This window comes from Amblyomma americanum, chromosome 10, assembly GCF_052857255.1.
Source record: "Amblyomma americanum isolate KBUSLIRL-KWMA chromosome 10, ASM5285725v1, whole genome shotgun sequence".
In the NCBI taxonomy this organism is placed as follows: Eukaryota; Metazoa; Arthropoda; class Arachnida; order Ixodida; family Ixodidae; genus Amblyomma; species Amblyomma americanum.
The window spans coordinates 109,185,976-109,474,333 of record NC_135506.1 but is presented as its reverse complement, the minus strand read 5'-3'; the positions used below and the strand labels follow the sequence as shown (position 1 = coordinate 109,474,333).

General features: G+C 47.6%; 2 protein-coding genes and 1 non-coding gene across 3 annotated transcripts; all 3 read right to left on the bottom strand.

Annotated features, from left to right (window-relative positions):
• Positions 1–51,177: 51,177 nt before the first annotated feature.
• Positions 51,178–249,256, bottom strand: LOC144107466 (uncharacterized). Its single transcript, XM_077640479.1, has 7 exons — positions 249,039–249,256; positions 230,579–230,685; positions 202,384–202,585; positions 132,062–132,205; positions 81,784–81,866; positions 58,060–58,288; positions 51,178–51,265 (listed from the first exon to the last, which is right to left on the bottom strand). The coding sequence occupies exons 1-7, from the start codon at positions 249,138–249,140 to the stop codon at positions 51,248–51,250; spliced, it is 885 nt and encodes a 294-aa protein (XP_077496605.1). The 5' UTR covers positions 249,141–249,256; the 3' UTR covers positions 51,178–51,247.
• TRNAS-ACU (transfer RNA serine (anticodon ACU)) lies at positions 103,932–104,003 on the bottom strand. Its single transcript has one exon. It is a non-coding gene; the product is annotated as a tRNA-Ser (tRNA).
• On the bottom strand, positions 117,168–118,181 carry LOC144107104 (uncharacterized). Its single transcript, XM_077640092.1, has 2 exons — positions 118,034–118,181; positions 117,168–117,873 (listed from the first exon to the last, which is right to left on the bottom strand). Exons 1-2 carry the CDS (start codon positions 118,162–118,164, stop codon positions 117,519–117,521), a joined length of 486 nt encoding a protein of 161 aa, XP_077496218.1. The 5' UTR covers positions 118,165–118,181; the 3' UTR covers positions 117,168–117,518.
• Positions 249,257–288,358: the final 39,102 nt, after the last annotated feature.

Below are 288,358 nucleotides of genomic sequence, written 5' to 3'. Positions count from 1 at the left end.
ATTGCGCTCGCAATCCGACCCGCTGAACGCGTCGCGTAGAATCTCTGTGATCTCAGCGTACAACTCGACGGAGTCGAAGCTTGAGTGAACGCGCCCATCGTGGTCTGAATCTGCAGCCATCTGCTTGCCACTCGCCGGCCCTGACTGGGATTCTTCTAGTGCGATGCGCTCCTCAGACGCAATCTGCCATCTCCAAGTCGCTTTCTCTGCTTCGATTCGCTTAATCATTCTGCTGCTAGCTTTCGGGCTTCTGCTATTGCTACAGCCTTTTCGGCTTCTCGCTTTGCCTCTTCGGATTCTACTTTCATTTCTGCAATCTTCAGCTCGCACTCTTGCCGCCACAATTCCCTAGTCTCACCAGCTCCCCTCGTCTTCGTCCTGCCCATGGCTGCTCTCATGCTATTCGCCTAAACCACGCACCTCGCGCTCCCAATGCCGGAGTTACGCAAGGCAACGGACGCAAGAAATCCCGCTCACCGTTGCTTGTTTCTCCGTTGGTTGCTTCTTTCTCGCCTCGTCGTTGCTCGCTGCGGGGCCACCTTCTGACGTTGGTGCCAAGAGTCATCTCCAATTTCGGTCCCCGGGTCACTTGTATACTTCTAAAGGTCCCGTACCCGCCTTGAATGACCGGGAGTCTCGATGAGCCCAGGAAGACGTCGCGCCAGCCTGCGAAACAGGCTGGCTCTTGCGGAGTGCCGGTCTTCGCCAAATCTTGCCGTGGCTGTGCCAGTAAAGATGTTACAAGGTTCATCCTTCTTCACGCCTCGTTTCCTTCGAGGTGCTCGTGTATTCGGCGCTGCACTCGTAGCTGAGAGCCAGACGATGGCACACGGACGAACAAAAGAACTGGACAGAAACAAAAACACAGAGAGAAGAAACAGGGGCTACGCACTTAGCTACCAAAGCTTACGCAAAGGAACACTCGAGCTCCAAGCTCGCTCTACACGGCTTTCAAAAGGAGGGGCTTCTCTATACCGCTGAGCGAAGTACGATCGATAGATCCGAGACGCAACGCACTCTTATATAACCTACTTTGAAACTGCCAGACGAAGGCGAGGCCGCTGAGAGAGAGGAGGTGCCACAGCAGACGTTAATTTACGTCTCCCTCCCCCTGTTTTTTAGAGAGCGCTGGAAAATCTCTAGAAAACCTGTCCGCGCATGCCCCGTTTTGCCAAAGCCGCGGCGGGAGGGGTTCTTGACCCCTGGGACGCCATGCACTTGCTTACAGCCGCGGGCACCTTCGGGAACCTTCGGGAAAGTTCTTCCTCTCTTCTTTTTTTCGACGCGCACTGGAAACGCCTTGCGCTGACTATAGCGGCCTTATAGAGGTGTTTAATGTGAACATCCGTGTCGCGACCAACATGGTTTCTATCGTGAAAATGCGGAGAAGCTCTTGTTACGACGAATAGGTTTCCTGTGTCGCTATTATCTCGATCCTGATATCTTGTCAGGTTGCGATTCCTGACGTGAAGGAATTCTTCCGTTAAGTTCCCATGAGGATAATGACATCAGAAAATCAGATAATACTAAGCTTCTTCACCATGACAGTACATTTCAGACATATTGCGACTAAGTGAGCAGTGGAGCGTCACAGAGTGTTGACGCCAAACCGCCAGCAATAAATCTTGCCGTTACCATCTGTTATGTCGTCCTGTTTCCATCGAATCGTCGTCACGTATAGTAATATATAGGACAATGCACTCTACGATGAAAAAAAATGGGGCGTTTTAAATGGTTTTATCACAATCCGTGTTTCTGCTGGCGTTTCAGGTTCTAGTGTCATGTTTTCTTATGTTGTTTTGGTTTGTTTGTGCTGGTTTGCTAATGTTGTTTTCACGTGGCTCTTTTCGATGTCGTTCACCTGGTTTTACTTGTCCGCTTCCAGTCCCAGGGCACTTCGCCGTGAGTTTTAAGAGGGTTCACCAGTGACAGTGCCACAGGAAATACATAGAGACTTTCAGAACTTTTAGCGTGTCTAAAAATACCTCGATTTTCATGAGCTCTGTGGCAGCGTTTTCTTCCTTAGTGAATGGAGGAAATGTTGCGGACAGATAGTATTTTTTAATTTTCATTTTTTTTTTCACAGATCAAAGGAAAATATCCAGAAAATTGTACATTTAGATATGTCGGTCTTTCGTGTGTTCTCGTGAAAAAACCAAGTCAAATATTAGAATTTCGTCTGCGAGATTTCCTCCCTTTTTCTTTCTTAATTGTCAAGCCCCAATTTCCATTCCTAACGAGCTTATTGTTTGCGTTTTACAGGCTCTGAAAGTTGTGTATGCCTTTTCAGCGGGGATTTGAAGTTCGCGCTAAATTTAACTAGCGCGACGTGGCTCCATCTGGCGTCAGAATATTTCGTCGCTACTAGACTCTACCACCAACCTCTTGGTTGTATGTGTTCGTGCGCGCAGGATCTTATACCCCTGTCACACGGGACTTCTTCTCGGCCTTTGCCGTAAAGTTAGTTGTCTTATTGCACTAAAGGTGGAAAACTGAAAAGGAGCAGCGACGCTGCTACACGGCAAATCCAAAGGAGCTAGAACGCGGCCTCCGTGAATGCCAAAAGTCACCGCTGTGTGTGCAGCGGCGCTAGTAACATTATGAAATTAAAGCAGACGGTAACACTTCAGCTGAGTGCTTTCGTTTATGTTGGAAAAAGTAGCTATCACGGTAATAAACGAGCGTTCTGACGGTGAGAAACGGATATTTTGAAACAAAGTTTCTTTTTCTTTTTTTCATCGTTCTAGGTCCGACCACGGTAGGCGCATTTTTCCGTTCGGCTCCTCGTCGTGTTCGAGAAGCGTGCTTTGTTGCTTGTGTCTTTGTGCACACAAGCAAACTCAAAACACGCACACAACAAAGAGCAAACGAAGAAGAAACAGCAAAGCGAGATGCGCAAGCACGAGTGTGTCGATGCGGCTGCTGAAAAGCGTTCAAGTCCTTTCTTAGCAGTGTGGATGTCTTTAGTCATAGCCTCCTCTACGGCTAAGTGCACTGTAACGCAAAATTAACCGTTAAATAAGATAAATTAGATATTTTTACGGTTTCAAAACTAAAAATTGCGTCAATTTTTTATGCCCCGCCGCGGTGGCTCAGTAGTTAGGGCGCTCGACTACTGATCCGGAGTTCCCGGGTTCGAACCCGACCGCGGCGGCTGCGTTTTTATGGAGGAAAAACGCTAAGGCGCCCGTGTGCTGTGCGATGTCAGTGCACGTTAAAGATCCCCAGGTGGTCGAAATTATTCCGGAGCCCTCCACTACGGCACCTCTCTCTTCCTTTCTTCTTTCACTCCCTCCTTTACCCTTCCCTTACGGCGCGGTTCAGGTGTCCAACGATATACGAGACAGATACTGCGCCATTTCCTTTCCCCGCAAAAACCAATTATTATTAATTATTATTATTATTTATTTATTCTTTGAGCTCGCTAGCTGGCGCTGCCGTCTGGGTTGCTCCTTTAAGCAACTTTAAGGCCGCTGACGGCCGCCTTTATTGCTACGGACCTTTATCGCAAAGGTCTCGACGCTTTGCCGTGTAGATGCGCGTCACGCGCCTTTGTGGCAAAGGACCTTAATTTCTAAGGCCTTTCAAGTGCTCGTGTGACAGGGGTATAATATGACAATGAAATAGCTTGTATATGCAAATTATGTTAAAGGTGCATTTAAAGGAAGGTACTATCGGCAGAGAGAGATAAACTGGATGCGGGTTCTCGTTGGGTTGGTTGGTTGTGAAACTTTATTTCCAGCGGATATAGAGGAGCGACACGAAGTCGCCCCCCGCTTAAACGGCGGCCGCTATCCCTTGGGCAGCGGCGGCGTCTTCAGCCAGCTGGATGAGCTTGATCTGTATCCCCGGGTCGGGGCTGAGCAATAGAGCCTCCCAATGAGCAGAGTCGGTAATGAAGTGACTCGCGGGTAGGGACTGCGGGCAGTTCCAGATCATATGATTTAGATCGGCTTTCGCATCACAATTTTTGCATTTGTTTGAGTAGAGTCCTTCCGAATAGAAGCTACACAATTGGGGATTTGGATAGGTGTTAGTTTGAAGTTTACGCCAGGCTTTGGCCTGTTGCTTGGAGAGCGTTTTATCTGCTGGGGGTTTCTGAGTCTTGCAAGCATGTAGTGGTGCAGGATTTCTCTGTAAGAAAACAACCTGTCCTTGCCAGAGTATAGGGCGGGTGGGCTGCACGACCCAGCTCGGCGGGACAGTTCTCGAGCTAGGTTATGAGCCGCCTCATTACCAGCAAGGGAAGCATGAGCAGGCGTCCAGATTAGGCGAATGCGCCGCGTGGGCTGATACTTTAGCAGAATCCGTGCTGCTTGTGGGGAGATTCTTCCAAACGTGTAGTTACGTATAGCCAATTTTGAGTCGCTGACAATGGTTTCTGCCGAGGATCCCACAATGGCTAGAGCGATGGCTGTTTCTTCTCCAACATGTGTGTGCTGAGTGCGTATAGTGCCCCCAGTTATGAGTGTACCACGTTCCGTGGTGACCACAGCTACCATCTTGTCAGCCGAAGAATCTGCCGCATCTACATATACCACAGAGGTATCATTAATAAAGCGTTTGCCTAATTATTGGCGCCCGAGTGGCGGTTACTAATGCGGCGAATGAGTCGCATAATTTGCTGCGAGGTTCCCTGAAGCTTCCGAATTACGTCACCATTGAAGCCGTGTTCTTGTAGAATTAGGCCCAAGATTTTAATTTTGGGCACTCGAGGAATGGGGACTCCGCGAATACTGAGTTCGATGGCCGGTGGGGTTTGCGCAAGGGATTTGATGTTGCGGAATATGAGAAATTCAGATTTGGCTGGAGAGCACCGCAGCCCCCTAGGGTCTACATAGTTCCCCACGATATCTATTGCATGCTGTAGTCTCTCCTCGATTACGGCATCATTGCCCTCGGCGGTCCACAAGGTGATATCGTCAGCATAGAGGCTGAGGTGGAGTTGCGGAACCTGCGCTAATTGGTGTGGAAGTTTCAACATTGCAACGTTGAAGAGAAATGGTGATAGGACCGATCCCTGCGGGGTGCCCTTGTTGCCGAGGGGGAAGTCATGTGAGTGGAGACCTCCTACTTGAAAATGCGCCTTTCTACCTGAGAGAAAGTCGCGGATATAGTTGAAGGCGCGGGCTCCCACCCCGAGTTCATGCAGGTTCTCCAAGATCGCATCATGTCTGACATTGTCAAAGGCCTTTTCCAGGTCAAGTCCAAGAATTATTCTGGTGTCCCGCGTTTTTGCCTCAATAATCTGATGTTTGAGCTGAAGCGTTACATCCTGCGTAGAAAGTTTTGGTCGAAATCCAATCATGGTTGGAGGGTACAGCTCGTTCTCCTCCATAAACCGGTTGAGGCGGGTATGAACTACGTGCTCCATGAGCTTACCTACACAAGACGTGAGCGAAATCGGCCTGAGGTTCTCAAGGCTGAGTGCCTTCCCTGGCTTTGGGATGAGAATTATCTCTGCCGTTTTCCATATTTGTGGGATGGAGCCCTCCGACCAGCATTTCTGCATATACTCAGTTAGTAATTGTAGCGACACTTCATCCAGGTTGCGGAGGATCTTGTTCGATACTGCATCTGGGCCAGTGGCCGATTTGCAGTTTAGCCTGGCAATCTCTGCCCAAACCTCATCCACAGTAATGGGGGAGTCGAGCTGCGTGTTTTCCGGACCAGCATAATCTGGGAAGGCTTGGATAGGAGCATTGCCAATATATCTATCTTTAAGTTCAAGGAAAAGGTCCTCTGGTGGGCCTGCATACTCATGCACAAGCTTCTGCAGGTTCTGACTCTGGGTGGTTCTGCTACCTGTAGGGTCAAGTAGATGACGGAGCAAGTGCCAAGTCCTAGAGACTCCCATATTGCGATCCATTTGGTTGCATATGTCATCCCAGTTTTGTTGAGTAAGTTTAGCTGCATGATCCTCGATCTCCTTGTTTAGCCTAGCTATTCTTCTGCGCAGATTGCGGTTCCACCGCGGTCGTTTGAGTTGGTTCTCGAGTCCTCTCTTTGCCTCCCATAGGTGAAGAAGCCGGCTGTCCGCAATCTCCAGGTGGTCAGCCTGGTCTAACGTATGGGTGACTGCTTTGGCATCTTGACAAAGATCCTGTGCCCAGATATCTATGTCTAGTATTTCGGGGGTATCAGCTTCTCGGGCGGCTCTTTTAGCGCGGAACGTGTCCCAATCGACAAGGGTGGGGGCTCGAGCGCTACGACGTTTGGGGCCAGTTGAGGTCACTATTTCCAATATGTAGTGATCGCTGCCGAAATTTTGTTGAGTGTTTATCCATGTTGGAGTGCCCGAATTTTTAGCAAAAGTCAGATCGGGAGACGTATCCCTGGAAACACTGTTACCGCAGCGGGTGGGGACTAGTGGATCTGTAAGAAGAGTCAACCCACACTGTTGTGCGGTGAGCCACAGTTTTCTACCTTTAATGTCCTCCTGTGCGTAACCCCAAGCCGAGTGTTGGGCATTAAAGTCTCCCGTGAAAATGACGGGGTGATTGCCTGCGAGCTTCAGGGTCGCCTGAAAAAGCGGGCCGAAGCTTGCTTTCCGTAACTTTGGGCTGCTATAGACATTCAGCACAAACAGACTGTGGTCGGGTTTCCTAGGCGGAATTAATTCGACTAGCACGTGTGTGACATTTGTGACTGGGGTATCGTGCTGTACTACCGTAATATTTCGTTATACAAGAGTCGTGACTCCAAGCGTTCCACACCCCGATGAAAAGGATTGATACCCAGCTAGCTTGCTATTAGTTTGTGTCTCTTGTAGTGCGATTAAGTCCGGTCCGTCCCTATTGTTGAGGAATTGTTGGAGTACAGCTCGTTTGCGGCTAAATCCTCGGCAGTTCCACTGCCAGATGGTGTAATTGGGTTGTGGCGCCATGTTGTTGCTAGTCGGATACCGCTTCAGAAGAAGCGGGTTTGCGAATTTTGTGAGGAAGGAGCCTGCTCTCTGCTTCCTGCTGCCTAAGTTAATTAATTCCTGCCGGTGTCTGCATAATTCTTCCATGATGGAAGTCATTGTAATCTGCACTTGAATGAGGGTGCTGTTAGTCTGCGTTTGCGCTTCTTCAATTTTGTGAATGGTGTCGGCTAGTGTTTAGCCTTCGGACAGGGAATCGCCTGCTTTTCGCTTAGGCGGGGGTGCCCGCGTTGATTCAGCATGCATGTCCGCTCCGGTGGAGGTTGAGGGGGTAGGGTTATTGGCGCCATCGGCCGTAGGCGGTGACCCAGCCTGCATTTGTTGCTGTTTTAGAGCGGCATTTTCTTTCTTTAGGTCCTCGACCTCACGAAGTAATTTCCCTACCAGCACTTTCAGGTCTGCTAGATCAGAGGGGTTGGAGTTAGATTTCTGGGAGGCTTTATCTGCCCAGCCTACCTTTCGCGTGCCGACGGCGTCCTGGTTCAAACAGGGGTTCCGTGGCTGGTGTGAAGGAGTCCTGGATTTGGAGGCCGACCGGCCTCTCGGTTCCAGTCGTTGAAAGGAGCTGGATCGATTTGTTCGTCCCCTGCTTTTGGAGCGGCTGCGTCGCTCTTTAGACTGCGGCGACTCTTGGCTATGCTGGGTCAGATGTTGGCGTTCCTGTTCCCAGCGGCGTTTGCTGACAATGTATGGAGTGCGGTAGATTTCGCGGCATTTGTTGCTGCCCAGTTCATGGCCCTTACCGCACAAGGCACACTCAGGCTCGCAGCTATGTGTCTCAGGAGGATTGGCCACGCCGCATCCGCGGCAGCGAGCGTTTTTCGGGTCCGGGCAAACGTCTCTGCGATGTCCGAGTTGTCCGCACAAAGAACACACTTCGTATTTTTTTTGTAGAGGCAGCAGCAATCATGCCACCACCGAAGCTGATCCAATGGGGAACTCGCTCACCGTTGAAGAGAATGAGGACCGTCTGCGACTGCGCACCCATGCGCCGGACTCCACATATTGGAGGATTCCTTGGATGCTGAAGGTTCGCAAGGATGTCAGCGTCCGATAGATGTTTCGGAACGCCTTGGATCACTCCTTTACCACTGCCATCCGGCGTGGCGACATACGAGGTGATGGCGATCTTGTTCTCGCCGTAGATGAGCTCCTTGATGTTTAAGGCGCCCGTGTGCTGTGCGATGTCAGCGCACGTTCAAGATCCCCAGGTGGTCGAAATTATTCCTGTGCCCTCCACTACGGCACCCATTTTTTTCTTTATTCTTTCACTCCCTCCTTTATCCCTTCACTTACGGCGCGGTTCAGGTGTCCAACGATATGAGACAGATACTGCGCCATTTCGTTTCCCTAAAGAACCAATTATATTATTATAAGCGCGCCATAAGAGAATAGTTAAAGGAGATACTTACCGAAGAAAGGAAGGAGTGCTTTTGTGGAAGGCTCCGGCTAACCCTGGATTTCAGCGAAAAGCAAGGTTGCTTCTTAAGCCTCTGGGGTTCGTTCCTCGCACCTCCGCTACTCACTCGTGACTGCCGTTCTATATACACCAACACGACCACGTGGCTATGATGTGGTATCACATGGTCTTACAACTCCCCCTCCCCTTATGGCATGTAATCACGCGGCCTGAGCCACGTGATTACATGCCATAAGGGGAGGGGGAGTTGTAAGACCATGTGATACCACATCATGTGATACCACGTGGCCTGAGCCACGTGATTACATGCCATAAGGGGAGGGGGAGTTGTAAGAACATGTGATACAACATCATAGCCACGTGGTCGTGTTGGTGTATATAGAACGGCCGTCACGAGTGAGTAGCGGAGGTGCGAGGAACGAGCCCCAGAGTCTTAAGAAGCAACCTTGCTTTTCGCTGAAATCCAGGGTTAGCCGGAGCCTTCCACAAAAGCACCCCATCCTTTCTTCGGTCAGTATCTCCTTTATCTATTCTCTTATGGCGCACTTATAATAATATAATAATCACGTGGCTTATAATAATCACGTGGCCTGAGCCACGTGATTACACAACGGGTCTGAGCTTGCCAGTATAGCCTCCCACCGCTTTAGAGAAGGGACTGGCAGTACACACTCCGGCAGCGGCGCCTTTTTGCAGCTCCAAGGAATGTGATCGTATACGCTTATCTTGGCAGGTCTAATTGCATTGCGTTGGAGATATCAGTGCTAGTCTCGACAGGCTAACAAAGGCTCACGTCTAGAGCCGACGCCACGTTACCTCCTGGCTTTTGTCGAGTTTTTTTTCTGGTGGCTGATACATTCTCCTTCCCAGTACAAACCGATTGGTGTAGTCGTGAAAGGATATGAATGCATCTTTCGTGAACTTTGAAGACTAAACCCGTCTCCCTGCTCGGCTCACATAACCTAGAGCTATACTGTGAGCCATCTCGTTTGCTGTGTTCCCCGAGTGTCACGGCACACATATTAGCTTCACCTCTCTTTGGTTCTAGTCTTGATGTCTTAAAAGTCCATCTGCCTCCTGAGAGATCATACCCTGCGCGAAAATTTTTTACAGCCACCTTGGAGTCGATAATTATGGTAACTGCACTGGTGCTGGTCATTGCTGTGGCCATAGACGCCTCCTCCGCTGTCCTTGAGTTCTTTGTTTCGACCGAACCGGCCGTTAATGCTTCACCCGAGTCGATCACGGCCATGAGCACAAAGTAGTCGCCTTCCCTGTATTCCTCCCAGTCTACATAGGCTGTGTGTTCCGAGCCTTCCAGCTGGGCTTCAAGTTCCTTTGCTCTTGCTCTCCTGCCTTCTTAAAAAGCAGGGCGCATGTTTTTTTAAAAATGGTTTAATTGTGAATAATTTTCTCACTTCGGTCGGTAATTTTGCCTGCGCGTCTCTTTCCGGGATTCCATCACGTAGCCCTAGGTTGCTCATGGTTTTCTCCCCTGGGGGTGCGATCAAAACCAGAACTGGTCGAAATTATTCCCGAGCCCTATACTACGGCACCTCTTTCTTCCTTTCCTCTCTCAGTACCTCATTTATCCCTTTCCTTACTGCCGGTTCAAGATTCCGCCGATATTGGAGACGGATACGCAGCTATTTCCTTTCCTTAAAAAAAAAATCAATGTGATACGTGTCTTTAATACCACGTGTCTTTAATACCACGTGTCTTTAATACGAGGAAACACATTACATTTAGTTAGGCCTAACAGCTTGAAAATGGTAAATTATCTGAAGAAGACGGGCTAGTCATCATTTCTTCCGATATGTGTGGGCCAGAGCGTTCGAAATAAAAGCGAACTGTTACAATTTCAGAGAGCTGTTGCATCGGGGAGGCCAGCGCGACATGTATTATTTATCCCGAAACGGGCGGGCAGGGTGCGGCCATCTTGTCAACGCATCCCGTAATGTGCCTGCTGCGTGCACACGCTATGGTTTGGAGCATGCGTACACCCGTAACACGCTGCGGGACACGCAGCCTTCTGCGCATGCGCAGTCATTACCCGCATAGAGAGTGCGTATGCTAGCTCACTACGTATGCCCCGCTAAAAGTGTCTAATGAGTCTGCGCCTAGCGGTGCCTGTGTACAAAAGTATTTGCACGCCTAAATATTTTGAAAACAGTTCAGTAGCGTTGACCACAACAATTACAATAAGTGCTAAGCACGGAATAGACCTAGAACAAGGAAAATTTTTAGGCCGCTTAATTATCATTACCAATGACATTGCGATAGCATTGAGTCTTCTGAATTTTAATGCTAACCAAACTCGCCATTACGTGCCGTTTATTGCCTGCTCTTCTGACGACGCTTCCATGCGCTCAGATGCAAGATGCTGATTTCCATGCCTTCAAACTGCAGCATGGAAGACTGGTAGTTTAGTGCGCGTCAACGAGGCTACATGATGAAGACGACGGCATTGTAAGCTCAGCTCTAGAGCATGGGTGTTCGCAGTGAAGGATGTTTTCTCCCTACTGATTGTTCATCTGGAGGAAGTTTATGAACGTCCGACATTAACCGACCGTATGGGCACTCCTTTTTTGTAATGTGTTCAGCCGCACCTCGCGACTAGTACTCCTTGCTCGGTCTTTTTAGCGAGAGGTACATTGCGGCTACCAGTGGAGCATTTCGTGGTGGTCGGGAGGAGCCAGGTTTGCGCGTGTGCCGTTGTCATGTTGACCCAAGAGGAGCAGCAGCTGCGGCGTGCGCTTCACGGTCGCTGTGGCCGCGCGACCTCTCCACCGTTGTAGCAGCGTGTGACGTGAGGCGGATCTTTAGTTATGCTCATGCGCCGGCACGATAGTAACCAGAGAGACCCCACAGGTGCGCCGCGCGCTTTGTCGCTTCCTCGCCACTCGTCGATCTATCACCTGAACCGCGGGTGGCATACGCAGGATTGCCTATATAAAGGCGGAGATGTAATGGGCGGCTCTATCACAACGTTTGACATGGATGCAGAAGAGAGTCCTGCAGCTGCTAAGCGGTGGCATATACCAGAGAAGAATAATTCATGCGATCCTGAGGCGTCGCCTGGCACTTGGCTTCCCAACAAAGTGAGAACGAGCGTAAGAAGGCGAAGAGAGCAGCGGAGACGCCCGAGCAGAGATACGAACAGCTTGCCAAACGAAGATGCCCGACTGCTGAGCTTAATAAACGGCACATAGCCGCAAATATGGAGCCTATAGAACACTTCAGTCAATGCGAACCATCGGAAGAGGATATGAAAACAAGGTCCGCCAGGAAGACTTACCTCTCGCTACGTATATCCTGGCATAGGCGAGCTAACCACTGCCAATTTTTCCGCAACCCTCAACTACGGCACCTCTTCCATCATTTCTTCTCTCATTCTGTGATTTGTCCTCTCCCTTACAGCTCGGCTCAGGTGTACGCCGAAATTTGAGACAGATACTCGGCCATTTGCTTTCCCAAATAATGATAATATTATTAATCATAATAATAATTGGTTTTGAGGGAAAGGAAATGGCCTCATGACACCTTAACCGCGCCGTAAGGGAAGGGATAAAGAACGCGGCTTTGACGGTGTACAGGGTGCGCGGCCTCAGCGATAGTGACGCGCATGCCGCACCTGCTGGTACTCTTCGGTTGCCAAGGTAACTGCGTATGCGCACAACTGGCTTCTCACGACCACCGCGAAATGCTCGACTGGTAGCCAAGTGTAGCCCTCGCTACAAAAGACAGAGCAACTAGACGTGAGGTACGGCTGAGCATATTAAGAAGAGGGAGTGCCAATGCGGTCGGTTAAATTCGGTCGGTTCATACACTTCCCCCAGATGAAAAATCAGTACAGCGAAATCTTGACTTCCTGCCTGTACGAACTACCAAGCTCTCGAGCTGTGCTTGCAATGTCGTCGTCTTCGTCATGTAGCCACCTTGAGGCGTGTTAAACTGCCAGTATCTCACGCTGTATTTTGAAAGCAAGCATGGAATTCACCATCTCTCATCTGTGCGCGTAGAAGCGTCAGACAAGCAGGCATCAAACCGCACGCAATGTCGGGAGATTACTTAACAGTGAAATTAAGAAGACTCAGTGCTATCGCAATGTCATGGGGTGATGGTAATTAAGCGACCCAAAAAGTTTCCTTGTTCTGTGTCTATTCTGTGCTTAGCACTTATTGAAATTGTCGAGGTAATGCTACTGAATTGTTTTCTAAGTATTTTAGGGGCGCAAAAGATATTACAAAGACACAACAAGGTGCTGACTCGTTAGACACATTTAGTTGGGCATACGCTGTCAGCTAGCATACGCACTTTCTCTGCGGGCAATGACGGCACATGCGCAGAACGCTGCATGACTCGCAACGTCTTACGGGTGTACGCATGCTCCAAATCATAGCATGCGCTCGCAACGGGCACGTTACGGGATGCGTTGGCGGCGGCCTGCTCGCCCCCTTCGTAATAAATACATGTCGCCGCTGGATTCTCCGGCGCAACAGCTCTCTGAAATGGTAGCGGTTCACTTTCATTTCCCACACTCTCGCCCATGCGTAGCAGTATAAGTGATAGCTAGCCCCTGTTTTTCAGATATTTTGTGATTATCAATCTCTTAGCCCTATCTAAATGTAGTGTGTTTCTTGTAGCAAAGGCCCGTGTCGATGCAGTTGTCTAGCTTTTAGCGTTTAGTCGCCAACTAAACTGGTTTTTAGGGAAATGAAATGGCACATTATCTGTCGTACATCTCGGCAGACAATTGAACCGCGCCATAAGGGAAGAGATAAGGAGGGACTGAGAGAAGAAAGGAAGAAACGGGTGCCGTAATGAAGGGCTTTGGAATAATTTAGACCAGTTCTAGTTTCGACCTCACCCCCGATGAGGAAAATCATGTGCAACCTAGGACTACGTGATAGAACCCCGGAAAGAAAAGCGCAGGTAAAAGTACCGACCGAAGTGGGAAAATTACTCGCTATTAAACCAATTCCAAAAAACTTGCCAGTGGCTTAGCTCTGCTATGCGAAGATGTAAGTAGCGAGAGGTACGTTTCTCTTGTTGAGCTTGTTCTAGTCACCGTATGTTTAACAATGAGAGACATTGGGTATACACATCTTTTGTTCATCTCGTTTAACAGAGACGAAGACTTCCCGATGATCTGTGAAGTAGCATGTAGCTATCTCAATTTTTTCTATACATTATTTCGTCTTGGTCGAGCCTTTTTGGTATGCAAGGTCTATAGTAGTTCCCCATTGTGTAGTCCGGACGTGAGGGTCGGAAGCTAAATCATAGTCAAACTTTTATTTCTTACACAAGGAAAGTCCTGTTACCTGATGAAATCACCAAAAGTCACACACAACTGTGAAACCGTTCTATTGGCTGGCATACACGTTGCAACCTAAATCAATCGTCTGTTTAACAGATGTTACCGATGCCATGTAGAATAAAAGGATGATATAGCTGCTGTCCAGAAGCTGAACACAGGAGGATTCACCATTATTCACCGCAATCGAAGGTTGATGTCTGACGGCGGTGATTCCTTTTTTCACGTACACACACACTCCAGCGTTCTTATTTGATTAAAGCAAACTGCCAGACTACAACCTCAGGATCGGAAGAGTTACTATTATCTTGTCAATAACGCCGTTTTGCAGCGGTTGGACTTGCCTTCTCAGGATGCATTCCAAACGGTGGCACAGACTCCCGCTCAATCACCGCTTTATATACGCAATGCTGGGCATGCGACGCGCTCTTCGGGTGACAGAGCGGCGTGCGGCCAGACGGCGACGAAGAAGGAGGTGCAGCTGCGGGGTCTTTCTGGTTACCATGGTATCAGCGCAAGTGCAGAACTGCTCATTCGCGTGACGTCCGCTCGGCTCCGACGGTGGAGCGGAGGCGCGGCCGCGGCGATGGCGAAGCGCACACCGCATCTTGCTCCTCTCCAGTTGCCATGATAACGGCGGATGCGCACAACTGGCATCTTCCATGCAGCACAAAATGGCCGAGTGTAGCTATCGCTACAAAACATGCTCCCTGCCTTTCCCGAAGGCGGGAGGAGGTCATGAGCTAAGACCGTTTAAGCCAAGCTAGAAGGCTCAGAATACACAGCCTATGTAGACGCTGCGGAATACGAAGGAGGAGACTTCTTTGTGCCCGGGGGCGTGAGCGATTCGGGTGAAACATTAACGGCCGGTTCGGTCAAAGCAAAGAACTCAAGGACAGCGAAGGAGGCGGCTATTGCCATGGCAATGGCCATCACCAAAGCAGTCACCATAATTAGTGACACCAAGGTGGCTATAAATAATTTCTCGGAATGTATAATCTCCCAGGAGGTAGAATGAGTCTTAACCCAACAAGACTGGAAGCAAAGAGAGGTGGAACTAATATGTGTGCGGGCACACTAGAACAGGGGAAACGAGTTGGCTCACAGTATAGTTCTAGGTTATGTCAGCTGAGCATTGAGCCGGGTTGGGTCCCCAATTTCACGACAGATGCATTCATATCGTTTCACTACACCAATTATTTTAAATTGGAAAGGAGGATCTATCCACCACCAGAAAAAAAACGCTTGATAAAAGCCAGGAGGTAAAGCGGCGTCGGCTGTAGACGCTAGCCTTCTTTAGCCCGTCGAAACTAGCACTCCAGTATCCAACGCAATACAATCTCACTTGCAAAAAATGCGGCGAGTTAGTTGGATATTATCACATTTTATGGAGCTGGAAAAAGGCGCGGCCACTTGCGGACGTACTATTAGTCCCTTTTCTAGAGGGCTGGGAGACTTTACTGGCAAGCTCAGACACGTTGGCGCAAGTCCGGGCATTTTCAATGTAGCCGAAAACCACGGGCTAGAAGCCATTTAGTGTAGTGCCAACTAGGTTCAGTGCTGGCAATAAACGTTTTCCAATTAATCAAAATCAACCAGTTTTTACATATTCTTCGGTCTGCATAGTTTGTGTTCTTGAAAGAAAATAAAGTCTCGCAAAGCACCCAATCTAGTTATCAGTACATGAATAAAAATGTCTTCAACCCAGCGTTGATGTTTTTTGACACTTTGACATCTTGTCACTAGATGGCGCTTTGGTTTTCGCGCTCAGCTGTCGAGACCTATGGCACGGTCAGCTAACAGTACCGCGTTTACAATATTTATAGTTAATGCGACTCAGCAAACGATGCGCACCTCAACTAAAAGTCTCTATTTTCGCAATGCATGTAGATAACAATGAGATGTTACAAGTGAAGGACACATGTGTGCATGGAGTGCCTGCCAGAAGTAAAGAAAATTTGTTTTTTTATGGAAAGAAAATGACGTAGTAACTGTCTAGCAGATCTCGGTGGACACCCGAACCCCACCGTAAGGGAAAGGATATAGGAGGGTGTGAAAGAAGAAATGAAGAAAGAGGTGCTGTAGTGGAGGTCTGCGGAATAATGTCGACCGCCTGGAGATCTTTAATGTGCACTGACATTGCAGAGCACACCCGCGTCTTTTGGGTTTCACCCCCATCGAAGCGCTGCCTTCGCGGTCGGGCTCGAATGCGAGTATTCCGGCTCAGTAGACGAGCACCTTAACCACTTTGCCACCGCGGTGGGAATCCGGAACTAAAGGCAGAGTGTTATTTTGGGCCCTGTTTGAAATGTTTCAGTTTTGACTCACGTATTAGGTCCAACAACAGACACACACACGTAGACGCACACACACAACGGTATAGTCATCTAGCCTCTCATCTAAAAGTGGTTTGAGAGATTGTGTTGTATGTTTATTACTCGTTAATATGGCCAAAAGTGGCCGACTGGAAGATAAAACTCGAGTGTTAAAACAACTGCTTGAGACGCAAAGTGGTCACCGGATCGAGCGAACGTGTGTCGCATCAGCTCAGGAATTTTCAACTCTTTTGTGTAGCATTTCGAGGACCCATGACATGAAATTGGCTGCAAGGAGTTCGTAAAACTGCTCCGAATCGTTTTTATCTACACCCTGGGACATTCGAGCCTGCATTTTGCAAGAAATTTTCGAGTATTGCTTCGAACGCGGGGACGATTCCTCTCTTGGCCTCGTGACAGGCATAGCTCGATCAGGCAACGCCTTGGCTTAGCCCAGGCCCAATCTCCCTACTCGCGCTATGCCATGGCCTCTCTCGACGCCGAGCCTCCCTGCAGCAGCATGGCGTAACATTTCGAAGGGCAAGCCATCACGCCCGAAGAGTTTGCTACCGATCTGAGATGGACCCCGGCATTTACGACCCGCAAGCTGCCGCACCCAGCTTCGTTCTCGTCCAAACAAGCCGTATCTGCAACTTGCTCGCTGCCCAAGTCTCGGCCACCGGCCGGCCTCGTCACACCGGCTATGACGAGGCCGGCCAGTGTCACGAGGCCGGCCGGTGGCCAAGCTGTCTATGACCAGCAGGCAGAAGAGATCATTTACGATCTCGAAACCTACAAGAGCGATTCCTACACCATTTCCGACGTGAGGCAACTGGCCAACACCAAGTCGATCCTCGTCACTTTCACGAACACCAAGAGGGTCCCCAAGCAACTGAAGTTCTATGGGCAATCAAAGACTGCTACCCTTCTTGGCTAAAGGCGCAGCATGCCTTAACTGCCGGAAGCACGGACATCGGAGCGACGTGCGTACGGCTGCTCGCCAAAATCTGCCGCAGTAGTGGCGATCCACTGGCTGGCACACCCGCGAGCGAGGTCAAATGTATCCTGTGCAATGGATCGCTCTTTACGGGCTCCAAGGAATGCAAGGTTCACTTAAACTGCCCGGGCAACAACCAAACAGGCAACAACGCCAACTGTACCAAAAAGGAAACAGAGGAGAATCAGTCGCCGACCCATCGACAGTCACGAAGCCGGCAGAGGTGAAACTCGAGAGGCCGTGCCAACTCCCGCTCTACATCCAAGTCCAGAACGAGGAAGAGCTCTACCCCACTGAAAGGAACAAAGAGCAGATCACCGTCCATCCAACCACTGGGCACCGGAGGCCAAGCCGCGTCCGAAAAACAGGTGAGCTGGGACCCGCGATCTCCCTCCTTGGTGCAGGAGAACAACCAGCTAAAGACAGCTAAAAAAGCAGAGCAAACAAATCCAGCAACAAAGCCAACAAATCGAAAACCTGAGCAAACTGATTTAACTGCTAATGAAAAATCAACCACCCCAGAAAGATGGATATCCCCAGAGATACCGCTACTCCTACACTAGAAGCCAGCCCACCAAGCTCCCCCACACAATTCCACTCTGTGAAAAGAAAGCCAAGGAACCGAACTCTACCACAACCGATAGCGCATTGTCCCTCCAGATAATCTTCAGGGCTATTAATATCCTGGAAAGTGTTTTAAAAATGTCCAAGGAAACCAAAACTTGGGCAGCAAAAGTCAACAGCCGCCTGGCAACGCTCGAGCAAAACAAGAGCGCACAAAATGCTATCATCGTTCACCATCAGAGCAGCCTAGATAAACTCTTCTCTACCCAAACCGAATTCTACCCACTCCCACTCGATAAGCTAAATCATGATGGAAGCTACCCGCCAAGAACTTAGAGTATAGCAGTAGAACAGCAGACATTACCGCTCTAAACGCAGAATTCTGCAGCTCCACATGCAATCCCTCCTCGACGCGGAGATCCCAGCAGGCATGGCGTTGCAGGAGATGCACACCCCTGCCAAACTCAACTACAACCCTCAAAAACCAAACACATCCAGCACCCAGCGGGTAGACACCCTTACCCACAGAGCCTATACCGCTACAGATCACCCAACCCTACAAGAAATCAAAGACTGCCACTTGATAGATCTCCTTCCAAAAACTAGAAGCCCTAGCTTATTTATCCTAAACACGTACAGCGCCCCAAAAAGCAGCGGAGCTTCCTCCTCGAGGTCATTAGGAAAGCGCTTAGGATCAGCGCGAAAAGCCCTACTAATCCTAAGAGATTTTAACGCGAGGCACATAAGCTGGGGTTTCAAGCACAACTGCAGAAAGGGATCACAACTCTGGTCAATAATGGAAATCGAGGGTCTAACCCTCGTAGCGATACGCAACAGCACACGCGGATAGGAAACAGCCTGCAGCTAAACACGATTACCAAAAACATCGAACAATGCCAGTGAACCAACACGCAGATCTGCCTATACAGCGAACACTACATCATTCAAACAGCCTTCCCAATGAAGTCAGTAACCAACTATGTAAAACGGCAAGTAACAATCACAGACTGGGATATATTTAAGAATTTCCGGAAGGAATCCCTTGCTGATATATAGCACCTTTCAAAACGGGTGAATACGGGCATGAAAGACGTCAGAATTGGCGCATCCTAAGTCGCGAGCAATCGGGAAAAGGAAATTGTGGAATGGAGGTTTTGCACATTTGGCAAGCACAATTCGGTATGAAAAAAAAATGGCTCAGAAACAAACACAACAAACCTTTTAAACAAAGGATAGCGGCTTAGTAAAAAAGATCAAAGCACATGCAGCACACCTAACCCGTCAACAGTGAGGCCAGATTTGTAACCGCATGGAAGAAAATCTGGAACTGAAAGACAGGTACTGGAAAATTCTACGTTAACTCTTAGAAGCACAAAACACCAGACTTCCAGTAACGTAACGTCAGCCGCATCGTCCACAAGGCAGACGAGGACAACACGCTCACCCAAAATTTAAGCCAGGTATCTCACAACCACAGCTAGGACCTCTCTCCCCAATACTCAAGGCCTCCGATCTCTGAGCTCGGTAAAGACATATCGACGTTGGAAGTGAGAGCAGCCATGCACGAACTGCGTAACACGTCGGCGCCAGGCGCAGACAAAATCAACAAATCATTACGGAACCTGGACTAATGCCGTTACGTGTGTTCTTTGCACTGGCGTTCATTTCAAAGCGATTTCAGTTCAAGGGGGGCCGTTTGAATATTTGTGCGTGCACGGTGGCGAACGCAATATCAAGGATAATTGTGAGCATTTCACCACAGATGCTGTTATTGTAACATGCTTTTAATGCGGGGCAATTTACTGTATCAGGTTTACTAATAACTTTGTTCCTGTGCCTCTTGACGAGCAAGGAAACAAAAATGTGTTCCGCGTGCATTCGTAACCAGCACGCAGAAGTTGCATATGTAAACCCTTTACTGCCTAGGCCATCGCTTATTTTCTCTGTGTGGTATTTAAATAGTGTAACATAAATTTTTGCCGCAAAAGACGGAAAGGCAGGAAACCAAATACTTTAGAGGACATCCAGGCCTGGGCTGCTTGTACACGCCTGAGAAAAAGTAGAGACCACAAGAACGGCCACACAACTGCATGCAAGGGCTATAAAGTAACGAACTGCTCAGGGCTTTGTCAAGGTCTGTTGCCAATTATTGCACTGGCGCAGATGGTAGTTTGTTGCATGTGCTTAGAAGCCCAAACCTGGCTGATGCACAGGTGCCCCTGCGCTTGCTGCTACGATGATGAGTTGCTAATCATTTGTAATAGCATGATCTACATTGCTGCATTTTGCTGCTGATGGTAGGGCTTTTTGTGTGTGGGGGTGTGCATTGATCAAATTATCATTAACTGTGCTATAGCCGAAGCATACATTTGTACTGTGTTCGTGCTCAGCGGGTGTAATATTTCCTCTTCTACAGCACTGTTTATTTTTTGCACTAAACTGTCAACACTTTCTGATCAAGATGGTGTCTTTGTAAACACGCACCGTTGCGCATTGTTAGCATTGCCATATCTATTGCTTAACGAAAATATTTGCCTGCTTGAGTTTTCAAACTTATGTCTGTGCTGACATTGTTTACTGATTTCGTTTTCCTCTTGCTTCTCTTTCTGCTTCACCATTGCCCCGACACTCCTTTCTCACAGTGCAGCACAGCAAAATGGTTTGTTCTGATTAACCTTCCATGTCTTTCCTTTCCCTTCTCCTTGCTGGTAAGCACAAGTCGTAACAATCTTTTTCTTGGTGTTCATTTCAGATATGAGTGTTTTAATCAGGCTGGTTAACAATGCAATATTCATTTTTAGTGTAAGACGTGTGTGTTTGTTTTTAAGCAGAGCGACATCTCCGACATATCTTGCAATTTGAGATTTTATTTATGCGCAATATACGCTAGGGCATCTCATGGACTCAAGCAAGGCCAATCATATGAACTGTGTGAAAATGCTTGCAAAAAGTTCTTCAGTTGATAGCTTATGGTTAGGCTTTTCACTTGGAGATGTTTCTTCAATTAGAAAAAAATGTGTTGGTCGGCCAGTTGTATAGATGACAGATAGTGTTTAACCTAACACCCAGTTTCTGGAAAATCATTGAGAGAGCCTTGATACAGTACACTCCACTGTGATGGCTCATCATTTTGTACATGAACTAGTTTGAATTCCAGCTTTATTCTAAGTAGCTATAAGCCTTTGGTTCTACACATTGCCGAGCAATATTCACTACTAATGATAATAAACTTTCCTAGAAATCATGCGGCTGCTGCAGCTTAGATGCTAGGCCCATTGCGCTTTTTGAAGGAGGAAACGAAACCTTGTGGCAGTATTTTTATTCATGTAAGTTTAAAATACAGTCCAGCGATAGGAATGCCTCTTGAATATTTGTGTATTTTGGAAAGGAAAATGTACGAAGCCTGCTGTGCGAAACATGCATTGGCTACCCTCAAGATGCCCAGAAACCGGTGTTTTTGTTTTAAAGGGCCCCTGATATCATTTTGATGGGCTTATTCTAGTGGACCAGATTTGTAGAGGTGGTCTTTGTGGGCATTCGAGTCTTATTTGGAAGCTCTGCATGGACCCTATCATTTGGAAATAATAAAAAAATCTCTGCTCGCAGTAGCTTGCAACCGATTACGGAGACACGCCTCACCGCCTCTGCCCACTGATGTCATTGGGGTGGGGGACGCACAATGATGTGCGTCTCCTTAATCGATTGCGAGGTACTGCGAGCAGAGATTTAAAAATTATTTGAAATTATAGGGTTCATGCAAAGCTTTCAAATGTGAATTGAATACTTACAAAGACCACCTCTGCAGATATGTTGCACTAGAATGAGCTCATCGAATTCATTTCAGGGCCCTTTTAACTGATTCCATACCTTTTATAATGGTAGATGTTTATAGGTGTGTTTTGTTTACAACTGGAAAATAGACTACTTACTTTCGGGTTGCTGCCTGGGCTTTCAGTGGTGTGCTCACAGTCTTCCTGTTTTAATAGCATGCTTACAATTTTCTTTCTCTGTCCATTGCAGTGCTAGCCAAAATGGTGAAACGGCTGGAGAGAATGCTGGAGTCTAAAAAGGACCCAGATCAGCCTGTTGTGCCATGTGCAAAGATTTGTGAGCTAAAATATGATCGTTGCACATACTCTTGAATATACAATGTGGTACTCTTCTGCGTTTGAAATTTTCTCTGGCATACGATAGAGAAGTTATCACGGCTTCTTGAATTCATGCGGGAACACATCAGAGGCATGTCCTAAAATTTATATCTGCATGTCCTCAGACCGTCGCCCCACCGGACAGTGAGAGGGAGAAACGCCAGAAAGAAGGCACTGCGGGTGATCGGCAGCACATGCATGTTTTTCGCTTAGCCAGCCACGTGCAATCATCCTTGTTGCTTCCTCAAGGCATGGAGACGAAATGCTAAATCAGACACGCATTAGTGCCTTAGTATGCCAACTGAGCCGTCTACAACCATAAATTCCTCGAATCTGTGCCGCGAAGTGCTGAGCACGAACAGGTTATGAAACACGTATTGAAGAAATGACCAAATTCAATTATGACTGGAAACAGGTTATGAAACACATATCGAAGAAATGACCAAATTCAGTTATGACTGGCTGTGCACTGAACAGTTGCAGTGCGATCAGTCCTAAAAAAAATTGGCACTTGAAAAGCTTATTGTAGAGGCATGCATGTAAATAGATGTTCAGGAAACCCCAAAAAGCCCTCCATCATACCTCGGCGTACCATAGATCCAATTTGAGGACCCCTGAAATAGATGGTCATATAGTGAAATATGCTCAGGTAACGTGAAAGAGCCCATGCTTTCCTTGCGGGCACTTCATCTAGTCGCTAGGCTATTACAGCACTACGATTCGCATTGAATCCATTAATGTAGGATCTCTTTCGAAACATTTTTGCAGTTGCAGTACAGTTATCTAATTTCCTCGCATTAAACAACTGCTGACATCCCAGCTGCACAGAGGATAATGGGCAATCTAGCATTTCCACTGAGACAGCTGAATTCGCTTGCTTGCCTTTATCTTTGATTGCTGTGCTGTTTGCAGGTTGACTTAGGGAGTGGTGTGCTTATCGACCGCACCATTCTTCAAATGTTGAAGCGGTAGTGTCAGGGTAGCCCTGGGAAATTCGCCAGGGTGCTCCTTCGGAATGTATTTACGGAGGAGGAGCTGAGGGGAAAGTCCCTCTATGGGATGAAGAAAAATGTGCAAAAGGGCCTTCCTGTGAAGGAGGCCATAGACCCTGTTCGGCTGTCTGCTGTGATAGGTGAGTGTTCCGCCTCTTCTCTGCTTACTTGCTTAAAAATTAAAGGCCAAAATATAGCAAAGCATTGAAGAAGGAAAAGTATAGGCCATGTAGTTAAGTTTGAGTTTTAAGTTATGAGAGAGACCGGCTGCTTGCAAGACTTCAGAGCAGTCCCTTCCAACACTCCACTGCCTCGCTGCTCAGAAATTTGGTGCACTTCTTTCATGGGCTGTACTGTCATGGCTAAAGCCTAGAAGGCTAATTTTTCTAGCGCCAGATTAACATAACATTCCATAGCACGATAGCACTTGCAGGTGTGTGTGTGCATTGGTGGCGCCCTTGGCGACAGCACTGTGCTTTGTGCCATATTATGGCACCCCCCTTTTCTATGTCTACATAAACTTTTCCACGGGTGAGGACTACAAGGTCCACAGACCGCAAACTGCCCTGTGCTCACATTTCTCATGGTTGTTTATTATAATATTTCTACCAGAAATGTGTGCTGGCAGATATCTTAGCCCACATGGGATGCTGAAAACACCAAACCTGGCATGTGCAGTCATGTGCGAAAGTGGAGGGACCACAAGAGTGGGGATGTTTGCGTGGCTGGCAGAAGTGTGTGGGCAAATAGGCTGACATATTATCAGTCACCCAGCGCATACCTTAAAAACAGACGCTGCACCATGAGAAAGCGCTGGCACGTACCGCATTTGCTCGCGTATAACCTGCACAGAAATGTGAAAAAACGCCTTTAATAAGTGAGGGTGCGAGTTACCTGCTGTTTTTTTTTTGGGGGGGGGGGGGGGGGGGTCAGCTTCACAGCAGTGTGCGATGGCGGCCTTCCACGTGTAGTCTGCCATTCTCATTGTTGTCAACGCTTGTCAAGTTGATGAGGGGCCAACGAAACGTGCAGCGGAATCCACATTCATAGTCTGTTTATTCTTCCCCAGCCACTGGCCACGGTTTCTTCAGCCAGTGTTGTTGAGCCTAGTGTCGGGCACTCTTTCATGTACTGCACCCCAGTTTGCGCAGTTTCCCTGCATTGTTTTGGCGTCATGAGTGCGACTCGGTGGCAGTGTTTCGCAACGAAAGAGAAGCTAAGCGGAAAATTTCTCTTGCTGTCGAAGATTTGTGCCAAAGTTGTGCTTTCACTGTCTATGCTAGACAGCAAGGTCACGGCGTTTAGCTTAATACTTCCAGCGCTTCTTTGACGAACCCGGCGGGGCCATGTTATCCACAACCCGAGTGTGCACCACACCGCTCGTCAAACACACTCAAAGACAAGGCACTTTTCGTTCAAAGCAATCACAAAACGGCGAATGGATGTAACTTCGTGAAGACGGAGCGTCAGTCGGTCGACACGGTCGGAGAAATTCAAGTGAAGAAACGGCGAATGACTGTATGAGACCCGCTGTGGTGGCTCAGTGGTTAAGGAGCTCGGCTACTAACCCGGATTCCCCGGGTTCGTACCCGACCGCAGCGGCCGCATTTCAATGGAGGCGAAATGCACAGGCGCCCCTCTGCTGTGCGATGTCAATGCACGTTAAAGATCCCCAGGTAGTCGAAATTACTCCGGAGCCCTCCACTATGGCACTTCATTGTTCTTTTAGTCCCTTCTTTATCCCTTCTCTTAATGCACGGTTCAGGTGTCCACCGAGATGTGAGACAGATATTGCGCCACTTCCTTCCCCCAACAACCAGTTTTTAATTTTTAACGTATGAGACAAGCGATAACTGCCCCCGACAATTTTGGCAACAAAAGCAAGTTGACGGCGATGACTATCCGACTGCCACCTCGAAGTGTCAGAGATCGCAGGGACCTCTACTGGCAAAAATGAAGTACCAAAAGTATGTCAAGCCAATCCAACTGCAGAGTAAATCCACCTCAATCCAAGATAGCGCCTTTTTCGCCAGCAAAAAGCCGATAAGATGGCCGATTTTGGCCCGCAGGCGACTGAAATTAGTCTGAGAAATCAAACTTTCGGACTTTTAAAGTCCAAAATATCCGTCGCGAATATGTATGCGCTTCTATGGGTAACTGACAGTGCCTCATCGAACTCCGAATTACTCGTCGGCTACTGCACTTTATTACTTGCTAAGGAGGCACAAGATAAACTGTGCGTTCATGAAATTTAACGTTGTGTAAGCTCGGTCCTCATGACTCATTTCTGGTGCAAATAGCTGAAGCAAGCATGGGCACATTCAGTTGGGTGAGGTATGTGAGATCTGCCTTACCACTATGAAGGTTACCATAGGCCAAAACAGGCTACTGTATGAATAATAGGACTCTTTAGCAGACTGTTTTGTTTGAAGCAGGGTAAAACATCTGTGCTGACATGCTTTCTTTATGGAGTGCCATGAAAATCAGAGCTATAAAATTGAATGTTCTATACACAACTGTAATAATGCACAAGTAGCATGGCAGTGGTTCTTTAGGAAGGTGGTTTTTTTCTGCTTGTGCAGTTTAATTGCTTTTGCTGCTTTTGTGTACTTAGCTTTTATCTTAGTATAACCCAGCCTGCCCAACATTGTAGTTTATGTTTTTGCAGTTACTGTTCCTCAGTGGTTGTGGATGTCGAATTTTCTATTACTTTTTCTGAACAATTAATATTGCTCAAACTGTTCAAGACGGACAGTATTGAAGTGCACATTCTGTGTATTACCCGATGCTTTCTTGTACTCTCTTCTGTTTCATGTACAATGGGAAAGTAAGCATAGTATGGTAATTTTCACCGAGTTCAGGCAGCTAGTTGTGGCAATAGTTTCAGTTGATATCATGCAAGCACTGACAGGCATATTGACTCATTCTTGACGGCACATGTAATTTCATGCATTCCCCAGTGCAGTGGCTCAGTGGTTATGCACTCGGCGGCCATATTTCAGTGCACAGAACGCCATGTGGTCCAAATCTGGAGCATTCCACTGCGCGCCCCTTATAGCCTTGTGTTGTTCTGGGATGGTAAACCCTATATACCATACGAAAATGATGAGGTGATCAAGGGCAGTGCACACAAATAATATTGACTTTGTGGTTCAGTTGATATGTAGCACACTGTAATTGTGATTTGTTTTATATCTTTGCAGGGTACACGTGTGACCATTTTCCAGGAGTCAATGTTGCATATTTAAAAAACAGCCTGGCAGCACTCCTTGCACGGGAACTAAAGTAATAAACTGAAATGAGTTCAACTATTATTTCCTGCCTTCTGTTAAAAAAAATGAATATCCAACTATATTTGCAGTTGGTCAGTAACAACGCGCAGAATATGCTCATAATCTACAGCTGACAGAACTACTCGTCTCTAAGCTAAGCAGATATCGGAAATATCACTTCTTGAAAGATTTGCGAGTTGAATGAGTGTGATGCAGTAAAATGGTTGCTTCAACCAAAATAGTTCAAACCAGCTGTGCACGAAAAAATTACTAATGCATGCCCACTTTATCCAAGGTACACACTGACTTCAGCACCTAGAACGTGCACTAGCCTGTCTGGGGGTGAATTGTGATATGACGCAGCTAATTTAACATGACGTACATACTATAGCTTTAAGGTGTGCAAAACTCATGGAAATGGGGATGGGCCAGGCAAGCTTGTGCTTATCTGCCAGGTGGTAGTAAATTTAGAAGGACAAGTTGATTTCTATGGTGCATAGTAGGAGATGAAGCATTGCATTGGGGAGGTGTACGTGCCTGCCACCAGCTCTGGCTGTAGGTCCTGGCTGCCGATAGCTAGAAAGGCACGAGATGGTAGTGATCGCTGTACAGTATGCACTGTACTGCGGCCTGGAAGTTTGTGGACGAGGAATCATTCACCCAGCTCATTCATTGTGGCACTACTTTCACCCCTGAAGCTCATCACCATTCGTACTCTTCAATGATCCGGGACGATCGCTCATGGCCCAGATAGTGTTACAAAGGCGACGAGGCTGGCAGTGGCATGGCGCTCGTGCCTAACTGCCATTAAATCATATCTCTGCCGTTGCTCATCGCGCCTCATTCTTTGGCTGGCCGCCACGTGCCAAGTTAGCTGCTGGCTAACTTATGATCATACACATTTTTTGTTGTTTATTGGCGGAAATTCAACAGATAATCAACTTTTAGCTTTTCAACATCTCTTCAACAGAAAATCAACAGCAGTTAGTGTTGAATTAATTCAACACATGCTCAACAGAAACTCATGCGCCAATTTTCAACATGTGCTCAACATGCTGTCAACACTGCATCACCCAAAACTCTCCACCTTTTCAACACAATTTCAACAGTGTGTGTTGACACAGGTTGCTGGAATTTCAACACAAAGTCAACACGCATTTTTGTAAGGGGCGATATCTCCCAACGCATATATCAAGAGAGACACCGTAGGAAGAATTTTTTTGCTCATTACTTTTATTTATTTGCAGTGCCTGCATAAAATGAATTTAAAAAACGTAAATTACCGTCTGCACAACCGTCCGATCACACCACCATTTTACGTTCAGCGATGGTGCAGACGGCAAGTCGTCACGGCGTCTTGGTTGAGCCCGGCACGAAGCGCGCATTGTGCAGCGAGTGAGTGTATGCTACAAATTTTCCTCTCCGTTCCCGTTTCGTCAAGATAAATGTAACACGCCGTGTTGAACAAACAAGCTACCTGCCTTTTATTTACCATCGGCGATCGACGGCTGTAGAGGCCGCCTGCTGTCACTGAAAACATATGCGTGGTGGCGTACAATATTTTCTTCCTTAAGTACACCTCCGGCCTTTACGCTCCAGAAAAGAGTGCCTCAACTATATTGTCTGTAATTGGCGTAGTCTCTTGGGTAAATAAACCAGCTTTGATAACATTCCTTTAAAGTGGAATCCGATGCGCAACCAAACTTGTGGGGGAATCTTTCTTCTGTCGCATTGGTCGCGTTATTTTTCTCGGCAAAGAGTGAAAGCGCCACTGGACCTTTCACTCCCTCCTTTATCCCTACCCTTACAGCGCGGTTCATGTGTCCAACGATATATGAGGCAGATACTGCGCCATTTCCTTTCCCCCAAAACAAATTATTATTATTCGCTGCGGCAACCGCAACGCAGTGACATCCTGCCGCCGCTTACAGTCGCAACCGAACTGATATCCGCTTCCGGTTTTTTGACCAATCAGGTGCAGCCGCTGCGGCAGGTTATGAGGCTTTTCATTATGACACAAATTGAGAATACGGCCCCTGCTCCTCTTTGCTAGGCCGTGCGAAAGTTCTCGCGTCGCGGTAGCTCGTGCTTTCACCACTAATCATTTTTTCTTTATTTTAAGCTGCGTGGAGGCTCCAGCGCGACGCAGGGCGAAAGTTGGTGTGGCGCAAAGTGTGGCTCTCACGATGGCCTTCGCCTCAGCTCTGTTTGACCTTAGTCATCTGCTTCTCCTTAGTTCTATTGTATCTTAGGCCGACCTCGGGCTTCGTGCCGCGCCAGCTGTGTCGTCTAATTACATTGGTCTTCGAATCAAAGCGGTCTCTGTAAAACTGCTCTCGGCGTTAAGTTCAGACGGAGCACCCCAATTCTATACAGCCGAGAAGAGCATCAGATACTGAGACAAACATAACAGTGCCTCTTCGCTATAACAACACTATAAACTCTGTCCAACGTTGGAATGTTGCTGCTTTACACACTGTGATGCGCACACGAAATCGCCGGAGGATTTGTGAATGCAGTGCGTCGACAGTGGTGCGTCGGACAGCCGAGCGCTGCGCGTATGCGCGTGTGAAGGGTGTGTGTGAGGCGACGGCGACAAACAGCGTGGCGAGCTCGAGGAGCGTTGAGCTGACGTGTCAGAAAACCAAGGTGTGAAGGAAGACAGCGCGGCGGAGGTGGGGTCATTCAAGCGTGGATGTGGCAGGCGTCGGACGTGCTGCTGTGGACCTCCCTTAGATTACCTACGCCAGCCTCCGGCGTTCCTTGCTAGCGTGGAGGTGGCAGCCGATGGACTGAGGGTCCGTGTTGACGAACGGCACTCTTGGATAGCCTGCATAATCTTACGGCGTTTCTGGACGCCGTCGACCGGCTCTGGCTACGCTTTTCCTGATGCCAAGTTCCTGGTGCGGCTTACGTTAGTCTACCGGCGTCTTTGTACAGTGCTCTCCTCTCCTACAACCGCCTGGCTCTCTTCCGCCGCTTCCTCCGACGCAACGCCAGTAGCGCTTCGCAATTCATCAAATCGCGTCTGTCGTGTCTGCAATTCTTCCTCGCTTCACCTGGGAAGCTTTATATATGGTGAACTCTTTCCTTTTATCTGTAGTGTTGCACGCGCTTTGGGTGTGTGTTTTTATTGGTGTTTTCTTTTCTTATAGACTCTTTTCCTTTAAATTATAAATACGGCTTGGTTTTGTTTTGTCTGATCTTTTAACTGTTGTCTTGTTTGAACCTGCACGCGATAGCGTTCCCCTTAGGAAAGTCGGGGACGCGTTACCTATTCGCGACACGCACATCAGTGGCTCTGCGAATGCTGACGGTGTACGTCGATGTTTAACTAAACAAAATGAAGGCGCTTGCGGCTCCCGTCTTGTCTTGTCCGTTCCTGGAAACGAACTGTATTCGCGCTGGGCTGAGTGAGGCCGTTTCCACTGAAATGTTTTTCGCGGGGCAAGCACAGGTGCTAAAGGCTGTGCGCTGTGCAGATCGCCTTGATTGCGTGCTCGCTGTTCGGAGCTTCTGTTTATAGACGCATACAAAACAAACTTTTTTTTTCTTCTTCCGGAAGTTGCGGTGTTGTTGTATACGATGGCCTGTTCGTCGCCATGTAACTTCGCAGCATGAGTGGTGTGATTTACGGATTGATTGCCGAAATGATGAACATTTATAGACAATGATGACCCGCCGCGGCGGCTCATTGGTTAGGGCGCTCGGCTGCTGATCCTGTGTTACCGGGTTCGAACCCGACCGCGGCGGCTGCGTTTTTATGTAGGCAGACCGCTAAGGCGCCCGTGGGCTGTGCGATGTGAAAGCACGTTCATGAGCCTCAGGTGTTCGAAATTATTTCGGAGCCCTCCACTACAGCACCTCTTTCTTGCGTTCTTCTTTTACTCCCTCCTTTATTCCTTCCCTTGCGGCGCGGTTCAGGTGTCCAACAATATATGACACAGATACTGCACCATTTCCTATCCCCCAAAATCAATTATTATTGTTAATATTATTAATATTGTAATGGGACCGACAGGCGTAGCGCAGCGAAGAAGCGGACGAGTTCAAGCGGGACAACGAAGAAGCAGACGAAGTGCAGCTAGGTTTTTTTTCGAACGACGCCTGTGAGTGTGCCCGTCGTGTCGCCGGTCAACCAAGACCAACCGACCTGTGCTTCAAATAAACGCCTTGACACTTGGTGGAGGTGCCTCGGTTCCCGTCCCGGTCTTCATCCTGGAACTTCGAAGTGGAACGCTCCTCGTCTCCGCCACCATGCCGAGAGGTCCGAGTGAACCATCGCAGCCCATCCCTGCCACCGTACTCTGTCACGGGGTGCAGCGCCAGCGTGACCCTTCTCCTTTTAGTGGCACCGATGACCAAGACGTCGACGATTGGCTGGCCTCCTATGAGCGCATCAGCACTTACAATCGGTGGGACGATTCCGTGAAACTTAGCAACGTCCTCTTCTACCTAACGGACGTTGCCAACCTATGGTTTCGCAACCATGAGGCCGATCTTCCTACCTGGTCGTCCTTTAAAACGAGCTTCGCCGACGTTTTCGGCCGCCCCGCCGTCCGGAAGCTTCGCGCCGAGCAACGTCTTCGTGCTCGATCTCAGCTCCCTTCCGAGACGTTCACAAGCTACATCGAGGACATCGTTGACCTGTGCAAGCGTGTCAACCCGTCCATGTCCGAAGGGGATAAAGTCAACCACATACTTAAAGGCATAGCCGATGACGCTTTCCAGATGCTGCTGGCGAAGAACCCCACCTCCGTCGCTACCGTAATCCAGCTGTGCCAAAGCTTCGACGAACTCCGCAAGCAACGCGCATCTACGCGGCAGTCCGGCGCGCCTGCGGGGGGTCTTGCTGGCTTGGCCCTGGGTGGCTCGTCTGCTGAGCAGTCCCTGTTCATGCAGCAGGTTAAAGACTTCATCCGCGAAGAGATCGCTCGCCAGCTTTCTCTGCTGCATCACATTCCCGACCCCGTCTGCCCTCCGCACGACCTGCCGCCATCTCTCACGCCCACTATCCGTCGTGCTATTCAGGAGCAGGTCGCTGCAGTTCCGCCATCTAGTCCCCCACCTCCTCCTGTGGCAGCGCCGCTCACCTATGCTGAAGCAGTCACCGGTACACGGCGCTCGCCCACCTCTGCCGCCTACCCTAGCAGCCCGGCCTTTTATGCTCCACCGCCGTCTATACCCCCGCCGCAGGTCCCGGTTCGTCGACCCCGCCGAAACCCTACGAACCCCTGGCGTACCGAGGACAATCGACCGATATGCTATTCCTGCGGTCTTCCGGGCCATGTCGCACGCTTTTGCCGTCAGCGATCTCCTCGTTCTGGCTTTTTCATGCGTAATTTCCGCTACGATTCCGGGCCGCCATTGCCTAATGTCTCTTCTGCCTCCTCTACACATCGCTCCCAGTACCCTACTCGCCGCTCGCCTTCCCCTCGTCGACGTCCCATTTCTCCGATGCTCCGCCGCCCGGACCCTCTCCCAGAGGAAAACTGACTGCCGCAGTTCAGGAGGCAAGAACTGCGTGTTTTACCAACTTTTTAAGTCCTCCGTGTTCTCCTGCTAACGTGATTGAGGTGTCTGTTGAAGGCGTCCCCGTTCTGGCGCTCGTCGACACGGGTGCTGCAGTGTCAGTAATTAGTGATGCTCTTCGCCGCAAACTTCGTAAGGTGACAACGCCGCTGTCTGACTTTTCACTACGTACGGCCACCTCTCAGCGCATCCACCCCATCGCAGCCTGCACGGTCCGCGTTTCTATCAACGACGTCGCCTATACCATCGAGTTTGTTGTGCTGACCGCCTGCTCTCACGATATCATCCTCGGCTGCGATTTCCTCTCGACCCACCGTGCAGTGATTGATTGTGCCCGTGCGGAACTTGAGCTTTCTCCCCTGTGTGATGTTTCGTTGTGTGACCTACCTGTGCGCTCCGCTAAGCTTCTTGTAGCTGCCGACACCGACATACCTCCCTCCTCTTCAGCCCTCGTTCCGCTCCGCCCCGACTCTTTCCTCAGCGGCCCTGTTCTTTTCACACCTACCGCAGCAGCCACTCGCCATCAGCGCCTCCTCATTCCATTCGCCGTTGTCTCGATTTCCGATGGCCACTGCGCCATCTATGTCACCAACCCATCTTCTTTCCCGTCGTTTGTTCTTCGCGGCGAATGCCTCGGCTCTATTGAAGAACTGGACCCTGCTCTTGCTTCCGAGTTCTCCGATACCCGTGCCTGTTCCCCAGTTACTGCCTTAAGCGGTAACTCGATGGGCACATCCTACGCGTACGCGCAGAGCGCCTGTGCGCCCAGCGCCGCGTCGCGACGGGCGTCGCAAGTGGTGTGCACCTCCATAGCCTGTCGCTGACTCGCGCTCGTGCGCGCGCTAGCACGTTGTTGCTAGACCTCATAGATTGGAACTAGCCAAAACAGTTAGACTGCCACTTGAAATCTTTAGATTTTGAAAGTAGCAAGGCAAGTTATGTAATATATAAACTGAACTGCAGTTTTAATAGTAGCTTTTCACTCAAATTGGCACGTATTTCAGTGCAGTTTTCTCAGGTCTTTATTTTAACCAACAGCATCATCGCCATAGCATTGCATGGACGGCATTTCCCGCCAGCTCGCCAGCTCGTCACCCGCAAACGCTTGTCAGCTCGTCAGCATTGCGAGCATTCCCGGTGTTGCTCATACTTGTGCCGCAGTCATGCCAGCAGTGTGCGCACGACAGCAACGAAATGGACTTGTACTGCGTCTGATTCGAACAGTACTTGCTGTCATTCTGAGATGGAGGCGGCGCCAGCGGAGACGGCCACGCTGGTGGGTTCGGCCCGTGTTTGCGGTGCGCAAGGAAGAAGGCCTCTATCACACAGCGGTAAGTTGTTTCGTTCCTTTGCGAGAGTACAGCGTGAGTGTGGAGTTGAGCTGCAGTCATGTTCCATCTGAATGGAATACTACACACACAGTAGCTAGAAAACTTTAGGCGCTCTTTGGGGCCGACTGTCGTTCATTCGTTTCACTTTTGACTGCGCGGATGCCGTAAACTCCGATGTTCTCCTTCGCCAATAAAGGGCACATAAATTAGAAAGGAATTTAACGTCACATTACTCGATCACTCGCATGTTCCGAGTAAGCGTGGTTTTCAAAAAACCGAGGCTACACTCTGTGGGCTCAGGTGATCATCATTATTACAAAGCAATTCCGGGAGAATCGGTGGCTGTGAAAATTTGGGTGCTTCTGCGCTGCTCTGGCAGAAGCGCAGCGCCTACGTATCGGAGATCGAACTAAGGCTGGCGAAGTAAGAGAGCTGCGTCAACCTCTACAAGGTCAAGCTGTGAATACCACGTTAAAACCTAACCTGGCTTAAATGATATGCGCATAAAAACACTTCTTATTTCATTTTAAGAAACACCCCGCAATAGCTGCGCTGTAATAACGCAGCAACAAGTGTTGTAATCATGCTGTCTGGTTTTTGCTGATTAGCCTAATAGTTTGCATATTTTCTCAAAAGATGCGCCGCATGCGGGAAGGAGACCATGATCTGTTCTACAAGTTCTTCCGGATGACCCCACAGCTATTTGATGAAGTGCTCGGGTTGGTTTCCCCAGACCTCACACGGCAGCACGTTGTGAGAGAGCCCCTGGAGCCAGGAGAGCGACTGGCAATAGCATTAAGGTTTGTGGTACTTGAGTTTCCTTTGCTAAAAGTGTCGTTTTGGCAAATAGTGATTTAGTGTGGTGAGATGGACATTTGTATCCTTTTAGCCCTTTAAAGGTCCTCTAAAAACAATAACAAAGAAATGGATCAGTGAGGGAGACTGGACCGGCAGAGTTTTCCTTAGTTCATCCAATAAGAGATAGCTTGCTAGGTGCTTAAAAAGGTTTGAAAAATTGGAAAACAAAACAGTCTTGCGCAAGGGGGCAAAAGCACCAAGGCACAGTTAAAGGAAACAGGAAAAAAATGCAATAATTGAGACATGGCAAGAAGGGCTAGGAACTTTTAACAAGGAAGGCTGATGACACTGGAAGGTCAGGATGCAGCAGCTGGAAACTGAAAAGGCGGAAAACAACAGAGTAAAAAAAAGCCCAGAAAAGTAGGAATATGACAAAACTAATAGGAGTTACTGTAAATAAACGCTGAAATGACTAAGAAGCAGTGCAAAGAGGTGTACACGCTGCTGGCAGGAGAGCTGAGATGTAAACAAATGATAAATGTGTTGAGAATGCAGGAAAATGGACACCTCAGCCATCAAAAAAGAGAATAAACAGACATACTTTAGAGGCAAAACGGCAATTGTCTTTACGCAGAAAGGAATGGCTAGAACAGTGCAGTGTTGAGAAAAAAGCAAACGTGCATAGCACACTATAGCACTGTGGCGTTTTTCCCAGGAGCAAAATAATGGTAAATATAAAGTAACAAAGAGGTGAGGGCAACTTTCATGACGAAGGGGAAAAAAGGAATAGTCATGTAGGTTTACACAATGCTGTCATGTTGGTCGTAGTGGAAAATTTTGAATGCATAAATATGCTATACCTGTAATCTAGCACTGCCAGAATCTGGAAGCTTCCCACCGTGAAAGTGCTTGGCCTCACATATCTCTAGAAAAGCTGGTTATGAAGCTGGAACACTCACACAGTGATCAAATACAAGTGAACCTGAAGGTGCAAGGTCAGGCTTCTTCATGGATTGATTCTCTCCCTCTGGCTTTTAGCTATCTGGCTTCAGGGCAAGACATCTGCAACGTTGCACTTGCATTCCGTGTGGGGGTAGAGACTGCAAGGCGCTGCATCCACGCAGCATGTCGGGCCATCTGGAGACGGCTGAAAGATCTTTTCATGCGGGTGAGGTGAACATTTGCAGCAAAATTTTTCACTCATTGCACTTCCTTTCAGGTGCTGGATGGTTAAACAGATGCATGATTTCATTAATGTATGCCCACTCCGCTTTGAGGGTCAGTGTTGGTGTCTTAGTGATGTGCTGTCTAATGTGGCAATTTCTCATGTTCCCATCTTCATGGCGGCTTTTCGAGAGGGTCTATTACTCACTGTTTGCTAGTTATCTGTGCCCTGGTTTCACTGTCCCAGTTTTTACAACTAGCCAATCCAAAATTGTTTCCTTTAACTTATTCACTACTCTATGATTGCACTGCTACCAGTTCGCACACAGATGGAGTGCATGGCAATTTTAAATGTTTTGCATTAAGTACACTACTAGCAAATATTAGGTATGGAAGTCATAAAAGGTGCAGATAGGTTTATGCTTCAAAAGGAACTTTTATAGGTGAAAGAGGAGTTCAGTATGAAAATAACTGTTAGAAATCTGACAGTTGTCATGTTTGTCGCACTGCCCGAAAGAACACCAGTTCAACAGGAGGAATGACAAAAAAATCGCATTGCACATATCTGTTATTGGATGTTGGCTTTTTGCCACCCGACACATTGCAAGATTGCCACCGTCCCACTTACAAGAGTGCTTCTGACTGCTTCCAGACACCTACGAAGGCAGAATGGGAGCAGATTGCCCAGGATTTTGCCTCGCGTTGGCAGTTTCCAAACTGCTTGGGAGCGGTCGACGGGAAGCACGTGGCCATCATGTGCCCTCCCAATTCCGGGAGCAGGTACTACAACTACAAGGTAAAACTGCACATGACCAGTAGAATGTTTCCACATGAAGGCGGTTTAATGACAAGGCTCCGCCTGTCTTGACAAAGCAAGTCCGTGCTGCTTTATGTGTGCTATGTTCATCTGATAAGACCTACTTTGCAGAGTGTTGTCAAGCGGTGTAATGACATGTAGCAATGTTAAGAGAAATTGATGTACCAACGGCTTTGCGTACCACCAAGAAGGGATGTGCAGTCTTGGGCAAATATCTTCATGGGATCTTGTTTCCCATATGCAAACACGTACTACAACGCTGCATTTATTCGTCCGTAGGGTGACCGTCAAAACACTCAACATAATATGCGAAGTGATTCATTTTACTCACGGAAGTAGAAATGAAACACTGACACAAATTTATAGCTTATGAGAAATACAACGTGGAACCTGTTCACCGATGTATTCCTGATGCACGAGCTCTAACAAGCTTAGACATTTTTTGCAAATCCTGGCTTTTATTTTCATTCTTAGTCTTTAGCTGTCGGCAGAATTGATGCCTGCGCAGACAAACATAGCAGTTCAATAACTTGGCCAAAATATTGCCTTTGCGAAGATTACAGGGGAAAGGAAATTCAGGATGTACCAGCACATTATCTGTAGTCTTACCATATGCATCCCTCTGGTCTGCATACTTCTCAAACTCTTGCACAGTATGTTTGAAAAGCTGGAAAAGGTGTGCATTTGGATGTGTTAGCCTCCCTCTCGTCTTCAAGTTAGTAAGGTCAGCTTCAGCTACTTTTGAGATGCCTTTCTGTCCTTTAATTGCTTATTTGCAAACAATGCACTGTGTTTGATTGACTACCTTCCTTGTTACGAATCCAGTAACATAATAAATAATGCAGTCAACAACAGTTGCATTGCAGTAATCGTGCTCAAATACTTTGTAACAGCGCTGGAATCGTTAGTGGCACTGATGAAGAAGATCTCGCTCGCGCCACACAGACCGCTTTCGGCAACCGGCCTGGCCAGCAACGCCGACAACCCGCTCCACCGACAGCCCGCTCCACAGGCTCACCAGTCGTGGCTAGCCGGGACCTCAAATAGCAAACTTGAGAGAGATCGGGGTGTAGTTTGAGGCAGCTGGTGGAGAAGGTTGGCAAGAGACCGACGCGTGCTTGCGTGGCACTTGCCGAACCATGGGCGGGGCACATACGGTGGCGGCGATTGTGGAGAGACAGGTGTGGTGAGGGTCGACGACGGAGGAGCAGGCGGAGGGAAAGCCGAAGCAGCTATGAGGGGTGATTCGGCCAGTGGTCATGAGTTGTGTGGCGGCGGTGTTTCTGAGTCCGGAGCAGGAGTGCAGAGAGTCGGCGGGAGCTCCAAGCCAAAATATGCCGTCAGGCCCTTCTTGAAATCACCGTAATGTCGGGGCCAATAGGCGGCAACCGCAGCTTCCTTTGCTATCACACCATCCAGCTTATGTCTCAGTTCTTCCACCTTTTTCGGCCGTTGTACAGCTGAACTCTTGCATATACCTGTAAAGTCAGCCAAAGTCACAAAAGCAGATTGGCCACTTTCAGCAGCTGTGCAGTTCCCAAACTGTGGTGGCTTCAACAAAGATTGCAGTGAAAGCATTCGGCAAAGCGGCAAAAATGTTGCAAATTTCGGGTGTTTATTTTGGCCTCCTGCTTTCCTTAATATTCCAAAAAAGCATTCCAAAGGGTCTTGATTCATCTTAGCTGTGAGAATATATTTGAACTCGCATTCCGGCAGGAGGTAAGCGGACAGCCCATTAACTGACTTTATAATGTCGCTAGCAATACCTCTGCAGTTGACTGGGTCAGGAGATAGTGTGGGAATGTCTCCAATGGGAAATTCTTGTTCCCACTTGTCGAGCCACCAGGAGGAACTCTCAATTACTACAAAGTCCTTGTATCCGATAGTGCAGCCTTCTGCTATGAAGTGGCGGTTGAGGGCATCAAATATGTCATTAAGAAAAAGCGTAAACTCGGCAGTTGGCTCTGCATTATAATGTCGAGGCGCACCTCTGCGTGAATAAAACTGTATAAGCCAACCATACTTGTGTACCTCCTTATTGTGGACACACAGGAAAGTGGTAATATGCTACTACTTCGCGAGAAAGAATATTTAGCAGGGCTTCGTATATTGAGGGGCAGGCACAGTAGGAGCCAGTCGTGTGCATATCTTCTGTTTTCTTTGGTTGTGCATTTGGCAGCAGAAATACATTCCCTCAAAAGAAGTAGCTGTGCTGGTGGCACATCAAGAGCTTGCAACCTTTGTGTGACGTCTTCTTCTTGTAGCTTCACCATTTCCTTCTTGCCTCCCTCAAGCTGGTTTGTCAGAAGCTTATTACGCTTCACAAGTCTTGCTCGTGAGCGTTGCAGCTCAACTCTCGTAAGGCGCAACTCTCTCAGCAGAGAAAAGCAAGCATGCAGGCGCCTGCGGGACGAGGGCAGGGCACTAGTTTACTGCGCCGTCTCTCGTTGCGCCAAGTTACTAGAATGCTGCCGGTTCCTTTCCACAGGGCTCTGACTGCACGCTGTTCTCTCAACTAGCTTCACTTCCACTGCGACTGCGCCTGACCTCAGAGCTTAGATTGCTTAAACAGTGCTATTCAGGCGACTGGATCGTGTGGGCTAGCCACTGGTTAATCCCCGTGGCTTCTTGACTACATTGAACTAACTGAAAAGAAAATGCGACGAATAAGGCACGTCGCTTGATAAAAGGCAGCTTTGTTTATTTTTTATTTTTTTATTTATTTTATTTATTTTACCCTCAGGGCTTACAGAAGCATTGTAGAGGGGAGGGGCAGAAATACAAGGAACACTATGCAATTTGGTTAATAAAAGGGAACAGAGAAAAAAAAAGGCAACAACAACAACGACGAAAAAAGAACAAAAACGGCAGGTATTCAAAGCACACGGGCAGGTTACAAATGCGCAATAGTTTGGTTGAACAGAATGCAGCAGAGTACAGTATCAACATAAAAAAAATAAAAAAATGAAGGAACAGTCATACAGAACATGATAAGCGCCAGTGCAAGTTTTAAAAATAAAATAAAAAAGGGCTTCAAAATATGTTAGTAAGGCAAGTACGAAATCGGTGGTTGTCAGTGATAGCGACCAGGTCAGCAGGTAGTTGGTTCCAGTCACGGGATGTTTTTGGTAGAAATGAATGTGCATATGTCGTGGTGTTGTGGCGAGGTATGGCGACTTTGTAGCAGTGATCTACACGGGCAGAAACATGAGCAGCATCTGTGATAAGGCGCGTCCTGAGTTGATGGTTATGATGATAAATTTTATGGAAGAGGCAAGTACGAGCAATGTTACGACGGACAGTGAGAGGGGGCAAATTTAGACATAGTTTCATGTTAGTGACGCTTGCTGTGCAGTGGTAATTATTGAGAATAAAACGAGCAGAGCGATTTTGTACGCTCTCCAAGGTTTTATTCAGTGATACATGGCCAGGGTCCCATATGGATGAAGCGTACTCGAGATTGGGTCGTACATAGGTAGTATATAGCTGTTTTTTAAGTGGAGACGGCGCTAGTGAAAAGTTACGTTTCAAATACCCAAGCATGCGATTGGCTTTGGCTGTTACGTAGTTAATATGAAACTTCCAGGAAAGGTTATTCGCAATGTGTACTCCAAGGTACTTATAAGTTGAAACGGAGTCGAGTGGAAAATCATTAATACAATAGCTTGGACAGGATGATTGACTGCGGGAAATTCGCATTGTTTTGCATTTTGTAGCATTCAGTTTCATCTGCCAAATGGAGCACCAAGAAGCGATATTATTTAAGTCAGTCTGGAGTAAAGTCACATCGGAAGCATTAGCTATTTTACGGTAAATTACACAGTCATCAGCGAAAAGACAAATAGAGCTAGAAACACACTTGGGTAAGTCATTAATATAAATAAGAAAAAGCAATGGAGCCAAGACAGATCCCTGAGGCACTCCTGATTGGACGGGTACCTCAAGGGAGTCAGTCTCGTTAGCTGTGACATACTGGGTGCGGTTTGAAAGAAATGCGATTATCCAGTTAAGTACTACAGGATCGATGTTAAGGCGACTGAGTTTTAGTATAAGAAGTTGATGGTTAATCTTATCAAAGGCCTTTGAAAAATCTAGAAACGCACAATCAGTAATGAACCCCGAGTCTAAAAATGAATGTAGATCATTGGTGAACATAAGTAACTGTGTTTCGCATGAGTATAATTTGCGGAATCCATGCTGGGAGGGATGAAAAAACTGGTTTGATTCGAGAAAGTTGACGAGGTTGGTGAAAATTATGTGCTCAAGTACTTTGCAGGGTATTGATGTCAAGGAAATGGGGCGATAGTTAGACGGTTTGTGTGAATGGCCAGATTTGTATATAGGAACAACTTTCCCTGTTTTCCAGTCTTTGGGTAGACAGCTTTCGGTAAGTGATTTGGTAAAAATAAAGCTTAATAAAATAGAGCAGTATTCAGTAGTGTTCTGAAGGAATTTTGATGTGATTCCATCGACACCACAAGACGATGATCGTTTCAGTTTACTAATAACAGTTCTGATTCCGGCGGGATCAAAAACAATGGGGTCCATTGGAGAAAAATGAGCGTGAGGGAAAAGCGGGCATTGAGTGGCTGAGGGACTAGTGAACGAGAGAGAGAAGGTGTTATTCAATAAGGCAGCGCATAAATTTTCAGGGACCTGTTTGTCACACTCGTCAATCAGGGTGATTGTTCGATCGTTGGAGCTCTTTACAATGTTCCAAAATTGTTTCGGATTCGTACTTGTTAAGGAAGGAAGTGTCGTGTTAAAGAAATTGAATTTAGCTGTTTTCAGAGCGTTTATGTAGTTTTGTGCTGCCTGATTGTATATTGACCATCGGTTAGGACTACATCTCATTTTTGCTTGGCGAAAGAGCCTTTTTTTCTTATTGGATAAGCGTTTTAGATAGGTGTTATACCAGGGGGCACTGGATGAGTGATGGATCGTTCTTAGTGGAATATACTTGTCACTGAGATGGAGAAGTTTACTTTTGAAAGATGACCAGAGTTCGGAAACCGAAAGCCTCGAGTGGATTAGCAAAATGTCATCGAGAAATGAGGAGAACTCCATGTTAATAGCGTCAAAGTTCGCTTTGTTGTAATCTCGGATACGTTTCTTTTGTCGCTTTGCTCGCGTAGATGGCACTGAAAACGAGAAGTGTAATATGTCATGGTCACTGAAGCCTGGTACGTGTAACACTGCAGAACTGATGTCAGGAGCTGATGTAAGTATTAGATCAATCAGAGAAGATGACGACGGTGTTACACGTGTTGGTAGGTTGACAAGCTGAGATAAACTGAAGTCAGAACAAACAGTGACAAAGTTAGAAGCTTCAGCGGTAGTAGAACTAGCGCAAAGATTGGACCAGTCAATGCTTGGGAAGTTAAAATCCCCAAGCAAAAAAATAGGTGCACCAGGAAACTGTACAGTGATTTGGTTAAGACAGTCATGGATACCTTCACAAAACGCCGTGCTGCAATTGGGAGGGCGGTAACAGGCACCAATGACAAATTTTTTGAAAGCAACAGTTACACAGCACCAAACTGTTTCTAAGTCACAATCAACAGATATAGGAAAACACTGAAAACTTTCATTGATAGCAATTAGGACTCCACCACCCATTCTATCAGCTCGATCATAACGAAAAGTAACGAAGTGTTTATTGCAGTCGAACATTTCATTTGATGATATTTTCTCAGAAAGCCAAGTTTCGGTTAGGACAATTATGTCTGCTTCAGAGTCGTTAATTAGCGCATTAAGATAGTCCTTTTTATTGTAAAGGCTGCGAATGTTCGTGTATAGCACGGAAACTTTCGACACTGATCCGCTTCCCCTCACCCATCCCTAACTTTTGGACGGGTAAGTGCGGCCAGAACGTGTTGCCATGGTGGGTGGGGCCTCGTTATCAACTGTTCGGCTAGCGGGTGGCATCTCGCGTATGTTGTTGGTAAGCACGTCATAAAAGTAGCATTTGTCTTTGGCAAGTAATTTATTGTGACGTAGCTTGTACTTAGTTTTGAGTGATTTCGCGAACTCAAGAAATTTCTTTCGAGCTTGTCGAGTAGCTGGGCAGAAGTCCTCGCTCATGCTGAAATCGCTATCCTGAAGGCCGGACCGCTTGGAAAATACCAGCTCTTTGGTCTTGTGGGTTATGAATTTAACAATAAGCGGCCTGTTTTTTCCGGAATCGTATCGGCCAATTCTATGAGCACGCGCTACCGCATCTGATGTTAGCTGCAGCTCAAGTTCCTCAGAAAGTAGAGCTAAAAGTTTTTCTTCGGACTGCTGGGGTGTTTCTGATTCGTCGTCACTGATTCCAAAAAAAATTAAATTATCGCGACGAGAATGGTCTTCCATTTGATCAAGTCGAGAGCGGAGGACTATGGAATCTTGTTCAAGGCGGTCAATGTTTTCTTGTGCTTCATTCATGTCTAGCTGTACGGTTGCCAATGAAGCGGTTTGCTGCTCAACACTTGCTAAACGTTCATTTATTTCAGATATGGTGCTAGAGAGCAAGACCTGCTCCTGCTTGATTTCGATAATAGTCTGGGATAAGTTAGCTTGGTTTGCTTCTATCCTGATGCATCTCTCGTTGGTTTCTTTAACCATTTTGAGCAATTCAGTCATATCGTTATCTTTCGGTCCCGGGTTTTCTTTATGGCAGTCAAAGGCTGCCATGGGAACAAATGCTGTTCAAGATTCCCCGTAATAAGGCTAAAAGAACGTACCTACACACTGACAAGGGTAGGAGAGCCGAGACAGCAGTGCGACATGGTAACTAGCGCTGAAAAACACAAGGGGCAACGACAAGCTACCAACAGGACACACATTGTCCCTTGTGTTGTTAGCACTAGTTACCATGTCACAGCCCGTTTATCAAAAGCACCAACTAGCCTGACCTTCTTTAGAGAGAGCACTCTGTCTCATCTCTACTTCCCTCGTTCGTGTGTAGGTGCCTTTGTTTAGACTTATTACGTCATGCAAACTTGCTATCAGTCTGTGTTGTTGTGCAAGATTCCCCAGTTTGCTAATACTAAGGCAATGTAACTGTAAGTGATCGGGCTGTGTGCTTCATTTCTCTTGGTATTGGCTCTGACGAGCAGCCTCTTGTTTACAGGCAGTCGTACCTGCTGCCGTAAAAGGCACAGGCATTGCTGCAAAGTGATGATCACAGCCTCCTATCAGCTTAGAGATGCACACAGGCAAAAGATACCTCTATCATTATCACGATTAATTGGGCACATGACTCTATCATGCCTTATAGCATGCAGTCACGCCTTGGCCATCGCCACATTGAGCATTTAGGCTCACATGTCTTATCGCCTGTGGTGATTGTCAGTGCTATGCTTTTCATTTCAGGGCACGTACTCCGTAGTCCTGATGGCTGTCGTCGACAGCCACTGCAAGTACATACTTGTAGATGTGGGTGCGGAAGGTCGGCACAGCGATGGCGGAACTTTCAAGAACAGTGCTTTTGGATATGACCTCATTGAAGGACGCCTCCCCATTCCACAACTTGAAAAACTTCCTGGGACGGCAACGACTGCGCCTTACGCATTTGTGGGCGATGAAGCTTTTCAGCTTCGAACAGACTTTTTGCGCCCTTACCCATCAAGGCAGCTGGATGACGAGAAGAGGGTGTTCAATTACAGACTAAGTAGAGCACGGTAAGATGTGGTATTATTTCAGTAAGCTTGGTAAATTGTCATTGAAAGAAAGTGGTAGAAAACATACCTCAGTCGAAAGATATTATCCAGAGTTCAGATGAATGAAAGCCTTTGAAACAAACGTCATACTGACGGGACAAAAGCATCAGCTTGAACAAATGGAAAGTTCAAAGCAAGCAAGTTGGTACAAATGAACAAAATTTCGTTGTATCATAATTTTAGTGTTTCTGCTACCATATCTGTATCCTCTCTGCATGTGTTTGTTAATGAATAAATGCATTGGACATAGTGCAGCCTTTCTTTGGAGATTGTTATGGTTTTAAATGCATTAATTTTTTTTTTCAGACGGTGTGCCGAGAATGCCTTTGGCATCACCGCAGCCAGGTGGCGTATACTTCTGCGCACTATCCCCCTGCACCCCGAGAACGTTGACTACATTGTAAAGGCTGCCTGTGTCCTCCACAACTTCCTGGCAGTTCGAAACCCTCAGTCTCAGACCTTTGCAGACAGAGAGGACATGTTGGGGAATGTTGTGGAAGGACGCTGGCGGCAAGGCATCCAGAGGGTGTTGGGGGATAACTCCGAGCCTCGGTACTTCCCACTGGCTGCGACGCATGCACGCAATCACCACAATGATGCTGCTGCGACCAGGGACCAGTTCGCTGCATACTTTTGCAGCACTCTTGGTGAAGTTTCGTGGCAGTGGCAGCAACCAGGGATCTCACAGGAGGCAGCCCTGAGGGGGCTGCAAAGGCAGCAGCGTCGTGCTTGCCACTGAAGGTAAATTACTGTAGTGTTTAAGAGTGCACAAGAACTTCTAGTTCATGAAGTTTTGATCGCGGATGATGACGTTTGCTGCCCTAACCTCTACCTTATACCAGCAGGCCTTGCTGTGTGAGAACGAACATTTAGTAGCACTATTCCAACATGAAATGGAGAGTATCCGGCACATATCAGCATTGCCTCAATTTTGTGTGGAGGACAAGATGGAGAGAGTGATGGCTAGCATAAAACAAGGTTTTTGTTATGAAAAGTAATTTTTTGTGTTTGTGTCTATAGTCTGTTACAAAAACAACGAAGGAACTGGAATTTCATCTTGTGCTTACTTTACAGCACAGCTTACATTAACCAATTCAGGATATCAGTAAGCTCCTCAGCCCGGAATGCATGCATCTTAACATATCCGTCACACATGCAGTCATTTTGTGTCACCGTGGAGTTCCTGCAAGATTTTGTCAGAATTGCACAACAGATTCTTGCCTGTTTGCTTATAGTGTACTTATGGCATTCAGAGCACTGCCTCTGTACTGCAGGTTACAAATTGGCTTTCCTCAGGGGCAGAGGAGTTGCCTACACTTTTCAGCATTGTAGTGTGTGTCAGGCACGTAACCGAGCAGATATCCGTGGCGAAAATTTCTTGCCCACTATGCTACCTTTTGGCATGTGGCACAGCTTCTGTGCCACATTTCAACCACAATTTACAACTGAAAGAAGGACGCTAGACAATGCAGCTTCATTCAAAAGTTTGGAACACTTCCAGCAGCTTTATTTGTAGCTGTGTCTGCCGTTCTGCAGGAACACGTCTCATTTTTTTTGCTAGCGTGAGTGCGAAGAGCTCACATTCGTCCTCTGGCTCACGGGTGGTGAGCGTGTCGCAAGCACTCAAAGCTTGCGTAAGTCTTTCAACATGCCCCACTAGTTCCTCATCTTGTGCGGTACGCTTCCGTTTGTTTCGTTTTCCAGGTGCAGACTGAGCTGATGGTGGCGCGGAGGCCTGTGACTGCGCGCACAAGTCTACGAATGCCTGTGGAGACTGGACCGACTGGCTTGATGCAGAAGAGTCCAGCGATGCCTGCAGCCGGTCCATCACAGGCACCACATCGATGTCTGCCACAGGCACCACATCATTCAGTGACGCCTGGGATTCCGAATCCAGCCGCCACTCCTCCAGCTCAAAAACGCTCTCCGCCACCGTCTGCTGTGCTGTCTTGCTGCGCCGACATGGTGGCTGCCTGCGCTTCTCTGTTGTAGTTGCCTGAGGTCCTGTATATAAAAGTGAACATTTATATGCATCATAAATGTGTGTTGCAAGTCACTGTTTAAAAGAATGTTTTCATATACGCATAAAAAGGCTTATAACTTCCACCCGTCATATTTAGGTCATATTGTGCTCTTTGCAGAACAGACTGACTCTATGGTCTTCGAGTTCCTCATACTCTCACTTAATGTGTCTTGCATAATGATTTTCTTGTGCATATTGCCTTGTGTATTGTTAATGTCAATTCCCGTAACCCTATAATGGTTACAAAATACAAATGATAGCTCCCGATTAATTTCAGCCATCTGTCATTCTACATCCATGACCTAGAATCTGAGTAGGTGGAAATTCTTGTAAAAAGAATGGCATAGTTTATGCCTGGTTGGTACAGATCTATAAAATTTTAGAGGCCAGGTTAAGCAATAATTCGTAAATGGCACAGAGAGCAAGAGACGTATTTGCTGACTAAAGTTTTAATTCAGACAGGCCAAAGCAAGATACGTATGTGCAGCCGCATCATTGTTCAAGCGGGCTTCCCAAAATACACCTACGCCTGCAGCATGCAGGAGTGAGTTGAGCAATGCAACACATTATCAGCCACTGGCTCCTCGGAAGGTTGTGATGTACCGACTTTGAAAGCTGCCCTCACACTTTTTGTGCAGTTTGTGGCCTAAGCAATGATCTTCCCCATTTCTCACTAGTACCTCATGATGCTACACATAAAAGTTGCCAAGATAAGAGAGGTGCAGGAATATTTGTGAACAAGACAACAAAAATAAAAGGATGGGTACAAGAGTAGTGAAAGAAGCATGACCGGTGGACAGTAAGCAAACATTTAGACACATTTCGAGCACTTTCACAGTTTGATTGCATGGAAACCACACAACCACTCGTCTTAAAAACCTGTTTCTCAGTGATAGATTCGCAACACAACTGCATGTACAACATCAAAAGAAGCATAAAGTCTTGGAATTTATTCCTCATGGGTAGTAAGGAAACAGGCACTCATGGGAAGAATGTAGCTAAACAGTAACAGAACTGCACCTGTAATGTGAGTGCCCTTAAAGGCTAGGATATAAGACAACAATGCCAAATGCTTCCATGAAAAAAAAAGGCCATTAAACAACACATAACGTAGAGCAGATTATATTTGGTCCGCCTGTCTCTTCCCATACGATTGCTCCCGAAGTGCTGAACAAATGAGAGCATATCAACTGCAAGTGCGTCTGAGGTGCACGATTTTCGTACGCCTCAAATTAACTCACTGTCGTGGACCGGCGACTAAGCCGTCTGCCTGCCGAGCACGAGATCGGCTCCATTCTCAGCCGCCGCAGCAGTAGGCACACTTGCAGTACACTTCACGTCGCAGCTGTAACCTGGAGTGATCGACAATGGCAAGCTCACGGCAGCTTTGCCGCACATAACATGCGTGAAGCATTTCCTTGCAACACATCTTGCATAAAATGCAAAAAATTCAGGCATTATTAGTAGACGCAGTTGAAGTGGTAATACGATCACGTTAGCGTCGGATGTAATCGCATTTTGGACAAATGCTTTGCAATCGTGTCTAGTCAAACAGCGCCTGTTTCACGCACGCACCGATCGCTGCCACGGCAAAACCACGTGCGGCACTTCATGAGTTTCCAAACATTTCGTTATGGCAACAAAAATATCGGTGTACTTACGGCCTGGTGGTCATGGTGTCCCGTAGGAACATCATTTGCTCATAATAAGCCCAACCGACGTCGCTGGCCTCCGTGTCCTCGGCGCCGGCGCCGCTCTTTTTGGCCTGCTGGTCCGCCGTGAAAATCCGGCGGAACTTATCGCGGAGGGATTTCCACCGCTTCTGAGCGTGGTGAACGTTCTCTGCGTGATTGAAACATGAGGAATCTTAAGAACATTACAATCACGAAGTGCTCGTCATGAGCAATGTGCCTGCTTACCTTCACATGGTGTTCCCGGCATTATTTCCGCCGCCACCTCCTTCCAGGACGCTGCCGTAACGAGCTTATTTTTATGGTGTTTGTGGCTGGCAAGCCACAGCGAGCGGCGCCTCTCAACAGCCGCGATTAATTTTTCATTGCTTATTAACGACATGTTTGCGCAGGGGGCTGTCGCAGCTCGTTGACAAAAAAAAAATCAGTCGGCGCGCCACGGAGGCTCATTCCGGATATAGCGGGAACTGTGCCCTCTCATTGGCCACAAACCAGCGAGCCACTTCCGGCGCGTGCGCCAGCGCGCCGCCAGGGCCGAAAATATCTGACATGAACAGATATCTAGCAACGCGCGCGCCTGCGCGCGCGTCTCGCTTTGCGCATGCGCAGACAGGATCCAGCGTACGCCCGTGCGCGTAGGCGCTCAGCCGGTACGCGTAGGATGCGTCCATCGAGTTGGGGCTTTAGCCTGTTGTGCGACAGCGCCCGATCCGATTTCCGTCGACGTCTTTCGCCGTAACATCGCTCCCGACCTTCCGTCCGCTTACCGTGACCAAATCTTGGAACTTCTCTGCCGCTTCCGCAACTCTTTCGACCTTTCCCAGCCCTCCTTGGGGCGCGCATTGGCCGTCTCTCACAAAATTGACACTGGTACCCACGCTCCCTTGCGTCAGCCACCGTACCGAGTCTCGCCGAGCGAGCGCCGCGTCATCCGTGACAATGTTGACGACATGCTTCGGCGCGGCATAATACAGCCTTCTCACAGCCCTTGGGCCTCTCCTGTTGTCTTGGTGACGAAAAAAGATGGCTCCATCAGGTTCTGTGTGGACTACCGCCGTCTCAACAAGATCACACGCAAGGATGTTTATCCTCTACCCCGCATCGACGACGCACTGGATTGCTTGCAGGGAGCGGAGTATTTTTCATCCCTCGACTTACGCTCCGGCTACTGGCAGGTCCCGATGGCAGCGAACGACAGGCCGAAAACCGCTTTCGTCACCCCAGACGGCTTGTATGAGTTCAATGTGATGCCATTCGGCCTCTGCTATGCTCCAGCCACATTGGAAAGGATGATGGACACTATTCTCAGTGGCCTCAAATGGGAAACTTGTCTGTGTTACCTAAATGACATTGTCGTTTTTTCCAAAGATTTTCCTTCCCATCTGCACCGCCTTCAGCGCGTACTCACTAGCCTTACTGACGCCGGCCTCCAACTAAACTTGAAAAAATGTTACTTCGGTGCAACGCAGCTCACAATATTAGGCCATGTCATCTCCAAAGACGGCGTTCTTCCTGACCCTGCCAAACTTCGCGCCGTCGCTGACTTCCCCAAACCAACCACCTTAAAAGAACTTCGCAGTTTTATAGGTTTATGCTCATATTTTCGCCGCTTCATCCGAAATTTCGCCAGTATCATCGCCCCTTTAACGCAGCTTCTTGCCGGCAGCCCGAACCTTTCGTCTTGGTCCCCCGCCTGCGATACCGCGTTCAGCACTTTACGCCGCCTGCTGGTCTCTCCCCCCATCCTTCGCCATTTTGATCCCGCCTGTCCGACAGAAATTCACACTGACGCGAGCGGTGTGGGCTTGGGCGCAGTTCTTGCCCAGCGAAAGCCTGGGTATCCGGAATACGTCGTCGCTTACGCCAGCCGCGCCCTCACCAAGGCGGAATCAAACTATTCTGTCACAGAAAAAGAATGTCTCGCCATCATTTGGGCAATTACCAAGTTCCGCCCTTACATTTACGGCCGGCCCTTCTATGTCGTCACAGACCACCACGCCCTATGCTGGCTATCCTCCCTCAAAGATCCTTCTGGCCGACTCGCCCGCTGGGCTTTACGTCTCCAGGCGTTTGATATACACGTCATTTATCGCTCCGGCCGCAAGCACTCGGACGCCGACGCCCTTTCTCGTTCACCACTCCCATGCGAGTCAACCTCTGCCCTCGTCTGTGCCTACGAATTCTCTTCGTTCAACATCCCTGATATGCTCTCCGAACAACTGAAGGATCCTTGGATCACCTCGCTGCTAAACTTCCTGAACACTCCCTCGCCGCATCATTCGACCCGGACCCTTCGCCGCCAAGCCCACCACTTCGCCGTTCGTGATGGCCTCTTATACCGCCGTAATTACGTCCCCGACGGCCGGAAGTGGCTGTTGGTCATCCCTCGACACCTCCGTGCTACAATCTGTGCCTCTTTTCACGCCGCTCCACAATGCGGCCACGCCGGTGTACTGAAAACATATGCTCGCCTTCGTCAGCGATTCTACTGGCGAGGTATGTACCGTTACATACGTCAGCACATTCGGTCATGCACCGCCTGCCAACGTCGCAAGAAACCTCCCCACTCCGTCGCCGCTCCCTTGCAGCCGTTACCTTGCCCTGGCCGTCCCTTTGACCGCGTCGGCATTGATCTTTATGGCCCGCTTCCAACTACTTCGGCTAATAATCGGTGGATCATCGTTGCCGTTGACCATCTCACCCATTACGTCGAAACGTCGGCTCTCAAATCTGCTACCGCAAACGATGTCGCTCACTTCATTCTATAAAGTCTAGTTCTTCGTCACGGCGCCCCGAAAGACCTTCTAAGTGACCGCGGCCGTGTTTTTCTCTCGGACGCCGTCGAGGCCCTGCTCAAGCAATGCCAAATCGTTCATCGCTACACCAGCGCCTATCACCCCCAGACTAACGGCATGACTGAGCGGTTCAACCGCACTCTGAGTGACATGCTCGCCATGTACGTTGACACCGCCCACTCCAACTGGGATCAAGTGCTCCCGTTCGTCACGTTCGCGTATAACACAGCTACTCAGACAACAACGGGGTTTTCTCCTTTCTTCCTCTTATATGGCCGGGAGCCTACATCCACCATGGACACCATCCTTCCTTATCACCCTGACCCTTCCGAGACCACCTTACTCTCCGAAGCTCACCTGTACGCCGAATAATGCCGGCAACTTGCCCGCTCTTTCACCACACAGCAACAATGGGATCAGAAGCACCGTCGGGATTCCCCGGACCCTCCAGCGTCATACCCATCTGGCGCCCTCGTTTGGCTCTGGGTGCCTTCCTCCACTCCCAGCCTCGCCACGAAACTACTGTCTCGCTTTCACGGACCTTACTGGGTTGTCCACCAAACTTCTCCGGTGACTTATATCGTTGAGCCGCTCGTTCCCTCTTCGGACCACCGTCGCCGGGGGCGCGAAACTGTGCACGTTGAGCGCCTCAAGCCTTACTATGACCCGACCATCCTCTCCTCTCCGTAAGTCGCCAGGATGGCTCCTTTTTCGGAGGGAGAGTAATTGTAATGGGACCGACAGGCGCAGCGCAGCGAAGAAGCGGACGAGTTCAAGCGGGACAACGAAGAAGCAGACGAAGTGCAGCTGGGTTTTTTTCGAACGACGCCTGTGAGTGTGCCCGTCGTGTCGCCGGTCAACCAAGACCAACCGACCTGTGCTTCAAATAAACGCCTTGACAATATTAATATTATTGTTATTATAGACAATGATGACCTCAAGCATACGCGACAGGAACGAAAGTTAGGTTAAGAAAGTGGTAGCAGTAGGAGTCATTGAACAGGTGAGCGGGGGTCATGGGAGCTTTTCAATTTTTCGAGCGCTTTTTTTTCATTGCAAGAAACGAATGCGTTTTGCGAGTTTTAATTCAAACTAAAACTGTAGTCTCTCTGGAGTGCTGGAGAGTTTCACAGCAGTGTGTTTGCGATGACTGCAATAACTGTAAAGGGAAAACAAATGAACTGAACACTGCACATAAATATTCTTTCTTGAACCATTGAAAGATGGTCAATATCGAATAAGTTGCTTGCTCAAAATGCGCGCCGGTATATTCGGGATTCATGTTCAGGTTTTGCGGGAACACGTTGTATATATTTGAAGCAGTTCGAAGCCAAGTCTAAATGTATAGGTTTTATACTTTTATTATTGTCCATACGTATGCATCCGTGCCGAAGTCCTACGCCTGTAATAGTAGCAGTAATTCTGCATCTGGAGGTGTTACAATTAACTGCTTTGTACGCACTGAAAAAGAGAAAACAATATGCTGAAATTAGCTGAAAAGCATGCGCTCGCACAGTAGGCAAGTGTAATCTGTCATGCCAACCGTCATGCCAACATTTCGCCATTTTCTTAAATCAGTGTTGGCGAAAACAATATTCAGTTTGATACCAACTGCTGTCTAGTTTCCACATAGCTGGAATTGTAACTTTAACGCTCAGTAATGTGACTGAATATCATTAGGTGATGTTGTATTACCAGCTGAAGTTTTGAAGACCTTTTAAAGGAACCAAATTTATGAATTTGAGCGATGCATTTTAGTACGACTTTTTCGTCATTAACTGGAACAGAACCAAAGAAAGACGTGCTGTAAATATAAGCTACGCGACCCTTGGTGCATTATGAGACGAAAAACAGGAAATGTAAATGAAAGTTGAAATAGTGAGAAAAAGGGGTAACTATTATGAATGTGGTCTTCAGAAAGACATCCGTTGAATTCGCGAAAGCACTGAGCTGCTTTGTTGAGAAGGAACTAATTTCCCTGGACGTTGTGCTGCGCGATATCGACGTGTACACAGTCTTCCCATCACGCGCAGCAGGCACGTTCGGCGCACTTAAACCAAGCTTTGTTTACCGCTGATGCGTTCCTGTCACCTTCGGCAAGAGGGAGACTGGCCAGGTATCTACTGCTAGCTTCATTACCGCCGGTGATGTGTTACCCAACCGGTTGGTTCACTACAGATATTGAAAAAAATCTTTGAATAAAATTACTTTGACTGTTCTGACGGATTCATAGGAAATTCGGGGCCTGATGATAAAACACGACCGTTACGTACCAAATGAATCAAACTCATGGGCTCCACAGCCCTGCAGCATTCCAAAGATTTTGTCCATCGGAACTAGTATCAGAGTAAGTCATTAAAATCGGGATGCATCGCACACTGCTTGGGGCATTTTTTCTGAAAGCTGGCCGGCAACAGTACGAAAGATGTGCGGAGCGGAATACAGCAACCAAACGCGATCAGCGATACCCGGACTTTGACGCAATATCTGCAATTCGCAGGTGAATATGAAAACACGCTGGTTCGTTGCAACCCTGCGGCATTTCCTATTAAAGACCACAATGTCAACAATATTAGTCCGCAGCACTAGGTAGTCTTTTATTCCGATCGTTGCTTCGAAAGAAGTGATAGTAGAAAGAGGAGAAACGTCAGAATTGCTTATTCAAACCCCGTGCGTGCGAACCACGCCACATACTACACAGAGTGTTTCGGCTAATAAATTACACAATTTTTAAAAATAGGTTTTTCAACTTAGAAGAGCACTTTTCTCGGCATAGCACTGCCAGTGGTCTTGTGCATCAGAATACAGCCAAGATGTGCGAACTACAAGATGGTTAACTAATAATAAATAATTAGCGTGTTAACTGTTACGGTGAAGATCCTTAATTATTGGCAGGCGTGTAGCCCTGCTTAAGAAATATCCATATCAGCTTTTAAAATTTGAAAAACGTGGTTGTCACGAAATTCGGCGTACAAGAAACGCCGGAGAGAGCGTGACCTTGTGTGTGGTGCAGCCCTTTCCACTCTGCTCGTCGGCGCGGCGCCAAAGGTAACATGGCCACGCGCGTTGTCGATTGTTCGGGCAATGACCGAGTGATTTCGGCTCATTGTCAACGGAGAGGGCGTAGCCTTGATCCCGCTAAGTGATGCCCTCTGCGCTTCGCTCTCGCGCCGGCGGCTTCGCATCGCGAGAAGGATCCCGAAAGTTTTCGAAATCGGTTTGCGCGATCGACCAAAGGGGTCGCGCGCCTGGCGCGAGGAGATGGAAATTATGAAATGTGACATTCCAGAAGCCGACCACAAGACAGAAAAATAATACACAAAAGACGTTTCGGTTCCTGTACAGGAGCCTTGTTCACAGTAAAAACGAGAATCGGGTGGGCGATCTTAAGAATGCTTGAAAAGGGGGCGCAGTGAGCGTGCGTTAGCAGTTTTCACATTTCCGCAGTTCCAGTTCAAGTTCAAGTTCGTATTGTTAAAGATTCGAGGTGAAGGCGAGGGCATTTCTTCTTTTCTGTCACAAGAAGTTGTGCCTTGTCCCAGTCGATAACATGCTTTTCGATATGGACTGTTCGGCAATAGCACTGGAATCCACTTTTTTGCTTTTAACGTCCCTTTATGATCTTTCAGGCGTCTTTCGAAGTTACCAGTTTCGCCAATGTAGACCCAGTCGCACTCGGAGCAGGGAATGCTGTAAACCTCGCCGGGATATCTTCCTTTCGGAAGAACGTCATTTACGTTCACCAAGGCATGTCGCAGTTTTCTGTTTGGAACGTGGGCAGCGTCAACATTGAACAACGTCAACATTCTTTTCGGCTCATTTGAACTCCATACAGGACGCCATTTATTTCATCCCCGAGGTCGAGGCAAACGGTGCGTTGTCCTTTCTAGACGTCTTTGTAAAACGCGATAGTGGCAAACTATCATTCAGTGTTTTCAGAGAACCCACCCACACGGGGCGTTATCTCAACTCTAGATCCATCCACCCAGCTTCACACAAGAAATCGGTTGCTGCTACCTTATTAAAAAGGAGCCAACGCATTTGCAGCTCTCCCAAAGACAGGCAAATGACTTTGACATGGTGCGGCAAGAACTTTCACGCAATGACAGCCCGACATCTTTCGTCGAATCGGTCGAGAAACAGCTGTGTCAACCAGAAAGTGAAACTGATGTGTCTTCCCCCTGAAACGTGTTGCTGTCCCCTACACCCCTGGAATCAGCCAGGCGTTGGCACGCATTGTGCGCACCTTCAATGCTTACGTTGCCCGCGTTCCGAACAGAAAACTGCGACATGCTTTGGTCAACGTAAATGACGTTCTTCGGAAAGAAAAATATCCCGGCGTGGTTTACAGCATTTCCTGCTCCGAGTGCGACTGCGTCTGCATTGCCGAAACTGGTAACTTCGAAAGGCGGCTGAAAGATCATAAAAGCGACGTTAAAAACAAAAAAGTGGAATCCAGTGCTATCGCCAAACGCTCCATATGGAAACAGCATATTATCGACTGGGACAAGGCACAGGTTCTTGCTGACAGAAAATAAGAAATTCCCTCGCGTTCACCTGGAATCTTTAACGATACAAACTACCTGTCGCACCTTTCACTTACACTGCAGAAATCTGACTAATGCTCACGCATGCTCACTGCGCCCTCTTTTCAAGCACTCTTAAGCTCACGCACCCGCTTCTCATTTTTACTGTGACAAGGCTCCTGTACGGGAGCCGAAACGTCTTTTGTGTAGTATTTTTCTCTGTTGTAGTCTGCGTTTACAATGTCACATTTTATGATTCACCCCAACCAGACGAGTTTTCGTCAAACTCTTGATTTCATCGAGAAGGAAATTGTGCAGTTCATGCTGCGGTTGTGTGCGCCCCTGCCTTGGCGCGAAAAACGCACAGACGCGGACCGCGCCTATAAATTAGAGGCGTTGAGCGCTGTCTCTCAGCTGAGCCGCCGTTCAACCTCCTGAGAAGCTTGCCCGCTCGAATCCCAGGACAACACCACTCGCCTAGCCACGGACCAGCGAGGCAACGTGCGCCAACCTGCGGGACGGCTCCGGCTTTCTCCTGAGATCGTCGGACTGTCGCAGTGTGCGGTGAACAAATAATGTTTTTTTGTTTGTTTGTGTCTCTCTGCGTTCGGGCTCTTTAGGTGCAAACATTTTGTTGAATTGTAATCTCTCTTGAATGTTACTTTGCGCGAGTTGAATTGCATTGTAAATCACTTTGTATGTGCACATACGAGTTAGTGTGAAATCCTCTGTATCGTCTATTTGCTGTATAAACAAACATTGTTTTATATTGTGAACTTCTGGCTCCGACCCATTCTCTGGCTTGCGACCGGCGAAAGCTGGGAACCAAACGACAAACCCCCTTTTCACTTGGTAGCTGGCCTCCGGCTGCGCTTGCCACGCTGAGTCGAGGGTATCTCCTTTGTGACCGAGACGGCTACCCCCACGCGCTCTAAGGGTGTATGGGAGTGCACGCTAAAGTGCGTGAAACGGTAACAGCAGTTACCCTGAGAGCTCTGGTACAACAAATATTTGGCCACATTGCGCCAGAATTCACGCGCTTTCGAGAAGCTTGCAGGCAAAGCAACATTTCCAGTTCACGTAATATGTCGAAATAGACAAAATTTGTTGGGCCGCAGCGCGAAGGGAAACCGGATTTTCGAAATTCTAAAAACTGATATGGATATTGCTTACGATGGGCTACACGCCTCTCATTAATTAGTAAGCCTAACAGGAAAAAATAAAAACTTATCCAATCTGCCAGTTAGCGCGTATTCGTCGTTTTATAATGTATTTTACCACTGACACTGCTACGAGAAAAAAGTCCTCAATATGCCAATTTTTAAAATTTTGTAAAATCTTAGGGGAAACACTCTATATATCTTAGGAGACAATGTAGCAGCGTAGTAGCGTCGCAGACCTCCGATATTGCTTACATGTTAACATATGGGGGAGCAAATTTGAGAGGACCTGACACAAAGAATCCAACATGAGACAACCACATTGAAGCGCATTTACATGCTCGTCTTGGGACGCGGATATCTCAGCATAGCTTCAAAGAGTATATTTGGGGTTGGCGGCAAAGGAGATTGGAAAGGTCACGACCGACGGGCGCAGACACTGTACCCTAACACGAAAAAAACGGTTCAGGCGTTGCAACTTCATTATGGTCACATATCATCGCTCTGTCTCTGCAGAGGAAGACTAGTGAACTGCGGATTTCGGTAGGCACTCTGAAGGTAAATGCGCAATTCTAGAGGAGTCCAAAATAAATATTTCTGCGAGGTCTCCGTGCTGTAAACAGTGATATCGGCAGTTTGGAGTGCCTCCTTGTTCTCCTAATCTCCTATCACATATTGTGAACCTGATGTTTAAATATGGTATTTTTCCACATGAACTAATGCGTGAAAAGATTATTCCGGTCTTTGAAAAAGGTAACAGATTTTTAATGACACTATTGTTCAATTTCCATTCTTTCTTGCATAAAAAAATAATTAAAAACTAATTGTGAATCGTCTGGTTAAATATTTGAAAAATATAATATATTATCGCCATCTCAATGTGGTTTTTGTTCTGGGTATTCTAGTGAACTTGCTCTTATAACTATTACAGACAAATTAAGTACTGCCATAGATGAAAGAAAATTTGCAGGAGCCGTCTTTATAGATTTGTGGGAAGTTCTTGACACCATTAATCATCCAATTTTGTTCACTAGGCTAGAAGACATTGGTATTACCGGCCCCCGTTATTATTGCTTCTAAAGTATTTGCAAAATAGATCACAAACTCTCACTATTTCAGATGCCAACTCTGATGTGTTTACAAACCTGGGCATCCCACAGGGGTATGTTTGGGGTCCCCTCATACTTTTAATTTTTATTAATACTTTACTAAAGTGCCTCGGTTCCTCCAACTTCACATTATGGGCTGACGACACCACAATTTATAACTCAGATTCAAGAGTTCCTAATCTCGTATCAAAACATAATCGTGACCTGGACAACCTTCTATCTTTGTGCAATCAACACAATTCGACCATCAATTCTAGCAAAACGAAGTTAGTTGTTTTCAGCTCGCATCAACGGTAGTCACTTTCTATTCTGCCTGTCTCAAATGGTCAGTATCTCATAGAGGCTAGCGATTTCGCCTCATTTATGGGTGTCTGTTTAGACAGATATCTAGAGTTTTATAAACATATAACCAATATAAGGAATAAAATGACATACGGTTTGAGAATCCTTATTAAAGCCCGTCCCAACTCTTCTAACAGTACATTATTATCCTTATATTACGCATTTATACACCCACACAACAGTTACAGTATAGTATGCTGGCGAACCACGTATGCTACTCATCTAAGTCGTTGCAGATAGATCAAAATCAAGCAACTAAGTCGTTGCAGATAGTTCAAAATCAAGCCATTCATATACTAACTTACAGTTCTTATAAACACGGATTCAGCATTTATTCTTCAGGAACATAAGATTCTCTCTGTATCACAGCTTGTTAGGTATATTGGCATTCTCATGTACAACCTGTCAACAATTTAACCTCTCTTCCTCTCATACCAGAGTGTTATCTTGGAAACGCCATCCTAACCCGGTTTGCACTCAGCGACAATGTTCTCCTACCTAAAGTCCGCACCAATTACGGGAAACAGGCAATTCATTTTTCATCAGTTGCTGCCTGGAACACTATACAGGTAAAGCGAATAAATGGTCATTCAATCTTCAACTTTAAAGCAAACTTTAAACAATCAGCTTTTAGCAAAGAGCACTCATTATGATTAATTGGTTTTGTTTTCTTCCTATATGCATTTTGCACTGCCTTCTACCCTTCGTCATATTTCAGTGTGATATCAGCTTGAATAGTTCCGATTATGTTTCGGTGGTCCTTCTTAATAGCTTTTTAATAGCGTTTGTTTCTCTTGCACGTGTCTGTTTTAAGTTGTATCCCATATGCATATATTCAATTCCACATATTCATCTGATCTGTGGCATGATGTTAAATGCTTTACTCGATGTATTTAATCGGGGGGTCTCATTACAGTCTTTGACTTCGGGACCTCCTTCTACATGATATGCTGTACTTACAAAATGTATAAACAAATAAAGAGTGATCCTGATCCAAATACCTCATACTTAGGTCACCAGAGTAGCTGCATTTTCTGCGAGTGAACGCAGTAGCTGTGCTTCGACTGTCATGTTCAAATGCAAGAAAGGTAGACCATGGGCATTGTGGTTGGACATACCATGATGAGCTCATCCACGACGTATTCGTATATTGCTAAGCAACGCGGCGTCCGAAACACTGTTGAGACGACAGCCTGAAAGCCTTCGCCACTCCAAATGGAGATGTGCTCTTCGTAGAACTTCAGCACCACATTGAGCTTGTTTTTGACAGGTCCTTCCTGCTTCCGGAAGTATTGTGTCTCGTTGGGTTCAGGCTTGTCAAGGTGGTAGCGGATCTGGATCCACGATCTGCACAACCGGTTTCACAGGGAAACTGCATCGCGCTAGCGATCTGCACATCTGAGTTAGATCTGTACTGCGCAAGACACAGAAGACCCAATGAACCGCGAAAAACACTAACGCCGCGTTTATGTGCTGTTTGTGAATATCCTCCACTGCAGTGTTACAAGTACTGAGGAACTAACTTGTCCCTCAAACTAACACCTTACTTTTATTTTCGAGTGTCAAGCCTTAACTCTTGAGTACGTTGCTACCCCGCTTTAAAAAACTGGTAATTCCATTTGTCTTTATTTACAATCTTGGCAACGTTATTGCATTATCATTTCCTGACATGCACTTTGCCGTCTGAATCAACCACTGGAAACGTCGATCCTATTAGATTGGTCAGTAACGATATACACCCAATATGTGATATAGAGAGGCTCTGGAAGACACGTTTTATGAAGACAGCAAATCACAGACACCAGGAAAATATCGCCCTGTGGTCATGCTTAGGGCGCCATCATCCTTTACAAAACTTCGAGTACCTTGTGGGACAATATCTGCTATTCAAATCCTAAGAGCTACACCATCTGTCATGTGGTGTTTTTATTGCACATCTATATCGTGAGATAAACGCGGCGACGGCACCGAAGACAACGATTAATGCGACCAAAAAAAGGCTTCAGTCTAGTAGCTATGCAGATTACCGGGGAGCAAGTAAACAGTCAATGTAGCGTTCGCGGTTAAATGTGGCAAAAAAACTGTCCGGACAGTTCGGCTATGATGAAGTGGCTCTTCTCATAAACCTAGCAAACCTTCTACATTTGGCAGGTTTACAAAAAATTTTGAGTTTCTCATAGGTGGTCTCCATCTCGTTTGATCAATATCTTACATCTACCTAAAAGCTCATCTATTTTGCTTCAACTTTTTCAGTGGTGTTTTCAGTTTGCCTTGCATATTTCCACCTTCCTGTAACCTACGTTTTAATGGAGCCAGCATTTCTTGAAGATATCTCGCGTGTGGGACAGGTGGTTTTGTCTCCCTAGTGGGTTTTTCATCGAATTAGTGAGGTGAGAGAGCGATGTATTTAAAAGCGAGCCAGATAAAGACCGTATAAATTAGCCAATATAAAATTTGGGACAAGAAAGCAAACCACTACAGAGGTGGTGCCGAATATGGGCGAGTTTAATTTTTGCGATCGCACCATTCGTGGCCACCTTCTTGAGCAGTGCGCGCTGGGATATAAGGCGGAAGAAATGCAAAAACCTGCCTTTTTTTCTTATAACCCATTGTGATGTTTTCCTTATTTTGCAGCTTCTCCAGCTCTGTATCAAAAAGAAATCAGTTTTTTTTTATTCGCGCGAGTGAAAGACCAACAAAGAGTTGGTGCTCCTTTCTTTATACCCTCCGTACGCAGTTTTGCTTTCAAAGAAAGGTTGCCGTATTCCGCTGCCGTATTTTAATTGCGTATTTTTTCACATTCGAGGCCACCAAACGGCGCGAGGATGCCATGTGCGGTACAAAGATGACATTTATTTCTAGTCTGGTGTCTACAAAACCGAGTACGGCCAGGATGAGTCCCTCCAAGTGTAACTAATCAGTGACGCAGTTTTTTTGAAGGTAGCAGACAAAAGGAAAGGCCATAACGTTCGTTTTTGAAGTCGGCTTAGACATGCGAATTACAGTGATGAATTACAGTGATCGCAGCTTCAGTGCAGTGGATCCCTGCATAAACTGGCAACTGAACAATGGGGTCAAGTTTGCCAAGGGATACACAGTGAACTCGGCAACCGACGCACGGTGCAAATCTTTCGCCACTTCATTGTCCCCACCTCCTCTCGTGCCTCTCACAATCACAGCATCACTAAACTTCACCAGTACGCAAATCACTTCAATCACTTCTTTAGTACTTTCCGTACCCAGTACCTGTCCTCGTTAAATGAGATCATTATCTCTTCTTACACTGGCAACACTAACGAGATTTTTGATTCCCCCAGCACAGAGACAGAGGTTCTACATGGCCTGGCGAACTTCAAAACTACATCTGCACCTGGCCTTGATTTTGTTAACAATAAAATCCTGCGAAATCTAGATATGCCCTCAAGCAAAGCTCTAACTGAATACTTCAAGCACTGCTTCGACACTGGCACCAAGACATTCTCGTGGAAGGACGCCAGTGACATATTCTTCCTGAAGCCCCAAAAACCCCTCCATCTCGACAACTTCGACCTGTTTCCCTCACCTCCTGCAATTGGCAAGACGTTTGAGAATGTCACACTCACTAGCCTTACAAAACAAAAGAAGAGCAATCCCTTATATACCCCTGAAACGATTGGTTTCCGCCAGTCTTTCTCATGCCAAGTTATCATGCTCCGTCTTAAGCACGCCATGCTTGTAACCAATAGCAGCATAGATACACAAGCCATATAGGGTTCTCGACCTACATGGGGCATTTAACAACGTGGCCCATGCTTCCACTTAAGCTAGCCTTAACCACATTTCTTGCGTCTTCAAAACATATTCCTACACCAGAAGCTTTCTCTCGGTCTGTACCGCTGCCTTCGTCTTCAGTTCTGAGGAATCCCCCTCCTACACCGTGGGAAGTTGCGGTACTTCCCAAGGATCTGCCATTTCGGGTTTCGGCGTTAATCTGGCAATGTTGCCATAGTCACTTCCCATACCCAGCAATTCTGGACCAAGGCATTTTTGAACGGGAAACTGTGTATGAACGAACATTTTTCAACTGTAAGATTTCACTATAGCAATAACTATCCGCTGATCACCTGACGGCTGTCTTGTATTTATTCTATTCAAGTTTTTCCAATTGTCAAAAGCGTTCCGTTTGGTTTTCTATGGCAGCCTTAACTGTTTGAGATCGCTGGAAATATTTTAAACGAAAGCATTAGCTACATAGGCGAAAAATCAACATTTACCTTCAATATTTCCATAAGATTGTCTTACAATTGTCCAATTTTAAAAAATACCGAGAAAGATGAACTTGCTTCATTTTATCTCCTCCCAAAATTTCTATCCCTAAGCCAATGACATTGCCCTCTGAGTATCCGGAGGCTGTGATGGTCTCATCGAAGACACCCTCATATAGCTTCAGTCATGGTAGCAGAGCATGCTGCCGTCATGAAACTTCATTGTTCCGCTACCGAATCTGACCTCCTGCTCCAGCTCACACTGCCGTCATCGACACTCTCCCTCTATCACTGTTCACGTGAATTATCACGGCATACAAAAGGGATCTTAAATATCGGTACTGGACCATTTAAAGGGACACTGAGGAGAAATTGAAGTTGGCTTCTATCGATAGAATACCAGCTCCTGATAACAAAAAAGCCGCTCTTACTGAAAACAAAGCTCTTTTAAGGTAGAAAACAGAAAGAACCAAAATACAAGTATCGCCGCCACAGGCCAATGTCGCAAGTACAAGCGTGGGACGGCATAGGACAAGAGACGCAACCTTGGAGGAATTTTCCTTCCTATATGATTTCGTGAATCTCTGAGGCTGACAAAGAAAGGTTGCACGGTTCAGTATTGAAGTAAGTTTTCTTTTAAAACCGATAGTACACATTTATCACACAAGGAAGGCAGACAAAAGAAAATATGAATGTTGGAAGCAATGAAAACCGATGCTTGGTGGCGCCACAGGCGGCCAGGAAAGTTTCGATATGTTGTGGCGCTTCGCGTCTATAAGCTTTGCGTGCTCTCTGGTTTTGTTTTTGACGCGCCTCAATTTACAAGCGCCGAACAGCAGAGGAACTCCAAGTGCCGCTTCAAGTGCTAGTTAACCTTTGAAGGAGCCTGTTAATGTTTGTCAGATGATCGCCACGGTCGATGAAAAACTATGATGGCACGATGGTCGGTGATCGTACACGGCAGCACTTGTGTCTTCGCACGGTCCCCCGGCGAAACATTCCTGGTTGTGCCAGTCAACTTCAAACTACTTAACGGAAATTGTTTACTAAGGACGGGAGACAAGGTAAAAGGCAGTTCAGAAAAATTGCTGATGACCTAGCTCTGTTAAAGGGAAGCTCAAACGGTTTTCAAAGTGCATGAAACGCTGTGGTTGGGAAGAAAGTACTTTGGAAATCATGTGTGTAAATTTTTTCTCGATTCTGTTCGCAAAATGAGCCGCAATCGCTTGTTAAAAACCCGCCGCCGACACGCCCTCTTCGCTTCCGGAAGCGCCGAATGGGGGGACGAAACTGAGAGAAGTAACGTCATTCACGGGTAGTCTGCCGGCCGTCCTGCTTGGCTTGCTGCTTTTCGGTCCGTGCTTTGGTGAACAACGAATTTATAATTTGCAAAACGCAGTTCTCAACCCAGCTGAAGCAACGCGCTACGCAGCAACACAGTCGGTGCTGGCCGGAGATCCCGTAGATGACGTCACGACGATCCCGGCCATTCGCGGCGTTCGCTCGGCGCCCTGAGACGCTGGTGCCCGTTTCCGTCCAAAAAACAGTTTTTGCGTTTATTTCCGCCCTTTTCGAATGCGATATTCTTTTGAGCGGACTAAAAACTATAAAATGCCGCATGGAATTCAATTTCTTCGAAAACTGATCCAGCTTCCCTTTAAGCCAGGACATACGTAGTGAAAGCGCGGCGATTTCTGCATCGGAAAAGTGCATTCACTAGATGCGCCTTTATTGATGGTTGTACCTTGAGCCGTCGTGGCGGAGTGGTAGCGTATCCGCCTCAAACGTCAAAAGCCCTGGTTCGATTCCGAACCTCGGCACAGGATCTTTTTTATTCAGTGAGTGAGCGGGGGTTTCAGTGGCTCCCATAGATCACGCCACCGAATACGTTGGTTAGCGGTTAGGCACAGGCTCTGTTAAGGCGCGCTTATGTTCCGGCGTAACGCGCGCGCGCTGCTCGGCGACGTCACGCCGCGGCCAAAGCGATACCCTCTATACTCCAACTGCGCTTCGGCGCACTCTGGCCGAACTGGCGGGGAGACTTGGAGCATGTCTCTATTTCGCGCCGAGTGCGCCCGTAGCCGCCGGCCCGGCCAGGCTGATTCAGCTCTGCGGCGATGTGCGCGTTGTGACGTAATTCAATAGCTTCAGCAGTTGGGTGGAGCTGTCCTTTTCGAGCTCTCGGCTAATTTGATCCATTCGCAGTACATATCTGAAGGTGTGGGCGAGTGGGCCCGATCTAGTGGACCCGTTGGATCAATCATAAGCCGTTGAAGCGTCGTGCGCCGGCTTTAGTTTCAAGCCGCCAACTTTAAACGCGACCGACCTTGAGCACCCATCCATTTTTTTTTGTGCCAAAAAAATAAATAACTCACTTGGCCCTTGCAACCGTGGGAGACCTCGACGCCGCCTGCTGCACCGTGCAACCGCGCCGTTCAAGGAATCACAATCCGTTGTCCCCAAAGTCTTTGCCAGCCTCCGATGGGCGCAAGGCGCCGACCTTGTCCTGGCCCATCGCGACTCCCCGCAGTGGGGTTAAGATATTCAGTTTGCAATGGCTGCTCACTGAGGAAGGCTAAACGAATCGCCGGCGCCTAACCTAACCGTGCTCCCACAAAAGCATCGCACGCTCTGTGGGGCTGAGGTCGCTGAAATGCAGGCCGGAGTTATTGCGAGAACTACGTGGTCGGGTTCGGGAACGGGATCCATCGTAACGCTAGCAAGACGCCGGTGCAAACGTAAACGAAGCGACGTTAGCGAGCCCCGATAGATGCCTTCAACGTGCGGCGGCGGTAGCTTTCATTTCGGCAGCTGCTAGACCGCACCGCTAGCCGCCAGAAATCACGGAGTCCCCGTTTACGTCACGTTTCACGTCACTCTGTCCTGTGACGTCATAAAAGTTCTCCGTGCCGTCATAAGAGTTCTCGAGTTTGAATCGGAGCGGCGGGAAAATCTTTTCCAACTTCGAATCCAAATTTCTTTGAAATAAATGCATCTTTCGCTCCCGGACAAGCGGCAACAAAGCCAAGAAATACCGAACTATCAAATTTTGTTAACAAAAAAAAATTGATTTTGTTCTCTTCAGTGTCTCTTTAACTCAGGCCAATGGACTGGATGCGCTTACTCTTCAAACCCTTGGTACGGCTGTTGATCAGGGCGGTATCGCGAGGGGTACCTCAGGGTAGTGTCCTGTCCCCAACGCTCTTTAATGTTGTCATGGCTGGTCTTCCCGCAAAAGTGCAAAAACATTGTAGGCATGTCCATATGTCGATATATGCAGACGACATTTGTCTTTGGTTAACCGGATATCAACACAAACGCTTAGTTCTATTAGCGCGACAGGCCGCGCTTTCAGTTAAAAGTTACCTTCAAGGTGTTGAGTTCACTCTCTCGGTGGAAAAATCTGGCTTCGTCCTGTTTCCAGGTAGGGGACGACGGTATGCGCGGCTGAGCATAGACCTTGATAAGTCTTGCCTTCGTCAGGTTAACCACATACGTTTTCTGGGCGTCACTATTGACTCACGTCTACATTAGCGACGAGCTGTGGACTCGATTGTGGCTTCACTATCTTCGCGTCTCAATGTGCTTCGTAGAGTTGCTAGTGAGCAATGGGGAAATCATCCTGCTTCAATGATCAGGCTTCACGATGCCCTGGTGACAAGCCGCATAATGTACCAGCTTCCCTTAATTTCCCCCTCGGTATCGCAGCTGGAACGCCTTGAGGGTTTGCACAGAATGGGACTAAGGAGGGCTCTCGGCGTTCCGCAGGCTGCTCCAAACAATGCAGTACTGTATGAGTCTCAATCGAAACCTCTTCGGCTAGCCGCTTCACAAAGACTTTTGCTGCAAATTGGCCGCCTCAGAGAGACTGTTGCCGGGAGAGCGCTTCTACAGCGCCTTCGAAAGAGATCTGAGTCCCGGGCGTACTTGGCCTTAAATACTCTTCGTTCTCTGGGTCTCGACCTTCGAGATCAACCTAAGACGTTGAAGCCACCTTGGTCCTTTCCGAGCCTCGATTGTTCCTTGACAATTCCCCACGTTCGCGCTAAGCGGAATTCTCCTTTAGCGGCAATGCGTTCGCTCGTACTGGAACATCTTGAGACCGAATATGCCAGTCATCTTCAAATTTCTACAGACGGCTCAGTGGACAAGGTCGGAGGATCTAGTGCAGCTGCTTTTCATATTCCGTCTTTGAAATATGATTGGTCTGTTCGTTTTACTAAAGTCGTGTCCTCCACAATGGCCGAAAGCGTTGCCATTGAGGCAGCTCTAAAGAAGCTACGGTGTTGTACGCCTCAACCTACTGTCATAATTACGGATTCAAAATCTGCCCTTCAAAGGTTAGAGTACGGGTTCCCCACTGATGCCTTGAGTCTTAGATCCCTACGTTTGGTGCAGAATCTACATAGCAAAGGCTTCTCTATACGCTTTCAATGGGTGCCCTCGCACATGGTGTCTTAGACAACGAGATAGCAGACAACCTCGCCCATACAGCTCTCTCCGGGATTCCAGTACATGGAGTCCCTCATGAAGTCAAGCAAATGTTCAGAGATGTGGTGTTGTGCCACTTCAGTTCTTTGTGGAGCTCTCCTCATCAGCCATGTGTGACCAAGGGTTTCAAAAGGTACCAAGCCACTTTGCTGCACCGCGTTCGCACGGATTCTGCTCGTACGCCGGCGTGGACGTATAAGACTGGCCTAGCGTTGTCACCATTGTGTTCAACGTGTGGTGTGTGTGGTGACATAGAACATTACTTCTTGTGCTGTACTTTGTACAACGCGGAACGGGCTGTGTTATTCGGATCCCTCACGAAGGCAGGAGGTCCTCACAGTTCTCTTCAGGACATTGTTTTCGCGCGCGGGAGCCAGTCGAGTAGAAGGGATGCTTCTCGCCTTCTTCTACTTTACCTGCAGGACACAGATTTGGCCTCCACATGGTGACCTCAGGAGTGTCTATTTCGGTTTTTGCGGACAGTGTTTTTGTGATTTCTATTTAAGTGTCGCTACGGTGGAGCAATTGCCGGCAGCAACTGCAAGGCTAATCCCACCGGTGGCTTACAGCCACTCAACTCAACTCAACACCCTCCGCCTCATAGGGCGCGTGTCCAACAAGCACGTATGTCTCCATGGGGCGGAATTTCTTCCTGTTGTCCATACATTTATCCTTAGCAGACTTACGTACTAACTATCGTACCTTCACCTCTCCCGAGCGGAAATCGATGACGTGGACGTTCTTCTCCATCTTGTTCATAATATGCTCTCGGTATTCCTTCTAACGCATCCACCGAACGTCTTCTACAAACCTTCCTTCGCTTCCCACGCGCTATGGTCATTGGGCTGCTCTGCTTGCAATGCTGCAACACAACAATGGTGTCCTCTTGCCACGTTTCAGTGAGAGGTTTTGCAATGTACGTGTCATCGATACATCCTGCGACGTCTGTAACGCTGCCGCGACGCGAACGAGGAAACGTACCTTAATATGAGCAAGCTTGGCCGCAGTGTCAGGAAAAGTGCGGCGCCGCTTCTGCACAGCGAGTCGTCGACGTCCCTTATAAGGTACTCATGTCGTCTGGTGACATCGAAGGCGCAGGTCTGATTTGCCCATTTGCTAGAAACTCGCGCTCCCGTAGATGTAGAGAGTTCAGAGGACTTGCTTTCAGACGGCGAGCAAATGAGGCTAGACACGAAGTTTTTGCAGACATAGCTTTCCTGCTACCTCGCCACGTAGCCAACGCACCGGCGTTCTTGGCAGGCGAAATTGACGCTGTACTATTCGCCCGCCGTTTCTTAAGTGGCTCGAAATGGTTCTGTGGACTTTTACGAAGGCTCAAACCGACCGCCTTATCTTCTCCTCTTGTTGCTGCTGCTCCCGACATGCCAGTCCCGAGTTTAATTCGGTGGCTTTTGCCAACCAAGAGTTTGGCCGAGTTCACCTGTCTACAAGAACAATAAATCATGTGCTTCGCGTGGCGTGTGACTATATGTGTAAACACGCTTTAGTACGGCCACACACAGCGTCCTTGCTGGGCAAAGTAAACTCCTGCCGAGATACACAAACAATCGCGACCGTCGAAATACAACACGCGCAACAGACGTCACTGCTTGTGTATCTGTGCACTATTGTCGAAAAACATTAAAGAGTCCCTGATTTCTTCTCTGGTGATGCAATGGCAAAAAACACGATGAACTTCATTGTAACCACGCGGCTGGCAGCAAAAGTCTTCCGGAACCTCGCTGTAGCTGCTTGCGAAGCGCTTGCTATGGAGGACCACACTGACGAAGTGGTGCTATGGACTACGTGCTATTATTCATAAACCTCGTATCGCAGGTTCTCTGACACCCCGGCAGTAGGAAGGGGAGTCCTCGCGGGTATTTTCATACAAAGAGCACGTTTCCACTTGGGAAAATACAGAGAGAGCGCGTGGAAAGTTTCAACGACTATTATATCAGCCAGTGGTCAGCCTGACATGAAAGGAGAGACAAAAGTAATGGCTCAATCTGGAGCAGAATATTATCACGGTAGGTATTAAAATACAGAAGCGGCTAGGCCTACTCCTCTGATTGCACGGGAAAATATTACACGGGCGAAAATATCATGCCTGCGCGTGCGTCAAACCATATGAGGACACGCGTAAGGGAGCACTGGGAAACACTACTCCGGAGAAAGGTGAAGAAGACATCCGAAGAAATATCATAGCCAAAGGGAAGGAAATCCTGGATGTAAGAAAATTTGGGAAAACGACCACAGTGTCGGTCCCTTCCCCGGTAGCAGAGTTCTATTTCACGCCTCGTTTAACGGAGGCAAAATGCCGTGCTAAGTTGCGACGGAGGCGTGGAGCGGGCGTGGGGAGGTGGGCCACAGCGCCGACGTTTGCCCCGGCCAGTAACGAGGTGTGAACTGTGCTGAACATAGAATCCTGTGGAGGTACATGAATGTGTAGCGCGATGTGTTCACTGTGTAACGGCGAACACAGGAGAAACTCGAACATTGGTGAACAGAAATTCAAGACTCCCTATATTATTAATAGGGAGGCGGAGAAGATGGGGGTGTTACGTAGGCGTTCCATTGGAGAGGGAGTCAGGGTCAATGACAAAGTTTGAGGCAAGTCCAGAGGGCGGCCATAGATCAAGCAGGCGCTCGCGGTCGGTCAGCTCGGCGTCAGAGGAGAGAACCACAGGCGGATCAACGTAGTGATGCAAGGAGCAGACCACGGAGCAAATAGCGTAAGATATGAGCTAGGCAGTTCAAGTTACTCCTATCCTTAGTTGTTGTGAAGCAATAATGAATGTGGAGAACTGAAAAAAAAATGTGGTAGAGCTTAGGAGTGACTGAATGACTCAGGTACTGGCTCATGACTGAGCCAGTACCAACTAGCCCAACTTGCTGATCTATTATTGAGCATAGGAATGAAAATCGTAACCTTAAATAAATGAAATATTTAAAAAGCACTATGAAAATCGAGTGTGCGGTGCTTGTCCCCCGAAGCTCCGAATCCAAAAACCTGGGCTTTCAGAAAGTAGCCTCAAGGAAAGCAAGAATAAAATCATACAGATGAAGGCAGAATATGCAGAAGAAATTTTACATATATGCCCTAGACTGGAGCAAAAGCAACTCGCCGTCCAGCAGTTACACCACACCCAACATCAGCTCCAACAGGCGGTAGGCATAGAGCAAAATGAGATAGCCGTTAAGATTCAGATGGACAGGAAAATAAGGAAAGAACAATGCTGATCAAAAGGACCTTGATCAAGAGTTGGACTGCCAATAGAGTTTTAGGTGATGATGATGAAGATGAGGGGACCGAAACAAGATGAACAGTCATACTAAAGGGACCAAATTAATAATTTTGCAACGGAAGCACAGAGGATTGGGGAAAAAACAGGCAATTGGCAATGAAACTGCACAGGATTTGGGGAAAAATAGAGACCACATTACAGCAATATGCAAATAGCGTTGATTTCACACGCTCGGTACTAGCGCTGCAGGAGACCATTGAGGATGCGAAGCTGATTAATAAAAGCCCTTTCATCTTCTCCCTAGCACGTGCAATGAAGACATTGCAAAATCGTTGATCTGGAAGTGGAGAATGTAGAACATACGTCCATAGAAATGTTACCACTTCGAAAAGAAAGGAAGACTACTTGAATCGTAAATATATACACTAGGCCGAAACATAAACGGGGCAGGTTTGAGATACTTCTTGGAAAAGCCATGTTGGAAGCTATTGGAGCTCCACTGCTAATTATAGGGTGCTTGAACGCCGAAAGCTACGTAGAGGGCTACTCATATGCAAAAATGCGCTAACGACCCTAACAGAAACAAGCCTACTAGAGTGGGCAGTACTGTCTGTAAGGACACTAGTCCAGATTTGACTGAAGACAGAAACCTAAGACATTCAGCCTGAGAGAATAGGAAGGCGGCCGTGGGAAGCGCTCAGTTTTTCCTGCAGACGACCGTAGCTGCAGGAAGCGGAACCATATCATTGAAGAATAAAAAGCACGGGCGCAAACGCTTTTAGAGAGCGTGGAATTTCGCACCAAAAAGATAGACGTCGGAAAAATTTCCGGCCATTGTTCTGCATTTGTTGCGTGTATAGGAGGCGAGGAGAGGTATCACAAAGGAATGGAGGAGGCAGAAGCTAAACAGGAAACTAAAAGATAGAATAGCGGAGCGTATGGAAGACGTGTAGCAGTATGCCCCGAATTTGGTCAAGGCTAACCGGTACAACCTCTGCGAACCTTTCCACGGCAGACTTAACCTCAAGAAAATCTGGTCCATATAAGATATCTGGTGGAACCAGAAAAGAGCAAAACAAAGCAACAATCAAATCTGTTGAAAGCCATACAAAACACAAGGGGAGCGAAAGGCAGCTAATTGCCAAACTTCAAAGGAGATATATACAATTGCACTTGAAATGGAAGAATACAAGGACACACAGAATGAGGAAATGGACAAGGAGATCGCAACATGGGAGGTGCATGCCGCACTCGTGGTCATGATGAGAGATACCAGCGCTGGCGGTAATTGGCTGACCACCAGAATGTTAACTGTCAGCAAGGTAAAGATTAGACTAAAAGGAAGATCAAAATGCCGATCATTCCGAGAAATATGCACCCCGTATTTCATATGAAAAGAAAAGCTAGACGGAACGCCATCGGGAGAACATGGGGCGGGATGGAAGGGGAAATTTACGCGGACGTGGCTTGAACCAGCCAACGGGATATAAACCATAGCATTCACGGATGTGATACGAAAATTATTTAATGCGGCATCAGTTCAATGCCAAGGAGTCGCCCAGGCGGAGGAGGTGGCGATTGATTTGGCGATGGATTTCCGGAAGATCTCGTGTGCACTTACGGACACCGAGACTGCATGCCGTAACTATGTCAGAAGAATGATTGGCAAACGCATTAACAAAATACTCAGCACTAAAAAATATCGACATTAAATCCATAGTCACACGGACTTCAGCACGCTCAGCGGATGTTGGAAACGAAGGCGCCCACATCACTGCACACGAATAATTACCCCTGGTTTCCTCAACATTAGCAAGGACATAATTATCTAGAATCGCTTATAATATAAAGGAATTTACTCCAACACTTGAAATTATCGAGGAAATTATACGCCGAATTTCAAAAGAAAATCTAAATAAAGAGCAAATGGTCATTCTAAGGAAATTGCAATCGAATGTTTATATAAATACCATGAAATTCAACTATCGGTTTCCAAATCCGTACAATCGGCATTGCGCCTTCTGCGGCGAAGTCGCTAACTTATACCATATGGTATGGGCCCGCCAGGAAAACCCAGCTAGAGCAAGAATCAATAACCCAACAACTGATGACTTGGAGGCGGCGCTGTCAAGCTTGTAATTGGAAGATCAGCTTTCGCTGGTGAACCGGGCAAGAGCAGCAGCAAAAGCCAAAGAGCTCCTGAAATGAGGGCCTCCTCAACCATTCTATGCACTAAAAATTTTTCTCCTTCTCTCTCTCTTCGTATCACAGCTGTCAGTTGCCGTGGTCGTTGCCAGTGAAAGAAGAGAAAGGGCCGGAACATGAAAGCACGGCGTCTGCACTGTTCGCCTTCTAATGAATAGACATCTAATGCCAGAAACAGGAGACACGCTTTCATGCACCCGAAAAAGGCATCGCCAAACCGGTTACGGCAAGTGCGTATATTACTAACGAATAAAACAGGATATTGCAATTTTCGATAGTCTGCTGACAAGATTTAGTGGTGCACGCGAGTTTCATTGCATTCTGCACTGTTAGAAACGTAGAAGTAACACGGTGGTTTCGGCTAGTTGGTTGCAGTTCATAATGGAGGCAAGTTTCGCAGCATGAATAAAACGCACACAGAAGACAAGGCACAAACAAGACAGCAGAGTCCTGTCTTGTTTGTGCCTTGTCTTCTGTGTGCGTTTTATTCATGCTAAAACTTGTCTCCATTAGAAACGTAGACAGAGAGAAAAACAACTTTTTTGTATGCAGAATTATACGTCGATAACATCATTCGCCAGGGCCACCAAATCCAGATGGTCCGTCTGCTCGGCTGTTAAGCGGGATGCCCCTACCAATACCCAAGCACAAATAATCTCCAAGTGTGCGCAACAGGTCAATGAACGAAGATAAGACCTATACTCCGTCTCACAAGATGTTTGCAGCACTACGAAAGGTACAGCTCTCTCGTCCAATCAGGATGGCGCGCACTACATTAGTGTGTTCCTACGCGCCTGTGGCTCGATCCACCTGATGTCCAGGTGGCTTCTTTCTACCTCTATTTATAGTAGCACCGTGCCATAGGTGTTCCACCGCGCAGCGCCGCGCCTTTCTTCAAAATCCAACTTTCAATTTTCAGTTTTCTCTCGCTTCTTTCCCTCCTTTATCTCTTCCTTTACGATGCGGTTCGGGTGTCCACCGAGATATTGTCTTTCTTCTTTCCCTCCCTCCTTTATCTCTTCCTTTACTGCGCGGTTCGGGTGTCCACCGATATACGTGAGACAACCAGGGTACTGTTCTCATCAGTTCCTCTGTTGTCGCGTCGCAGTAAATTTCAGTAATCGTGTCATGTGCATATAAATTTATTTACTCCAGCGTGCCGAGGCAGCCGAGTGTCGATGGTGGCGAAATGCAAAACAAGCCCATGTGCTGCGCGAGAGGCAACGCACGTTAAACGGGTTCGATCATCTCATCGTCGTCATAACAACTGAATTCAGCACTGCTGGTTGTGTCGTCCTCCAGGTTCACAACAATGGCAGGTCCCTGGTCAACAACATCGTCGATGATGTGGTCCAGTTTTCTCATCACATCTTCCTCACTGATAATATGCTGCACGTAATTCTTCCATTTCTCAACAGTCACTCGCGTGATGCCTTGCCAAACCAGAGGCTCGACGTCTTGGAGCTTAAACGTCTTGTTTTGGCTGGCCACGAAACCCTTGACGTCGCTCCAGACAAGCTCTATCGGGTTCAGTTGGCAGTGGTACGGTGGCAGGCGCACAACGAGATGGCCAGCAGCTTTAGCAATGCAGTCGACACGGTATTGCTCCCCACCTGTGTTCACATTGCTGACAAGCTGCATGAGCTCGGCCTTCACCATGCCGCTGCTCCACGCCACACCTTTTCCGGACAGCCAAGCCTGTATGTCCTTTTTGAGGCTACTTATCCGCGGCACTTTATCCTGCTTCATAGAATGATATGGCGCGTTGTCCATTACTATAACGCTGCCGGGTGGTAGTAGTGGGAGAAGTCTCCTGGAGAACCAGTTTTCGTAGTGTTCCCCGTTCATTTCCTCGTGGTAATCGCCCGAGTTTTTCTTCGCTCGGAAAACTTCCGCTGCGCCTTTGACAAAACCTTGCTCACTACCGCAATGCGTCACAATAAGCCTGCCACCTTTGCCACTGGGGTTTTGTAGACCAGTCGACAGTCCGGATCGATGCGCTTGGTGTGCAGATTGGATGGTGCAGTCAGTCCACACTCGACTTCGCGTGTGGCCGGCGTTAACCCACGTTTCGTCGGTGAAGAAAATAGGTCTACCCTGGCGTCGCAGCTCCGCTATCTGGCGCAGGTACCGGCGGCGACACTGCACAATGTGCGTCGCTTCGATTAACATCGCATTCCGAGAGCGCTTCTTATATCGGAAGCCAAGTTTCTTCAACATCCTCTGCATTGTCGCTGCGGACACGGTCGGTAGCGTTTCGTCCTCTTCGAAATGCGCAACCACCTTCGCGATAGTTGGAATTTCCCCTCTCTGGAAAAAGGTGTGTACCACCCTTCGCAACACGCTCAGGTCAAAATCGTCCAGCTTCTTCGTCCGCTCGCGGCCTCTTCCGCCAGCACGCTTCTTCGGTGACAATACTCGGCCCGCGTTCAACGTCTCCGTTGTCCACTTGTAAAGCGTTCGCTCGCTCACCTGCGTGAGTTTTGCCGTCCTCTTGATGAGCGCATTTGTACTCCAACTGCCCCCGCACTCGACGCGAAGCGCTTCAAGAACATTTAAAGCCACCTGCTTCGCCTGCTTGGGGAAACAGCGCACTGTCGGTGTAGAGCACACAGGAGACACAACAGACTCGTCCGACGCCATGTTGGAAAGTGGCGACGCATCACTACCTCGCAGCAGGCCTCCGCAGAGCTGTGTCCGTACGGGCTTTGTCTGGTAATTTCACCAGTGATTGAAACACTCCCTGCCATTTAAATATACCTGTCCAAATCATGTTTTTAGTTGCAATGCTTATTGTTTTGATTAATAGTCATACACTCCTCAAATATTCGAGGGACTATTTTCTGCGTTTCTGCAGCCCTGATTGGACGAGAGAGCTCTACCTTCCGTAGTGCTGCAAACATCTTGTGAGACGAAGTATAGCAAAAGCATCATCATCATCATCATCAGCCGGCCTACACCCACTGCAGGGCAAAGGCATCTCCCATGTCTCTTCAATTAACCCTGTCCTTTGTCAGCTGCATCCACCGTTTGCCTGCAAACTTCTTAATCTCATCCGCCGATTTAACCTTCTGCCTCCACCCCCGGCTCAGCTTATTATCCCTTCGAATGCACTCCGTTACCCTTAAGGACCGGCGGTTATCTTGCCGTCACAGTACATGCCCTGCCGAAGCCAATTTCTTCCCCTTGGTTTCGACTAGGATGTCATTAACCCGCGTTTGTTTCCTCACTCACACTGCCCGCTTCCGGTCTCTTAACGTTGCACCTATCATTTTCCTTTCCATGGCTCGCTGTGTTGTCTTTAACTTAAGCTGAACTCTTCGTTAGCCTCCACGTTGCTGCCCCGCAGGTGAGTACCGGTAAGATGCTGCTGTTGTACACTTTTCTCTTGAGGGAAATTGGTAAACTGCCATGCATGGTCTGAGAGAACCTGCCATATGCTCTCCACCCCATTCGCATCCTTCCAATTATTTACCTCTCATTATCCGGGTCAACTGTGACTACCTGACATAAGTAGACATATTCCTTTACCACTTCCAGCGCAGATGCCCCCGCGGTGGCTCAGTAGTTATGGAGCGCGGCTGCTGACCCGAAAGATGCCGGTTCGATCCCGGCCGCGGCGGTCGAATTTCAATGGAGGTGAAATACATGAGGCCCGTGTAGTGTGCGATGTCAGAGCACGTTAAAGAACCCCGGTTCGGCGAAATTTCCGGAGCCCATCACTACGGCGTCCCTCATAGCATGAGTCGGTTTGGGACGTTAAACCAAATAAGCTTGTCACATATATTAAGGAGCCTAAATTAAAGTTTAAAGGAAAAAGTTGTGAAGAAGACAACGCGAATTAACCGAAGAATAAAGAAGAGGAAGAAGAAGCATTCGTGGAGGTGGAGAGAGATGATTGGTGGAGAAGCATTCGGTGAGGTGGAGAGAGATGATTTGTGGAGAAGAGAAGACGACGACAAGGCTTACGGGGACTAACACCGAGGCTATAAAAGGGCAAGTGAGAGCGAGGCACAGGGGTAAACAGCCGAGAAGCGGAGGCTCCGGCAGGTCAGGGACACATCGGCTGGAAGAGAGCGACGCCGGCTACTGCTCCGGTGAGCTCGCGTTCTACGACATCGCATCGTGGACTTCCTGCCGTGCCTGAGCGCGTTCCGGGGAGTCAAAAGAGGACGCTACCACCTGCTACGGCCAGGGGTGTCTCCAGCGCTGTTGCCACCCATCCGGGTGGTGCCCCCAACGCCAAAAACACCGGCAGCACCTCCACGGGCGCTTGGACCGGGAGCTTATACGACGCAGCCAGCGACGCGATATCACGGACAATGATCTGAGTTCCTGAGCGGGTACAGAATCTCCTAGACCGGCCAGAGTTTGCCCAAGAAAGCTGATGGCTCCTTTCGATGACAAGAGAGATGATTTGGATGCATATCTACAACGATTCGAGCGGATAGCCTTGGGGGAATGCTGGGAGCGCAGTGAATGGGCCACGAGATTGAGCATGTGTTAAGTCGGAGAGGCGCTGAATGTGTTTGGAAGGATGTCTGCTGCTGATTCCATGGACTACGAGAAAGTCAAAAAAGCGCTCCTCCAAAGATTCAGGCTTATGGCAGAGGGTTTTCGTGAGAGATTTCGCACCGCGAAACCTAGGGTTCGGAAACCGCCAAGCAGTTTTCGTGCAGGCTATCCAACTATTTTGATAGGTGGCTTGATATGCCAAAAACAGAAAAGAGTTTTGAAGGTGTGCGTGGCAAGCTGGCCACAGAGCAATTTTTAGCGTGTTGCAGCTCAAAGCTGGCGCTATTCCTGAAGGAAAGAAATTTTTGTTCGTTGGAAGAGTTCGCCGACACTGCAGACCAATTCCTCGAGGCTCAAGGGCTAAGAAATTTGAGTAAGGCAAAGGAGGAAACCAAAAAGACCCTGGAGACAGATGCGGCAAAACCAAGAGCATATGGCGGTGCATCTAAGGCGCCAGTAAGGTGTTTTCTCTGCGGCAAGGTGGGACACCATGCAGCTGACTGTCGGACTAGTAGCGCTGCCCAAAAAACAAAGGTTGTATGTTAAAGTTGTAAGAGGAGGGGTCATACTATGGATGAGTGCCGATACAGAACGCAGGACCGAGCTGCATGCGTTGTCGACTCTGGGGCAGAACTTGTAACGCCACCCGAAGTTCCACAGCTGAAAGGAGAGCAAACGGCGCCGGAAAATAAGGCAGTGAGTGGAACACCCAAGTCTAAAGCAGCAACGCCGGTGGTGGTTGGGCAAATAGGGGACCGTCCTATATTGGTGCTTAGTGACAGTGGAGCCAAAACGGTTTTGGTTCGGAGAAGCCTGGTGAAGGACGAGGATCCTACAGGGGAAGCATCGCTCGTCACTCTTGTAGATAGCACAGTGAGATACCTTCCCGAAGCCCAGATTCTAGTGTCCACTCCATATTATACTGACTAGGGAGTTGTCAAATGCGTAGACCAACCCATCTACGATCTCATCTTGGGGAACATTTCGGGTGCAAGAAGTGTCGAAGACCCCGATCCCGAGTGGAGGATGTTCGCGGTTGAAGTACATCCAAAGGAGGAAAGGCCCGCGACAGTACAGACGAGTGCAGTCAGTTTCTCGTCGGCAGTGGAGACAAGAGCTTAAGCGACAGCCCGTGCAACGCAGCGTCCGCTCCCTACTCCTGTTGCGATGTGTCTGAGCGTAACACCGGGCGAAATTGCAATTAGGCAAAAACAAAATCCGGGCATGAAGACTTGCTTCGAAAGAGTCGGGGAAAAAGTGAAAAGAAAGAAGAGTCGTACGTCCTTCGAATATTCATTGGTATATGGTGTTCTGCACAGGGAATGCATATTTAGTTCAGGAAGGCGGGTCCAACAGCTGGTGTTACCGAGAGATATGAGAGAGACCGTGCTACGCTTATGACATGACGCCATTATGGCCGGACACGAGGGTGTGCAAAAAATGGTGTCTAGGATCACCGAGGAGTTCTTTTGGCCGGGTGTTCAGAGTGACGTTAAGCGCTTTGTTCGCTCATGTGACGTGTTCCAGCGCACAGTTACGAAGGGAAGAGTTGGTCCCGTACCTCTGGGCAAGATGCCAGCCATCGACCTACCGTTTCAGCGAGTGGCGGTTGACATTGTGGGGCCAATCTCTCCAGTATCCGCCAAAGGCAATAGATATGTGCTTAATCTGGTTGACGTTACCACTCCACTCGTTATCCTGACGCTATTCCACTGAGAACTATTGACAGTATCCAAGTGGCGGAGGGCCTTGTGGAAATGTTTTCGCGTTATGGGTTCCCGAGGAAACTTTCGAGTGACCGGGGCTTGAACTTCACATCGGAGCTAAAGAAGGAGGTTAACCGCCTTTTGTCAGGAAGAGAGTTACTGACGACGCCTTACCATCCAATGTGTAATGGGCTTGTAGAGCGGTTCAACGGCACCCTCAAAAATGTGATCAAGAAAATGTGCCAGGAGAGACCTACTGATTGGGATAGATATCTCCCAGATTTTTTGTTCGCTTGCCGCGAATTACCACAAACGAGTCTTGGTTTCTCGCCTTTCGAGATGCTTTATGGAAGATCCGTTAGAAGTCCACTTGCAATACTCAAGGAGCTGTGGACTAATGAAGAGATTGCATCAGATCTCATGACAACATACACGTACTTTCTTCAGTTGCGGGTCGGGTTGAAGAAAACATACAGGCTTGCACATCAAGGCCTGGAAAAGGCGTCTGAACGCCATAAGGGATATTATGAAAAGAAAGTCATTCACAGAAATCTTAATCCGGGTCGACAGGGTTCTTGTACTGCTACCCACGGATCATAATATATTACTGATGCAATGGAAGGGCCCGAACCTTGTGACGCGGAAGAAAAAGGATATGGATTGTGAATTATTGATAAATGAAACTAAGGAGGTTTTCCATGTAAATATGTTGAAGAAGTACGAAGAAAGGGGTCCCGTACGGTACGCCTCCAAGGTAGCATGTGCGGTAGTGGCAGAGGAGACAGGTGCTGTTGCTGAGGTGCCCACGTGCAGAGGGAAGAAAAACGCAGGAGGGGATGAGGTACTGAAGAAGCCCAATTTAAATGCAGACAGAGGATTACAGCTCTACTCCAAATCAAGGGGGAGACATTTTCGGATGGGCCACGCAAAACGGAGGTCATATATTACAAAGTAGACTTGTATACAGATAGAGTCAACTGAACAGCTCTAGGTATCTCTGGGGCGTATCTTGTTGTTGTTGTATTAATGTATCTCTGGGATTTATCTTGTTATTGCTGCTGTTGGTGTTATGTGATTATACAGGAGAGTGTGTGGTGGACACGAACATGTTTATTAAGGACTCTGTACGGACAGAGGCAGTGGTGTGTTAAGTGTTCGGAAAACGCAATTTCGTGTGCTGTGTTAGTGGTGTGCGTTTGGTGTGTGCTGGACCTCTGCGGTGTGTTTTCTGCTGGGTCCAGAATCGCCGCAGAAGACAGTCGGTTGGCTGGATGGCTTGGAGATGAGGGTGACGTGAGCAGTTTTTCATATAAAAACTCTCGAGAGAGGGGGCCCTTGTCACATATATTAAGGAGCCTAAATTAAATTTTCAAGGAAAAAGGTGTGAAGAAGACGACGCGAATTAACCGAAGAATAAAGAAGAGAAAGAAGCATTCGGTGAGGTGGAGAGAGATGATTGGTGGAGAAGCATTCGGTGAGGTGGAGAGAGATGATTGGTGGAGAAGAGAAGAAGACGACGACAAGGCTTACGTGGACTTACACCGAGGCTATAAAAGGGCGAGTGAGAGCGAGTCACAGGGGGAACAGTAGCGAAGCGGAGGCTCCGGCATGTCAGGGACAGATCGGCTGGAAGAGAGCGACGTCGGCTACTGCTCCGGTGAGCTCGCGTTTTACGACATCGCATCGTGGACTTCCTGCCGTGCCTGAGCCCGTTCTGGGGAGTCAACAGAGGACGCTACCACCTGCTACGACCAGGGGTGTCTCCAGCGCTGTTGCCACCCATCCGGGTGGCGCCCCCAACGCCAAAAACACCGGCAGCACCTCCACGGGCGCTTGGACCGGGAGCTTATACGACGCAGCCAGCGACGCCGCCAGCAACGCCAGCCCAAGCACGCCGAACGCCGCCTCGACTCCGGCTACGGGATCCATACAAGGACGCAGCCGCACCGTACCATCCGTGAGCACGAACGCCGACCACGAATAGTAGAACGCTAGTAGTAGACGCTGGTAGCAGTGTGCCCGGGTCGTGTGTATTTATAGTATTTGTGTTTTGAGTTACTTTTGTTAGTTTTGTGTTCTAGTGTGTGTGTCACGTAGGCTGTATTAAATGTGCGTTTGTGTGGGTACAGCCGTCGCCTAGTCCGTTCTTTCAGTCTGAGTGTTCTCCGAGGAGATCCGTGGCAAAGCTATTTAACTAAATAACAAACGAAACTAACACTTTCAGCACCTCACTGCCACTTGTTAATTGCTGTTTCCTTGCTAGACTGTTAAACATTACTTTGGAATTCTGGATGCTAATTTTTAGACCCACCGTTCTTCTCTGTCTGTCAAACTCATTGATTATGATTTGCAGTTCATCTCCTGATTGGCTCAGCAAGGCACTGTTATCAGCGAATCACAGATTATTCAGGTATTTTTCATTAGAGCATTGTCCCATGTTGGTGGATGAGGCCAGAGGATCCAGGCGCCCAGTATTGAAGGTCGCGGGAAAGGCGACTATCCACCTGACTGCCTGAGATCTGTGTGTGCCAAGTCTATTCAGTGCGAATTTGGGGGGTGGGGAGTTTGATGAGATCCTTTTGTAGATCACCTGTGAGTTGCGAAAGAGCGCGATCCATATAATTTGCTGCGTTAGCTTGCAACGAATATGTATATATAGCGTAGCCGAATGGTTTAGAGGGAGCTTGGGAGAGGTTTTGTTTATCGGGTAGCCGTAGGAGGCAGATAAATGTAAGTACCCTGGGTGTATTTTACCAGCAGTTGCGTAAGCAGCACTTTCGACCTGGCCTCATGAATCGTGTTTGTAAATTATGTTGAAAAAAAGGGCATGAATGTGGTGGGTAAGACGAGCAGGGTGTCTGTCCTGGCTAGAATTGGCCGCAGTGTTTTTGAAGGATTAGATTCATAGGGTATCTGAGAGCGGAAAAAGGGCATTATAATGAAACACCAATATGATCAAGACCGGCTGGTTGAAAATCTGGTCTTATTTTAGGAGGTCTCCCTGTGGTAAGAAGAGCCCGATGGAGTGCAAGTGCTCAATTCAGGCATGATTCAGAAGGCTGAGGTAATTCTTGAATAAATTTGAAGCCAGACCTCTATCTGGTGTCTTTAACGATGGCGTAAAGTATAATATAAAATTTTATAGCGAATTTCGCTATAAAACTCGGCTTTATCTGGACATTCTACGGGCTCCTGCTTTCACAGGCTCTGTTTTATCTTTGTTCACTTTTTGCAGTCCAGAAAAGCTGTTGTCAGACACGGGAGAGTGCGGAGCTCGGGGAATATTGCGTAGCAGCCCTGCCGTAGTATACGCTTTTTAGTACCATGCGTCACCAAGTTCGGTTCTTTGACCCTGCTCTGACCCTGCTCTGATCGTAATATTTTGCCCATTTGTTTGCTTTTTTTCTTTTATTTGAGGCCATCCATGGTGAGGATTCTTTTACCATTCCTTCGGTTTTACTTGTCTCGCCGGACAAAGTACGCACCCCATTATGAGGCTTCATTCGGTCCCTAAATTAATTCCCTTACACGTCATGTATGCGCTATAAGCCGTGATACATCACCGCAGCCATCATACTGTGAACACTTGAAACCTATGGAGACTAAACCTAAGGCACTACGTCGCAAAACGTCAGAAGATGGACAAGTGGTCGCTAAGTGCTATACGGACTGCTCGGAGAAAAGTACGTTACAAATTTGATACGAGTCCTCATTGGTGCAAAGTTCTGGACTACGTTTATGTCCAGCATTTTTAAACAATTTTAGTTTAGATTACTTTATGGGGGTTAAACGTCCCAAAGCGACTCAGGCTGCGAGAGACGCCGTAGTGAAGGGCACCGGAAATTTCGACCACCTGGGGTTCTTTAACGTGCGCTGACGTCGCACAGCAAACGGGCCCTTAGAATTTCGCCTCCATTGAAATTCGACCGCCGCGGCCGCGATCAAACCCGCTTCTTTCGGGCCAGCAGCCGAGCATCATAACCACTCAGCCGCCGCGGCGGCGTTGAACAACTTTGAATATTAGAAAAATGTTTTGTACTGTTATGAAAATATTGAAGTTAATAGTCCATTCTTCCAATCTGTAGCAAAACATTTGATTTAAACTTATCCCATCGCGAACGTCGAGCTGTTAAGGCTGCCGAATAAAACCAATGAGCACGCTTTTGACGATAGCAAAAAAAAAACATGTAAGCCTGCCGATGGGAGATCTGCTGGTAGTTTGAATGTTATAGCGAAATATCAAGATATAGAACTGCGCTTATAAACTTCTTATTCAGAAATCCTTTTATCCAGAATTGCTGGGCATAACATACGCATGCTTAGTAAGATTGACACTGAATGAGCGTTTCAAATGGAAGTGCCCTGTGAATAAAGATGATTGTAAACTATGGATTAATGTGCATTCTTTCAGCTCTCGCATACTAATGACTGCCTACCGTTTGTCGTCGAGAGGAATGCCGCTGAATTCCACATAGGAACCAGGATAGAGTGCAGGTGTCTCAGTCACTTCAAAGCCGTTCTGCATAGAAGAAGAAGAAAAACAAAGCGTTCAACTGCGAAACTGTAACATTTTCTAGCACACTGCACCTTCAAAACCGGATAATATTAATTGTATGCGGCACAGTCTATCAGGAAAGCACAATGGCGATTTCGAAAGCTGATTTTTTTTCTAGTGGATTTAATACGTTCTAACAAAACGACATCATTGTTTCACTTTAAATCAACCATTTTGCTACAGACTAGGATGAATGGACCATTAGCTTCAATATTTTCATTCACGCGTGCGTTTGATTAATCTTGTGCTTGCCCTATTTGAGGTCACCTTCGTACTTTCTAAGATGTCAGCTACGATTATTGTTTCCAGCGATAACGAATAGGTGTGCATGTGAACTCGTTTTCATAGCACGCGATGCGTCCCAGAAAGACGATACTACGTTTCTCCTGAAATGTCTAGAAATTAGCTTGAAGTATGATGCCATGATCAAGAACTAGAATTCACCGAGAGTTCCCTATGGCTCACAAACTAATTCTGACCGCCGTATTCAGGGAAAGGCAGATTTCGTCATGAACTGAGAGCGAGAAAGTGCGAATTTAAGCAGGCTGAAGAAACTTTGCTTGCCTAGATGCGCATTGTTGAAGGATATATTTGGTTATTCTAAGTGAGTGATGTGTGACAATCCACGTAGCCCTCAGTTAACTGAACGCAATATTTTTGGAGACTGCGCATTCGCAGCCTGTACTTCGAGTACCCTCGGTAACAAAGGTAGACACGATTGGTCGAGACACCAAAGGAGAATATCAGCAGTTCAGTTGCAACTGCGAGTGGTGGCGCATGTTGCTGCATTCCAACATCAAGCAGCACTAGTGCTCTTTGCCGATAAAATGAAACGACAAGCAAAGAGTACAGCCATATCTTTAGTTGCGCATCAAGCGACACAATAAAGAGGTAATAAAAAGCTTCTTCATTCGTTTAGCGGACTTGAGTAAATAAAAAAATTCGTAAACGCTTCCCTGCACCGTCAAAGACGGAAGGAGTACTTAGAAAGAAAGTAATGCACGCAACTGCACACGGCTTCTCATTGATAGATGGTTGCCACTGTGGGCACCGATCTCCAATGGTAAGAGAGATTGCTTGCCCGACATGGCATTTTACATTTAACTCAAGCAGAAAAGGACCAGGAAGGTTTTGTGATAGGCATTCAGTCGTCAAAGAAGGCACGCTCGTTGCCGTGCTGAAACAACAAATCACCGTGATAGCTATCCGTTTGCAACATCGCTAAACGTTTGAGGCTGCCGTGCTCAGATCTCTGTGGAGACCGTAATTCCTTTTCTTTTTTCAGTGCTTTTTGTTCAGGCACTCCCAAAAATCCGAGGTGACGCTCTTAGACTTTCCGTCTTTCACTAATAAATAAATAGAACCATAAGGTAAAATGCTTCTTGTGGTGTTTCTTTACATTTCCACGTATTCGTGATGGAGTCGGGCGATCAGTAAGACAGCTAAACCGGAGCAATGCACGACCCAATGCTAATACCACTTTTTTGAACATACAATTTCGAGCCAAATTCCACAACCCAAGAACTGAGGTATTTTTCCAGCAAATTTAGGAAACCTGAAACCCTAATGCCACACTCATTTTGGAACCTGACTGCCCAAAGTGATCAACACATTCTTCAACTGCAGTTAATGCAGCCGCGACTGGAATACTAAAGTACATGTCCTTAACATCCACTGATACACACGTCACTGGCGTGCTTTTCTTCAAGAAGGCGATGACTTTTTCAGAACCCCGGATTTTAAACGGATCGTCCACTTGCAGTCTCGACAGGTTCCCTTGTATAAACCTCGCGGCACACCTCTGCCACGTCTCTCTGTCATTAATGATTGACCGGAACGGATTTCCTTCCTTGCGTGTTTTCACGGTGAACATTGGCGTGAGGCTCAGCTGTTTGCAGTCCTTGACTTGTTTAGCTAGGTGTCCCAGATCTAGACTTGCACAAAAGTCTGCTGCTTGCTTCTTTACTCGTTTAAGGTGTATTTTCTTCAAGTTGGTTTCAGCAAAGTTCTCCAGCGCTGTCAACGACATTTCCTTAGAGTAAACGTCTTTCATCACCACGAACTTCCCTGTTTTATCCGGGAAACCAGGCTTTGAAATCAGGATTGGCACAGTTTGAATTACTAAAGGCATTTCGTTTTGTTGATGATTTTCTGCTTTGTTTCCTTTTTGCGATTGCGAACCGATTGTCAGTAAACAGCATATTAGATGTTTTCCGAGAGGTGTTCGCCGGGCTGGAATTCACGTTCGAGCTGCCACAGAACTCTGGGATTAGATTCTTGGACATAGAGATAAAAGAAGGTGGCAAGCACACGTGTTGGACATACCTGACGAAAACTGGAAAAAGCTTCTTAAGTTATCATTCCGCGCACTCTAAATTGGTGAAAAGAAGTGTAGCAAGTAACAGTTTGGCGCAGTGTCTTAAGAAATCGTGTTCCCATCAGGTAGAGCGTAGCATCAAGAGGCAGATTGGTAGGCTAAGGATGAGTGGGTACCCTGACGCGCTAATTACGGTAGTGGCTGAAAAGAATCTAGAAAAGCTAATGAAGAGAAAAATACCGCAGAAATAGCATGCAGAGCAGGGTGCTGGTGTTCTTGTCGTCCCTTATGTACATAATGTTTCGCACGGATTAAAGAAAGTAGCAGACAGATATGGAGTTCGCGTGGTGTTTACCGCGCCCAGAAAATTAGTGAGCCTTTTTCACGAAATGAATAAGTCGAAGAAAAAATTGGCTAACACTTGTGGTATCGCACACCAAGAAAAGTTCGTAGAATGTGCCACCCGTATAGTGTGCAATATTCCCCTGTCATGTGGCATGAGCTACATAGGTCAATCAGGCAGATGTCTAAACACCAGGTTTAAAGAGCACAGTAATAACTTAGGAAAAATAACGAATATTGGAAATCTCGCCCCCCAGTGCGCAAATCACAAATGTTCACCGTACTTTGATCAGACAGCAATTTTAGGTCGGGCAAAGGAAAAGAAAGAAAGGGAAATAAAAGAAGCCTTTGAGATATTGGAGGCCGGAGAAGAGTGCCTAAGCACACCCTCGGTGTTGTTATCAAGTGAGGAGGTGCACCTAATCAAAAAAAAAAAAACACGAAGGAGCGTGCGACACAGTCGTTGGCAATGAATTGATTGTTTCAGCATGTTCATGGAATGCATTTATGTACCCTCGTACCAGAATAAATTTTAGTTGTTAGTGCGCACTTGTCCTGTGTCCTTCGTTCCGGTGTCGTTTTGTTAGTGTGTAGCGCGTTATTCAAACCAAAATGTACAACCAACTAGCCCACACTGCTGCCTTGCTTGCAACATAATCGCTGCTTCTACATTCGTTGTGATTGCAACTCTTGAGGAAGGCTGGATTCAGCACTCCGGTAAACTAAAATGACAAAGAAGCGATTATACGGACGCTATTCTACGCCTCACGTGACAAAAAGCACTCTTTGACACCACAGCCATCGTTCGGCGGTTAAAATCGAAGCAGCATGACAGAAAAAATTCGATTCTGGAATTATTCAGTGATCGAAGGCCAATATCACATGGCGATTGATGCGTAGGGGTGGCTTCAGCATCATTTTACCGGAGAAAACACGCCACAAAATATAAGTGTCTTCACTCCTCAAAACCTCCCATCAACGACTTCGGAAATTGAAGAGGAAGGCTAAACATAAATCATTGGAGGACAAGAACGGTGTGCTTACGATTTGACGCGATAGAATCCGCCGTTTGGTGCGTTATCTGATGCTGGTGCGACTATTGAGATAGAGAGAGAAAGAGAAATAAATTTAATTCACGCCTGTAAAAATGACGGGGGAGAAGGCTTTAGCCTAAACCCCATCCATTCCCCTAACCTGTCTGCCGTAATTCCTTGGGATTAGGCGGCTGTCAGGGTGCGACCGATGACTTTCCGTTGTTCTGCTTCGTGCTTGAGTAATAATGTCTTCCAGGATTATGTATTTCTATTCTGGTCGTTATAGAAAGGGCAGGTCCAGACCACATGGATTAGATCTGCAGCGCTATTGCAGTGCGCACATTTATGATTAAAGACTTCTGGATGACATATAGTGTACAGTTGAGGCTTTGGAAACACCTCGGTTTGTAATTTCCTTCACATGATTTCCTCTTCCCGCTGAGCTGTTTATCTGCTGCTGGATACGTCTTACGAATGAGCTTGTAATGAGAAATGATTTCATTGAGTGTTGTGAGTTGGTCGCCCGGAGGGAGGTATTTCTTGCGTGGAGGGGGCGCGCCAGCGGCGATCGACCGGATAGGGAGACCTCAGGTGCATCGCGCGCTCTTTCTCGTTCCCCCACCGGCCTTGATAAGCCGGGCACCAGATCAGCCAGATTAGCCATATGAAGGTACTTGCCCTTTTCTCTGAATTTCGGTGGCTGCAGCAGAGATTCTGCCCATATCATAATTCTTAATAGCTGCCTTAGGGTCACTATCACCCTTGCACCGTTTTGAATTATTGCCAGAGCAATGACAAGTTCTGCCCCAGTTGCACTTGTGTTTTTAACAGTGCATCACGAGACCGGGTTTTCACTCTCACGAAGCTCTACCGCTGTGTGCGCTGCCTTGCTATCGCATTCGGCATCGTCCGTGTAGAGCACATCGGATCTACCTTGATGTTTGTCCTGTAGGGCCACAGCCCTATTGCCGCGAATCTTTGCAGTGTTTGTTCATCCTTCAAATCTGCCGTCACGCCACTTTACCGCATTTTTGCGACGCAAGACGCAAGAAGATTTATCTCAATTGATAGCATCCAGGCAGAGCTGAATCTGCATTGTTCCAGAACGTTCTGGTAACTTTGCACTCTTTGTCTCGAATGTTCGTGTTATAGTATTGTAAGGGGGTGAGCATAGAAGCGAATGCCGAAACGGGTCACCGACGTGCCCTAACGAGGGCGCGGGAAGAGCGCCCCGTAAAACGACAGTACACGTAGCTGGCGGGAGTCAGACTGGCCGCTCTCCTTGAAAAGCGGGGGAGCGTTTATTATCTTTTCCCTTTCCCCCGTGCAGCTGAGTGCCGCTGAGAAGGCGCCTGCGGTGTCCTTGGCGTCTACTGCCTTAAGGAATCGTCACACCTTTCCCTTTGTTGTGAAGCCTGCTGCACGGTACTGGGGACAAGCCGTGTCTTGTTTACGCCTCTACAGCCCGTAGTAGATAACAGGCTTCCGGACCCGGGTAGACCGGCGGAGCTGGGGGTGCAAAGGTGCCGCACTTGACTGCTGTTGCCGCGCCGAAGCTGTTGTAGACGGCTCGGTACTTAATGAGCAGCGAGGTGTGGACAGCTGTTCCGTGTCCGTTGTCGCTTCTAGTGCAGGAGGAGGCTCCTCGTCGTCTGAGAGAACGCCGGGCGTCCTTCGCGGTGGCACGTGGTCCGCGTGCCTTTTCCACAGCGTTCCGTCTTTGAGTTCTATTTGAAGCGACGAAGAACTTGTGGGATGGCGAACCGTTCCGGCAATCCAAGCTGGGTCTGGTCGGAAGTTCCTAAGAAAGGCGGGCTCGCCGGGCGAAGGCAAACAGCTTTTGCGTGCGTTACTGTCGCAGTGCATCTTTTACTTCAATTGCTTCAAGTCCGCATGCGCCCTTAGGCGGGGGTGCATTCGCTGAATGGGCGTTTGCAGCTGCCCGCACTTGAGGAGCTCGGCGGGAGGGGACCCAGTAAACGCGTGCGGCGTTTTTCTGTAGGAAAGCAGGATCCTGTCGATGTTTGGAAATCTCCAGGCACCGCCTTCTTAAGTTTTCCTTTAATTGATTGCACGATGCGTTCCGCTGCTCCGTTCGATGCTGGGTGGTATGGTGGGATCAGGATTCGCCGAATGCCGTTCTTGCTCAGGAAATGAGCGTACTTCTCGCTGGTGAATGTGGTGCCGTTGTCGGAGACAATGATGTCTGGAATGCCATGTTTGAAAAATATGGTTCGCAGGCATCGAATTGTGGCGTCCGCTGAAGGTGAATGAACGGGAACCACCTCTACTCATTTAGAGTAGGCATCGACTAGGACAAAAAAGTAGTGTCCTTGAAATGTGCCACCAAAGTCGACATGCAGCCTAGACCATGGTTTCTTCGGAAACGGCCACGGATTAGACTGTGCTTTCCGTCCCATTCTCTGGTGTTCTTGACATATTTTGCGAAGTTGCACTTTCTGTGCGATGCTGCTGTCTAGTCCTTCCCACCAAATTTGGCTCCGTGTGACTGCTTTCATCTTTTCCACACCTGGGTGAGTTTCATGAAGGAGATCAAGAACTTATGCTTGTAGTTCTTTAGGAAAGACGACTCGTGTTCCTCGCAGGACGCAGTTCTCATGAGCACTAAACTCTGTACGGTTCTTCTGAAATAGTGTCCAATCACTTCCTCTTGGCAGCTCATCACCAGCAAGGAGCGCCAGTCGTAGGCTTGAAATAATAGGATCACGATCTGTAGCTTTGGCGATGGCGGATGGTGGAAGAAGTCGAGGATATGCACTTTCAATCACGAAGATATCAGCAGGCTTGGGTACTGTGCCTGGCTCTGTAGGAAGCGGTAGTCGGCTCAGCGCGTCGGCGTTGCTGATGCTGGTGCCAGGGCGGTACACAAGCGTGTACTTGTACGCTGACAGGGTAATTGCCCAGCGTATCATTCTCGGTGATGATCTGTCGGGAATAGGCTTGTCTTGTCCGAGAAGTCCCAGAAGTGGTTCGTGATCAGTCACCACTTCAATATCTTGGCCCCAGAGATACTTATAAAACTTCGATACGCCGAAAATTAAAGCAAGGGCTTCTTTGTCTAGCTGACGAATTCTTTTCTGCTGGAAGAAGGCTTCTCGATGCGAAGGCAATGAGACGTTCCCCTGTTTCATCTCGGTGTGCGTGAACAGCTCCGATTCCGTACGGTTATGCGTCGCAACTGAGAACGATTTGCTTGGAAGAATCGAAATGGTGTAGTACCGGCGCAGAAGTCAGGAGAACTTTACTTTCTCTGAAAGCTTGTTCCTCTACGCTTGTCCACTTCCAAGGAGTTTCTTTTGTAAGTAGCAGATTCAAGGGCCGGAGAACTGTCGAAAGGTTAGGCAGAAAACGCCTGTAAAAATTAATGAGTCCAAGGTAGCTTTGAAGTTGCTTGACGTCCTTGGGACATGGAGCATTCACGACAGCTTCTATTTTCTTTGCTGTTGGCCTCAGTCCGTCCACGTTTATGACATGGCCCAGGTACTCAACTTCTGTCGATAGAAATGAACACTTCTCTAGCTTGAGCTTGAGGCCTGCTTCCTGTAGACGCTGTAGTACACTGGCTATGTTGTTCAAGTGATCTGCATCGTCCAATCCCGTTACCAAGATGGCATCAAAGTACACGGTGACATGGCGCATTTCCTGTATCAAATTTTCCATTTCTCTCTGGAATATGGCCGGCGCTGAAGCTACTCCGAAAAGTAGTCTGATGTACTGGAAGAGGCCCTGAGGCGTAATGATCGTCACTAGCTTCTGTGAGCTCGTGTCAAGTTCTACCTGCTGGTAAGCGTCTTTCAGGTCCAGCCTCGTTAACGTTTTGCCACCTGAAAGTTTCGCCCATAGGTCCTCGACTCGCGGCACAGGATATTTTACCAGCACTATGGCACCGTTAATTGTGACCTTGAAGTCGCCACATATGCGCACGCGGCCGTATTGCTTGAGCACAGGAAAAACTGGAGCTGCCCACTCAGACGTAATGACGGGTGTAAGTACCCCTTCTCGTTGCAACTTTGTCTTGCAATGCAAAAGGAATCGTTCGTGGTTTGAAGAATTTTGGAGGTGAATCTTCCCTGACTACAATTTTTGGCTTTCACACCTTTGAATGTTCCTAGACCGTCCGAAAATACTTCTTTGTAGCAAGTAAGCACCTCGTCAACGCTCGTAAGTGAGTCAACGGATCTGACGTCATTTAGGTCGAGCTGAAGAGCACTGATCCAGTTTCGTCCGAGAAGGGTTGGACACTGGTCCGGAGCTACAAACGAAGGCAGTGTTGCCTCTCTTCGTCCGAACTGGACTGAAACGGTAACCTTGCCCCTAACGGGTGTCAGTCTACCGCAATAACTCTTCTGAATTACGCCTGATGGGTCTACTGAGAGCTCGGGAAACCGCTGTTGGAATGTGGTCTCCCCTATTACGGAGACAGTAGCCCCCGTGTCTAGCTCCATTCTAAGAGGCCTTCCTGCGACTTGCAAAACTGCTACAAACGAAGGAATTGATTTCTCGCTGTTCATCTGCCACGTCTCGTAGACCTGTGGCTGGATTTCAGGAAGATTTCCACTGTCCTCAAGGCTGTGAACTGACTTCTTTGCTTGCCTTTGCGTACTGTGCTTCCTTGGCACGTTCTTTTGCTTCGTGTCGGCAGCCTTTGAGCGGCATACTCTGGCCAGATGCCCGATCTTGCTGCATGCGTTGCACCGGGATTTGGCGTGCTGGCATACTGTTGCGTAGTGCGGCTCTCCACAGCGATAACAACTTATCGTCTGTTTTATTTGCTTGCTCATCACACTGTGAACTGTCTGCGCTTTGGTCATGCCCTGAGCTTGCATCAACACGCTTGAGTCTCTTTTAGCCGTCTCCATTGCAATTAAGAGCTTGACTGCTGACTCGAACGTCAGGTTTGGCTCTTCAAGCAGGCGTCGTTGCATTGACGCGTCATTAATGCCGCAAACGAGTCTGTCCCGCAGCATGTCAGGAAGGAAGGTGCCGTACTCACAGTTTGCTGAAAGCTTTTTTAGTGATGCGGTGTAGTCGCTGACAGACTCGTCCGGTTGGCGAGAGCGACTATTGAATCTGAAGCGGCAGACCACCACGGAAGGCTTCGGAATGTAGTGACCCGAAAGCACGGAAAATATCTCGTCGATAGAGACTTGATCTGAAGTTTTAGGCGTCAGGAGTCTCCGTAGTAAGGAGTAGGTACTGGACCCGCAGCAAGTCAGGAACACAGAATTTCTCTTCTCCTCTGGAACGCTGTTGGCATCGAAGAACAGCTTGACTCGCTCAAGGTACTCCGTCCAGGCTCGTCCTTCCCCGTGGAATGGCTCCAATGCTCCGTAGGTCCGCATGGTTGAAGATGATGCGATGCCGGAAAACGTTTACCTCGTCGCCAGAATTGTTATAGTATTGTAAGGGTGTGAGCATAGAAGCGAACGCCGAAACGGGTCACCGACGTGCCCTAACGAGGGCGCGGGAAGAGCGCCCCGTAAAACGACAGTACACGTTGCTGGCGGGAGTCAGACTGGCCCCTCTCCTTGAAAAGCGGGGAGCGTTTATTATCTTTTCTCTTTCCCCCGTGCAGCTGGGTGCCGTTGAGAAGGCGCCTGCGGTGTCCTTGGCGTCTGCTGCCTTGGGGAATCGTCACAGTTTGCTATCAGCTATAAACTGAGCACGGCCGACAGCGGCAGGTATTCTGTTCGACGACCGCCGAGCACGTTTGTTGCTAAGCCGCCACCGAGTGATTCAGAACATTAAGGGCGCAAGTCTTCCCTAATAAAGAATTTTGTTTAGACACCGTATTCGCAGCCTTTCTGCTCTCCGGACTGCAGTCACCACTTCCTGACATCTGGTGGAGGTTGCGGGGTAGGCTTCCATATTCAGGACGCCCCCTTCAAGTCTTGACGCCAGCCCTCTGCGCTTCACACCCGAGGACGAGCCAGACGCTCAACGAGCCAGTTTACGTCTCCAGGAAGAGGAGAGTGAGTTCGGGACCCTGCAGGACCTAATCAGACAAAGAAAAGACGCTGCTACAAGCACCCCACCCTTGCCGAAGAGGTCGACACTGATCATCCTGCAGCTGCTGCGGGTGCCGCCAACTTTCAATAGATCCCTAAGCAAAGAGCCCAAAGAATGGTTGGACCAATTTTAGCGCGTGGCATCATTCATCAAGTGGGATGATGCGGCAAAAATTGGGTGTATTTTCTCCTTAGAGCGCTCCGCACGCATGTGATACGAGAACCACGAGTCGTTCCTAGCGACATGGAAGCTATTCAATAGGGAAGATTTGAAGATATTCACCACTGTCGTGAGGAAATAAAAAGCCGAACGGCTCCTCGAGTCCAGGACCCAGCTTCCGAATGAGACCGTCCGCGCTTACGTCGAGATGAAGCGCCTATTTCGCCGCGCCGACCCCGAGATGGCAGAGGAAAAGGAAGTTCAGTTCTTATTGCGCGCCGTAAAGGAACAAGTCTTTGACAGTCTCGTCGGTCAGCCGCCAAAACAGTCGACGAATTCATGCAAGAAGCCAGGACGATCGAGAAGACCCTCCACATCCGGGCACGGCAGTACAAATGTTCTTCCTCTGCCTGTGCAATCCATCTGGACACGACAACCACCACTAGCAACAACTTGCGGGAAGTTATCCGCGAAATAGTCCGAGAGGAGCTACGCCGATTACTGCCATCCTCCCCACAGACACAAGCAGCGACTCTGATGGATGTGGTACGGGAAGAAGTGCAACAGGCACTTGACACCCCTATGGACAGAGAACCCCAGGCTGTGACCTCCGCCGCTGCAGTAAGGACTCCTCAGCCCCAACGACAACCCCTGCATCCTGTCCGACAAGAACCATTTGTTCCCGAACGCCACTTCCGGCCGTTGTGCTTCCATTGCAGTGAGACCGGCCATATTCTTCGTTACTGCCCGTACCGACGTATCGGTGTTCGAGGATTTGCCGTTAACTCCCCACAACCACGCTTCGGCCAAAGTCCGCAGGAAATCGACGAGTACCTGCGTCGAGAGGAGCACACACCGAACTACTTTTCGCACTCACCATCGCCGTCAACCTCGTGCTTTGCGTCGCCACGTGGCAACTACGTAACCGCGGTACGAGGAAGGTCTCCCAGCCCCCGTTGGGGAAACTAAAGACAGAAACATCTGGAGGTGAGGTTGATCACGAGCGAAACGCCGAAGATGCTCCACCGACCACACCCAATGAAGACGCTGCACGCGCTACGCCGCATGAAGAAGCTACCCTCGCTGCACCGACGCCGCAGAAAATGACAACCCCGACACCGACGCGAACTGCCTTAGAACAACGCCGCCACCCAGAAAAGCTTCGACGACACGCCCCACCCGCGACTCGCATACGCGACGAAGCCCTGAGCCGACGCCCAGAGCGAAATGCAATGGAAGAGCCAGGACATCCGACTTACTTATCGACATCCGAAAAGTTACCGCTCTTGTCGACGCAGGAGCCGATTACTGTGTGACAAATGGAACATTCGCTGCGCAGCTGAGAAACGTCACGAGCGCTTGGCACGGCCTACAAATTCGCACCGCAGGGGGCCACGTCATTACGCCATCTGGACGATGCACAGCGCGAGTGACTGTCAAAGAACGTACCTATCCGTCGACCTTCGTTGTGCTACGGCAATGTTCCCGCGAAGTGACGTTGGGCATGGATTTTCTTAGCATCAGGCGACAATCGACCTGCGACCCAAGCTGATTTCGCTTTCGACGAACGAGGCCATCCTTTAGATGTGAGCTCTAGAAAATCACGTTGCTCTGAGTGTCCTGGAGAAAGAAGTGAGAGTCCCACCACGTTCAAGCCTTATCTTAACCGTAGGCACCACAAAAGCCATTAACGCTAAATCCATCATCTAGGGGTACATGCAGCTGCTTCTAGACCCAGGAATCACTATCGCAAGAGGCATCGCACCTTTCCACAATTTGCAGGCCGAAGTACTGCTGAATAAATTCAGCGAAGAATACCGGCACATTAACAGAGGAACATGACTGAAGAAAAAGGAACGCCGACCAAAAGGTTGTTGTTTAGAACAAAGACGTCAGGAACAAAAAGATTGCATCTATTGCACTTGCGGAACACGTGGAAGCCGCGACTCACAATATAGCTTGGGAAGAAGCATCAGTCATCGCACGAGAAAAGAATTGGCTGTCACGTCGATATCTGGAATCCCTGATAATCCAAACTACAGACAAAACCCTGAACCACAACGCAGGCAATCTCCCGCCTACGTACGCAAGATGCTTGGGGCGATTACTGCGACTTACTTAAGCTTTGTGCTTTGGGCTTTCCGCCCAGTGATCAATGCTTCCGTATGGAAGCCGAAACGTCTTTGTTTTAAACAACAACCTTTTGGTCGGCGTTCCTTTTTCTTCAGTCATGAATCTTCTACCCGACCAGACGAGTTTTCGTCAGACTTTAGATTTCAACAGAGGAACAACGATTGCTTTCTTCGACGATATAACCGACGGACGAGACTCCTTCGCCCTCTCCGACCCAACCGCAGAAGATTCGCCTGACCAAGAGAACTCGCCACTTTCGACATCAACTTAGCCCTGCCCCAAAAGAGACAAGACCAGATCTGCAATCTGCTTTGAAGCACAGCGAGTGTTTTTTGTCTTCGCTGAAGGTCCGACGAACACCGATTGTCAATCATCGCATTACAGCCGATAAGCACGCCCGACCTCTCCGTCAAAGCCCCCATCGTGTGTCGCCGCGAGAACAATAAGCCATCCGGGAGCAAGTGGTAGAAATGCTACGTGACGACGTCATCCAGCCTTGAAACAGCCCATGGGTGGTACCGGTTGTTCTAGGGAAAAGAAAGACGGCGCACTTCGATTCTGCATTGATTGCCGCCCCTTGAACAACGTAACAAAAAAGGACGTCTACCCTCTCCCCCGAATCGACGACACACTGGACCGGCTCTGCAACGCCTAGTATTTCTCATCGATGGACCTCAAGAGCGGCTACTGACAAACTGAGGTCGATGAAAGAGATCGCGAGAAGATGGCATTCATCATTCCGGATGGAATATTTGAATTCAAGGTGATGCCATTTGGTCTATGTTCTGCATCAATGACGTTTCATCGAGTAATGAATACAGTGCTGGCAGGCCTGAAGTGGCAAATTTGTCTGATATAATTAAATGACGTCGTTGTCTTCGCCTCGAACTTTGAAGAGAACCTCCAAAGACTTCGAACAGTGCTAGAAGCCATGAAGTCGTATGGCTTAAACTTGAAAGGCGAGAAGAGCCACTTTGCCTATTAAGAACTGCTGTTTCTAGGCCGTATAGTTAGCAAGGAGGGAGTACGCCGAGACTCGCAGAAAGCAGTGGCTATTGAATTGCTTCCGGCACCTGCCGATAAGAAAGCAGTGCGCAGATACCTCGGACTTTGCGCATATTACCGACGAAGGCAGACGTGCCATTCAAATGGGAACCGCTGCATGCAGAAGCCTTCAAAGAACTTCAGCATCGTTTAAAGTCCCCAGCAATTCTCGCGCATTTTGATTAAAACGCTGATACTGAAGTTCTTAAAAACGCAAGCAGCATGGGCCCAGGCGCCGCGCTCGTTCAAAAAAGTGACGGGCTGGTGAAAGTCATCGCATACTCTATCCGTTCCCTTTCCAAGACCGAGGCTAACTCTTCGACGACTAAGAAGGAGTGCATTGCCATCATCTGGGCTACGTCGAAATTCCTCCACTACCTGTACGCACGACCGTTCATGGTACTCTGCGATCACCACGCGCTGTGCTAGCTTGAAATTTTGAAGGACCCCTCTGGCCGCTTCCCTCGGTGGAGTCTGCGCCTCCGGGACTTTGAAGTCACCGTCGTTTAAAATACCGGACGCAAACACGCCGATTGCCTCTCACGAGCCCCTTTTGATGCGCCGCCGCCGGACGACGGTGAGGAAGCCTTCCTGGGACCCATCAGCTCCAGCTGTTTTGCCCAGCAGCAACGCTCGGATCCCGACCTAAACCGTTTCATCGAGTGCTTCGAAGGCAAAGTTTCTTCACCCCTCCGCCTCATTCAAGCGAAGACCGTCTTCCTTCTGTGTACAGAAGGATGTGCTCATGAAAAAGAACTTCGCTGCGAAAAAAAAACAGCCTACCTCCTTGTTGTACCTGCTTTTCTTCGCGAAGAAGTTCTACAGGCTTCACAAGACGAGCCAACAGGTGCACATCTCTAGTTTACTCGCACCCTCCGCCGCATTCAAGAAAATTGTTACTGGCGCCTACTGTCTGCCGATGTCGCACCTGCTGAGATTGTAAGCGGCGGAAGGCCCTTCCCACCCGATCAGCAGGATTTCTGAACTCCATTGAACTCCCCTCAAGGCCTTTTCAGCAGATTGGCATGGGCTTGCTTGGCCCTTTCCCAAAGTCAACGCCTAGAAATAAGTCGATCATCATATCGACCGACTACCTGACCCCCTACGCCGAGGCAAAAGCCCTACCGAACGGAACAGCAGCCTTAGTCGCCATATTTTTCGTGGAGTGCATTCTTCTGCGACACGGCGCCCCCGATGTGCTCATCACGGACAGAGGAACAGCATTGACGGCAGAACTAACGCAAGCCATCCTGCGTTACAGCCAAACAAGCCACCGGAGGACAGCTGCATACCATCCGCAGACCAACGGGCTGGCCGAGCGCCTGATCAAAATCATCGCCGATATGCTCGCCATGTATGTCGATGCCGAACATAAGAACTGGGATGTCATCCCACCTTACCTCGTCTTCGCCTACAACAGCGCAGTGCAGGAGACCACCCAGAGGACGCCTTTTAGGCTCGTCCATGGCAGGGAGGATACGTCCACGCTAAACGCCATGCTGCCCAGCGGTACCGAAAAAGAGAAGGTCGTCGTCGGTGCGTACCTTCAACGCGCAGAAGATGGTCGAAGACTTGCACGATTACGGATCAAACACCAACGGCGGACCAATGCCAGGCGCAACAACCTACTAAGACGCAACGCGGAATAGAAGCCCGGAGACGAAGTCTGGGTTTGAACGCACAATCGCCGCCGTGGATCGAGTGCTATGCTTTTGTGCAGCTATTTCAGCCCGTACAAGGTTCTCCGTCGGCTAGGTGAACTAAACAATGAAGTCATCCCTGACGCAGTGACTGCATCCCAGGGACTCTGCGTAGGACCAGAAGTTGTCCATGTCGTCCGTCTGAAGCCCTCATTTGCGCGCTAAAGGATGCTGAATTTCCACACTCTGTGCTTATTTTCGCACAATCGGTTTTATTTTTGTTAGTCACATTGTTTGTTTTAATGCATTGGGTCGATGTTCTTTTGAGAGGTGAGTGTGCATCACAACACGAAGAATAGTGAGACCACTCTGAACCGCCTGCGTAAAACTGCTCGGCCGTGATGTCTGTCTGAAGGTCCTCGGAATCACATAACTGCAGGAGGAGAGGTCGTCGTTGCGAATCCCGCAAGTTTTGCGCTTCATCTCAGACAGAAATTTTATCCTGATGAACGTGGCAAGTCATTTGACACCACTTCGAACATTCTGCATCAAATAGGTGGCCCCCAACAAACTTTATGCAAACAGTGCCCTCATAAAGGGGGGGGGGGGGGTTGGGGATTGGAGGGTTGTACCACTTCTATGGCCGCTAAACTCGCACCTATAAAAAGCATAGCAAGAATAAGAATGAAATTGAGATGCTGCACGCAAACTAGTGCAATACCTGTGATATAGTATGGTCATGTGGTACCTGTTTTGTTCACTTTGACCTTCATTGCAGCCAGACGCGTCCGCGACAAACGTTAGTAGCACGAGCTAACGCTCTTCAAAAACCTCCGATCTCGGCCGCGGTAAGTTTAAAGAAGACAAAGAGCATCCTAGGTAAGGTGCGACTGGCATCAACGGTAATCACTTGACACCTAGAAGCAAATGGGGCTGGCTGCGATTACTCGAGATAAAGAGGGTCACATCTCGCATCGGAAACAAAGTGATAAGTCAAATGCCGGCTGCTTTTTGCATAAACAAATAGCCTGCAAGTGTTGTGCCTTTAACCCCCTCTTAAAGAATCATCGGCCGATTTGTTACATCCAAAAGAAAGGGGGAAAAGTAATCCCTGGCAATAAAGTATTTAGGCAAAGGCTTAACCTCGCTGAACCTAAGCAACTAAACCAAAACCAACCTCTGAGACGCAGGCAGTTCACAAGGCGTCTCGCCTGGATCCCCCATGACGACGGCTGCCGTTTAATTGTCGACAGGTGTTGCATTCCGGTGACACCAGCTCAAAGGCTGCGGAGGCTATGTAGAGAGTGAGCGGACGGCTACAGCGTAGCTGCGGTTGAGTGACGTCATGATTGCCACGAGTCTAGGCAGAGGGTACAGCTCATTATCCTCCAAATACTTTTGCAGCATTTCGCGTTACCACTCTCTCGTATAGTTTGCCTAAGCACGAGGTGAGCGATATTGGTCTTAGATTTTCAATCTGTAGCTTTTTGCCTGGTTTAGGTATCATGACTACCTCGGCATGCTTCCATTCCGCCGGTACCGTTTCCGCTTCCCAATGTGTATTGAGAAATTCGGTTAGTTCCTCTACCATCGTGTTGCTAAGGTTGCGGATGAGCGCGTTTGTAACTTTGTCCGCGCCTGTGGCCGTATTTTTAGTCGCGCACTGCATAGCCGCGTAGACTTCCTCCCTCGTAATGGATCTGTCTAGATCGTTATTTTCTTTGCCCCTGTACCCGTCCGTGTAGGCTGCCGGGTTTGAGTCCCCGTAGCATTTAACGCGCACCTTCTCGAGGAGCTCCGCATCCGGTCCTTAGTCTTGATGGACCAGGCGGTATATGGCCTTATTATTTTCCGATTTTGTTTTGGTTGGGTCTATGAGCGCCTTGAGAATACGCCAAGTTCTCGCTGTGCTCAGGGTCCCGTTAAGTCAATCGCTAAATTGCTGCCAATTTTGCCTCGCCAGTAGGGTGGCGTGCTCTTCGGCCTACACCGTAATCTCCGCAATTTTGTGTTTCATTTCTTGTTGTACTTTTGGTACTTCCACCTTTTGGTGAGCCCTCGCCTAGCCTCCCAAAGCCCTAGTAACCTTGTGTCTACTTCTTGTGTTTGGGTCGTTTTCGCTACCTCTTTGGTGAAATGGTTCTGTTTTCCTTTTAGCATTTTAGTCCAATCCTCGATCGATTGTATCCCCCTTTTTTCTAGTTTGTCGCATGCCTTTCGGAAGGCGTCCCAGTCAGTAATTTTCGCGGTTCCTAATTGACGTTTAAGTCTTTCGGAAGAGATTTGCGTTTTTATGATGTAATGATCGCTATCTAGATTCTCCATTAAGTTTTCCCATTGCGCCAGCTCCGTGCCGCGAGTAAAAGTGAGGTCGGGGCTAATGTCGTTATTGACGCTGTTGCCTGTTCTAGTCGGGGAGTGTGGGTCTGCGAGAAACTTGCATTCGTTGATTTCGGCCGCCTCCGCGATTGCCTTCCCCTTGGTGTCGGTAGTCCTGTATCCCCAGATCTCGTTCCTAGCATTAAATTCTCCTAAAATTACTAGGGCGTTGTCCTTTGTTAGTTTTCTCGCGCCCTGAAACAGTTCCTTAAATTTTGCTTTCCTTTGTTTTGGAGGGTTATACGCGTTTACTATGAAAATGCTGCCGCGTTTGCTCTTCTTTTTGGGTAAAATTTCGACTATTACGTGTTCTACGTCCGTTTCCTCGATTCTGTCGTGGCTGATGGCCACCAACAATTTACTGACCAGGGTGGCCGTCCTGCCCTGTTCGTTCGGCTCGTAGCACGTGTAACCTGATAGTGTGGGGGTTGCGCCAGTCTCCTGGAGCGCTATAACGTCCGGTGGGGTGTCGTGTGTGTATAGGTACTGTTGCAGTAGGCCCTGTTTTCTGCGGTAGCCTCTAGAGTTCTACTGCCAGATGTTGAAGTATTCTTTTCTTCCTTTAGTCGTTCTGGCTATATTAGTTTTTAGCGGTGGTGTTGTTTTGGGCATCTATGGCGGTGAGGTCTGGACGGTGAAAGTGGTGGGCCTTTTCCCTTATATTTCTCGAAAATTCTTGCTTTCTGAGATTAATTCTTATTTCAGAAAACTGTGATTGTGTTTGCTGCATAAATTGTTGTAACAGAGATTGCATCGTAGCTTGCATTTCTTCCTTGAATTTTGAAAAGTCATCTCTCTGCTGTTGCATGGGTGGTGACGGTGTCCTAACAATTCGGGGCTGTGGGTGCGGAGGGCTGCCGGTCCTCAGTTCCTGCATTTCCCGTCTAATTGCGGCAATTTGTCTTTTTAGCTCTTCGTTACAGGCTAGCGATTGTTCTAGTTTCCTTCGCAGTTCTGCTTTTTCGGGATCATCCTGTTGTTTATGCGCGGGGGATTTTTTGTTTGCCCGAGTGCGGAGCAGTGTTGGAAGGGCCTGCTCCCCAGCTCACCTTGGTGCCGGGCTTTTTCTTCTTCTTGTTGAAGTGGTTACCGTTGGCCCAGGCCCCCTGTAGTGGTTGTGGTGGTGGTGGCGCTTAGACCTCGAACGGCTCCTCGAACGGCTCCGTGTTCGGCTCCTGAATCTCGAGCGGCTCCGCGACGAGGCGTCTCCCTCCGAGCTGAACCATCTCGGTTTCATGGCGTCCCTCCTGCGGCGGCGACTCTGCCTGCCGCTGTCGTATCTCGCATTTTTTTTAGGCGCTATTGACATTCTCTGGAGCCGGTGACGTGGCCACCTCCACAGATCATACACTTTGGAGCGCATTGATTACCTTCGGTTGGGTTTTGCGTCCCGCATTGCTTGCATTCCTTGGCGTCCGGCGTTGGGCAAACGCCGCACCCGTGACCATGCTGGCAGCAAACGTGACAGTATTGTTTAGATTGTTGGTATAGAAAACATCTGAACTCGCCTCCGCCGTACATGACGAATTTGGGCACAAATGGTCCGTTGAAAATGATGACGGCTGTCGTTGTTTTTCCCAATCTTCGGGCGCTGTGGATGGTGGCGCCTTGCGTGCGGGTCCACAGGTCGGCTTTTAGCTGTTCCGGCGTAGCTCCGGGAGGCACTCCGTGTATAACGCCACGGCGAGTCTTCTCGGAAGCGGCCACGTATGCGTTGACTGCGTATGAGCGGCCGCCGAACCTGAGGCTGGTAATGCGCTTCGCGGCTTGAGCGGCTTCCTCGTTGGGTGAGCTTACAATGATAATGTTGGATCCGGTCCGAAGTCTAACGATCAAGTCCCGGCCCTGACATTTGTGCCCACTTGCCTCGACTACTGCTTGGGCCACTTGATATTGGTGCAGCGACTTGACCAAAAGTCCCTTGGGTCGCATTATAATCTTGTAATCAGCCTTGGGGAGCGGCGGCAGTCTCTGCCTAGGCCACCGCGGCTGCCCGCCTTTCTGCTGTAGCGCGCCGCCGACGGCAGCTGCCGGCGGAGAGCAAAGGTCACCTGGAGCGGTCGGCGAACTCCACGATGGAAAACTCCCGGCCGCGTTGCTGGCGCCGTTCCGTTCGTGTCTTCTCTGGCGTTTCTTCGTATTTCGGGATTCGTTGAGCTCCCAATTCGCTTGGTCTGCTCTTCGGGTTTCTTGATGCAGCTGCATGTCCGAGTCCTCGTAAAAATCCCCAGCTGCCGACGCATCGGAGTCGGAGGCGCTATCGAGGTAGTCGTGATACATTTCTTGCGGTTTTTGGTAAATTCCTGGTCATTCCGGCAAGTTGTGCGTCTTCGGGGGATAAATTCTCGTTGCGGGAGTCGAAATTGGGCTGCATCTCCATTGCGGAGCGGCCCGGCTCACCGGCAGCGCCCGTAGTCGTGCTACGCCACGCCTAGGCTTAGCGGCGCACGCTTCCCGCCACATTCGGGGGCTTCAAAGTCTGGTAAGTTGCCAAAAAATGGGCCTACCGTCCTGAAACCGGTGACCGAGTGGTCCCGCTCGTCAGTACTCGTCGTTCCAACCAAAATTGTGTGGCCCGGTGGTGGTTGAGACTCTGTGGAGGTCGAAAAGTGCGGAGCCTATGCGACGCACGTCCGCACGAGCCAGCGTCCGCACACAGTATGGTGGCGACGGTGATAGGCTCGGACCTACGCGAGATCACTAGCGCATCTCTAAACGACCACACGGTAGTCGAGGCCGAAGAGGCGGCCGTAGCTCTAGCGGCAGCGGAGGGCTACCGGTCCAAGCAGTCTTTAACGATCATATCAGACTCGCAAGCAGCCTGCCGAAACTATATGAACGGCAGAATCAGCCACAGCGCGCTCCGCATACTCCGCTCTTGCGGCGCACCCCAAAAGAATAAGCAAGGAAGACCACTTTTGCATACGATAGTACGGACGCCAGGTCACGAAGGAGTGGTAGGCAACCAAGAGGCCGACAGGGTAGCTCGAGAGCATACGAAAAGCCGAGCTGTCCGCGTAGGCGGCCCCGAAGTTTTCGTACCTATCCCTCAGGGATATACGGTGATTTTAGGTTATTTTAAGGGGGTCAGAAGACGCTGCCCCCAGCACACAAATCACTTAGCAGGGAAGAGGCTGTAGCTTGGAGACAGCTGCAAACGGGTACTTACCGTAACCTGCATATACTAAGCAATATTCACCCCACGCAATATAAAGATACATGTCCATGGTGTAACGAAACGTCCACGCTATATCATATTTCGTGGGAACGCCCGAGAATACCCGTGGTCCCAGCCATACCAAACCAGAGTGCGGAGCAGTGGGAGGGATTGCTCTCCAGCGACCGCCGGTGCGACCAAATTAGGTCTAATCCGGCGGAACAAGCTGGAATAGGGGCAGACGACCCTGTGCAAGAGAATATGACCCAAGTCATCCGACACCGCAGACGAACAAAACTAGAGCAAAATAAAGTTTATTCTCTTTCTCTCTCTCTAGGCAGAGGTGAGCGCCCGGATTCAGCCACGGCGGCCGCTGAGTGGCGCCATAGCTCTCACTAGGATTCTCCTCTGTTCAAGGTCAAACTAGCGCACATGGCAAAGAAGCTACGGAGGGAAGTAGTAAAACCTTTTGCTTCAAAGAAAATTAGAGGATACAAGATTCACCTTTAAGTGTCGGGATGTGACAGCGTGCACGGAACGCTATCGCCTGTTCTGCGCGACGCCTTGCCCGTTGGACAAATCGCCCGGAGTCTATAGGAGGCCGCTTGGAACATCCTATCCACCAGCCGAAGATGTCTCGAACGGGCTGCAGTGACGCTGCTCCCTCAATTGGCCGTTGTGCGTCTTCGTTGTGGTTTTAATTTTGGGGAAAGGACGGGCGCAGTAACTGTCTCGCATATCGGTGGACACCTCAACCACGCCGTGAGTTGTAGTGAAAGAGAAAAGACACAAAGATAGGCTGTAATGGAGGTCTCCGTTTCCTTTGGCGTCGCAATCGTTGACCACAATAGCATACCGACGCGTACATCAAAGGCGTTTGGGGGTACGGACGGGATCGTAATGATTTACAAACGCACGAAACATGACCCACAAAGGTCCGGCCCACCACTGTCTGCCAGTCTGAAGCCCGAAGAGGTCGCGAAGGGTTGCACCAACGCTGCCACCCGCAGGAGCGAAATAATGGTGTTATCACCAGGCTCTGCGTTAGGACCGGTTGATGTCTTCAAGAGTTTTGTCTGCCGGTCCCCCAAACTCAATTGCACAACCCTGTGCGATGTCAGGGCACATTAAAGAACCCGAAGTCGCCGAAACTACCGAAGCCCTCCACTACAGCATCCTATAGCCGGAGTAACTATGAAACGAACTTCGTAAACCAAAACGCATATCAAACACGGTCACTGCATCACCTATCGTACCTCAGCGCAAGCTAATCGCATTTACTTCTAACTTTCCAATATAGATGGCACTGCGTTTCTCATTACGCGCCTCAATTCCCGTGCTTGCACCCAAGGCATGGAGGAAGTTTTTTCTTCCTGCATGACTCAGGGTGTCATTTTCACTGCCCCAGCTCAGGTGCTTCAGTATCGATCGCAGATGCCGGGGATAGCAAAAATCTTTTCCTTCCGTTTTACTATTATTTGAATGAAAAACCACTACCACTTAGGCTGAGGACAGCTGCGTCGTCTGCTACGGAGGCCGCCGTTCACGCGCCTGCGGCATAATAATAATAATTCGTTTTTGGGGAAAGGAAATGGCGCAGTATGTCTCATATATCGTTGGACACCTGAACCGCGCCGTAAGGGAAGGGATGAAGGAGAGAGTGAAAGAAGAAAGAGAAATAGGTGCCGTAGTGGAGGGCTCCGGCATAATTTCGACCACCTGGGGATCTTTAAAGTGCACTGACATCGCGCAGCACACGGGCGCCTTAGCGTTCTGCCTCCATAAAAACGCAGCCGCCGCGGTCGGGTTCGAACCCGGGAACTCCGGATCAGTAGTCGAGCGCTCTAACCACTGAGCCACCGCGGCGGGTGCGCATGCGGCATGCAGGTTTCGTTTTCGTGCGGAGACAGCTGCTCAGTTCTCGCTTGCCGAGGGCGCTTAAAATAAGAAAAATGACGAGCCTTGCGGTGCGCTTTTGTTTAACTTGAGAAAAAACATTAAATTTTGTTGCAGAGCCTTGTGCTTTAAAAAATGGGACAAGCAGCCAACGTCAAGGCGTCGACGAAGACAAAGAAAGCGGGTATGCAAAATCTGCGCCAATTAAATCAGTGAAGCTTCTCTAGAATCTGTCGCTATAGCTCAAAAACATTCTCTTATGCACTGACCCCGTTGGTGCGTCGAAACCGCACTACAACATAAATTTGCGTCGTTAGCTAGCTTACTCGCGTAAAGCGACCATGCTCCTAGGGAAGGAGGGGAAAAAATTCATGAAAGCGTTTACCGAGGTTTGCGATAGATTACGATGAAGGGAACCGTTAGTAAGCAGAGGAGCATGCAAAAAAACAGTTTCGAGCCGCTTTTAAGCTGAGTTAAATCTCGATGACGGTTACGTGAAGGCATATTCTGCATTCCACCTCGGTATTGGCAGGCACTATGTTTTCCTTCCAACGCATGTTTTTATTCACCAGGCTTCTTTGGCATTCTTTTTTATATTTTTAGCTATGAATGTCCCAATGCAAGTGAGTGAAATAGATGGGTAAGAAAACTGAACAGACGCGGCCAATGACACAGCGTCTTGGTTTCGCACGTTTTGAAGAAACAAAGAATAACAGCAAAGGTAATAAAACTACCACACGCCTGCTCATCTGGGTACACTTTGATAAACACAAAAACGATTACCCAAGGAAACATGAAATCATTTATTCAGCGGTTATGAAAACACGCAATAAAGTTGCCAATAGTCCTGTTTATGTGAACGTGAACAATATTGCACTTTTTCAAAGTAGAAATCTATGTTAAATAGATGACTGTGATTGACTAAACCGATGTGATTGCATATATGCGTAGATGCAGAATTCAGGCTTCGAAGCAAAACTTTCGCGGAACTTCATATTCCTACTTGGTTACGCAAGGCAGACTGCAGCAAAGGTTTTGCTTCCGTGGACCCTAGAATGAGGGCTCGCAATATGGCAAAGATCAATTCGGAGCCTCACTCTGGCATACGCAGCATTCAACATTTTTCTTATTTGCTCTTTGTGAGCCATGCAAGTCTTCACAGAGGCATTGTATATCTCTTCAAAATATGCGATCAAAGAAGGGAGCGGCGACTTCATGGTTAAAATTGTGCCGGTTCTCCATGAACTGACGGCGGTAAAGTGCCCCTTATAGTTTTTTAATGTTTTTATTACACCCCTGCTGGGATATACGAAGTTTTGTCCATCAATGGCGTATTCCTTGAGTGCAGTGAGGAAAGCATACTCTTCGCCAAGGCTTCCAAGGAGAGCAGCTTTCCACTGCGCACAAGTTATGAATTTTAGAATTCCTTCGGATAGAAAACCGCCAAGGTAAAACAAGATATGCACTCGGATGACGTGAGCTCTTCAATGAACAGGTTTTCCGAATCATTGATTTCATCGACTTCGGTTTCTGTACGTTCCTTCTTGGCGTGTGTAAGCAGATCGCCAAGGTATTCACGGTCGTCATGTTCGTAACTTGTCGACCTGGGAGTATGAAGAATGTAGCTGACGCTGGTGAGTCGAAGTGCACATTTCAAGTCGTACGCAGTAAGCACTGGCTTCATGAGCCGCGTCAAAGAAAAAAGGCTTTCTTCGCTGTCTTGCAACAGCTTTCTCGTGAGAAGGAAATCATACCCTTCACTGCCAAGAAGCATTTCTAGAAGGCGAAGGACAGCCGTTGTTGCAATTAGGACCCCTGGTTTCGACGGCTTCCACTGAGCCCATTTTGAGTTTTCTGGTAGTGTCTATTGCCATGCGCAGTTTGTCCCAGAAGGCAGCGGCGGCAGCGGCAGCGGCAGCGGCCGCCGCAGTGGGAGCAGCGGCGGCAGTAGCAGAACAGCAGCTGAGCAGCAGCTGAGCAGCGTAACGTGATGTGTGTCGAACTAAGGAACGGAGGCAACTACATGGTAGCAGGAACAAGAAGCACCCGTAGGGTTTATTGGTACGCCTTTATATAGATGAAGGGGCGGGGCACCGGCACGACAAGGCAGTCAGTGCGCTGTAACGATAATGCAGATATTGCACGCCCGATACATCCTCTGAGGGGTAATAAAAACAAAGTCCAGGATACTTGATTAAATTCAGCATCGTAGTGACGTCGCTGCGGTGGCTTGACTATACGAGCCGACCTTCTTGGGGCCGGTGTTGGCTCAGGAGAAGGTGTTGACATGTGGCGCGCAGCACTTGCAGACGCTGCGCTGTTGACGGCGGGCTGTTGCTGGAGTGAGTGAGCATGGAATAGCGCTGTGGCAGCAGTCGTGACGTCTGGAGCAGTTCGGCCGGTGTCGACAGGTTCATGCTCGAGCGAATCACTAACGTCGTCACTAATGTCTGTTGCACACCTCTCACGGGTTTGCAGAAGATGTCGTCTGTTGCATCTAAAGACCCGACGATCCTCGCCTTGCACTTCGTAGGACCTGGGAGCAGTAGTGGCGACGACTATGCCTTTTTTGACCATGATTTATCCCCGAACCTCACGACTGATCCTTTAGCCAGAGGTGGTAGTGGCTTTCCGCTTTTTTTCTGAAGGTGCTTCACCGCAGTTGTAGGCACAGCAGCAAAATCTGGAAGATTAGCTCTCAGGCATCTCCCTTGAAGAAGTTCCCCAGGTGACCGGCCGTATTCCAGCGGCGTACAGTGGTAGGTCAGCAGACCTAGCCAGAACTCTTCCCGTGAGCGTTCACTTTTTTTCAGGATATGCTTCACAACCTGGACACCCTTCTCTGCCAGTCCATTAGATTGTGGGTAGCGAGGACTGGATGATATGTGAGCGAAGTCGAAATTTCTTGCAAAGACTGCGAACTCGTGGCTTGCAAACTGGGGCCCATTATCGGTGCACACTTCAAGCGGTACGCCGTACCTCGCGAACATAGCACTCAGTGCCGCGATTGCCGTCCTTGTCGTAGTATCCGCAAGTTTCTCGACTTCTGGGAAATTGGAAAGGGCATCAAACGCCACGATGTACGAACTTCCTCCAAAGAAAAAATATCTACGCCAACTCGATACCACGCACATCCAGGGACTGGGCGCATCAGCAGTGGTTCTTGCGGTTGCTTGTATGCAAATTCGCGGCAACTGGGGCAACTCTGGATAAAAATCGTGATGTCACTGCTGAGACCAGGCCAAAAAACAAGACGACGAGCCATTTCTTTGCATTTCTGCAGTCCCAGATTCCCAGCATGAATTCTTGCTGAAATATCACGCCGCATGCTTTTTGGTATGACCACTTTCGTGCCTTTTAACAAAATACCATCTACGACAGAAAGCTCAGATGAAAATGGCTTTAGTTCCCCTTCGATGCTCTCGCCAGTTAACAGGCAAGAGATGACTGCCTGCAGGTAGTCGTCCTGAGCTGTTGCATTTACCAGCTTTTGATGTGTTGCATCCGTGACCATGTAGCCCAGAACAGCAACTGCGTGTACTTCCACGTCATCCGTGGCGCCAGTGCTGTCGTGCTGAGAAAGCGGAGACGATTGTGACAGCATGTCTGCCAAGATGAGGTGCTTTCTCGGGACATACTGCAATACAAAGTCGTACTTGAGAAGTTTTAAAGAGAACCTGTGGAGACGGGGAGAAATGTCACATTTTCCTTTTGCAGCTACGGACAAGAGAGGTTTGTGGTCCGTCTCGATGAGAATCTTTTGTCCGTAAACGAACTGAAAAAACTTATCGCAGCCAAACGAAATGCTTAGCGCCTCCTTTTCAATTTGTGTATAACGCTGCTGAGCTTGCGTTAGCACACGAGATGCATATGCCACGGGCCGCCATTGGTCGTTGCGACACTGCAACAGCGCTGCACATCGGCCGTCTTTTGAAGCATCACAAGTGATAATAGATTCTTTTCGGGGATCAAAAATGGCTAGCAAGGGCGTCGTGCTAAGAATCTGCACGACACTTTTCCACTCCCTCATGTGGTTTTCAGTCCACTCGAAATGCGGTTTGATAAGCGCTCGCAGTGACGCAGTTCACTCGGACAGGCGCGGAACGTATTTACCAAAATAGTTCAGCACACCGAGCATGCGCTGAACATCGGATTTGGTCTTGGGCACGGGCGTCTGCAGCAAACTTTTAACAAGTTTCGGGTTTGGCGAGATGCCCCTGTGTGTGATAATATCACCTAGAAACTGCACTTGAGTGACGCCAAACTTGCATTTTTCTGCATTGAACGTTAGTCCAGCTTTCCCAGCAGCTTTCATGACTGCCACTAGTCTTTGATCATGTTCTTGTTTGGTTGTGCCCCAGACCAAAATATCGTCGATGTACACATGTACACCTGGAAGTCCATCGAAGATTTCGCTCATCTGTTGTGGAAACACTTCGGGAGTCGATGAAATGCCGAACGGCAATCGGAGATAACTATCTTCCAAAGGGGGTAGCAAAAGTGCATATTTTGAACGTCTTCTCGTCAAGTGGTATCTGGTGAAAACCAGAATTAGCGTCAGAACAGCTAAAATAGGCTGCGCCGGCCAATTATCCTTCCATGTCTTCACGCTTTGGGAGCTGGTAATGCTGCCTTTTTACGTGCTCGTTTAATTTTCTTGGGTCCATGCAAACCCTATGTTTGCCATCCTTTTTCTTTACCAAGACCAAGGGGCTTACCCAGTCTGTGGGGCCATCCTCTTTCACGATGATTCCCGCACTCTCCATTTTTTGCAGCTCTTCCCGAAGTGGCTGTCGCAGGGACAGTGGAACCCGCCGGGCTGGTTGGGTGACTGGCACCACAGACGGTTGCTTGACCATGCTGTAGGGTCGCTTCAGGCAGCCTTACCCCTGGAAGACATGTCTGAAATTCTTAATTGCTTTGTACTCCGAAGCACTTGCAGTGGCCACCGTGCGCTGGGCAAGTCCTAAGGCTTCGCTTGCATCCAGTCCAAGCATGGCATGACGGTCATTCTTTACGACGAAGAGCTTCACGGTGGTGGAAGCGTTACCAATAGTTACTTCCTGTGTCGTCATTCCGAAGCGAATTATGACACCTCCGGTGCAAGCTCGCAGCACCGCACTTGTAGGCTGTAACTTTTCAGTCTCGCGAAGCTTGCGGTACACAGAGAACGGTAGCAGGCATGCCTGCGACCCGGTGTCTACTTTGAAAAAAATATTTCTTTCAGCAACTTAACTTCGACTACCCAGTCCTTGGTGCTTACTTTGCAAGTTCCAATGCCAAAGTCATCGTCACTGCTGTCTTTGCTCACTTGGCCAACTTTAGACGTTCCTTGACAGCACAACGCGAATTGGTGCAGCTTGCGACATTCATTACAACTTTTCCCATAGGCTGGGCACTGTCTAGGCCTGTGCCGTCGATTGCACTTTTTGCAGCGGTACTGCTTACTGCACTCATCACTACTTTTGCTTCGCGATGGCGGCGCGTGCCTTGTAACATCATCGACGCGGTCGTCCGCAGCTTTCCAGACCACGTTTCGTTGATCCAGACATTCTGCCACCGTGCACAGTTCTTCACCTCTGTGCAATGTTAAAGACTTTTCTCGAAGCATTTTCTCACGTAGCTTTGAGTCATTCGTGCCAAAGGCGATCTGATCCCTGATCAATGAATCTCGCTGTTCTCCGAAATTGCATTGCGCGGCTTGATTTTTAAAGTCACGAGCGAACTTCTCATATGGTTCTCCCTCTGCCTGCTTCCTTGAGCGAAACACATAACGTTCGTGCACTTCATTGCTCACCTCAGCACAGTAGGACTCGAACTTTCCCACGAGCGTTGCGTAGTCGTACTTGCTTTCTGCGGCTTCTAACTTGAACGTGTTGAACAAGTCGAGCGCTTCATCGCCGGCTATACTTAGCAGGAGCGCGGCTTTTGCAGCTTCGCTTCGAGGCTCCTTCGTTGTGGTTGCCTGCAAGAAGAGGTCGAACTTCTGCTTGAAGCGTCTCCAATTTTCAGAGAGGTTGCCGGTCATTCGCAAGGGTGGCGGTGCCTTCAGAAGTTCCATCGTTGTCGGTCGATCCCACTTCTGACACCATGTAACGTGATGTGCGTCGAACTAAGGAACAGAGGCAACTACATGGTGGCAGGAACAAGAAGCACCCGTAGGGTTTATTGGTACGCATTTATATAGATGATGTGGCGGGGCACCGGCACGACATGATAAGGCAGTCAGTGCGCTGTAACGATAAGGCAGATAGTGCACGCCCAATACAAGCAGCAGCTGAGCAGCAGCAGCACTAGCAGCAGTAGCAGCAGCTTAGCAGCAGCTAAGCAGCAGCTGATAAGCAGCAGCAGCAGCAGTAAACTATCTAAAGCAAACTATAGATAACCAATAACACTTCGACAGTTTCGACTTAGTCGACTTTTCAGATGGAGCGTACGTTTGACTGTTTATATTCTCTTGCTTGATTGCGCTTGCTATTATCTTTAAGACTGTTAGTTTTTCTCCTCTGCACCTCTCCTCCTCTCCCTCTCTAAGGTGTGCCTTTCGAAATAAAATTCAATTGATAGTCAGCGCTTGTGTATTCTCCTTTCTTCATCTCTGGTTGCATGATTTGGCGCTGCTTCTTTTCTTGTGTATAGATAACCAATTTGCAACCTTGTGTTATGCCTGTCTGTCTCTTGTATAAATCGCTGTAGAATGTCAGTGTATCTTGGAATAAGAAAAAATGAACATTCCTTTCTCTCCTGTATAAATTCCAACTGCCTCTGTATACTTAGTCTTCTACGTTGTTTCCGTTTTTACCCGAATTTGGGTATTCTGAAAGTGTTTCGTTGTTCAGTATATGTTTGCAATGTTTATCAGTTTACTATATATATTGCGATAATTCTTTTACAACTACTACTGCCACCACCACCACCTGGGGTTCGTTACCAAGCACTGCCATCGCACAGTACACAGGCCTATATCATTTTGCCTCCATCCAAGTGCTGCCACCGCTGCCGGTATCGAACGCGCCTTTCGAGCTAGCAGCCAGCACCATATCCACTCACCCATTGCGGCAACCCGTCATTTCTTGAACAAGATAGGCACCGATGTCCTCAATGTTGGCTTCAGTGTGGATTTTTTTATTACGATGTTAATTTCCTCTGGGCATATAGGTATGAAAGAGGGATGATGAGTATGCTTAAATAAATGACGAAAAGTTGGCCGATCTAATAAAATCAAGAAGGGAACGATGATATGGTCGCTGAGTCCAAGAGAAATATTTATCCGGATTATTCGGTGAGAGACCAACTGCCACCAACTGCCACTCCATTCTACAGCCGCCCCCACCAGTTCTCCCTCCCTGGCGTTTTGTACAGCTAAGCGACAACAAACCAACTGATCTACGTCAGCTATCACCTACCCTCTCGGCATCGTCGTTTCGCGACGGAATTACAGAAGACGCCAATGTGCCTCATGCCTCCATCGTTATATACGTTAACGCAAGCATCCAAGCCTGCGAAACCAAAATGGCAGTTCACTGTCCTTGCAATCCTGCGGCGAACAAAGCATCCAGGTTTCGCCTCTCAGAACCTCCTTTTTCCTTCTGTGCGGAGTTGCTTGTGGTTCAAGAGGCACTTTGCTCTGTGGTCGCCATTCCCATGCTACCTACGGGTCGCATTGTCATTCGCACCGACGCCGTTCACGTCTTACGCCTACTACGACGTGTCAGTCGCACCCCAGAAATCTGCCAAGACATCCATCTTCTAGCAGCATCATCCCGCAGCAAATCCGTATTGACGGGGTCCCGCGTGACCTTCTGAGCGCTGAAAGCCGTGCAGATTCTGCGACCCGCCATTCGACCCCAAACCTCGTCTTTGCCTCGAGTCCTCATTCTGGATGACAAGACCCTCCTTTTTATAAGAAAGGAATACCTCCGGCGCCGCACACGTGCTCTAATCCCTCCGTGTGCGGTAACCCTGCCCCTGGTTTTACCCGTGCAGAGGAAGTTGCGCTTCTGAGTATAGGGGTCGGGGTTTCCCTTACCCTAGCCGTGACACGCAAGCGGCCGCAATTCCAAGATTTATATTGTTACGTGGTGGCAAGCCAAGGAAAGCACGACATGATGACAGAATGAAAATATGATTTAATGGCTCAAGGGCCTAGCGCGAGCACTCCGTCCCGCGCCACTGCACTCTTCTTCGTCTTCATAACATGACCCCGGTCCTCAGAGCGATCGTCCCGTCCCGATCGATTGCTTGAATTACGAATGGTGAGGTGACGATGAGGATGATCAGGAAGGATATAAGAAGATGTAAGGCTTGCCACAAAGATGAAGGAGATGATCTGGTGGACGGTTGCCCCCGGAGCTTTAGGTCCAGCGGTCGGTCACCCACTGCCTAAGGTCAAGGGTTGAGGGATCGCCGCACAGCCTGGGCGGGGGTGCCGTCTTGGTTCGGGTCGCAGTCGGGTCATCGTACGTCAGGTCCTGGTCGTCGTGTCTTGTGTTCGGGGCTGGGGACGGGGCGGGGGAAAGCGGCTGGTCGGTTCTGGTCAGTTCGAGCTGGGGTTGGGCCGGGCGGCGGAGCCCAGGTCCCCTCGGCCGACGACGAAGGCGAGCAGAAGGCGGCGATGCTCCGGGGACTAGGATGACGATGAGAACCCAGCACCTCACACCAAATGTTACGTGGTGGCAAGCCAAGAAAAGCACGACATGATGACAGAATGAAGATATGATTTAATGGCTCAAGGGCCTAGCGCGAACACTCCGTCCCGCGCCACTGCACTCCTCTTTGTCTTCATAACAATATTCCCGCCCCGGGTGTCCTGTCTGCAAGATCAGAAATAGTGAGCCTGATGTTCACCAGTTACTGTGGGTTTGCCCTGCGCTGTAGCCAACGAGAATTCGGCACCTGTGGCAGTTGGTCTCTCACCGAATAATCCGGATAAATATTTCTCTTGGACTCAGCGACCATATCATCGTTCCCTTCTTGATTTTATTAGATCGGCAAACTTTTCGTCATTTGTTTAAGCATACTCATCATCCCTCTTTCATACCTATATGCCCAGAGGAAATTAACATCGTAATAAAAAAATCCACACTGAAGCCAACATCGAGGACCTCGGTGCCTATCTTGTTCAAGAAATGACGGGTTGCCGCAATGGGTGAGTGGATATGGTGCTGGCTGCTAGCTCGAAAGGCGCGTTCGATACCGGCAGCGGTGGCAGCACTTGGATGGAGGCAAAATGATATAGGCCTGTGTACTGTGCGATGGCAGTGCTTGGTAACGAACCCCAGGTGGTGGTGGTGGCAGTAGTAGTTGTAAAAGAATTATCGCAATATATATAGTAAACTGATAAACATTGCAAACATATACTGAACAACGAAACACTTTCAGAATACCCAAATTCGGGTAAAAACGGAAACAACGTAGAAGACTAAGTATACAGAGGCAGTTGGAATTTATACAGGAGAGAAAGGAATTTTCATTTTTTCTTATTCCAAGATACACTGACATTCTACAGCGATTTATACAAGAGACAGACAGGCATAACACAAGGTTGCAAATTGGTTATCTATACACAAGAAAAGAAGCAGCGCCAAATCATGCAACCAGAGATGAAGAAAGGAGAATACACAAGCGCTGACTATCAATTGAATTTTATTTCGAAAGGCACACCTTAGAGAGGGAGAGGAGGAGAGGTGCAGAGGAGAAAAACTAACAGTCTTAAAGATAATAGCAAGCGCAATCAAGCAAGAGAATATAAACAGTCAAACGTACGCTCCATCTGAAAAGTCGACTAAGTCGAAACTGTCGAAGTGTTATTGGTTATCTATAGTTTGCTTTAGATAGTTTACTGCTGCTGCTGCTGCTTATCAGCTGCTGCTTAGCTGCTGCTAAGCTGCTGCTACTGCTGCTAGTGCTGCTGCTGCTCAGCTGCTGCTTGTATTGGGCGTGCACTATCTGCCTTATCGTTACAGCGCACTGACTGCCTTATCATGTCGTGCCGGTGCCCCGCCACATCATCTATATAAATGCGTACCAATAAACCCTACGGGTGCTTCTTGTTCCTGCCACCATGTAGTTGCCTCTGTTCCTTAGTTCGACGCACATCACGTTACATGGTGTCAGAAGTGGGATCGACCGACAACGATGGAACTTCTGAAGGCACCGCCACCCTTGCGAATGACCGGCAACCTCTCTGAAAATTGGAGACGCTTCAAGCAGAAGTTCGACCTCTTCTTGCAGGCAACCACAACGAAGGAGCCTCGAAGCGAAGCTGCAAAAGCCGCGCTCCTGCTAAGTATAGCCGGCGATGAAGCGCTCGACTTGTTCAACACGTTCAAGTTAGAAGCCGCAGAAAGCAAGTACGACTACGCAACGCTCGTGGGAAAGTTCGAGTCCTACTGTGCTGAGGTGAGCAATGAAGTTCACGAACGTTATGTGTTTCGCTCAAGGAAGCAGGCAGAGGGAGAACCATATGAGAAGTTCGCTCGTGACTTTAAAAATCAAGCCGCGCAATGCAATTTCGGAGAACAGCGAGATTCATTGATCAGGGATCAGATCGTCTTTGGCACGAATGACTCAAAGCTACGTGAGAAAATGCTTCGAGAAAAGTCTTTAACATTGCACAGAGGTGAAGAACTGTGCACGGTGGCAGAATGTCTGGATCAACGAAACGTGGTCTGGAAAGCTGCGGATGACCGCGTCGATGATGTTACAAGGCACGCGCCGCCATCGCGAAGCAAAAGTAGTGATGAGTGCAGTAAGCAGTACCGCTGCAAAAAGTGCAATCGACGGCACAGGCCTAGACAGTGCCCAGCCTATGGGAAAAGTTGTAATGAATGTCGCAAGCTGCACCAATTCGCGTTGTGCTGTCAAGGAACGTCTAAAGTTGGCCAAGTGAGCAAATACAGCAGTGACGATGACTTTGGCATTGGAACTTGCAAAGTAAGCACCAAGGACTGGGTAGTCGAAGTTAAGTTGCTGAAAGAAATATTTTTTTCAAAGTAGACACCGGGTCGCAGGCATGCCTGCTACCGTTCTCTGTGTACCGCAAGCTTCGCGAGACTGAAAAGTTACAGCCTACAAGTGCGGTGCTGCGAGCTTGCACCGGAGGTGTCATAATTCGCTTCGGAATGACGACACAGGAAGTAACTATTGGTAACGCTTCCACCACCGTGAAGCTCTTCGTCGTAAAGAATGACCGTCATGCCATGCTTGGACTGGATGCAAGCGAAGCCTTAGGACTTGCCCAGCGCACGGTGGCCACTGCAAGTGCTTCGGAGTACAAAGCAATTAAGAATATCAGACATGTCTTCCAGGGGTAAGGCTGCCTGAAGCGACCCTACAGCATGGTCAAGCAACCGTCTGTGGTGCCAGTCACCCAACCAGCCCGGCGGGTTCCACTGTCCCTGCGACAGCCACTTCGGGAAGAGCTGCAAAAAATGGAGAGTGCGGGAATCATCGTGAAAGAGGATGGCCCCACAGACTGGGTAAGCCCCTTGGTCTTGGTAAAGAAAAAGGATGGCAAACATAGGGTTTGCATGGACCCAAGAAAATTAAACGAGCACGTAAAAAGGCAGCATTACCAGCTCCCAAAGCGTGAAGACATGGAAGGATAATTGGCCGGCGCAGCCTATTTTAGCTGTTCTGACGCTAATTCTGGTTTTCACCAGATACCACTTGACGAGAAGACGTTCAAAATATGCACTTTTGCTACCCCCTTTGGAAGATAGTTATCTCCGATTGCCGTTCGGCATTTCATCGACTCCCGAAGTGTTTCCACAACAGATGAGCGAAATCTTCGATGGACTTCCAGGTGTACATGTGTACATCGACGATATTTTGGTCTGGGGCACAACCAAACAAGAACATGATCAAAGACTAGTGGCAGTCATGAAAGCTGCTGGGAAAGCTGGACTAACGTTCAATGCAGAAAAATGCAAGTTTGGCGTCACTCAAGTGCAGTTTCTAGGTGATATTATCACACACAGGGGCATCTCGCCAAACCCGAAACTTGTTAAAAGTTTGCTGCAGACGCCCGTGCCCAAGACCAAATCCGATGTTCAGCGCATGCTCGGTGTGCTGAACTATTTTGGTAAATACGTTCCGCGCCTGTCCGAGTGAACTGCGTCACTGCGAGCGCTTATCAAACCGCATTTCGAGTGGACTGAAAACCACATGAGGGAGTGGAAAAGTGTCGTGCAGATTCTTAGCACGACGCCCTTGCTAGCCATTTTTGATCCCCGAAAAGAATCTATTATCACTTGTGATGCTTCAAAAGACGGCCGATGTGCAGCGCTGTTGCAGTGTCGCAACGACCAATGGCGGCCCGTGGCATATGCATCTCGTGTGCTAACGCAAGCTCAGCAGCGTTATACACAAATTGAAAAGGAGGCGCTAAGCATTTCATTTGGCTGCGATAAGTTTTTTCAGTTCGTTTACGGACAAAAGATTCTCATCGAGACGGACCACAAACCTCTCTTGTCCGTAGCTGCAAAAGGAAAATGTGACATTTCTCCCCGTCTCCACAGGTTCTCTTTAAAACTTCTCAAGTACGACTTTGTATTGCAGCATGTCCCGGGAAAGCACCTCATCTTGGCAGACATGCTGTCACAATCGTCTCCGCTTTCTCAGCACGACAGCACTGGCGCCACGGATGACGTGGAAGTACACGCAGTTGCTGTTCTGGGCTACATGGTCACGGATGCAACACATCAAAAGCTGGTAAATGCAACAGCTCAGGACGACTACCTGCAGGCAGTCATCTCTTGCCTGTTAACTGGCGAGAGCATCGAAGGGATTTACATTGTACTTATAATGCTCAATGTATATTATTTTGATATTCACTTTGTACTCATATTTATTGCATGGTTGTGTACTGAGTTCTGATGCAGCCTATTTGAAAGCTTTTAAACAAGTTATGTGCTCGCAGTGTGCAATTTTTTGAAATGAATAAATATTCTGCAATATTGAGATAATTCATGTTTCAATGAGTGGGCAGCTAGTTGCAAATAATGCAGCTATAGTCGAATACAACTTACGTCTGCAGTGAAGCTTCGCCCACATTCACGACTGGTGCACAGATTTCCTCCACGACAAAAAAGTAGACCGTTATTGAAACTTTCGCTGTTACCTAAACAAAAACCTAATCACAAGAAAAAATTATAAGGGCTAGAGTTTCGATACCTGGATTGTTTAATATAGTCAAACATTGAAAAGTTGATTTCGTTTACTATTGTACAGTACAATTGTACTGTACAGTACAGTATAATTGTATTGTACAGTACAGTATAATACAGTACGCCGCAGATCGTGGCCCACTGGTAGCAACTGCTGTTTTTTTAAGTTGTATCCTACTATAGCTGCAACATTAAGATAGCATGCAAACAAACAGCACAGGCAGTCACATGGACTACAGTGGCTCTCTTGAGGGTGATAACAGCAGTTTTGTTGACAGGGTGCACAGAGCAAGAGCTAATGTGCTCCTCTGCAATGTCACTTCAGAGGATGCCTGTGCCTGCTGACGTCTGCATGCACCATGTCGTCCTGCCAAGGCACTGCATCCTGCGCACTGAAGTAGTCACACAGAGCATCGCGCACTGCACAGGCAGCTGCTCTTGGGCGGCTACCATGAGCAAGCTGCACAGGGAAAAATGTTTCCTGCGGCACTGGTCCACTGGCTTCCACACCACACAGCACATCTGTGCCCAAGAAATTGTGCAGGGCACATGCAGCACAAACATACACACTGACGCGGTCAGGTTTGGCTTCAATAGTTGTGTGAAGGAACCTGAACCGGTTTGAAAGAATCCCAAAGGCATTCTCTGCCACCCGGCGTGCTCTCGATAGCCTGCACAAAAAAGTCATCATAGCTTAGTTGTAAAGTGGTGCATACAGCTCACAGTTTCAAATATATCCCAATAGAAGTAAAAACAAGCCCTAAAATGCAATGCCAAGCCAAAAAGTGGTATGCAGATTAATTCATTACGCAACAAGCTGATTTTGATTACCTGTAGTTGAAGATTCTCTTCTCTAACGGCAAGTTGTGCCCGCCGTATGGCTTCATCACGTGCTCCGAAAGCGGGAAAGCGTCATCACCAACAATGACTGAAGGCATGTTCAGTATGGGGGAGTGCCCCATTTCTATTGACGGTGGCAGTCCCGCTGACTTCTTCTCAATGGCTTTCCGCAACGGGGTTGTTTGCCATATCCCCCCATCCCCTTGTGAGCCTGGAGCACCTACATCTAAGTAAATGAATGTATAGTTCGCATCCACAAGAGCAAATAGAATGATGCTAAATGATTTTTTGTAATTAAAATAAACTGATCCAGATTTTTTGGGCTTTATGATGCAGACATGCTTTCCGTCCATGGCACCACAACAATTTGGAAACTGCCATTTTTCGCTGAACCCTGCAATGATTCTCTTCCACTGCTCTTCAGTTTTTGGTGATTTCAGGTAGTCATCTTTTAACTCCTGGTATATGGCCAAACAGGTCTCGAGTAAAATTCCAATTACTGTGGAATGGCCTAGCCGGAACTGGTGGCTGAGGGAAAACTGAGACTCTCCTGAAAAGCAAAGCAAACATTGAATAAGTCACATGCAGTGTCACCAAAAACCCAGCCCACCACTGCAATACAACCACAAGCTATAAAGTGAAAGAAAAATAAGTTTAGCTGTTGAAAAGGCAAAAGAACAGAATTTTACACTATTAAGAGAAAGTGTGCCTGTACTCAACGCTACCAGCAGACGCAATTCAACTCTCGTCTTTCACGTCTCCAAACCCCCTTTTTAATTTAATTAACAATATATACTAGCTACAATCAATGTTTTATTTAAAAGCATCTCTAATAATAATGAGCTATAAACGTTTCGCATTATTGTAAATAATAGACATACCTATATGAAACTCTGTGATTTGACCCACTCTAATGAGGAGCATGTCAGCTGGTTGCATGCATTATACTAACGCCGCTCCTTGCAGTAGTTTCTTGTCTTGGTTTATCTGACGCTGAATTATTGTTTTCTATCAAGTCTTTCTTATTCTGCGCTTGCGCTTTGTAGAGCCTGAGCACGATCCGGATTTATACGCTAATAAATTTTGAAGCGTTAAGGCTACCGTCTGCTCACGTACGGCAGGCGATACCGCTCACCTGATGCCAGGAAACGCAGGGTAACTTGAAGTCGCGTCTTTGCTGGCACTGCACCCCGCATCACTGTATCCTGGCGCTCGATCCTTGGCTGTACACGGACCAAGAGCTGATAAAACTGATCGCTGCTGAGCCGAAGGAGACGCTTGTACTCTTCTGGGTCAGTAGCCAGCAGCTCCTCATAGAGCTGATTTTGAACGCCTAGCGATTTTTTCGTCAGCCATGGCTTCACCCAGCATGATCTCTTGGAATTCGCAATCCAACCCGTCTCTTCATTATCTTCCGTTACGTCAAGAATGACAGCCAAAGCGGCCAAACGACGCTTCCGCTCGTTGTCCATGTTGGGAGCTACTCTCGAGACCGCGCGCTCGCTCTCGCGCGCGTTATCGCCGGAGCACAAGGCTCTGGGACTGAGGGTATCTAACTAGCTCGTCCGCGCTGTCGTCTGCTACTTCCTCCTGTCGTGTGAATGCTCGCCGCGGACGGGCGGACCGCGCGTCAGACATCACGTGACTGATACGTCCGTGAAGCGGTCCATCGTGTGAATCCACCTTTAAGGACCAACGGTTATCTCGCTTTAGCATTACATGCCCTGCCCAAGCCCATTTCTTCCTCTTGAGACGCCTAAACTTCACATTACAATGCTTTCATGACCTGGTAAGTAAACAAAACATAAACTAATGAAATACAAACATTGGTAATACTGTATATATGTCAACAAATATTCTATTCAATTCAATTCGTTTATTTTTCAGAGTGATACAAACACAAACTCTGAATGGTCCCCTGGACTAAATATACATTGTTTTACCCGCTAACTCACGTTTAAAAAGCTAGCACGCTTAACCTTAAAAAATGAGCCATACTAGAACGCCTAATATTTCTGTGTCGACTCGTGCATTGCAATTTTATTGTAGATATATCAAAGTACGTGAGCTTTCCAGATGTGTGATGTGTATAAATTTTCGTCTACTTCAGATTGTTTTAAAACACATTTTTTCGGGATGAAATTACAGAGTCGAGCTGCGTGAAATCTTCAACTATATACAGTCTACACTATGTGAGTCCGTTAGAGCGCCAGAGCGGTGGCTGAGTGGTTATGGCGCTCGGCTGTAGGCCCGAAATACGAGGGTTCGATCCCGGCCGTGGCGGTCGAATCTCAATGGAGGCGAATTGCAAGAGGCCCGCGTGCTGTGCGATATAAGTGCACTAAAACAAGCTCCAGGCGGTCGAAATTTCCGGAGCTCTTCATTACGGCGTCCCTCATAGCCTGAGTCGGTTTAAGGCGTTAAACACCTATAAAGAATTCACCAACTATCGACCATACACCGTTAGACAAGTGGAGGATTCCTTGCCCCACAATGCTTTGTCGTGTAAATGCGCAAAAGGCTCATCACATTCGATTATTGGCTCTGGGCCTCCCAATAATGAACCCCTTGCGCCGAGCACTGAATATTTAAAGGCCGTCAACTTCGTGGATCGTTGCAGTCAGCGGCAAACCTTTCATCTGGATCAAACCTTACCTTCGCTTTTGGCAGGTGAGTGTGCGTAGCACCTGTTGTAATTAATCACTTAGCGGGTTTTGCCGCTAACTGCGTCATGTCCTCTTGAGTACTTCTTGCTCAAAAGCCATATCGAAAGATGAGAAATTATGATTTGTTGTACCTGTGCCACCACTTAGCACAATTTGGCGTGCGCTCCCAGACACCCTTGAAGCGTGTGGGAGTAGCGGTCTCGGTCAAAACGGAGATGCTTTCGACACAGCGTGGCAAGTTCACCCGGAAACCGGCTACCAAGTGACAAGGGGGTTGGTCGTTTGGTTCCCAGCTTTCGCCGGTCGCAAGCCAGAGAATGGGTTGAGCCAAAAGTTCACAAACAAAACAAAATTTATACAGCAAAGAGACGATACAGAGGCTTTCACAATCACTCGTACGAGCAGATACGAAGTGATTTACAAATACAATGCACTCGTGCAAAGTAACGAGAGAGAGAGATAATTCAACAAAATCTTGGCACCTAATGTGCAGAAATACAGAGAGACAATCAAACAAAACACAATTTGTTCACCGGGCACTGCGACAGTCCGACGACCTGAGGAGCTCGACGGGGCCGTCCCGCAGGTTGGCGCACGTTGCCTCGCTGGTCCGGGCTGGGCGAGTGGTGTTCTCCCGGGAGTCGAGCGGGCGCGCATCTCGGAAGCTTGAACGGCGGCTCGGGCTAACAGACAGCGGTTGCAGCCCCTCATTTACAGGCGCGGACCGCGTCTTTTTGTGCTTCGCGCCAAGGCAGGCGCGCATGTACACGCAGCTTGAACTGCACAAACTCCTTCTTCACGCGCCGGGCGTGCGACCCCATTGGTCGAACGCGGAAATCACCTTCTAGAACAATCTAGGTCATTCGGGACACGCTGAGTCATCTTCGCCGGAGCGAAGGGGGGATGGTATCACTTTGGCACGCCCCAGGGTTACGTCCTTTCCGTCGACAACAAGCAAAAACTTCTCCAACATTCGAGAAAATCGACGCCGCGCGTGTCTATGTTTGCTTTTTCTCCCCGCCGCCGGGCTGAGTTGCAGAAGTACGCAAAGCTACGCACTCTCCGGGGGCCCTTCCCCGCTGTTTTTGTTTTATTTTAGCGCGCGCCGAATTTTGTGACAACCTGTGAGGGCGAATTTCACTTATGGAAAAATTGCTCATAAGTTACTGGAAACGCCTACTAGAAGATGAGTACCGTAACACGCGAAACATGGAAGCGCCCTTAATCCAAGGTTCATTCGGTTCAGCAACCTGATGTAGCATCTAACCCTGGTGATGGCTCGTTCTCGCATCAACTGTCTGCTCTGAATATGAAGCTGGATTCTTTGACGACAACCGTTTCAACACTGATGATGAAAATTGAAAAACGATTGTTGGTCAAGGAAACTAGTGAAAATGTTGCTTTGGCAGTCGAGGACATAGAGATCATTATTGATTTCCTTTCGTCACGGTATGACTCGGTGCTTGCTACAGTGACCACTAATCAGACTGAGCTTGCAGACCTTCGATCACAAGTTGAATCGCTGTCTTAAACATTAGTTTCCCAGACGCAGATGATTAACAGGATGGGTGGGGAGATAAATAATTCCGAACAAGACAGCAGAAGATGTAACTTCCAGATTCACGGCCTTTTCGTCAAATCTGATGAAAACCTGCACTCTTTCTTAAGCACCTTGGCAGGCATGCTAAACATAACCAATTTTTAACCAACTGATATCTCGGCAGTACATCGGCTGCCATCCAGAGCAGACTATATTCCACCTATTGTACTGCAAACTCGGTCAATTTCTGTTAAGTAGGAGCTGCTCGGGGCTCGGAAGGGCCTTCATGATTTGGTGCAAGACGATCAGTCTCCTCGGCTATTTTTTTAACGATAGCCTTTCTCGGGATAGTCGCAAGTTGTTCCGACTGGCAAGGCCTCGAAGAAAAAGGGTTTTGAGTTCTTATCAAAGAATGGGGAGGTTCTAGCAAAACAGTTCGAAGGCGCGCCTCACATCCGGATGAACAAAATTTCGGATAACCATGTCTGCATTGGTTTCATGAAAAGTTCCGATTTTTCCGAAGTTCTCTCCTCATAACGCAGGCAATTCATTTCAGCCTACTTATGTTTATATTCGCAGTATGCGGAAACACTGGGACCATTTTTTCTGAGCTAACTCCCCCTTTTTAATTCAAGTTATGACGTTGTTGCTTTCACGGAAGTAAACGCTTCGTCAGCTGTGTTATGGCATATCTTGCTGCCAGGTTACCAGTTATATTCTTGTACTCGTCTACAACAAAGAGGATGAGGAATCGAAGTCTTTGTTAAAGATTCTTGGCCTGTTTCTGAACTTAGTATTCCTTTTATTCAAGCAGAAGTAGTTGCGCTTCGCCTTAGTACACCTTGGTTGTCGTTGGTTCTCACAATTATCCGCCATCCGTGTTTTAACGGTCGATTCTTTTAACTGTGCTCGATTCTGCAATAGCATCATTCTCCCGTGAAGAACAAGTCGGCATTATCAGTGATATGGATGATATTCTAAACCCAACAATGCCAATGGGCGGAGATTATCTGGACACTTTATCACAATGGGGACTAGAGACTAAAATCCACCACCCTACACGTGATGAATGCTTATCTGGGCAGCTGGTCGTGTCTTGCATTGACCATATACTCGTGCGTTTTGAAAACCTGTCGGTGCGGTCTGCTTAAGTTGAGGTCAAGTTTGCAGACCATTTCGTTTGCTGATCGTTAACAGATGTTTCCACCAACATTGCATCTATGTGAATCCAGCAAAAGGTACCAATACTTGATTATAAGCGTCTTTATGAAAGACTAGCAAAGCATGTTTGGTATTCTTTTATTGACAGTGTGTCCCCCACGGACTTATATGACTGATTCGTCGAGATTTTTCATTCACACAAAGCTGAATCTTCCCGCAAGGTGATAGTTAACAAACAAAATTTAGACGATAAGTTGATGTCAGAGAAAGAACTGTTCAGGGATCGATCAAGACGTGCCCCAAACTCTCCTGAACTACGACTGCAATTCAAACGTGAACGAAACCATGTGAATTCCGTGATCCGTCTGGCCAAGCGCAACCACTTTATGTCTCAGTTTAACGAGGCCCATTTTAACATCAAGAAAACATGGTCGTTGGTAAATAATCTGAAAGGAGTGAACGCTGCTATTTATAATGATAGATATTTTATCTCGCATTTCCATAATGATGAACAGAGCATAAAGAATGATTTTAACAACCTAACTTCTCTGGTCTCTGGTACATTTCTGACCGCGCCTACCGACTGTCCTATGCCTCCCAGTGTTATGGAATCTGCTTTCCTTCTTGATATTACCGTAAATAATTTAAGGTGTATTGTTTTCATTCTTAAACGTAGCAAGTCTCCTGCTCACGATTTCTGAAATGTGGAGAAATTTTAAATTGATTAAAGGTGTCCTGCTAGTTATTTTAAGCAGTATCATTACCAGGGGTATAATACCGACTTCCCTGAAAACTGATATATTTGTATAAGGGTGGCTACAGAAACTTTGTGAGTAATTAGGCGCCTATCTTGATTCTGCTATGCATTGGAAAAATTTTCGAAAAGCATCCACTACTTTCCATGACATATTTTTTGAATACCCACAGTGATCAATCTCACAGTGCAGATCTATATTCACAGTGCCTGCCTGCCTGCCTGCCTGCCTGCCTACCTGCTCGCCTGGCTGCCTGCCTGCCTACATGCTTGTCTGGTCTAGCAATGCTTCATTATGACAATTATTCTACACTGCAACGTGATCTGTTTTTCGCTGAAGTCTCAGTGCACTTTCCGTCGCACACAAATCACTGTCTTTTTTGGTAAACATTCCTTCCAACATTGCCTGCATATTTATGAGTTTTGTTCCGTGCTTTTTAAAAATCTGCATGGTGTTGTCAATATTGCCACGCTGCTGACTTTCTGCCGGCGCCACCTGGAGGTCGAACTGTGTTCCCGAGCGCGTGGCCGAACGTCTTCTTTGTCGAGAACGAGCGCGGCGGTGTTGGCAAACCTCGCCCGAGTGAACAGCTTTGTTCTCTGTATTTTCGCCGGTGACATTTTTGGTGGAGGTGCTGGGTGTCATCCCATGTACGCTGACCGGGACGATAGCCCTGACGCTTCTCCCCGACGAGCAGACGCCACACCTGTCCACAAAGCTAGCCGTCGCCTGCGAGGCCTGCAACCCGAATTTGAGCCACTCACGATTCCTGCTCGGGCCATGACTTCCGCCACTGGCAGCCAGACAGGTCAGTCCTTCGGCAGTGCCCCGCCGTTCGTCTTTCTTGCACCTCGGTCGCCACCATCCTTCCACGGCGACCGGTTCGAGGATGTAGAAGATTGGTTGGCCGGTTTTGACCGTGTGGCCGCGTTCAACCAATGGGACGACGAGCGAAAGCTGCTGAACGTGTACTTCGCACTGCAAGACTCGGCGAAAACGTGGTTCGAGAACCACGAGGCGTCCTTCTCTAACTGGGCAGCTTTTCGCCGCGAGGTGCTCGCCACGTTCAGTTCGAGCGAGCGAAAGGAGAATGCCGAGCTTGCCCTTCGCTCCAGGTCACAGCAGTCCAACGAGAGCGTGGCCATGTTTATTGAGGACATGACCCGCCTCTTCAATCGGGCCGACCCAGCCATGCCCGAAGCTACAAAGGTGAGGCACCTTATGCGTGGGGTAAAGGAGCAGCTGTTCGCTGGCCTCATGCGCGACCCTCCGAGAACTGTCGCCGCCTTTGCCAAGGAAGCGACGACCATTGAACGTTCCTTGCAGGAACGGAGTGCCCAATACGGCCGTCAGGCAAATGTAGCGGCCGCTCAGTACTGCACGTCCTTGCCAGGCCCCGGGGATGAGGCGCTGCGAGCGCTTGTGCGGAGCATTGTCCGCGAAGAACTGCGACACCTCCACTTGAGTGCTCCGTCAGAAAGCGTACCTTCGACAGGCGATGTTCTCCGTGACGAAATCCGGCGAGCGGTGCAGCCACCCCCAGCACCCCTTTCGGAGCCTCACGTAATGTCCTACAGCGATGCCCTGCGCCGACCTGCCCCGGCGCCGCAAGCGTTTCGCCCCGTTGCCGAACCACCACCACCCCATCGTTACGTGCGTCCCATCGAGCAGCAGCAGGACCCGTTCCCTCCATTCCGCAAAGCGTACGTGTGGCGAACGTCCAACGATCGTCCGCTCTGCTACCACTGCGGGGAGCCCGGCCATGTTCTGCGGAATTGCCCGTACCGGCGGATGGGTCTGAGAGGATTCCCACCGGACGCGCCTCGACCGCGCTATGGTGAAAGACCGCGGGACATAGAGGAGTACCTGAACTCTCAAGTGCCGCCCCCGACCTCACAGCGGCGACAGTCGCGATCGCCATCCCCGAGGCGCTTTGCTACGCCCAGTCGGCCCTCAACCTCCGGTCAGTTCGGAGGCACGTCCCCTCGGCGGGAAAACTGAAGACGGCGTCCTCCGGGGGTAGGGCCGCCGCCGCTGCACGAAGTCAACAGCCTCCACCCGACGATTGGACGCGACGGCCCGAGCGTCAACGACCCGATCCGACGACCCCACCGACGTGCTGCGAACGATTAGTTTCCGCTGAAATTTTAGTAACCGTCGACAGTTATGAACTGACCGCACTCGTCGATACCGGCGCTGATTTTTCTGTGATGAGCAGGGAGCTAGCCATGACACTCCGTAAGGTTCTGACGCCTTGGTGTGGACCCGTGATCCGCACTGCCGGAGGCCATGTCGTGACACCAATCGGCGTCTGCACTTGCCGCATCCAAATCCGTGGTCTTACTTTCACCGGCTCCTTTGCCGTGTTAGCTGACTGTTCAAAGGACCTCATACTGGGCATGGATTTCCTTCACGAGTATGGTGCGATCATAAACCTTCAGGAACTCATGGTATCTTTTTCCGCCCAGCGAGCCGTTAACACAACCACCGAGCCCTGTAAAGTAATGTTGCGCATATGTGACGACCACATAACAATCCCTCCGCGAGCCAGCAAGTTCGTCACAGTCGAGTGTACTTACAGCACCGGCGCTCTTGGCATTGCTGAAGCGAACATGTCCCTGCTACTCGCTCGGCAAATTTGTGTCGCCCGAGGCCTAGTAGACCTTGCCAATGGTCGTACCGAAATCTTAGTCACGAACTTTACTCGTGAACCGCAACATTTGACGAAGTCAGAAGTCGTCGCTTATTTTGACGAGCTTGGAGAGTGTACGAGGCAGTGCTCTTTATCCACCACGTCAGACCTCGCCGACGCGACGGCTACAGCCATTCCGACTGACGTGAACCCGCACCTCTCGGCCAGTCAGAAAAACTGCGTGCAAAGCCTAATCTATTCCTTCCGCGACTGTTTTGCGGAAACTTCCAAGGTCCGACAGACGCCGCTTACCAAGCATCGAATTGTCGTTGCTGACGACCAAAGACCAATTTGCCAGCGTCCTTATCGCGTGTCTTCCAAAGAACGCGATGCCATCCGCCGCCAAGTTACACAGATGCTCCAGGACGACGTCATCCAACCTTCCACGAGCCCCTGGGCATCGCCTGTTGTTCTCGTCACGAAGAAAGATGGCACCCTCAGGTTCTGCGTCGATTACGGGCGCCTGAATACCGTCACGAAAAAAGATGTGTACCCTCTGCCCCGAATTGATGATTCCCTAGACCGCCTGCGCCATGCCACCTTCTTTTCATCCCTCGACCTCCGCAGTGGGTATTGGCAAATAGAGGTCGACGAACGCGACCGAGAGAAGACCGCCTTTATTACGCCAGACGGTTTATACGAGTTTAAGGTACTCCCTTTTGGCTTGTGCTCGGCCCCTGCCACGTTCCAACGAATGATGGACACCGTGCTGTCCGGTCTGAAGTGGCAGACATGCCTCGTATATCTTGACGATGTCGTGATCTTCTCTGACACGTTTGATGAGCACCTGAAACGCTTGCGTGCTGTTTTCGAGGCCATACGTTCCGCTGGTCTCTCTCTCAAGCCAGAGAAATGTCACTTCGCATTTCAAGAGCTGAAGTTTCTTGGTCACATTGTCAGCGCACGAGGTGTTAGTCCAGATCCCGAAAAGACGGCCGCCGTAGCTGCCTTCCCTAAGCCAACAGACAAACGGAGCCTGCGTCGTTTCTTGGGCCTCTGCGCGTACTATCGCCGGTTTGTTCCAAATTTCTCCCGGCTCGCAGAGCCTTTGACCCGCCTGACGAAGGATTCTGAATCCTTCATCTGGGGCCAAGACCAGGACAGCGCCTTCACAGAACTCAAGTCCCGTCTGCAGTGTACGCCTGTGCTTGGCCACTTCGACGAAGAGGCCGACACTGAACTGCACACTGATGCTAGTAACGTTGGCCTCGGCGCGGTCCTTGTTCAGCGGCAGGATGGTCTAGAACGCGTGATTGCTTACGCCAGTCGCACTTTGTCCCGTTCAGAAGTCAATTATTCCACAACGGAAAAGGAATGTCTAGCTGTGCTGTGGGCCGTTACGAAATTTCGTCCGTACTTGTATGGCCGCCCGTTTCGGGTCGTGAGCGACCACCATTCACTCTGTTGGTTGGCGAACCTGAAGGATCCCTCGGGGCGGCTTGCTCGATGGAGTCTTCGGTTACAAGAATTTGATGTCACCATCGTGCACAAGTCTGGCCAGAAACACAGCGATGCTGACTGTCTATCTCGCGCCCCAATCCTGTGCCCCACTGACGAGTCCGACGACGATTCCGCTTTTCTTGGTGCTCTCACCACGTCCACCCTTGCCCAACAACAAAGGGCCGATTCTGACCTGCTGCCCCTCATAGAATACCTTGAAGGAATCGCCCCATCTCCACCTCGGCTCTTCAAGCGCGGACTGTCATCGTTTTGCTTGCGCGATGGGGTACTCTACAAAAAGAACTACGGCCCAACGGACACTGTCTATCTGCTTGCAGTGCCAGCTGCGCTTCGCGACGAAGTTCTGCGCGCGTGCCACGACGACCTTTCTTCGGGCCATCTCGGGTTTTCCCGCACGTTGGCGCGCATACGCACCAAGTACTACTGGCCCAAGCTTGCTGCGGTTGTCCGCCGTTACGTCCAAACCTGCCGAGAATGTCAGCGCCGGAAGACGCCACCGACTAAACCAGCCGGGCTCCTGCAGCCTATCGATCCCCCGCGCCTCCCATTTCAACAGGTCGGCATGGACTTACTCGGTCCGTTTCCGGAGTCTTCCATGGGTAACCGGTACATTGCTGTTGCCACTGACTATCTCAGCCGCTACTGTGAGACCAAGGCTCTTCCCCGTGGTACCGCCGCCGAAGTCGCAAGTTTTTTCATTCATAACATTGTGCTTCGTCACGGAGCTCCAACGGTCGTATTAACTGACAGGGGAACCCCGTTTACGTCGGCACTTACGAACGAGGTACTTCGACTCAGTGGCACCAGTCATCGAAAGACAACGGCTTACCATCCGCAAACCAACGGACTGACTGAGCGGCTTAACAAGACAATTGCCGATATGCTCTCTATGTATGTCGACGATGACCACGCGAACTGGGACCGGATACTTCCTTACATAACGTTCGCGTACAACACTGCGCTTCACGAAACGACGCGCTTCACTCCTTTCCATTTGGTGCACGGTCGCGAAGCCTTGACCATGCTGGACGCCATGCTTCTTCCGCATCCTACTCCCTCTTCTGTCGTGGATGCCGACCAATTTGTCCGTGACGCCGAAGTTGCTCGCCAAGTTGCTCGACAGCGAATCCGGTGCCAACAACAACGCGACGCCGAGCGTTACAACCTCCGCCGCAGGGAGGTGATTTACACACCCGGTGACCAAGTCTGGGTGTGGAGCCCAATCCGTTTGCGAGGGCGCTCCGAGAAGCTTCTTCGCCGTTACTTTGGTCCGTACCAGGTGTTACGCCGCCTCAGCGCGGTGACCTACGAGGTGCTCCCTCAAGGAACTGCCCGGTCCTCTCGACACCCGACGTCCGAGGTCGTCCACGTGGCGCGAATGAAGCCGTTTTATTCCCGTTAGCCCCGGACCAAACCCCGCCATTACCTTTCGCCTTATTTTTTTTTTCTTCCCCTCGCGTGCGGCATCGAGTCGATGCCTCCAAAAATGTCACCGGCGAAAATACAGAGAACCAAACTGTTCACTCGGGCGAGGTTTGCCAACACCGCCGCGTTCGTTCTCGACAAAGAAGACGTTCGGCCACGCGCTCGGGAACACAGTTCGACCTCCAGGTGGCGCCGGCAGAAAGTCAGCAGCGTGGCAATATTTCTAAACACGTAAATATCCCCCGCATGGAGTCCGGATAGCTAGACTGTATGGGGAGTGAACATACCATGCCAATTGGGACTCGCCGCTGAGCAGGCTAAAGTACCGTTTTTTGTACCTAGGACTCTTCATTTTCGGATTTCATTTCTTCCAGGAGTTTAGGGCTAAAATTCCGGTGATATTTTTATAGCTCAATTGCGGGTATAACTAGGCTTATTCACTAAATATTTTATAACTCGGGTTTTGTCGTGTTGTTTATTTTTTTGCAGCAAAATACAGTTGTAATATAAGCGGTCTTTTTTGTGCGAGACACAAAATGCCCTAATGATTTTGCTCAACTTTTCAGATTAAACATGAAAACGGGCGGTTGCCCACAGCAACAAAAAAAAACTCCTGAACAAATTTGATTTCTTTCTCATCTCTTGCAGCCATTTCGCGACGTAAAACTGACAATTTCTTATGCATGAATACGTGTGCATGCAAGACTGGCTTCCTAAGGCATTGCGGAAACAGTCATTAAACATTAAACGAGCAAGAGGCCTCCAGCAGGACGCCGTTAGCGTGGACAGCGCTTGATACAAATGCCAGGTCCGTACCATGTTCGGGCCTCTTGTTTCTAAAAGAGAGTTACTTTTCGAACGTATGCTCGAATTAAACCACTTCATGACTAACAAACGCTGGAAGAGGTTTCAGGTTACCGTTTAAAAAAAAACACTCGTATGGAATAAGCAGAGTTAAAGCTCTAATTTTCTTGCCATGTATTCACTTTTGTTCAGGAAAACGCACGTTCTCTATGCCCATTCATATATATGCATATCTTAACGTTGCATGGCCTGCTGTGGCTTCTAGAATGGGCTTTTTGAGCCCGGGGTGCTAGAGTTGGCTAAATAATTGGAGAAGACACTTAAACTTCTCCTTAAGTATATCAAACAATAGGATTATGAAGTTAAAGGTGCAGTAAAGAGGATTGTGTGCTCTGCCTTTTCAAGCGGAAACTAGATGTATATGATCTAAGCACTATTAAATACTTCGAATTAATGTTCTGTTCAACCCATTTGCATATTACAATGAAATAAATGTCCCCCCTCCCGCTTTTTCTTGAACTCACCAACAAAACTAGGAGGAATTAACCAATGTGTGGAGTGCCTCTCAGCGGCTTGCCGCTCTGCCATCGGCGGAGAGACACATAAAGCAAAAAACCCACGCGCATTTGATTTCCGTGGGCCTAAATTGAGGCTATGTTGTGTGTGACTTAAACTATTTATTGGCGAAAACCTAAAAAATAGAAAGCAAAATAAACTTCCTCTTAGGTACTCAACGGGTTAGGCGACTTTTCCTACTTTCGTATGTGAGGTAAAAAAAAAGCGGTAGCCGAGACGTTTGATTCGACTTAATAAGAAAATGTGCCACAGAGGACAGTATTCCGAAACCTTTAGGAATGCCTGGAGCGTGAGCATCAACTTCCCGCGGTAATAATACGAGCCCAGGATCCTCTTTAGCGCATCTTTAATGTCCCTATATGCGGAAATGGTCATTTTCCGCTTTAGAATCATATGTCCCTGGGAGGTATCGTACCACTCTTTGAGCAATGGTGCAGCAATTCCGGCATTCGCTACAGCCCTGCGACGGCAGGTGCTGGCAGCGGTGCGTCTAGTGTGACCGGAGGAACTTCCCTAGCATTTTCTCTGCCACCTGCCGGGGTGGTTAATTGCTCACAATCTGGTGGGTACGTTGTAAAGACCCAAAAGCTCACGTGACCTAGCTTGCCAATCAAGGTTGCTTTCCCGGGGACGGCTGCAAGAGCTATCCTACGCTACCCTATTCATCGCTTTCAGCGCCGACAACGCTGACTCCGGATTTTCTTTGTAACGGGTCCCTTTAACGCTGCCGCGTTAAAATCGTCGTTTAACCGGAAATGAATGGCTAGGCTCTCATCCACTGGCCCCATTTTACTAAAGAGTCCCAAAGAGCGCCGTTAGCACCCATCAGTACACCGTGGGTGGCGCTCCGTGGCAAGGGCGAAGGCGCCAGGGTCCCCAACGAGAGTCTAGAGGGATTGCGCGCTTAAGTAGTAAACAGAACGAATGGCGCCTACTCACCGGTCTGAAAACGGCGGAGCGAACTTCCTTCGCCTGAATGTAGTGAGCCTCGTAAACCACCATCTTCTCTGTTTCCACGATCAGCGACCTGAGATTATAGGCGCTAACTGGTTTTTTGAGCAATTTCTTTTCGTCCACGTAGAACTGCATGTGAGAACAGCAAGGGGCATGACGGCAAGGTTAAGAGTCCAGAATATGTGAAGCGCATAATATATTAATTGCTACCTGCGAAATAACGGTCGAACACGGACACACAATAATGCTCCAACTGCTAATGGCTTCGCTTTGTCTCTTATTTCGCTACTAATCATGTCTTTACAAATAAGTACAAAGGAGACCAACTGCGCACTTTACTGAGTACAAACTTGAGGTACATTTAAATGAGGGACTTAGCTTCCAACTATCCCTCCGGTTTTTTTCGAGTTCACAGACGTACAGGCTGTCTCACACTGAGAGAGAAACTGAGAGCGCGTGGCCGCCGCCCTTCGAGTTCCGCTGATGGCACGCGAGGTTGCGAGAATTGGGGCCTCAAGGCGCATGCGCGGAAAGAGTAGCCGGCGGTGCTTGTTTTGCGCATGCGAGTTTGCAGCCGATTCTCCTCGGCTGTCGGCGGCAGCGCTTCGCGAAGCGCGACGGCCGCGCGCTCCCAGTTGCCCTCCAAGTGAGAAACAGACAGTACGTACCCTAATCATCGACAGCATGAAGCGGAAGTTCCCTCCCTGCTAGCTTAAGAATCCCTCTGTGGAGAAATTTCTGCGCAACTTCATTAATATGTTGTCCTCCTATACGTGCATAGCGATATGTTGTAGCCACAACTCATTAGTTTCGGGACTTTTAATAGTTCAGTAGTTTTAGGCCTTCCATTATGCTTTTGATTTCTAGCATGATCCATTCGAATTTATGTGTTTGAACCCCTGATATAATGTCCCCCGGGTGGCCTATATGATAAAAGCCAATAAATAAATAAATATGTTTTCACGTATACCTCAATTTGCGATATATCGCCTAAAAGGGTAAAGGGACAGAATTTTTACCGTTAAAAACAATATTATTTCTTTCATGAGCGTAACAAGATGCCTTCTAGCAATTTTCAGTCGCCGGTGTTCAATGGGACACAATTTAGTATTTTATTTTCAATGTCGTGTGAAGGTCAGTTGGTCATTTCCAAGCGTGCAGAGCGACGTCAATGTGCACTTGCCTAATTTATTGTTAGGTCATCGATTCCAGTGGGAATGTTTAGAAGCAGGCCGTGCTTGTCGGCTACGGCTACGTCATCAGTGTGGTGGTAACGCAGTTAGGGGATTCTCTGACGTCAAGGTCATTCGGAGCTGGCATCGACCGCAACTGATACTGCTGGTTCAAATTCGTTCATGATTTATCATTAACGCTGCGCACTTGTGTTTCGAGCTCACATTTATGATTCGTGGAAACGTGCGCCTCTGTAAAAGCAAAAAAGAAGAATGAAAGCTTCAAAATTTTGTGTCTTTATTCATTTTCCCTATCAGGCCTTGCCCACAACACGTGTAGGCGAATTAAATGGCATACTTTGCACCTCAATTCAAAAATGTATCATCTTTGCCAAAAATAACCAAGCGGCAGGGTTAGCTCATCAGTGTCATGGTGAAGTCCTTGCGCGTTGCCTAAATATCAAAAGTCCTTCGAAGGTGACGCCGAGGCTTACTCTTACGTTGCAAAAATTGAGAGCTGGTATAAATGCTCGTCTATATCATAGAGAATCAAACTGTGCAGCCAGATGCCTGAGAAACGCTTTTAAGCCTTTGGCCACACGGGAGAGCGCGTGTCTCACCTCAATACAGTGACTTCTATTTTGCGTGAATGCAACGCGACTGCGGTCGAAATTCTCGTAAGATGAGGGAACTGTTTCTTGTGTTTCAAGTCCCGCCGTGGTGGCTCAACGGTTATGGCGCTCAGCTGCTAACCCGAAAGACGCGGGTTCGATTCCGGCCGCGGCTTCCGAATTTCTATGAAAGCCAACTTCTAGAGGCCCATGTACTATGCGATATCAGTTCAAGTTGAAATTCTGGAGCCCTTCACTGCGGCGTCCCTCATAGCCTGAGTCGCTTTGGGACGTTAAACCCACATGAATAAAATCATAAATGAAATATTGTGCTTCAAGTGTTTTGTAGTCCCGGACAAAGAACTGTGTTGTTTAACATGTTGGTTAAAGAAGAAATGTTAATGTTCACGTGAAGCCTTAGGTAAGTGTTATGAGAATCTGTTTCCGCAACGGTACAGGACTAGTTCCAATCGACGTACCTGAATAAAGCAGTTTCTTAGCTCCGCCTGAAGCGGGGTTGGAATGGAGGTCACGAGAAGTAATAGCTCTGGAGCAGAGTCTTGCTTTATGTAGAGCACATGATCGGGAACTTGCGGATTGGAGAACCAAAGTGGCCAGTGCGAATGTACCGTAATTTCCTGACTACGGTCCTCGGACTATGCATGTTTAAAAGCTGTAATTTTGACTCATGCGGGCTATCTAAGTGTGCGCACTATAACCGATTTTATTTTTTCCGATCGTTTCTCACAGCAGGAAAAGCCTGCCAGTGGTTGTGCAAGAAAAAAAGAAACGAGCCGCGATTGGGCGCCTACGACATAATACCGCAATAAATAACATGCCAAAATCAGCTCAGATATGCAATCAACTTCGATATGCAAGCAAATTCTTCCGCGGTAGCGAAGAGTAACTGATTTCTAGTTCATGTATTTGTGGTCACATGCGCAAAACCTAATTTATGTAAATAAATAATACATTCGCGGACGCATACGTATAGACGTAACGCCCGGGCTGGAACAGCCGACACCGAAAAGGCGAAGAGCGTTCCCGGCAGCATTCAAGAGCAGAGTGGTTGGAAGAGGGTTGAAATCAATGCGGTCTAACAAAAAAGTATTTTCACTTTGCTGTAAAATGCTTGCTTACCGATTGTATACTCTTCGCGCACAAATTTAAAACCTTAAATTCAGCCGGAAACCGTCCCTGCGGACTAAAAAACGCCGGGTGCGGATTATGTAAGCAAGGATATTTCATTTTTGGGGGGATTATTACTAGGCCGATGAGCCTCCTTTGAGGCCTCGGCCGCGAACTGCGAGCTCCGGGTATCGCACACCGCACGCGGCCGTTCTCACAGCGGCGCAACGGAAATACGAAATAAACCAACACGGAATAGGACGCTTTGCCCCCAAACGTTTATTGGGTTCTCCCAAAATCGCAGGCTGCTGGATGCTTGATCTGAGACCCTTGCCGTCTGGCTTGGTCGTGCGGCTGACGGGGCAAGATGGCGACAACAAAGAGGGAAGAGAGGATTTAATTATATGACGTCCTCTCGCTGTCACGGCTCGCCATCGTCTCCCCCGACCACGGCCGCTACCCGCCGATCTCGGCGCACTTGCCCGTTGCCACTTTCGGCAAATCAGCGACCGTTCCGGCGGTGCCTGGCGGTGCGCGCTTGCGACCAGTTTTGAGAAAGGAGGAAGCGCAGCGCTTTCAGACACTCTCCTTGACTCCCTAAACCAAATATGAACCTCTGGGGAGATTCCTGATCCTTGGCGATTTGCCAGTGGTGTGCCTATTTGCAAGAATAACAATGCCCTGTCCAACATCTCATACAGGCCGGTCTCCTTGACTTCTGTCGTCCTCAAGGCTGTTGAAGCTATTGCCCTCGAGAGAATTACATGAATCTAAAATGCCAGGAACTTTCATCCTAACGAGCAAACTGGATTCCGACGGCACCGCAGCACCAACGACTTCATGATTGGCGTTGTCTCTATATTAGAGGACGCTCGAGCTCAAGAGGATGCCAGTATCCTCGTCCTGCTGGATGCCACTTCAGCCTTTGACTCCCTTCCCCACTCAGCCATCTTGATGGCTCTCGATGCCTTAGAGATTTCTGGACACTTGAATAATTCCATCCACTCTTTTAATAGCCAACGACTTATCAAAGTTCGTCTAAGTATTCAAGAAGAACAGCGCGAAGAGACAAGGACCACAGGAAGATACACAAAGACAAGCGCTGACTTTCAACTGAAGATTTATTGCTCGGAACGTGGTAATAAATACATCAGGCTCTAAGCAACAAAAAGAACACATAAGAGTGATACACACTTGTCCACACACACAAAAAATACCAAACAGATACAGCAGGATTACTTCCTTGCAGATAGAAATTCTAATTCTTTCTTTGACAAAGATATGGAGGGACAACTGATACATGCGTCATTTAGCCGGGCGATTTCAGCAGCTTCAATGATTTCTCGAGTCAGCGTATTGGGGTGTCTACTTGGCACTTTTGTTTGTTGGAAGAATGGTTGGCACGTTTTGCTTTCGCAGTCTCGGCAGTGGATGCCGAGGTGCCCTTTAACAGTATTATAAACAGTGATATTATGTTCTCTTAGGCACTCGTTCACACATCTGCCCGTCTGGCCAAGATACTGTTTCCCGCACGAAAGTGGAATAGAATAAATGACACCTTCTTGGCATGCAACAAACTTATTTTCATGCTTTATGGAACACTTTTTTGGCGTGAATTCATCATTAACTCGTTTACACAATTTCCCAAGCTTTTCGGGAGCCGAAAAAACAACTCTTACTTGAGCTCGGTTGCCTATCTTCTTTAGCTTATGGGAAAATTTATGAATGTAAGGAACAACTGTTGTTTTTTCTTTTTCCTTGGCAGACTCTGTCAGATCATTCTTGTTGTTTTTGCTTAAACTTGCGAGCATCGATTCAGAAACGGACACGAGCAGTTGCTTGGGATATCCTGCCTTTACAAGGCGATCAGTTTGCTGGTTGAAACTGTCTTGTTGAGCATGAATGCAAGATTTATTTAGAGCGTTGTAATAGCATGACTTAGCCACGGCACGTTTAACTAGCTTGGAATGCGACGATGCGAATGGAAGTAGAGGCTTGTTGCTTCGCGGTTCAAACGACCAGCAGGTATGATTCGGCGTAAAGCTGAGTCTAAGATCAAGAAATCTAATCATATTATTTTCAGGAACTTCGAAAGTCAACGTGAATGGATGAAGGTACTGGACAAAAATATCTTGAATCTCTTGCTTGACTGGTTCAAAATTGTGGACATCGGTGTCCAACAGAACAAAGAAATCGTCAACAAACCGAAAACAGCGCAAGGCTTTTGACCCTTCTAATTGTCGTTGGAGCCTTCTGTCCTTTTGTGCGAGCAACAGATCACTAAGCACGGGCGCTATGCATGAGCCGATGCAGACTCCTTTTTTCTGCAGGTAAAGAACACCATCCCAGATTGCAAATGTTGAATTTAAATACACTTCAAGCAGTTCTAAGAACCCTGAGACTGAGATGCCTGCCTCATTTTGGAAGGCAACAACGTCGTGTTTTTCGGTGCATTCTTCGATACATAAAAACAGCTCATCATGCGGCAGTGAATAATAAAAGTCTTTTACATCAAACGAGCAAGCCATGAGGCCTTTGTTCTTATGGCTTTCTAAAACCTGAATTACGTCCTGTGATTTTTTCACCAGAAAGGGATCGTCTAAGGTCAATGAATTTAAAATCTTCTTAAGAAACACTGCTACACATTTTTGCCACGCGCCGTTCTCAGAGACGATTACACGGAAAGGACATTCCGGTTTGTGCGTCTTGGCATTAAAGAAAAGCTGCAAACTGAGTCCTTTACATTTGTCAATTGAATTTGCCAAGACATCAAGGTTATGTTTTTTACATGTTTTTTTGGCTTTTGCCTTGATCTTAGCCAGAGAAACCTTATTTGCTACATTGCAGGATGAAAGAATGGCTTCTCGACCCTTAGTTACATATAGATGCGACGGTAGCACAAGGAAACCTCCTTCCTTATCCGCGGGAAGTAAACGCAGCGAATGTTCCTTCAAATAAGACACAGTTCTTTTAACTGGACCGGAATTCCCTGGTCCCTTACAACGTAGCAACGCATCGACTCCTTCGGACACACACCTGTCTGAATCGGCGACGGGTGCTAGCCTGGATACTTGTCTCACCATGCCCAGAAGTTCTGGTCGTGACCTCTTTGGTTCTGTGGCGTACTTCGGTCCTTGGGAAAGAACGCGACGCACTTCGGTGGGCAGTGAAACGTTCCCTGCTGTATGGATGACGTTCTCCGCCATGCGTTTCTTCTCAGGCTGTGAGGCACGGAGCTGAAGAAGTGTCTGTTGCCAGAGGAAGTCAGCAGTGGAGTTAGCCAGATCAGAGAATTCTTTCCATTTCTTCCTTGCATGATGTGGGGCCCAGGCGCTGTGAAGTTGGAGGTAAAGGCAGTGCCGGTAGAACCGAGCTTGTCTGTTCCATTCGGCTTTTAGAATCTGGCAGATTCTCGAGCAATGACCTTGCGATGGCTGGAAACCACCAAACAGCTGCAGAACATGTCTCGGAATGCGTTTTTCTCTAACTAGAAAAGCCAGGGTTCGGGATTGGCAGATTGCAAAGGCGACGTAGGTAACAAGAACACAAGGGTGGATTGACAAACAGTTAATAGAGCCCGATGTACTAGAAATGAAGCTCGTTAGGACTGATGCTTGGGCGAGTTGGTATGCCATGTTCAAGAAGAACAGCGCGAAAAGACAAGGACCACAGGAAGATACACAAAGACAAGCGCTGACTTTCAACTAAAGATTTATTGCTCGGAACGTGGTAATAAATACATCAGGCTCTAAGCAACAAAAAGAACACATAAGAGGGATACACACTTGTCCACGCACACAAAAAATACCAAACAGATACAGCAGCATTACTTCCTTGCAGATAGAAATTCTAATTCTTTCTTTGACAAAGATATGGAGGGACAACTGATACATGCTTCTCCCGGCTAAATGACGCCCCGCTAAATGCCCGGCTAAATGACGCATGTATCAGTTGTCCCTCGACCTGCAGCTGCCAATCCCACGGCGCCATGCCCACATAGGAGCGAGGTGGCGCATCGCCGGGCTGATGGGTCCAGGTGGCGACGGACCGACGACGGAATCCGGCTGACCCGGCCGGAGCAGTTCCTCGGTGCCCGAGTGCATGATCCGGGGGGAGAGATGCGGGCGTGGCCCCCGAAAGCTGGAGGCGGGGGCCAGGCACTTGCGGCCAGCCAGCGGGCTGCTCCGTTGCACCGCCGCCTCCGTGCTGCCGCGATGGTGATTGCTTGGGAAGTGAGCGCCGCGGTCACTGTGCGCTGGCGACCGTTCTACTGCAGTGTTCTCTGGTTAACGTCTTCACGCTTCCCACTGTGTCTGCCCTCTGCTTCTAATATGTCGTAGCTTGCCATTTGGTTAAGTGACGGTTCGTCCAAGGAACAGGTGTTTGGCGAGGCCACCGCGTGGTCCCCTCCTGAGAATTTGGAAGTCCATTGGCTTCCTTGCGACCTCGACAGCGCCTATGCGCCAGTGGGTGCAATTTTTCGAGCTCTATCCGGCATTCGTCCGCTAATTCCCCTCTGGCGCTGCTCGGGCTACCTTCACCCAGTGCGGCTCTTTAGCAGCGCTTTCGCTTACTGCAGATATTGTAGGAGTTCGTTGGGGTCAGCGCTCTTTCCTTATCAATGGCGATTTCTCTTTGGAAGCACCTTTTTAGCTCTCCTACATGGATGGCCCCACTGAGTCGAGCCGAGTTCGGATTCCTCCGCTTGTGATTAAATGGAGATAACTCTTCAGCCGTGATGAATGGACCGACCCGTTCGGGCGCGAGGCCTTCCAGAAATCCCGTGCTCGCATCGCTGAGGGCGTGATTGCGTTTGAGAACCAAATCTCCCACTTGGAATTCCATATCTGGATACGCTCGATCATAGGCCGCCTTCTGGCTTGCCCTAGCTCTCGCGCGGTTGCGGCTTGCCACCTTTCCGGCGTTTTCTACGCGTTCTTGCACACGCCGCGAGTAGTCGGCACCTGCCGTTTCGACTGGAGCAGCAACCCTCTTTTTGACAAGGATAATGTCCGTTTGCGTCTAACTCCCTCCCGTAGAGTGGTTTTCAGTCGTTCGCAGCGCGAAGGTGATGGCGTCGAGGTGTTCGTCCAAGTCGCTGTGCGTCCGGGCGTATGCCCCGAGTACTGGTTTCACGTCGCGATTGTTACGCTCTGTCACATTAGACTGCGGCTGATAGTCTTATGCTGCCGGAATCCTATTGGTGCCCACGCGTCATAAAAACCTTTGACAAGAAGTACGATGCATTGTCGGTGATCAACCGGTCGGGGAATCAAGATTGTTGTTGACCTAGCCCCGCTAGGCCAGGATATACGTAGCGTAAGCGCGGCGACATCTGGCCCGGAAGAGTTAATGTAATAAAGGCACGCATTCACTCATCATCACCATGATCATCATCATGACTACACCCACTGCAGGGTAAAGGCCTCTCCCAAGTCTCTCCAATTAACCCTGTCCTTTGCCAGCTGCGATCATCCTATGCCTGCAAACTTCCTAGTCTCACCTGTCCACCTCACCTCTGCCGCCCCGTGCTACGCTTGCCTTCTCTTCGAATCCATACCGTTACCCTTAAGGACCAGCGGTTATCCTGCGCTCGAGTACATCTGTACATGCCCTGCCCAAGCCCATTTCTTACTCTTGATTTCGACTAGGATGTCATTAACACACGTTTGTTCCCTCACTCACTCGGCCCACTTCTGGTCTTTTAACGCTACACCTATCATTTTCTTTCCATGGGTCGCTGTGCTGTCCTTAACTTAAGCTGAACCCTTTTCGTAAGCCTCCATGTTTCCCTCCCTTAGGTGAATACCGATGAGATAAAGCTGTTGTACACTATTCTCTTGAGGGAAATTGGTAACCTGCTTTTTATGATCTGAGAGAACCTGCCATATGCGCTCCAACCCATTCTTATCCTCCTACTTATTTCCATCTCATGATGCGGGTCAGCTGTCACTACCTGCCCTAAGTAGACGTACTCCTTTATCACTTCCGTCACCTCTTTGCCAATTGTTAACTGCTGTTTCTTTTCTGAACTGTTGAACATTACTTTGGTTTTCTGCATGTTAATTTTTAGACCCACAATATTCCTGTCTGTCTAACTCATTGATCATGATTTGCAGTTCATCTCCTACGTAGGTCAGCTAGGCAACATCATCAGCGAATCACAGATTATTTGGGTATTGTCTATTAACTCTTATCCCGACTGTTCCCAACTCATGCCTCGGAATACCTCCTGTAAACAAGCGGTGAATAGCATTGGAGAGATCGTGTCTCCTTGGCTGACGCCCTTCTTTATTGGAATTTTTATCGCTGACTTTACGGACGACTATGTTAGCTCTACAGTTCCTATATATATTGTCACTGATGTCACCACATTGCGCACTTTTGCGTGCGTTCCCAGACACACTTAGAGCGTGTGGGGGTAGCGGCCTCGGTCACAGAGGAGATGCCGTCGACGTGGCGTGCAAACTCAGCCGAAAACCAGTCACCAAGTGTCAAGTGGTTGCTCGTTTGGTGCCAAGCTTTCGCCGGTCGCAAGCCAGAGAATATGTCGGAGGCAAAGGTTCACAAAACAAGTCAAAGTTTATACCGTGAAGAGAGGATACAAAGGATTGCACTATAACTCGTACGAGCACATACAAAGTGATTCACCAATACAATGCAACACTTGAGAGAGATAACAATTCAACAAAATCTTTGCACCTAAAGTGCACTAACACAAGGAGAGACAAATAAACAAAACACAATTTGTTCACCGGGCCCTGCGAAAGTCCGAAGACTTCAGGAGCACGACGGGCCGATCCGCAGACTGGCGCACGTTGTCTCGCTGGTCCAGGCTGGGCGAGTGGTGTTCTCCCGGGAGTCGAGCGAGCGCGCTTCTCGGAAGCTTGAACGGCGGCTCGGGCTAACAGACAGCTATCTATCTCTGTCTATTCTTGCCAGGAAGAAAGGAAAGGAAAGTGCACAGGCCTGCTCACTGGCTCAATCCGAGCCACAATCGCTACCACGTGCAGATAGTAGGAGAGTTGAAAGATGGGATAGAAAGACAGGATAGTAAAGGCGGCTAAAGACAAAGCCGATCCCAAAGGTAGTGCAATACCGGGCCAACCGATGGCGGGAGTGAAGCATCCTTCAATCTCTCAAGCACATATCCAAAAATTAGTCCAACCTGGACCCATAATCGATACTCCACGGGTCCGGACAATCGCTCTACGGGGTAGCGGTTGCAGCCCGTCATTTATAGGCGCGGACCGCGTCTGTTCTTCGCGCCAAAGCAGGCGCGCACATACACGCAGCTTTAACCGCACAAACTCCTTCTCCTTCTTGCGCCGGGCGCGTCACCATTGGTAGAGCGCGGAAACCACTTTTTAGAACCATCTAGGTCATTCGCGGCACGTTGAGTCATCGGCGCCGGAGCGGAGGGTATCACTTTGGTGCACACAAAGTTACCCCCTTTCCGTTAACAAGCAAAAACTTCGACAACATTCGAGAAAAATCAATGCTGCGCGCGGCCATGGCCCCCGCGACGCCGCGCCGGCAAGCTGAGTTGCAGCAGTACGCAAAGCTACGGAATCTGCGGGGGTCCTTTCACGCTGTTTTTGCTTTATTCTACCGCGCGCGGGCGCGATTGCTTAGGCCCAGAGGCGTTTTTTTTTCGAGAATGCACCGAATTTTGTGACAATGGACTAGAGGACGACAAAGCGGGAAGTGGCGTGGCACGGAGAGCTCGCGCTATGCACACCGCGATTAAATAATTCCATCGCCATGTGTATGTATGTAGTCGTGCTTTCACCTGCTTGCCGTCATCTAACTTTTGGTGTGAGGTGCGGAGTTCAACCGTATCCTGGTCCTGGAGCTTCGGCGTCCTGCTTGTGCTATGCTCGTCGGTCGTAAGTTCCTGTCCGCACCGTCCGGCAGTGCCTCAGCCCACCAGACCAGAACCGACCACGCCATTCTCACCAGCCCCGTCCCCCGCCCCGACCTATGACCCCAGAAGCCGCCAACATATTCGCACACAGCCCCTGCCCATGCCGTTCGGTGTGTTCATGGGCCTCAGACGTCGGCTCAAGGTGACTGACGCACGGCCCGGAAGCTTCCTGGACCAGCGCTCATCTGATCACGATCAGCTCATCTCTTTCATTGTGAAGCAAGCCCTGCATCTTCTTCTCTTTTGTGTTCATCCCTCCTGTCACGCCCATCGTCACGTTCTACGCTTCGCCTTCACGGCCGTTCTTCTAGTTCGCGCGACCAGGACGATCGCTCGGTGGCCCCAGGTAGTGTCACGGCCTAGAAGACGACAAAGTGGCCAGTGGCGCGGCACGAAGCGCTCGCGCTAGGCCGACCGCCATTAAATCATTGCATCGCCATCTGTCATGTAGCCTTGCTTTCACCTGCTCGCCATCACGTAACAATATGTTCCATTATTTTGAGATAAGGCTCATCTGCACCCTGATTCCGCATTGCCTGTTTGACTGCGGACATTTCTACTGAGTTAAATGCTTTCTTATAATCAATGAAGGTTGTATAAAGGGGCTGGTTAAATTCTGAGCATTTTTCTATCATCTGAATGATACTGCGAATATGACATATTGCGGAATATCATTTACGAATGCCTGCCTGATGATTTGGTTTATTAAACTCTAAGGTTGCCCTGGCTTTATTAGCGATTACCTTAGTAAACATCTTGTAGGCAATGGACAGTAAGCTGATCGGTCAGTAATTTTTGAAGTCCTTGGCGTGTCCTTTCTTAAGAATTAAGATTATATTTGCGTTCGCCGAAGCTTCTTGTACGGTAGAGGTCATAAGGCAATGAGTATACAGGGTGGCTAATTTTTCTAGCAGAATCTCCCCTCCGTCTTTCAAAAGACTTGCTGTTACTTGATCCTCACCAGCTGCTTTTCCACTTTGCATTGCCCCTAAGGGTTTCTTTTATTTCCTCTCGTTACCGGCAGGATGACGTATTGCTGCGCGCTACCACTTATATTATTAACGTTCTGATTACGTTGATTACTGTATAAATTTGTGTAGAACTCTTCGGGTACTTTGTCTTATCCACATTGCTATTAACATTGCCCTCCTTGTCTCTTAACGCGTACATCTGAATTTTCCCTATGCCTAGTTTCCTCTTCACCGCTTTGAGGCTACCTCCGTTCTTTAGAGCATGCTCGATTCTCTCCGTATTAAACTTCCTTATGTCGAATACCTTGCACTCATTTCTTTTGCGCCTTTATTCACGGTTAAACGTCGAGCCGTCGTGGCGGGGAAGCGGAAGAGGAAGCCGTTCTGATTGGCTGTGTTGAACTGTTTCTAGCTGGAAACAGTGCGCCGACATCTGAAGTTGCCGCGGACACGTACAAAGTTGTCCTCCCTCGACTACCTTCCGGTAATGTTGTCCTCAACACTGTTGTCCTAAACGCTAACCTCAAGGGTCACCCATACCGTCCTCCCGGCTTCCAAGACGCGCTTGCGCAGATTGTGGACCTCCGTGAGATTCTGTGTATTGGGCAGTGCCAAATGAGCCACGTTTAGATGGTTACCTGCGATAGCAGTTCCTCAAAATAGAAGCTTATTGACAAAGTAGAGTTCCGCGTCAAAGGTATAAAGTGTATCATGTGTGACCCGGAGACAAAAACTTGAAGCTTAAGCTTCTTTGGCTCCCGCGCTATATGGAGCACCGGAGGATTTTCAAGCTATGGACCCTTTGGAACTGTAAAAACTACCGAGCGTGAGAAGTGGCGGTGTCCCGGAATGGAGCACATGGGAACAGCGAACCGTGGAATCTCGCTCACGCTCGAGTACGGATGTCAACCAGTACGACACCTCACACGCTCAACGTTCTTGCGGTACAAGCTTTAGTTGAGATCTCAAGCAGACCTCTGCTGTGTCTTCGTTGTAACCGTGTGGGCCATTTATGGCGTCAGTGTCGTACGCCTAGATTCACCTAGTGCCGACGCTTTCGGCACACAGTAGACAATTGTGTTATGAGTTGTGGGGTTTGAATTGGGGAGATACGTCCGTTCTCCCCACTCAATCGCGGCTGACAAGGTTCAAAGCCACCCGGACCCCACCCCGTGATCGCTTACGCTACCGAGCGCTCGCCGACCACGGCGGGACTTGCTCTGGGGGAACAAAGGAACGACACATCGGCTGACACAAACAGGCATTTATTGCTACAGAAACAATACCGCCAGCTAGCAACAAGGTACGCTAATGAACCGAGGTCGTCCGACTCACCAGCAAGGTTCCGAGCGAATCTTCTCCCATGCTAGGGCAAGGGATGCTCCGAAGGCCGGACGGGACGAGTACGGGAGCCTGTCTCCCCGTCGCTTCCTCGCCCCGCCGGCGAAGAGCGGAGCCGCGAGCGACACGTCCGCCCGCGCCGACGATCCCAGCCGAAGCCCCCTCTCCAGCGCGCGGGCTTTGGCAGTGTCCCCGCAGCGATGCTGGCGCCCTCTCTTGCCAGTTAATGTAACTGACAAGGGAATGCGTTCATCCTCGGGGTGAGACTGCTGCTGCACGGTGCCTCACGGGAAAGCAATCACAGGGGGCTGCAGGGCAGGTCCCCACATCCCCCAACCTTAGACACACGGGCCTGAAAGTACATGCTATGGAGGCGTCTCCTGGTCTTCTTGTCCTTGAGGCACGTCTTGCAGCGGAGGTCACGCCGACAGCATCCACGCAGTCTTCCGCGGTATTCCGAAGGCGGCGTGAAGGTCTCCGCTGGGACGACTCGCATGGCCCGCGTACTACCATGTCCGCAGGCCCGCGAATCGAAGGCCGGTGGGAAAACAGCAGGCCAGGATCCTGCAGTACTCGCCAGGGCAGCAGCAGCCGGAGGTTACTGCTGACTGGTCTCGCCACCGCTGCCTCGGATGGATGCGGTGAACAGGATACAGGCCGCTCCGTCGCAGCAGGTGGCAGCGAGACGATGTGCACCGGACAGCAAGCCTGGGTGGCTCCACCGGATCTGCAAAATTGCCGAAACGCTCTCGGCGTGCCTTTAACGTAGGTCACGGGAGGGGAAAAGGCATCCGCAAGGGCCTCGTGGCACAATGCCTAACTCGCTAGCAAAACGTGTCGGCGGCTGTGAAAACGCAAAGTTCGAGTGAACAAAGCCCTTTCTTGAGTTGAACGAGACTGCTCAGTTCGTGCGAGGTTACAAAAAAAAAGGGGCGGGCAGCAAAGTGCGCCCCCTCTCAACGACATGGTCTAGTGGTCTTGTCTCTTTTCACGTGGTGCAGGCAGCTCCGAAAAGCCTCAGGCCTAACTACAACTCCGACAACGACCGTGACCACAAAAAAGACCCGAAACGGATTATGTGCGCGCAGCCGCGAGGAGAAGTCAGCTTTTTGGGGCGGTCCTACCCCGCTCACTGCACAAAGCAGCTTCTGAGCGGTCGGCGCCCACCGTATCGGACGGTGTCGGAGCGCCCGGTGCAGAGCTGCAATACCAGCGAGCTCGCAGCGGCACCCGTGGCCCCAGGCCACTCGGCTCCCGGAGCCGCGACTCCCAGAGTCGAAAAAGGGACAGTAGAGAAAATATATACAGAAACTCGGACCACCCACGCGGCTTCCGTACTCACTCGCTTCAGGCTCGGCAACTCTGCGGGCGCCAGGCCTCGCGCTCCCTCGATGCGGATCAAGTGATTCTGACGAAGAAACTCCAGAGAAAAATGCGCTGAGCATGTCGAAAAGTTCAAACATGCTGCAGCGCAATACTTGCACTCAAGAAAGCATGCCGCAGGTCCTAGCGATCAAAACTCACTCTAGGCCTAGCACTTGTGAAGTCCGGACAAGGAGCGTTCCCCGAACCGAACCGACAGTCGTCCAATGTTCCAAGAGCAGGCCCCACGGTGGGCTGCCAGATGTGGGGTTTGAATTGGGGAGGTAAGTACGTTCTCCCCACTCAATCGCGGCTGACACGGTTCAAAGCCGCCCGGACCCCACCCCGTGATCGCGTACGCTACCGAGCGCTCGCCGACCACGGCGGGCCTTGCTCTGGGGAACAACGGAACAACACACTGGCTGACACAAACAGGCATTTATTGCTACAGAAACAAAAAACGCCAGCTAGCAACAAGGTACGCTAATGAATCAAGGTCGTCCGACTCACGAGCAAGGTTCCGAGTGAATGTTCGCCCGCGCTAGGGCAAGGGATATATACTCCGAAGGCCGGACGGGACGAGTACGGGAGCCTGTCTCCCCGTCGCTTCCTAGCCCCGCCGGCGAAGAGCGGAGCCGCGAACGACACGTCCGTCTGCGCCGACGATCCCAGCCGAAGACCCCCATGTCCCCTCTCCTGCGCGCGGGCTTGGCAGTCTCGCGCGCAGCGATGCTGGCGCCCTCTCTTGCCAGTTACTGTAACTGACAAGGGAATGCGCTCAGCCTCGAGGTGAGATTGCCGCTGCCCGCGCCTCGCGGGAAAGCAAACTCAGGGGGCTGCAGGGCAGGTCCCCACATCTCCCCAACCTTAAACAGACCCACGCGCTTGAAAGTACATTCTATGGAGGAGTCTCCTGGTCTTCATGTCCTTGAGGCACGTCTTGCTGCGGAGGTCACGCCGACAGCGTCCACGCAGTCTTCCGCGGTATTCCGAAGGCGGCGTGAAGGTCTCCGCTGGGACGACTCGCATAGCCCGCCTACTACCGTGTCCGCAGGGCCGCGAATCGAAGGCCGGTGTGAAAACTGCCGGCCAGGATCCTGCAGTAGTCGCCAGGGCAGCAGCAGCCGGAGGTGACTGCTGACTGGTCTCACCACAGCTGCCCCGGATGGTTGCGGCGAACAGGATACAGGCCGCTCCGTCGCAGCAGGTGGCAGCGAGACGATGTGCACCGGTCAGCAAGCCTGGGTGGCTCCACCGGATCTGCAAAATTGCCGAAACGTTCTCGGCGTGCCTTTAACGTAGGTCACGGGAGGGGAAACAGCATCCGCAAGGGCCTCGTGGCACAATGCCTAACTCAGTAGCAAAACGTGCCGGCGGCTGTGCAAACGCAATGTTCGAGTGAACAAAACCCTTTCTTGAGTTGAACGAGACTGCTCAGTTCGTGCGAGGTTACAAAAAAAACGGGCGGGCAGCAAAGTGCACCCCCTCTCAACGACACTGTCCGGTGGTCGTGTCTCTTTTAACGTGGTGCAGGCAGCTCCGAAAAGCCTCAGGCCTAACTACCACCCCGACAACGACCGTGACCACAACAAATACCCGTAACGGGTTATGTGCGCGCAGCCGCGAGGAGACATTAGATCTGTGGGGTGGTCCTACCCCGCTCACTGCACAAAGCAGCTTCTGAGCGGTCGGCGCCCACCGTATCGGACGGTGTCGGAGCGCCCGGTGCAGAGCTGCAATACCAGCGAGCTCGTAGTGGCACCCGTGGCTCCAGGCCACCGGCTCCCGGAGCCGCGACTCCTGAAGTCGAAAAAGAGAGTAGAGAAAATATATACAGAAACTCGGACCACCCACGAGGCTTCCGTACTCACTCGCTCCGGGCTCGGCGACTCCGTGGGCGCTAGGCCTCGCGCTCCCTCGATGCGGACCAAGTGATTCTCATGAAGAAACTCCAGGGAAATCCTAATTAAAAATGTGCTGAGCATGTCGAAAAGTTCAAACATGCTGCAGCGCAATACACCTCGCACACAAGAAAGCATGCCGCAGGTCCTAGCAATTCAAATTCACTCTAGGCCTAGCACTTGTCAAGTCCAGACAAAGAACGTTCCTCGAACCGAACCGACAGTCGTCCAATGTTCCAAGAGCAGGCCCCACGTTGGGCTGCCAGATGTGGGGTTGAATGGGGAGTTAAGTACGTTCTCCCCACTCAATCGCGGCTGACACGGTTCAAAGCCGCCCGGACCCCACCCCGTGATCGCGTACGCTACCGAGCGCTCGCCGACCACGGCGGGCCTTGCTCTGGGGGAACAAAGGAACGACACATTGGCTGACACAAACAGGCATTTATTGCTACAGAAACAAAAACGCCAGCTAGCAACAAGGTACGCTAATGAATCAAGGTCGTCCGACTCGCCAGCAAGGTTCCGAGCGAATGTTCGCCCGCGCTAGGGCAAGGGATATATACTCCGAAGGCCGGACGGGACGAGTACGGGAGCCTGTCTCCCTGTCGCTTCCTCGCCCCGCCGGTTGAAGAGTGGAGCCGCGAGCGACACGTCCGCCCGCGCCGACGATCCCAGCCGAAGACCCCCATGCCCCCTCTCCCGCGCGCGGGCTTTGGCAGTCTGGTGTGTCAGAGCACACCAGACTGCCAGCAACCATCTCGTCGGGCCCTCAGTGATGAATGGCGGACTGTTCTAGCTAATTAAAAATTGCAAATTCAATATGGTGGTTGCACATACAGCGATGGTCCTGGTATTATTGAAGCTTTCTTTGACTATTATCGGAAACTGTTTAGTGGTTGTGCGGGCAGAAACGTGACATTAGATTAGTCACTTATTCGAAGCTTTGCCCCGACTTGACGATGAGCAGCATGTTGTAGTGGTGGGGCCTATCACTTTGGACGAAATAAATGGGCCACTTCTGACCTCACGGCTAAGAAATCTCCTGGGCCAGATGGCATTACAAGCGAGTTCTATAAAACATTTTCCACTTGCCTAGCGCCTGTCTTGATGGAGGATTTCCAGGCTTCTGACGATGTTGGATTTTACCCCCTCTTTCTATTCTGGGCATACTATATTAATTCCAAAAAGCACAGATTCATATCGGTTGAAAACGGTTGAGAGATGTCCAATTTCCATCTGTAATGTAGAATACAAATTTTTGCAAATGTTCTTTGCAATCGTCTGCAGCTAGTTGTCACACACTTAATGGGCACGCATCAGGTATGGGTTATCAGAGGCCGCAGTATCCAAACCCATATTCATATTGCACGTCAAGTATTGGAGAAAATATCAGATTAGATCGGACAAGTAGCTCTTATTCAGGTTGACCTTGTCAAGGCCTTTAATAAAGTTTGTCACGATTTCTTGTTTGCGGCCTTAGCGCATGCGTATATTGGAGATGTTTTGCTTAGTTTCATAAAACGGCTATAAGCAGTCCTATACAAAGCTATATGTTAACCAAGAGCTAACCAAGCCTATTCGATTGAAATTCTCTTTTCGCCAAGGCCGTCCCTTATCGCATTTGTTGTTTTCCCTATATCTTGAACCCGTTTGCCTCAGTATCTTTAACTGCACATAAATCCGTGGTTCCTCCTTGACGCAGTGTGAAATAAAGATTTCAGCCTATGCAGATGATGTCGCCCTCTTTCGTTCTGACAAAAAGAGTGATTGAGGCATTGACTGAACAGTTTTGCGAGTTATCAGGTGCGGCTCTTAATGTAGATAAATCCAAGGGGTTTTGGCTGCGGCATTGGGGTACAACGCCAACTCATTATGGTGGCATAAGCTGGGACTGGGGGCGCCTTCACTACCTAGGGGTTCCTCTTCGTCAAATTCGCAACAGTGGCCCCTACTTGGATTCTCAGATAGTCTCCATGAGGCGACAAACCCAGGCTTATATGGGTAGAGAACTGTCAGTGTTTGGTCTGGCACATTTATTTTATTTGCAAAACTTGCCTATCTGCTTCAGGTTCACTGTGCGAGGAAGAAAGTGCATGTGATGCACAGAATATTTGCTACATTCGTATGGCATTCCCAATGGGAACCCATGCGACGCGATAACTTATTTTTTTCTCTACAGACTCGTGGAATTGGCCTTGTTCACTAATTAATGCATTAGTTTGTCTCGCGTTTTTTTCTTTTTTGAAATCGTCAAACCACCCTTTTTTGTAGCTGTGCTTATTAGGCGTCTCAGTGGTCATTTGCTTCTCCTATTCGCACCGATGGGACACAATCGTGAGGGGTCTTTATGAAGATTCCTTGAGGAAGTTGCTGACATCTTCCATTTACTCACTGTGCAATTTTCTTTAGACTACCTGTAGCCTCTCCAGAAGGCAGATGACTCAGACACTAAAAGAGTATTTGTTCCCTCTGCCGTTGTATCGGCAACCTTTTCTGGAATTCTTTGACACCACTGTTTTAAAACGTGTTGCGCGAATGTGCATTTATTCTGCCGCGAAAATATTCTGTTTTAAGCTGCGCACGTCATCGCTGCCTGTGAAGGCAAGGCTTCATGCTAAGGATATGCTCGCGCCATGGACGGTGAATTGTCGCCTGTGCAATACACCAGAGGCATCTGACATTGTTTTGTTGTGTGCATTGATGCTATCTTCCTCTGGGACATTTTACAACGAACAATTAAGAAGGACATTGACTTCGCACCCTACAGTATTCGTTTTTTGCCCGCGGAGAAAAACAGTGCTGTGCCATATGATCTATTTATGTTGCTGAGACTATTTAGTCTCTGGCAGAGCCGCATGATGGACCACCACGCCGATTCACCACGGTCATCGAAATCTTTGTTTTTTGAACAATGCGCTTTGGTGCGGGGAGTATAAGCTGCCCTGCAAAAGCCGCCTAGCTGGCTCCCCTATCTGGATGCATGTGTGCGCCTCCCAAGTTTTTATGTTTGGGAATGTGGGATCGTGCAGGGGTATGGTGGCCTGATGTTTTGTGACGTAAGCGTGCTTAGACTTATTTTCGGCACTGTTTTCATGAAATAAAGAAAAAAACAGCCCTCGTTGCGGAGTGTTAGCATCTCCGTCTCAAACCCCAAAAGCTCTGGTTCGATTCCCAGCTTCGGCACAGGGATATTTATTCACCTTTGGGACGTCACTGCTCCTCGCGCAAGCGCAGCACGGCTCTCTAGGATGCATGTGAAACTGGTCAACCTTGATCAGTGTAGCTTACACTACAAAATGACAGAATAATCCTGAGATTTTCACCAGGATTTTCACCGCCTTCGTAGCGGCTTTTCGCAGCGGATAGAGTTCATCGACCCCGCTGAAATGGCAAGTGACCACCAGTAAAAATCTTTGCCCTCTTGTTTTGCACGGCAGCGTTCCGATCAGGTCGCACACCACGATTTCTCATGGCTTTTTTGCTCACGCCGCCTGAAGCAAGCTGGGTGGCCTTCCCCCTCTCGGCTTTCTCTCCTGGCAGACATGGCAGGTTTGTACGTATTTGCGTACTTCAGCCATTATTCCAGGCCAGATAACGAACCGACATAGTTTCCTCCATGTCCTTGGCGCGCTCCCTAGGCCGTGTGCGTCGCGGTAAAGCAGCGACAGAGCTTTCCTGACCTGGAGCGGAATTACGGCTTTGAAGCACTCGTTTGAGTCCTCTTTAGTGGTTATATATTTTTTATGGCGCCAAGGCATCTGAGGCCAAAGAGCGCCATGACACAAGGTATTTTCTTTTTCTCAAGGTGAATGAACTCTCCCCATACGCTACAGAGAAGGAGCCGCCGCCTAAATAAGCCGAGCACCCGGCCATGAGAAGATTCTACCAACTGTATCAACGGTGGGTACCCGGCGGCACTGCAGATCGAACCCCGCACCTCCCGCATGCGAGGCGGATGCTCCACCACTTGGGCACCGCTGCGGAGTCCTCTTTGCCTGGCATGAATTTTAACAAAGCTCCATCAGCATCAAGGAGGAAACTCTCCAGCTCACCCGCAGCATTGTAAGCTGCACTAGAGTTCGCGCTTATCGCGTTCCCTGCGGTTTCCGGGCGCCCTTGGACTAGATTTGTCTTCACTAAGACCGCTGACCAGCCTCCGACAGTACTTTCTTCTGAGCCTTGATAGGCTCTTCTCTGCTGAATGCCCTCTCTATGGATCCTTCACTCCAACGAGATGCGCGTGCAATCGAGCGAGATCTTTCTCCCCTCGGCTCCGTTCTTCCGACGCGTGGGGAAGCTGATGCGGCGGCTCCTCCTCTCTAGCCTATGGGGAGAGTTCATTCACCGTTTCGGGCATCAACGCATCAGCAATCACGTTAGCGGCCACATTTCAGTAGCGCACTTCGAATTGAAAGCTCTGTAGCATCAGGGCCCAACGCGCGAGCCTTCCGCTCGAATCACAAAGGCGGGTTAGCCATGTCAATCCCATGGGGCCAGTTTCGACCGTGTACCTGGTTACTTCTACGTAAATCTCGATTTTTCATAGTGCCTAGATGATTGCCAAGCATTCTTTCTCCGTCACTTAGTAGTTGGGCTCGCCCGGCGTCAGCGCACAGCTGGCAAATGCCGCCGGTCGCAGTTGTTAGTCCTCCGTCTGGAGTAACGCTGCGCCTACTTCGAAATCGCAGACTGGATCATGAATTGACTGTTGAGGTCTGGAAGTTTCAGTGAAGCGGTGTCGGCGATGGCCTGAGCCAGTTGACGAAAACTCGTCTACTCTTCCATTTTTCTATTCCCACTGGGTTGCCTTCCTTAACAACATCGTCAGGGGTGCATGCAGGCGTATGCAGTTGGGAATGAACTGGCGATAGTAGCGGACCATCGCGAGAAAGTGGCGCACGGCCTTCACGTTGATTGGTGCTGGAAATTCCAGGATCCAGCGAAGCTTCCCTATGTCTGGGGACACCTGTCCGCGCCACAAGTGGTAGCCGAGTAGGCAGACTTCCGCTCTGCACAGTTGCGCCATGGCAGGGTTGATTGTGAGGTGTGCTGCTCTGAGCTTTCTCAGGACATCCCAGAGATGATCGAGGTACTCCTCGAGGGTACGGGAATAGATTACGATGTCATCCAGGGAGACGAAGGCGTGATGCCATGTGGCATTGCTGAGCACACGGTCAATAAGCCGCTGAAAGATGGTCGGGCTTCCGGAAAAACCAAAGGGCATCCTAACGAACTCGTAGAGACCCTTGTGGCATGAGAATTCCGTTTTGCACTCGTCGCCAGGTCATATTTTTATTGAAGATAGCCTTTGCTAGCGTCCAGAGTAGAAAAATACCTTGCTCTGCCAAGGTTTGAGACGATCTGGTCAATGCTTGGGAAGGGGTACCCATCCTTCTGTGTGACTGCATTAAACCGCCTGTAGTTCGCGCACAAGCGCGAGCTACCGTCCTTTTTGGGACGAGTACGACTGGGAATCCCCAGGAATTCGTTTAGCGGCGAACAATGACCGCATCATGCAGCCCTTTCAGTGCCGCGTCAGTCGCCTGCCGTTTGGCGGGGCTGAACGGCCTGGGATTACAGTTCCAAGGCTGTGCGTCCCCCCTTTCGATGCGCTGGCTCCCATGCACTGCTTGTGCGCACAGCGTGCACTAACAACATATTGGGGACCGGCTGAGACCCACGACCGCTTCCCTGCGGCACGGTCAACCGGTGAGAAGACTAAAGTGCTGATTGAACAAAGTAGATATTCGGTCACCGCCTATATAACTAAATCGTTTGCTAGAAATTTCTGTCATAAGCAGCGATCGGTACTGTTGTGCTCGCGCTTCCTTCCTGCTGTTGAGTTCGGCGAATTTCCACATGGGGAGGATTCCCTGAGGACCACCGCGAGGGTGAGTGAGCCCTCCGGGGGAGACGTAGATGCAGGAATGCCGGAAGCAGCGACAATAATAGCGTCCCCACGTGTTCGAACACGAATGCCGGAAGCAGCGACGACCATAGCGTTTCCACGTATTCGTTCTGGTCATCAGGCGACGAAGTGCAAGATCAGTGTTGCCCTCTCAGTCACGCTGTGGTTGAACAATTGCCCGAGTGCCGCGCCTTCGACAGAGGTTCCGCGTTCCAGTCATCAGTACAAGATTTTTCAACCCCTGCTTGGAGACAGCCTGCATTCCTGTGTCACACAGGCGCCTTCCAGCTCCACATGGGCGTGGTCCGGACACACGTGCGCGCCCACCTGGAGGCCGCGTGGATGACAACGTGACCGTGTCCTGTTCCCTTTCCCTCGACCGAGCTGCGAGAGAACACCATGACCGCCCTGCCTTGGGTGGTACCATCAGTGCCATCGTGTGATTGGACATCATTCTTCGAACTGTATTCCTCAGCTAGGGATCTGGGGAATACGAAGAGTATTTAAGGAGATCCTCGTGGTACCCTCTTGATAGATACGCTTTGCTGGGAGAGACTCCCGACTGCTAAGAAGCTCTCTTTACTGAGAAGCACTCCAAGTTGCCCTTACTTGTGCATTATGTAAATAGTCTTTGTATAATGTTTTCCAATTTTTCTTCCTCTGATCGTCCTCGTCTCTTCTCTGGCCCAGTCACTCTACCTGAATCCCAACAACTGGTGGCAGCGGTGGGATGCTGCTACCTGAGACCCAACAGTACATAGCTGTTAGGAGCATTACTTTCATAAATCAAAGTAGAATATATTACTAGCAAACTGTAATTCTTAATGCCCCTCTCCCTTAATGTTTTGCAGCTAAATGTTGTGCCATCCAAATTTTGCAGCAGTGCTGCCGGTAACAATATTAGTTTACACGGAGGGCAAGCGTCGGTCACCTCTTAAACGTCCGCTGAAGATTTTTTACAGAAAAAAAACAGCCATAAAGAAGTGTTTTTGTACTTTGCGCTAGCTGTTCATCCTCTTCTCCAGTCTTGAATTGTTAATCGTCGTGCAGTGTCTAGATAAGTATAAAGGCACAGAGAGGAGATCACAACACATAATAGTTTTTTTTTACTTTAGTTGTTGCGATCAGCAAAGAAGCATGAGTGAACTCGCACCTGCAAACAGACTAATTAAAGTGAGAGCAACAGCTAAGAGCACAGGAAGTATGCTACGGGTTTGTATTTTATACAGTAGCCGCCGCTTCTTTCCTCTGCCTTTTGTGCAGAATGCGTTCGAACAGACATCGAGCGCCGAGGCGAAGTGTAAACAAAGAACAAGCGACGTAGATGCGAATATGGGATGCAGCTCAAAGTATGTCATTGCGTATACCAGCTGTTTTGCGAACACTAAAAAAATTTCAAAAATAGGCTTTTTGGGTTAAAAATATGGATTTTACGGCATATTATTACCAGTGCTGGCGGATACCAGAAAACCGGTGAATGGTCTTAAGTAGTATGCTGGTTAAATTATTTTTAATAACTATCTCTTTAGAAGTATTTGGGGCCTAGCCACAATTATAAATTTATAGCCGTGGATTAGTGCTAGCCCTATCAGTTCTTAGAATTTGGAAAACGCGATTACCTTTGGCACTGCGGCTCGACAAAATATGGCTTTTTTGAATAAATACGTGCACTGGAGGGGCTGCTTTGCCTGCATGCTTTCGAAAGCACACGTATTTTCGCCCGATGAATCCGAATGTTGTCGATCTACTGCGGCAAAGGTAGTCGCATTTTCTAAATCTTGAAAAAAACATATGGATTTTACAAACGACCGGCAACAAATCTGAAATTGCAACCAGGCGCCAAACTCTGGTAGCCAGGCTCTAGTAGTTAGGTGCTCTAGTAGTAGTAGTTAAAAAGGTAATAATTAAAAATTAGCTGATCAGCTTGGAAGGTAAGAGATTTGGGAGTCGGCAACACTAGTACTGCTATGCCGCAAAAGCCATATCTTTACATGAAAAACCCTACTTTGGAAATTTTTTTAATAAGCTCACTAAAACACCCGCAAATTTTTATAGTACATTTTGCTGAGAACAACAGAAGGTACACAAGTACCTTGTCATGCACCGGAAAGGCAGTATAGCTGCCATTGTAGACGCGATGTTAATACGAATCGGTCGCAAATTTACAGGGGCGCAAGCGCCCGCGACATGCACCCAGTGACGTCCAGAGACACTCCATCTTTCGCATAAGATGTTCAGGGGAACGGAGGTGTCGAAGAAGAACTGCAGTATTGCTGATTATTTATTTTGACCTCCTCACTGTGCCTTTATTTACACTCAGAAAACGCACATAAACGGCCTCACTCCGGCTACGGCCAAGCATGCGCTGGCCTGGAAGATTTTAAGAGATGTGGTCGTCATCATCACAATCCGGACTATGCCCACTGAAGGACAGATGTCTCTCCCATATCTCTCCAATTAACCCTGTCCTAAGCCAACTAAAGCCACCCTGTCCCTGCAAACTTCTTAATCTCATTCGCCCTTAACCTTCTGCATTCCCCTGCTAAGCTTTCCTTGTCTTCGAATCCACTAAGTTACTCTTAAGGACCAGAGGTTGTTTCGCCTTCGCAGTATATGCCTTGCCCAAGCCCATTTCATCCTACCTACCATAAACAGACGTATTCCATTACCACTTTCAGCACCTAGCTACAAATTGTTAACAGATGTCCTCTTCCCAGACTTGAATATTACTTTGGTTCCCTGCATATCAATTTTAAACGGCACAATGCTACCCTCCCTGTATAACTTATTGATAATGTTGTTGCTGTTCATCTCCTGCGTGAATTAGGAAGGCAATCTTATCGGCGAATAAGAGAGTACTTGATTATTAGAATTAACTCTTATCACCAGCGATTCCCAATCCAGTCTTCTGAATACTTCGTGTAAACTGGAGGTGAATATCATTGGCGAGTTCGTGTCACCCTGCCTGATACTTTTATTGCTAAATTTATTTGGGCCTAAGTTAGCATTGCACCCGCAGTACATATCTTCCAGTATTTTTGCATAAGGCTCTTCTACACACCGATTCCGCAATGCCTGCATGACTGCAAAAGTTTCGATTTCGCCGATGACGTGGAAAATATGCACAGGCTACAACTAAGAGTATTCCTTAAAGATGTACTAAAGAGTAATCTGAACTCGTCTTTTTACGGCGGGAACTCTATCTACGGGTTCCAAGCATTCCTATAAACTTCGAATTATTATCATGAACAGCCGATTGCCCTAATTAAATTGGATTAAACGTCACGGCTCCCGCCTTTTTTTTAACTGAACGCGGTAGGTAGGCGGAGTCGACCAACGTGTGGAGTGCCTTTCAGCCAGTTCAGTGTCAGCTTCGCTTTCGCTCTAATTTTGTTTTGTTTTTTAGGTTTCTGTGAATACACAGTTTGCCACAGACAATATAGCCACAAATTAGGCCTACGGAAATAAAAATACACGTAGACTCTTTGATTTACGTGTCACTCCGCCGAAGGCAGAGCGGCAAGCCGCCACGGGACTGGCTGGCGTGTTGGTTAACTCCTCTTACCTAACACGATGAGTTAAAAAAAGGCGGAAGCCGGACGTTTATTTCGATTTAATTAGGGCAATCGGCCGCACAGGACCATAATTAGAAGCTTCTAAGAATGCCCGGAAAGTGCAGATCGAGTACCCGCGGTAAAAAGCCGAGTTCATATTTCTATTTAGCGCACCTTTAAAGACAAAGAGGACAATATGATTTGCAGTGTGGATAATGTAGTTAAAGTAGCCGAAGAGTTCTACACAAAGAGTACGTGGATATCCCGCCTGTACTGAGAGAGGGATTAATGTAGTAATGAAGAGAAAGTGCAATGAAAAGGACGAAAACGGCTGGTGAGGATCAGGTAACTGGAGATATGTTGCTGGACGGAGGGGAGATTTTGCTAGGAAAGCTAGCAAAACTGTACAGGCAATTTCTTTTGACTTTGAACGTGGCAGGAGCTTGTAAGAACGCTAGCATCATCTTAATCAAAAAACGAGACGTCTAAGAGTTAAAAAAAAAACAGGCCGATCAGCTTACTGTCCGTTGTCAATAAGGTATTTCCTAAGGAGATCGCTAATGAAGTCACGACCTTAGATTTCAACAATACAAAGGAACAGGCAGGCTTTCAAAAATAGTACTGAAACATAGACTGTATTATCACGTGAAGGTGACGGCTGTCCGGCGTGTAGAAAGAGAGTGGAAAGGGTTTGTTGACGAAACAAGCGTGCTCAGCGGTCGTCGAACAGAACGCGCGCTTCTCTCGGCAGTGCTGAATTTAAAACTAATAGCGAACTTTCTAGATACGGCGTGCAAAGTTACCGCAACATTCTTGAACAACGTAAATTCGGCTCCGCCTAGGTGCAATCAATCGAGATAAATCTGGTCCTGTCTTGCATCACAAACAAGCCGACCGCTTTGAAGAATAAACACGCACTATAAAGATGCGCGGAAATATTCATGCTATCATCCAGGTGCCACAGCAATGCGCAGAGCGTAACGAACCCCCATATATAGATTTATAGATTACGGCAAAGCATTTCACTCAGAGAGAGATAAAAGGGAAGAAGGAAGGCAGGTTTAACATCCCTACCTTTCTTCTTCCGCTTTGTCTTTTGGGACTCAGTCAAAAGTGTGTGTTATCTTTGCGTAAAACTGGCCTGGTGTTCGGTCATCATCATCAGCCTTACTACACCCAGTGCAGGGCAAAGGCCTCTCCCATGTCTCTCCAATTAACCCTATCCTTTTCCAGCTGCATCCACCCTTTGCCTGCAAACTTCATAATCTCATCCGCCCACCTAACCTTCTGCCGCCCCCTGCTAGGCTTACTTTCCCTTGGAATCCACTCCGTTACCCTTAATGACCAGCGGTTATCTTGCCTTCGCATTACATGCCCTGCCCAAGCCCATTTCTTTCTCTTGATTTCGACTAGGATGTCATTAACCCGTGTTTGTTCCCTCACCCACTCTGCCCGCTTCCGGTCTCTTAACGTTACACCTATCATTTTTCTTTCCATAGCTCGCTGCGTTGTCCTTAACTTAGGCTGAACTCTTTTCGTTAGCCTCCACGTTTCTGCCCCGTAGGTGAGTACCGGTAAGATTAAGCTGTTGTACACTTTCCTCTTGAGAAAAATTGGTAAACTGCCACTCATGATCTGCGAGAATTTGCCATATGCGCTCCAGCCCATTCTTATCCTTCTAGTTATCTCCCTCTCATGATCTGGATCAGCTGTCACTACCTGCCCTAAGTAGACGTATTCCGGCACAATTTCTAGGCTCTCGCTGCCAATTGTGAACTGTTGTTCCCTTGCTAGGCTGTTGAACATTACCTTGGTTTTCTGCATGTTATTTTTTAGACCCATCGATCTGCTCTGCCTGTCTAACTCATTGATCATGATTTGCAGTTCACCTCCTGAGTGACTGAGCAAGGCAACGTCATCAGCAAATCGCAGATTATTTAGGTATTCTTCATTTATTCTTATTCCCAACCGTTCCCAATTCAGACCTCGAAATACCTCCTGTAAACATGCGGTGAACAGCATTGGCGAGATCGTGTCTCCTTGCTTGACGCCCTTCCTTATTGAAATTTTATTGCTGACTTTATGGAGGACTATAGTAGCTGTGCAGTTGCTATATATATCTTCCAGTATTTTGACATAAGGCTCTTCTACCCCCTGATTACGCAATGCCTGTATGACTGCTGAGGCTTCCACTGAGTAGAATGCTTTCTCGTAATCAATGAAAGCTATATATAGAGGTTGGTTATATTCTGCGCATTTCTCTATCACCTGATTGATAGTGTGAATATGATCTATTGTGGAATATCGTTTACGAAAGCCTGCCTGATCATTTGGTTGATTAAGGTCTAACGTTGCCCTGACTCTATTAGCGATTACCTTAGTAAATACTTTGTAGGAAACGGAGAGTAAGCTGATCGTCCTGTAATTTTTCAAGTCTGGTGTTCGGTATGGAAGCCCATTACGCGTTTAGGTAGTGTTTTCTGAGGCGCTGAAAGAACTCTGAGAGACGCGCGTTTCATACAAAAGAATTATGCACGCTCTTAAACGACTTCAATCCTACCTTACGCACATGCTGCCCTTCCTCGGCAAGGAGCTTACTCATTTGTGATATTAACTTGGACTTCAAAGCTGTCGTTACAAGAAGCTATCTATATGGCGAGAAGAGCAAGTGATCTCCCTTGCAGAAAATTAGAGCAAATGTGATGCTGCTTGGCATTGTTTTAGTCTTTGATTAATTCCGTCTCGTTAATATGCCATTTTCTCTAGAACTTGTCTGAAGAACCCACATACCGACATAGTACGTGTCTCCACTATTCGGAACACTGTAAAGAACACGTCGTTGAGGCCGAAGCGCAAGAATTGAAAATGGACTTTCGTGGTGCCGCCACAGCTGCGAGCAATTATTGTGACCTGAACACTTCGCACGAAATCCAAATAGAGGCGTGCAAAATGAAAAAAAAAATTGAAAACACATGAGAAGTTGAGGTTTTTGCAGCTTCTGGTGGGATTTGCCTTGCAGACTCTGCCGGCAACTGCTCCACCGTAGAGACACATAAAGGCTGAATACGGTCCACAAATCAGGCACCTAGCTTATATCTATCTGATCTGCATAGCTTTAAACACAATCACCCTATAAAGGTCAAGGGTCACCTCCTGCTTCACCATCTGGAGGCCAAATACTGGTCCTTGATGAATTTTGTAAGAAGTCTTGAAGCCTCCTTTCTAAGCGACTGTTTTCTCCGCGGATAAACACTAGGAGATTTAGAATAGGGGCCCAGAAGCTTTGGGTGCCCCAAAAAATTTCAGCCGTCGAAGTGCGCATGCGCGGAACGCAAGGCCCGCGTTGAGTCTTGAGTTAACGTTAGCGACGAACGCTATTTTGCTGTAATAGCGTGCGCCCCAACGCCGCTTTGCATTCGGCCAACTTGGCGGCGTCCGTCAAAGCGGGGCCGCCGTTGCCGCTATGCCGTGTCCTATGTTCACGGCCAACTAAAAGCGCACGAAGCTTTCGCTTTGTCTGAACTTTCCTTAACCACAAAAGTTTAGCGATAACAATGCCAAATTTTGAGATTGCTTGCGTGTTTACAGAGGTGCTGGGCTTAGCGAGTACGCGTAGTATGCCGTCAGAAAGTGCAGAAGGTTCAAAAAGGCGTGCGCCTCAACGCAGCTCTACATTTCAAACAACATGGAGGCGCCCATCGGAAGCGGGGCCTCTCGCTTCACCACCAATTCGTTGTCGCCGCTACTCTGTGTATTAAGTTCACGGCAAGCGAATGGCACACAAAGCTTACGCTTTTTCTGTAGTTTCCCGCACAACAAAATTTTAGATGTAAAACACGTCAAATTTTCAGATTTCTTCCGTCTTCACAGAGCTGCTGGGCTTAGCGAGTACGAATCGTTTGGACGCCATGGAGAAGACTTAGCTCACCGATTTTGCATCGACTTTAAAACAAAAATAAGCGCTGTTTAAGAACACCAACCTGTTAGAATGTTTACTCTAAAATTGTATGCCTGCAATAATGACAGTTTGTGACGAAGAAATAAACGCATATTTTAAAGCTTTTTTAAGACTATCTTTCAGGTTTTCCGCAGTCACACTGCAATCGATGTGGCCCCGCTGCTTAGGGAAGGCCCCTATTCTAAAACTCACCGGCACACTCGTACGTAGCGCTGGGGCCCACGATTTCCTTGGGGCTCCCAAGCCTTAGGGTGACCTATAATAAAACTCTCTAATGTCCTAAAGGGAACCGCGAGGAACTCGTGTATTCTTGAGGGCAGGGAACAACACACACATGTCCGCGTTGTAGAGTGGAAAATGTTCTATATCTCTTAACACACAAGTGGAATATAGCGGAGATGATGCCAGACCCGTCTTATACACTCACGCAGAGGCACGAGCAGAGCCCATGTGAATGCGTTGAAGCAGTATGAACAGAGATCTTTTTAGTCCCTTGGTCACACAAGGTGTGTTTGGTGAACTCTACAGGGTTCTGAAATGGCCTAGCACCGTTTCTCTGAAGAGTTTCTTGGCATCTTGATGGACCTTTCTTAATGAATTAGCTGACAGCGCTGTATGGGGTCCCTGCCTGCCACCTCGTTGCCTATGACACTTATTTGTGAGGGCACCCATTGGTAAGGAATGGAGAAGCCTCTGCTGTGCAGATTATGCACCATGCATATAGAGCTAAGAGACAAGACACCAGTAGGGAACCCGCGCTCTAACTTTCCAAGTGCAGATTCTGAATGAGTCAGGATCACAATAGATTGAGCCGGACAAGTCCATAGCTTGCGTAAAGCTGCATCAGTTGCAACCTTTCGGCCGTTGTTGAGGGCATAACTTAAGCAAAGGGTACAGACCAGACAGTATTCAAAGAAGGAAAGTGAAACGCTGCTGCTCTATGTCTGTTGGCCTAATGCACAGAACCATCAGTGAAAATTTTAAAATGACGGGAATACTATGTTTCTAAATGTTCGAGTATAAGGAAAGACATTGCCGCCAAACGCGAACAACGCTTAGCGCGCATGTTACGAATAGAGACCGTAAACTAGAGGGTCGGAAATTACCGCGGTGGTTTCAACTGCGTTCTTTCTCCTCTAACAGCAAGACCTAGGGAACTAAGGGTATTAAGTGCCAAATAGGCTTGGGGCTCGGATCTCTTTCGGTGCCGCTGCAGAAAGGCTGATCAAGCAGCCGTGTCTCCGAGGCAGCCATGGGTTCAATCAGTAGCCTTTGGGACGCAATGAAGAGGTTTGGATAGTGACTTATGAAGAAGTGTACTGTTTTCTGCCGCCTGCAGAAATCGAAGGGCTCTTAGCCTCTTTCTGTGCAAACTTTCAAGACGCTGAAAGTCTGATACCGATTGGGAAATTAAAGCAGTTGGTAAATTAAGCGACAAATCAACAGTGATTCGTGAAGTCTGATAAAGACAATCTCACACCTAGAAGACAAACTTTGCCGAAAGTACGGACTGTCGTGCTACCAAAGGTAATCGCTTGTGCTGGTACCCGGTAAACCAAACAAAAGTCGTCTACATATAGACGTACGCACATGCCTGCCACTCTTCTCTACTAAATAGGGAAGACTAGCCATTACAACATTAAGAAGCGTTGGGGAAACAACACTTACCTGAGGCGCACTTCGCGATACAGCCCTCTCGGTCTTATAGTACTCCCTACCCGCGCTCGAACTACACGATCACTGACAAAGGAATGAATGAATCTTAGCAGACAACCCGATAAGCCTGTTTCTTGCAAACTATTCAGTATTTAGCTCAGCAGGATGTTAATATGCTTTTGCTGTGTCAAGGAAAATGACTATTTAGGTAAGGTATAAAGCACTCTGATATTCAATGTGGCCTAGCAAGTTCAAGAAGCTATCCTGCGCACATAAACATCGGCAAAAACCAGTCAAACATATTGGCGGTGGCTCGCTCTACAAGAGCCATCATGAAAACCGTTCAGTTAGCAGCCTTTCCATCCGCTTAGCCACAAAGGGTGTCAGTGACTGTCACAAAATTCGGCGCCTAAAAGAAATACAGGGCGCAGCGCGTAAACAATCGCGCCAACGCGCTGCAAAATAAAAAAAACAGCGGGGAAGGAACCCCGATGGTGCGTAACTTTCCACTCAGCTCGCCGGCGCTGCGCCAAAGTAAACATAACCACGCGCGGCGCCGATTTCTGTAGAATGTCGCAGAAGTTTCTGCTCGTTGTCGATGGAAAGAGGGCGTAACCTTGTACGCGCTGAAGTGACACTCTCCCCTTCGTTTCCTGCGCCGATGACTCCGCGTGGCCAGAATGACCTAGATTTTTCTGGACGTTTGTTTCCGCGCTCGACAATGGGGTCGCGCGTCCGTCGCGAGAAGGAGAAGGAGTTTGTGCAGTTGAAGCTCTGTGTATGTGCGCGCCTGCCTTGGCGCGAAGAACAAACTGCCGCGGACTGTTCCTATAAATGAGGGGCTTCAACCGCTGTCGGTTAGCCCGAGTCGCCGCTTAAGCTCCCGAGAAGCGCGCCCGCTCGACTTCCAGGAAAACACCACTCGCGCAGCCCGGGCCAGCGAGGCAACATGCGCCAACCTGCGGGACGGCCTTGTAGAGCTCAAGTCGTCAAACTGTCGCAGTGCTCGGTGAACAAATCGTGTTTTGGTTGTTTGACTGTCCATGTATAACTGCACTTTAGGTGCAAAGGTTCTGTTAAATTGTAATCTCTCTTGATTGTAACTTTGCATGAGTTGCTTTGTATTTGTAAATCACTTTGTATCTGCTCGTACGGGTGATAGCGAAATCCTTTGTATCGTCTCTTCGATGTATAAACTGTTTTGTTCTGTGAACCTTCGGCTCGTACCCATTCTCTGGCTTGCGACCGGCGAAAGCTGGGCACCAGACAACCGACCCCTTGTCACTTGGTAGCTGGTCTCCGGCTGAGCTTGTCACGCTGAGTCGAAGGCTTCTCTGTGACCGAGACCGCTACCCCCACATGCTCTAAGGGTGTCTGGGAGCGCACGCAAAAGTGCGCGAAGTGGTGACAGTGACACAGGAAAATGCGTAGCCAGGTCCGTCAGTTGTTTACCAGGCGTCAGCACACGGACAACACAAGCTACCTTCTGTGATAGAGGAATGACGTCTGTCCCCCAAACTCGGTTTAAGTACTTTTGGGGCGCCTTCCTCTTCTCGACAGACGAGCCTCGCAGAATTTGGCTGGTGATGCCGCAGGCACTTAGTGTATACCTGCGCCGTGAGCCGCTTAGCAGAGTAATACCCTTGTCACACGGGCATTGTAACCGCGGTTACGCTTAACTGCGGTTAGACGACTTAACCGCGGTTAAAGAAAACCGTCAAACCACCCCTGCCATACAGAAATTAGTCCCACCACTCGACGACTTGACCATGATCACGTGTTTCCCACTTCGACATAACTAAAATTACAACATTTGCAGTATTTTTTTCTGAAAAATTGCTTAATAGCAATTTGCGGCATTTTTATTTGCTTGACTATGCGTGTGTAGCAGGTGCAGGTAACTTCAGTGCGCATGAACATCGATATGACGCCGTTTACTAAGCGCAGTCTTTTAACACTGGGTCTAGTCGGCTTTGTAGACATTATAGTAGCCAACTACGGCCGGCTCTCCCGCGTTTCCGCTCACGACCCTCGCAGTACCTGCGTGGTTTGTACGAGTTCATTTTTGCGTGCATCGTTGCTTGTGCCCACAGGATTCGAGCAGCAGACGCTATTATCCAGACGCAACGGGATCGCAGCGCCTACGATGGCTGCGAGCGAACCGGCTTCCGAAAATCGACAGCGTGAAGATGAATTCTGGCTAATGTTTACGATGCAACAGGCTGCCCTTCAGCGCCAGCGTGTTCAGCTTATAGCGCTCCTAGCCGAAATTGAGCGGACGGAGGAGGAGCGACGATGTGCCGAGATGAGGTGCCGCCAGCTCGAGGCTGCTATTGTGCAATTATGTCCACGCGAGCGGAGGTTGTGGGCGTACCCGAGAGGGAACTCTTGGTACGAGACGACGGTGCCTCACCTTCCAGACAGCGAATTCAGGACGCATTTCCGGGTGAATCGCAGTACATTTAGGTACATTGTGACCGCATGCGAAAGCATGAGAAGACAAGACACAAACATGCGAAAGGCTGTACCGCTGCACAAACGTGTTGCAATCGGCCTTTACCGTCTTGCCACGTCGGGCGAAGACAGAAGCGTCAGCAACGCTTTCGGTGTGGGCAGGTCCACAGTAAACGAAATTTTCTGGGAATTCTGCCATGCTGTTGTGCTGCTATTGGAACCAAAGTTTGTGATGTTCCCGAGAGCTCACGAGTTGGCCGAGCACATGTGCCAGTTTGCTGCAGTGACTGGATTTCCGCAAGGCGTAGGCGCCCTAGATGGATGCCACATCGAGGTGTGCCCACCTAAAAAAAACGCAGTCGACTACTTCAACTACAAAGGATGGTATAGTGTCATTCTTTTGGCAGTGGCCGATCACAAGTACAGATTGCTGTACGTCATTGCTGGTGCGCCAGGTAGGAATCACGACGCTGGTGTATTTCAAGTCTCAAGGCTCCCGCAACTGTTGAGCAGCGAGCTGTTCAGCAGAGAAGTAAAAATTCTTGATGGCGTGCCAGTTGGGCCTGTCCTGCTCGCCGACCAAGCGTTTCCTCTCCAGACACACATGATGAAGCCTTACTTGCAACCGGGTGCACTAGGATCTCCGACACAGTCATTTAACTATCACCTTTCATCTGCAAGGCGCGTTGTGGAAAATGTGTTCTGAAGATTGAAGGCCCGGTTCCGCATGCTGTTGAAGGGACTAGAGTGCGACATACACAACGTGACCACTGCCATTCGTACTGCCTGCGTACTGCACAATATATGTGAGCAGATGTCCGATCGCTGTGATGTGGCTTGGCTCGATGCAGCTCAGGCTGAAGAGCAGCGGCGCCCTCAGCCAGTATGCACCAGCAGCCGATGTGATGCACCAGGGGTGGCAGTTCGGGATGCCTTAGCAAAACACATTGCTGCTTCAAATTGAAATATGCCATCAGTGTTGTGTGTTGCGATAGAAGACTGGATTTTATGCATGAAATTAATGTGCAGTACGCTCAGTGGTGCACTGTTGCACAAAACAAGCATGATACAACATCACAAGATGATGATAATGTGCACATTTGTTTTTATTTCTTTTTTTCAGCCAAGAAGTCCCCCATCATGTCAACCATTTTGTTCTGAATGTTGTTGGACTCCTGCAGGAGCTCCACTACTTTCTTTTGCAGTTTTCTATTTTTCTTGGCTGCCTTTAAAGATCTTTTTGACTCTTCACTATGAAAGTGTAGCAGTTGCTGCACTGCAGATGACGATTGTCTCTTTCTGGCTGGGGAAATGCTGCTTGGCCCAGGGTCAGCAGAGCTGCTCAGTGCTCTATTGCTAACATCAGCAGCAGTGGTATTCAACCTGCTGGTCTTGGTCGCCTCATTTCCTATCAAAGGCTCACTTGCAGTTACATCATTTTCAGCAAATGCGAGTCTTCCCCATGACACGAGCTCCGCATCCTCAGGCATTTCAGCCACCACTGGCACCTGCACAAGACAACCACATAACATATAGCATTGTTCCTAGGATGCAATTCTTGCTATGCTGTGCAATACTTACTGGAGGCAAGAATCAACTTTATCGTGCTCTCTTGCACCCATAACTGGTGTTGAGTGTACAAACTCACTGCATTACAAATGAAAAAATATTGACACTGCACGTGAGCACAAAATGCTTATGCAGAATGAGTGTGTTAATAGCCTTCTTAAGTTCCAGCCACATCTAATAAAGAATTGGCACTGAAATCTATTGCCTGCATTCCTGTTATGTTATGCTCAACAATACATATGTTGTACCCTGTAATGGCGTTGGCCGGCCAATGGTGTTGAAAATAATATAAAATTTCTTGGAAACACAGAGGCCGATGCAGCGGCTAGGCAAAGACATTAATACTGTCGCATCTGGCCTTCCATTCTTGAGGTGCGACATAACTTGTCCTTTTTTTTTCAAGTATACTATGCTTTGTGCCTATCAATCATTGAAAGGCACAAGGGCATTTGCAGGCATGATGATGTCTTTCCCACAGCAAACATTCCCTCTCCACTATCCACAAGTACATATCTATGCCCATTTTGCTGACAGCTGTAAAATATGGGTTTCAATTCAGTAAAAGCTGCATGCAATGGGCGAATGGAAAGGAATGTCAAGAGTAGCTTGGCCCTCATTAAGCATAAAATGAAAAATAATCCTTCATTTGCACTTTTCACTGCATTTCAATTCTGTTCTGCGGTGAAAACAAGAAATGCATAGCTGGATCAGCAGTGTTTCCTTTATGTTGCTGTACATGTTAACACAACTAAAATACATGGACCAAAATGGGTTCCGAGCCTTTCCACCCTCCATATCCATGCAAATGAGTTTCCATATTACCAGGCTCCTAATACATTGAAGACGTTTGGTACCCAATAAAACACTATATATCAAGTTGTTCATATTAGTGGCTATCATATTAATGGGACACGACAGTGTCTTATATCACAGCTCCGGCTGATCTCTTGCTTTACCAGGCAAAGAACTTTCGTAGTTGGCAAGGCGCGGAAAACACGATTAGGATAATTTTTCTTCCGCATTGTACCTGTTTGCCATCTCGAGCACATCAAGCCATGTGTTTACACATGTCGATTTCAAGAATAAACATAGCTTAAAGTTTACGCTGTGTGTGTGTCCTGTCTGCGTCAGTCTTCCTCACTGTTCAAAGAAGCATAAGCCATCAACTAAACTAGCCCGCACGTCTACCCTTGTCAACGACTATGTGTTTACAATAAAAACTCGCTGACATTAGCATGTAAACAGCTCATACAATCTTAAACCCACAATCTAGTTTTGTAATCTGCATTTGTTGCAACAGTGTGCGAAATTACCCTTTAGCATGCTATTTGAGGAAATGTAAATCACAGCCTACCTCCACGTTTTCTTCGATCAACATCTCATCATTCATTGGGAGCGATCCCAGAAACTGGTGGAGGTGCCAATAGAACGGCCAGTCTTGTCCGCCTGAGCCGGTGGTGGTGCCAGTGCGCTTGATCTTCCTGGAATAAGAATTACCACTACTGCACATATGCAAATAAAAAAATCCAAAACTGCCATTTCACTGAAAAAGAAAACCTTCAGTAAATGAATGTATCTGCCGTATAAAATCAAACCAATGCTCAGCTGGCATGTGGAATTTCAGTGATACTGTGAACGTAGCGAAAAGATGCGACGACAGTGGCAATGACAGCGCACTGTTGGTGACGCAACAGCAGCGTAATTACATTAGCACTGCGGGTGTCAAGTTGGAACAGGTACACACCAGTTATGTGTCTTAAACGAAAAGAAACGCGGATCGCAATTTTTCGTGCATCAAGCGGAGCCTAGGCCTCACGTTTTTTTTTTGTTGTTGTTGTTGTGGTGAACCACACAAAGCTCGCACTAAGCTAGAGCTCCCTCACGGCTGCATGCCGCTACGCAGCGTTCAAACCACAGACCAGCACTCGAAAGCAGCATGCATAGAGATTGCAACTTTACTTACCGATACTTCTTATGCAGGTTATCTATCGTTTGGCGGACCTGCTTGGAGGTATACGGCCCCTCGCCGTGAAGCCCAGCACTCAGCTCCGCTGAAATCGACGCGTAAATACGCACGTTTCTCGAGCATGCACGCAGAGCAGGCAAGTTTTCTTCCCAGAGCCGTATCAATGTCATCGTCGCATGGTGCGACCACGACACTCTCTTCATATCGGCCCGAGACTCTTGACTCGAAACGCATGACACTGGCATGGGCGCCGCCATGTTTACGGTTTGAACGACGAAACCGAGGTTGCCAAGCTCGGTTTGTGCTAACTGCGGTTAGCGGGCTAACCGTGGTCGGCTCTGCCGTGTGAACAGCAGCAACTACGGTTTGCGGTAACCACGGTTTCGATAACCGCGGTTAGGAGTGCCCGTGTGACAAGGGTATAAGGCCACATTCTCACATCCGGTTTTTCGCTTCCTCCGTCGCCGCAGCAGCCGACTGAGGGGATGAGTTTAGACCGGTTCCCCCCCCCCCCCCCCCCCCCCCCCCCAATCGGGCCGCCGGTGCTGCTGGGCCCTGCTCTACGTTTCCGTCGAGCGGAGGCGACGGAGCCCGGCCCCACAAAAAACTTGCTAGTCATAGCGCGAGCTCGCCTCACGCGACCCATGGCTTGCTTGATGCGAGCGAGAGATGGCGCTTGCGAGCTCCGCGGCTTCGGCAGCGGCGACGCTCCGCCTAGGTGTGTGGGTGCGCGGGCTCCCAGGACCCGGCCAAGCAAGCCGTCGCCACAGGCCGGGCTGCCAGCGTCGTGAGCCTCCGGGACATGAACGTTTGAGTGCAGTGGGGCCGTGTGGGGGCCCAAGGACCTGAGCGTCCTAAACTCCCCTGTGTCTAATAAAGTTTCCACCACCACCACCGGGCGCAAGAAAAGAAGCTCCCCCCCCCCCTTTTTTTTTCGTTTCCCCGTCGTTAGATTCACACGTCTTGCGCCCCGAAAAGCGCCTGCTGCCAAGGAACAGAGAGCGGATGACGGTTTTATTTCATTTGGCAATATACGAGGCGTCCCAAGTAAACGAGTCTCCGATGAGTTTCGTGTTTTCATTGGGCGCAGGATATACGATAAGTGAATTTGCTTCTGTTGCGCTCAAGAAGCACCACTGTTGTGTACTTGGATTTCTCGCACTATCTTTTAGACCTTGAAGAAAAAATGACTCGCACGGTACTTTGCTGCGAACAAGTTCATATTTAAAAAGCTAGCTAGTCAGCAATTTCAGTAGTCGCTAGTCAGTAGTAATTTTGTGCATGTGTGTGCGTGTGTTTGTGAGTGCGTAAGTGTACTTTATTTTGAGCATTCACCCTTTCTTTTTCTCTTTTCCTTTTCTTTTCACCATCCTCTTCTCTACCCTTCTGTTCTTTCACACTCATCTGGAGTAGCATGCCAGGCTGACAACCAAGCAGACATCTCCTATTCCATTAAAGTTCTTTTCCTTCCTTTCCAAGCTATTCAATCTAAACAAATTAATTGAATGTGCAGCACGAAAAACAAGTTATGCAGGGTTTAGTCATGGTTTTACCAAAGGTTGATTGAAAGCATATTGGCGATGGTCCGGACCATATTCGGAGGTCGTCATCGTGTCGGGCACGCTCACTTATGGTTACACGCTCACTATGGTTGGACGCACAGTTATAGTAGGTCCAAATCGGCCGAGGTCAACTTTCGGGGCTGGCCCGGGTCAAATTTAGAGACTGCCATCGTATCGAGAACACTGAAATTAGCCTGAAAATAGATTTTGGTCCAAATCAATGAAAGTCAAATTTCGGGTGTGGGACGGGCAGCATTTCGAAAATGACCCGGGTCTAATTTGGAGACACCATCGCACTGGCCATAGTCATAATATGCTTGTCATCTGACTTAAAGCTGTTGATATGAGAGCAGAAAGTTGGGCTAGTTGGTCGATATGCATACTGAAGAAGTTGGCGCGGAAAAACGAGGACAAGAGCCACCGCGGTGGCTGAGTGGTTATGGCGCTCGGCTGCCGGCCCGAAAGACGCGGGTTCGATCCCGGCCGCGGTGGTCGAATTTCGCCTCCGAAATTCTAGAGGCCTGTGTGCTGTGCGATGTCAGTGCACGTTAAAGAACCCCAGGTGGTCGAAATTTCCGGAGTCTTTCACTACGGCGTCTCTCATGGCCTGAGTCGCTTTGGGACGTTAAACCCCCCTAAACCAAACCAAACCAAAACGAGGACAAGCCAGACAAACAATATTATCTCGCTTGTCCTCGTTTTTCCGCGCCAACTACTTCAGCTTGCTGCTATGAAATCGTTAAGTGCGAATGTCACTTCAATGTCACCTACGCACACCCGACTGAAACTCAAGTTTTGCCATGAATACGTAATGGAGAGTAAGCCACACGACCCTCAGCAGTACTGAACCCATTTTACGCGCCTAGGACACTCCTTTAATTGTTAGCAACGTGGTTGCATTTAGATGAACACCTGTTCAGTTTGCATGGAGGGAGAGAGAGAGAAACGTAGGGCAAAAATTCATCCCTTTACTCAACAAAACATTGGCTAGTTCGAGCGCATAGAGTAAACACAAAACTGTAAAATACAAGCATTTGCGATAGACATGGTTGCACACACAGATGCATATCAGAATAAAATGCATTAAAACAGACAGGAATATCAGCAAAATGATCGGGTATCGAATGTTACTACTAACAAGACGGATTTATTTCTTTCAGACACTCATTGAGTTCTGCTTTCAAGAAAAATCTTAAAATTTGCATGTGCATTAGTCGATACTGGTAAAATATTCTCCAAACTGTTTGCCTAGCCTAATTCTCGAACGTTAGTATAAAGACCAATCTAGGAAGCCCAAGCAAACCATTCCTGTATTGATAAGAGAGTTGATTACCCCCTACATATGTCCGATTTCGTTCATAATGGCCAGAATAATGTGACTGCAGTGCGCGCAGCGCTTTAATAGGAGCTTGCTATATTCGCATAAATATGTTTTGGTGCTGTACGCGTGGTGTTCCGCTGTAAATATTGTAGAGTTGCGCAAAGTTATTCAATTAACTTCAAACTTTTGCCATCGCTTGAGAGATCGCATTGTTTTTTCTCCGATAACAGTCCAGCAAAGCAACGCAAGGAGACGACAGACGACTTTCACCACACCTTCGGGAAATCCTTCGGACCCCACCGCCGCTGTTTTTTTTTTTCCGCTCGCAAGAAAAAAAGGCACTGGCGTAGAGTCACGTGCGAGAAGCGAGCGCCCACCACAACTGGTTTGCCGGTGCCTGGCGCCTCTTTCGATTAAAACACCACGCCGCTCCGTTGCTGTTGCGGTCTTCGGCTCCGTCGCCGCCGCGCCGTAGAGGAGGCTGGCTGTGAGAATGTGGCCTAAGCGTGAACGGGGCGTCTTTGACAGACGTGCAGGAAGCATGTGGAAGTCAGAGGTCATTTCCAGAATTTCCACGTAAAAAACACATCTCCGAATTCTTCTGCGAAGCACGCAAGAGGTTTCTCCTTGCAAGAGCCTCGAAAGGCTTCATAATGCGATATGCTCCATCAAGACAGCCAAAGATTCATATTCTCATGATCGCTGAGAATACATTCAAGCTAGCACAAAAAGAGGCCCATTGCGACTTGCAGAGCTTGTCTGGTAAGCAGTCTTCAATGCTCTGTCGCCCTTTTTCCGCATGAGTTAACGCTCCGTTCTTCTGCGCGCTGCGCAAAGGTTCTTAGGTTGCAAACCCTGGACCAGAAAATGTTCAGGTAACTTGACTGTCGAAGTTGCTGCCATCTTACTGCACATCATTTTGTCAATAAGATCAGCGGATATACATGCTAGTGCGCTCTGTACTTGTCCCAGTTTACAACATGGCATATTCTAAAGCCATGCATAACGAAATAGGCAGCAGACAAAAATCCGGTAATGATCACTTGCCATGTGGTCAGGTGCTCTTGGCAAATTCACCCGGACGTCAAGTAAATGCAATGTCAGGTCTATGGTTGTTGCTGGGGCTACAGGTCGAAAGAAAGTTCTGTCATTCGAAACCTACAGGTCCATACTGCCAATGACGTAAACAAGTTTGCGTCCGCGCGAATCCGTGTTCCTGTCACCCCAGACAGAATGATGGGCGTTTCAGCTGCCGCAAATAATTTGGGTAGATGGCCAGCGATTACAAAGCGGCTGAAGAAGACAACCCAATGTTACCTTCATTCGCAGTGACACGCACACAGATGCAATAGGAAGACTTAAAAAGCTGAGCTGTATCGTTGCAGCCGCTGCCTCAGTGTCAGTGCAAACATCGATGACGTTCTATGAAAGATGTGGAATCTTCTGGCGTATATAAAGCGCAGCACATCCTGATGTCCTTGACTTTATACTGCAGTTTTTATCTTTAACATATAAATTAAAAGATCTCCAGCTTGGCAGGCCAGATTCCGGGGGCCAGTACTGGAACACAAGATTCTTTCAATAATTGTTGCATTGCCGCTAAAGGATTTAAAATCCTTGCGCAGTTACATTGCATTATTCACGCCACTTTTCCTTTCGGTCTTTGGTCATAGATGCCCATGCGCATATAAATACACAATCATCATCATCACATGTCAACGCAGGGCTTCGAACAAAAAGCACAAAAGTTAGCAAATACCTTCATTTCATAGCTCTTTTTTTTTTTGCGCCACGGACTGACTCACAATGTCGGCCAACGATGCGGTCTGGGACACACTCTTGGGAAATGTAGCTGATTTTCTCGTCACTTGTGAGAGAAAGGAGAGGCCGCCTTGCCGCCTAGTCTTGCTCTGAAAGTTTGGTTCAGGAACATGGACAGTTTTTGCAGAAGTTGCTCGAACAACTGACTTGTACGCAGGAGACTTGCACGTCTCTGTGGAATCCGGTCTCCCAGGGACACTGCTTGTCGACGCAATGCGAACATCCAACTACAGCGTATGAAACTCGTAACTTTTGGGCACAGGCTTCTAAGTCGGCTGGGTTCTCGGTCCGGTAATAAAGGACATTCAACGGTATAGGGCGCTCACACTAAAGGGGCAACCACCGAAACTCGCTGTTGGTGGCTGCGAACCACCGCAGTTTCGAAACTGCGAAACCAGCGCAGTTGGCACAAGCAAAATATGCTTTACAAACGTTAAAAATGTTGGCACCTCCACACTGCTTGAAGTGTTGGTCTTTGACGCAAACTTTGGGCAAGTGATCAAAGCGTTAGCACCTAAAACACCGGGGAAGAGTTTCAGGGAACTCGATGACGGCATGTTTTGTGAATCCTAGGACAATATTTTTCTGGGCGCTCTGTATTGGGAGCGAATATGAGAATACCGCATTTGGTAGGTTTCACTGCCCATTTCTTTTACTGAGAGTCCACACGACACATCAGTTGTCTCACATGAACAACACCTTGCGATTTCAAGTAATCAAGAAGGTCGCTTATTGAGCATCACTTTGGTACACCCTTAATAACAAATGTTCTTCATGTATGAATTGGGAAATCGGATTTTTTGTTACATCAACAATATAAAAGCAACTGTGAAGAAAGAAAACTTACTCTTCTGCTGAGATATCTAAAATTAAGAGCCCCTTGCATGGTGAATCGGCTGCGAATCACAGCTGATCCTTGAAGTTATTGAATGGCCGCGAAGACCGCGATGGGGTTTCGTTCTCTTGAATGAATCCCTTCCGCTGAGAGTGAAAATTTCACCGGTATCCCTAGCATTCATTGGTTCCGATGACTCACCAACTTGAAGCCGTTGGCACCTCCGTCAGCCACACCGGTTACTATCCCGTCACATTCCACGATCATTCATCCGTCCCGAGTACGAAGCCACGGCCGGCTCCTCCACGCTTGCCTCCTTCTATTGGCGCGGTTCATTTAGAAATGCTGACACCTGAACAGCCGTACCCTTCTCACAGGGAAGGTACCGCCTGAAAATGTGGCCGGCTACGGCCTAAATAAATGCAGTTCGTTAAAATTAGGTATAATTAAAAAAAAACTACAGAGCTGAGGCGACAACAGATCGAGCAACGTCTTCGTGGTAACTAAACTCCGCATGCAGGCCACAACATGTCCTACCGCATTCCTTTGTTAGGCTAGCAGGAGACAACGCACCCAAACCAGAAGGAAGGCTTGGCTGAAGCACTCTTTCTTCTGGCCACTACCCACTTGGACCCTTTTTCCTGCTGGCTTGCAGGGAAAACTCTGAATTTGACTCACATCTAGTACGTTTGCCCTCAAAGCACGGAGCAAGACTATATAGGAGGTGAAACTCCCGGCAGCGCGGCCGAGCGCAGGCGACCAGATAAAGTCCCAATTGTATGCGCCGACGGGGCCGTATGCAGTGACGGCGCCAAGTGGCGCCTCGTAGAAGCCGCACCGCAGCGAAAAAAAAAAAAAAAATGCTGCGCCCGGGCGGGAGGCTCCGGCGGCGCGCGCTCAAAGCAAACGACAAGCAGGCGACACGGGAGTTTGCTTCAGCGGGCTCGCCGGGGCATTGTATTTCTGCGCCCTTAAGTCAAACAGCTACAGTTCTTGTCGGTGTCAGTTCAATGGCCGTAATACTATCAGCGCAGCTTCGCAAACTGCGGCCGCCTTCGGAATTTGATAGACTAAGATGGAACGCAGGTGTTTTTTTTTTCGAAATTGCAAAAGCGATTACAAGTGTTGCAGGAAGAAGGTGAGCAAGGTCAGAAGTGGTAGCCGCTTGTTGCCTTCTCGGCTGACGTGTAGTCATAAACGCAGCGCTGTACGACGCCAGCGTTCTCCTCCAGCAGATGAAACAGCGTGGTCACATACTCGAAGAACGTAAAGGCATGTTTGCCTTCGACGAATGCCAGCAGCGCTTATACCCATCCAATTAAAGTCAGCGCGCGGGTGTCAAACAATAGCCCTGCGTACAACCAGAAGCTACAGATCATCTTATAGCGGTCATGGAAAAGATCGCGTTTTATTTTTTACTGTGCTCAAATGGTTGAACCGTAGCACCAGTAGCTCTTAGGGCTACCAACGGTAAAGGAGCGAGCGAGGGTGCCTTCAATAGAAGTCAGGCGAGGGCGTGCCTTCAATAGAAGTCAGGCGCGCGCGGCCGAACGGGAGCAACACGCCCGACCGGTTGCCTTGGCAACCGAAACGGCAGTAGTTTCTTTCCAGACCGCCAGGCGCTACCAGCATGATAGTGGCGCCGCGGGCTTGTGACCTTTTCTGGTCGCCGCAGACAGCGGAGTTTCCACTCCTATATATTCTTTGTCCGTGCCTCAAAGGCAGTATCAACTTCCTCGTCTTATTCTTCCATGTCTCAAGGTGTCACCCTTTTTGTCTTGGCAGCCAGAAACGTTGTCTTGAGGAATGCAGGATTTTTGTACTTCGTGTTTGTGAAACAGTGAGCAGGGCTGCCTAGTGGAAAGCACGCTAGGGCTCATCAGGATACAAAATTTCATGCCACTGACGGAATTCAGAGCTGTTACAAAGTCTGTCATGCTCACTCTGAGATTGTTCATAGCACCATTGTCCAAAACTAAAGCCCCACAGAAAGGGTGGCGGGGGAATTGTGGGTCTCTTTGCGGCGTACGTGAAGGACTTCGAATTATTCCCACTTGCCTCCCGCTTGTGAAGGCAGTTCTCTCGGAGTCTTCGATATTATACGCACGGTTTGTTGCACACGGTACAGGAACAGCAATGATATGAAGGTTAGAATTTGTAATACCCACTTCTCGGTAAGAAAGTTGTTCAGCTACGCACTCTACACTACAATCGATGCTATCTAACTTTGAGAAATATTCACATGTCTTAAAGCGAGCTCCTTATCTAAACCTTCGCTTCAGTCGTTAATGGCGCGTTCTGCCAAGAAAGAAAGGCTGCAAGATGCCCCCTCTGCAATCTGTAATTCCCTACGCCAGTCGAAAGTGCACGCAAAAAAACCAGATCAATATCTGTTCGCGAATGCAGTGCAGTTGTCAGAGCTATCCTAAATTCATTCCAGGTGTGCAGGAAATACCGCCCAGACGGAGGCTATCTAGGGATTTAGAATTGTAGTGACTGTGAACAAGTAACCAGTTTTCAGCGAATCTCCTGCTGTTGCTTTGTGATTGTTGCTATTTTATACCCTGAATTGCACAACACTGTCTCACGCATGTTGGCTCCTTAAATCCACTTCTGAGCGCAATACTTTCCCATTGGCCTTACTTCTTCATGTTCTCGGTAAGTCTTATAAAGGTAGATAAAGGTAGCTGTTGAAACGGGATGTGGTTGCTGCACCAGGCATTGCTCCATTAGCTTGAAACAAGTGGGCTCCGGACGGTCCGGGCCTCCCCGCACGTCGGTATCGGAAAGGATTCTATGCCTTTTCTAGAAACTGGAGTATTCCCTCCCGACAATGGAAGGAGAAAGGGAAGGCGCGGAACGGTCGTGGAGGGGTCTGGCGACGGGATTAGTGGAAATAGTGCGTGTTGCCTTGCCGTCGTCGCTGATGTAGTGTGCCGCCTTCCTCCTCGTAATATATGGTGGTTGATGTGTTGCAGATGAACAAAGCGTGTGGTGGTGAGTTATTTATAACGTCAATCGCGTCTCTCCATTATTATAATAATTTTAGGTACTGAAACGAGGGAACGATTCTGCAACATCAACGGACCACCAAGATCAAATCCGCGACAGACATGAAGGTGTAGAAGAAGAAGAACCTGCGAACTCAAATGATGTGTATCAGGAATGCATCCTGGCCCGCTGTGGGTGTGTACCATTAAGCCTGATGACATCATCATCATCACCACGCGTCTGGCTGGAGAAGCGGAAGCCTTGCTAACGTCTACCGCAGCGAACGCCGATGATATGGAGGTTCTTATCGACCGTCTGCAATGGACTCAACGTCAACTGAACGATGTAGACACCGCATTCAAGCGTCTGATCACCGAACAGAAAGCCAAAGCAGAGTTTGCAGCCATTATCGAATATGGCGAAAAGATCGTGATTTCTCTGACGAAGCTAAGTCTGTGGCGAAGCGTAGCATATGAGCAACGAACGTAGACAACGCTGACTCAAGCGAAGAATGAACCGGAACCAGCGGGGAAAAGATTACCAGCGGCTCTACCACATCTACCACCGGAGAAGAGGAGACTGGCCAGAATGAAAGCACACTTGGGTACAGAGGTTAGATTTGGCTAAACAAAAACAATTGCCTTGCCCGCATTGTCTACAGCGAGCCAACCGAGTCCAAGCCCTCGTTTCCTAGCAGATACAAGGAATCATATAGATAGGCGCGAGGCATTGTGCAGGTAGGTTATTTAGGGTGCAAACGCATCTGAAAAGCAAATCACCAAGACCTGAGAGAAAAAGAACTTTACCTTAGCCCAAGCTCCGATAACTGCGGGATAGCTGCCAGCTTCAAAGAAAAAATTACACGATTCCACTAGCCTGCTTATAAGGGCAAATGCGAAAGCCTTTCCCTGTCGTTTTTTCCCTCCCTCCATTTATAATTTTCCTTTATCTGAAACAATTTCTGTTCTTTTCCAGTTCCTTTCTTTTTCTATATAATTTTTAAAAAGTTTACTGTAGTGTTTTAGTTTTTCTTTTTTTGTTTCTTCTACTTTTGGTGTTGTTTTTTATTTATTATATAGGTTTTTGTTTTTTTATTATTTTATTGCCTGTATGTTGCGTAAGAAGTGTTTTTTAATCAACTTTTGCATTTTTGTTTTATTTACGATACAACTTATGATTGACAGTTCGTGTGAACAATTTCCGTCCACAGCCTTCCGTCTACAACTTCTGTATACGCCACTCATGAGCCAACAAAGGCTTACGCCTTAATCATTCGCATTCGTTGGTTACTGTTTTAGCCGATACTTGAACACAAAATGAAACTCCATTCGCAGGAAAAATACATCGCCGCTAAGTCCGAGCCAAGACATAAATAAATCAGGCAGGCTGTCCAAACTACAGCTCACGAAACCTCTTGAAACCATTGGCTGTGGCCGGGATTGGAATATTACTCACGCGCAAAAGTTCAATGACCTTATGGCGCCACTCGTGGCAAAGGCAGCCTCTGCCGTGTAAGACTGAGGTCTCTGCGGGAAGCAATTGCCATGCCTAAATTTCTGAAAAGAAGATCTTGTACTTTCAAGAGAAAGGCGGCGCAACTAAAGGCCGCTCGCTCTACGATCCTTTTTTTTCCGCATGCGCACGCGTTGACATCATACATTGACATCACACCCTACAGTGTCCGTTTTTTGCCTGTGGAGAAAAACTGCGTTGTGCCATATGATCTATTTAAGTTGCTCGGGCTATTTAATCTCTGCAAGAGCCGCATCTTGGACAGCCACGCTGAATTACTGCGGTCGCCGAAATCTTTGTTTCGTGAGCAATGCGCTTTGGTGCGCGGAGTACGCTGCTGTGGAAGAGCCGCCTAGCTGGCTCCCGTAGCTGGATGCACGTGTGTGCCTCCCAGACTTTTGATGTTTTGGAAGGTAGGGTAGTTCAGGGGTGTGGTGGCTTGATGTTTCGTCGCATGTATAGATTTTTTTTTCGGCACTATTTCTATGCAATAAAGAAAAAAACGTGGCAGCCGTGAAGTAGTGGTGGGTGTTCGTCCGGCCGCGCTAGCGAGCAGACGTGCTTATCATGTGCTCGAACGGAGCGAGTTCGCGGCCGTTTGTGGCCGCTGCAACAGGGCTTCTGATGAAGCTGAAGAGGACTACCAAGTTATACTGCCGCAACTGCCCTCAAGGGAGGTAGTTTTGAATACCATCTTTTTGCACGGGGGTGTGAATTCTCGGTCGTTCCATGTCTAAGATTTTTTTGGGATGCTCTAGCTAATTCTGGTGCGCTCCCCAACGTTATCGCGCTGGGGGCGGGCCACATGAATCCAATTTGGGTGGTAACACTCAAGGCAGCTGAAGCGACAAAGCGCATGCTTGCTAAAAGGCAGCTCGTCGTCGAGGAGCGGCGACGACGTGCGGGCTGCCATCGCAGCTTACGGCAAGGAAACAGAAGTTACCCGAGGGAAATGAGGAGACCGTGGCATCACCGACAGGGTGTTGACGACAAGGCTAGTTGCTCTGAGTTGAGGCCGGGAAGCAATATTTACGATCTGCCTCATCAACCACGTGTCGGAGGTGAGGTTGCCTTAGTGGTGGTGCCGAATCGAGCTCTGTTGTGTTTACGGTGCGGCAGCACGGGCCACATCAGGTGAGACTGCAAAGTGCCGCGGTGCTAGCAATACCGACACTATGAGCACGACGATACGCACTGTGTCAAGACTTACGCTTCTATCACAAGCCAATCGAAGACAGATTTGTCATGGAAGACAGATTTGTCATTTGTCATGGACAGAGCATGTCATGGACGCTCAAGGTGCGGAAGAGACTTCTAATAGTGCTGCAGGCAAACCAGTGTGGGCCCTAGCTTGTGAAGCACATGGTCGCGCAAAAGAAAATCATGGTGCTGATGCTGTCACTGGCGAACAAGTTCATGTGAGTGAAAGCCTGCATAGCGAGAACGTTGTTGAGAATGACTGAGGTAGTGCTACGAAAACGATTTCGGTGTAGACGAGCAAGAAAAAGCGCAACCTATTAATACCACAAGTTAAAGGCGAGCAAAAAGAGTGCATGAGGAGATGCTGGGTGCTGGAGACAGTTCCAGCGAGGAATCATCTCCCAAAACAACTGTGACTCGGTGGCCAGGCTCCAAGTCTAAACAGACAATTGCCCCTGACCAATTTGCAAAGCGGTCAGCCAGGAGCCCATGTAAGAGCGGGGGCTTATTGTCCCTCAGCGTAGCCCGTTATATATAGTGGCAGGGGCAGGAACATTTCCCTTTTCGTTCTTTTTATCGTCCCACAATAATTTTGTCCATTAGCGTAAGTAACTAACATTTGCGTACATCATGGCAGCATTTCAACACCCAGCATTATGGCAGGGAGTCACCGTTTCCTGCGCGGGAGCGAAGGTCGACTTTCTCTTTCAACGACGTGCAATTTATGGCACTAAATATTGACGTAAGCCACATGGGGCCCTTTTCTATTGGTTAAAAATGGCAGCGACTGCTAAAAAAGCCCTACGTGCAGGCATATTGATCGTACGAGGCTTGGCAAGTAGGTGTAGGCAGTACCAGGTTTGCCGCCTATTAATTGAAAACGACTTTGATATCGCTGCGGTGCAAGAAACCAATTTCAGCAGCCAAGAGAAGACTGACTGCATGCTGCAGACTTTCACTACCAACTACAGCTTGTGCATTTCTCATCCTGTAGGAGCATGTGGAAGTTTCGCGCTATATATACGCAAGAGTGTGGTAATATACAGGAACAAGGTTTTCGTTGTGAAAACGACCTATATATTATCTAGATTTTGCCATTACTGTGTCCTATTGGCATGCAGTCTGCATTTCGACGCTCAACAGAGAATGTAAGCGCAAGGTTCTTTTTAAAATTCTGAGCCGTATCTGAAAATCCGAGCGAAATATTATATTTCTTGGATGTTTTTATTGTGTTTGCAGGCCAGAGGAACGAGCCAAAGATCGGCCAGTAAGAGATCAAAGTGTTAATTTATTTGAATGGGATAGTTCACGATAATCTGTTAATATATGCCGGGACTTTTATCCACACGCACTCAGGTGTAATTCACGAATTTCCGAAGGGAGAGCCATGCTAGTCTTGATCCCATTTACATATGCATGGATTTGACACCTTTGTGTGAAAGCTATGATGTCATACCACTATTTTTTCTGATCATTGTCTCGTTGTGTTCAGTCTGGGTTCCAAACTAAGGAAATCGCAATTTAATTTGGATCTCTGGATATTAAATGCTAAACTCTTAGACGACGATGTCTTTGTTAACGAAGTAAAACAATTGCTGCACACGGCAACGATTGGCTATAGAGCTTTTGCAGCCAGCTGGAAAGGCTTTAAAGCCAGCTTAAAACTTAAAGCAGTCGAGTGAGCAACTGTGCTGCAACACAAGTAAAAGCAAAAAGGAAAGGATTTGCAGTGCCAGGTGAAGTTACTGCTGAACATCGAAAGTGCGCATCCTGGTTTCTTAATGAAACAGATAAGGGAAGTGAAAAGCAATCTTGAGCTTGCAGATGAAGACAAGTACAAAGGGGCAGTGGTGCGAGCACGCGCTGAGCGATTATGGCTTCGAGAGACGCCACTTAGCGATCTCTGAGTGACGAAAAAAGTTATGACCGAAAATATGAAATTCACAAAATACTGCACAAAAATAAGGAAACGACCGACCCGAATCTTATAGAAGCCGCATTTGTTGATCAATATTGAAATTTACTTGCAAAGGAGCATGCAAAGAAAGAAGGTGTTGAACTTGATTTTTTGTGACGTATGCCCAAGTTAGATGACAGTGCTAAAGAAGGATTCGAAGTGCCAATCAGCGTAACCGAAATAGAATGTGCGATTAAGCATCTAGGTGCAGGAAAGTTTTCTGGACATGATGGCCTAGGCGCCGTCTTCTACAAGTTTTTCAAAGGAGAGCTCAGTTCTTTTTTGCATATAGTTTTCAAGGAGGCTTATGAACCGGAACAATTGTCACCCACTTTTAAGACGGCTCATGTTATCTTGATTCCGGAGTGTGACGACGCAACGAAGCTTCTGTTGGCGGGGTCCTATCGGCCGATAAGCGTCACCAACGTCGTTTATAAAATCTTTAATAAAGTGCTGCCATGAAGGATACAAGGCGTTATAAAATATCTGGTTGGCCCACATCAAGCCTATGGCATTCAAGGGCGCAACATTACCACCAATATGCACCTGGCGAGAAGTATTCCCGAGTGCTACGACGCTCTCGGATGTCGAGTTGCTATGTTTGCAACTCTATCTGACGTGAGCGTTTGATCGAGTATCCCCTGGCATCTTTTTTTAACTCTTAGACTGTGTCAGTATTGGGAACATTATCACCAATGGTGTCAAAATGGCGTACTTTGAGTGTGCAGTGTACCTCATTTTAAATAAAAGACAGCGAAAGTATTACTGCAAAATCCTGTGTGAGGCAAGGCCGTCCATTGTCCCTCTTGCTTTTCGCGTTATATCTTGAATCCTTTGCTTAAGACTGATACATAATGAAAAGATCCGCCGTTTCACGCTCGAGGGAACAGAAGTTAAGGTGCTTGCGTACGCGGACGATGTCGCTATCTTCTGCGATAATCGAGCCAGCATTCAGGAAGCTGTTCAAGCGGCGGGTGATTTCTGCGGTAAAACAGGGTGTCGCGTTAACTGGGGCTAGTCAGTAAGTATCTGGCATGGCGATTGGGATCAACAACTTCAAGTGTTTGCCAAAGCAGAATGGACAGCGCTGCCCTTGGAATACCTTGGTGTGCCTCTCAGGCACTATGATGACAGGGATCAATACTGTAAGAATGAATAGATATAGTGCTTGGGATAAAACGCTTACATGGAACAGTCGCAGTCTTTCCATGTTCCCACGTGCAACTATTGCTAATCTTTTTCTAGTCACAAAGATATGGTATATTCTGCAGGTAATATTTATTTCGCAAGTGAACATACAAAAATACACATAGTATTTGCTGTTTTTGTGTGGCATCGCGCATGGGAACGTAATAGCAGGACCAATTTGTTCCAATTTGTTCTATTCGCTTCGTAATAGTGGTGTTCGTCTTGTGCAACTATATTTGAGGCAAATTATGTCCCGTATTATTTTTCATTGCGACCAAAATAATGTTTTTTTTGCGCACATTCATCCAAGTAATGTGCGAAATGCTGTGCCCGAGTATATCGTGTCACGTTCTGCTAAAAGAAGGGCAAGGGTAAAGAAATTTTGGCGTGAAGTTGTTTTCTCTTTTCGCTTGCTGGAACTGCTTTTTTCCTTAGAGTTCGGTAAAAAAGAAAAATTGTATAAAGGTTTATTGGATGTTATGCTACCCATACAAATGTAGCGACAGCTAAGCTGTGCAGACTCAAGGCAGGATGTTGTCAAAAGGGTGAAAAGAATGCCAGTAAAACCCTGCGTTAAAAGCTTTTTTTTTCAACTCCAAGCAACACACTTCCACTCTAAACATGTCTAGATAAGAAGGAAATTTTCGTGCCATGGACAGTAAATTGTTTCCTGTGCAAAAAGGCAGCAACGATCTAACATGCCTTCATCTACATTGGGGCCCTGTATCTCATTGGGACACTCTTCAAAGGACGTTAAAGAAAGACCTGCCAATCACATCCTATGGGATCCGGTAGTTTTCTGTAGGTGACGAGGGAGGTTTCCCTTATGACCTCATCATGCTACTCGGACTGCATAGTTTATCGACAACAAGGATGACGTTTAGGAATGCTGATATAAACGTTCGGACAGTGAGAGAGAAGTTTATAGAAAGTGTTATGTACGGGCGCGAAGCTCAGCGATCTCTACTAGAGCCACCTGAGTGCCTACCCGTGTTGGATAGACCCATGTTGGATGAAATTGGAATGATTGGACTCTTGTAAACATTAGCAGTAAAGAAAAAGAAAAGCCTTAAAGTAGTGGTTAGTGCTGTGCGCTGCGGATGTAGACGAGGTTGGATCGAATCCTGGTGTTTATGGTGTTTTTTTCGTAGTACTTTTTTACCTTTTTAGTTTCCTAAATTGTATGGAATCGCTCCCATCTTTTCAATTCCAGCGTTGCGTTTCCCTGTCCCAATAGATTTACATACGAGACAAGTATGAACCGCACGGCATGTGGGCACGTATTGCATAAGTTGAAACGTATCACATATATTCCATAATATAGTGTGGTTTAGACGCATATGACACATATATAAGAGATTTTTCGATAGGGCAGCATCCCTTATACGTTCTCGGAATCATTATGTGATCAATACTGGCTCCGCAACTCCGATACGCCAGAAGCCATGCCAAGTGTCAGTAACAGAACGTGAGCTAATAGACCAACAAGTTCTTGGCGTGTTAAGCAGAGGAGTTTTCCAGGAATATTCAAGCCCTTAGGCGACTCCCAACATCATCGTGAAAAAGAAATATATTACGTGGCGATTCAGTGCGAACTGTCGTTGCTTAAATGCTATAAAAAAAGATGCTATCGACTGTCTTCACTCCGCCTCATACCTCGGTTGATTTGAGATCAGGGTACTAGAGAATGCCCATGCACCCGAATTACAAAAAAGAGGGCGTTTGTCACACCTGAAGAACTGTATGATTTTAAAGTTATGCCTTTTGGACTATGCAATGCACCTGCCTTGTTTGAACGATTTATAGACACTATTTTGCGCAGTCTCAAATTCCAGATTTGTTTTTGTTATTTGGTAGAGGTTGTGATGTTTGGAAGACATTTAGCGATCATAGCAGCCGCTGTCGTTCTCGATTCCATCGAAGGAGCCGGCCTAGTGATCCGCTCTAAGTAGTGTCACTTTTGCGAACGCCGAATAATTGTCCTCGGTCACTTCTTTGATAAGGACGATGTCCAGCCGGAATTCTCAGGAAGTGGAGGCTGTCACCAACTTCACAGCGCCGCAATCAGGCAAGGAAGTTCCGAGCTTTTTAAGGCTAGGCTCTTATTTTCGCCGTTTTGTTCCGCGGTTTGCCGACGTTGCCTCTCCTCTCTTCTGCCTCCTACAAAAGACGGGCCATTCAAGTGGAACCCTGACTTAGCCTCACCTGTTCCATCTCTGCCCTTCTGCTCAAATCGAGGTTCACAACGACGCAAGCGGTGTCGGAGTTGGTACGTGCTCCTACAGCGCCATGGTGGAGATCAGCATGTAATAGCTTATGCAAGCCTGACACAGTCACGGAGCAAGGGTGCCCCACGGTAGCTTTTTCTGTGGAACGCTTTATTCCCTGCCTATGTGGGAATGCTTTTAACATCGCCACCGACCATAATTCGCTCTGTTGGCTCGTGAACCTCCGTGACACATCCGGCCGGCTTACCCGCTGGCTTTTACGGCAACAAGATTTCAACTTCACTGTCGTGCTTAAAAGCGATCGTCAACATGCCGACGCTGACTGCCGTTGTTAGTGTTGTTGTTATCCTCATTCTATGGCACATGCCCACAGAGGTTGATTGGCCAAGAATTGGGGTGCGCAGAGAGTTTTTCAGGTAAATATTTCCTGGATGAAAATAAAATGAATGGTAAGGAAGGAAGAAGTAAACAAAAAGGAACATCAAAATGAAACGAGAAATGCATAACGGACGCTGGAGACCGAGACTGATGTTTATAGCTGAGTAGGGAAAGAGAATGATAATTGTAAGAACAAAACTAATATTGGAAAAAATGAAAAAAAATAACAAGATAGCCGTCCTGATTCCATTAAAAAAATTTGGACGGCGGTAAAAACAGACTTGTGGCTGTGCCTAAGTATGGTGGCTCCAAACGACTATTTGACTGGGCTGCTCAAACAAAGGCCAAGCTTTTGCAGTGGTTTCTCTAAAAGCCGTCTTCTGATCAAGGTGTATCAGCGACAAAACAACAGAAAATGATCTATGGTTTCATGCTCACCAGAGAATAGACAGACGGGATTAAGCGCCAACCCAGATCTGTGCAAATAAAAATTTAATGGAGGGATCCGGCAGCGGAGCCTCGCTAGAGATACCTCAGCCTGCCGTGAATGGCATGATTGCGTGCTCCACGGATACCTCAGGTGCAGGTAATCATCAGATCTTAAAAGAGATCCAGTTGTCATTCATAAAAAATTCTGTCTCCAGAACCTCGCTGCTGTAATGTACGCTGTCGCTGGAACGAGAGGTAGCATGGGGCCATTGAGGGTCGCCTTTGCCAGGCAGTCCGCAACTTCATTGGCTGTCACACCGCTAAGACCTGGCACCCATATCATGTGAACAAGGCTCAAATGCGGAGGGAGTAATGAATGGAAGGAGTTTAGGATTGGTGAATCTACAGCCGAAGCAAGGGACGAACAGAAAGAAAGAGAGTCTGTAACGGCAGTCACTGAAGAGAAAGCTGGCTCTAGTTTGCGAACTGCAAGCACCACCGCCATCAACACCGCTTGAAAAATTGGGGTGTAGTCGGGAAGCCGCATAGAAAAAGACCAATCTAGAAGCGGGCAATATATTCACGTCCATGCCTTTTCATCACATTCGGAGGAGTCAGTAGCTATCGTTAAGCTAATAGGTAGGCTTTGTAAATGGTCTTCTAATAATCCATTTAAATTTCGGGGTGTTAAATGCTTAGCGTTTTTCAAGAAAATGTCATCACAGACAATTTCCACAGAGTACCCGCTGTTTTTTGTCGGAAGGATGTTATACAAAAAACCATTTAAGGATTCAAGCAAATTTTGTACCACAACAACCTGGGGGTATGAAATCTGGGCGAGTGTACTCCAAAAAAGGAAGTCGGCTCGCAGCAAAAACCAGACAATCAGCGGTGTAAATCTGATTCATATATCCTTAGGTACGTCTGAACAGTTAGGAATTGAAATCTAGATAATTAAGGTGGAATACGGGCTTCAAGATAAAGCATGTTATGGGCCACAAATATGGGGAGGCCAAGGCCCAATCGAAGCGCTTCCCGCTCCAAAAGAACGAGCTGGCGAATTTTGTGAGCAGGTGTACCAGAAAACCCCACAGATCCAAATTCTAAAATTGGTCCGACAAACAAAACATACATGAACAAAAGTGCATCTCTCCGCATTGCAGACCGGGGATTACTTTATCTACGCAACATGTCCACAGCACGAGCTCCTTTCGCTGCGACATGGTCAATGTGAGAGCGCCATGTGAGGCTGTCATTATAAATGACACCAAAATGTTTTAATGACTTAACTTTGGGAATATTTCGTCGCTGACAACTAAGAGACAGGTGAACAGGATCTTTCATTTAAAAAACAGGTAGAGCACACGTGCTTACATTTCAGGTGAGACGTAAGTCACACAATTAACCGACTTTCAAGCAAATTCAGGTAAGATTGCAGGCGCACATAGAGAGATTGAATGTCAGCTGCAGCAGTGAGAAATGCTGACTGTCTCTCGCGCTGTGCGGGCTGGGCAACATTATACTTCTTTCTGTTTTCTCTGCCCACACAAATATATGCCTCTCGCGCTTGCCGCTTCCGATGATTGGCTGCGATACCGACACCTTCGACGACTACCTTGCTTGTGTATCACCCACGTTTCCTGATCCTAACCAGTTCAAGAATGAACAATGAAATGAGAAGACATTAGCTCGCTCGTCGACGCCGCCAGTGATTATGGTGCTGCCCGTTTCCTCTATTCGCGCCGGTTTCCTTTACAAGAAGAATTTCACGCCTGGCGTTGCACGGTTTCTTCCCGTCGTACCGGAAAACCTTCTCATTCCTGTTCTTTAACTGATACACGACGATGCCACGTTTGGCCACTTGGGAACTGCCCGGACCATTCACCGCACACAAGAACGTTTTTACTGGAACAAAATGCTTGAAACGATTCAACAATACGTAGCCAGCTGTGTCCAGTGCCAGCGTTCTAAGGTCATGTAAGCTGCGCCATGTAAGCTGCGTCCTGTGACACCACCGAGCGCACCATTTGAGCAAGTGGGCCTCGAACGGTTAGGCCCTTTTACCCGGTCTGCGAATGGTGAATGGTAACCGCTGGTTTATCGCGTGTGTTGACCACATAGCATGATATGTGAAACTGCCACTATACCATCTACCCCTGCTTCCGATGTATCTCTATTTATCCTGCGCTTTCTCACTCTCCGACATCGTCTTCCTCGCGTTCTCATCAGAGATGGTGAGCGCCAGTTTACCCCGCATGTTGTCGAAGAACTACTTCGTCGTTGCGAACGCAATCTTCGTCACTCGACGCCGTATCAAACACAAACGAACGGCTTCGTCGAAGACACAAACCACACACTCACCACTACGTTGGCAATGTACGTCGATTCTTACCATAAGAACTGGGATGACATCCTCCCATTTATTACGTATGAGTACAACACTGCGCTACAAGAAACAACTGGTTAAAGCCCAGTTTACCTCCTGTACACTCGAGTACGCCGCCGCGGCATCGATACCATCCTTTTTCTATCCACGACGAGCCTTCTGTACTCTCACACCCTAACGAGCTGAAGACGAACGTCGTGTTGCCCGGCTTCGCATTTTGTACTCACAGCAGCGCTCCAAACACCGCTGCGATATCCGCCGCCAGCCCATCTTATGACTCTGGCGACCTAGTGTGGTTGTGCGCGCCGCTCCGCAATTGTGATTTGTGTCAAAAGCTCCTGTCCCACTACACTAGCCCTTTTTTGTGACAGTGACAGCGACAGTGGCCGATGCGCACGAAAAATGCAGGTGGTGCATATTCTTGGGCTGAAACGATTCAGCCCTCGGGACACTGCTTTGATCGCCGTGGGAGGCTTCGTCTCCGGAGGTTGAAGTGTAACTTGCTTCGGGGAAAATGGGAAGCGTAGAGGAACAAGGAGCTGGTCGGCCTGGTCAGGTTGAGCTCTGCACCCCCGCCGCCAAAAGTCTTAAACCGACACCCCAGACGTGCTCGGTGCCTGCTCAGTGCGTAAAATTATGTTCCTTGGCAGCATCTGCTGTTTCACTGTCTATCACGTGCTGTTGGACCATCTGGGGAGTATTGAACATTACTTTAGGGCTCTTCATATTATTGTTTAGAACAACCGCTGTGCTTTGCCTTTCTTGGCCCTTGATGATGCTTTCTAAATTGTCTCCTGAGTAATTTAGCAACACAATTTAATTAGCGAATTTGAGATCCTTATGATATTGTTCATTAACGTTTATTGCACAACTATTCCACATGCAAATCTCCGAATGGCAGCTGTAAACGGCTGGTGGAAGGTAAGGTCCCGGTTGTATCGCCCAAACTCCATGATTGCTTTTTTTTTCTCTGTGAAGTGCTATGCATAGGTTGCAGCGGCCATAGTTATCTTCCGACGCTTTAACGTTGACCTCTCCTACACCCTGATCCCTTAGTGACAGCAACGCGTTGAGGGTTCAAAAATCAAATGGTTTTTCGTAAACAAGGAACACTACATATAGGAGTTCATTAAATTCTTCCCATTTCTTCATCGCTGTGTAGTTCTGATCTCCTCGACATCCTATTTACTATGAATTAGTATAATGTTAGCATCAGTTTCAATCATGAGACACCTCCTTGCCGCTTCCGTGCCTATGCATTACAATAGTGTTACCGTCAATTTTGATCATGAGATATTGTTAGATCTCCAAAAATAACCTCTCCAGTTCGGCATTCGACTGAAGGCTAAGCGTGGTGCGCAGAAAAGCCGAAGGAATCTTTTCTGAGTGGTATCGTAGTAATATTACCGCGGGTTTAGCAAGGCGTCGTTCCCGACTACGCTCATGCACTTCTTGCGTGAATGGGTGGATCGCCAGCCACCGTTATGAGTTCCCAGGCATCGATGGTAATACGCGTCATACTCGATGTCTCTACTTAAGCTGCTAAGAGGTGCACAAGTGCATTTTACTAATGTTGATGTTTTTCCTGAGCGTTCGCCTAGCATATGCAAATTTTTCACCACCAGTAAGTTTGCGCAATGCAAGAGTTGGGGGCAGGTTTTAAAACAGTATTAGAGAATTTTAGAATTTGGTACCCATGCGGCTTGGGGCCCCAAGAGAATTGCCGGCCGCAAGTGCGCAGAACCCAAGCTAGTCTTGGGCTCTTGCGATCACGTTAACCCAAGACCCAAAACTCGAAAACTAGCGTGTGCCCCCATCTTGGGTCACCCTCGCGAGTGGCGAGAAACTGTGAGATAGAAGAGCCGTACGAGCCGCAGCCATCGAAAGCCGTTATCTCTCAGGCGGTAAACATGACTGCTCCGAGAGCTACGTACGCGCCCTCCCACTTCACAGCAGAAGACGACATTTGTACATTGCGTGAAGTGCTCGCAACGAACCCTTTTCAGGACGTGAAGCTGTGGACACAAGTTACGATAAATCTTGCAGAGGGTATGAAGAAAATCTTTTCGCTGCGATCCATACACAGTTACTCCGAGTTGCTGATGGCACAGTTCCTGCAAAAGGAGACTGCGAATCTGGAAACGGTACATATTTATCGTACAACTTCTTGCGCTTGCACTAGGCGCAGGTTAGCTGTGACCTTTGCTGACGTTTGTGTAATGTTTATTTGCCTTTGATGTGCTGCATCCGTAATCTTGCCAGAGGAACGCGAAGCCGCTTCTCCTTACGCGTGTAGCTGTATACCCGCGGTGAGGGAACATTTATGCGCTAGCGTCTGCCTCTGAGCGGCTGTAATCATGCCTCTGTGGGCAATAAATGAGCGAGTGTCAAGCGTTCACCATTTGGAAGGTTACAAACCCAGTCGCATATCAGCTTTTGCCAGCGCAACAAAAGAAAACCGTCCATGAGACAAATACGAAACTTGTTGCCGTGCGCCCGCGTACGCCCGGGTGCATGAGCAGTAGCGCACGCGCCGGATTAAACAAATCGTGTAAGTGAAACACAAGACCAACGGCATGAGAAAAATATGCTTTGCATCCCCGCAGGGTACTGTACATGCTGCGAAAGGGAGTTGAAAATTTGGACTGTTTTTGGCGCCTACAGATGATACTGTAAATCACGGCATTGCCCATTTCAGACTTGTTCGCGGTGCTGTATATTACGTAATTGACTCCCAAACCGTTAATTAACGTAGTAGTGAAACACCAAGTCTGAATAAAGTATGTGACGAACACAAAAATAGGAAGCTGACTCTTATCTGTTGTTGCAGGTCGGCAACCAAGGAACATATGCCGAAAAGGAGCAGCTTCTCACAGAAATTTTTGCTATAGCAGGAGAATTTGGGTACGTCATCAATGAAGCCACCTTGAAGAAGCTAGTCCCTCGAACGCCTGACATCTAACTAGCCTGATATCCAACCACCGATACCTATGTTCTGTCCTGATGGTTTCTTCCTCGTCCCTTGCCTTTTTTGCGCGGTTTCAAGATGCACTCTACTAATAGTCACCAACTAGCCCGTCTCTTTCTATTCTACCAACTCAACGCAGAGCTGTAAATTTGCAACATTGGGCTGCAGCTCAAGCAAGAGATACAAAATCAGCAGGTCAATACGCTCAACTGGAAAACGCAGAAGAATACGGTACTGAGTGTTTTTTCAATCAAATAATGAAGATGGAACGAGAAATTTGACGCTGTAATATTCTTGTTTACAATCGCATACTCTTGCGTTTTGTCAAGCAGCAGCATGTATCCTGCAAATTATTAGTTTGGCATATGACCGGCGTTTGTTTAGCTAATGTATCCAGTACGACTTTTCAAAACTGATTCATTGGTAATGAAGTTATGACTACATGAATAATAAACCAATCCCAAAAGTTAATCATACTTTGGCTTCCTTTGCAGACATGGAAGATTTTCACCCTACAGAAGCATCACAACTTCTGGACAGCATCTACAGTGACAATTATGTAGATGTGTCGCCACCGAGTACATGAAGTGTCATATATGCGAACCCAGGCAGCCCAATAATAGGCGCACCTCTCCAGTGCCCCAAGACCTCCAGCCGTAACCTCCTCTCTTGAGCCCCCCAGTGGCACTGAGTCACTTGGACCACACTCCCACCATTCTGATGAAAGCAGTTTGGCGCAAGGAGGAAGAAGGAATACGATTCCACAACCCAATGCTCAGCCCAGCAATCGTACGCGCGCCAGACGCAGCACCCAGCAGAGGAAAAGAGGCAGGTGGCTGGTACTTTTCTCATCCGTGTGAAACATTCCGCACTGAATATCTGTGCTGTCTTATGCACATGTGTGCTAACATTTTTCCTTTATAATTTTTAACATCACAAGTCACCTTTATGAGTTTATTCAAAATAGTTTGATGCTGCAGCAAGAGCTTACAAAAGTCTCTTTTTGCATGTGTCCGCACTTAACCCATACAAATTTTGAAAGTAGTAAATGAGGGGACTTATAGGCCACAGTTCCAAATTTCGGACTTTTTGCTGGATGTTGCACTCCACAAGAATGTGCAGGCAAATTTTCAGTGTCGAAGGGTGACGTTAAAGCGAACATGATTACTTACATTAACACATTTTAGCGCGTCTTATACTTTTTACAGGCTATTCGAAGAGTCATGTGTAATAGTTGTCTGCTTTCAATTACAGCTGCCAATCCTTCTGAAGCAAACCTTGCATTTTATGACCGAAGGCTGCAGTTTGAACAATCTTCTAGGGAGAGAGATGCCGCACTAGAAAAGCAGCGCCGGGATCTCGAAAAATAGAAACTTGCACTTGAGCAGCAGAAACTACAGCAACATATTGCTGAATCCAAAGCCCAAGTAGAACACCGTGAGGAAAAAAGGAGGGTTCGGAGAGAACTTGATGCAGCACGCAGGGAACGCGAAGCGGGGGGAGGGGGGGATGTGATGATGATGATGAATTTTTATGGCGCAAAAACAACTTTGGCCAAAGAGCGCCATGGCAAAAAGATAGTTTTTCATTGCACAAGGTGGTGTCAGAGATTACTTCCCAAGCATTTCACCCTAAAGAAGGCGAGCACCGGTTAGGGGAAAGCTTGCACCCATTGTATCACCGGTGGGTACCCGGCGGCACTGGGGAACGAACCCCGCAGCTCCCGCATGCGAGGCGGATGTTCAAACCACTAGGCCACCGCTGTGGTCGGAGAGGAATATGTTTATGGCGCAACAAAACACGCTGCTTGGTGTTTTAAAATATGCGTTGCCTAAGAAAGCCAACTAAACGTTTTTATTAATCACAGTACAGACGTGTGTTTGCGAACATTGTACATTTGGAAAGTATTTTGATCAAACAACATATTCGCTTATTGGTCCCACCACAACTTTGAACTTATAGTCCACATGAGCCAAATTCTGTTTATTTATTTTTTAATTTTAATCATTGATGCTGCAATCCCAGGAAGCGATTTTCGCAAGGTGGGCATACAGATACAAGCGCGGAGGAATAGTTACAAAAAAGCCAGAAAAAAACAAAGGCCGCAAATGATTAGGAAACAAACAAAATGGATCAGCATTGTAGAAAAAAAATCTCAATGATGGCAGTGCAACATAGGAGTAGGCATGGCAGTACAGTGAGGTTTATGGATATCTTAATTTTTCAACAGCACATAAAATATAGAGCGAATACATTAATACAAAATGTAAGGAGCATAAATTTGATAACAATAAGAAATTAACAACCATCTGGGCAAGAGCGAATGACGACCTCAGAAAATAAATTTGTGGCCACTGAGGCTTCTGGCGAATGACGTAAAGGTTTTTGCAGTACATGATCGTTAGTATGGCCATCCACCTTGCTTAAACAGGAAAAATAAACCCTACTCATACCAGCTTCTGTCTCAGCTGTTACGCAGCACAAGGTATTCTTTCAGGGAAGGTGAACGAAGATGAAAAAACATTGCCACTTGGTTGCCATAAAGGCAAGTGTAGCAATTTCTTAGTATTTTCGCTACGTTGTACATTTTAGGTAGGTCCTGGAAAAAGTTTTTCTGAATTTTTTTGTAGTCAAGAAGGCAAACAGACTGATTGTCTCGCCGAGTCTCCATTCCACTGACTGCCTAACAGTGGTCATTTCAGTATTGAATTCTTGCTCCTGTTCGTTGAGACGTGCACCAGCATAAGGCGGCATGAGGAGAGGGCGGAGAGGGTACGCAGGATCACCATATATAGAGAATGTATTTTCCTGCTCCAACTGGAGAAGCTTCTAATACGACCCACTTTACCGAACTATTGCTGTAAAAGAGGACCAATTAGGAGTGCATATACTGAGCCACAGAATGATGCACCTTGCCGTTTCAAAGCGAAGTTTAGTTTTAGGAGCAGTGCATTTGTTTATTATCTTGCTTGGGCACCGCCGTAATGTGACAGTTGAAGCATTTATTTAAGAAGTCGCATGTCAAAAACAATTGCGCTGGAAATATGCTTTCCAGAAACTGCACTACACGTGTTTAATTACCTTTTTTGGCCGATCAGATTATAACTGCGTCAACAACCGGCTCGTAACAGCAGAAATGAGAGGTCTTCGATTTGCCTGCATCATGCCTGTGGCCTAAACATGGGCCGTCTAGTTCGCATACGATGCCGTTGGCGCACATAACGCCCTGATATTTGACAACGTGCTCCCGTTTGTGTCCAGAGAAGTACATTCGGTGGTGGTACGTTCGTCGGCAGATGTTTTGGGCAGTTTCAAAGACGAAACCTGAGCATTTCGTCAAAGGCGCCTATCGATCATCTACAGCCTTAATTTCTATATGTAGGATATTGTTGCAGCAGTATTCATTGCAATATCGCGCTACGAAGAAGGTATCAACAACTATGGCAAGAGGTGTCCACACTTGCTAGTACTGGAAAGTGCATAATAGGAAAGTACATGCATCATAGGTGTCTTTCTTATTTTAGATGGCGTATGTGTCAAAAAAAGGAGGTAAAACGCGATCTGTACACTTTCGGTTTGACGGCGCCCTGTCTTGCCGGTAAAGCTTTTAGAGAAAATTAAAAAAAGCCTAAGGTTACAAACATTGCCTTTACAGATATCCTGCGAAGGCAAAAGTCGTTTACCTAATTCCAATAACATACGAGTTTTAACTTTAAACAGCGTGTACGTACCTAGGAAAACGTGGCCATGTTCGCGTGGTTCAGCCAACGATGATTTGTCGTCGCCAGGAGGTGACCGAATGCCGTCTCAATGTAGCCCGAAGACTGAGGCGACTATGGTGGACATCACGGAGATATGACGTCCAAAAACGTCTTCTAAGTCACACCACCTATTAGGATATGCAAGTCACCGGAGGGCAGTCAGGAGAGCTTTTTTGCCGGATACTTGCACTCCCTGAATGCTCTCAATCGTATTGGGAATTAAAAGAGCACATGACAATTGATCAATGTTTTCCTTCTCAAACCGGAACATTTTCTGAAAGACGACGTCTTCAATGCTTCCCACGTCGAGCCGTCCTTCCTTTGCGAGACGTATACTGCCACCGGCAATGTCGTCGGTAAGTCGCTTCTGGCCACGGCAGAAATAAATCTTCGATGTTAGCCCAACCCACATTAGCCTGCAGCAGATGCCCACATAGCAAACTTGCTTTCCATCGACTGATTGTTGCCATTTTACACACGTGAACTTGCAGTTTTGAAGCCAATCACCAAAAAAAAACATCATATAAGAGCTCTTGGCTGCTATCGGGTTTGCTTGACCTAAAATAGTTTACTTAATTCGTAGTACTAACAAAACGATTACGTTTGTGAGATATTATTGTTCGCTCTTCTTGCTCCAAAATGCATTCTGTTCGTTTTCGCTTGCAAAAAAAAGCTTGCTTTCAAGCACCTTTTCATTTTCCCACTGGGCGCACCGAGCGCTCGACCCAAAAGAGCAGCAGCCTGTGCTTTACCCACTTCTCAAACTCTGCTGCTCCTCTAAACTTAAGAGTAACTACGCAAGGCGGCTTGTGGGCCCAGAGTCTTGGGTGCCCAAATCTAAAACTCTCTATTAATAATGTTACTCCTTGCTTATTATTGGATAAGATTTGTTCAGCATCTTAAAAGCATAAACAGCGACCGTGCGTGGGGTGCGGGACAGGACTTGCTAGGTGTCGTGAACAGTGACAAGATAACGCTTGTTATCAGAAGCTCTCCAAACCAGACAGCCAAAATTGTTTGGCAGGTGTGTTCAAATGCCCCCTGCGCATGTATAAATCTGGCTTGGAGTCCTCAAGTAGTAGCCCAAACTCGAAAAAATTTAGGCTACAGTTGAACGGTCCCAAGGGAGGACCTATTGTTAAAGTTCATGCAATTCAGCTTTCGCACGTTTATAGAATTCAGGTTAAAATGCTCTCAATTTATGTCCACCAAAGAGTGCAAGTAACAATGCACTTGTGCATATAGCACCGGTGCCGTGCAGGTTCCTGTTCTGCTAAATTTAAGCACTTAATTACAGCAGTGGTTGCAGTCATCGAACCTACCGCTAAGCATCGTTCCTTGTTCACCCAGGTTTCCAAGCCCCTGCAGATCCCAAAGTGTCTGCAGGGCGTCTTCCTGGTGATTCAAAGCTGGTCTGATTCCTGCCTCGCGTCAACGGGGCGGTACTACGCTATCTTCATTGATACGTATACCACGGCACCGTGCCTTCACTGTAGCGCCTGCGCAAGCATCCTTCTTCTGGCCTTAAAAGCAGTCACCTTGAGACCCCCCAGCTTCATTGCAGCAGTGGCTGCAGTCATCGAACCTACCGCTAAACATCGTTCCTTGTTCACCCAGGTTTCCAAGCCCCTGCAGATCCCAAAATGCCTGCCGGGCGTCTTCCTGGTGATTCAAAGCTGGTCTGATTCCTGCCTCGCGTCAACGGGGCGGTACTACGCTATCTTCATTGATACGTATACCACCGAACCGTGCCTTCACTGTAGCGCCTACGCAAGCATCCTTCTTCTGGCCTTAAAAGCAGTCACCACGAGACCCCCCCAGCTTCATTGCAGCAGTGGTTGCAGTCATAGAACCTACCGCTAAGCATCGTTCCTTGTTCACCCAGGTTGGTGCCTTTAATCTCTTACAATTTTGACTACCTTGACTGCAGCCACTGCTGCTGCCAATTTTGGTTGCTTCGCTGTGCTAATTGTCTTCGCTTTTCTCATTATGCCGACTAATGTCGAGCTGGCTAAAAAAATTGAGAGTTTGGAGGCTATGTTTGAGGCCAAGATGAATGAATTAGTTAATCAACTTGTCACAAAAGTAACTATCAAGCTTCAAGAATCTGGTCTAGACATAGGTGGGCTGGCTAAGGAAGTGCCTGACATGGATGCTAGTCTCACGCTCTTGAATGATATAGTCAAAAAGGTTCAGAGTAATCAAGCGGATCTCTTCGCCGCTAAAAAGCGTTTAAACTCGAGAATGAAATGCTAAAATATCAAATAGCCAATCAGGATCAATATTCTAGAATCAATAATGTTGAAATCAAAGGTGCCCCTTGCACACAGGGTGAGGACTGTGCTGCAATTGTGGCGTCGATTGGAGAGGAAATAAGCTGCCCTGTTGACACTGCCGACCTTTACATTGTTCATCGGGTGCCCGCTCAGACAGGGCAGAACATCACTGCTCGCTTCATTTGCCGCGCTAAAACAAACGACTTCTTGGATAAAGCTCGTAAGTCACGGCTTGGCACCGGTACGTTGGGTTTCCCAGGTGCAGCAAAAGAGCCAGTTTATTTAAATGACCACCTTACTGTGGAAAACAAGAAACTTCTCAGTAAGGCACGAACACTCAAGAAAGAAAAGGGGTGGCTGTTTCTCTGGACGAAAAACTGCCAAATTTTGGCACTTAAGGCAGAGACCAGTCATGTTTTCCGCATTAAATCTGAATCTGGCCTTTCCATTTTCACTTGAGATTCTGCATTTTTCTTCTAATCTCTTCCATCAGTATGACCTCATACTTCACGCCTTCTAATATAAAATGTTATCTTTCCCCTTCTTGCAGATCTTTTATTCATCTCAATGCGCGAAGTCTAAGAAAACATTCGGGCGACTTTACTAAACTATTATCAGCCACTCAACACCAGTTCTCCGTAATCTGCGTGAGCGAAACTTCGCTGTCGGATGCCGACAAGAACCTGTACACGTTGCCTTCATGTAGCGCTGAATACTGCCATCGTAGCGATAGCGCGCACGGTGGCACAGCGATCTTTATTTCTTCTTGCTATCACTATCGTCGCCGAACTGATCTATCGCTAAAAGTGGGGAGTTGTGAATCTGTATGGATCGAACCAGACCAACCTTTCTTTTCACTAGATAGAAAAAATATAGTCATTGGCTGCATATACCGATCACCCTCGTCCCATGTCAGATTTCTGCTCAGCTCTGCACTCAGTCTTAGGGGTATTGTAAATGGAACGCAAAAATTTTATAATATGGGTGATATCAATATTAACACATTCGATCCCGACTGCTCATCATATGCAGATTATATGGAAGATTTAAATACCCATGGCTTCGAAAATCTTATCAACATTCCCACACGCATTTACGCTACTGGTTCAATCTCCCTCATAGATCACGCGTTATCAAACCTAATGTCCGCCCCTGATTCAGGTGTCATAGAAGCCGATATAACAGATCACTACCCTGTTTTCATACAGTTGGATTACTTTGTTAACTATGTTAGGCATACTCAGTTCATTAAAAGAACATTGGACTCTGCATTATTCCTTGAACGGGTTGCTATCATTGACTGGTCAGTTGTTAAGGCTCTTGATGACGCCGATATTGCATTCAATCAGTTCTCTCTTATTATCTCTAATTCTATCGATGAGTCTTCTACTATATATAATTGTAATAAGTTTTCAACTCCGAATAATCCCTGCATGACTTCTGGCATTTTAAACAGTTTGAGAAAGAAAGATAACCTCTATAGAAATTGCAAAAAGCAACCATTCACCTTAAGGCTTTTAGCGCGTTATAAGAAATATTATAATGTATTAGGTTTGCTCCTTAGAACAGCAAAGAGAAATAAATTACGCTGGAAATAACGTTCATAAGAAATGGAAAGTTATTAATTCCTTCCTAAACAGAAACAACTCGAAAGCTCCCATATCAACAATTACTTCGGGTAAGGTAACATATACCAATACCACAGACAATGCTTAAGCCTTGAGTGATTCATTTCCTCTAGCCTCAGGAGTAATAAATACTGCCGCTAATCAAACATTACAACGATCTCCTCATAGCATTTTCCTTTTCCCTGTCTCCCCTGATGAAATCGGCAAAATAATACGCAACCTGAAAGGCGCCAGTCCAGGTCTCGATAATATTCAATCATCCCATATTAAGTTAATTGCGCATCTCATTTGCGATGTCTTCGCCCATTATGTCAATCTGGTATTGAAATCGGGCACATTCCCTACTGCATTGAAAAAGGCAAAGCTAATTCGAGTCTTCAAAAATGGAGATAAACAAATAATTTCTAATTACCGCCCAATCGCTATTTTATCGTTTTTCAGTAAAATTATTCAAAAAGCCATTGCTATCCGAGTAAACAATTAACAAAATTTAACATTCTCTCACCTAACCAGTTCAGTTTCAGAATGGGATTTTCCACCTAATTAGCTGTGATCGCTCTCACCGATAAAGTTAAATCCTACATCGACGCAGGTAACTTTGCTGGTGCATTATTTATTGACATTTCCAAAGCTTTTGATTTCCTCAACCATGCTATTTTATTTATTAAGCTTGACGCTGTCGGCATAACTGGGCCTGCACTTTCGCTAATCAGAAGCTATTTATCCAATAGAAAACAAGCCGTGTTCATCTCGGGAACATACTCAAAATTCAAGACTACTAATGTTGGGGTTCCGAAAGGTTCCCTTCTTGGCCCTCTTCTATTTTTACTATATATATAAACGACCTCCCTAGGTGTGTCTATATTTCCAACTGTTTTCTTTATGCTGACGACAAAACAATCTTAACCCCAGATTCACTTATAAATAAAGTGGTCGATAAACTTAACATTCATGCACAGAATGTATTCGATTGGTGCAGAATTAATTTGTTCTTCATTAATGCATCCAAATCCAGCTTTATAGTTTCTAGGTCACCTCAAAAAATTCTTTGCGAAATCTTGTCTGTTAGCATAGGCTCAAACTCAATCCTTTCAGCTAATCACGTATCCTTTTTAGGCGTAGTACTGACAAACAACTTAAATTTCAGACCCACATCTCATCCATTTCCCGAAAAATGACTTATGGTATTAGAGTATTAATTAAAGTTCGCCCGTATTTCTATGTTCCCATTCTCATTTCCCTCTATTACTCGTTCATCCACTCCTATATTCAGTATTGCATTTTATCTTGGGGAAACACGTATCATTCGCATTTATCTTCTCTGCAAACTATTCAAAATCAAGCAATTCGAATTATCGCTTATAGTCACAACTCTGCAAATGCCCCTCGTCTGCTCCTATCATACAATATTTTATCAGTGCCCAAAATAATTGAATACAAAGATATGTACCCTTATGTACAAATCTGTTAGAAATCTGCTTCCTCTTTCGTTAACCTGCAGTGATCAAAATCCGCGTCGCAACGACACGCGTTTTGCTAATAACATTAACTTTTTACTCCCTAAACCTAACACTAATTACGGACAGCAAACAGTTCGTTTCACTACCAATACGTTATGGAACTCATTACCAGTTAACATTAAGCAATCACCTAATATCTGTGCCTTTATATCCGCTCTCCGTCAGTTTTTACAATCCCCCTAATTGTATTTTACTTGGTATATGGTACTAATATTTTCATTTATATTATTCAATGAGTTGTCTTTTGTATTGGTCTGTATGATATTAGGTGTGTAATCATTTTTAATTCAAATAAGAGTTTGCATTATTTCTCGCATTTTACACACTGCTCATTTATGATGCCAACAACTTTAATTTTTTGCATCTGCTGTCTGTAATTCATTTTTCAATTGTTCTTACAGGAGGTCCCGTCCACAGTCTCTGACTTTGGGACCTCCATCTGTATTCCAATGTTTTTCTCTAACCTTGTACCATAAACATGTAATAAACGAACCTTGAACCTTGAACATGAAATAAAGAAAAGCGAATTCGTCAACACTTAAAGATCATCAGCGTTGCGCAGTCACGCAATTTATCAAATAGCGGTATTACACCTCTGTTTATACTTAATTTTTGTGCACGCGCCCCCAGTCACTTTTACCTACAGTGCCGGTGTCACAGAAACCACGTACGCGCTACTATTATTACCGCTTCTACTCGCTCTGTGCCTTTAGCGCTTGATTTTCTGCAGGTACACCTTTTTAGCATCATTTCGCCTGTATCTCTGCTATCCAAAAACGAATGAAGTGCAGCTATTGCTGCGAGTATCAGGCTGCACTCCCAGTAGTTGTAATTTTGCATGACGTTTAGGCTTTTCCTAGTATCCTACCTGGATCTTACGTTTCTCCATTGATGCACGCAGGATGTGGATGCCTTTTGTGGGTTTGTAGTCGAAGGTGGCTTGCGGTGTGCTTTTACCATCAGTCATGACGTTGTAGGCCTTCCTGGTCCAAATACCTCCTGAAACACTAGACTCGTAGCAAAGCGCTTGAATTGATTCACCCAGTCTGCCGCGCAAGGAGACGTTGAACCTGAAAAACATCGCATCAGGTCAAGCGTGGGGCAGTTGCCTCGAGAAACGTCATTTTCCCGCGTCTATAAACTACAGCGTTCTAAGCTTGGTCTATTTAAGCTTCACCAATTATGTTACTAGTTTCGAATAGTTGGGGCAGTGAAAAATTTTCCTACAGAATGTGTGTCGCCTACCACAACCTAATGCTGCCCATACAACAAGCATTGATCATGTATACAACAGGCAGCCGTTTGTAGTTTATAAAAACGTGTATTTGGTCCGGATCATCCCAACTTATTGCAGTGCGCCATTTTGCTACATGGAACCTGCGGAAGAAAACATATGCTTTAGGCATGTTCGTAAAATGGTAGATTGCGTACGTACACAAAGTACAAGGCAAATGAATATGATATATAAAAGAAGTAAACACGCAAGTCTACAGCATGTGCCTCAGAGAACATCGGTATGACGAAGAAGCACATTTTAACGGGCCAGTATACCCAGAGCTACTTGTGTTACCATTTGGGAAACTTCTCCCAGCACCCATACACTCTAACCCGACAGTATTAATACACCAAACATCGGAGTGCTGCGCATGCCATGATATTGTGGGGCAGTCAATAACTGTTTTCAGGCAAAAAAAATGATATAATTCATAACTTCGGTGGTGAGCGGTAACACAATCAGTCAAATAGATGCAGCAACACAGTGTTGTAGGTTAACAGCCCGAGAGATTAAGTGCTCCTTTTGATGCCCCAGTGACACGAATTCGCCTGATCGATTTCCCACGCCGCCATGTACTAATTTCTCCAAGGAGCTTGCAAACAGTCTGAGTCGCCACATTCAGAGCGGTCAGTGACTTCGCGTGGACATAATTGGCGCCCCTGTGATGGAGCTGTGAGTACAAAAAAAACGGGTGAAGGTGCGACTTTCATTTAGCGCTGGAAAAATTATTTTCTGGATTTCTGACAAATGTTCCAAAGAGATAGGGAGAGCTCTCATTTATTAATATTTTTCAGTGACTGGACTTTCGAATTACTTTAACGCTGTCTTTTTCTTCTTGCACACTGCACAGATAAGCTGCACAAACTGAATTTAGTGATAATTGTATATGCTCTCGACATACCGATGTATCAAACTTCGGGGCGCTAAACTGCAGAGATATTCTTTTTGATTACTTTAAAATTTAGGCAACGCAGTGTTAAGAGTTGAGTGAGCCAATACATTCAGGCGATTGCGGATTGACTGTTGATGGACGGCGACTTTTTGCTTTCGGTGCCTAGATAGCGCTACCACCCCCTAACTTTTTTGCATTGGCCCCAAATGCTACTTAGGTTTTGAAGCGCAGCTTAGCAACATGTATGTACGTGATGCTCTGCTGGAGCAAGGAGGTGCCATCGCGTTCCTTGGGTAAAAATCACCTGCAACCAATATGAGCTGCCGGATAGAAAGAGCCCTAGAAGATAGCGAAGATCCCCTTCGTTTTCTTCAACAGCAGGGCTACAAATTCATCGCTGGTTTCGCCACTGAGTAAACCGAGTACTCTGCAAGAGGGAGATATCAAAGTACCGCTCCATTACCTGCCTTTGCAGAGCGCGGGATGGTGTTCACTACAGAAAATGTAGGGAAAGGACGAGAGAAATCTGCGGTGTCCGCTACCGGTAGTAAAGTGCTTCAAGCGACCGTCATATACCAGTTCGGGAAGTGTGACACGCCGCTGGGTTGCTTTCTCTCTTCCAAGACCGTCCTATTGGCAGTCGACTTCTTCAATTTGTTGGGAGACGATATATGCTCAACGCTGCAAATGTTTCGGGCTTAGTAGGAGCTGGCGGACATTCATCTACACCCATCACGGTCACTCTTTCTCGTTAACCTCTCATCCCGTCTGGTAAAGTCCCAGATGGGTGTGTTTCTGCTTTCTCGTACTTAGCAAATGATTTAATAGGGTTCATACGGCCCGCTCCTATTCGGCTGGTCAAGACTAGCAAAAGGGCCTGAACTTCTACAAGTGAGGAAAGCGCAGCGAGCTACAGCAAGTGAAGTGGCATATGTAATGTTAAGAGAAAGGAAGAGAGGTGGAGGAGGCAATGTACAACCTCAAATTAGTGATATTTCAGTCGATACCTAGAAGAATGTGCATGACCATGTAGGGTAGGGCGGGGTAAAACGAGAAAAAAATGTGCAAACTCATCCTGTTTTTGCTCTTTTATTTCAAAACTGGAAAATGTTGTACACGAGCCTTCCTTGACATCTTAACTAAGTGGTCAGCAAAACTAAGAAACCTTGCAACATCACAAATATGAATATTGATCTATCATAACAAGTCCCATTTTGCCCCGATCCACGGGGCATAACGAGACATAAGGTGGGCATAACGAGACATAAACCATTTTGTCAAAACGAAACAAAATCAGTTCTTGCACTCGGAGCACTTGAAGTACAATCCATGGGGCCCTGCGCACTCTTCTAGAGCCAACTCGTGACACATCGTGCATTGGATCCACACAGAACGAGGCGCTATGTTGCTCCATAATTCCTTGCGCATGAAGCACTCCCAGTTGCATTGGTTGCTTGTTAATAGCTTCGCAGAACGTTTTCCTTCAGTGCGATATCCTTCGATTGAACATCGCCACCAACAGCCCTTTCGTTCGATTTCCCGCTTCGTTTTCTTGAGGCCATACCTGACTCCTTGGGAGGTTTTGCTGAAAATAGGTTCGCCTTGTAAGGAGATGGGGTCAAAACGGTGCTCGTCTCCGACTTCCCTCTTTTTCCTTTTTCTATAGAAGGAACAGGAGAAAGAACTTGAAAGGTCGTGTCACTATGAGCGGGCTCTTCATTGTCTTCGGTAGAAGTAGGCTGGTAGCGGTTAGCGCGGGATTCTAGGTGTTGACGGCAAGTCTGATGTCCCGCTGTGCTTGCCAAAGGCGCTTCATCGAACACAGGATCATCCAGCGGCGCACGAAAAAGTGGCCAAACACCACACTTCTGCAATCTATTGGATATGTTACAGATGTTTCCTGATAGTTCAAGGACTTCTCTTTCCAGCTCACCTACATTCTCCATCGTGAGGCGACTCACAAAGTTGCTCAGCAGCCACTCTCGGCATGGGTTGTTGTAGGCAGCTTTGAAGGCTTTGAAAATGCTTACGTCAACTGGCTGTAACTTGTGTGTTGGATCCAAGCTGCTTCTTGCAAAGCACATATGAACCATACGTCTCCAGTCGTTTTGCTCACCGTTGAAGGGCATCATTAGTCACAGAGAAGGCTTTTGGATACAGCGCGAATAGAATGTTTTTGCTGGCGGACGCCTTCTAGAGTCTACTTCATATTGGCCTCGCTCCATGCAGCCCTCGTCGTCTTCCGTTTGCACCTGCGGGCAATTCTAGAAAACGAGAGAAAAAATCAGAGCTAAAGAGTGCACTCTGCGCGAGCATGGACAGCAATTACGCTGCTCTGAGCGACGAACTGTCGCGGTTTGCCCCTTCCATAGGCGTTTACTCAATCAAGTCTAAAATTATGAAGATTACCACATTGAGAACTGTAATATTTTCCACAGCTAGCTAAGGAGACGCAGTAACAACATTGCTATAAAACTGGCGGAGCCCGCTCTCATGTTGCACAACAGTTGGTGCGGGCGGTTGTGCAACCGCGCCTCATTTACCAAGCCCAATTCCAGCATTTTATGAGGGCTCAATGGGATCGTCTAGAAGTTGTTAATCGAGAGGAAATGAGGGTCATCACTTGCCTTCCCCACATTACCCCGATCATGGCGCTCCAAGAACATGCGCGGCTGAGTACACTAGATGAGCTGGGGCAGCAACGACGCGATGCTCGCCGCCTAAAGTCAAGCCTTAAACACACAACGTGTGCACTCAGGGCATATGCTTCATCGCAATCCATTCTACAGCCGCCCCCGCCAGTTTTCTATCCTGGCGTTTTGAACAGCTAAGCGATAACAAGCCATCTGATCTACGTCGGCCATCATCTACCCGCGCAGCATCGTCTTTTCGCGACTGAATTACAGAGCAAGATGCCTATCTTCCGCTTGGCGCCATCGTTATGTACGTTAACGCAAGCATCCAGTCCTGCCAAACAACAACGGCAGTTTACTGTCCTTGCAAGTGTGCTCTGAACAAAACGTCAAGGTTTCGCCTTTTAGAACCTCTTTCCTCCTGTGCGGAGATGCTTGCGGTTCAAGAGCCATTTTGCACTGTGGCCGCCGTTCCCATGCTACCCACGGCCCGCATTGTCATTCGCACCAACCCCCTTCACGTCACACGCCTACTGCGACGTGTCAGTCGCACCCCACAAATCTGCCAAGACATCCATCTTCTAGCAGCACCATCCCGCAGCAAATACGTATTAAGGGGGTCCCGAGTGACCTCCTGAGCGCACAAAGCCGTGCAGATTCTGCGACCTGCCTTTCGACCCCAACCTTGTTTTTGGCTCGATTCCTCAGTCTGGATGATACTACCTTGCTTTTAACAAGAAAGGAACACCTCCGGCGCCGCACACGTGCTCTAATTCCTCCGTGTGCGGTAACCCTCCCCCGTGGTCTTACCCGTGCATATGAGGTTGCGCTTCGGAGGATACGGGTCGGGGTTGCCTAACTCCAGCTGTGACACGAGAGTGGCCGCATTTCAAAGATTTATATTCCCGCCCCGGGTGTCCTGTCTGCAACATTAGAGATAGTGAGCCTGATGTTCACCAGTTGCTCTGGGTGTGCCCTGCGCGGAAGCCAACGAGAATTCAGCACCTGGCGGCAGTTGGTCTCTCACCGAAGAATCCGGATTCCTATTTCTCTTGGGCTCAGGGACCGTATCATCGTTCTCTTCTTGATCTATTTAAGCATCCTCATCATCCCTCATTTTATACCTATATGCCCAGAGGAAATAAACATCGCATTAAAAAAAATCAACAACAAAAATACGTACCTTGTCGCAGGAATTCACGGCTACGCTGTTGCACAGGTCCAAAGAAACGGGACGTCAGAATTTCGTACCTTTTTCGCGGGACAGCCGCTCCAAGAAAGTTGCTCGAGAATTTTTTTCCGGAAGTGAGCAACGCAAGATAGCCGCGTTTTTTAACATACATTTAGGGGGACTTAGAGGCACCCAAAGGTGGTTTAAGAAACCTGTTTAATCTGAAAGATTTTGCGCTAGATGTCGCTAGACGAGACGTCTCATTTTGCCTCGTGTCTCATTTTACCCCGCCCTACCCTAGGAGGAAGGCAATATAACCGATTGCCAATAAAGACAACAGAGAGGATTTCAAGATGACGCAGGCGGAGCAAGGGACGGCACAAAGTCAGGTGGGCGGATGAGAGTAGGACTTTGAAGGGTAAGATCTCTCAGCTTCCACAGAATAGGGCTATTTGCAGAGATACGGCGGATACCTTTGTCCTCCAGTGGTCGCGCTTAGGCTGATAATGATTCTGCCCTCTCATGTTCAACGGGAATATCTTGCATTTTTTCTTCGGTAGTAATGCCAGGTATTCTACAGCATCACTAGGTAGCATGTTGTTACGTGGCTGTTATAAGGTCGTGGTCAGCAGAAGAGCAGCCTGCTATCACAAGCAACACGTGCGCTGAGCGGTCGTCGAAGAATGCCCGCCGTTCTCTTCCGCGCTCATTTTAAAGTTGACAGCTAACATCTGAGAAATCTCCCGAATTGTCTCGAAGATCATGGCAGCTGATGCGCGTGATACCTGTCATTTCGCAGGGATTTCAGAGAGAGTAGCAAAAAGATGTTATGGCTGCGTGCCACATCTGAATAATAAACAAGAAAAATAGTGCTTCCAGGCAATAGAATAAAGCTTGGTTGATGGTACTACGTTCAGTAGTATAAATTGGCTTATACGATGTTGGAGCGACATGTTGAGGGGTACGGTCACATAGAGCGTAATCTTTGTCACGAGCGTGTTCAGCGCTGTTGTACATGCGACGGGAATTGCAGCTATCGCATTGCTTAAATGATCTTGTGGGTTGACGCCGTTGCACAATGGCCTCGTTGGTTTCGTCAAAGAATTGCTTATGTGAGCTCCACTGTAAACTTCGGAAAAAAAACTAGCGCTGCTGTCGATATATCCTGCGAAGGAATGGCCGATAGCATTTGGAACTGCACTGGCCAGAGCGGCGTTTGATTTTTCTCAGCTGGTTTAGTAGTCCGCTACTACAATGATCATTTTATACCAAACGTCGGCATAGCAGAGATGCTGCGGCCATGTTTTATAATCTTCTGAAAAAGCGTTGTGGAAACGGTAGGCTTCAATTACCCTGGTGATCTTGCGGACGGCCCCCTAGCCTCGCATATGGATAGAGGCGGTTCTTCAGCGATGAAGAAACGTCCGACCACGGCGGTATTGTCGTGGTCGTTACACTTCACCTAGAATTCGCGGAGAATGGGACTTTTCGTATGGAAGAATGTTCAGTCGCGTCATGCAGAATATGTTCGCAGACACAGAGACACAGTAAATTTTCTTTCAAATAAAAATGTCCACCGACGTGAGTAATCCAGATTGCAGTGCACTCATTTTACGTAGTGAGAAAAAGAATTTTTCTTAGATTAAGATTCGGTACGATGCGCGGCAGAATGCTTCTTTTGAGTGGTGTATTCCTACGTTTCAAATATTCGACAAAGCTTCAGTTTGTACAAGCTTGTATAGTGTTTTAATGCAAACGTACTGCCCCGTGAAATCATTAACACAGCCTGTGTTGTCTTTGCCCCTTTCCACCCGTTAGCGAATAAGGTAGAGTGATGGAGTCGTTACCCCACCAATTTCTTTCCGCATGCAGAGAAAACTTTTCATGAGCGCTTCATTCTAAATTATCATGAGTAAGACTGCTAGATGAATGTTTCTATTCGTTAAAAGAAATTAACCACTGTTCATGTCTCACCACTTTTATTGGCCTGTCGTAAATTCTGATGTTAAATTCTAATATAGCCTTCATGGCCACACGGCAATCCTTCCGTGTTTCCGAGCACATGGCGTTTGCCTTCAAAAAAGGGCGGCTCACTTTTGCCGTGATTCCTCGCTACCGTCATTCATCTCGGCCAGTATGGCGAATATATCTACAATCCTGGATTAGGTGCACATATCAGTTTAAAATTTTTTTCGAAGTCTCCAAGAACATACTGTCTTAATACGGTAGTCTTCTAGTACGCTCGCTGCATTGGTCACGTTGTGTCCTATAGGAATCACACGTCAGCGCTCATGAAGTGGATTAGCCATTCTGGTGTGCTTCACAATTGTCTATCAAAATGTCCATAATAAAAAAAACTTGGCGGCAGGACATTTGTCGGACGCATCTGGAGATAGCGCTCTAGCACCAACCTTCCGCGTGCATGGACCTGCTTTTACGTGACGTCGATTATGCTTGAAAAATAAAGGTCCACACACTGGTGAAGTGTCACATCTTTGGCTGCAGCAGTCGCCTTTGAACTTCATCCCCACCAAGACTCTCTACTGCGTTTTTCCAGGGGATTGTCCGCACTCGGTGCAGAAATCTCTGTTACCGAAAGCACTCATGATTAGTTCATTTTTTTAGGCCTGCTTACTTTACGAAAAAAGCGCAGTCGCGACGAAAAAAGATTAGAACTATGAGGTACCACCAAAACGTCATATACAAATTCTCAACGCTGCGGTTACGAACATGCTGATAAGAAAAGTACAAGGCATGTTCGCGATCGCGAAACAGGGCGCTGCTCCAGAAGCACGGTAAAATCTTCATCACTCTGGTGACGTCATTGTGCTATTTTTTCTTCACGACTTTAAATGGTGCTTTGGAGTATTACCGGAACGGCAGAAGTACGATGGCTTCACGTCTAACCCAAGAGTACAGTCCGACATGAAGAAAGTTGTATGCTCTCTCGCTCTTCCATCAGTGTCAGCAGTCCATCGTGCGCTTTTAACCTTCACCGATTAGCAGTGGCTGACTTGGCAAAGATTCTTTTTGATGTATTTCTATTTTTGAAAGGGGTGTCGCTTTTAAATATTATTTGCTCTTAGCACTCATTCTCGGAAAAATACGCGGTACACAGTTCGCGAACCACGGCGAATATGAAGATGGACGTGAGGGCGATGATTATGCACAACTAAAGAAAATCATGTGGAATTATTCCGCGTGAATGCTGTCCAGTAAAAAGGAAATGATCGGAAGGCAAGAGATCTCAAGCGTCAATTCTGCGACAGCAGTTGTTATTACTATCGGTTAATACGTTGATGAATACACTGTAAGCCGAGGCTTCGCACGAGCAAGAAAATTTCTTGTGGAGGGTGAAGGTGGGCGGAGGTGGGGTCGATGGTGGCAGTAGTGGTGGGTAGCTCCCGATGCTAGATGGGGGGGAGGGTGGCGCACCTGCCGATGGTGGTCCTCTTGGAGGGCAGAAGATTTTCTCCCTTTGTCTAAATTTGATTTCGCCATTACTTTTTCATTTCGCATCTGAGTGGCTTTTTGGTGGGGGACGCCTTCGGGCGGGAAATCTGAATCGTATGGCGATGGCTGACGTTTCTTAGGGTGAAGGCAGGAGAATTGGTTCAAAGGTGGCGTGGGCGGATGAGCGTCCACACACCTCGAGATAAGCAGTGGGGTGGTGGGTGGTGAAAAGAGGTTCTGGAGAATGCATCTGAATGAGAAGAGAGGGCGAAAAACATTTATTTCCTAACCCTGGTCATGTCGCCGTCTCATGTCAGACCGTCTGAGCCTATGACGCCTAACACGTGGGCGATATGAGATCCAGCTTGCCTGGGCTTGCTTGAGGCATCGCTTGGACAGACGTCAGATTCCGGTTATGGCGGGAGGACAGAGCAGGCCTGCTTTCGTAGTAAAAATATGATACACCATGATACACAAACGAACATGATTTCATCCATACGCTGCGCCAAAACAAAAGCTTCGTTCCCCGGGGCCTTTAGCGGCTCGTAAATCGCCGTAGCCTCTCGCGCCGTGTGTTCTAATTGGAAATATCTTGTTTTTGCATGCTTCAAATCGTCTTCTGCCTACTAGAATTGAGGCCGCTTAGTGGTCTGGTCTAGAACAATAACGTGCACTGATATCACGCAGCACCTGGGTGTCGTTTGCATTTTGCTTCCGTCGAAACGCGGGCGCCGTGGCCAGGAGGGCGAAGACGCCTCTAAGCCACGTAAGAAGCCAGGAAAAAACTGGTTGTTCGAAAAAGAAAGCAATAATCACTGCCTGAATCTTGGTAGACACGATAACCGCATCGAGAAGAAAACGGTGGATGACGGCATTGAAAAAAGGAAGAGAGAAAGGGTGGCCGCGCATGGGGGCTATGTACCAATATCGACCTCCTGAGGTACCATAATGTGCTCTAACGCCTCAGGCCGGAGAAAATCTGGGCTGCTCAGGTTTTCAAGCGTCACCATTCAGAAAAGGCGCGAATAACTTCAACAGCAATAACTTGTGACCAATAACGCCTGCCTGCCGCTCCATCTCTGAGCTACACTTTTATAGCCATGCTTTTCCTGCGATGCATTTATTGCTGACAGCTACTCTCTTAGTCAAAATATAACGCGTTTTTTCTTGCTTGCTGGTGATCACCATGCGATAATTAGTGACGCAAGATAAAATTGCTGAAGACAGGAGCACGTTCGCCTCCTCTTTTACTACATGTTACCTAGGCAGTAATTCTCGTGTAAGATGAAAACCCAAAGCTATAGCAGTAGAGGCGAAATGAACTTCGAAGACTCCAGCAATATTTTAGGGGTGCTTTCTCTTACGGTTCAATGTGAAACAGCAGTGATTAGTGAAATCTGAGCTAAAAATTGTACGCGCCCATGCTACCTACACTCGTGTGACACCATACCACGAAGCCGCCAGGGATCCAGCATAAGGGATGCTTCATGGCAAAAGCTTGCTTCAATACTGGTCCTGAGTTAGAATCTTTCTTGCTAAGTGCCGCATATTGAACAATTTGCCTTAAAACTACCTGACGTTTTGAAGCTAATTCCCTTCTTTTCCTAGGCGCGGATTAACAGACCTCGAGTTCCGTCTTTTGGACGTGTCCTTTGTGTGGATGAGAACCTCGTAGTCGACTGCGTATTTGATATCCAGCTGCTGCTGTTTGGTACTAGGTATGCTATAAATAACTATTTTATGTCGGTTTGGGCCGTGTTTTAGTCCTTTTTGCTCGTATAGAGAAATCATGCAGGTTTATCGACTTCAATGGCCAGTGTTGCACGATGTGAGCGGCCACGTCGAGCCTACAGCATTGTGGGATGATTTCCTGAGGGCTTCACATAGACTTCAGTACAAGCTGGCGGTGCCTGGAGCGCAGCGCTCTACTAGGAAAGTTCGACTTGGCCGAGAGCTTCATGTGCGTACCGAGGGGCCAGGGCTAAGCACTACGACGGCATATGCTATATGCGATTCTCTCGTCGCGCTTGTCGCTTTGCGCAGCTCCGAGCTCTGAGGAACTTGCATAGGTTCTCTTTTTTTTAGCTAGCACTCCCATTAGATGCAGTCCGCACAGCTCCTGATGCAGCATCTAGCAGATTATGTCTGTCACGTTCTATCCGAATAGTCATGCTGTCTGCAAGGCTTGGTGTTGGGCTTAGAATGGTCGTCGAAGTTTAGGCGCTGATACGTCAAACATCTTATAAATCATAGCGGTTTCATTGGTATATTCAGAGACACTATTGGATAGGTTCATTGCTCTGCATTATAAACAAGACTGCTGATGCCTCTCGTGCAAGAGAAAGTCTCGTCCTTGCTTGGATTAGGGTTGGTGATAGAAACAATAGCAGCAACAGCTTGTCAGGAACGTGGAAAATGACTCAGTCATTAGTGCAGAACACGCATAATAGAGACAATGGCTTTGACTTTGCAGGCTGCGACAAATATCTGCTGTTGCTTTTCTTTCTCAGTGAGCCCTCGTCACTGTAGAGCCTCTGCTTTGAGAATTTTATTGCCAATCCATCTGCTTTTGTTTTTCAGCTAATCCTCATTTTTAAAAAGGACCACCCGTTCGGAATGCCTGAAAGAACTTAGTGATTCTTTTCCGTACAGCCTTCTAAACTTGGCAGAAAAAATGGTTCCTGAATGATCAGATGAGGTCCTGCTGCAGACAGCGTTGTTCTGGAAGCGTCAAGTCTTTCACGTTTTTTTTTCTGAAGGGGCCTAAACTCTTAGTGACCGGTGACCATTGATAGAAATTGTGTCATGGTGCCTAAGAACGATAAAGGAGGACTGGCTCTCAGTGCGCTCATATATCCACATTGCCAGTATTACGAAGCATGTCGCGTAACGTAATAAGAATACAGGTAAACTAGACAGGGTGTTGTGTGGAAATAAAGGGAGTTATAGGGGATATGCGTCATTTAACTAAAAAATGCTGCCAGCGCAGATAACGAAACATAGTAGTAGCCTAGAAAAAATTTACAATCGCTCTCAGCTGCGGCGAGCCTGCAGGCGGCTTATAAATTTCAAATAATTCAGCTAGCAACACTGTGAGCAGCTCTCATAATGTCAACTGCTCCTGGATGCTCTTCCATCGTTGTCCTGACGCACAAGTTGGCCAGAATGTTGCCCATTCATATCCCAGGCTCCTACACTACCTGCGTCAGCCCACGCCGCCGTGCTTCAACCTAGAACAATTGATCATCATGATAAACCAGACTACACCAAGAGCAGGGCAAAGGCCTCTCCCATGTCTCTCTATTAACCCTGTCCTTTGCCAGCGGCGCCCAGCCAGTGCCTGAAGACAGAATACTAGAAAGGGTTACATTTCTGCGGTAATCACCCAAAGAGTAAAATATCAAGCTGTGCAGCGTCATCCGAAGATGGAGAGATGTTCTCGAATAATGATAGTCAAGGAGTGCGTCAGGATACATGCATGGCTGTGGCATTGTCGTTGTTCCCGTTGTGGGCTATTTCTGTTCTTTTTTAGAACATTACAATTTACAGTCTAGGGGCGCGTTTATTATGTGTTTTCGGAGACGCTGTGTAGGATCTTGCAGCGTATTTTGGCGTATCTAACACCAAGAAAGCGATGCAACTTGTTTGTCTTCAGGCGCAGCGTACTGTCCGCGCATGCCAGGTAGCGGAGCCGGTGACAGTTGATACCACACTATAGATTCTCCCGGTGAAGAAAGAGGCATCCTAACGACTGACGGGGAAGAAGAACAGACGGGTTGTTATACGGCTTCAGTGGATTGGCGTGGACTGTTTTACAGCCCTGGCGACGGAATTCCACAGAGGGAACAATGGACTCAACGATGCAGTTAACAGGAGAGGTTTGCTTGAGAACCCGGTAGGGGCCATCATAGCGGACAAGCAGTTTTCGAAAAAGGCCGCATGTTGTGAGAAGCACCGAGAGCACCCGAGGGAGTCAGCGGGATAAGATGTAGAGGCCTAGACGGTGTCGCAGTCATGTTTTTGCTGCCACTGGCTCTGCGAGCGAGCGAGCCTAGGGCATTCTTCAGCGTACGTGGCGGCGTAGCAGAGTGGCGTGGACTCGGAAACGTTGAGGCGGTAGCGAAGAGTATCCATAGTTCAGAGGGGCTCGCGGCCACACAACAGAAAGAAGGAAGAGAATGCAGTGGTGGTTTGCGTTGCAGTGTTATACGCGTAGGTGACGAAGGGAAGAACCTGGTCCCAGTTCGAGTGGCCGGCGTTGACGTACATGGTCAGCATGTCACTGAGGCTTTGGTTAAAACGCCCTGTCAGGCCGTTCGGCTCAGGGTGGTAAGACGAAGCGGTTCGGTGGATAATGTGGCATTCCATGAGGAGGGTGTCAAAAGCGTCAGACAGGAATACACGTCCACGGTCGTTCAGCATTCATGAGTAGCACCTTGACGAAGAATCAGGTTATTTAGATGAAAGGAAGCGATGTCATGGGTGGACGCAGACGGCAATGGTTACGTCTCAGTATAACGTGTGAGACGGTCGACGGCCACGATAATCCAACTGTGACCAGCGGGATCGGGACGAAGTGGGCTCTGGAGGTCTATGCCAACTCGAGCAAACTTGCGGGCAGGACAGTCTAACGGCTGCAATGAAGAAGGCGAGTTGTGGGTAGGAGTTTTACGCCGTTGACAAGAAGGACAAGACCGCACAAATTGGCGAACAAAGCGGTCCATCACAAACGAGTAGGACTGCAGACGCAGACGCGTGCAGGTTTTCAATACGCCGCCATGTGCACACTGGGGTCCGCACGGAAATCAGCACAAATCTCTGTGCGTAGACGGCGAGGGATGACTTGGAGCTATCTGCGTCCTTCGAACAGGTAATTGCTACGATAGAGTAGACTGTCGCGAAAAGAAAAAATGGCGGTCAAGGAGGACTGCACGGGTTAAATAATCTGTAGCGAACTCGAAAGAAAGTCGAGGAGAGCGGCAATTCAAGGCTCTTTCTACTGCTCTGTGGACATGTGTGCAGTGGAAATCGAAGATAGGTCTGAAGCAGACACCGAGTCAGACGATGCAGCACTATGTAGTGGTGAGCGGCAAATAGCATCCGCGACACTGTGCTTGAGGCCACAGTGATAAATGACACGAATGCCATCCTCCTTGAATCGCAGAGCCCAGCGACCGAGGCAGCCTGTCGGGTTTTTCGGAGAGGCCAGCCAGCTCAGGGCAAGGTGGTTGGTGACGATACAGAACGGAGGGCCGTAGACATAGGGTAGAAATTTGCCAATGGCCCAAATAATGTCCAAACATTTTCTTTCTCTAAAAGAACAGTTGGCCTCCGCTTTGCTTAAGGTCCGACTGGCATACGCAACCATATACTCAGGGAAACCAGGTTTGGGTTGGGTGAGAACAGCACCTAGTCTAATACCACTAGCGCCAGTGTGAAGTTCAGTTGCCAGAGTGGGGTAAGAGTGGTGCAGGACAAGATGCGAAACCAACAGGCGGCGCAAAGTGTTGAAGGCATTATCGCAAGCAGGCCTCCAAGCGAAGATTTTGGAGCTGCCGGCGAAGAGCTGGATCAGAGGGTCGATGATTGAGGCGAAATTCGCAATGAAGCGGCGAAAGTACGAGCAGAGGCCAACGAAGCTGCGGTGCTGAATTAGTGGGGTTGGGTTAAGAAATTCGGCAACTGCTCGATGTTTTGCAGGGTTCGTAAAAATATCGGTCCTAGAAACGACATGTCCTAAAATGGTGAGCTGTCGGGCAGCAAAGCGGCGCTTTTAGAAATTGAGCTAAAGCCCAGCGTAAGTGAGACAAGTGAGGACGGGCTTCAGGCGGAGAAGATAAGAAAGAAAGTCGACAGAAAAGACGACTACATCATCGAGATAGCAAAGAAAAGTCTACCACTTGAATCCACTGAGGATAGTGTCCATCAGGCGTTCAAAAGTTGCTGGGGCGTTTCAAACGCCAAACGAAGCCTTCAATTGTTATGAAGGGACTTTTTGAGCGATCAAAGTCAGCCATCGGGACCTGCCAAAAGCTTTAGCGCAAATTCAGCGAGGATAAATACTCGGTTCCTTGCAGGCAATCCAGGGCGTAATCGATGCATTGCATCGATGCCTCTACCGTCTGCTACGCATCTATGACTCCCTTCTTCGTGATCGTGTTGAGACATTGGTAATCAACACATATCTTGATGGAGCCATCTTTCTTTTTCACCAACACAACGGGAGACGCCCAGGGACTATGGGACGGCTGTATGATTCCCCGGCGCAACAAGTCGTTGACGTGATCAGAAATGACTCAGCGCTCAGAAGCCGACACGCGTTAGAGGCGCTGCAGAGAGGGGTGCGTGTATCGGTGTCGATGGTGTGCGCAACGAAAAACGTCTGAGGAAAAACGTAACCTCTGTAGGAGAGCGACGAGTTGACTACGTACCAGTGGCGGAAGGTCACCGTCATGGAAATCGTCTTGGGGTGGCGGATCAGTCACAACATCACAAGATCTGAGCACGTCGGTTTCTAAGGAAGCGGCTGTGTTAAGAATAGGAGAAGGAAGGCAAGAATCAATTTCTTCAATACACCCGAGGCATTCACCTCGTAGCACGGCTGACGGGCACAAAGAGGCTTTCGAGACGTAAACTGCACTTTGTTCGTTGTGGATCGTGAGAACAGAAAAGGGAAACAGGAGGCAGGGATGGCGAGAAGGGGTTGCGGTAGGCGCGAAGAAAAACATTTTAATGAGTGACGCCTGCACAAGAGAGTGGTAAGAGGGTAGCAGAAAAAACGAAGGATTCTCGGTATGAGCGGCGACAAGATGTTTGGAAGATTTTGTAGGCACTTCACTGAAGGGAGCGTCACTCAGCGAAGAAAAGGCAATTTCCGCTCGGCCGCAGTGAATAACGGCCCGACGAGCCGAAAGGATGCCGCATTTTAGGCTGTGAGGAGTGACACAAAACAATAAACTCAGTGGTGTGCAAACCATCTTGAATGAAGACACGGTCCCAACACGCGGCTGAGGGATGAATGAACTGTGAGGAGGCGGTGCGGAGCGAAAAGTCAGAAAGCGGGCTTGACACGTTTACTAACGTCAACGATGTCCGCAGTGCAACTAGTGAAGGTTTCTTCGGTGTGTTGAGCACGATCACTTAAACGTTTTTCGGCACGGAGCTTGCGCACAAAAAAATCCGCGAAAACGTCATTATAGTTACATATAAAGCACGAAGATCTATAAATCCCTCTAGTTACTGGCCTATATCTGCGCTAAGGGCCTATAATGCTATTTGAGAAAAATTCTGGTGAACCGCAAGAGTATGTTTATACAAATACAACATATAAATTCTCCCACAGCAACACGGTTCTCGGCCGCTCCATTCAAAACTATTATTAATAAATAATTAGCTTAGGTCATAAATTATGCAATTAAGTGACAAGAAATTTGCGGATGTGCTCTTTCTAGATTTATAAAAGGCTTTCGATAGTGTCTACCAGTCTATCATTATGAGCATGCAAAATTCGTATAATATAAGAGAGCTAACTTTTTAGTTCTATAGTTTTTCACTGAACGTCATTCGATAGTTGTACTCACCACGCCGTATACATTCTGCGGTCTCCGAGGGTCTGTTCTGGGACCGCTGCTTTTTTTTTCTTGAAGCGTTTCCAACCTTCCGCGTGCCCAACCCTTTGGGGATATGCTGATGTTTATGTGAGAGCACTACAATAATGTTGGAAATAGTGCCAACGAAATAGAGGTTAATCAGCCATTTCTGAAAGGTTCTCAGCAAAGAAGCTGCGTTTTAATGGTCAAAATAAAAACCAATTTACAAAATTTCACTCGCGCCGTAAGCAAGCAGGTAATAGCTCTCTACGCATTAGCATGCACATATCCCCACTAAATGTACAAATTATTTTCATTATGCTCACAATGCCTTTTTTAGGCCTCTGCGCTGTTAAAATTATTTATTAGCAGTTGGGGCGAAGGTGCATCCGGGTGCTGTAAACAGCTACGGGGACGTCACCTCTTTGACACAGATAAACGCACTTTATATTTCGCCTTTATCCACAGCCACCTCTCATATTGTCAACAACTATGAGGAAGAACGCAAAATTACCTCGAAGAAATCTAAAAGCTACAGAAAAGAAAATGAAAATCGACGCTTTATAAGCAGGATGAACCTCTCGTAAACATTGTTCAACGCTCTCTAGGCACTACGTTTCGATTCATTACTCCTAGAAAGAAACAGGGACATTATATGATGGAAACATCCCTTTCATATAATTGTCTTTCATTCGTCATAAAGAACCGACATGAATGTAGCACTAGGAAATTTCTATACTGCCCAAACACAACATACATGAAGAAGGACAAGTAAAGCTTTTCTCTCTGGGTTGCTGCAAGTCAGTATTGTGCATGTGTTGAAAGGCGTGTATGATGGTATTTGACTTTTTGGACCGATACTATCCGATGTTACTAGTAGAAATAGTTTTGGGCAAACCTTTGTTGCGATAACAAGAGTAAAGAAAGACTCTGAATTTCAAAAAAGCGTGTTAACAGGAGGCAAGCTTTGTTGTCCCTGGCCGGCAGCGGTAATCAACGCTCCGCGTAGGCGTTATGACTGCATTTCGCTTGCCTCCAGATGAAATCGTAATTGTACGTTATTAATGCTAGGCACCATTAGGTCATTTTCGGTGCTGAGCTGCAGGCGTTTGCGGACCGAGTCTCCCTAGCAGTAGTTCATGATCTGTAACGATGGTCACCTTTCCATAGCTGAGATGTACTTGTGATAGTTCTGCACTGCGCATATTTTCATTCAGCTCATCCTAGTGTGAGCAAAGCAATCATGGTCGGCGCCTCACTGCCTTAGTCATCACCATGCGAAAAAAGTTCCGGCCCCCTTCCCCCGCCGTGGGTGAAGATCGCAGGATACTACCAGCTTCTTAATTTTGCTGTAGTGAGCTAGTAGAGTATGCTTGTGAAGCCTGTACCTTACACGAAACCGTTCTAACGTCTCTGCTCCCTGCGATATTCAGTGTGCTTTCTGGAGCAGCATATACTCGAAGCTGGCAATTGTAGCTCTGCATTGCATGAGTCTGTCCTAAACAGCAAGTAGTCCTAGAAATGTCTTCAACGTTTGCAAACTCTTAGGAATTAGAGGGCCCGAAATGGCTCGATTTTCTCCTGTCTCGAATGAACTCCAGTTGCATCGATTCAGCGTCCCACAAAGAACACTTCATCAAATCTGAAACAGGACTTTATTCTTCCAAACCCTCCTTGTAACTTCTTTTGGAATTTCAAATAAACTTTCAACTTCACTCAAATTTTGCGTCGATTTAGCTGTTTGAGGACTTCTTCCAACTATGAACCATGCTCGGCAGCTTAAACGCCACAGATCATTACGTCACCTTGGTAGACCACTGACGCCTGGGATTCCACTTAGTGTTGATTTCATCAAGCGTTGGAGAACGGCAGCTGCTTTGGAGATCATAAAAGGAGCTCGCTTCATTTTGTAGCTCCATAAACGTATAGAAGGTCGATATCTGAGTAGTTCCCGGAGAGACGCGCAGCTGTCGTTACGACTGTAGAAGATCTAATATGCTCAAGATCATAAGCTGGTCTTAAGGCGATAAAGTTTTCAGCTGCCGTAGGAAACTGGCAAGCTGTCATATTAGATGTGCAACCGCACAGAGAGAAGGTTTACTTGTCCTTGTTCATGTATGTTGTGTGTGGGCAGTATTAAAATTTCCTAGTGCTACATTGATGGCAGTCGTTTTGAAAGGCGATTATATGAAGGGATGTTTCCATCATATAATGACAATATGTTCCAAGCACGCTGTTCTTCTCACGACTCACCAAAGGTGTTGCCGCATCAAAATGAAAGCTAGGCCAATGGTCCCTTGGGTAGGAAGACTATCAATTTCAGCCTCAACAGCTGAATGAAGAGGGAATGAAACTAGGCAGGCTTTGTGAAATTTTGGCTTTCCTCCCACGACAAGCTCAAGATGTACCTGAGGACTGAATGTGCCATGCTATTTTTGAACACAGTCTTATACCAGTTTCAGGGTAGAAGAACAAGCTAATTATATGCGACATCATCAATCCCAATCATCTGAATACCTGAGAAATCTGGATCCGTCCAAGATGGTTGCATCGCTGTTTCGTGGACGAGCGGAAAACTGTATTTGTTTAGATTGTGCAACACCCAAAATCTAGCCGTACTCAGAACTACAAGAGCTTGTACTGTCCCCATCTGTAATGCGACGATCCTCGTTTCCAGTTATGGTGGGTCTCACTTCCATTTCACGTTGATCGCGGCATCACTGACGACAAGGCAAGAGATATTGTATTCCGCTTGAAAATCGAAATTATATTATTCGGTCCTCAACTTCACTCTAAAAATTTGAACAGCGGCGCCCATGACGGTATTGATGCCGTAAATTGTTAACGCTGTGACGGCTCGTGGTTGACCAATTAACGGTGCCAAAGCCGAAATGGGTAGATACTGCGAGCTCTTCGCAGCCCTAAATGTTTCAAGCTTCGCTTGGCAAAGTCTGAAGTTTTCTATCATGAGTATTTTGTTGTGACGCATCGCCCACGGTGTTGCAATTTCTGATCTTTTGATTTTAAGTCATCTCTCTGCGTTATTGGGATGCAAATGCTCATGTGTGTACAAGTGCAAGTGTACAAGTGCAAGAGGACGATTCAAAATTTTGCTGAGAATGGTTTTAAGAAAATTCTATGTGCGTTATCTCGCAGTAAGTTTCAAAGTTTGGCCAACTCATTGTAGCTCATGTTTTCCTGTTGTGTCTATTTTACGGTTTACGAAAGACCACTGTGATCAAAACGCATATTTAATATAAGCGGCTGACTGAAACGTAAACTAGATTTTCTTTATCAAGAGACGCAATTGAAGCCTACTGCATGTTATGTACCTCATAAACTTGTTCTTGCGTGACATTACCGATAGGTATCGCTTTAGAATGTAGCCACTCTAGTCCAGATAACCGCTTAAATCATCAGAAACGGCCAAATAGTACGTGCTGAACAAGTCTTCGTCTCTGAGAGCTGTGAATGCAAGCATACGCTAGATTCGTCCTCTATTGCATCCGTGAGCAATAAGCGCCCAGAACTGCGAATACATATGCAAACACTTTATACATATGAGCCTCCTAGCGCATGCTGAACAAGGCTACTGACCAACGCTTTGGCGCCCATCGTTTCTGCGTTTTAAACAAGAATGGCGACCAAAAAGGCGGTGTCTATGGCCAGCACGGCAGCGCGCAAATTCGAGGCACCCTAACTGTAACAGTAATCGATTGATTGGACATTGTATCATGCTAATTGCATGTTGCTAACGAGCGGTCTTAGCTTTACGCCAAACAAATTTCCTCTCCATACCCAGCTGCGTTTTCCACAATTTCAAAGGAAACCTTGAGACGTCAAAAATACCGGTAAGAACACGTGTTATATAATTTTTTTGGAGGATATTGGTAATCTTTCATTCATGATATGAGAATACCAGCCAATTAAACTCCACTCAATTCTTATTCTTCTAGTTATTTCGCTCTCGAAATCGAATCTTCGGTCTTTACCTTCTCTAAGTAGTCGTACTCCAATACCAATTCTATTACCGCGGTATTTATTCTAAACTCTGATTTATTGCTTTGGTTTTCAGCATATTTGTTTTTAGAGCCATCTTTCTGCTCTGGCTGTCTAGATAATTGGTAATGCTTCGCAGTTTGTGTCCTGAGTGCTTTAGAAAAGCAATGTTGCTTGCGAATCGCAGATTACTAAGGTATTCTCTATCAACTCTTATCTCCAGCTGTTCCCACTCCAGGCCTCTGAATACCCCTTATAAACAGGCGGTGAATAGCATTGGCAAGGTCGTGTCTCCCTGTCTGCCATCCTTCACTACTGAAATTTTATTACTGACTTTATGGAACACAGCGGTAGCTCTACAATCGTTATAGATATATTCCACTAACTTGATAAAATCTACCCTGACATCCTTACTCCGCAATGGCTGCATGACTGCTGCGGGTATGTTCACAACACGCTTTGCTTTAAAACTGGCTCATCGCGCTGCTGTTTTTTTGTGCGATTGGCCGCTTCTCCGCGTGACGTCAGGCTGGCTTGCGTCACGTGGCGTAGAGGCTAGGCTCGTGCGGCAAACCACAGAGAAGCGAGCCATTTCCAAACCAAACAGCTTCGTGGCTGTACCCCCTGAGGCTTTGACTGAGTCAAGTGTTTTCTCGTAATCAATGAAGTTTTTATGTAGCTTTCGCCTATAATCTCCGCATGGCTCATTATCAAGTAACCTTTGTGAAATCCTGCCTTTTCACTTTGTTGATTTGAAGTCTAAGGTTGTGCTTTCTTCATTAGTGATTATCCTCGTAAATACTTCTCAGGCAACTGACAGTAAGCTGATCGGGCTATTATTTTTGATGTCCTTGACGTCTCCTTTCATATGTATTGGGATGATGCTATCGTTCTTCCAAGTGACCACCTCCACTGACTTAAATATGTAGATATCATGAATAGGTTTTGAGACGAACGTGCTCTGTTATCTGATGCAATTCTCCGTGGAATTCCTAAAGGCGCAAAATTATTCGTAGTACGTTGATGACTACGGTCGATGTAGCCTTTGGCAAAATTTTTTTCCTCAACCTATTTCGAGCAAGCGCCTGCAACAACATGGTTCCCGGACCTTGAACTTGGCCTGTGACGTCTACATGCAGCTTAATCCGTGTTGAACGAGGTCGCCGCCGTTCTGAAGCAGTGTGCAGCGGGCATGCTTACGCCAACAAGGACTAGTCTGCACCGAATGCTTAGGAGTCTAATGTGCGGGCTCCAAAACATCTTTCACTTTACCGATCAAATGCTTTGAGGACGCGGGCCAATAACAGGAGATCAACCTACATTAGTCATTTCGCGTGGTATGAATACAAAGGTCTCACTTCGAACAAAACTCTTCAACTAGTTGCTCTCTTGCGCCGAGCACAACTTGTTGTTTCACTGAGTTCAGAGATACAAAACGTCGACCCACCCAATCCTAAAACATGGCGGCGGAGTTTGAATATCCGCAAGCTTGTTGCTGCATTGAAATTGGAAATAGCTTTAAAGAAAGGTCTTTGTGATTTATTTCACCATTATGAGGGAAATGTTTCGCAATCTTCATACCTGTCAGGCCTTAGGTTTAATCCACTTTTCTCTCGCCGTCGTATTCAATACAGAAGGCGATTGCACACGTCAAATAACTGAGCAATTTGTGTCACTGGGATAATAAAGTTTTTATGAACCAAAATCATTACGATGCTATCATCAGTTAAATAGATCACTTTTTATTCTTCGCACAGCTTTCCTCATTTTTAAATATAGTGCGAAGGTCGACCAAACTGCTGGTCAGCGCCTCATGAACGGCGATAAGCGTGCAACACAGCGAGAGTTCGTACATGCGCACGAAGGGAGAGCGTCATCTGTTACGCTGATCCGATCACGAGGGGTTGATTTGAGGTGTCTAGTGCTACAGGTGGGGTTAGCCTTGCTTAATCTGCCGGCAAATGCTCCATCGTAGCGTACCTTCTATGTTAATAATATCGCAAAGCCTGTCGCATCTACCCCGCTATACGCACTGTCTCTTACAATAGCACACATTCCTCTCCCGCAGTAACCATATATGCACACAATCACTCCACACAGTTCACATTACAGTCCACTCCAGAAGTCACCATCTATGCACATATTCAGTCACATTAGAACATAGACCATTGCAGTGCTACAATTCATACACATATTCACTCACAGTATAACGTAGTCCACTCGAGAAGACACCATCTACGCACCCATTCAATCACAGTAGGCCATAGTCCGTTCCTGCTGTCACCTTTTAGAAACAAGATCCGTGTCCTGCAGAAATGTTAAAAGAAGGCGTGCAGCCTCCCTTCTGCATGCCTGGTTTCCGCTAAGGTAGACAATATCCTGAACTGTACTGTGACGAGTTCCTGCCTTCTTAAAGGAAGCGAACATCACATGCCTTTCCGCGTTGCACTCTGGAAAGTACATAATATAATGTTCGAAATCCCCGCACAAAACAAATAAATAACAGCGCGGAGACAACGCTTATGCCCGTCTAATGCATCCAGGTAAGAGTGCGAGCAGAGGACGTGCGAATTCGATGTAGTAGAGTCAGTCGCCTGGGATCTTCTCAGTCCCTTGGTCACACATGGCTTGTGGGACGCACTCCACAGGGTGCTCAAGTGATCGAGAACCGTTTTCCTGTAGATAGTTTTTCTATCTTGAGGTACTTTTATTGATTGACTTCGTGAGAGAACTTTATGGGCGAGATTGTCTTTCACCTCATTACAGTTATCTCCTAGGTGAGAGGGCACCCATTAGAAATATAGAGTAAAGCCTCTGCTGTGCAGATTCTGCACCAAGTGCAGAGAGCGTAAAGACAAGGCGTCAGTAGGGAATCCGCGCTCTACCACTGAAGGCCAGATTTTGAATCAGTTAGGATGACAACAGGTTCAGCCGGACAAGATCCTAGCTTCTGTAAAACCGCCTCTATAGCAACACTTTCATCTGTTGTGGAGGATACGACAGTAGTAAGCGTACGGTCCACTTACAGTCCAAAGAAGGAATGTAAAAAGCCGCTGCGCTAGCTTGTTTGACGTTGTCCACAGAATCATCCGTGGAAATCTGAAGATGGCGGGCATACTCTGTTTCCAAATGGTCAAGTATGAGTGAACGCGTTTCTGCCAAAGGAAAGCCCTCATGGGGAATTGTGCCATCACAATCCAGGGTCGGAAAAGAGCAGGGGGTTTCAACCGTTTCGTTTGCCTTCGGACATTAAGGCCTAAAGAACTAAGAGTATTGAGTGTCAAGTAAGCCTTCGACTCATATCTCTTGCAGAGCCGCTGGAAAAGTGATCGCCCAGCTTCCCTCTCTCCTAGGCGGCCAAAATGGATTAGTCGTCTCCTAGAACTGACAAGGCTAAGAGGCTTTGGTAGAGACTCATGAAGTACTGCCTTATTCGCAGACACCTGAGGAACTCCAATGGCTCTTCTTAGAGCTTTTCTGTGAACAACTTCGAGACGTTCAAGCTGCGATGCCGATGGGGAGATTAAAGGTAATTGATACATTATGCGACAGACCACCAATGCTTCAGGATGTTTGACTAATGAGGAAGGAGGGTTTCCCCATTGCTCACGTGCAATTCTACGGATCACATTGAGACCCAAAGATATAGATGAAACAATCCTGTCTACAGCTTTTTTCCACTGCAGACGGGAGTCAAAACGACGCCCAGGAAACGCGTGTGGTTGAATTGACAGATGCAAGAGTGACCGAGGTCTATCTTCAACCGCGCTGGACGTCTTCCTACACCTGGAAACAGAACAAAATCGGATTTTTGCCCTGACAAAGACAATCCCACACCTTGAAGATAAGCTTGTGCTGAAAGTAGAGCCTGTCGAGCTATCAGGGCTAATCGCTTGTGTTGGTAGCCTGTAATCCAAATACAGATGTCGTCAGCACATATTGACATACGCACTTGCCTGCAATTTTTTTGCAACGAATCGGGAAGGCCAGCCATTACGACGTTAAAGAGCGTGGGGGAAAGAACACTTCCTTGAGGCACACCTCGTGATAGAACCCTTTCGGTGCTTATGGTACTCCCTAACCGCACACGAACCGCTGGATCATTTATAATCTTGTAAATAAATATTAACATATCGCCCGTTGTTGTAAGTTTTCGCAACGTCAAGAAAAATGGCTAAGGTGGAAAGGCCGAAAGGCCGAAAGCTCTCTGGTGTTCAATGTGACACACCAAGTCTAAAACGCTATCTTGGGCACTAAGACCTCGACGGAATCCTGTCATACGTGTTGGCAGTGCCTTGCTTCCCTCAAGTCACCACGATAAGCGGTCATTTACCAGCTTTTCCATCAACTTAGCTACAGAGGAGGTCAATGACACAGGGCGACACGAAGCAAGGTCTGTTATGTCTTTGCCAGGCTTCAGTACTGGAACTACATGGGCCACCTTCCATGACGGGGGAACATCGCCAGTTTCCCAAACTCGATTAATGAGTTGAGGAGCTCCTTCCTAAAATCCAAGGGCAGATTATTCAGCATTTGATTAGTGATGCCGTCCGGACCTGGTGCACACCGGCGCCGCAGGCCACTGAGCGCAGTCTGAAGCTCACGAAGCGTGAACGGGACGTCCATGATAGACTTGGAGGAAGCAGGTGGTGTATATATATCTATTACATACTTAGCACGTACGAGTGCGTCTGCAACTTCCTCTGCCAAGCACGCAATGGGTTTTTCCTTGAGTATTGCAAGAGCTTCAAAAGGCTTCGACGGCCGAGATTCTCCAGCAAGGCTGCCAATAACTGTCAAACTGTCAATAACTGTCAAACTAGCACAGAATGAGGCCCATTTTAACCTGTAGAGCTTGTTCGTGTGCCGCCGAATTACAGAATTCAGCCTATTGAAGGTCGTCCTCAAGTGCCTGTTGTCCTCCTTCCGCACGTGTTGGCGCTCCGCCCTTCTTCTCGCTGCTCAATGGTTCCTGGGTTTTAAATCTGGGCGCGGGAAATGATCAGGTAACTTGACCGCCGTAGTTGCTGCCAGCTTACTAGAAATCATTTTGTCAAGAATGTCACAAGAAACACGTTCTTGGTGCTCTCTGCATTTGTCCCAGTTGACCACATTGCTACTTTTAGGACATGCATATGAAAGTCGTCAGCAAACACAAAAATCGGATAGTGATCACTTCCCATGCGGTCAGGAGCTGTTGACCACCTCATGCGGACGTCAGGTGAATGCAGTGTCACGTGTATAGCTGTCGCTGAGGCTGGAGGCCGGAAGAAAGTGGGGCTTCCGTCATTGGCAACACACAGGTCCATACTGCCAATAACGTCTAAGAGTTTGCGTCCGCGGGAATCCGTGTTCCTGTCACCCCAAACGGCATCATGGGCGCTGAAATGACCGCTTATTGATCGAAGAGATGAGCAGCGGTCGCTGAGCTGCTGTAGAAACAAATCCAATGCTGCCTTTTTCAGCGGGGACACGTACACGGATGCAATAAAAAGAGTTCGAAAGCCGAGCTGTATACAAACAGCCGCTACCACAATGTCATCCATGCAAAGATCAGCAACGCTTAGAGAAACATGTGGTATTTCCGTTCTTATGTCAAGCGCGTCACTTCCTGCAGGAAATGACTATGCTGGAGTTTTATGGGCGACGTATCAAGTCAAACATCTCCCGCTTGGCAGGCCAGCTTCTGAAAGAGCCAATACTGGAACACAAGTCTCTTTCAAGAGTAGTTTTTGTTCAGCTAGCCGACATAAAATCCCAGCAGAGTTCCATTGCTATATAAACGGCACTGTCGGTGCATATTTGATCCACGAGGTTTAGCCTAATTCGTATTAGATCGCAAGGAAGTTCGCTGCTAACGTGGTAATTAGGGACTCAAAAGAAAGCACCAGCTGTAGGAAGTTATTCAGGTTACCAGGCGCCATCGCTGGAACATGTGAACGCCGAGCCCGAAACAAAGCATGAACAAGGTCAGACATACCTTGATTTTGAGCTCCTTATTTTGCGCAACGCACGCACTTAGTATGTCGACAAAAGATGCCCACGGGGATGCACTCTTCGCAGCAGTAAATGGTTTTCTTGTCACTTGTGCATATGAGAGTCATCCTTGCATTCGAGTCTGGCTGGGATCCGGTCGCTAAGGAACATAGACACTTTTTGCTGGAGGTCGAACAACCGACTCGCACGCAATAGACCTTCTCGTCTTGCTGGACTCATGTCTGTTAGGGACAACATCAGACTCCAACACTGGGAACTAGTCTAATCCTGTGGCAGGCGTCTCAGTCGGTTGGGTTTTGGGACCAGCATTAAAGGATATTCGACTTTGCAGGGCGCACACACGAAAGTCGCTGCCTCCGAAACTCGCTGGATGATCACCACCGCAATTGGCGCAAGCAAAAACGGCCTTGCAGGTTTTTAAAGTCGTTGTAGCCTCCGCACCGCTTACAGCGTCGATCCTTTGTGCAAACTTTGGCCACGTGCACAAAACGATTGCACCTAAAGCATCATGAAGGGGCTTCAGTGAAATCGGCAACTGAGTGTTTTGTGAATCCCTATATCAATTTTTTTTCGAGCCGCTCTGATTTGGGAGCGAATGTCAGCACGACAAGATTGGTAGGTTTCGCAGCCCATTCTTTTCCTGGAGATTCCCCGCAACGCAAAAGTCGTTTCATGTGCAGAACACCTTGTGGTTTCAAATAATCAAGGAGGTCGTGTTCTGAATACCAGTTTGGTGCATCGGTATTAAAACACAAGTGTTCTTTATGTAGGAATCGGGCAACCGGACGTTAACATTGATACAAAAAATCTGAGAGCTCTGCAGGGGCTTGTCAGCCTGCTGTTCCGTCGAGACATCCAGCTGAAGAGCCCCATGCATGATGAACCGACTACGAATCGAAGCGGATCCCAGCAGTGATTGAATGGCCGCGAAAATGAGATGGGATTCGTCTCTCTTAAATCAACCCCATTCTCTGTAGGCTCAGCCACTAACGGGATCCCGGCCGTTCGATTTTTGCGATGACTCACCAACTTGAAGCCCTCGTTGTCCACGTCAGCCATATCGGCCACTGACTCGTCACCGTCCACAATCGTAGTCTCATCCCCACTGAACGATGAGGTCTCAATGGACCGGTGGTGGTCTCCATGTTCTGGTCGCTCCACAGCCTGGGAAGCCATGGCTGCCTCTTCCAAGCCAGCCTCCTAGGATTGGCTTTGTATGATGCCGTCCTCAAATATTCAAATAAAACTAGGTAAATTAGGCAAACTTAGGCAAAGAAACGGAGCTGAGGCGGCAGTAGGCCGAACAACGTCCTCCCCGATCACGAGGACACAAGCCCTGCCACAATATTTGTTCGTAAAAAAAAACCGACGGGAAGTACAGCTAATGTGCATGACTAAAATATGACGCTGAGACATGCTTTGCCCTTACGTTTCTATTACCGGAGGCCACGCTGGCGCACCACAGTTAAGATAAGAAAAATAAAAGGAAGAAAATACAGCGGCGCCTGGACAACATATGCCTGGAATGCGAACGCTGTGATTTGAGCAGCCCCATGCGAATTGGGGATGCGATAAAAGGGGCACCAACCAGCTCTTTAGTGAGACTTTCAGTGTCTAGGCGGTATAAAAAATTCTAAGCTTTATCGCCGTCCATACCCCGTATATATCCACTTATCGCCGTTATAAGGCGCTGACCAGCAGTGTTGTCTGTGCGTTCTATACTGGCGCTATATTTTTAAAAATCAGGAACGCTTCTACCTTCTTCAGATGCAGTCTATTTCTCTCGCACTATAAAACTTAGGACTTCCCTACTTTTTCCCACTAATGCTCTGCCTTTGATTTCGAAAGAGTTTTTTAGATCTGCAGTTTATAGAAGCCTTCTTCTTAGTTTAGTTTTTCTATGGTTTGATGTTGTATCACATGCAGCAGACTGTTCCGCATCGCTTGCGCATTCTTTTACACTTTTTTTTGCAAGTCTCTTGCCCGTCTGCATTATGTATAAACTTATAACAAAGATATGTACATTAGAAATTTAGGGTAAAGAGAAACTCACTTCGACATATTTTCAAAAAAATATATAACGATGGCAGCCACTGTATCGGAAATATTTACGGCTTGGCTTAGGTTAAATGTGAAGGCTTTTTCCACGTAGCCAGTCCCCTGCAATTGATTTAAAGAAACAACACAATTAAATCAAATGTTTATTAGTACATGTAAATTTGTTCGGAAAATAAAAATACTGAAGGAGGTTCCATAGCTCATGGCTGCACCGAGACCTGCTAATGCGAACGTGAAATCAATCATTGCAAAAGTGCAACAGCAACAGCTTGGATACACGGGTAGCTAATTAGTGCTGCGAATTATACTCATAACAAAACTTGCAGCTATAATAAAAAGCAGTGATTAATGTTAAAAAATTTACACATTACTAAATGTTTATAATGCAGATGTACAAGCAAACGAATAAAAATACATTTTAAATTAAAGGTATACATTTAAAAAACATTTCAAATCCATCGCAATACCGTAAGATTTGGACGTTTGGCCCGATGACGGTTGCAGCTGTTGGCACAGCATTGTCATGGGACTTCGCATCCCCGATCGGCCAGATCATTCGTGAAGAATTGTTCAGATAGCTGGAGCTCACTTGGAGCGCTCTAGTACTCCCTGCCGCGAATCCCGCTTGCCATCCTCTGCCAGCCGCCGTTAACGCGGCGGACTGTGAGGAGCGTGGGGTGCCTCGGAGGCGAGAAAAATACCGCTATTGCTTATGAAACATCTGTTCCGCTATTACCAGCATGCTGCCATCACATATGACGAGAAAATTCGGCCCCCTACTTCGTACGATTACCACTTGCAGGGGAAGCCCGCTGCTGGTCTGGCTCTTGTTTTACCGCTGCGATCAACCCGGTCACATCTCGCAATTTTGCCCCTTCGCCAACCTCCCCTGCCTTCGATCCACACTTAGAGCGGCTGCGCACTATGTCCGAGAGCTCAAGTGCGGGCAACTTACGATCAAGCTTAAGAAATATGCTATTTCAGCTTTCACGAATTTCGCTTCCTTGGACATGTTGTGAACGCCCACAGCGTTCTTCCGGATCCATGCAAGACCGCTGCCGTCACCGGTATCCCAAGACAAACCAACAAGAAGGTCCTGTGAGGGATTTTGAACCTCTGCTCTTACTTCTGGTGCTTTCTCGAAGATTTCTACAGAATAGCTTAACCTTAAGAGCGCTGGCGCTGACTAGAGAGGACACACACTTGTTGTTGGGAGGTGGCCAAGAAAGTGGCTTTCCAAGAGCTCTGCCTCTGCCTGAAAAGTCCAGCAATGCTCGCTCATTCCCATGAAGCCGCAGCAACAGCGACATACACTGACGCCGGCAACTTCACCCTTGAATCGGTCCTGATACAGTGGCAATACGGCGCCGATCGAGTGATCGCTTACACGAGCCGAGAACTTTCGCGATCGGAATGTAACTATTCAACGACTGATAAAGAATGTCTTGTGCTGCTATGGGACATCAGGAAATTTGGACCATAGCTCTAAAAAAGGCCATTTCGCGTTGTCAAAGACCACGACCCGTTATGCTGGCTGGCCAGCCTTAAAGACTGGACTGGGCGGTTGGAGAAATAGAGCCTCCGTTTACAGGAGTACGACAGGCCTCTGGTGTGCAACTCGGGACGGAAGCACCAAGATGTGGATTGTTTTTCACGCGTGCCCATGGACATGGCTTCCCAGGCAAATTACCAATTATTACCCTTTCATTGGTGCCGCTACCGTAGCATATATCCCCTTCAGGCGCTGTGGCCACATATGTGGACGCTACCTAAGCATCCTCATATATTCGCACGCAAGGCAAACTTCCAAATTTGAATACCGCAATCTCACAATTCTGATTCACCCTGTGAAGTTTGTGGCGCCATCTCTTTGAGCTGCAGCGAAATGCGTTGGTAAAAAAGAAAATATGTGCATCATGTCGAATTTTCGAGGGACGAGTAAAACGCTTTTTTCCGTTCTATCTTTACAAATCAATGCGAATGATACAATTTAGGGCTCGGAATGTGTCTTCATTCAAATTGGGCTTTATTAGTACCTCATCCCAACCTACACTTTTCTTCCCACTGCATGTGGGCACCTCGGCCACTACCGCGCATGCTACCTTGGAGGCGTACCGTATGGGACTCCGTTTTTTTAAACATATTTACTGGGAAAACCTTCGTATTATTTATAAACAATTCATAATCAAAGACATTTTTCTATCGCGTCACAAGGTACTGGCCCTTCCGTCGATACAATAATGTAGAAACGACAAATTAAATTTCAACGTTAAAGACGAAGAAAATAGTGCTGCGGTGGACGTTCAGAGTGGCGCGTTCACAGATGTGGACTTGACGCCGTAACGCCGAAAATATCAAAGTGGCGTTTTCTGCCCAGAACGCGCTGCTTTTTTGTGCACGTATGGTGCGAAATAGGCTTACTGCTTACGGAGGTAGAAAACTGCTTCTACAGAGAGACCCTTGGACGACTCCCGTGCTGAAGCGTTTCTCGTGCATATAGCCGCTGGCGGTTGTCACGGATCTCCCCGGAAAATACTCGGACCGAAAGAATAGACTAGGCGACAGGTGTGTTGGCTTTGGGGGCATCACCTGGATGGCTGGCAACAGCGCTAGAGACACCCCTGGCAGTAGCAGGTGGTAGCGTCCTCCGTTGACTCCCCGGAACGGGCTCAGGAACGGCGGCAAGTCCACAGTGCGAAGCCGTAGAACTCAAGCTCACCGGGGCAGTAGCCAGCATCGCTCTCTTCCAGCCGAAGCGTCCCTGACCCGCCGGGGCCTCCGCTTCTCGCTCTTCTCCCTTTGCCTCTCTCTCCCTCGCGCTTTTATAGCCTTGACGTCACTCCACGTAATCCTTGACGTCGTCCACTTCTCTTCTCCACTGATTATCTCTTCCTAGCTCACCGAATGCTGCTACTTCATCTTCTTTATTCTTCGTTTAATACAAGTAATCCTTATCGGCAACCTCGTCGTCTTCTTCAAAAATCTTTTATACTTTTATTTCAGACTCCCTATTATATGTGAAAAGGACCCCTCTCTCAAGAGATTTTCATAAAAAACTGCTCACATCATCCTCATCTTCAAGCCTTCCAACCAGCTGACTATCTTCTGTGGGGAATCTGGACCCAGCACACAACATACCGCACATGTCTTGGGTGCTGGATCCAGCACACACCGAAAGCACACCACTAAAACAGCACACACAACAGCATTGCCGGAACATTAACACACGACTGCCGTTGTCCGTAATAAAACTGTTTATGTCCACAACACACTCCTTTGTATAATCACATAAGAACAACAGACACAATAACAAATCAACAGCAACACCAAGAAGAAACATTCCAGAGATAGCGACAGCCGTTTATTTGGCTGTATAAGTAGAAATGTCTAATTTGCAACATATGACCTCCGTTTTGCCCCGCACATCGAAAAACACCTCCCCCTTTATTTTCATCAGAGCTGCTACCATCAGTCTTCATTCAAATTGGGCTTTATTAGTACCTCATCCCAACCTACACTTTTCTTCCCACTGCATGTGGGCACATCGGCCACTACCGCGCATGCTACCTTGGAGGCGCACCGTATTGGACTCCTTCGTATTTTTAATTATATTTACACGGAAAACCTTCGTATTATTTATAAACAATTCATAATCAAAGACATTTTTCTTTCGCGTCACAAGGTACGGGCCCTTCCGTTGTTCCACTAACTTATTATGATCCGTATGTAACAGAATGAGAACCCTGTCGCCTTGATTCAGAATTCTGTGAGTGGCTTTCTTGTCATAGTATCTCTTGTAGCGTTCGCGCGCCGTTTCCAGGCCTTGATGTGCTAGACTGCACGTTTCCTCCAACTTGTCCCGCAACTCAAGAACGTATGTGTATGTTGTCTTGAGATTTGATTCAATCTCTTTATTAGCTCACAGCTCCTTGATTATTGAAGTGGACCCCTTACTGTTCTCCAATACAGCATTTCGAAGGGCGAGAAACCAAGACCCATTGGCAGCACTTCGGGATAAGCGAACAAAAGACCTTGGAGATATCCATCCCAAGCAGTAGGTCTCTCCTGGCACATTTTCTTGATCATATTTTTGAAAGTGCCTTTGAACCGCTCTACAAGCCCATTGCACATGGGATAGTATAGGGTTGTAGTATAGACCGAGAAACCCGACACAAAGAAAAATACCTTGTTTCAGTGCCTCGCACGTATTCATACACTCAATCATTATGCTACACTGTACCAAAACTACTGAATAAGTTGCATGCATTGGATTCGATCCAGTAGATGAGTCTAATCGCCGAATTTGTCTTTTCTGCCGTGAACAACTGTCGTGCTTTGTATTTAGAATGTTATCTTGACGTATTCAAATTTTAAGACTGTGTTTTTAGGATGTGTCTAATTTTCTAATTTTGTGCTTTACTTTGTGTCTTATTTTCATACGGACAAAAGTAATAATATGAAACTGTTCGATGTATAAAATGATGCAAACTGTTCTTTCTCCTAGCTGTTGGTCTGCCAATTATTGTAGGGGGCCAGGGCCTTCTCAAGCTGTCTTTCACAGCTTTTAGTCCTGGCCCCTTTCTTTTCGACGAAAAGAAAAATAAACTTGATTTGACTTGACTTGACAATCTTACTGACAAAAGGCGGTTAACCTCCTTCATTAGTTTCGACGCGAAGTTCGATCCCCGGTCACTGAAAATTTACCGAGGGTACCAATAACGCGAGAGCATCCGCCACTTGTATACTGCCAATAGTCTTGGTCTTATATGGAATGCGTCAGGATAACGAGTGGCCACGTCAACCAGAGTAAGCACATATCTATTGATTCTGGCGGATACTGGAGAGATTGGCCCCGCAACGTGAATAGCCACTCTTTGAAACGCTAGGTCGATGGCTGGCATCTTGCCCAGAGGTACGGGAGAAACTCTTCCTTTTGGAACTTTGCGCTGGCACACGTCACATGAGCGAATAAAGCGTTTAATATCACTCCGGCCACCTGGCCTGAAGAATTCCATGGTGATTTTAGGCATCGTTTTTTGAATACACTGGTGTCCGGCCATACTGGCGTCATGTCCTAAGCGTAACACTGTCTCTCATATCATTGGTTAACACCAGCTGTTGGACCCGCCTTACCGAGATAAATACGCATTCCCTGTGCAGAAGACCGTTTATCCATTGATATCCGAATGACGTACGACTGCTCTTTATTTTCGTTTTTCCCTGATTCCATCGAAGCAGGCTTTCAAGCTCAAGTCTTCTCTTTTCATAATAACAATTTCGCCTGATGTTACGGTCTGACGCATTGTAACCGGATTAGAGAGCAGACGCTGCGTTGCTCGGGCTGTCGTTTAAAGCTCTTGTCTCCACTGCCGACGAGAAATTGACTGCTCCATCACCTACCTGAGCTGTCGTGGGCGTTTCTTGCGTTTAGTTTTCTTCAACGTCGACCATCCTCAACTCGGGATTGGGGTCCTCGACAATTCCTGCACCCGTAATGTTTCCCAAGATGAGACCGTAGATAGGTTGTTCCACGAATTTTGCCTCTACCTGTTCAGTATATTATGGCATGGGCACTAGAATCCTGACTTAAGGAAGGTACCTTACTGTGCTGTCTACAAGAGTGACGACCGACACTTCCCCTGTAAGCTCGTAGTCGTTCACCAGGCTTATGCGAACCAAAACTGTGTTGGCTTCGTTGTCTCTAAGCACCAATATAGGACAGTCCCCTATTTGCCCAACGACTACCGGCATTGCAGCTTTCGACTTGGGTGCTCCACCCACCACATCATTTTTCAGCGGCGTTTGCTCCTCTTTCGGCTGTGGACCTTCAGGTGGTGTGACAAGTTCTGCCCGAGGGTCGACAACGCGTGAAGTTCCGTCCTGCACTCTATATCGGCACTCATCAACAGTGTGTCCTCTCGCCTTACAGCCTTGACACACAACCTGTGTCTGTTGGGGAACGCTTCTAGTCCGACAGTCAACTGCACGGTGTTTACCCTTGCCAGAAAGAACACACCTCACTGGTGCCTTAGATGCACCGCCATAAGCTCTTGGTTTGGTCGGATCTATCGCTAGGACGTTTTGTGTTTCTTCCTTTGCCTTACTCATATTTTGCAGCCCTTGAGCGTCGAGTAATTGGTCTGCAGTGTCGGCAAACTCTTCCAGTGAACACAGCGTTCTTTAAAGAATAACGCTAGCTGTGAGCTGCAACATGCTAAAAATTGCTCTTCCACCAAATTGTCACGTACTCCTTCAAATCTCTTCTGTGTTGAGATATCAAGCCACGTAATCGAAATAGTTGGTCAGCCTGCAGGAAAACTGCTTAGCGGTTTCCGAATCCTCAATTGTCGCGGAACGACCTCTCTCGCGAAAACCCTCTGCTGTAAGCATGAATCTTTGGAGGAGTGCTTTCTTGACTTTCTCGTATTCCATGGATTCAGCAGCACGCATCCTTTCAAACACATTCAGCGCCTCTCCGATTAAATACATGCTTAATGGCGTGGCCCATTCACTACGCTCCCAGCCTTGCCACAAACCTATGTGCTCGAAACATTGCAGATATGCGTCAAATCATCTTTGTCATCAAAAGAAACCATCAGCTGCCTTGGAAAAACTCTGACCGGCCCATGGGATTCTAAAACCGCAATTGAACAGTGATCATTGTTGGTTATCTCATATCCTCACGCGACATGCCCCTATTTCTACAAAAGAAACTCCTCGCGTTCTATCCTTCTTTTCTCCGGTTTTTCTGCCTCGCGTGCTCTTCTAGCCTCTCGCTCTTCTTCCTCACGAGCTCTTTCATCTTCTCCTTCTTTTGCCTCGCAAGATCTTCTCTCTTCTCGCTCTTCTGCCTCGCGGGCTCTTTTCGCCTCCCGCTCTTCTGCTTCGCGAGCGTCTGCGCGTGCTTGCGCCTTTTCCTCTCTGCCTTTTTGCCTTTCCTTTTTCCTCGTCACAGAGACGCATCGCCAGTTCCTTGCTTAACCATAGCTTTAGCGCCAGTTCTAACGTTGTTGCCAATTCCATACTTTCTGCCGTCGAGAGATCGGAAAGAACTGCGACAATGCAAAAAGAAACAAGGGAATGGATCCTGGCAAAGGTTCACCGCTTACTTCTGTCACGGATCTCCCCGGAGAACACTCGCACCGAAAGAATGGACTAGTAGACAGGTGTACCCACACACTCGCACATTTAATACATTCTATGTGACACAAACACTAGCATACAACACTAACAAAACTAACACAAAACACAAACACTATCAATACACACGGCCCAGGAACACTGCTACTAGTGTCTGCTAGTAGCGTGCTACTGTTAGCAGTCGGATTTTGTGCTCAGGATCGGCGGGAAGTTCACGGTGCGAAGCCGTAGAACTCAAGCTCACCGGGGCAGTAGCCGGCGTCGCTCTCTTCTAGCTGAAGTGTCCCTTACCCACCGGAGCCTCCGCTTCTCTGCTCTTCCCCCATGCCTCGCTCTCCCTCTCGTTTTTATAGCCGTGGCGTCAGTGCACGTAATCCTTTTCACCGCCCTCTTCTTCTTCTCTTCTCCACCAATCATCTCTTTCCTCCTCACCGCATGCTTCTTCTTCATCCTCTGTGACCTCAGGTTAATCCACGTCATCCTTATGGCCAACCTCGTCTTGTTTTTCAAACCTCTTTCGTTGATACATTTTATTGCAGACTCCCTATTATATGTGACAGAGAAGCACCTCCAAAGAAGTGCGGCCGACAGAGCAATGATGACCCGCTGAACCGCCACTTAGCCGAGCCACTTCCGACAAACACAGCGTTCTATGACCAGTGCTTAATGTCAGGGAGGACCAGGAGTGTCTTAGAACGCCTGTCAATATTCAAAAGTTGGTCCGAGACCACCTGTGCTAGATTGTACAACACATGAATTCGAAGGAAGCAACAATCTTCAGTGAAGGTCAGAACATTTTTTCTCTATCGTTTTGAAAATTTCGTTGCGGTTTTTCTCAAGAATCATTGCATTTTGTTTGAAATCTGAGACGGAGAACAATACAAAGTGGCAGCACTACACACGAGGTGATGAAAAAGGGGAACTTGTGCCCTCACACCATGGTCAGTTCAGAGCTGGCCACTTAGTTCCAAGGCTACAAAACAAAAGGCACATTGGTAGAGAGAGGGGACAGTTTGTTTCATGTTTCTGAAATAAATTGAGCAAACAATGATCTTTCAAAACTATTTTTCATTTTTCGACAAAAACCATGTGTACAAAGGCCCAAAGATGCTATCTCTCTCCCTATGCACCTGTGCTCAGATCACTCGAGATACCTTCGATGCAGCCGGACTTGAAGCATTACTGATAATAGAATCAACCTCTCGTTCCAATTTCTGAATACGTTAATTACACAACAGTGCCGACGTGCAGGCTGCAGTTTTAAACCCACGTTCGGTGATCGAAATACCGAATGTTCCTTTGCCTGTCGTGATAGAATGACTGATTTTATCTCTTTTATAAGTCATGAACTACAGAATAATTCTTTGTAGCGTATATTATCAAAGCTAAATATTTATTCATGTCTAACGGTAAGTTAGAAAAGGCAACCAAAATGTAGCTGAGTTTACTTTCATGCATCAGGTTTCAGGCACCATGTCCACAAATGTGAACGCGAAATAAATGTGCTTAAATATGAATATTTTTGCATAATATTTTGCGCATCAATTCTGCTTAGTCTACTGATCGTCATTTATGCACAAGAGAAATTTTCTTTTCAGCAGACTTAATTGGCGCCTGAAGGGGATGGCGCAGCTTCAAAGAGCAGACCCGGAGTTACAGCCGGTCAAGGAGTACCTCGAAGTATACAATGGTCGTATTTTGGGTGTTTTCCTTCGTGGGCTGCAATCTTTTGCTCTCCGAAATGTTGTCCTCTGCAAGAGCAACGTTGAGGGCCAAGAGGCAATTCGCCTCATCTCACGATTTCGGTTGCGACCCGATATCTTGAGAGTTTGCCACAACAAACCTCTGCTGGCCACCTGGAAGTCATTCGAGCCTTAGCAAGCATTCAACACAGGTGGTACTGGCTTAGATCATTCTCGTGAGTGCGGACGTAAGTCAAAATCTGTCGCGACAGCCAACGCCATAAGACTCCACCCATGGAACATGCCGGACTTCTTCACCCGAAAGCGTCTCCGAAGCCCCTTTCAAACAAGTGGGAATGGGTCTACTTGTCCTTTTTTCGAAGTCATCCGCTGGAAATCGTTGGATTGCTTAAGATGCGGACCATTTGCGGTAGTGTGCTGGGACAACATCGCTTCCAAACAAAACTGCTGTCGAAACAGCCGCGTTTTTGCATACATTGCGCCCGATTGCCTGTCGTGCACTATTCGTGACATTATATCCCATTTGCACACAAGCGGGCGTCCGCCCTCTGCCGATTATGGCAAGAAATTGGGATGTTAGAACGCCGTTTTGCGACCTCCCGACGCATGTAAAGGAGCATGTATCGGCATGAATTGTAAAATGTAGCATGCTGTGACGTATCAGTCCTGATTCTTAGTCATAGTCATGATTCGGTCCTTCTGGAACATGACAAATTCCGCACATTACAAATAATGTAATGTAAGGTCTGGAGAGTGCACAAAGTGTGCGTAGTCATAATAAGTATTCATAGTCATGATTCATCACTCATAATCATTCTGAAGCATAGTTTGACTCAGCACCCTACATCTGCAACTTAGCATGACTTCGCAATTTACAAATAACATAAGGTAAGATTTGTAGAACTTGCCCAAAGTATGCGTACTCATAACCCATAGTCATATCATGACTTGCAATGACATCGCTAACAACATGACTCAGCACTTTACAAGTCATCATCATAATCATCAGCCTGACTACGTTAACTGCGACAAATTCCTCTCCTATACCTGTCCAATCAACCCGGTCCTGTGCCATTTGCGGCAACCTTCTTATAGGCAGTGAACAGTAAGCTGATCGGTCTGTGATTTTTAAAAACATTCACGTCTCCTTCCTTATGCATTAATATTATGTCAGCGTTCTTCCAAGCGTCTGGCACCCTCGAGGTCATAAGGCACTGTGTATACTGTGTGGATAGTTTTCTAGCGCAATATCTCCTTCGTGTTTCAACACATCTCTTGTTACCTGATCCTCAGCAGCTGCTTACCCACTTTGCATTGCTCTTACAGCTCTCCTTACATCCTGTTTAATTGCTGGCCGGATGACATAGTGCTGTAAACTAATGCAGCTGTCATTAACGTTGCGGTTACATTTCTTACGGTGTAGTTTTGTTTACAACTCTTCGTCTACTTTAACTTTCTCATTATTATTGCTATTGACGTTGACCTCTTTGTCTCTTAAAGCATACATCTGATTTTCGCCTATGCCTACTTTCTTCTCAACTGTTTTTAGGCTACCTACGTTCCTTAGGGCATGCTTAATTCTATCCTTTTTAAACTTCCTTATGTCAGTTACCTTGCGCTTGTTGTTTAACTTTGATAGCTCTGCCAGTTCCATCCAGCCTGTGCAACTTGAAGCTTTCATGCTTTGGCGTTTTTAAATTAGATATTCCGTCTGTTGAGAGAGATTGATGGTATCCTGTTACTAACATCGTGCTACTAACTTCTACTGGGCACTCCGTAATAATAGATGCGAGATTATCGCTGATTGCTTTAACATCAATGTTGTCTTTCTCAGTTTAAGCCAAATATCTGTTCTGAGCCGAGATCCTGAAATCCTCTACTTAGCATCTTGCCGCTAACTCGTTGATGGGCTTCCGCCTCACTAGTTTCTTCCATTCTCACTTCATGTCTATCCCTGCCTTTCCCTCCTCCTTATTATCTATCTTATCACTTCATGTCTAGGCTAATACTGCACCTTACCTTCCTGTGGTCGTTAGAACGCAACATTTCGAGGACCTCTACATCCTGCACGATGCCAGAATGGAAAGCAATGGAAAGTAATTTACCCTGTAATTATGTGTAGAGTGTACAAGCATTATGAATAAATATGCGTCGTAGTCCTAGTAACGACTCACAGTTATTCTGCAACGTAGCACGGCGCACCCCTTTAGGGGTAATGTATTCTAAGGTGTAATTACTTTGTAGAAAGTATGCATAGTCATGCTGCGTATTTAAAGTCGGGTCTGATGACTGATAGTCATTGTGCAATGCAGCAAGACTGAGGACTTTAGTGCTTTCGATTTCTCAAAAGTAAGCGGCCTTAAGTGTTTCTGCTCATTTTTTTATAAAACCAGGGCTTTTATCTACAAGCAAATGCACTTAAAAGAATTTTTTTTACTACTTAGCTACCTGCATTCTTTCGGTGGTAGTGAAAGTGGGCTACGTTGAACGGCGCTCTCAAAGCGTTTACACCGTGTAAGAAACGGCGTGTTGAATTTCATGGGCACTGGTGTTGTTTGATATCTGGCTGTCGTTCACCAATAATTATTGTCTCAGTCAAGCGCAGTCTTGTAAGGGGCTCCAGCCAGTGCAGATCATGAACGCTGTCCTTTAGTTTCAGTTAATTCGTCTTAAAGCGCAGCCCATTTGCTTCGCTTATAAAAATGATATTTAGCTATTCCCTGGTCTTCATGTTCAATTTATTGTACTTTCTAAAACAAGCGCAGCGTGATACAGCGGGCGATCGTTGAACCGTGAAAGTTGGAATTATAAACCGCGTTTTGCAGCCAGAGCTACATAACTGCACCCGTTTCGCCTCTTAAGCATGGTCGCGCTTCGGCCGCTGTTGCAACTCGGCCGTGGTCGCACCGCTCGGCGCGCCATCTGGAATGACGTCGCTCCGCCATTGCACTCGTTGTGTAGCAGACGTCGCTCGCGTCGCCAGTTGTGCACATGCGTAGAAGAGGAAGAGGTGCTGTCGCAGTCAAGGTAGATGTACACTTTAAATCCGCCTTCTCGCAGTGTGTATATACATACGGTTCGGCGTAGCGGGAAGCGAGCCGCAACGTTTGTTCGGCCTTACGTCAGCGTCTCGTCTACCGGCGTCGTCGCTCGAAGCCCGCAGTTGAGGGCGACAAAACACATGAGGGCATACGAACTGGCGTCTCCAGACGGAGGTGGGGAGAGATCGTCGGTAAAGCTCATCAATTATTAAGTGCCCTTCGCTACTCGTCCCATTCAGCGGTGACGCTAACCTTATGTGAGGGCAAGGGGGACAATAGCAAGGGTATAGAAGGGGCGCAGCTGCCTTTGCAGAAATGGGCCGCCGCTTTTGGCCTCACCAATCCCCACCTACGAGGTATTTCAGGCGCCGACGCTGAGACTGCCTCGCCAGATAGCGGCGTCTCCATGCGTCGCCTCTCACCAAGTACCGAATAATTGCCTCCGGCGACGCCAGTAGCTGACATGCTAACGCGACGCCGAAGAAACGCTGCCTTGTGCTTCGGCAATTACGGAGTCGGCTAGGCTGAAAGAAGCCAGACTTCGGCGTCGGAACAAAACAAGGAGGAGAAAGCGTGCCGGAGAAACCGAAGAAGAGCGTGTGAAACGTCTCGATAAGCATCAGAATGACGACCTGGTTTGACGAGCTCGCTTAGCCTCCGACAGTGAATCCGTGACGGTAGAAGACGACTTGCCAAGTTTGGCGTCTCTGAAGGAAACCAAACTTCAGCGTTGGAACGAAATAAGCATAGACAGGGATTATCCGAGTAAATCATTAGTAGCATTACATCGCTTATCCACAGCGAAGCCTAAGCGTAGTAATGGCCTGTAGCTCTCACTGCCTACCAGGTTTAACCAGAGCTAAATCACAGCCAATTTTTTTCTCAATCCAAACATACAACGTGGCCATAAAAAAAAATGAAAAAATGTCTTGACTACTTCAAAGATTGCTGGATAGACTCTAAACCGCCCTAAGTATCCTGCTATAGCGCGACTAGCGAACGCGACAGAGAGACAGTGCCTTGCACTGGCGTATTTTTTGTGCGCTTCGATGCGCTTCTTTGCCGGCAGGGCGAGGAAGATGCGGCGACTCGCTCCCGTATCTCGTCCCGTCCGGCCTCGAAGTATCCCTTGGCCTAGCGCGGGCGACCATTCACTCGTAACCTTGCTGGGGATTCGGACAACCTCCATTCATTAGCGCAACTTGTTGCTAGCTGGCTTTATTGTTGTTGTAGCAACAAAATGCCTGTTTGTATCACCAAATTTGTCGTTTCTTTGTTCTCTCAGAGAAAGGCCCGGCGTGGTCAGCGAACGCTCGGTAGCGTACGCTATCGCGGAGTAGGGTCTGGGCGCCTTTGAACTGTGTCAGTCGCTAATAATTAGTGAGAACGTATTTATCTCCCCTACTTAAGAACCCCACAGACGTTATACCACACTGCCACAGCTGAGTGCGCATAGCCGACAGCGCTCGCTCGCAACGCAACTACTGAATCACGTGACTCGCTGCTTCTCGCACAGCTGCGTATATTGAGCAGACAGCCCTGTCGTAACTCCCGAAAATCACGTGACGCTCCGTCCGGTATGCAGTAGTGTATGGCATATGCTCACCTTTACAGAAACCGATGGATGAGCAACATGCCGGAACTAGCGCTTCGACGGTATACCGTCGCCGTCAAGCGGAGTCTGATGATCTTTACTATACAGAAAGGCGCCAGGTTGGATAGCCATGCTTAACAGAGCTTTCTATCGTCTTACTAGATCAGCAGAGTTCAACCATATTTAATTTTTATGACAAAGCTAGACACCAACTCTTGAGATCATTTCATTGATTTGTTCATATAATTCTTCGCTATTTCATTTCATTTCATTTATTGAAGCCTTAAGGGCCCGTGGGCATTACATAAGGCGGGGGCAAGAACAGTGTATACAACATATGGTACCAGCTCAACAAAAACAAAAAGCAATGAAACGAAACAAAGCAAAAATTAAAATTAAAACATTAAAATTAGAAACATTAAAGGAGATAGTAACACAGGATCACATTATTTGATGAAGCCAAATACATCTCGTAAGACACAGGTGATTCGCTAATTCAGTGCGGAAAATTGCTCGATCTGTGCAAGAAGCAATATTATCAGGCAGGGCATTCCATCGGGCTATTGCATCTGGGAAGAATGAAACATTCATAGCTGATGTGCGGCCTTTAATGGGAGCTATGGGATGAGTGTGGTTTAGGCGAGGGGATATCCTTGATGGCGGCTGCAGCAAAGGATGCCTGTTAATAGGGCGGTAGAAAAAGGAATGAAGGAGGCATAGGCGTGATACGATGCGACGTGATTGGAGACTTGGGAGGGAAAGGGCTCGTTTTAGTGCAGTGACACTACTATCACGCGAGTACTGTGACATGATGAACCGTGCAGCTCGGTTTTGAACGGCTTCTAATTCATTGTAAGGTATGCTTGTGAAGGGTTCCAGATGGATGAGGCGTATTCAAGCTTTGGGCGTACGTATGTCTGATAAGCTAGTTATCTGATTTCAGGTGGTGCTGATGTTAGGTTCCGTCGCAGATAACCAAGAGTGCGTGAGGCCTGGGAGCATATTGAATTAATATGAGTGACCCATGATAAGAATGATGTCAGGTGAACGCCAAGGTATTTGTAAGAGGAAGTTCGGGCAATGGGAGTTGAATTAATATGGTATGTGCAGTTAATAGAGGTTTGTTTACGAGAAAAGGACATGAGTTGGCATTTGTCTAGGTTAAGTGGCATGTGCCATTTTTCACACCATGATGCAATTGTGTCTATATCATTTTGTAGCTTAATGGTGTCTTCAGGGGCATGGATGATGTTATAAAGGACGCAGTCATCCGCAAAAAGTCGAAGTTTGGTTATTGTGTTAGATGGGAGATCATTTATGTAGATTAAGAATAACAACGGTGATAACCCTGCGCCCTGAGGGACACCTGATGTGACGTCAGTATGCGATGAGCTGCAACAGTTGGCGAATGTAAATTGCACGCGCCCTTTAAGAAAGTGCTCGAGCCAGATAAGTAATGTTTGCGGGATTCCAAGTAAAGCAAGTTTAGCTAGCAGATGATTATGCGGAACACGGTCGAATGCCTTGGAAAAGTCGAGAAAGATGGCATCAATTTGTAGGCGATTGTCCATGTACTGAAGGATGTCGTGAGTGAATTCGGCGAGCTGTGTTTCGCATGATAGTAGTTTTCGAAAGCCATGTTGGTGCGGGTAAAAGTAATTTAGTGATTCAAGATGAGCGATTAAATTTGATGCTATTGCGTGCTCAAGGAGTTTGGACGGGATGCTAGTGAACGAAATTGGTCGATAGCTGTTTGGTTTTGACCGATCTCCTGATTTGTAAATAGGAATTATTTTTGCTTTTTTCCAATCTTGAGGAACTTCGCCGGTACTTAGGGACTGTGAGAACAACAGGTATAGTATTTTCCTTGATATTGCGGTATTATTCTTTAACATTTTGGTGCTAATTTGGTCACATCCAGATGACGACGATAGTTTGAGGGAGTTAATTAAGTTGGCTATTCCATCGGCATTAATTTCTATTTCTGGCATTGAAGTCACTGGAAAGTCATGCATGGAAGGAACAATAGCGTTAGTGGAAGAAAACACTGATGAAAAATACTTGTTAAGAGCCGTCGCGCATTGATCTAACTCGACCGGTTGGTCATCATCTCCTGAGAGTTCGAATTGCTTAGTATGGCTTTTGGGGGAGAGAATTCGCCAGAATTTACTTGGGTTTGACTGTAATATTGATAGCAGATCAGAAGAAAAAAATTTCTTTTTAGACGCCTTCAATTCTTTAACATAATTATTTGCACTAAGACGGTATCGCTCCCCTGCCGTGCAGCTATTAACTAGTTTCGCGTGCCTGTAGTGCCGTTTTTTCTTGTTACGGAGGCTTTTAAGACAGTTGTTGAACCATTGGTTGTTTAAATCAGTCTTTATAAGGACGGTGGGAATGTAAGAAGCTTGTAAATTAAGTATTATGTTTTTATATAATTCCCAATTCGTGTTGACAGAGCGAGATGAGTATATAGTACTAAAGTGTTCATAAAACTGTTCAAGTTCCCGGTTAATTGCTTCAATGTCCGCTCTCTTATAATCAGTGATAAGCTTTTGGGTAGGGGATCTCTTTGTGATAGGTAATGAGATGCATATATGAAGGAGGCTATGATCGCTGAAGCCCGGTAATATGTTTATGCTTTTAATGTCGTCTGGATTAGATGTCAGTAAAAGATCCAGTGTATTGCCTCTTGTTGGGCATGTTATTACTTGATGTAAGTTGAAATCTAGAACTAAATCAAGGAACTGTTTTGATTCGTTTGATTGTGATTTGTGAGGTTCTGATAGCAGAGGCCAGTTGATAGTCGGGTAGTTGAAGTCACCAAATAGAAAGATAGGCGCGTTGGGTAGCTTGCTCCGAATTGATGTCAGTGAAAGGCGAAGGGAATTGCAGAATGATGGGCTATTTCCAGGAGGACGGTAGCAGATACCGAAAACTGTTTTGATACCTGTACATTGTACGCAGACCCACGTCAGTTCTATGATATCGTCGTGGCTAATGAGCGATGATGATACGGTGCTTTTCACGGCTAGAAGTACTCCTAATCCTCTTTTGCCCAGTCTGTCGCGACGATATAGTGTTAAGTTAGCGTTGGAGGGAAAAATTTCGTGGTCGTATATGTCCTGGTGTAGCCACGTTTCAGTGAGTAGAATGATGTCTGTATTGCTGTCCTCGATAAAGCAGAGAAGAACGAAATAAATACTAAGCTAACAGACCCGCAGCGGTGGCTCAGTGGTTAGCGCGTTCCTCTATTGATCCAGAGTACCCGGCTGCCAACCCGACCGCGGCGGCAGCGTTTCGATGGAAGCGAAACGCAAAACGCACCTGTGTGCTGTTCGATGTCAGTGCACGTTAAATATCACAAATTGGTAGCAATTATTCCGGAGCCCTCATCCACAGCACTTTCTCCTCTCAGTCCCTCCTTTATCCCTTCCCGCCGATATATGAGACAGATACTGTGACATTTCCTTTTCCTAATAATCAAGTTTTTTCATAGCTAACTGGCCGACTGAGAGATATACAAGGTGTTTCACATAAGAGTTGACACAATTTTTAAAAATATAATTTTAGAGTTAGAATGGCGCTTTTATCGGCATTGAATTGACAGTGGTATAGTACATGAGAATACAGATAAACATGATAACTAGGAAGCTGGTTAGGTAATACTGCCTAGGTAATTTTTGAACTAATACTGCTGGGCTCCCTAATTACTGAGACGAGCGTAGCCCTCTATAAAAAATAACCCTATCATTTTTTAGAACTTAGAAAACGCGGTTACTCTGGGCCCTGCGTGCTAAAAAATGTTTACTATTTAGACGAGTTACGTGCAGTGAAGAGGTTGCTCTGCCTGCAAGCTTCTGGTAAGCGCATGCATTTTGGTGCGATGTAGCCATAATTTGTTGGGCCACAGCGCCAATGTTAACCCCGTTTTAGAAATTTTAAAATCTTATATAGATATTACTTACGGTGGGCTACACGCCTATTGGTAAGGAGCCTGAGAGTAAAAGTTGAAAAGTTAATTATTCAATATAGTTAACCGTCATGCTAGTTAGCTGATCTTAGCTGAATTCTGATATTCGACATTGCTGACAATGGTGTCGAAAAAAGTGCTCTTATATTATAACTCAAGAAGCCTATTTTAAAAAAAGTCAAACACGCTGTTTATCTAAGCACAGAGAGGTCATACTAAATACTGATTCATTAGAAATATTGACATGCGTTATTTAATTGCGCATATGTGTATAGATTTATAGACAGATCCGAGAGACTGAAAAAAAAGATTGAGTGATTACGTATGTAATTTGACCGCGCAATGAATCAAGATATGTATATTTTAAATAGGTATAGATATCATGAGCATCATCATAACTACGTCTCTTGCCTGATAATGGCCTCTGCGACATCCTTCCAACGCACGCTTTAGATATACGCACAGATAAGAGAAGATTGCTGGTTTTGTGGAGTTGAATGCCCCAAAGCTACTCAGACTGAGGGGCGACGTAGTGAAGAGTGCACGAATTTCGACCACCAATGATTCTTGAAATTGCACTGACATCGCACAGTACATTGACCTCTAGCATCTTTCGGGTCAGCAGCCGAGCGCCATAACGACTGTGCCACTGCGAAGACAGATAGATAAAGATAATTTGTCGGACGGCTAGATAGACAAAAGTACTTGGGCGGGACGGATGATCAATGCTATCGCATTCTAGTCCCAAAGGTAGGTTAAGCTTTCTATGGCAGTTCGTGTACTATATAAGTGATACGCAAAGGGAACCAAAAATTTCAGAGCAGACTCATTAGCTCTAGTGCGTCTTACATTTAAAGCGCAGCTTGTGTGTCTCCTCAAGTTGTCTTGCTTTTACGACCGTACTTCAATCTTTTCTAAAGGCTCCGCTTATCGCGGAAATATCAACAAAGTGATAATTTTCCCGACAGCGCAGAGTGGCAGGCGCCGCCGCTCTTTTCACTTACTTGATAATAGACGTGGTAACCCTTTAGGTTACGCATTGCCGTGACTTGCTCGAAGTCAGTGGCGCTCAGTTCCAGGTTGGAGTTGATCGTTTCCAGTGCCATGTCTTCGAAGGTATAAGCGAGCGTAACTCGGGTGCTTTGTCCTTGAAGGAGGGTCTGCCTTCAAAAATGTGTCTCTTGGCAACAAGCCGAAGCTTCGCAGGTGACCAGGAGATTCTCTGTTTCTACCAGTGAGAATGGTTGCCTCACTGCAGCGCCCATTTATTTATTGGCAAATGTCTTAGCCATTCTTGCGCCGGTGATTGACGCTGAACGTTCATGAATGCTCTTCCTCTTCCAGAGCAAGATGGCTGCTGATTTGCAATACCTGTCGCACATTCCACCTGTTCAGCCTACCAACTTGAAAAAATGCACTGGGAAATTCACTCATTTCCAGAGAACCATGAGTGGTGAACCTAAGCCAAGAAATTACGCCTTTAAGCACTTTCGCGATTGATGTCGTAAAGAAATTTTTCAGTTCATTTTCTGCAAGACTTGCCGTTCTTGAGTTAAGCGCCGTCAAAAATTTGTTGAAATAGGATGAAAATTGAACTGTGTCTTGAACTAGTGGTGGTTTTCAGAAAGCCAGAAATAAATTCAGTGCTTTTTCTCCATAAAAAACACGGATTCTTAACTTGATCGTCGTCAGTTTCTTCTTTTATTCTGATGTATATTATCACAGTGCTAAACAGTATTCCCGCTTGTGATATTAGAAGCAATTCTCACGCGGTGTGAGCGTGATATTAACTACACAGGTGAGAGCAGAAACGAAGTGTAGCCAGAAAATATAGAGAAATGTTTCTTCATCTCATCATCGCACTTTTTAGTATGAAATTGCGAAAAATCGTACTTAAAAGGTACTTAACTGATATAAATATTTAGTTTCTTTACCGAAATAAAAAGGCATCTTGAAAGTAAATATCGAGAATTTTAATTTCTGCAAGAATGTTTATTCTTCGAGTATTTTTTTCTGACCTGTATTTTCATGTTTTCTAGAAGGCGGAGGAACAGCTTACAATGTTTTCGCCTGCTCAGGGCATAAGCTCCGTCTTATGAGAAGTTTAAACGTCCGGAGATGTTTTTTTTTACTCTGTGTTAATCCCAAATAGAGTGTGGCGTACTTTGCAAACGCATAACAGAAAAATGGTATATAGTTATTCTATGTGATTCATTGCAAAATGTCAATCAATCAATCAATAAATAAATCAATCAATATTTTATTTCTTCCCAAGAAAAAGATTAACGGAGGACGAGGAGGGCTCGATGAAGAAGTGGAAGTTTCCACTTGACGAGGTTCGAGCCCCCTATTTACAAGGCATATACAGTGGAAGATTTCGGCAGCCCGGCGGAAGATGGTACCGATGCCTTGGTTTTTAGAGTACGCGCGGGACGGTCCCGGTGCGAGAGTATCGTATTCTGGTCTATATGAAAGGCGGAATTGCATGACACCAGCCGGAAGGCTGTGCGACAAACGGTTGCGCCACAATTTTGGTATGATTGTGGGGAAAACTGGTGTCACATAGAGGTCGACCAATGGCTGGTATATATAGACAAACAACAAGTGTAGGATTGTCGGAAGTGGGCCCCGCTCGGCTTACTGTGTGTCGTATATGGCCGCTTCATGAATGTACCCTATATTTCTTGCCGTTACTTCGATTTTCTGTACCATCTGCGAGTACGCACACATACGCCGGTCGTTTTTCTCGTAATGGGACAAGTAATGCTTTCGCATTAAAACTAATAAAGCAGAGCATGGTGGAATGTTCCACCACTCCGCTTCAGAGAAGCCGCTCCTCTCTTCATCTACCCACACACCTACTCACCCACCCACACACCTATCCATCCATCCATCCATCCGTCTATCCACCCACCCACTCAACCACTCACCCACCCACCCACCCACCTTACTATCCATCCATCCATCCATCAAATCATCCACCCACCCACTCAACCACCCATCCATCCATCCATCCATCCATCCATCCATCCATCCATCCATCCATCCATCTGTACATACATACATACATACATACATACGTACGTACGTACGTTACATACATACATACATACATACATACATACATACATACATACATACATACATACATACATACATACATACATACATACATACATACATACATACATACATACATACATACATACATACATACATACATACATACATACATACATACATACATAGGCCGTCGGAGTTCATTGTGCTCATTGACGATGACATGGACAACGTTCTCCACTCCGATGATTTTGAGGAAAGTAAGGGCGCATAACGGCTCTTTGCGTCAGTGAACGCCTCAAGCGCGCTTCGAGGTACATGTTGGTGTGGAGAGAGATAGAGAGAAAGGTATGGCCTGCATTCTTTATTGCTGACAACGTTGTGGCGGACACGCAGCACTGCAGCAATTGGCTGCAACGTTCATTCGGTCACCAACCTCTCTTTATCAACCATTAACTGCCACCTGCCAGGATGGCAGGGTGGGCGCGCTGCCTATCGAGTGTGGAGAACCATTCAACGTTAGAGACGCCAAGCCGCGTCTACTTGCTCGATATACCACAGCTTTCTTTCTCTAACTAGAGTAGCTTGGTATTAGTTTTCGTGGAAAGGAAATGGCGCAGTATCTGTATCACATCTCAGCGGACACCTGAACCGCGCCTTATACGGGAACGGCTAAAGGACTGAGTGAAAGTTGTGTAGCGCCACCATGTAGCGGCCGTAGCGGCACGCGCGACGATAAGGAAGAACATGAAGCGCGAACCAAACAGAATGCTCGGGACCACGGGCAGGGCCGGAAGCCGCCGCCGCCGCTATCTCCTCTCTGGCAGCCCTCAATAAATGTGGCCACGTTCGCCTGCCTGGGTCACCTCCACAGTAGAAAGGAAAAAAAGAGGTGCCGTAGTGGAGGGCTCTGGAATAATTTCGACTACCTGAGTATATTTAACGTGCACTGACATCGCACAGCACGCCGGCGCATTTGCGTTTCCCCTCCATCTGAACGCGGCCGCCGCGATTCGGTTCGAACCCGGCTATTCCGGATCAGTAGCCGATCGCGCTAACCACTCGGCCACCGCGGAGGGTGCGGAGGCGCGTAATCATTTCATTTCTGAGCGGGCGACCGACGTAGGGGTCGAACGCTTGTCGTGAAACACTAACGATTTCACGTGACCTCACAGCACATAAGCGATGAATGCCAATTTTTTTAATGCGAAAGCTTCCTATGGTTATGTCGCATCAGCAGGAAGTGTCCGCGAAATTCACCGGCACGATTATTTCGTTATGTTGAGATAAATGTACAAAGGTTTGGCTGAATAAGGTAGTGCGTGAGTATATATTGAAATGAGAAATGTTTGGTTGATGAATTGTAATTCGGTATTATTTAAAATTGAAATAATGAAAAAATTCTGTATGATGCAGGTTTTGTTCAAGTGATTCGATGAAAAATGACGTGAGAAGGCCTACTTGGTATAAAAATTAAAGTGAAAGCCAAAGAAAAATAAGATCATCTGTAGAATAAAAGAAAAACAAAAAGAAATACAGATAAATAAAATAAAAATTCTTGTTTAAGCAATTTTCAAATATTACAGAATACAACAATCAAAAATTAAAAAAATAGAGGGAGAAACAGAGGCAAAGGAAAGGCTTCCGCGTTTCCGCTCTTAAGCAGACAAGCGCAATCCAGTATTTGTTTTCGTTGAATGTAAGCAACCAATTTTATTTTATTATGAGCCTATCTTTTTCTCAAGATATGGGAAAATTTTAGACTCTGTTGATGAGGCAAGAAAACGCTAGTAAGTGGTTTCCTCTCTCAGTGAACATCTGAATCGCTCTTTACAGTACGGGGTACGTGGCAGTCGTGTCTACGTGCACAAGTTCCGCAGTTCACGCTGCTCAGGCTTCATCGCGACGCTGGCCGACTTTTTGGCTAACCATCGATGTGGTGCTATACCAATGGAATTAAAACATTTCCATGCCCTCCTCCTCACCAAGCGCGAAGTGCATAACATAACCTTGCCGTAACCGCACTGCAATATACCAAGGACTGATGTGGACCCAAGTGATACCTACCAACACGATGTCGCTATCGGTTGTAGCACATTATCGAGTGCCCCTATCCAAACTATACGTACCACTTATTGATCAGGGTCAATCGGCTCACAGAGACCGGTTTAGTCACGCTGATGATGATGATGATAATGATGTTGATAAGGTGGTAAATGTACTCAAGTAACACTTGTTGCGGGGCTAGTTGGTGCATAATTCTATGTACAAATGTTAGCGCAAAAATAAGAGACAATCACAAGGTGGACAAGACAGCGCGTTGTCTTGTCAACCTTTCTTGTGATTGTCTCTTATTTTTGCTCTAACATTTGTACATAGAAATGTAGGGAAGGGGGACTTTTAACCCTTAATGATACAATTCCACTGCGAAACGTTCTACCTCTGGGTGTTTTGTAAATGAGGGGGCTTTGAGAGCAGACGTAGTACCTTGCAGATAACGTTTATTACGACTTGCAATGTATGGGGTATATTAAGGACTGTTATATTCCCCATATCATGCTAAAATATAGAAACCTAAAACAGGTTTCTATATGGTAGATATGCGCAGGCGATCAAAGAAGTGGACTCGTAAAAGTTCGGGACCAAAGCTGAATGAAAGCAGGTAAACAATATCTTATTTCCAGAAAACATTCGCCCATCTTGGTGCAGACCTCACGAACTAGTCAAGAAGTGGTGATGTTGCGAAGAACATGTTGCAGGTTGCTTTCAGCGTTATCGATTGGCGCCTGTTTAGATACAGGATCTTGTATAAAGAGAATTAGAGAGGTAAAGAAAAAGAGGGCAGGTAGGAATGTTAACCAGAGGGGTTTTGCGGTTGGCTAGTCTCCGGGGCGGAAGAGGGATGAGGGAACTGAAAAAGAAAGAGGGAAGAGGAGAGGAGCAAAGTCACCACTTGTCACTCAAGCCAGCTGCTCTCAGGTTGCAAAACATTGCCTTGTAGGCCAAGAGGGCAGTCGACTGCTTTGGCCACGGAATTAGGATCTGCTCCTCTGTTAAAGGGCGAGAATCGATGAAGTAGAGAGCAGAAAGCCAGAAGAGCATTCTTAGGTGTGCACCTAGGCAGTGATTGTCATTGCACGTTTTCTTACTTTGAAATATTTCTTCGTTCTTATTCACAATAACTTTTATACTGCCTAGCGCTAATCGCAAATGCCGAAAAGCTAAAATTCTTGCCAAGTTTGGGCAGACGTTTCTGGCATGCAATATGTACTATACGCTAACACCATTGCCGCGGTGGCTTAGTGGTCAGGGCGCTCGGCTTATGATGTGCAGCTGCCAAGTTCGAACCCTATCCTGGCGGCTCCGTTTCGATAAAGGTGAAACACTAAGTCACCTTTGTGTGGTACGATGTTAGTGTTCATTAAGATCTGCAGGTGGTCTATTGGATTGTAAAACATTTATTTCATAAGGGAGCAGGTTACAGGAGACGCATACTAGATGGCCGCTAGGCCATGGCTGGCGGCGACCTTATTGGCCTCCTCGATTGCCCGTACTTGAATGTTAGGGTCCCAGCTGACCAGCATGGCCTCCAACCGCTCGGGAGAAGGGAGCTCTATCAATTCCGCCGGAGGCGGATCTTTTGCGCAGTTCCAAAGAACGTGGTCGTATGTGGCCCTTTCATCACATTTATGGACGTTTGGGTAGTACTGGCCAGGGTACACGAGGGCATGCACTGGCGGATTCAGAAAGGAGCGTGTTTGCAGTCGGCGCCAGGTAACTGCCAGCGCTTTCGTTATGAATTTGCGGTGAGGGGGATATGCGCGCCTCTCCAGCCTAAAGTGATGGGTGATGTCATGAATTGAGATCAACCCGTCCCTCGTGAAATTCGGGTCGGAGGGCGCGCTGACTGTCCCGTCGACGAAACCTCGGGCTTGCGCGTGAGCCGCTTCTATCCCTGGATTAGACGAGCGGGCCAGGACACAGATCAATTCAACTTCTCTAATCGGAAGGGGGGTGCTTTGAAGGATGCGGAGTGAGGTAGATGTGATACGGCCAAATCGCGAATGGCTGTTTTGGAGTCGCTTAATGTAATATAAGTACGCATGTTCTCTATAGCTAAGGCTATTTCCGCTTCCTCCGCCGTCTCGGAGGAGGTGATTTCTATCAACGCGGCCGCCAACGGGGCGCCGTTCCCGTTCACAGCGACAAGTGCGAACGCTTTTCTTTGGGTTTGTCGGTATTCCGCTGCGTCCACGTACGCCTCATTGTCGTTTCGGCCGGACTTGGTGTGTAGGGTGCGAGCCGTCGCTGTGCGTCGGCTTTCGTAGCGCGCGGGGTGCATGTTCTTGGGTAGGGGTTTAATCAAAAGTGCTTTCCTGGTGTGCGTGGGTAACTGCGTTTTTGAGTTCCTCTCCGGGAGCTGTTCGCACATCTTTAGTCTGTATAGGATGACCCTTCCTGCGCTCGTACGAGTGAGTTGTCAGAGCTGGGAAACGAGGTGTGCCTCGCACAGTCCGAGAGTGTGGTGTGAACCCCAAGGGCCAGCAACATTTCCGAGGACGTACTGTGCGGAAGCCCAAAAGCCGCCTTGTAGGCCTGCCGGATCGCAGCTTCGACCTTAATCCTTTCCGCGAGCTGCAGCTGCAGGTAAGGAAGAAAATAGACGCTCCTGCTCAGCACGAAAGCCTGCACAAGTCAACATGGATCTTTTTCTTTCATCCCTCATCTTTTGCTGGAGATCCGTCTGATTAGCCGCAGAGTCTGATTGATCTAGGCCGTGAGTCTCATGAGTGTTTCGGTGTTTTTGCGATTGTTCTCTATGTACATGCCCGGTATGCGTTTGATTTGGACCCCCTTGACCGGAAGTTTTTTGACATACACATTAACAGGGGTCGGTGGGTTCAGGTTTGCGTTTTTATCGCGTGGCTTGTCCCTAAGAACCAGCAGTTTCGATTTCGAGTGCGAGCATTCAAGGCCCGCTCCCGTGGAGTAAGTTTCAATTATGTCTACCGCCTGCTGCAGTGGATCCTATGTTTGGCCGTCACTCTCAGTGGTTACCCACAGGGTGATGTCGTCCGCGTACCAGGTGTGCTGCAGCCCCGGCAAGGCGGCGAGTTTAGGGGGTAGTGTAATGAGTTCATGGTTAAGGAGGATAGGCGAGAGCACCGAGCCTTGTGCCGTGCCTCGGCTTCCCAGAGAAATGGGCTCCAATTTGAGGCCACCTAATGCAAGCTCTGTGGTCTGCTTGGATAGGAATGATCGGACGTATTTAATGTCCGTTCTTCCGGATTTATTTTAGAGAGGTTCGTAAGGATGGCCTCATGCGAGACGTTGTCAAAGGCCTTGTTCAGGTCTAGCCCGAGCACTGCCTTCGTCCTGGTCTCATGTGGAGGGTCCAGCACGTCCTTCTTTGGCTAGATAATCCCGACCTGTGTGACAAGCTAGACCTAAAGACAATCACTGTGGGAGGAATTGATTAAGTCGCAGTCTTCCGCGTAAATTTGCAATCGGTTAAGGATGACTGGCATGCTCCATGAGTTTTGCGATGCAAGACGTGAGGGAGATGGGCCGTAGATTCTCGATCGAGAGGTTCTTTCCCGTTTAGGGATGGAGGTCACCCGTGCATGCCTCCATTCCTGGTGGGTCTCGCCTTCGCTCCAGTAGGTGTTAATTGGGTATCTCAGAGCTGCGGCAGGCTTGGGGTCGTCTAGGTTTCTGAGCGTCTTGCTTGGCACTCCATCCGGTCCCGCCGTAGAGGTGGTACGGAGCTGACCCAGAGCAAACCTCACCTCGGCTTCTATTATGCCTGCGTCCAGGGTCTCGTTGAGGAGGCCCTTGTATGCGGGTAGGGGGTCTGTATGCGACGTCTTGAGGCAGGCTTTTTGCAGTTCGGCGAGTAGCTCTAGATCTGCGTCTTTAACCTGACAATAGTTAATTAGTCTGGTCATTGGTCGCGTTGCGTAGATTTTGTTTGTGTTTGGCCGAACAGTTGGCAGAGCAAGAGCCATATTCTATTGCAACCTATTTTGCCATTGTTATTATAACAAATCTGGCCTATTGTTTTTCATGCAGTTGTAGTGTGTATGTTTACATTTGGTGCTTGAGTTGCGCCATACGCTTGCATAAGTTTCTGCTGTGTCTTTGTTTCTTCCAGCGATTTAGCGGGCTGCCGCGCACTTACCACGTGTGGAGGAGATTAGTGTCTATCGTTTGATGCGGCTTCTCAGTAGATGTCTCGATCGTGGTGGTATTGGCGTCGTCTGTGAGTACAGCGATCCACTCCGTTAGGTTGTTGATCTGACCGTGTGCAGTCTGCTCTTGTGAGCGTCTGAACTTATCCCAGTCTACAATGCGAGTGCGCATCGGGTGCAGTTTGTGCAATTTCCTGTCAAATGTGACTAGTATGCAATGGTCGCTTCTCAGCTTATGTTCCGTGTTTGACCAGCGGGCGTCGCGAATGTTTTGGGAGAGTGAGATCCGGTGAGGGTATTTATGATAACGCCTTTTCCGACTCGCGTATTTTCTTGGGGATCGTTAAGAATTGTGAGACCCAGTTCGTGGTTCGTTTGCCACAGCTAGGTGCCCTTGCGGCTGTTTTTGCGGTAACCCCAATCCGAATGTTGTTTGTTAAATTCCCCCACAACCAGGAGTTGTGCACTGGTGGCCAGGCGCGTGGCATTAAGCAGCAGGTCGGGAATTCCGGACGCTCTCTTTCGTGGAGCTGTATAAATTCAGAATAAAGAGATTTGCGTCCTCCTTTTTCCTCGGCACAATTTCTAGTAACAGGTATTGTTCGCTTAATCTGTCTATAGTGTGTTGTATCGCAGTGATGTTGCGTTTTACAAAAGTAGCGGTGAACGGTGTCGTCACCGTCGTCACTGTGTTCGAGGGGGGAATGAATGCTTTATATCCTGGTAATATCGCCGGGCCGGTAGCTTCTTGAAGGGCTATCACGTCAGGTTGCCTACCTAGGTTTTGGATGTGAAACTGCAGGTTTCCCCGTTTGTTGCGGAACCCCCTGCAGTTCAATTGCCACACCTCAGTTTGTTGGTGAGGGGCGGAGCGGCAGTGGTGGGATATGGGAGGGACGATTACGCTCAAGGTCGCGACTGGTGGCATTAGGTTACGACTTGCCTCCAAGGCCGCGAGGCGCTCCACTACTTGACTGAAAAATGTAGCGATGTTTGTACCCAGCTGGGTAAGTTCCCTCGTAAGATTGTTAACTATGTTCCTCGAGACCGCTAAATTTGTTCTCGAGGGCGTTCATTTCGGCTCTTATCTTGTCTGTAGCCTTAGGTTCGATTGTCGGTTACTGGTTGTTCTCTCAAGACTCTTCCGCAGTGCGTTTCTTTTCCGGAGCTCGCGTCGGAAGGAGCCGGTCTTTTGTGGTTAATGCGGCTATCCGTCTACATCGCGTTCCTGGTGGAGGGTATAGCTCTTAGAGCAGGAAAGGAGGGCGTGCGAGATACGTGGAGCATGGCTATTGTTGGGGGTTGTAGCGATCTAAAAAGCCTTTTCATTTTAACCATCTTACTCTGCACTTGTGCAATGGTTACGTATTTGGATTGTGTTTTAGCTAGGAGCTCCTTCTCGCGAGCCGTACAGCTTTGGGAGGCCGTATCCGGCCAGCTCACCTGCTTCTTTGAACAACTTCCACCCCTGCTCCTGCTCACACTCCTCACCTCTGTCTGCCCTTGCTTCTCTGCCTCGAACTGGCACCCTGGCCGCCCTGGATAGACGACAGTTGTAGGAAAGAGATAGATTTTTGGCGGAAGTTGCTGTCCCCACGGTGGTTTGACGATCGGTTGCCGGACATGTTTCTGGAACGTGATTTGTGTCCGGACTTCTGGCCGAAATTATTCCGGAGCCCTTCACTATGGCACCTCTTCCTGCTTTTACTCGCTCCTTTATCCCTTCTCTTGCTGTGCGGTTCAGGTGCCCGCCGATATGTGAGAGAGATACTGCGTCATTTCCTTTCCCGCATAACTAATTTTCATTTCCATTTTCTATTGCGCTCAGAGTCCGCCCGATTGAAATCGTCTGACAGCAGTTAGCAGACGTTGTCATTGTGATGCAAGACGGTCTGTAGTAATTCAACTGATTTGCACGCCCTGCTTTTATTGCATGACAATGCGAAATTCAAGTTACCTCAAAGCGGAGAATAATCTTCCAGGCTGACAATTTTGAAAGGTTTTTTAAATTCAATATAGATTTAAACTGTTGTAAATTTCATATGCAATATACAGAGCATCCATTGGTGCGTGCGGTCGCAACAGTCGCCAGATGCGCCACCACTGATTGGGGAACATTAACTGGTAACAAGTGCGGATAGCATATTAAGGATTAAGCCTTTCTTGGCTCATGAGTTGCGGGAATGGAAGTTGTTGACGCAAGCCTATTAAGCAGTAAATAACAAGCACATATATGCAATAATAGCAGTAATTGTTTTGTAGATAGGTAGTGAAAATAGTGAGTCATAATGATAGCAACTGATAGTGAAAGTTAGTGCCAGAAATACGCATATAGTGGTATGAACGGTAGAAGTTGTGGTAATTATATGCACTTATAGTGATAGCTACTGATTGTGATATAGAGATCATGATGGTAGCGATAGTGATAGTGGCCGATAGGGACTGTGCAAAACTAAAACAAATAAAATAAAAAATTGGAACCAAAAATAAAACTTCAATAAATAGTAAAGAATAAAAATAAAACAAAGTGAACAATAGGTTATGGCGCTTTAACGTCCCAAAGCTACTTAGGCTATGAGCCAGGTAGTGAAGCGCACCGGAAATTTCGACCACTTGTGGTTCTTTAATGTGCACTGACATGGCCGAGCACACCATCTCAAAAATTTCGCCTGCATGGAAATTCCACCACCGCGGCCTGGATCGAACCTGCGTCCTTCGGACAATAGAGCAAAGGAGGGGAAAAAGAATGGCCTTTGCATTTCTGCTCGTAAACAGACTTATTCGAGGTCCTGCAATTTTTGTGTTCTGGTATCAGAACGACTTAAATCGTTCTCATACGCCCGCAAGCTTGCAAGCTTGTGTGAACATTCTATTTATCTTTTTTTACATTCTCGCAACAGGGCTCGTAAGGTTTTTACCTTAAAATGAAGCAAGCGTTTCGCTCATTCGTTTTGTTATAGGCGAGACGAGACGAAGCGAATGCTTGACGCACTATTTATAATAATAATAATAATAATTGGTTTTTTGGGGGGAAAGGAAATGGCGCAGTATCTGTCTCATATATCGTTGGACACCTGAACCGCGCCGTATGGGAAGGGATAAGGAAGTGAGTGAAAGAAGAAAGGAAGAAATAGGTGCCGTAGTGGAGGGCTCCGGATTAATTTCGACCACCTGGGGATCTTTAACGTGCACTGACATCGCACAGCACACGGGCGCCTTAGCGTTTTTCCTCCATAAAAACGCAGCCGCCGCCAGTCAGCATTACGAAAGTTCCAGTAAGAGCAATAATAATAATAATTGGTTTTTTGGGGAAAGGAAATGGCGCAGTATCTGTCTCCTATAACCTTGGACACCTGAACCGCGCTGTAAGGGAAATGAGAAGGTAGGGAGTAAAAGAGGAAAAGAAGAAGGTGCCGTAGTCGAGGCCTCCGGAATAATTTCGACCACCTGGGGATCTTTAACGTGCACTGAAATCGCACAGCACACGGGCGCCTTAGCGATTTTTCCTCCATAAAAACGCAGCCGCCGCGGTCGGGTTCGAACCCGGGAACTCCGGATCAGTAGTCGAGCGCCCTAACCACTGAGCCACCGCGGCGGGTAAGAGCAACGAATTCAGTCAGAGGCAAAGCGTGCCATTTCGATGGACGCGCTGGTTTGTAAACGACGTTTTGAGGACGCAAGAGTCGCACATGGATACCCGATCGTGAAATAGCATAAGTAACGCGAGCGTACGTTAATCCACATTTGAAATAGTGTATGGTGCGTGCGCACTTTAAAACACGCTATCCCAAATTCGCGTATGCCTATGTTATACAGAGGTTTGTCACATATATTAAGGAGCCTAAATTAAATTTTAAAGGAAAGAGGTGTGAAGAAGACAACGTGGATTAAGTGAAGAATAAAGGAGATGAAGAAGCATTCGGTGAGGTGGAGAGAGATGATTGGTGGAGAAGCATTCGGTGAGGTGGAGAGAGATGATTGGTGGAGAAGAGAAGACGACGACAAGGCTTACGTGTACTAATGCGAAGCTATGAAAGGGCGGGTGAGAGCGAGGCACGGGGGGGAACAGCAAAGAAGAGGAGGCTCCGGCGGGTCATGGACACATCGGCCGGAAGAGAGCAACGCAGGCTACTGCTACGGTGAGCTCGCGTTCTACGGCATCGCATCGTGAACTTCCTGCCGTGCCTGAGCCCGTTCCGGGGAGTCAACGGAGGCACGGGGGGAACAGCAGAGAAGAGGAGGCTCCGGCGAGTCAGGGACACATCGGCTGGAAGAGAGCAACGCCGGCTACTGCTACGGTGAGCTCGCGTTCTACGGCATCGCATCGTGGACTACCTGCTGTGCCTGAGCCCGTTCCAGGGAGACAACGAAGGACGCTACCACTTGCTACGGCCAGGGGTGTCTCCAGCGCTGGTGCCACCCATCCAGGTGGTGCCCTCAACGCAAACAACACCAGCATCACCTCCACGGGTGCTTGGACCGGGAGATTGTACGACGCAGCCAGCGACACCAGCCCAAGTACATCGAACGCCGCCTCGACGCCGGCTGCTGGATCTATATAACGCCGCAGCCACACCGAACCAACCGTGAGCACGGACTCTGACTTCTAATAGTAGAACGCTGGTAGGAGACGCATGTAGCAGTGTGCCCGGGTCGTGTGTATTCATAATCATTTTGTATTTTGTATTCTGTTAATTTGGTGTTCTAGTGTGTGTATCACGTAGGGTGTATTAAATGTGCGTTTGTATGGGTACACCTGTCGCCTAGTCCATTCGTTCGGTCCGAGTGGTCTCCGGGAGAAATCCATGAAAAAGATAAGTGGCAAGCCTGTGCCAGGGTTCATTTTCTTTTCCCTTTTTGTTTTGTCTCGGATCTTTCCGATCTCGACGGCAGAAAGTATAGATTTGGCAAAAACGTTAGAACTGGCGCTCAAGCTAGAGTTAAGCAAGGAAGAGGCGATGCGTCTCTAAGACGAGGAGGCAAAGAGGCAGAGAGAGGCGGCAGACAGGCAGAGAGAAGAAAGGGCGCAAGCACGCGCAGACGCTCGCGAAGCAGAAGTGCGCGAGGCGAAAAAGCTCGCGATGCAGAAGAGCGAGAAGTGAAAAGAGTTCGCGAGGCAGAACAGCGAGAAGAGAAAAGAGCTCGCGAGTCAGAAGGGCAGGAGAAAAAAAGGATAGAAGAGGAGAAGGAGTTTATTTTGTGGAAACAGGCGCATGTCGCGGGAGGATATGAGGAGATCACGGACAATGATCAGCGTTTCTTAGCGGGTACAGAATATCCTAGACCGGCCAGAGTTTACCCAAGAAATCTGATGGCTCCTTTCGATGACAAAAGAGATAATCTGGACACATATCTGCAACGATTCGAGCGGATAGCTTTGGGGCAAGGCTGGGAGTGCAGTGAATGATCCATGTCATTGCGCATGTGTTTAGTCGGAGAGGCGCTGATTGTGTTTGGAAGGATGCCTGCTGCTGATTCAATGGACTACGAGAAAGTCAAAAAGGCTCTCCTCAAAGATTCAGGCTTACGGCAGAGGGTTTTCGTGAGAGATTTCGCACCGCGAAACCTGAGGATTCGGAAACCGCTAAGCAGTTTTCCTGCGGCTAACCAACTGTTTTGATAGGTGGCTTTATATGCCAAACACAGAAAAGAGTTTTGAAGGGGTGCGTGACAAGCTGCTCACAGAGCAATTTTTAGGGTGTTGCAGCTCAAAGCTAGCGCTGTTCCTGAAAGAAAGTTGTCTTCATTGGAAGAGTTTACCGACACTGCAGACCAATTCCTCGAAGCTCAAGGGCTATGAAATTTGAGTAAGGCAAAAGAAAGAACCCAAAAGATCCTTGAGATAGATGTGGCAAAACTAAGAGCATATGGCGGTGCATCAAAGGCGCCAGTAAGGAGTTTTCTCTGGGGCAAGGTGGGACACCATGCAGCTGACTGTCGGACTAGTAGCACTGCCCAAAAAACAAAGGTTGTATGTTAAAGTTGTAAGAGGAGGGGTCATACTATGGATGAGTGCCGATACAGAACGCAGGACCGAGTTGCATGCGATGTCGACTCTGGGGCAGAACTTGTAACGCCACCCGAAGTTCCACAGCTGAAAGGAGAGCAAACGGCGCTGGAAAATAAGGCAGTGAGTGGAACAACCAAGTCTAAAGCAGCAACACCGGTGGTGGTTGGGCAAATAGGGGACCGTCCTATATTGGTGCTTAGTGACAGTGGAGCCAAAACGGTTTTGGTTCGGAGAGGCCTGGTGAAGGACGAGGATCCTACAGGGGAAGCGTCGCTCGTTACTCTTGTAGATAGCACAGTGAGATACCTTCCCGAAGCCAAGATTCTAGTGTCCACTCCATATTATACTGACTAGGTAGTGGCAAAATGCGTAGACCAACCCATCTACGATCTCATCTTGGGGAACATTTCGGGTGCAAGAAGTGTCGAAGACCCCGATCCCGAGTGGAGGATGTTCGCGGTTGAAGTACATCCAAAGGAGGAAAGGCCCGCGACCGTACAGACGGGTGCAGTCAGTTTCTCGTCGGCAGTGGAGACAAGAGCTTAAGCGACAGCCCGAACAACGCAGCGTCCGCTCCCTACTCCTGTTGCGATGTGTCTGAGCGTAACACTGGGCGAAATGCAATTAGGCAAAAACAAAATCCGGGCATGAAGACTTGCTTCGAAAGAGTTGGGGGAAAAAGTGAAAAGAATGAAGAGTCGTACGTCATTCGGATATCAACTGGTAAATGGTGTTCTGCACAGGGAATGCATAATTATTTCAGGAAGGCGGGTCCAACAGTTGGTGTTACCGAGAGATATGAGAGAGACCGTGCTACGCTTAGGACATGACGCCATTATGGCCGCACACAAGGGTGTTCAAAAACGGTGTTTAGGATCACCGAGGAGTGCTTTTGGCCGGGTGTTCAGAGTGACGTTAAGCGCTTTGCTCGCTCATGTGACGTCTGCCAGCGCACAGTTCCGAAGGGACGAGTTGGTCCCGTACCTCTGGGCAAGATGCCAGCCATCGACCTACCGTATCAGCGAGTGGCTACCGACACAGTGGGTCCAATCTCTCTTACCCTGGTCGACGCGGCCACTCGTCATCCTGACGCTATTCCACTGAGGACTTTTGACAGTATCCAAGTGCAGAGGGTCTTGTGGAAATGTTTTAGCGTTATGGATTCCCGAGGGAAGGTTTCAGTGATCGGGGTTCGAACTTCACATCGGAACTAATGAAGGAGGTTAACCGCCTTTTGTCAGTAAGGCAGTTATTGACGACGCCTTACCATCCCATGTGTAATGGGCATGTAGAGCTGTTTGACGGCAGCCTAAAAAATATGATCACGAAATTGTGCCAGGAGAGACCTACTGATTGAGATAGCTATCTCCCAGCTCTTTTGTTCGCTTACCGCGAAGTACCACAAACGAGTCTTGGTTTCTCGCCCTTCGAAATGTTGTATGAGAGATCCGTTAGAGGTCCACTTACAATACTCAAGGAGGGGTGGGCTAATAAGGAGATTGCATCAGATCTCAAAACAACATAGACATACGTTCTTGAGTTGCGGGAAAAGTTGGAAGAAACATGCAGGCTTGCACATCAAGCCTTGGAATGGGCGCGCGAACGCTAAAAGGCCTGCTATGACAAGAAAGCCACTCACAGGAATCTGAATCCGGCCGACAAGGTTCTCATCCTGCTACCCACGGATCACAATAAGTTACTGATGCAGTGGAAGGGCCCTTACCTTATAACACAGAAGAAAAATGACATGGATTATGAGTTATTGATAAATAACACCAAGAAGGTTTTCCATGCAAACATGTTGAAAAAGTGCGAAGAAAGAGTTCCCGTACAGTGCAACCTCAAGGTAGCATGCTCGGTAGTAGCCGAGGAGACAGATGATGTTGTCGAGGTGCCCACGTGCAGTGGGAAGAAATCTGTAGGATGGGATAAGGTGCTAATAAACCCCAATTTGAATGAAGACAGATCACACATAAAGTCCCTACTACAAAGCAAAGGGGGTGTGTTTTCGGACATGCCGGTCAAAACGGATGTCATATGTTGCAGACTAGATGTCTCTACAGGTAGAATAATAAGCGTGAAGCAATACCCACTACCTTTAGCAGTTCAAGAATCAATTTAAAATAAGGTGCAAGATATGTTGGAGCTTGGTGTGATTGAGAGGTCGTGGTCAGAATACAATGCGCCTCTCGTGATTGTCAAAAAACCCGATGGTACTAACCGACTGTGCGTAGATTTTCGTCGGCTAAATGGCATAAGAGTACCGAATGCAGAACCCATACCAAGAGCGGACGTGGTGTTCGCTAACGTGGCTCACAAAATGTTTTTTTCTAAATTTGACTCAGGTAAACGGTAATGGCAAATGCCAATGGAAGATTCATCTAATGTGAAGACTGCCTTTTTGTGCTCGGCGGGTTTATTCCAGTTTAAATTCATGCGTTTTGGTTTGAATATAGCATCTGCAATATTCACGAAGTTGGTGAGGAAGGTTTTGGATGGGCTCCAAAACGTAGAACACTGTATTGATGACATCCTTGTGGAAACAGATACTTGGGAAGAGCATGTAATTACGCTGAAACACTATTTCATAGAATTCAGCAAGACAGGTTGACCATAAAACCAGCGAAATGTGAGGTGGGCTTTGAAGCCATTTCTTTTCTCGGACACAAGCCGGGGATGGGCCGCATCGCGACTGAAGACGACATCTTCGACAAAATGCAGCAGGCCCAGACACCGACGACCAATAAAGAGGTACAGTCATTCCTGGGTTTAAAGGCATACTGCAGGGACTTTATTCCTGATTATGGCCACATAGCTGACGCGCTTGTCGAACTCTTAAGAAGGGGATAAGAAATAAGATGAATTAGACTGCTTAACATGAAAATGCATTCGTGATGTTAAAAGGGCATATGGCAAAACCGCCTGTTCTGCTTGCTCCGAATCTGGATAAAGAGTTTGTGCTTCGCGCTGATACATAAGACCGAGCTATAGGAGCCGTACTCTTGTAATAAGAGAATTGCGTGCTACATCTGGTATTTTTTGCAAGAAGGAGATTCCTGGCTAGTGAACGCAACTACTCCAATATTGAAAATGAATGTTTGACGGTGTGTGGGCGGTAAAGAAATTCCACATTTATCTTTATGGGAGACATTTCAGGATTCAAACAGATCATCAGCCGCTTGATTACTTAACCAAGAAAAAGTTAACAATAGTGAAGTCATGAGATGGAGTTTGGCCTTGATGAATACTCATTTCAGGTAGAATATATTGAAGGCAGAGTTAACGTTGGAGCGGACTTTATGAGCAGAGCCAATTGAACAGCTCCAGGTATCTCTGGGATGTATCTTGTTGCTGTGTTAATGTATCTCTGGAATTTCCCTTGCGGTTGTTGCTGTTGTTGGTGTTAAGTGATTATACAAGGGAGTGTGTTGTGGACACCAACATGTTTATTAAGGACTCTGTACGGACAACGGCAGTGATGTGTAGTGTTCTGAAAACGCCGTTTGGTGTGCTATGTTCGTGGTGCGCTGTTGATGTGTGCTGGACATCTGCGGTGTGGTGTGTGCTGGGTCCAGAATCGCCACAGAAGATATTTCGTTGGCTGGATGGCTTGAACATGAGGATTCGGTGAGCATGCAGTTCTTCATGGTAAAACTCTTGAGAGAGGGGGCCCTTGTCACATATATTAAGGAGCCTTAATCAACTTTAAAGAAAAGAGGTGTGAAGAAGACAACGTGGATTAACCGAAGAATAAAGGAGATGAAGAAGAAGCATTCGGTGAAGTGGAGAGAGATGATTGCTGGAGAAAAGAAGATGACGGCAAGGCTTACGTGTACTAATGCGAAGGCTATAAAAGTGCGAGTGAGAGCGAGGCAGTGAAGTGTGCAGTCGACACACAACGCCGACAAACGCGCTGCATGCCTTTGTAATCGCATGTCACGCGGTGGCCAGCGACCTTGATGCAGTTAGGCACGGGGACTCAGGCTTCATTTCAATTCAGACGTATCGCGTCCCGGTGCTGACAGTAAGACGCGACCCCATGGCGCCGCGACTTATGCTCAGCACCTTGCCATAAGGGTTAAGAGCCTTGGCAAGGACATCACTTGCTACCCTACCGGCAGAATAAAACTATCAGAGCTAACAAAGTTAATAAATAAGCGCAAGATAGCCGACATAAGGAAGTTCAATATAGAGAGAATCGAGCATGCTCTGAAGAACGGAGGTAGCCGAAAAGCAGTGAAGAGGAAAGTAGGCATAGGTATAAACCAGATGTATGAATTAAGAGACAAGCAGGGCAATGTCATTAGCAATATGGATAAGGTTAGTTAACGTATCTGAAGAGTTTTACGCAGACCTGTACAGTAGCCAATGTAATCAGAGCATTAATGCGTTAATGAGAAAGACAGCAGTGCACAGCAATGCGTCATCCCGCCAGTAACGCAAGATGAAATACAGAAAGCCTTAGAATCAATGAAATGGGGAAAAACAGCTAGGGAGAACAGCTAACAGCAGATCTGTTGAAGGATGGAGGAGACATCGTGCTAGAAAAACTAGCCACACTGTATACGCAATGCCTTTTGACCTAAACTGTACCAGACGCTTGGAAGAATGCAAATATTATCTTAATTCATAAGAAGGGTGACGCCAAGGACTTGAAAAATTACAGGCCGATTAGCTTACTATCCGGTGCCTACAAATTACTTGCTAAGGTAATCGCTAATAGAGTCTGAGCAACGTTAGACTTTAATCAACCAAATGATCAGGCAGGCTTTAGTAAAGAATATTCCACAATAGATCTTATTCACACTGTCAATCAGATGATAGAAAAATGCGCAGAACATAACCAACCTCTACATATAGCTTTCATTGATTACGAGAAAGCATTCGACTCAGTGAAAACCTCAGCAGTCATACAGGCATTGCGTAATCAGGGGGTAGAAGAGCCTTATGACAAAATACTGGAAGATATATATAGCAACTGCACAGCTACTATAGTCCTCCATAAAGTCAGCAATAAAATTCCAATAAGGAATGGCGTCAGGCAAGGAGACACGATCTCGCCAATGCTGTTCACCCCATGTTTACACGATGTTTTCCGAGGCCTCAATTGGGAACAGTTGAGAATAAGAATAAATGGAGAATACCTAAATATTCTGCGATTCGCTGATGACATTGCCTTGCTGAGTCACTCAGGAGGTGAACTGCGAATCATGAGCAATGAGTTAGAGAGACAGAGCAGAACGATGGGTCTAAAAATTAACATGCAGAAAACTAAGGTAAAGTTCAACAGCCTAGCAAAGGAACAACAGTTCACAGCTGGTAGCGAGACGTTGTGCCGCAATACGTCTACTTAGGGCAGGTAGTGACAGCTGATCCGGATCATGACAGGGAGACAACTACAAGGATAAGAATGGGGTGGAGCGCATATGGCAAGTTCTCGCAGACTATGAGCGGCAGTTTACCAATTTCCCTCAAGAGATAAGTGTAAGTGTACAACAGATTTATGTTACCGGTAGTCACCTACGGGGCAGAATCGTGGAGGCTAACGAAAAGAGTTCAGCTTAAGTTAAGGACAACGCAGCGAGCCATGGAAAGAAAAATGATAGATGTAACGTTAAGAGACCGGAAGCGGGCAGAGTGGGTGAGGGAACAAACACGGGTTAATGACATCCTAGTCGAAATCAAGAGAAAGAAATGGGCTTGGGCAGGGCCTGTAATGCGAAGGCAAGATAACCGCTGGTCCTTAAGGGTAACGGAGTAGATTCCGAGAGAAAGCAAGCGTAGCAGGCGGCGGCAGAAGGTTAGGTGGGCGGATGAGGTTAAGACGTTTGCAGGCAAAGGGTGGATGCAGCTGGCAAAGAACAGGGTGAATTGGAGAGACATGGGAGAGGCCTTTGCCCTGCAGTGGGTGTAGTAAGGCTGATGATGATGGTGATGATGATGATGATGATGATTACGAGAGCGAGGCACGGGGGGGAAACAGCAGAGAAGCGGAGGCTCCGGCGGGTCAGGGACACGTCTACTGGAAGAGAGCGACGCCGGCTACTGCTACGGTTAGCTCGCGTTCTACGGCATCGCATCGTAGACTTCCTGCCGTGCCTGAGCCCATTCCGTGGAGTCAACGGAGGACGCTACCACCTGCTACGGCCACGGATGTTTCCAGCGCTGTTGCCACCCATCCGGGTGATGCCCCCAACGCCAACAACACCGGCATCACCCCCACAGGCTCTTGGATTGCGAGCTTGTACGACACAGCCAGCGACGCCGCCAGCGACGCCAGCCCAAGCACGTCGAACGCCGCTTCGACGCCGGCTACTGGATCTATATAACGCCGCAGCCACACCGAACTAACCGTGAGCGCGAACGCCGACCGCTAATAGTAGAACGCTAGTAGTAGACGCTGGTAGCAGTGTGCCTGGGTTGTGTGTATTCATAGTCTTTATGTTTTGTGTTAGTTTTGTTAGTTTTGTGTTCTAGTGTGTGTGTCATGTAGGATGTATTAAATGTGCGTTTTTGTGGGTACACCTGTCGCCTAGTCCATTCTTTCGGTCCGAGTGTTCTCCAGGGGAGATCAGTGACAAGGCTACATTACTCAGCCTCAGAAAGGTGTACCTATGCACTCATCACAGTTTTTATAGTGCTGCAAAAACACCTCGGATGGAGTATAACCTTCGCGATAGCTGCCGCTATGCTTGGCAAAACGGCTTTCAGCTTTCAGCAGCTCCTTGCGCTTGATTTATGTCGCGGTACCAGCGCAGTACAGGGCTGCTTCACTGTGCATCTTTCTAGTTTATAAATGAATCACCTGAGTGGACGTACGTGAGTAATTTTACCACCATTGTGCCGCAATTTGTAGAGTGACAATGCTCCTATACGGCGCCTTTTGGAGCAACTATCCTGAATGAAAAACTGCCTTTCGATTGCGATGTGGTTAGGTACGCATTGCATCAGTGTACCACTGCCTTCTTCAGCACAGTATTGCAAATTATTTTCATAGCTTCCCTTCTGACGTTGCACGTGCACAAATAAGAATACCCCACACGTTTTTCACCATTATCTTTAGACTGTCTTCCCCTGTCCGACTGTTGTTCCACAGCAGCCATAGCTAGAAGCCGCATCGCGCTCCAATTCCCATGCTAAGCATGCAAATTCCAATTACACAACCAGAAGAAGCATGTTACAAAATAGGATTCACTGCGCAGCCTTATTTTCACCACCGAAAGTAAAATAGTGGTACTAATGGAAACTTGGCTGTACCCTTCCGTTTCTAAATATGAATTATTTTCCGCTTTCTCTATATATGATATCTTCCGCCATGATTGCGTGAACAGGCATGGCGGTGGTGTCCTAATTTCCACTTATCAAAGCTTGCTCTGCTACTCCATAAAACTCACCTCCAGTTTGGAAATCACTTTGTCGGCTCCATAGCATTTAAACCGCCCGTTATCATCTGCTTCTGTTACAGGCGTCCTCAAGCTTATGCCTCGTCTGTCATGCAATTTCACGAGGCGCTCCAGTCCAGAACCACCTCATATCCACACACAACTTTGCTTATGCTTAGCGACTTTCATTTCCCTCTCATGTCGCGGAATGACCTTGCAACAACATTAAACAAGGATACTATCGAGAGCGATTTTTGAACTCGTGCCTCACATTTGGTCTATCTCAACTCGACACCAAACTGACAAGCCAGGATAATCACTTTTCTAGGGTTCTCGATCTCGTGCTCGCTACTTACCCTGAGAGCATCTCCCCGCTTACGCACCTATCAGACTTGAGTGATCACTCGGTAATCTACGGCACCTATCACCGTCCCTTTCCACGCCCTGAACAATTAACGGAAACATTAAAGCTCTACGACATAGGTGTCTACGATACTATGAATAGCAACCTCTTTCCTTTCAACTCTTTTCTTTCAAACTTTTTAAATCTTTCTGTCGAAACTAACTGGTCTCTGTTCACTGATAAAATGGGTGAGCTCATCCGCACCTATATCTTGACTAAAACAGTCGCCGCACGGTCATCATCGCCAAGCTTCAACGGAACGTTAAAAACTCTGCTTTAAAAAAAGAAAAAACTCCCCTGATCTGCAAACAATTATAATGACGCGCACGCATGGGGAAAGTATAAGGCTGCCGAAAAGAAGTTCCTTTCTCACGAAACACAAACCAGAAAAACCTTCTTCTCATCCACAGTTCCTGATATGCTTCACAAGAACCCCAGACAATTTTGGAAAGCCTTAAACGCAACAGCAATCCCGCCGATATCGCTGTGGATGAACAGGGTTCTGCTATTCCACTTACTGACGCTGAGAAAGCAATAAATTATACAATTTCATCCAATTCCACCCACAAACTTATAGGCGAGAGCCTGACTACCCTTATTTTGAGTATCCTCCAATGCCGGGCACACGTTTTGACCCTAACGGAATAATTGCGTTAATTGATTCCATGAAACTAACTTCATCAGCTGGTATGGATGAAATTAACGCAAAAGTTCTCAAGAATACTACCAACGTTGCAGCCGTTCTTCTTTGTCATATCTTCCAGCAATCACTCTAGTCCGGTACTGTACCTCACGTCTTTAAAGTTGGAAAAATCAATCCAGTGCACAAGAAAGGCCCTCCATCGTTTAGTTAGAACTACCGTCCCCTCTCCCACTCTAGTGCTCCCTCTAACTTAATGGAGCCGTAATTTACTCACACATCATGACCTTCATGCAGGCTGTCATCTTTTTTCACTCTTCTCAGCATGGATTGCTGAAAAACCTATTCTGCTTTACCCAACTGGCTCTCTTTACTTACGACATCATTTCTAGTACCTACACTAACACTCCTGTGGACGCTCTTTTTTTAACCTTTGAAAAAGTTTTCGACAAAGTTGCCCATCAACGCCTTTTATTGAAACTTTCACGCCTAAACCTGAACCCACTAGTCTATGATTGGCTCCGACATTTTTTGAGTAACCGCCAACAGTTCGAATGGGTTAACGATCATGCATCTTCCATCTCCCCTGTTACCTCAGGCGTTCCATAAGGCGCGGGTTTAGGGCCTCTATTGATCTTAAATTACTTTAACGACCTCCAAAGTAATCTCTCTTCCATCGCTTCTTTGATCGACGACGACTGTATTGTTTACCGGAGCATCACTATTAACACAGACACTTACCATCTGCAATGCGACATAAAACTTGTGGAAGAGTGGTGCGCAAACTGGCTACTGCTCTTAAACTTCAATAAAAAACTCATATCATTTCATCATCGTCAATCGTATCCTGCTTCTAACTACACCCTTCATGGTTCCCTGTTACCTCAGGCGTTCCACAAGGCACGGTTTTAGGGCCCTTATTATTCTTAATTTATATTAACGACCTACAAAGTAATGTTTTCCGCCATTTGTTTGTTCGCCGACGACTGCGTCGTTTACCGGAGCAATACTATAAACAGAGACACTTACCATCTGCAATGCGACATAAAACTTGTGGAAGAGCGGTGCGGAAACTGGCTAATACCCTTAAACGTTAATACAAAAACTCATATCTTTTCATCATCGCCAATCGTATCGTGCTCTTAAGTACACCCTTCGCGGTTCCACAATATCCCATGCACTTGATATAAACACTTAGACACCAGCAGCCTAACACTGAATTTCTCTTCGACCACCCACATAATGAGCATAACCAACGAAGCTAACCGTTTTCTTGGTTATCTAAAATGTAACTTGCGTTTAGCACCTGCTTCGGTAAAGCTGTCCGTCTATTTAACTCTTGCCCGTCGTAAGCTTGAATATTTATGCTCAATCTGGGACTCGCAACAAATTAACATTGCCAAAACTCTTGAGTCCGTCCAGAACCGCGCGTTAAGATTCGTATATACCGATTATTCATTTCATAAGAGGGTAACAACATTTAAAACAAAAGCTAATCTGCCCAGCCTTGAATCCTGTCGGAAAAAACCAAACTGCCTTTTCGACAGGTTTTATCATTGCCCTTTAAGTCATTCCGTCAGCACTCGTGCACACTGCCTATCATTTCGCAGCACTCATCCGAAAGCTGTTCATACACTACGAGAATCCACTTCTGGGCATCTGAAATCATTCCTCGCGCAGACCGCTAGAGACTGGAACAACCTGCCCTTTGAAGCTTTCGTCCATCCTGGCCTGGAATTCTTCAAATCATTCATCACTGACCTAATTAAATGATATGTTGTAACACGCCTCATGTAATTACCCCAGTGGGCCTTTGAGGTAATAGTAAATAAAAAATAAATAAATAAAAACGCGAATATCTTGTACATAAAGACAGCTTTTTTTCACACACATAAAGAAGACCACAATATTAGCCTGAACACAGCATCTCTTGGTGGCTCAAAATTTTGCTTTACTCACTGCGCGTTTTGCTCGTACAGACAGATACATTCAGTTACTGTGCAGGGGTGTACTGCACAAAAGTATTACAGATTTGAAAGCTTTGTGGGAACCGGAATATGCACTTCGTACAGCATTTGAAACAAAATAAAAAGGTATTATTACCGCAAGTACCTTCTTTTAGCATTTCAAGTTACAACCTTTTTAGGCTAGCGAGCCACCATGTCTTGACTGTGAGGCTCACCGTTCTCACCTGATTGCGTAGCGTCGCCGATGACCATGCAGTTACTGGTCGAAACGTAATTAAATCCTCCTTAACCATTGTTGGAGCCGTTTTAATATTCTAGCCACAGCGTCAGCCTGGGCAGCTCACGTCGCTGATAGATAACGTTCCCATTCACTACGAACTTGCCTTGCATGACGATACCCGTGAGATTGAAATGTTTGCCGGCAACACTCATGGTCGGCGAATCGAGAGAAAAGTCAAAACGTTCTTTTCGGGGGATGGCGTGTCTTCACTTCAGTTGCAGTTCCGCTCCAAACGGGCAGATAAAAAGGGACATAAATCAGGCAGAACACGGTTTTGCCTCATTGTGCCCGTACGTTCGCAGCCCTTTTCCAAGAGATGCCTAAGCAGAAGCACCTGCAACATTGTGAATAATTTGTCACAATAGAAAGCAATTAAAAATGGTGAGTCTCTGCTGGGGGTTTGTCCCCCTTTTCAACAAGTGGAGCGGTAGCGTTATAAAATTCTGCTCATATTTTGCAGATATTCGTGAGTTGCCGGGCTTGCCTTGGTACACTTAAAGGTGTACAAGGTGCCCATTTTTCGCGTTTAGGCACCATACTTTACTGCCGAAGCCGATTGGCTTTTCGCGTATACACAGTTCACGGTCATAACGACCATAGTATTCTATTGTCACGAAGTGGTGATGGCAGTCGAAGCAGCGATGAAGACGGACAAAAGGACTTCTAAAAGAAAACTTTATTTGACTGACTTGCACCCAAAATGGACTGAATCAGTCGGCGGCGGCGAAGCGACAAGCGTGCTCGGCGGTCGTTAAACAGAATGCCCGCCGCTGTCGGCCGTGCTCAATTTAAAGCTGATAGCGAACATTCGAGATAAAGGGCGCAAAGTTACTAGAACATTCCGGAACAACGTAGAATCAGCTTTGCCTGGCTGCGATCAATCGAGATAAATCTAGTCGCGTCTTGCGTCGCAATCAAAGCGATAAGGTGGTGTCGCGGCAGATTTGAAAAACGAACAAACACTGCAAATATTGGCGGCACTATCATTCATTTGTCATAGCTCAACTGACGCACTGGCTAAAAGTTCTCCAACAACATTGCCTTCAGCACAGCCATCAATGGACACGACTTTGTTAACTTGTCACTTGCTTTGTTCGCGCAGTGCAGAAGCCTTATTATCGGTATCATGCGGATTTGTCGCATAGCAATGTAGACCATCGTGTTGTGCCCATGCCCGCCAATTCTCCACAAAAGCATTTTGAGCTGGAAACTATTTATGAGCGCAACTTTTTCATCTAATGTAAGATTTCCTTATGACGACAAATATATCCACAGATCAATCGACGGCAGCCTTGATTTTTATTTCTATTAACGTTCTTCCTATCGTCTAAAGCGTTCCCTTTTGTTTTTTTATGATAGTTTTAACTGTCCGATGCGACGAATGGGAACAGTTTAAAAGAAATTTTTGCTACATATCAGAAGGATGGACCATTGCCTACAATATTACCGCAGGAGTATTTTGCAATATTGCAATTTTTTAAATTTTTCTCCATAATTGCTGGGCATGTATCGGTGCTGCCGTTTCAGTAGCACTTATTCTCTGGCAAGCGAGTATGGCCGGCAAAACGAGGACTCCAATAAAACACCTCATTTCTTGTTTAGTAGTCTCTGGGATCGGGAATACTGAAAAATAAGGCGCATTTTCTTGTTTTATCCACAAGTATTTCCAAGACTGTTTCATCAACGAAAAAGTTCTAGCAACTCAACGAGTGAAAAGTCCCTGCGAGCGACAAAGTTTGGAAAGAGAAATAGGCATTGCACATTGCATTCTTCAGACTAACTTCACTGAAAAGTTCGCTATAAATTGTCAGGAACGCCGGCATCACCGACAGTGGAGGAGACGTTTGACTGGCGGGTTGTTTGGCCTCAAATAAAAATGGCACATACGACGACTAAGGGGGAGCGGCCAAGGCACTGATGTTGTTGCCTCAAATACGATGCCACATACGTACATACATACATACATACATACATACATACATACATACATACATACGTACGTACGTACGTACGTACGTACGTATGTATGTATGTACGTATGTATGTACGTACGTATGTATGTACGTACGTACGTACGTACGTATGTATGTATGTATGTATGTATGTATGTATGTATGTATGTATGTATGTATGTATGTATGTATGTATGTATGTATGTATGTATGTATGTATGTATGTATGTATGTATGTATGTATGTATGTATGTATGTATGTATGTGTGTATGTATGCATGTATGTATGTATGTACGTATGTATGTATGTATGTATGTATGTATGTATGTATGTATGTATGTATGTATGTATGTATGTATGTATGTATGTATGTATGTATGTATGTATGTATGTATGTATGTATGTATGTATGTAAGTATGTATGTATGTATCAGTCCACCTTTTTTCATTTATTTAAACATCTCACTCATCTCTCATTTCATAGTTTTTATGCCCTGAGGCTATAAACATCGGTTAAAAAAAACTGCCAAGCTCTGGAGCTGTGCTTGCAATGTCGTCGTCTTCGCCATTTAGCCTGGTTGACGCGTGTTAAACTACCAGTCTCTCACGTTGTAGTTTTAAAGCATGGAATTCACCACCTCTCATATGTGCGCGTGGAAGCGTTGTCAGACATGAAGACATCAAACCGCACGAAATGGCGGGAGATAAGATAACAGTGAAATTCAGAAGACTCATTGCTATCGCAAAGTCATCGGGTGATAGTAATTAGGCGACCTAAAAAAATTTCTTGTTTTGAGTCTATTCTGTGGTTAGCAGTTATTGTTATTTTGGTGGTAACGCTACTGTATTGTTTTATGGGTGTTCTAGGCGCGCACAAGTTTTTGTACACAGACATAAAAAGGCGCTGACTCATTGGACACATTTAGTTGGGCGTACCCAGTGAGCTATCGTAAGCACTCTCTCTGCGGGCAATGACTCCTCAGGCGCAGAAAGCTGCGTGTCTCGTAGCGTCTTAAGGGTGTACGCATGCTCCAAACCATAGCGTGTGCACGCAACGGGCACGTTACCGGACGCGTTGACAAGATGGTGGCGGCCTGCCTGCCGGCTTCGCAATAGATACATGTCGCCGCTGGATTATCCGCGCAAAAGCCCTATGAAATGGTAGCAGCTCGCTTTTATTTCGTACGCTCTCACCCACGCGCAGCAGTATAAGCGACAGCTGGCCCCTGTTTTTCAGATATTTTGTGATTTTAAAGCTGTTAGCCCTATTTAAATGAAGGACGTGTGTTTCTCGTAGCAAAGACCGTGGCGATGAAGTTCTGTAGCTTGTAGTCGCAAATTAAATTGCTTTTAGGGAAAAGAAATGGCACATTATCTGTCTCGCATCTCGGCGGGCACTTGAACCGCGTCGTAAGGGAAGGGATAAAGGAGGAACTGAGGGAAGAAAGGAAGAGCTGCTGTAGTTGAGGGCTCCGGAATAATTTAGACCAGTCCTAGTTTAGACCCCACCCCCGAGGAGGAAAATGTTGACCAACCTAGGACTACATGATAGAGCCACTGAAAGAAACGCGCAGGCAAAATTGCCAGCCGAAGTGGGAAAATTACTCACTATTAAACCCATTCCAAAAAAATTGCCAGTGGCTTAGCACTGCTATGCCAGGATGTACGTAGCAAGAGGTACGTTCACCTGCCTGAGCTTGTTCTGGTCACTGTATGTTTAACGATGAGGGACATTGGGTATACACATCTTTTGTTCATTTCGCTTGACAGAGACAAAGACTGCCCGATGATCTGTGATGTAGCATGCAGGGGTCTCATTTTTGTCTATACATTACTTCGACTTTGTCGAGTCTTTTTGGTATACAAGGCCTATAGTAGTTCCCCATTGTGTAGTCTTGACGTGGGTGTCCGAAGGTAAATCAAAGTCAAACTTTTGTTTCACAAACTAAGACGAAATAACCAAAAGCCACACAAAACTTTGAAACAGTGCTGTAGGCTGGCATACGCCCCGACACCAAATCAATAGTCTGTTTGACTGATGTTTCCGATGCGAAGTAGAATTTTGGATGATAATGCCCCTGTCCAGAAGGTGAACACAGAAGGCTTCACCATTATTCACCGCCATCGAATTGGGTTGTCTGACCGCGGTGATCCCTTTTTTCACGTAAACACACACACCCCAGTGTTCTTATTTAATTTAAGCGAACTGCCAGACAACAAAGATCGGAAGAGTAAACCTTCTCGTGTCTACACCGCCGGTTAGCAGCGGTCAGAATCTCCTTGTCTGGATGAATTTTAAGCGGCGATACAGACTCCCACTCAATCTACGCCTTTTATACACAATTCTGGGCATGCGACACGCTCTTCGGGTGATAGAGCGGGGTGCGGCCAGGCGGCGGCGAAGAATGCGGCGCAGCTGTGGGGTCTCTCTGGTTACCATGGTTTCAGCGCATGTGCAAAACTGCTCATTCGCGTGACGTCCCCTCGGCTCCGAAAGTTGAGCGGACGCGCGGCCGCGGCCGCGGCGACGGCCAAGAGCACACCGCACCTCGCACCTCTCCGGTTGACATGGTAACGGCGCATGCGCACAACTCTCCTCTGCCATGCATCATGAAATGGCCGACTGGAAGCCCAGTGTAGCTCTCAATACGAAACATGCCACTGTCACATATATTAAGGAGTCTAAATTAAATTTTAAAGGAAAAAGGTGTGAAGAAGACGACCTGGATTAACCGAAGAATAAAGAAGAGGAAGAAGAAGCATTCGGTGAGGTGGAGGGAGATGATTGGTGGAGAAACATTCAGTGAGGTGGAGAGAGGTGATTGGAGGAGAAGAGAAGAAGACGACGACAAGGCTTACGTGGACTAACAACGAGGCTATAAAAGGGTCAGTGAATACGAAGCACGGGGGGAACAGCAGAGAAGCGTGGGCTCTGGCGGGTCAGGGACGCATCGGCTGGAAGAGAGCGACGCCGGCTACTGCTCCGGTGAGCTCGCGTTCTACGGCATCGCATCGTGGACTTCCTGCCGTGCCTGAGCGCGTTCCGGGGAGTCAACAGAGGGCGCTACCACCTGCTACGACCAGGGGTGTCTCCAGCGCTGTTGCCACCCGTCCGGGTGGTGCCCCCAACGCCAACAATACCGGCATCACCTCCACGGGCGCTCCGACCGCGAGCTTATAAAACGCAGCCAGCAACGCCGCCAGCAACGCCAGCCCAAGCACGCCGAACGCCGCCTCGACGCCGCCTACTGGATCCATACAACGCCGCAGCTACACCGAATCAACCGTGAGCACGAACGCCGACCGCTAATAGTAGAATGCTAGTAGTAGACGCTAATAGCAGTGTGCCCGCGTTGTGTGTATTTATAGCCTTTGTGTTTTTTGTTAGTTTTGTTAGTTTTGTGTTCTAGTGTGTGTGTCACGTAGGGTGTATTAAATGTGCGTTTGTGTGGGTACACCCGTCGGCTAGTTCATTCTTTCGGTCCGAGTGTTCTCTGGAAAGATCCGTGACAAAGGTAAGTGGCGAGCCTGTGCCAGGATACATTTCCTTTTTCTTTTTTGCTTTGTCTCGGATCTTTCCGATTTCTCGGCGGCAGAAAGGATGGATTTGGCAAAAACATTAGAACTGGCGCTCAAGCTTGGGTTAAGCAAGGTACCGGCGATGCGTTTCTGCGACCAGCAAAAGAGGAGGCAGATAGGCAGAGAGAGGAAAGGGCGCAAGCACGCACAGACGCTCGTGGAGCAGAAGAGCGAGAAGTGAAGACAGCTCGCGAGGCAGAGAGAAGAGCTCGCGAGGCAGAACTCGATAAAAGAAGGATAGAACGGGAGAAGGAGTTTATTTGTATGAAACAGGCGCATGTGACAGGAATATATGAGGAGATCACGGACAGTGATCAGCATTCCTTAGCGGGTAGAGAATCTCCTAGACCAGCTAGTTTGTCCAACAAAGCTGATGGCTCCTTTCGATGACAAGAGAGACGATTTGGATGCATATCTGCAACGATTCGAGCGGATAGCTTTGGGGCAAGGTTGGGAGCGCAGTGAATGGGCGACGGCATTTAGCATGTGTTTTGTTGGAGAGGCGCTGAATGTGTTTGGAAGGATGCCTGCTGCTGATTCCATGGACTACGAGAAAGTCAAAAAGGCACTCCTCAAAGATTCAGACTTAGGGCAGATGGTATTCGTGAGAGATTTCGTACCGCGAAACCTGAGGGTTCGGAAACCGCGAAGCAGGTTTCTTGCAGGCTGACCAAATATATTGATAGGTGGCTTGATATGTCAAACACAGAAAAGAGTTTTGAAGGAAGCGTGACAAGCTGGTCACAGAGCAATTTTCAGCGTGCTGCAGTTCAGAGCTAGCGCTATTCCTGAAAGAAAGTTGTGTTCATTGGAAGAGTTCGCCTACACTGCAGACAAATTCCTCGAAGCTCAAGGGCTAAGAAATTTGAGTAAGGCAAAGGAGGAAGCCCAAAAGACCCAAGAGACAGATGCGGCAAAACCAAGAGTATATGGCGGTGCATCTAAGGCGCCAGTAAGGAGTTTTCTCTGGGGCAAGGTGGGACACCATGCAGCTGACTGTCGGACTAGTAGCGCTGCCCAAAAGCAAAGGTTGTATGTTAAAGTTGTAAGAGGAGGGGTCATACTCTGGACGAGTGCCGATACAGATCTCAAGACCGAGGTGCATGCGTGGTCGACTCTAGGGTAGAACTTGTCACACAACCTGAAGTCCCACAGCTGAAAGGCGAGCAAACGCCGCTGGAAAATATGGCTGTGAGTGGAACACCCAAGTCGAAAGCAGCAATGGCAGTGGTGGTTGGGCAAATAGGGTACCGTCTTATATTGGCGCTTAGAGACAGTGGAGCCAACACAGTCTTGGTTCGGAGAAGCCTGGTGAAGGACGAGGATCTTACAGGGGAAGCGTCGGCTGTCACTCTTGTAGATAGCACAGTGAGGTACCTTCCTGAAGCAATCATTCTAGTGTCCATGCCATAATATACTGGACAGGTAGTGGCAAAATGCGTAGACCAAACCATTTACGATCTCATCTTGGGAAACATTACGGGTTCAATAAGTGTCGAAGACTCCGATCCCGAGTGTAGGATGCTCGATGTTGAAGAACATCCAAAGGAGGAAAGGCTCGCGACAGCTCAGACGGGTGCAGTCAGTTTCTCGTCGGCAGTGGAGACAAGAGCTCAAGCGACAGCACAAGCAACGCAGTGTCCCCTTTCTACTCCTGTTACGATGTGCCTGAGCGTAACACCGGGCGAAATTGCAATTAGGCAAAAAAAAAGACCCGAGCCTGAAGGCCTGCTACGAAAGAGTGGGGGAAAAAGTGAAAAGAAAGAAGAGTCGTACGTCCTTCGAATATCAATTGATAAATGGTCTTCTGCACAGGGAATGCATATATAGTTCAGGAAAGCGGGTCTAACAGCTAGTGTTACCGAGAGATATGCGAGAGACCGTGCTACGCTTAGGACATGACGCCATTATGGCCGGACACCAGGGTGTTCAAAAACGGTGTCAAGGATAACCGAGGAGTTCTTTTGGCCGGGTGTTCAGAGTGACATCAAGCGCATTGTTCGCTCATGTGACGTATGCCAGCGCACAGTTACGAAGGGAAGAGTTGGTCCCGTATCTCTGGCCAGCCATCGACCTAGTAGCGAGTGGTGATTGACATTGTGGGGCCAATCTCTCCAGTATCCGCTAAAGGCAATATATATATATATATATATATATATATATATATATATATATATGGGCTTACTTTGGTTGACGTGGCCACTCGTTATTCTGACTCTATTCCACTGAGAACTATTGACAGTATCCAAGTGGCGGAGGGTCTTGTGGAAATGTTTTCGCGTTATGGGTTCCCGAGGGAAATTTTGAGTGACCGGGGCTCGAACTTCACATCGGAACTAATGAAGGAGGTTAACCGCCTTTTGTCAGTAAGGCAGTTACTGACGACGCCTTACCATCCCATGTGTAATGGGCTTGTAGAGCGGTTCAACAGCACCCTCAAAAATATGATCAAGAAAATGTGCCAGGAGAGACCTACTGATTGGGATAGATATCTCCCAGCTCTTTTGTTCGCTTACCGCGAAGTACCGCAAACGAGTCTTGATTTCTCGCCCCTTGAGATGTTGTATGGGAGAACCGTTAGAGGTCCACTTACAATACTCAAGGAGGGGTGGGCTAATAAGGAGATTGCATCAGATCTCAAGACAACATACACATACGTTCTTGAGTTGCGGGACAAGTTGGAAGAAATATGCAGGCTTGCATATCAAGGCATAGAAAGGGCACGCGAACACTGTAAGGGCTACTATGAGAAGAAAGCCACTCACAGGAGTCTGAATTCGGGCGACAAGGTTCTCATCCTGCTACCCACGGATTATAATAAGTTACTGAGGCAGTGGAAGGGCCCTTACCTTGTGACGCAGAACAAAAATGGCATGGGTTATGAGCTACTGATAAATAACACCAAGAAGGTTTTACATGCAAACATGTTGAAGAAATACGAAGAAAGGGGTCCCATACGGGACACCCCCAAGGTAGTAGCATGTGCGGTAGTGGCCGAGGAGACAGGTGATGTTGCTGATGTGCCCACGGGCAGTGGGAAGGAAAATGCTGGAGGCGATGAGGTACTAATTAAACCCTATTTGAATGAAGGCAGACAATCACAGCACTACTACAAATCAAGCAAGTGACGTTTTCGGATGTGCCAGGCAAAACGGAGGTCATATGTTTCAAATTAAACTTGTTTACAGATAGAGCTATCTGAACAGCTCTAGGTATATCTGGGATGTTGTTGTCTAGGTATATATGGTTGTTGTTGCTGTGTTAATGTATCTCTGGGATTTATCTTGTGTTTGCTGCGGTTGTTGGTGTTATGTGATTACACAAGGGAGTGTGTTGCGGAAAACAACATGTTTATTAAGGACTTTGTACGGACAGCGGCAGTGGTGTGTTAGTGTTCTGAAAACGAAATTTGGTGTGCTGTGTTAGTGGTGTGCGTTTGGTGTGTGCTGGACTTCTGCAGTGTGGTGTATGCTGGGGCCAGAATCGCCACATAAGATAGACGTTTGGCTGGATGGCTTGAAAATGAGGATGACGTGAGCAGTTTTTCATGGAAAAACTGTTTAGAGAGGAGCCCTTGTCACATATATTAAGGAGCCTAAATTAAATTTTAAAGGAAAAAGGTGTGATGAAGACGACGTGGATTAACGGAAGAATAAAGAAGAGAAGAAGCATTTGGTGAGGTGGAGAGAGATGATTGGTGAAAAAGAAGACGACGACAAGGCTTACGTGGACTAACACTGAGGCTATAAAAGGGCATGTGAAGGCGAAGCACGGGGGGAACAGCAGAGAAGCGGAGGCTCCGGCGGGTCAGGGACGCATCGGCTGGAAGAGAGCGACGCCGACTACTGCTCCGGTGATCTCGCGTTCTACGGCATCGCATCGTGGACTTCCTGCCGTGCCTGAGCCCGTTCCGGAGATTCAACGGAGGACGCTACCACCTGCTACGGCCAGGCGTGTCTCCAGCGCTGTTGCCAAGCATCCGGGTGGTGCTCCCAACGCCAACAACACCGGCATCACCTCCACGGTCGCTTGGACCGGGAGCTTATAAGACGCAGCCAGCGTCACCGCCAGCAACGCTAACCCAAGCACGCCGATCGCCGCCTACTGGATCCATACAACGCCGCAGCCACACCGAATCAACCGTGAGCACGAACGCCGACCGCTAATAGTAGAACGCTAGTAGTAGACGCTGGTAGCAGTGTGCCCGGGTCGTGTGTATTTATAGCCTTTGTGTTTTGTGTTAGTTTTGTTAGTCTTGTGTTCTAGTGTGTGTGTGTCACGTAGGGTGTATTAAATGTGCATTTGTGTGGGTACGCCCGTCGCCTAGTCCATTCTATCGGTCCGAGTGTTCTCCGGAAACATCCGGGACAGCAACCAGCTTTTCAAGAAGGCGGGGGGATGTCAAGAGCAAAAGCCTTTGAACCCAAGCTAGAAGGCTCGGAATACACAGCATATGTAGACGCTACGGAATACGAAGGAGGCGAGCCCTTTGTGCCCGTAGGTGTGAATGATTCGGGTGAAACATTAACGGCCGGTTCGATCAACACAAAGAACTCATGGACAGCGGAGGAGGCGGCTATTGCCATGGCAATGACCAGCACCAGTGCAATCACCATAATTAGCGACTCCAAGGTGGCTGTAAATAATTTCGCGCAGGGAGGCAGAATAAATCGTAAGACATCAAGACTGGAAGCAAAGAGATGTAACTAATATGTGTGCCGGCACACTAGGGGAACAGGGGAAGCGAGTCGGCTTACAGTATAGCTCCAGATTATGTCAGCCGAGCAAGGAGCCGGGTTGGATCCCCAATTTCACGACAGATGCCTACATACGCTTTCACGACTTCGCCAGTGTCTTTAAACTAGATAGGAGACTCTATCCTCCTCAAGAATAAAACTCGATAAAACCCAGGAAGTAACGTGACGTCGGCTCCAGACGCGAGCATTCTTTAGCCCGTCGAGACTAGCTCTGATGTATCTAACGCAATACAATCCGACTTGCAAAAAATGCGGCGAGTTAGCCGGATACGTTCACATTCTATGGATATGCAAAAAGGCGCTGCCATCGGCGGACCTACTACCTGTCCCTTCTGTAGAACAGTGGAAGGCTATACTGGCATGCTCAAACCCGTTGACGCAAGTCCGGGCAACTGAGTGTGCTTACAAGGTCGCCGAGAGCCATGAGCTCGGAGCCATCTACTACAGTGCCCGCTAGGGTTCAGTGCTGGCAATAAACGTTTTCCAATAAATCAAAATCGACCAGTTATTACATTGTCTTCGGTCTGCATAGTTTGTCTTCTTGAAACAAAAAATAGTCTCACAGTGTCCTCAATCTAGTTATCAAAGATCATGAATGAAAATGTCTTCAACGCAGCGTTGATGTTCTTTGACATCTTGTCACTAGATGGCGCTGTCGCGCTATGGCGCTCCTATGATGGGCGCTATGGCACCGTCAACGAAATGTACTGCGTTTACACTATTTAGAGCGTTTGCAACGCACCAAACGATGCGTACGACAAACTAAAAGTCTCTATTTTAGCAATGCACATAGATAACAATGAGATGTTAAAAGTGAAGGACACATGTGTGCATAGAGTGCGTGCTAGAAGTAAAGAAAAATTGTTTTTTTTTGTGGAAAGGAAATGACGCAGTAACAGTCTCGCATATCTCAGTGGACCCCCGAACCCTGCTATAAGAGAAAGGGTAAAGGAGGTTAATAATAATAATAATAATTGGTTTTTGGGGAAAGGAAATGGCGCAGTATCTGTCTCATATATCTTTGGACACCTGAACCACGCCGTAAGGGAAGGGATAAAGGAGGGAGTGAAAGAAAGGAAGAAGAGGTGCCGTAGTGGAGGGCTCCGGAATAATTTCGACCACCTGGGGATCTTTAACGTGCACTGACATCGCACAGCACACGGGCGCCTTAGCCTTTTTCCTCCATAAAAACGCAGCCGCCGCGGTCGGGTTCGAACCCGGGAACTCCGGTTCAGTAGTCGAGCGTCCTAACCACTGAGCCACCGTGGCGGGGTAAAGGAGGCTGTGAAAGAAAAAATGAAGAAAGAGATGCCGTAGTGGACGTCTGCGGAATAATTTCGACCACCTGAAGCTCTCTTATGTGCACTGACATTGCACAGCACACCCGCGCCTTTTGGGTTTCACCTCCATCGAAACGCTGCCTCCGCGGTCGGGTTCGAATGCGAGTGCTCCGACTCAGTAGACGAGCGCCTTAACCACTGAGCCACCGCGGTGGGCTTCCGGAAGTAAAGGCGTAGTTCTATTTTGGGCCCAGCTCGAAATGTTTTTTTTTTGACTAACGTATTAGATCAGACAACTCACACACACGTAGACGCACACACCCAACGGTATAAGCATCTAGCCTATCATCCAAAAGCTGCCTTGAGAGCTTGTGTTTTATGTTTGTTACTCGTCAATATCGCCAGAATTTGCCGACTAGAAAATATAACGAGTTTTAAAACAACTGCTGGAGATGCCATGTGGCCACCGGAGTGAGCGAACGTGTGTAGCATCAGCTTCGGAACTTCCCACTCTTCTGTGTGGTATTTAGAGGACCCCGTACCTGAAAACTGGTGGAATCGGTTCGCAAAGCTGCGCTCCGCATGGTTTTTATCTACAGCTCAGAAATTTCCGGCCGGAATTTTGCGTAATATTTTCCAGTACTCCTCCAAACGCTGGGCGGACGTCTCGCTTGGCTTCGCGCCAGGCATAGCTCGACCAGGCAGCGCTTTGGCCTATCCCAGGACTAACATCCCTACTCGTGCACTGCCATGGCCTCTCTCGACGCCGACTCTGCCTCCAGCAGTCGAAGGGGAAGACATCACGCCAGAAGAGTTTGCTACCGATCTGAGATGGACCCGCGCATTTACGGCCCGCAAGCTGCCGCACCCAGCTTCGTTCTCGTCCAAACAAGCTTTATCTGCCACTTGGTTGCTACCCAAATCTTCGCCACCGGCCGGCCTCATCACACCGGCCCAGCCCCAAAAAGGCTAGTCGTCTCGCCCACTCTAACTGAATTCAAGCGCCAGGCTCCGCTACTGAAATTGCCCAACCTAGATCTCAAAGTTATATTCCGACCCAACAGAGGCCTAGACCTTCGCAAACACAACGGGGGCTTCCTGCTCTCCCTTCTGTGCACCGTATTGAAACTCCACTTGGAAGAGGTACGTCAACAGGACATCATCCGTAAAAATAACCTCAAGAACTCGTTCACCGTGAGTAGCCCTCGGAAGAGCGCGCGGCGCGCAGTGCAGATCACCTCCGTGCTCCTCAGAGACACGACTTATCTGCTGAAATCATACATAGCCCAACCCGACAGCGCCATCCAAGACGTATTCTACAAAGCTATCTATGACCAGCAGGCAGAAGAGATCATCTACGACCTCCAAACCTACAACAAGAGTGATTCCTACACCATTTCCGACGCGAGGCAATTGGGCAAGACAAAGTCGATCTTCGTCACTTTCACGAAAACCAAGAGGGTCCCCAAGCAACTGAACTTTTATGGGGCAATCGAAGACTGCTACCCTTCTTGGCTAAAGGCGCAGCGTGCCTTAACTGCCGGAAGAACGGACATCGGAGCGACGTGTGTACGGCTCCTCGCCAAAATCTGCCGCAGATGTGGAGAGAATCATCCACTGGCCGACCTAACTACGTGAGAGGTCGAATGTATCCTGTGCAATGGATCGCATTTTACGAGCTCCAAGGAATGCAAGGTTCGCTTCAACCGCCCGGGCAACAAGCAAACAGGCACCACCGCCAACTGTACCAAGGAAGAAACGGGGGAGAAGTAGTGCCGACCCATCGGCAGTCACGAAGCCGGCGGAAGTCAAACTCGTAAGGCCGCGCCAACTCCCGCTCCAGATCCAAATCCAGAACGAGGAAGAGCTCTACCCCACTGAAAGAAAGCAGGAGCAGATCACTGTCCTTCCCACCTCTGGGCAGCCAGGCCAAGCCGCGTCCGAAAAACAGGTGAGCTGGAGCCCCCGATCTCCCTCTTTGGTCCGGGAGAATAACCAGCTAAAGACACAGGTAAGAAAGCAGAACAAACAAATTCAGCAACAAGGACAACAAATCGAAAACCTTGGGAAACTGTTTTAATTGCCAATGAAAAAATCAACCACCCCAGAAAAGATGGATATCCCCAGAGAGACCCCTACTACTACACCAGAAGCCAGCCCACCAACCTCCCCCACACAATGCTTCCCCGTGAAAAGCAAGGCCAAGGAACCGAACCCTACCAGAACCGATAGCGCAATGTTCCTCGAGACAATCTTTAAGGCTATTATATCCTGGAAAAAAAGTTAGAAAAAATGTCAAAGAAACGAAAACTTGGGAAGCAACAGCCAACAGCCGCCTGGCAGCGCTAGATCAAAACAAGAGTGCACAAGGTGCTATCATCGCTTACCGTCAGAGCTGCCTAGACAAACTCTTATCCACACAAACCAAATTAAACCCACTCCCCCTCGCTAAACTAAATCATGATGGAAGCCACTCGCGAAGAACTTAGTCTGTGCAGTAGAACTGCAGAGGCTACCGGTTTAAACGCAGTAACCTACAGCTCCACATGCAATCCCTCCTCGAAGTGGAGATCCGAGTGGGCGTCGCGTTGCAGGAGACGCACACCGCGGCCAAACTCAACTACAACCCTCAGAAACCAAACACATCCACCACCCAGCGGATAGCCCCCCTTGCCCACAGAGCTTACACCGCTACAGATCACGGAAGCCAACAAGAAAATAGAGACTGCCACTTAATAGAGCTCCTTCCAAAAACTAGAAGAAGGCCTAGCTTATTTATCCTCAAGACGTACAGTGCCACCCAAAGATGCGGAGCCCCCTCC

What these genes read in the sequence shown, in the direction of transcription:
- LOC144107104 (XM_077640092.1), bottom strand. Translation starts at nt 118,164, where the DNA reads ATGGGGCACTCCCCCATACTGAACATGCCTTCAGTCATTGTTGGTGAT. An exon ending in AAGAGAATCTTCAACTACAG is followed by an intron (nt 117,874 to 118,033) that starts GTAATCAAAATC and finishes TTTTTTGTGCAG; the next exon opens with GCTATCGAGAGCACGCCGGG.
- LOC144107466 (XM_077640479.1), bottom strand. Translation starts at nt 249,140, where the DNA reads ATGGCACTGGAAACGATCAACTCCAACCTGGAACTGAGCGCCACTGAC. An exon ending in GCTCCGCCGTTTTCAGACCG is followed by an intron (nt 81,867 to 132,061) that starts GTGAGTAGGCGC and finishes TCTTCTATGCAG; the next exon opens with AACGGCTTTGAAGTGACTGA. An exon ending in ATTCCTCTCGACGACAAACG is followed by an intron (nt 58,289 to 81,783) that starts GTAGGCAGTCAT and finishes CCGGTTGTGCAG; the next exon opens with ATCGTGGATCCAGATCCGCT.